The following is a 243,793-nucleotide window of genomic DNA, read 5'->3' on the forward strand; positions in this document are numbered from 1 at the left end:
AAGAGCATTTGTTATTTTTTGGGATACCTGGAGCCAAATCTTCAGAGATACCCAGAAATTTAACTCTCAGTGATTTCACTAGGGTTACATCCCTGGAAAAGCCTGACCTATGTGAACTGTCCAAACTCGCGTCTTCAGCCTGTTTCAGATTGAAAAGTTGAAACTGGATGTCCTAAGTCCTTCCCTAGTAATGTAGCCATTGGATTTCCTTATGTTTAAAAAGAAAGATGTCTGAATGGATTTGAGTCTTGAACTGTTCATTTTAGTTTTTTTACACACTATGACTGTCAAGTTAATTTTTTTTTTTAATCAGTGATGTGCGATGAACCATAACCTCCTAGTTACAGGCAATGATGCTTTGTGCTCTGATTAGCTAGATGCCTACTCACTTTTTGGTAGAGTTTTTTTTTTTTTTTTTTTTTTTTTTTTTTGAAGCAATATGCTTCAAATGCAGAATACGGAACCAAAGGGAAAAGGGAAACATGGCAATCTGCCAACTCATAAATAAATAAATAAATCTCATATCTTTTATACACTGAAGTCATTAACTATTTTACAGCCTTAAAAAGTATGTTCAAATGTCCCAGTGTGCTCTTAGTAGGGTCATGATTTGTTGGTGCCTGAGAGGCCAGAACAGTGCAGTCTGACGGGTGTTTTGGTCAGGATAAAATATGACAGCTGTGCTCCCACTCAAGAACTGGTACCAGTTCTGGATGATTTGCCAAATGAAGATCTATTGGGAAGGTTTCAGTTTGACAGATAAATAGCCCATCCAAGATTTTTCACTGCTAGGGCATCCAAGAGATTGCCCTATTTATGGCAGTTTGTGCAACCTACAGGCATTTTAATCAGCTTTACTGGCATTTTAACAGACTGACTTTGCCTTTGGTATCATAGATACTGAGATCTGTACACATCTTCAAAGTAGAATCAAAAAAAAAATAAATAAAAGAAAACAGAAAAGGCAGAATCCTGCAAATTTCCCACTGAAACAAAGTTATGCACAATTCACTGCCCCAAAGTAAATGACAGGAAAAAAAAGAAAAAAAGGTAATGAGATTCTGCAAAAACCAACAAATATATTACAGCTTTAAATGTTCAGGATGGATTAAGATTTAAACATTTAGTTCTGTAATGAAGTCTATTGCCATTTTACAAAGATGTAATCATAGGTTTTATCAAATCAGAGTGGTAATAGGTTTGAGGAGGGACGTACAAGATACTCTCCAGGAGAATCAGTCATTTTTTAATTCTGCAAATGAGGAAGATCCTAAGTCCCACAGAGTCTGAAAAAGATTTTCTATATTGATAATCTGATACAAATCACCTAGGTTTCCTAGTGAGGGCAGGCTGTTCATGATCTCAAGAGAGGCATCTCCCACAAAACTCAGCCCAGAAGGGACAGCTGCTCCAAGCCCACCTCCCAGGCCCTGAGCCCTGCTTTGAATTGAGAAAAGAAAGTCCGGTTCAATACAGATCACTTATGAATTGGATTACAATAGGGTGATTTGTATGGGTTTTCAGAATGGCCAATCATTCTCCCAGTTATGCTATTATCATCTGTCTCTTAAATTTGACACTGAATGAAAGGTGAAAAACTTCGAAAAACATACAGCATCATTCAGTCTAGAAAGCAAACAATTCAACACCTAGCTGAAACCCACAACTAAGCAGCTAAGTGAACACACAGAGTATCCTTCATGAAATGAAGCTCTCTCTTCTTACAGGAACTGGCATGATAATAAAAGAAAGATGATACTTCCGGTAACACAGGGTCATTTGCCATCATGTTGGGGCATTGATCTCTTGTTGGAAGAGGAAATTATCAGCTGTAAAAGACAGACTTGCTTCAAAACTTTTTTAATTAAGAATTTAAAAGTAGAGATTAGGCTTAAGCTTAATTCCTAAAGTTTCTGTGGAGAAACCCAAGTGAGGGTTTTTTTCATTGCTGATTCCATTTGAAATTATTGGTAGATGACCTTTAAATAAATACAAATGTCTACTCCCAGGCAAGATCACATCAACTTCAGTGCATTAAACACCACAGCTATGATCTTGATTTTTATTTTACTGACTCATGGATTGAATGTCATTGCCTACCTTGATTGTCACCGGAAATCTTGATGGACAAGGACTCTGTCACCTCCTCCAGATCACTGATAAAGATATGAGGAAGAAATTCTTTACCCAGAGGGTGGTGAAGCACTGGAACAGATTGCCCGGAGAAGCTGTGGATACCCCATCCCATGAGGTGTTCAAGGCCAGGCTGGATGGGGCCCTGGGCAACCCAATCTAGTGGGACATCCCTGCCCGTGACAGGGGGGGTTAGAATTGAATGATCTTTAAGGTCCTTTCAAACCCAAGCCATTCTATGATTCTACTTTAAACAGGAAACAACCCAGAGAGAGCCCCTCAGTGCCCCGCTTGATAGCAGGCTCTGAGCTGATGTGGCCCACTGACCACAGCCCTCTAAGTCCCATCATCCAACCAGTATTTACCCATCCTGTTGTCTGTCCATCCAAACCATCATGGCCCATGTTGGATGTGAGAACAGCAACAGTACCAATAGCCTTGCTACAGACCAGGTACATGACGCCCACTTGTCTCCCACCATCCACAAAACAGTCATTTCTTCCCAGGAGGACAACAGGTTGGTCAGGTGTGATTTACCCCCATGCTGATAGCTTCCAGTCACCTTCTCCTCCAGGTGCTCCATGATCTTCCCAGGGACCCAAGCCAGGCTGACCAGCCTGGAGTTTCCCAGATCACCTTTTCGCCTTTTTGAAAAATGTGTGCAACACATTAATTTCTTTGGTCTCTGGGGACCTCCCTGGATCTCCACGACCTCCCAGAGGTTATAGGGTCATCACCCTGCATGGATATCAGCCAGTTCTCACCACCCTTGGGTACAGCCCATCTTGTCCTCTTGGCCCATGGATCAAGTTGTCTACCATCTCCCTGAATTCTTGCTCACCCACTGCTGGTTATTTCTGTCCTTCACCTGTCTCTCCAAGTGCAGAGGTCGGGGTGGGAATGGCTAAAGCACACGCAGTGTTTAGTAGCTCTGCCTTCTGTGCCTGCTGCCATGCTAAGTCAATTAACATATCAATCACAGCATTGGTAACTTAGCTACAGAACAAATGAGACCGCAGATTGTTTACTTCTCCCTCAGAAACAGAGGTTAATAATTAATAAAATATTTCTTAATTAAGAAAATGCTGCTTTTGGAGAGGAAGTGTGTTAGTCTTCATTAGAAGTAGCTATACATTAATCGTACAAACATACCCACTAAAAACAAGAAATGAAGCAGATACAAATCTGATGAAATTTTGAAGAGTTTTTATCTTCATTTTACTCTGCTTTGCAACATCTGGGAAGTTATTCCTCAGCTTGTCATATGCTCACTGAGCTGTGATTGCTCCATTGTGGAGTGAACCTGCCTGATCCTGGCAGGAGCCATTGAATCTGTGCACACCAAAAGCACTGCTTCAGGTACATAGATATCATTCTATTAACTTCTCACTTCAGAAAACAGTTGATATCTAGTCTGGCTGAGTGAACTGAGATTATTTCTGAACTGACTTCAGTCATCTTCCTTGTACAATGACAGGTGGATTGCTTCATACAAGGCTGAGTAATCAGTCAGTTCAGACTCAAAATTAAAACCATCTTATACAGCACATCTGGAGCTTGCATTGCCAATATTCTGGAGTTGGAAGCTTTCACTAGCCTGGAGAATTTTGGCCTTTCTGTTCAAATCTTGGTTGAATAGTGAGTGGTAAAATCAAGGGGTTTTGAAGAGAACACCAATTAACTTTCTTTGTTTAAAAAAAAAAAAAAAGTATTCACTGACCATTGTTAACACTTAAAACCTCCGCATTTACAATGTCCCTCTTGTAAAATGAAACCAAAACACTTTTTTTGTGGAAAATCGACCTTCATATACATAGGAAATTTCTGACTTCATCTTATATCATTCAAGTGACTTTTTTAAATATCAATTTTTCAATTTTGTAAATGTTTTCAGACTTACAGGCTAGAAGTATTTTCAATGTCATTCTGGCATGACAAATTCAAAGTAATTGAATCTGTTGTAGCTGACTGTTATCATGATACTACATTTGGCATGATGTCAGCACTATCTTATCTGCCTGAAATAGCTTCTGATCTTCAGATTAGATTAGTTGCATCTTATTTTTGATAGGATTGCCTTCAATGCACAATCTACCATGTACAATCCAATAAACATTTTACAAATATTAATCTCATCTTTTCTTTTTTAAGGACACAAAACTTCGTGTTTAAAATATATAAGGGTATAACACAAACTTACGTCAATGTAATGAGGTAATATTGATTTATGTTTTGAAAGATCAAAAAACATTTTGCCTCTAGCACTTGCCACTTGTTCTGTAAACCAGCATTTTCTTGTCCCTTCCAAGTCTTTCCTTGTTATCTGCATTAGTGTCTCTTTGGTTTCTGAAAGCACTGGGAAGAAAAGATACATTGACACTACTTTATGAGGTCTTCTAAAGATTATCAAGTGCATTGTGATGACACAAAGCAAAGCTGGAATGTCTTCACCATGCTTCTAATATTTTAAATTTAGGAAACTCAAACCAAGAAAGACCTTTAGGTGTGTATTAGTTGAAAACCTTAACTTAAGATCACCAAATTAAGAAAAAGCAGAAAAAAGCAATCCTCACGACCCCTTTGCACCCCACCAAGACATGTGAATGAAAACAATTTTTGTAAAAAAAAGTGTTTCAGAAGCTTAATACTGGATACCTGGCATTTGGTTCATTCTGCAGCAAAGATGGAGCAAGTCCAGTTCTACAACTAGCTAAGGCAGGTTCACTTCCCATGGGGTATGCAGTTTCCACCTCTCCTAGCCAATACCTCTCCTTCCCCCCTAGACAATACCTACTGGGATGGCAGAGATGGACAAATTTAAGAGAAAGAAGAAAGCTCTCCCCAGCCAGATGAAAAACCTTCTTGATTATAGACAGTCATTTCCATCGTTGTAGTATGCTGATGGATTATACTGAAGGGAATCAGTTTATACTTGTCCTCATTATACTGAGAAACAATTACTTATAAATTTAGCTTTCATCCTCAGTACAAAAGAGTACAAAAATCTGCCATACCTGTTCTCTACAGTATTTCTCTTCCTCCCCTTAGTAGCACAGGTCCCAGAGTGAAATATTTAGTGGAATTCAATAACTAACTCTTGATAGCATGGATGAATGTTTTCTAAGGAATGAACTGTGTGTAGGAACATACATTTAAATGTGATGCACAAAGTCAGAGCAACAGAATAGTCTTTTCTCAAATCACACCTTAAGTACTTTGCCAATAATCTAGGCAATATGCTACAAAGCATATATTAAGGTATAGACTTACACATATACTAAGAAATACCCCAAAACAAACACCCAGTTATAGGTACCATAGAAAAAAATCAATCTTGTAACCATTTTCCAGTGTGCTTCCACCCGCATGTTCACCTCCAGCTTAATCGCTCTCCTTTCTTGTGTTTACTTGGTAAGAAAACAGAGAAGAAAATCTAACTATATAGAATTACCTAGAATATCTAGAAATAGATCATTTGGATACTCTAAAACATACAGAACAACACTACTATGTGGAGGGAAAAGAAAAAAGCAGGAAGGTAAGGTAAGGGAAAGGGGAAGGGAAGGGAAGGGAAGGGAAGGGAAGGGAAGGGAAGGGAAGGGAAGGGAAGGGAAGGGAAGGGAAGGGAAGGGAAGGGAAGGGAAGGGAAGGGAAGGGAAGGGAAGGGAAGGGAAGGGAAGGGAAGGGAAGGGAAGGGAAGGGAAGGGAAGGGAAGGGAAGGGAAGGGAAGGGAAGGGAAGGGAAGGGAAGGGAAGGGAAGGGAAGGGAAGGGAAGGGAAGGGAAGGGAAGGGAAGGGAAGGGAAGGGAAGGGAAGGGAAGGGAAGGGAAGGGAAGGGAAGGGAAGGGAAGGGAAGGGAAGGGAAGGGAAGGGAAGGGAAGGGAAGGGAAGGGAAGGGAAGGGAAGGGAAGGGAAGGGAAGGGAAGGGAAGGGAAGGGAAGGGAAGGGAAGGGAAGGGGAAGGGGAAGGGAAGGGGAAGGGGAAGGAAGGGGAAGGAAGGGGAAGGGAAGGGGAAGGGGAAGGAAGGGGAAGGAAGGGGAAGGAAGGGGAAGGAAGGGGAAGGAAGGGAGGAAGGGAGGAAGAGAAAGAGAGAAAGAGAAAGAAAGAGAGAAAGAGAGAAAGAGACAGAGAGAGAGAAGGAGTGAAGGAGAGAAAGAGAGAAAGAGAGAGAGAGAGAAAGAAAGAGAAGGAAGGAAGGAAGGAAGGAAGGAAGGAAGGAAGGAAGGAAGGAAGGAAGGAAGGAAGGAAGGAAGGAAGGAAGGAAGGAAGGAAGGAAGGAAGGAAGGAAGGAAGGAAGGAAGGAAGGAAGGAAGGAAGGAAGGAAGGAAGGAAGGAAGGAAGGAAGGAAGGAAGGAAGGAAGGAAGGAAGGAGAAAGAAAGAGAAAGAAAGAGAGAAAGAGAGAAAGAGAGAAAGAGAGAAAGAGAGAAAGAGAGAAAGAGAGAAAGAAAGAGAGAAAGAGAGAAAGAGAGAGAGAGAGAGAGAGAGAGAGAGAAAGAAAGAAAGAAAGAAAGAAAGAAAGAAAGAAAGAAAAAGAAAGAAAGAAAGAAAGAGAAAGAAAGAAAAAGAAAGAAAGATTGACCCATGAACAGATGCTATTTTGAGGTATTCTTGAGTGGTGTAGACTACACTGCCAAGCACTGAGATGTCCTGTCAGTGCCAGAAATCAGGGAGGAATTACACAGTCCTGGGCAGGCAGAAGGGAGCAGCGTTAATGTCTTTAGCCTTTCTGCAGGCTCTTTACGAAAGCCTGGAGGACCACCTTGACTGCCACAAGTGCCACTTCATCACTGCTTGCCAACTGCATGGCAGCTGAGTTCCAAAGGTCAAAATGATGGGAGGGGGTGTAAAAGGGCTTCCTATATCATTTTGGCATTTGTCGCTTTTTCAGTTCACTGAGCATCCCTCAGTCCTCCTATGAGATTATAAAGGAGTTTGAGCTCTTTCCTTTGTTCTTATTTTTTTATACAATGGCCACAGACCCTCTGCCCATTCAATAATCCCATTTTTCCAGTTTTTTAAAGCTTTCTTTGTAAAAATCCTCTTATGTCTCTAATAATTGGCTTTGTATTTAAATCTTTATTTAAGACAGAATGACCTTCATATATAGATTTTACATCAATTTTATTTATGACAGTGCTATGGGAGTTAATACCTGCTCAAGCTTTAAGCACTATTTTTTATGTAATAAAAACAAGGATATAAATAAAAATAAAGCAAGCTATCATCTCTCACCTCAAAACCAAAGAGAATTTAGTCAATACCAAGCTTGTATTTCCTGAAATGCCAGAATTCCTGAAGCAGTAAGATTCCTGAAGCTTTAAGCACAGAAATAAAGAAAATGCATCTATACATATAATAGCACTGTGATCTCAGTATCCTCTATATATTTTCCCTAATACAACCTGCTGTCTTTGCTTCTTTGACCACCATGGCACATTGAGCAGATGTTCTTATTGAGCTTTCCCCTGTGAGGCACAGGTCTTTCTCTGCTGTGATTACAGCTAATTTATAACCTATCAAGGTATATGAAAAATTCAGACATTTCCTCCCAATGATAAGAGAGGTTCCAGAAGTGATGCCTTTGAAATTCTTGTGAGATCAGAACTGGGATTTTCTGATATTTCAGTACCACATTGCCAGCAGGTGTTTAATATTTTCATATATGCCATTTGGCCTCACAAGACCAGCAGCCTTACACTTTGCTGTTCTAATTGCGTAGACATAGTTTGCTTTTCTTAAATTTCTCAAGGTCAGTCATTCTCCCACAGGATCTGTTCAATCTAGACTGACATCATCTCCTTACCTATCTACAGAAAGAAACTAAAACTGAGACATTTGAAGTGCTGACAGTCTTGTAAATAAATTTAAAGTCATTTTAAAGGAAAAAAAAAAAAAAAGAAAGTATTTTGTTTCTAGTAAATCATGGATATATTAAAGTCCAGCTACCTGGAAAAGCAGTGGAAAATATAATATGAGCCATATGGTGCCATGTAGGATTCTTCTAGATTCATGAAAGGAAAAAGTTATAGTTATGAAATACATAGTCACCTCCATGAAAACAGACAGTTGTCAGAAAGTGACAGTTTTACTTTCAAAAAAGACATGATTTAAGTTATTAGATCTGATTTAAAACACGAGCATGTGCCTTGAATCAGAATGTGGAAGAAGGACTCCCAGAAATGGTCTCAGGGGAACTAATGAACCAAGGATTCAGAAGATAGGAGATGGCCCACAGGAAGTGATGGGCATTCTCAGAAAGCTTAAAAGATCTGGAAAGGATTTCTTGGCTGGCAGATTTAGCATATCTTGCGCAGTAGGGAAAGAGTTCGAGACTGGTGTTCAGTGAAGGCTGAATTAGTACACGGTGTCTTATGAAAAAACATTCCCCTGCTTCACAGACCTTTCACTTCCCATATCCATGCAGTGGTTCAGTAGTTGGTGCTTTGGCCTTGGCTACAGGTAAAAAAAAAATCAAGTTCCCCTTATGCCTGTGCATGATGAACCACTGTGCTGTAACTGGAACTCTGTCCTCCTTGCCATATCCATTCCATGCTGCATAAATAATTAAACATATGCCAAGATGAACACTAGCACTCAGATGCCTCACCCAAATCCCAGGTGAGTCAGCCGTTTTCTCCTTCTCAATAACAACCAATATAACTGAAAAAGGGAGGCAAATTCACATCTGGCTGTATGCCACGTGGATGGGTTCAACTGGATTTATCAACACATTGAGTGATTAATCTGTCAGTGTAATTCTTCTCTTTTCCATAAAATACTCAAACAGTTAGTGAGAACAGTCAGGTGACAGTGTCAGTGGTGGTGAGAATGCTTGCCTGGGAGCTGTGAAAGCTTAATTATTTATTCAAAGCAGTAGTTTCAATAGGAGACCTGAGAAGACTCCTCTCCCTTCTTTTCCCTCTGCTTCCAAAGTACCTTACAGACATTAATTAGGCAAATGTAGGATCATGTCCCTCAGGAAATAGGAGTATTGCACTTGAGTGGTTGTTCTAACCCAGCAGCATTTAGGTAAAAGGGCATCTCCATCTGTTGACTTTAACCTGCTTTTCATTTCTTATTTTTTTAACAAATGTTAGCAGTGAATAATTTTTTTTTTTTTTGTAGGGTGGAGCTGTTTTCTCTAGAAAAAATGGGACAAATTATGTTTCCATTCACCATTACTTATTTTTTCCTCACATACCCATCTCAGAAGTCATATTTATCTCTGCATGGCTCATTTGTCTTCCAGCCTTCCCCATTAAACTAGCACAATTGGCTTCAGATTTATTAGTTAAAATTAAAATCTTCTAACATATCTGCTATACAATTTACAATCAAAAATAATTTTAACTGATTCAGGGTAGCCAAACAGAACACTTATTTAGATCAAGAGCACAGGAAAATTGGTGGATGCTGTAAGTTCAGCTGGTAATGTATGGGCGAAAAGTGGACACAGTGTTAAAAACATTACAAGCAATTGAAAAGCAGGATTCCAGGAACTGCAGAAAAGGTCATGGATAATGCTTGTGAAAAAACATGCAAATGTTAAAGACCATTTTTAACTGTGCTATACAAGAAGTGCTTTTGCTGTTCCACTTGGGCACAAAATGTTAGCAAAGTGTCAGTGGATATATGTGTGTTCAGTACTTTCAGTAATATTCAATCTGAAATAAACCTAATTTATTTCTGGAAAACTTCAGCATTGTATCAAAAAAGGACCTTACCACATTGGAGGGAAATCAGCGCAGAAGGAAATGATCTGGGAAAGTGACTAGGAGAGATTAAGACTGGAGATACAGTGAGACTCCACATATATTTGCTGTGAATGTATGTCCTAAGAGGAAGAGGAGTAGCTTCTTAAAGCGAATGAAACAAAGAAAAGGAAATGCAAGGAAAATCAATTCTGATAGCTAAATGTGTCCAGCTGCTTACTTTTTCAGCATGTCCTTCAGGGTGAACCTAACCCAGCACCTGAAATTGGAAAAGTTATTTATTGTCTAACATTCATTACTGTTCAATGCAAAGCAGAAGCTTAACCATGGCGCGGAATTTCTCACAGGACATGGAAGCACTTCAGGCACTGGTACAACACACTTGTTAAAGGGAAATTATGGATCTTGTTCAACATTACATCTTCCCAGGCATTGTCCACCCACAGAGTATGTCCATGGCATTGACGTGTGCAGCGCTGCAATAGCTACACTATTTCAGATTAAGTCAGTTCAGATGCTAGAAGCAATCTGAACTTGGATCTCCCTCCAAAGTATAATCACCTTCACAAGTTAGAGATTGCTTAGGTAGCTTTTTGATGGTTAACAATGACTACCTCAACTAACAATGACTAACAATGTCTCTTTACCCATTACTAAGAAGAGCTAGCTCAATGAACATTTCCATTGTACTGCAGTGTGACTACACCTTCATAGATACAGGTGCAAAAAGCAGTACTCAATTTTACTTATTGCAAATAAGGACCTTCAGCTTTCAGAGATCTTCACTAGCCTCATACTTCCTCTTGAATTTTTCACAATTCACTATGTCATAAAAATCAACTCCACCAACATCCATCAGAAAAGTCATGGAACAGGAAATTCTGCTAACTGGTAGCAGACATACAGCAATATATTCTATGCATTCACCAAGAAAAATCATCTTCAGGCAATGGTATCAGCTGAGGAAATACCACTCCTACTAGGAAGATCTATGAGTATTCAGTCCTCTTTTGATTCTTCCTTTTTAAAATGAAGTAACTCTTAGTTTCTTACCTGCAGTCCTTAAGTTTCTCTTAACATGTGGTCAAGGCCAAATAATTTCAGAAGGACAAATATTTTCAGATATGCATAGACACTGGACATTTTAAAATTAATGTGCAAATTTCACAGGAAATATTGTTGAAAAGTGCATTCAACTATTAAGGCCATAGGTTGGAAAATTTATTCAGACTAGGTTTGTCTTATTCTGTGAAGTTACTAGGTCTGCTTGTGAAACAGTCTCTTGGCATTAATACAATTTTTGGAATATGTATCCAGAAAGAAAGATAAATCCAATTTAAAAAGGTGAATATCTCTCGAATCTGTACCAGTTGCTCTTTTCATCTTGAAACCCTTCCACCAAAAATATAACTTTTTTTATAAGCTTAGGTTGCATAATATTTATCAGGTATTTAAAAATCGCAAGAGCAGTTTGCCCATTGCCTTAAAAAGAAAAGAAAAAAAAAAAAAGGGAAAGAAAAACAAGTATGTATGAATAGGGGATATTTTATTCAGGCTTAGATGGCTAAAGCAAGATCCAGATCAACACTGAATGTTCCTAAAATAAAATACAGGTTAAATGAAGGTAGGTAAGTTCAAAAGTAGATGTCCTAGATGTCTAATTCTATTTTCTCATACCACCATGCTCAGGCCAATACCTCATTCTGGCTTTCTGTTGCCTAATTTAAGTAGCCTGAAAGATACTTCTCTGGATTCCACAACAGAACATATCATTACCTCTATTTAGGGTGCATTTCACCAGATGTATACCCTCAGGTTTCTACTTAGTAGCAAAAACACTGACTTCTAACTTTACTGTGAATCAGCATAAAACTGTGAATAGATAGGTACACTTTCTGGCATATTCTATGTCGTACCTTTGTAACTGTGCTGTAGAAGAAGAGTAGTTTCTTCAGAGGTATAAATCTATTTCTTAATAAAGAAATAGTTGCCTAATTCTGCAGGGAATACAGAAATTTTAGATGTTTAAAGGTACTGAATGTTTTCCTTGCTTGGAATCTGATCTGCCTATGAACTTCAATAATCCTGCTGCCATCCAGCATCTCATAAACACTTCATTGTTAAACAATATAATTTTCTGGACCTTGGAAACTAAAATTAATAAACAACTTCCTTGGCAAACTAGGACTATTTTTTTTCATTAAGCTTCTTTCCTTAAAGTTCTTAATATTGGAAAGCTGCCACAAAGATCAGTAGGTATTCTGCTTAAGGCAGGCAGGACAAATCCTTTTTATTTTATTGTTATATTAAAGGAACACAGAGAATCCCAAATTCAATATCCAGAAACCTACTTATTTCAAACTGAGTTTCTGTCCAGTGGATTGCATGGAAGCCTTAATCTGCGAGGACTGGAAGTCTGCTGATACAAAGTAAATAACATAATTTAAATGACATCATCAAGTACTTTAAAATAAGGTAAGGTTGCCTTCATTGTTCATCCCTGTTCTAAGTGTTTACTGTGACCTGGAAATTTTTCCACCACTGGAAAGAAGCATAATTCCTTTTGCAAATTACTCCAGTAATGCCCTCCTGTTGCAAAGATGCCCACAGAAAATGTTCAGAGGACTGAAAAAACATATTATTTCATCTATTTTGGTATTACCTAACAAAATCATGCCCAAAGAATTGGACACAAAGATACGGTTAGCTCCATCTGAAAATTACTATATGACACAGGAAAGACTAAAGAAGTTAGTTTATTGACTACAGAATGTTTGAAATCATTCTTTGGTGATGAGGACAGAAATATTGTCAGATTTTAAAAAAGACGTACACACATATGTATATATAACTATTTAAAAAAAAAAACTACAAATTAATCAAAAGCAAAAATTATTTTTTAAGTATTTTAGGAGTGAAAAATATTTGTGAAGCTATGAAAACATCACTGTGACTATTCACTGCACTTTTTGACATAAAATAGTATAAGACTTTTTTTTTTTTTTAGTCTAAGCAGTTATTATAGCTTATCCTAGTTGGTCAGTTAAGCCGGTTATTTGCGTACTGCTTGTGGTAAATGGCTAGTGGTTAAGCTTGAAAAGAGCAAAGGCTCTGAAGATAGGAAACCCTTTTCAAATACCTTGATCCTCTTTATAGATTAAGGTAAGGTTCCTATGATTAGAGTTCTGCAGAGTTATACCCTGAAATGCTATTTTATTTTAAATCCTCTACAAAAGATATAATTCCTCTATTCCTTCTGTCTGATGGCCTTCATCAGATCTTTTTCTTTTCCCATTTTTCATGTGTCTATCTCAGCTTCCCTTCTTCTATTTTCTCTACAAAGGGCAATAATGTACCTTTCACATTAGATCTACTCTTGTGTTGCTAAGGATATATTTGTATTTGCATTTGTTGCAAAAGTATGGGGAATGCTGGGTTAAACTGAAAAGCTGTTACTATGTAAGGCTTGATTTTTAGTAATGTGACATAGCTGACAACTATAAAACTTCAGCATTCCAAAAACATTTGCCTCTCCTTCTCGTATGAATGGCTTCATAGATTATTACTTGGACTTCAGGCAGGTGGAGTTAATTTCAACTCTGGTGAATAAGATTTTCTCCTATTTAAACTGTTTGTCTTAAATAACCATCCTCATTTTAAAAGAGAAAAAAACAAACAAACACACACATACCAAAAAACAAACAAACAGCTGTGAATCTGGTCTCTTCAAGACTGTTTCTAGCTAAGTTCAAAAGATATTTTTCACATGAAAAGTTAAATCAACATTTCCCTATTATATTGATTTTCCACCTACAGTAACTGCAGATTCTCAGTCCTCCTAAAAAGAAAAAGAGATGAAAGTCATCATATTTTTATAACTTGATGAATATTTTCCACATTGAATCATTCAACAAATGAAAAGTAAGTCTGTAACAGTGTAAAATCAGGTTGAAAATACAATCCAATGTACAAATGCTTCACTTCTAAATATTTAAAATGATTAAATTTTTGGCAGCCTTATCTTCAGTGCTTATATGTGTAATATATTTACGCTGACAGAGCTTCCACTTCAGAATGCTCCAGCCAGATAGGAATCAAAAGACAGAATCATCAATGATTCACCACGTCTTGTCATAAGTTAGAGAAGGTTTTTGTTCCTTGTGGCAATTTCTCCAAGGACAAGTAAACAGGAAATGAGAATAATTATATCCAGCTTTCCCTTTTGTGTTAGTAAGTACAGCTACACTGACAAAGTTCTTTACAGAGGACTAGCAAATTATCTGTGTGGGCATACACTGTTGAAATAACGAGTTCTCTTTCTAACACTTTGAAAAAATATTATACTAAATACTATGAGAGCCATATGTACAGGTGAAAATACTGCTATTGAAAAGGGATATTCTAATACAACAAAGCAGCAGGACTTAAAACTTCCTGCAGGATATGATTTAATAGACCCAAAAGACAGAGTGAGTACTTTCTTTGTAGAGAAACGTGTAATTCATAACTTTCCAGTAGCACCACAAATAACTTCTACAGACTCTTGTGCATGACAGCTGCTACTGAATTGTCTGAAAAGCCCAACAAGTCATTGTTATACTATTACCCCAGAAAAGTTGCCTATACAAACTGCCCCAAGACAATTCTTTAAAGCAGAGAAACAAATGGCTGTCACATTCTTCTCTTTCACCAGCTCGTGACTATCAATCAAACTGTTTGGAGAAACTGTTCTTTGACAGCGAGGACACAAAAACATCAGACAGTAATCAGAAGTAGTCTTTTAAAATATACAAATGGTAAAACCTCTCAAATAGCTTTACTTCTCAGAAAATACATATTTTTAAATATTAACACCTCTTGCTTGAGGCATGTCCCATAAGCAGTACTTAAAGAAATAGGAAAGTGATAGTGGAGCAATGTGTGGTTATTGACAGACATCCTTGCTATTACTGGAGCCAGGGAGCTATAATCAAGATGATCCTTATTAAAATAAACTAATGAGATTTGACAGAATATGAATTTAAGCCTAAATACCAACAATGTCATACTGTCAGCAAATGAAATATATTAACTGAAATCTGCTGCATTTGATTTAAGGCCCTATCATGCAAAATGAGAAAAGAGGTCACACTGGACCTTCAGGGAATCTGTTCCTACAGAAATTTTAATTTTGTTCACAACCCCTGGGAAGCAAAAATAATGAATTGTCTTGCTCAGAGATGTAAGAAGTGTACCAGTCACACACTGACAGCATTACAGTTCATATTACCTCATCTACCTACACGAAATATTCAGCTAAAATAGCAACAATAATTGGGACTAGATAGTATGCTCCTTTATTCACACTAGAAATCCCACTTCAATGGAACTGCCAATCTGAGCAAGTGTTAATAATTGCCCAGAATAAGTGGCATGCCATTTCTGGCTCTTGTTTCAGTAAAATGAAGAAGGAATGGGTTTTGTATGTTTTAAGTGTAATACAGTAACTCCTTACATAACATGGAGGCAGTAAAATGGAAAAGAGAGAGCCATACATTCTTTAAAAAAGGACTTTTTGGGTCAGTTACTGACTGGAACTTCTAAATGTAGATGTCTGAGCCTATGCAGTTTTGGATGACAAAAACATTCATCCGTCCAAACCTCAGAATGCATCTGCAAATCCAGGCAATGATATGTGCAAACAAAAAGAGACCCAAAACTCTGCGACACAGTTTCAGTCACAGATACTCCAAGGCCAGCTGGCCTCTGAGCGTGAGCAAGCCAGCTTCAAAGCTCATCCCTCTGCCTCTGGACTGCTGCTGGTCTTTTGCCCTGGTGTCCAGAGGCAAATGCAGTCGGCTGTATCCACCGCTTGTTTGACAGCCAAGTGGCTGTGTCTCCTGGCTTGTGGAGGGACTTCATGATCTGAACCCTTCCAGTGCTGAGTTTTTCAGAGGCACAGGCACCCTATTATCTGAGGACAAGTACAATTTCCTGCATTTCTAAATGCCTCAGAAAACTCCATTCAGTACAAGACACACTGTCTGCAAAGTGGCAGCTCCTGCAGCACAATGTGGCAGCTCTTCCTGGCCCAGAGTTGCAGAAAGTGTCACGACACAGTCAGGACTAGACACCAGGTATTCGAGCTCACTAGCATACTCTCTACCTGCAGAGGAGACACTTCGTAATACTCCACTGGAAGGCTAAGCTGTCTAGCTGTAGACCAGTGCAGCTGGCTGGTTACGATCTGTACTGAGACTCTTCAGTGTACGTCTTGAAGAGTGGCCAAAATCTCGCCACTTCAGTTCTGATGATTTGGGAGGACAAGCAACAGTGAGCAAAAAAAAAAAACTGTTTCTACAGGGTTGGACTGCCTAGTGGTTGAATAATAAAAAGTGTTTTTTCCTGTCTGAATTGTTTGAAAGATGACGGCACGGTCAGGAGTGGCACTTCAGCTCCGCAATGTTTTGTTGACTTTAAACCAATTGAGCGCGAACTGGTTTTGCCTTCTGTGTGATAAGGCCAGTCCTCGGCCTCAGTTCTTTTAGTTCTGACAACACCACAACCGCCTGAAGTCACCTCTTTCATGACATCAAATACCAAAGATCAGTCATATGCACATGGATTGAAAAAATGTTATCTAGTCTCTGTGGGGGAATATCTGTGATCTTTTTGGCATGATACAGTTCTCACTCATACAGATATCCTTGACTTTCCAACAGTCACAGTGGACATTCATTGACTATTTCTGTGAGTCAACTGACATTGCAACCATATGCACTAGTTTTAATAAATACGTGTGACAAAAGCAAAGCAAGTACTGTGTAAGAACTGATGATTTTTTTTCTATTTTAATGGCCATCTAATAGAGCAATAGAGCAGCATTTAAGACAACTTAATTGGTAGCTTAAAGATTATCTTGTCCACTACTGAATTTGCAGTCCAAAGATTACCTTAGATATTTTTCTTTTTAATTCCTAAGACATATTTCAAGGATTGTTTTTCTTTTATCTAATGGAACAGAATTTGTTTCTTTCTGGGGAGCGCGATGTACCAACACTTGTGAGACCTCTGAGATCTGCAAGAGCTATGGTGTAACTGAAAAGTATTTTACTTGCTAAGTTTCACGCTGATAGGAGAAAGTTTCCTGCCTCTGTTTATACACAACATTCCATCTTCCTTCTTGTCTTCTGTTTTTCCTTTCTGCTTCCTTTGTTTCTTGATCATAGCCTATTTCTATTTCACCAATTCATCTTCAGCATCTCCAAGGAAAACAGAGAAATAATTAAGAACAAAACATATAGAGCTCACAGAAGATGAAATGAAAAAAGTACAGCTGGTCTGGTGTGCCAAAGAGGCGCAACTACTTATGAGATACACTATTACCATTAAAACATTTTTCAGAAAGGCCTGGAGCTGGCCCAAACTGATAATAAGACCAATCAAATTCCAAGGAAAAGATAACACAGATCAGAAGACAAGATCAATGAATATTCTGCAGGGAAATGTGTGAAGATTTTGTGATGAAGTGCTCAGTCAAAAGTGTATTTATTATATGAAAATGATTCTCCTGATACTATCAGGCAAAATGAAGACCATGCAAATTCCTTTTAAGGAGCCTGTACACCTATCTCTAGAGAAATTAATGCTAAAAGTGATATTATCTGTATTTTTTCATCATCTTTCTTTGGTGCTCCATTTATTAACCAGTAAAAATGAGAATATTGTAAAAGCAAAGCATTATGTAGCTACAAATATTAAACAACTACGAATGTCCAAACCTTAGTCTCATTAAAATCTGACAATTAGTCTGAAGACAACAACCTCACACAGGAAAAAGCCTAACTTTTGAAAAGAAAGACAAAACACTGTAGGCTGAGAAACTATAAATAATCTCAAATGGAAAGCTGGCTGTTCAACTGGCATAAGAACATTTCCTTCATTTTTAGTCTGTTTGGAAAACTAAGGTTTTAGTATATTATGCTTACACTTTTATTTTGTATTTTTTTTTATGCATGTTGCTTGATTTCTCCCCAAGTTTGTATTTCTCTTTAGCATTTTTTATTTTTTTTTAATACATATTTTTCAAGAACATGTAGGATTTATTTTAAAATGAGCATGTTCTGCTTTTTTTTTTTTTTTTTTTTTTCTGTAGATTTCTGTAGCTTTATGCTGGTGAGTCATTGAGTCCATCCTCCTGAATTTTCCAAACAGAGGAAGTGCATACTTACATTTTTCACCATATTAGCTTTTGCCTTGTATCTTTTTCCGCAGCGGGATCAAGTGTGCTTCATTTTTGCTGTCAAGCAGACTCCTAAGCAGCTTTCTCTTTCTTCTGGGTTAAGACTGAACATTCCGTTTTATGTGAATATATTATTAAAAGATAATCAGTGTTAAGCTAAAACTGCAGAGTTACAACAGCTAGTGTTGAACTCGACAAGAACTGAGGACAATAGCTAAGGTAAACAGGATTTTTTTAAGCACAAAAAGATCATGTAAATCTTGTCAGGTTACTCCACTGAGTATTTTAGCATAGGATTATTTGCCAGAGCCCTGGAGTTTCAGCTAGCTGTTTATTATTCTTGAAAGAGTATGATTCACAGTTATTAAGACTGTCTAGCAAAAGGATCATTATCACATGAATTGGAAGGTGAGTGAATGACTGCAAACCAAAATAATGATGAATGGCAGTGAACAGAGGCAGGGAAGAGTGTGAAGACAGCAGTGTTTGAGGTGCCTTTGGAATTTTTATTATTTAGCAGCCCCATTACTGATCAGGAATATGCGTGTAAGAAGAATGAAACTTAAGAATACTGTAAATAAATAAAAGAGCACTAAGAACCAAGAACAGTTGAATAAAGAGAGACAATAAATTTATTATGGGACAACTATCTTCACGCAGGAAGTTCATTAACCGTGTGTGCCCAGCACTACTTGCTAGTGCCCCTTTTTTTTGGTAAATCCTAAACAGGCTACATTCCAAAATCGAGGAACTCTAATTTTTGTATCAGCTGTATATGTTGTGATGGTTGTGCCCCTACACACTCCCCCAAAAGAAAGATACCAGCTGCTGTGAATTGAAAACTTATATGAAGAATTTCAGCATGGCAGGTGTTTCACATGCTCTAAAAGTGGGTAACTCAACAGCCGATCTGCCCCAAATCAAGAAAGCTTAAAAAGTGATAAGCCTGCTCAAAAAAGCAAACAAAAAGAATATCCTGAAACTCTTCCTCTCTTGTTCTTTTGGTTTATCAGGAGGTTTATGTTTTAGATGCTGTTTTCCCAGCGTAATTCTCCTCAGATCTTGAAAAACAGCCAATTGTAACTGGTGCCAGTGGTGTTTTCCAAATTATTTTCAAAAGTGGCCCAATGCAGCATTAATTACAATATTTGCAGAAAATACCACCCTTGCATATATATTAAAAAGAAAAAATTCAAAATCTTTGGGACATTGATACTGACCATTTTTTTGGAGTTGTTGCTGTGATCTGAGGTGCTAGGAATAATAATCAGTAGGACTATGAAGTTGCCTGTCATGACACTCTTCCACGGTAAGGGCAAACATAATATCCGTTCATCTTATCTGGACTGGGTTTAAGTAAATAGCTTTCATTCTGCATGCTTTCATGATCAGATATTAGGGAAAAAAAAATCTAAACTATGCTTATAAGAAAGGAAATGCAACATCCTTCACCTGCATTATAGATATGATCCTGCAGTTACAATTCCCAAGGACGATGAATGCGCATGGAGCAGTGACTGGCATGTGGAACTACTCTTCAGCTGGAGTTAGCTGAGCATCTCTAAAAATCTCTACGGTATTTACACAAAAACATCATTATCAACATATGTAGATAAAGCCTCCAAATGTGACAGAACAATATGAAATCTTTTTTTTTTTTTCCTTGACAAGTACTAATCAGATAACTACCTTTGAGACAGTGCACTGTAGCTCTTGCTTTTTTTTTTTTCTTTAATCCTAGATTCCTGCAATATCATGACCATCTTCTTGAGCCACACTTAGATTTAACATTATGCTTATTTTGAACCTACATCTTTTCTCAAAGAGATTGTAACATCTTGCTAGAGCTTAATACATGGAAACACTCATATTGGTCCCAAACAGTGTCTGTCTAGCCCAGTATCTTCCTCAGCAGTATCAATTAGCGAGGGGCTGAAGGATGACCATGAAAAAGACAGCAAGTTAAAAATGAGCTTTTCATTGATGTTTCCTCCTGGTATCCAGCAACCAGCAGCTTAGGGACTTCCTCTGCCACAGATTGCTTCTGAGTAAATAATCTACATTAGATTTTCAGCCATGCCTCTAGCTGTGATTATAAAGACCCTAAAGTCAGTATAATATTGCATGCATATTTCAGAGTTTAAAAAACAGTATAAAACAAATCAATGGAATTTTATGAGCTAATTCACTTTTATTTCTATTTGTTTCAGATATGTGTACCGAGCTGATACATTTCACCAAACATCTGGGGAAAAAAAGCCTCCACCGTTTTCCAACCCTTGGGGGAGTGCTACAGTCTCCCTAAGAAAGGAGCTGGGAGGAATTTGCTCATGCCACTATTTTCTTTCCACTTCCATATCCACCAGAGGAAGAAGGAATAGATATTTCATGTATGCTGCTGATGGGCTTTATGCAGTACCCCAGCAGTTTTTCCTGAGCCTCTAGATATATGATAATAAGGCAGCTCAGACCAAATCAGCACACTGCCTCCATGACTTATGAAAAAACATGCTGCACTGATAACATTTAACACCGTTCTCTTCGCAAGTCCTCAAATGTGCCAAAATTATAATTAAGATATTCTGGCAGGCTTTATATTTGACTTCCTGGTGTTTTGTTCCCTTACCGCTTGCACCAGATTTGCAATTGAAAATAACACAGCAAAAATCCACTCTGGTTCCCGTCCTGGGATGTTTGTTGTTTCTGTTTACTGCCACTTCCCTGAACACAAGCAGGGCCCCCGACATTTTGGCTCCCCAGGCTCCCTTCCAGCCCCGCAGCTGGCAGGGCCCTTCCCAGCTTTTTTGGACTACGTTGACTATGAACGGCCCTGCTTCCCCGCAGGCTGAGGCCACGGCTGGCCCCTCGCCCCGCCGGGGTTTTTTTTTTCGCTGCCTGCCCCATCAAAGCCCCCTCTGTTATGGGAACGCGAGGCCGCTTCCTCCAAGGCGGAGGCCACCGGTGGGAGGCCAGGATCAGCAGGGCGGTGCACTGAGAAGAAACGTCCCTTTGTTTGGCTGGGACCGCTGTAGGCTGCTGCTGCCCCCCGGACGGCTCTCAGAGGGAAGCCCCCAAGCTCGGTGGCCCCTCCAGGCAATGGAGCTGAAGCCCAGACCTGGGCTTTCGCCCCGGCCCCCAGCCTACGTCCAGGCCCATGGCCTCTGCCCTAGCGCCGTCACTGAGGGTGTGAGCACGGCCTGCATGGCACAAGGTGCTTGGCCGCAGCCCTGGCTAGACCAGGGCGTGTTGTCTGCATGCTGCTTTGAACAGCCACAAGCCAACGCCTTCGTATGTCTAGGATAATCCTGTTTATTATTATTATTATTATTGTTGGTGGTGTTATTGTTATTGTTATTATTATTATTCTTTAAATGCGGTCTGCCACAAAATTGATGACAAGGCCTGGTGGGACTGATGGCTTTAATGCTAAGTTCTTGCACCAGGGTTTGCTGGGTTCGGGCATTTCCAGACTGAGGAGGGCAGATGAGCTGCCATCTGTGTTGGTGGTGCGTGCTGAGACTTTGACACTCGCAATGATAAAAGCTTAGCAGGGTCCAGGCTGACACACAGTTACACTCTTTCATTTAGCTCTTGAGAAAAGGGGTGGGCAGAGCATTGAAATGAATCTGCAAGACCAAGTTGCCTGGGTTACCCGCGTTCTCTAATTTAGCAGAATTTAGAGGTTGAGGAAATGGGCATACAGTTCCTACTGCTGTTGGGAGATCAGGCATCAAGAACTGTGGTTTTTTTTTTTTTTTTTTTCCAAGTGAAGGAAAAACAGCTACCTTTGCTTTAACATAGATAACATTATTTATGCCCCAATTTGCCAAGCTGTACTACGTCATCAAGGCTGGGCTTTTTTTTTCCCCTTTTCTTTTCTTTTCTTTTCTTTTCTTTTCTTTTCTTTTCTTTTCTTTTCTTTTCTTTTCTTTTCTTTTCTTTTCTTTTCTTTTCTTTTCTTTTCTTTTCTTTTCTTTTCTTTTCTTTTCTTTTCTTTTCTTTTCTTTTCTTTTCTTTTCTCTTCTCTTCTCTTCTCTTCTCTTCTCTTCTCTTCTCTTCTTCTCTCTCTTCTCTTCTCTTCTCTTCTCTTCTCTTCTCTTCTCTTCTCTTCTCTTCTCTTCTCTTCTCTTCTCTTCTCTTCTCTTCTCTTCTCTTCTCTTCTCTTCTCTTCTCTTCTCTTCTCTTCTCTTCTCTTCTCTTCTCTTCTCTTCTCTTCTCTTCTCTTCTCTTCTCTTCTCTTCCCTTCCCTTCCCTTCCCTTCTCCTTCCCTTCCCTTCCCTTCCCTTCCCTTCCCTTCCCTTCCCTTCCCTTCCCTTCCCTTCCCTTCCCTTCCCTTCCCTTCCCTTCCCTTCCCTTCCCTTCCCTTCCCTTCCCTTCCCTTCCCTTCCCTTCCCTTCCCTTCCCTTCCCTTCCCTTCCTTCCCTTCCCTTCCCTTCCCTTCCCTTCCCTTCCCTTCCCTTCCCTTCCCTTCCCTTCCCTTCCCTTCCCTTCCCTTCCCTTCCCTTCCCTTCCCTTCCTTCCCTTCCCTTCCCTTCCCTTCCCTTCCCTTCCCTTCCCTTCCCTTCCCTTCCCTTCCCTTCCCTTCCCTTCCCTTCCCTTCCCTTCCTTCCCTTCCCTTCCCTTCCCTTCCCTTCCCTTCCCTTCCCTTCCCTTCCTTCCCTTCCCTTCCCTTCCCTTCCCTTCCCTTCCCTTCCCTTCCCTTCCCTTCCCTTCCCTTCCTTCCCTTCCCTTCCCTTCCCTTCCTTCCCTTCCCTTCCCTTCCCTTCCCTTCCCTTCCCTTCCCTTCCCTTCCCTTCCCTTCCCTTCCCTTCCCTTCCCTTCCCTTCCCTTCCCTTCCCTTTCCTTTCCTTTCATTTCCTTTCCTTTTTAAATAATGGTCACATTTAGAGATAAATCAAATGCAACACCTCTTGTCTGCAGTTTTAAGATGCAAAGTTTCACAGGTATGCCTTACATGCCATTGGATTTAGGGGGTTAGAGCCAAATATTGAGCAGATGTAAGACTTTTTCTGGGGGTTGTTTTTTTCCTGTTGTGAAATGCACGATAATCCAGAGATTTCTGCTGCTAGAGGGACAATTTGGCCCAAGGAGGTGTTTAGAAATTTGAATGCAAAGACTTGGGGCCATCAGTCTCCTGACTTTAGGGTTGTGTGGTGCCAGCAACATGAGCAAGGCATGTTCTGTATTTGGGGTGTAATGAGAGAAGCAGGACTTGTTTCCTGAATTAATAATTTAATTGGAAGTTGGGGGTAAAACAAAAATACAACGGGATCCTGTTAGGTCCAGCTGTTTCCACCCCTGCACACCCGCGTCTTTCACACATCACTTTCTCCCTGTCTGAAAGTGCGTTCTCACCCCCGGAGGTAATGGCAGGGTGGGGGCAAATACGGAGCAGGGGGGCTGGGAGCGAGCAGAGGCAAGTGGTCAGAAGTATCACGTTTCTCAGGGTGTCACACACCCTAAATTCAATGATCCCTTCACGAGGAGCACCACTAACAACTTTTTTTTTTTTTTTTTTTTTTTTTAGCTCGGGACTTGCGTGGTGCCAGAGGCTTTTTTAGGTGCAGATCTGGGAGGGCAGGAGCTAAGGGGTGAGGACGTCGGGGCAGGGACCTGGAGGGACAGGACAGCGTGCTGGGACGCTCTGTCTGTGAGTGAGAGAGTGAGTGAGAGAGAGAGAGAGAGAGAGAGAGAGACCTCGTGTGTGGGTTTGTTTTTTCCTCTCATTCCTGGGGTCTGAATGGAAAGCACGTTGAGCTGTAATTAAGACATCTTGGAGGCGTACTTAACTTATGACGTGTTGCTTTTCTTTTCCTCTCGGTGAGAAAGTGGCTCTCTCTTCCCTGAATCAGGTCCTCTGCCACACAGAGCCACAAAGAGACACTCGGGACACAGGCACACACGCACACGCTAACTTAAGGTGAGCACCACAAACTTCCTCTGCACTTGGCTGTCCTCTCTTTCAAACTGTTGGAGAGTTCTGAGAGCATCTTGACTCGGGAGCTCTGTGCAAGGTAAAGAAACTATCGAACTTTTGGGAAGCTTTTTACTCCTTTATTGCTTTAAGTCGGATGGGGATGCAGTGAGCAACGGCTGTAGCATCAGCTGCGGGGCTGTACTGAAAGGATTTTCAAGCAGTCTAATTTGGCAGCTAAGGTGGGGGGAGAGTGTGGACGACGGATTGAAACTGGCTAAGTTTGATGCATTTAAGTACTCTGTGTTACCAAAGGAGAGATCATGTTGCAACTGCAGATTCAGACTGAAATACAAAAGTTGTATACCTCTGGTCTACAGTTTCCTCCTATGGGATTATACATTTCACAGAGATTTGTCTTTCTTGAAGGACTTCTCCACCCAGTTAGATGCTTTTAGAGGTTTTTAAGACATAAGAAAAGGAGGATGTTAGACTGAGCAAGAATTTCAAGGGCTGGAACTGGATTTCTGTAAAGTACAGACCATCCAGTTGGAAAGAAAAAATATTTTGATAAGATGAAATATATTATATCCTGATGTCATATTTTTTCTGTTTCTCATCAGAGAAAGCCTGAACAGCATTTGGCACAGGTTTCTGTATCATTTCCATCCTCCAAGACAGTTAGATGGCAGAGCATTTTGTATGTGTTAGCTGGTCCATTGCTATGATAACTGTATCATCTTACTGCATGTTTATTTGCTTTTTGATCAAATACCTATAAAGGTGTCATGCAGAATGTTTGCCATAGCAAAACTGCTTGTGTGTAAGGTTTAGATGCAAAGGGTTGGAAAGCATTTGAAAGTTTGAATTGATTGGGGGGTTAATTACTATTTGTGTGTCATTAGTAAGGACAATTAATTACTGCCTGGATCTTTCGGGGGAGAAAATGTTCCCAAATGTTGCTGTGTGATGTCATAAAACTGATATAACTCCTGCAGGAGGCTGTGGGAACCTGGCAATGCATGCAAGAGAATCCTGTGGATTATTGACAGTGATGAGTTTGTATTAATGATTAGCAAGACTTTTAATACCTATGTGGGAAGAATCCCATTGTTTTGTTAGGAAAACGTTGTTAAGAATATGTATGATGTGGCAGTTGAAAACAGAGGTGCAGTGAGTCTGTGTAACTATGGATACACACCCTCTCAATAAACACTTTCTAGAGAGTGAGCATTTCCAGCACGTGGAGAAATGCATCATAAACAGGAAAATTATTATCAGCTCCTATGGAGTGAGAACCAGGAGTCAGCAGTCTCATGCCAAGGAGTGTCATGCAGAATCCTTGTGCTACAAAGAGACAGCTCATGCTTCCTTGGTTTTTCATATCTAATGGAGGCAGATCTTCAACTCCTGTAGAGCATAGCTAAGTGGAGTTGCTCTGAATGCATTAGCTGAGACTCCAATCTGTACATACTTACCTGTATTAAAGTTATCAACAAGCAAAGAGGGGAAATGGAAAAAAATTTAAAAAAAAAAGCAGGAAGGAACAGAAAGAAAGAAAAAAGATTAATTTGTGATACTTTTGAACACAGCAGTTAAAGCAAAAGGGGAAAAATAATTTTGGAGAGAGCAGCTTTTTCAAGTTGAATAATAAAAATGTCGAGGTAATAATCAAGACACTCCTGATATGTTCTGAAAATGTGCCAAAATGCTTGTCTTCCTAATAAGATCCCTGAATCTCTAAGCAGATGCTAATGGGGAAGAGAAAAAAAAAATCCATGTCATTATGAGGAAAAGTATTATCTATAGCAATGTCCTATTCAGAGACATGACTGACAGTGTAATTCACAGCAAAGCATCCTTTCATTATAAACCTAACAGGTTCAGTTTCCTCTCATTTTCAGCCAGAATGGTTAAAACAACTAGCAACTTCTAAATAACATAACATAACATAATATAACAAACATAACATAACATAGCATAACATATGTAGTAGTACAGAGGCTTGAGGTTGTGTGAGAGAGGTTTCAGAAAAGAGTGTCACGTTCCTATGGCATGCTGCAGCGCACCTTTGTATTTACAATTTGTGACAGGGTAAGAAAATGATTTTCTACTGCATTGAAAGCTCCCCAGACTCTCTGATTTTATTCTGAAATGTGACTAAATGAAATGTCATTGTCCACTGTCGGTCACAGTCTGGAACCAAAGAACTGGTATTGATATTTACTTAATCAAGGCACTTAACCTCCTGGCCTCCCAATAAAAATCAGGAAATAATATTGACCAAGCTTAAAAAGTTCTTTGAGATCTTCAAAGGAAGAGTGAGTTTGTAATTGTTTATATTTAAATGTACTGAAAGTTTTCCAATTCAGTGCAAGGATTAAAGAGTGAGACTTGAAATTAGTATTTTCAGCTTTTCATATGCCTTTGCACTAAAGTAGTGGTTAAGCTACTCTTGGAAGTTGGAATACTTTGCATTTCTATGTTTCATTGTAAACCTGACAGTGTATTTCACTACTTAAAACTCCCTGAAAATGAACAGTACTTTTTTTTTTCTTTTTTTTTTTTTGGGGGGGGGGGGGGGGAATCATTTTCATATCACAAGCTGCTTCTGTTGCTTGTGAGGAAGCATTAGACATTCTGTCTCTGCTGTTAGTAACTGTAGCATACAGTACTTCACTTGAACACTTGAAAAGGTAGCTTGTAATACGTAGGTAACAAAATGTTCTTTGGGGTAAAAATAAAAAAATAAGTCTGAATATACTTAGGATTTCAATCAATAGCGTTTAAGGAGGATTAGAGGAAACAGCTGGCTAAACAAATATTAGGTGTAGAGTGGATGCGGTGGTATAAATTAATAATGCAGTTCTTTATCTGCTCTATGAATGGGAGGTTTTGTGGAGATAAGATGACCTAAACACGGTCACTGTCTGCCACCTACTGGATATTGCGAATACTCTTCCCAAATAATTTTATTTAATTCTGAAACTCTGTAGCTAGTCCAGGTGCAATTTAACTCGAAGTAGTTAGTTTTATTCGTTTTTACCATTAAAAACCATAAGTTTTTTTTTTTTTTAATATATTTGTAAGGGAGGTTCTTTCTGCTTTTTTTAAATGCATATTAGATCTGCTAAAACCCAGTTCAGCTTTTATTTAACATAATTTGTCACTAATATCTGTTTACAAGGGGTTGTTAAATCATTCAGCAACAAATTAACAATTAGCCTGAAATACTGAGCTGTTACTGAAGAAAGTAAATAGATTGTTTTTGCACAAATATTGTGGCAGAAGAATCTATGTTTTGCAGTAAGAACTTCAAAACTCCTTCCAAAAGTCCTTTAGCATGTAGGATGTGCTGTTGTTAAGCCCCCTTTTGTTTTGTCACAGGATATTTTGTCAAGAATAGATATGGAAAAATAAAATGTCAAATTATTTCTGATGGCTGATGAAAGGTTATAAACCCTCTTCATCTTCTTTTTTTTATGCATGTCATCTACCTCCACCTATTTCAGACCTCTCTGACACTTATCTCTTGGACTATCCTTTCTCTTCCTTAGAGAAAGGAAAGTTGCTTTCTGGTGCACTGCGCTGTTTATTCAGTAGTAGATGTTCAGGTGCTGTCAATTCTCATAGCTCTAAAGAATCCAATGAAACGACATGATTTTAAGCAGACATACATAGGTCTGAATGTATTTTGTAACTGTTCATGCTCTGTGACCAGCTTACCTGCTCCCTCCTCATATGCTTTTTTGAAACTTCACCAGCATCACAGCTCCCACTGCAGTCATCTCCTAGGCACCTAAAACAGCTACAGATATGTGGTTCTGGTGCTACATTATTTAAGTGCCACAATAGCTACTTCACTGTAGACATTAAAATACTTGGCAAAATCAAGCTCCCTGTGCTTCACTCTCTGCTTATTTTCATCACTGTCTGAACAGTAAATCAAATGGCAACACCACACTCAGCAGAACAAACAATTTCCATGTTCTTCTCATTCATTTAGCTTTGAAAGTGCACTTTTGTTGTTGTTTGTTTCCTTTTAATTAGTACTACAGAGTGGAAATCTTGAACATGATCAATGGCTGTGAAAACAAACATTTAAAAGACGCATTAAGAAATCTCGGAGCTATACTCTGTCTGAAGACTCCACTGACTACTTCAAAAACGTTTCTCAGGAGTTACACGAGATATTACCTTAGGAGGTTGTTAGCATGATGCGTGAGTTAATGGCTAAAGTGAGCAGGAACTCTACCTTTCCACTCGTCAGGCGAAGCTTACAAATGAACGGAAGGTAAAATTCCACAGCAGCAAATAGGCTAATTGATTTGATGTGATGCTTCATAGGGTAGCTACCTTTTGTTTTAAACCTGCCTGACATGGTACTGTGAATCACAGGAGCTGCTGAGGGGAAACAAGCCCAAATAGTATTGCTGTGAGCCTCTGTAAAGCTGCAGAGTCTCTCCCAGAACAACGCTTTCCACTAGATCCACCAGCACACAGAGTCACTGCCATTTCCCAGAGCAGGGCACATCAGATGTTATAGCAGAATCTACATCATTAATTGTCTGGCATAACAGAAATGAAGTCATGACACCAGAAGAAAGTGGTTGGATAGATGTCTCTTGCCTCAAAAAATGTCGTCTTGGCATTTGTCTAGTACCAGAAGACCATTATCTTGAGACAGCTTTCCATTAACAAATTTTTCTAATTACTTTAAATGCTTACAGTCTACAAGGAACATATGGGCAATGGAGACAGGTTAGATATGAAATGTGTTTGACAGAAATCTAAGTAGCAGAAAACAAGTGCTTCAAAATATTCCTGAGGGAAAAGAAGGAAGAGTTACTTAGAGTAGTTCAGATTTGGGTTTAATCACTTTTGGTCTGTACTTTCACAAGTAGATGTTTTAAGTTTTTTGTTCTGTTGTTGTTTGTTTTTGTTTTGTTGTTATGGCATATCGCGTTAATTTAAACTGCTTATGTCATGGTAGCTGACATAAGGTATCATTTTTTTGGAGCCTGATCATTGAAAATCCATGATGTTAAATGGCAGACTGCTGTTGATTTGTAGTATTTAGCATACAGGCTATTACCCTCCATTGTTTTAAAACTGGTGATTCATTGTTCCGCTAGTTAGTGGCTATCAGTGCTTGGCACTTGTGTTTTAGAAGATCATATACACAAGCCATAGTACAATACCACTTTGCTGTTAGATTCTGATCCAGCAAAACAATATATAAGCTACTTTACTTACATTAGTAATTCACTGAAATCAGCAGAAACTTGCTCAGTGAATAAAACTATTCATGTATTTCCAGAATGGCATCCATAATTTCTCACACAGATGGTTAAAAAGCAGTATAGAAAATCCTAGCCTGAAAATGTATTTATTATAGACATAAGTCTCTCACTGATGTCAGTAGAGTGTTTGTTTAAGTAAAATAGAGCACATTTTAAAACAGTGGAGAAATCAAGACCTGCACCTGTGGCATCTCTGTGTTGAGGATGTGCAAGTTTAATGTAGGAAAAGACTTTTCATTGCTAAAATAACTTCCCAAACTCTCTATTTGGAACTGGATGACTGTTCATCTATTTATTAGTATTTAAGAAAGTACATGCTACACCCAAAAATATCTATGCAGGTTGTTTTTTTCCATAAACATATTTTCAAACAGAAGAAAAACCCAACTCTGAGTCATATACAAAAATACTGACTATACCAGGAAAAGCACATTGCAAATTTTCCTGTTTTGTAATACTGGTGAAAACATTATAGTGTTGGTCCCAACCAAGAGATTTACAAGAAGTGTGTCAGAGAAAAAATAAAGTTACAGGAGGTGCAGTAGTTGGTTGTTTTATTGAAATGGCAGTGATGTTTGTGTGTTGCAAATACATCAGGCCATAATGGTGCTGCCACCTTCTGATATGCACTGCTTATTGCCTGAGGTAATTTGCTCCCGTTTTCCCACACCCAAGATGCTGTACATGTAGTAATGAAATTCCATGGTTTTAATTTCATGCATAATACAAACTAATGAATGTATTTTTCATTTTCAGCTAAAATATGTTTCAGGATTTCCAGATGTCTGAAACAAAATGTCAAATTTTGCCAAGTTTTTGTAACTTGTTTCTTTAATAGCTTTGATTATATAGTTCTGAAATAGGTGTAGAAAGTAAGATTCAGCTTTTGCTAGGAAGTCAAACAGGCAGGCAGATTTTTGTTGTTGCTGTGGAGACCTTGAATTATGTAGTTTATTTATTTATTTATTTATTTATTTTTAATTAGAACACATTTTCAGTAGTTCACCTGGCTACTGAAATAAAAGTTTAGTTTGTGAAGTGACTGTGTATTTATCTGGTAGTGCATGTGGTTGGATGTCTGGTCACATACGTCATACTGCATTTGGGGGACTAAATAGTCATCTCTGGGAGACAGGAACTGGTAGAACACTAAAGATGCTGATGTTGCAAACATTTTCCATATTTTGCCCAGCTAAAACAGTGACTAAAGAGTATGATAATCCGGCTATTATAACTGATAAACATAACCAGAGAGTACTATGATTTTACTCTTAAATATTGAATAACATTTGTGATAAAGCATTGTAATATGGCTGCAGACCTATTTTCTGAAAAGTAGTTAGAAATGAAAAGAAAAAGGCACAGAAACCAACAGATTAGCTTTAGCTTTTGTTAAAGACTAGAAACACCTCTGAATGCCAGGGCAAGAAACACCACATTCAGAGTCATTCACCAAGTGGCTATTGCCCAGCATGGCAGGGGTGATGTGTCCCCTTATGCCCCACACATATGGGTGGACATAGTAGAAGATGGGTAGAAACACTTGGATGCTGCAGGGGTTATGTGTCTTTCAGCACAGTTCCTTTGAGCCTGTAAATCATGTGCCAGAGAAAAAACAGTTGCACTCCAGATGTGTGACATGCTGGTCCCATTCTAATAATGTAACATATAAAAAGTAGAGAAGAACAAGCAGAAGCTGAATGTATGTACAGGAGCAAAAAGTGCAGTGCAATTATAAAAAATAAAATAAATAAATCACACAACACAATGATGACTCCTGGGTAATCTAGCAGGAAAAAAAATGTAATTTTAAATCAAGAATCTCTCAGAGTAGATCAAAAGCATAAAAAAACATTTGTTGATGTGCCTGGGTGGTTCTCTTTAATATCAATGTCTGGTCGTTCAGACAATGGATGGGTTGTTGCATCTAGTTTCCAGACATTTCTTTCTGTTAACCCCATGAGCAGCTAAGACAAGCATAGAGCTATTAGATTTTTCAAAAAGCAAGCTCCATATCTGACTGCATCTGTGTTTTAATTTATGTTCCACTCTGATCAAATCAGACAACAAGAAAAATTTTCAAGTCCAATAGGGCACTCCCCAGTAGGATGCGAGAATGATAGTGGCATGTATGACATCTACATGAAGAAGCTAGGAAGGTGTTGTCTTGATAGAACTTGTGTAGCATGTTTTCAAAACTGGTTAGGAAATCCATAGCTCAACGTAAAAACAGAAGCACATCTAAAATGAGATTTTGCCAGAGCTAGTCAAATTTGGTACTCTTTTGTATTTTTGTTAGCAACCTGGACAATGGAATAGAAAAGATGCTTAAGTTTTTAGACAACATAAAACTGGGAGACCTTACTGTATTTTGGAAGCTATGCTTTGAAGTTAACATGTTCTTGCCAAACTGGAGAAAACAAAACCAAAAACCTTTTCAATAAATACTGTATGGTAAACTGAGGCAGAAAGAAAACAATGTACAAGGCTCAGTAAAGCTTTAGGTCTCATTTGAGCTTGTTCATACAGGCACAGTATTGTCAGAGCTGTAGAGACCAGCTAAAGAAAGTCCTAAGGTAAATAAAAATTACAAACTTGATAGTTTAGGGAAAAAACAAACAAACAAACAAACAAACAAAGACTTGGAATAAATAACTAAAAATCTGCAACTATTGAAGCCTAGACTAAAAGTGAATGCACTGAAGAAGAGCCTTCAGAAGTCGTTAAATCATAAGAAGGTGCTGAACAGTCTGTTTTCCATGCCTATAGCAGAGAAAAGTAATGGGTGCATATTGCAAGAAGAAAGGCCAGGGAAAGAGATCTCTGAAAGTAAAGATGAGAAAGCTCAGGCATAAGTTATCTGGGAACCCTGTGAAGTCTGTGCTGTTTCAGTTTTCAGTAGCAGGTTGGACAAAATGGATAGAAGGTTGAAGGAAGTGCCTCCCTGTTGTTCTCTGTTGGACAACTTCTCTACTAATCGACTGAAAGACAGTTTTACTTGGGAGAAATATTTTTGAAAGTTATGTGTTGGTTCAGCATCTGAACTTGCAAAAGAATATTTAACAAAATTGAAAGAGGTTAATGAGTTTTAATAGTTTGTGGCTCATGAAGAGATCAATTTGTCCTTAAATGTAGTGGAGACAAAAGAAGACATCCTCACCAGTGCATATCACAGTACTTTGGGTATCAAGCTGATAAAACTTTTAGATTTACTGTGTTTCAAGAAGTGTCAAACAGCAAAAAATATGCAAAGAATTATGAGATAAAGTCACTTGGATGGCACATAGTCAAGAAATAAAGGTTGCCTATCAGAAAATTAAAGCTACCACATTTATGGAAAACACTGTAAATGTCAAGAAAAAGTACAAGCATATATTTCCAGAGCAGAAGACGTAGATCCTGTCAAATCATGTTGTGAGGGCAACTTATTTTTGTCACATTTGGTGATTGATGCAGATTCTATTACTTTGTCTGAAGAATGTTGTTTCAGGAATGCACCATTACTGAATTATTGCAATTCATTTGTTTGGACTTCAGCCTTCTCCTGATGTCATATTGGGAAAATACGACTTTATTTCTAGCTGATTATGAGTTTGAGCAAATCTATATTTATTTCTGTGACTCACAGTGTTCAAAATAGTCATCTCAGAAAACAACCTTCATTCTGCAGACAGTGATATTCATTGATTCATTTTTATTTATTTTTTATTACTCCAGAAACTGCCATTGAACTATGATTTACAGCTTTTATGCATTTTTTTTTTATTGGTGCCAACTGCCCAGTTTATATTGAGTTTCTCACATGAAAGTTAAATAGAATCTTACAGATGTGGTGTTATAATGGGGCCAACATGTTGGAGGGCACCCTATCAAATATATCTAAAGAGAAGATTAGGGTCTCCAATGGACCATCTTTGGAGTTCCTTTGACACCAGACAATTTAACATATTTCTTATATCAGGCTTGAATATTCCTTAAACTGTGACCCAATGTCATTAGAAATTGAGGATCAATAGACTTAGTTCAATAAATGTTGGCTTTTTGTCTTCTAAGCCCACACGAATGCCACCTTTGGCAATGGCCTTTTTGGCAATGGAGTCCCAGTCCCATTGTGTCTGCTTCAAGGGAATTTATAGATAGTCTTTGTAGTCCATAAGAGAAGCAGAAGCAAGAATATGCTTCTTTTGCAGTTAAAGTTTGGCAAATTCAGTTACTGTGCAATGTGCAAATAAGTATGAACAAAAGGACAAATTAAAGACTGTTAGTCAACAGCTACAACTCAGGATGCACATCTTCTTTTTAGAAAGGGACACTGTCTTGCAAACTTGAAAAAATAAATAAATTAAAAGGCAGTTCTGGTTCTTTATGGGTCCATAAGCTCTTCCCAGACTTTAGTAAGGAAAACGTAGCACTAAGAAAATCTACATGGTTTTACATCAAGGAGAATTTGGTTCATATTTCCCTGTCATGGAAGCTTAAACATGGCAGGTCACTAGAAAGCACAACAGAAAATTCTGGCAAATCTCATAATATTTTATGGGTTTGTTTTAATAGATCATCAGCTTTAAAGTCATCATATTAGGTAAGAGTCTTGATTTATACTAAGAAAACCCTCTTTGGCTTTTGTGCTTACAATGGCAAACTTGAATATATCAACTGCAGAAGTAAATTAGTGAGTCCTAACCACATGGTTCAGTCTAAGAATACTTTTTATCTCTTGGCTCAATAAGGCTAAAAGGGGCATTCTCATCTCAGTAGTGCCCAATGACAGCAACAGGAGGCAATGGGCCCACAGTAACATATAAGAAATTCTGCTTAAACATGAGAAAGACTTTGAGATTAAATGAACACTGGAACAGGTTCAGGTTACCTAGAGAGGTTATGGTGTCTCCATTCTTGGAGAGATTGGACTGAGGTATTGGACTGGACAGTTTCCAGAGGCCCCAGCTATTCTGTGATAACGTGATTTGTACTTTTACACTCAAACTCATATTTGCTTCTGTATCATGTGTACTCATGGTATTGAAGAGATGAGAGTCTTTACCAAAAATGAGCTATGGGTTCTTTCATGGCTGTTTAGATATACAAAAACCCAAGAATAAAGGAGGACAAGATACTACAAAATGATGCCAAACTTCCACTCTAACAGCATTTTCAGGTGTTATTCAGGAAAGAGGAAGAAAGGCAAACATAAAGAGAAAGAACAAGTAAAAGAATCCAAAAAAATGCAATATTGCTTTTCCTCAAAGAATAGAGGGATGTGAAGAGGAAGCTCTCCCCTTCTGAGCACGTTAGCTACTGCTGTCAAATGCTGAACAACCCTGTTTAATTTGTGTTTAGCTGAATCTAGAGAAGGAAGCAAAGAAAGGCAACATACAGAAAACATGATGCTTATTTGCATTATGTTCCTCAGCTGACTCTTCAATTTCCTATCATGCAGGCCTTAATTGCTCTTGGATTTGACCTTTAATGCAATTCTCTAGCATTAAACTGATCAGCATCTCTAGATTGACTCAGGAAGCTATGGGTACTTAATGGCTGATTCAGCGCTCAAAGAGCCTTTTGAAGTGTTATCTTTAATCTCAAAATGACTTCGAATATATTCAAGTAGTGTATTGCTTGGATAGTGAGGAATGAACCAGTAGATTTGTCCATGACTCTGACCTTTGCTTTCTTCCTCCTGAAATAAAATAACAGAAGAGGATAGCTGAAGGTTCACAGGCACAAAATAGACCATTTGGGATAAATTTGTGCCTGCTGTGTCTTTCTAATATAGTTAATCATTTCACTCTTACAGGAATTATAGTATGATTACTAGTCAGGCAACTTTGCTGACAATCTGAAGACCAGCACCTTACTGCTTACATCTCCCTGCCACTGACACTGGGAATTTCTCGGTGCTCAATGGAGTGCCCACGGAGGACTTACAGGAAATCATTATCTTAACTCCTTGCTGTGTAAGGGAGAACTGTGGTTGCTGTACTAGCAGTGAGAATGTGACACAGTATCAATTTCAGATTGGGGCATCCAAAAACAGATATTAATTGTCACCTTTGAATTATTTATTATTTGCAATGGGCAAGAAAGAATTACTGGGTAGTTAAGACTTTTTACTGTAAAGATATTTTACTGCCGCTTGACAAACATAGTTTCATTTCCTGCTCATTTAAATTACTTTGTGACCTTGAATAAGTTGGGATCTTCTTAGCACTTCATTTCTCTGTCTATAAAAATGGAATGGTAAAGCTTACTTTTTTCACAGGGATATTTTGAATTCATGTGGGTAACCTGATTGGTTTATCTGGTAGTGGTATAGAGCCACCTACAAAACGTGACTGTGCAACCAGTTCAGTCAAGCAAGGCATATTGCTGCATCAGGCTCAGTGCTGTCTGATTTCTTCTTTTGACAGTATCACAGAAAGTATATATATGCCTTCATGCAAGCCAGCCTAATCCTGGACATCACCAGTGGTTTGGGGTGGAACTGTAATGAAGGAACAGCAGAGAAAGTGCATGGAGAGTACATAACGTCATGAATTGTTGCTCAGTTGATACCACACCGTAAATTCATGGTTCCAAAGGGGTTTATGAGTCTTTGTGCAACACTGAATGATAGCAAGCTACTAACTGAGCCCAAAGCAGCAATTTCTCTAGAAGCTGGAATAGTTCTCAGCACTGATATTGCTTGGGGCTGCCATCTTCTCCAGTTCCGCAGATAGCTATTATTCCAAATAAAGAAGAGATGGCTGCATATTAAAGACTACAAGAAAGTAAGGACATGAAAATGGGAATGTAGGTACAGAAAAGAATTTAGACAGACTGGCAGCAGGGGGAATTACACAATTAAAAAAAAAAAAAAAGTCATCTTCTTTGCTTTGCTTCTAGGCATTTAGCTTTGCTTCTAGAAAAAAAAAAATGTAACAGCTAAACAGAGATATGGGAAGGGAAGGGAAGGGAAGGGAAGGGAAGGGAAGGGAAGGGAAGGGAAGGGAAGGGAAGGGAAGGGAAGGGAAGGGAAGGGAAGGGAAGGGAAGGGAAGGGAAGGGAAGGGAAGGGAAGGGAAGGGAAGGGAAGGGAAGGGGGAAGGGAAGGGAAGGGAAGGGAAGGGAAGGGAAGGGAAGGGAAGGGAAGGGAAGGGAAGGGAAGGGAAGGGAAGGGAAGGGAAGGGAAGGGAAGGGAAGGGAAGGGAAGGGAAGGGAAGGGAAGGGAAGGGAAGGGAAGGGAAGGGAAGGGAAGGGAAGGGAAGGGAAGGGAAGGGAAGGGAAGGGAAGGGAAGGGAAGGGAAGGGAAGGGAAGGGAAGGGAAGGAAGGGAAGGGAAGGGAAGGGAAGGGAAGGGAAGGGAAGGGAAGGGAAGGGAAGGGAAGGGAAGGGAAGGGAAGGGAAGGGAAGGGAAGGGAAGAAGGGAAGGGAAGGGAAGGGAAGGGAAGGGAAAAAGAAACTCAACGAAACAACCAACCAAAGAAAAAAACAACTGAACAACAACAACAAAATTCATCCAGCTAGTCTCATGTTGGACTTGATGATCTTATGGGTCTTTTCCAACCTAAAGGATTATATGATTCCATGTAAATCTATATGCATTTTAGTGATCAAAGTTAAAACTGTAAAAATGTGTAGTAATAAGAATTATATGCTGCCAAATATGGATATTTGTGCAGCTTTTTCAGTGCAAGGGAACCCCCATTATTTACCTTAAGATAAATTTTCTTCATTTTGGAAAGATATAAACATCTACACAAAGTAGAATGCAACTAAAAATCTAGTCAAGGTGCTTTGAGCAATGAGATTATTGTTCCACGTAAAGAAGGCAAAAAAGGCACTTCTGGCTCATACTTTGTTGAAGCCAGCCATGCAACTTTCCATTGTTTACTTTTCTAAAGGTTAATACAGTGTCCTGAAAAACGTTAAATAATTACAGTAAAGATTGCATATGTTAATGTCTTCTGGCTCATTGACTCACAGACCAATAATATTCCTTTTTACTATATGAATTCATCTTTCCTTTAAAGTATATGTATCTTCTGGAACGATTAATTTGTAAATTCATAGACTGAATGGGAATAAATTTTTGCTATTCCTTACTGCATATTCAGAGCAGGTAAAATTATTCCATTTGCTGGCCATAAACATCATCTGTCATGTCAGTGTATTGTATTCAGTGCTAGCACCTTAGGTTAGATGATATATTGCTATTATCTTAACAGTTTTATTCTTGCAAGTGCTGAAGTAAGGACTGAGTTACCAGAACACATGATCTTCTCTGTTAAAGCATCAAAGAGTGGCTAATTGTGGTTGCAGCCCAGAAAGCCAACCATACCCTGGGCTGCACCAACAGCAGCGTGGGCAGCAGGGCGAGGGAGGGGATTGTCCCCCTTTGCCCTGCTCTCGTGGGACCCCACCTGGAGCCCTGCACTCAGCTCAGGGGCCCCTAGCAAAGGAAGGACAGAGGCCTGATAGAGCAAGTCCAGAGTAAGGCCATGAGGATGATCAGAGGACTGGAGCACCTCTCTTTGAGAAGACACGCTAAGGGAGTTGGGGTTGTTCAGACTTGAGAAGAGAATGCTCTGGGGAAACCTCATAGTGGCCTTCTAGTGCCTAAAGTGGGCTGCAGGGAAGCTGGGGAGGGACTCTATGTCAGGGGGTGTAGGGATAGGACAAGGGGGAATGGCTTTGAACTAAAAGAGGGGAGATTTACATTAGATGTTAGGAGGATATTCTTCCCTCAGAGGGCGGTGAGGCCCAGGCCCAGGCTGCCCAGAGGAGCTGGGGCTGCCCCATCCCTGGCAGTGCCCAAGGCCAGGCTGGATGGGGCTGGGGGCAGCCTGGGCTGCTGGCAGGTGTCCCTGCCCATGGCAGGGCATTGGAACCAGATGATCTTTAAGGTCCCTTCCAACCCAAACCATTCTGTGATTGTGTGATTCTGTAATTTTAAACTGAGTATTTAAATGGGCCAGAAGATGTAAGGGATTTTATACAATTTAAGTTATATGTAATAACCTATTATACCAGGTTGTTGGGTTTTAGCATCTGTGGGAGGACGTTTATGACCTTGGGGTTTCAGGAAAGCCAAGATGGACTGTCCCCGCTGTGGGCAGATATAATGCACACCATAGCAGATTCAGGCAGGAACCACTGAGCTGCTTAGCACAAGCTCACATTGTAGAGGTTTTCTTCACTACTATGAAAATAATACTTAGGTCTTAAAAATCTCTTTTCATTGCTACATCTTAAATGGCATTACAAAGATGGCAAGCAGCATTAACTCATATTGCAAAAGTGGAGAGGAAGTTAAAATGATTTTTGTATTTTTTTTTAATTATTTTTAAATAAAAACTTACGTTCTGGAACACAGCAGTTTTGAAGGAACGGGGAATCATATGGCTTTTTCTTGGCTGTACATCTCCAGTGTGCAGAGAATCCTGAATACTTTAATACATACAGATGGCAACAATCTCCCTTTATAGCATCTGTGCAATGACTGCATCCTGTATACTGCTTAGAGATACTGTACAGAGCCACTGTGAGACAACATGTAACAGACCAGCAAGGATTGCTTTGCCAAAAAACAGTTTCGGGTCATGATACCACCTCAGCCAACTTGCACTGCTGAAAATGTTTAGTGAATTTATATTATACCACTGCAGTAAGCTGAGGATGACTTGTGAAACCGATAACCTTTGCTTCACTGACCAATAAGTAGAGGCAATGTTGCTTAACTATTCCTCTTGCATGCTAAAAAACAAACAATATTTTTCTTTGACAATATCCACTGCTCTGTTTTGCCGGGCCCCAAAAGTTAGATCCCTTTTGCTTTTTTCTGATGGCCAACAAAGTGGAATCTGTGCCTACGTATATACTACTGCCTTTTTCTTCGTACATGTAAAATATTGAAAACTAGCAGTCTCAAATACTTTGATACAAGTTAGGAAGATTTACTTTAGGTTGCTTTTTATTGATGGTGGTTTAGGGGTGATTTTTTTCAGGTAGCTCTTTTTTTTTTTTTTTCTCCAGGTAGTAGTGTTGTTCTGTATGTTTTAGAACATCCAGAGGATCTATTTCTAAATACTCTAGGCAATTATACATAGTTAGATTTTCTTCTCTGTTTTCTTACCAAGTAAACACAAGAAAGGAGAGTGCTTAAGCTGGAGGTGTGCATGCAGGTGGAAGCACACTGGAAAATGGTTACGAGATTGCGTTAGGAGAAAGAAAGGTTTTGAGAAGAAAGGTAAAAAAAAATACTTTGAATAAAATCACAATTGGCAGACAAAGTGGAGGTGCTTAACAGCAAAAAGTGTACAGAGGGAGCACAAGGAGGCTGGATATTAAGTTTATGGATACTGGATCGCAGACCTGGATTTTCTCATGGGATTTACTGCTGGTTATGCCGTGGTACAACAAGAAACTGCACTGTATTTGTCATTGAACAGAAAGTGTAAGGCCTTTCACTGCAGACACATCTTTTGTTTCCTGCCTGAAGAACATTATTTATAGCTTTTCTTATGAAATTTTATTGAAAGGTAAAGAAATAGTAAATAAATGATAGAAGAGATGAAGAATTATAAAGAAACAAATCAGCTAAAGTCCAAATATTCTTTCTGAATTCAGGGCACACAATGAAAGTCTATGTTGTAGTCAAGGTGCTATTTATAGCTTGTACATTCAAAGTTTACACTAGAAATGAGTTTATAATGGAAAGTATGCTGGTTTATGAGTGTGCCAGTGTCATTTTTCCAACAAAATCTAATTTGAGACATTTAAACAGAGGTGTTTGCAGTACAGGACTGGTGTTGAAGGCTTTTTTTCTTTTATTATAACCAATTTAAAATCCTTAATAAAATATGTGTGCCAGTCCTTTTATAGTAAAAATTAAGGGAATTTCTCAGCTCTTAAATAGCATCTAGCTTTACGGCCTTTGATGTCCCAGTTGTGAAATAAAGGTCACCCACATACTCATGTAGTAACTCTAAGAAATGGTGCACAACCACAGCAGACTTGCAGTTCTTTTTCTGTAGTCCTTCCTGCAGCCGAAGTCTAGTTATACAGCCTGCTCTGCTCACTGTAGCATCAATGCATTGCGAGCTGCATTACAACTGAAGAAGAGCTCAGGTGTTCCCTTGGGTCACCAGTGTAAAGCCTAGCTATAACTCAAGTCCCAAGCAGATGCTCAGCCAAAAAACGTTCCTCTCCTGTCCCCCAGCTCCTCACCCACACTCCTGGTGCTGGGAAAAACTTTTGTTACTGCAGTTGCTCTCCCCTTCCCACAGAAGAGAAAGTATCACATTTCTTAAATCGTTTTTCCCTGCAGCACAACTGAGACACTGTGACTCCTTGAGAGTAAAAATGCCTCTGGCATGTGCTGGCAGGAATTGTTCCATCCTGGCACCACAGAGATCAGAGCTGAATGCCACAAGTTCGTCTGTAAGTGCAAGGAAAACGGCCCTTGCTCTACATTTATACAAAACAGACCCATGCCTGCACCTCAAAAGATGTCATGTAAATTTCAGATGAAAATAACAGTGTTCAAAGCAATCTATTACTGCCATGTTAGAGGTGCAAAATTTTTCTTCATTAAATGCAGGCTTTATATGTATGCTCTTTTGTCTATGTCAGATTTAATTAGAGCAATGACCTGATTTCTTAGAAATAGATTTCTACTGTCTACAGCATTTCTAGTGAAGCTAGGTTATTAAAAAGCTCATTTATTATATTTATGCTTTTTCAGAAAAATTCATTATGATACTCATGGAAGTATTTTTAATGGAGTATACATTCCTCAAATTGACCAAAAGACAAGGTGATTTTTTAAGATTATTATAATGTGTCAGCCAATCAAACCATCCTTTTTTTTTTTTTTTTAAATTTGCTAATTTCAGTGAAATTTCTTTACTATTATTTGCTGTAATACTAGGTATGTCCCCTAATATGATAAACTCTCCTCATCGTGGAATAACCTATTTTAGAAGCAAATTAACCATTATACAAGCATGAAGGGGAGTGGGGGTGGAAGTTGCATCTGGGACCTCTCAAGTCCATCCACTGAGTTTCTGATCCCAGAAAGCAGCAAATTATTAATAGTATGTGGCTAGGGAATCCATAGTAACTGTGTAAGTAGTGTTTTTTTCTTTTTTTTTCAGAGCAGGCAAATAGGCAAATGTGTTTTAATGCTTCAGGAGTAAAAATGGAAGACAGAAATTATTTTATTGCAGATCTTGTGTTTGGTAATTTTTCTCCTTGTCTTGTGTGGACATCTCTAGAGAGAGGATGACAGAACTCTTGCATGCTGGTTTATCTTACCAGCTTTTATTCATGAAATCATGTCGGACAACGTGTATCTTGTTCTCTCAAAGCAAATGCAATGTCCATAATTTGTGTCTGTGTACAAGTGTACATACGATGGGGGACCTGGGATGGGCTTCACCTTTTCCACTGTTGTGGAAGGCAGAGCTCCAGCCCTCCTGCTCCCAGCAGCAGCCGGAGAGGTAGCCCCGGTGGAAGGAGCAGTGGCAAGCTGCTGGGCTGGCTGAGGCGTCCAAACCATCTGCAGGGCTGCCGAGGGAAGAGGAGAGCAGGTCTGCAGCTGCTCGTGTGGTGTGTACCACTGATGCAGTTGCACAAGTGAGAGAAACCTCTGCTTTCATAACAGTTTACTTTGCTCACCAAGCTGCCACCAGTTATGCTTTTTTTTTTTGTCTTTTTTTTTTTTTTTTTCCTGAGCATGCCTATGTTGGGACTGACCTGTCAGCACAGTTCTGCCTATCTAGCTAAATCAACAAACCTTTTCCAGTGTAGATTAAATTTAATTAGGGATCAGCACAGCTCCCAGTCTCTTGTTTGGCAGCCCTCAGGCTGGGAGGTGGAGCTCTGCTAGGGTTAGTTTATAGAGGTCTTCACAGGGATAGGTTTGGGTGTTGGGGTGTTTTTACCCCCTGCTGCGTGGCTCTTTAAAATCCTTCCCCAGCCAAATAGCCCCACGAATGGCGTTTATGCTGTCAGCCCTGGCATTTGGATGTAAGTGAGTCTGTGCATTTGGCCTCTGAGAAGGAAGTGGAAGGGAGCTGACCCCACAAGGCTGAAGCTGCTGGTAAGTGAGAGACCCTGGAGCAGCGTCCCATGCCCTGTGAGCTCGGCAGTTTTTGAAGCTTAGGAAGTTTGTACAAGTCGCCGAGATGAAAGCTGGATCAAGCAGCAGCCAGTATCTCAGTTAGGCTATTTCACAGTTTACTTTTATTTCACAATATAAAAGCTGGTGCAGGCCTCCCCTGGAGCACTGTGTGCAGCTGTGGGCTCCCCAACCTACAGCAGGTGTTAAGGCCCCTGAAGCACCCAGAGCAGGGCAGCAAGCCCGGCCCAAGGGCCGGACGGCCGTGCTGTGAGGAGAGGCTGAGGACACTGGGGCTGCCCAGCCTGGAGAAGAGGAGGCCCAGAGGCGGCCTCACTGCTCCCGGCAGCTCCCTGAGGAGGGAAGCGCAGAGGCAGGTGCCGGCCCCTGCTCCCTGGGAGCTGCTGGCAGGGCACACGGGAACGGCACAGAGCTGCGCCAGGGGAGGGCCCGGCTGGGCATCGGGAAGCATTTCTTTACCCTGAGGGTGGCCAGACACCGCAACAGGCTTCCTAGAGAGGTGCTGGGTGCCCCGAGCCTGTCGGTGTCCAAGGGGCATTTGGACAATGCCCTCAGTACTGTGCTTTGACTTCTGGTCAGCCCTGAACTGGTCAGGCAGATGGATTGGATGATCTCTGAAGGTCCCTTCTAGCTGAACTCCTCCTCTCCTCTCCTCTTCCTCTCCTCTTCCTCTTCCTCTCCTCATGTCCCAGTTGAAAATCACAGTCTTAACTTGTGAAAGCAGTAAGGAAATAGTAGACCTTGCTGACACTTGGCACAGGTCTCACCTGGTCTGATAAATGCTTAAGACGGATGATGTTACTTGTGGTGTGCCAAAACCTTACAAGTCTTCCATAGTACAGACTGGAGCATCAGAGAAGAGATGAGCACTGACTTTCCAGGGCAGAGCTATGTAGGCCCTCCTGCTTCCTCTTCTTCCCAGTGGGGCAAGGAGGGCAATGAAAATAGCCCGTCATTAGCACACCGGTGGCTCTTCCCTCTAGCAGCACTTCGGGGCAGGGAGTCTTCACTCAGAGAACACTGCAGAGAAGCTCTTTCAGCTGGTAATGCGTGGTTTCCATTGCTCTTCAGTTCTTCACCCCAGGCTGCCATTTCAGCACCCGCATCTGCAGTGAGTAGAGCTTATTGTGGAAATCTTCCTGTTGTTCTGGCAAGCAATCTTTCTCTGTATTCTCTGGGAAAGTTACCTGGTGTGAAAATGTCAGTGGAGCTTTGGTAACTGAAAAACAAAAAGTGCATGAGGAGGGCTGTATTGTGTTGAGGCAAAAGTTAGCCTTGCCCAGTGTCCAGAATTCACCTGCAGCAATTGCTTAGGGAAATGATATATATTAAAATAATAATAATAACAATAAAAAGTAGGAATAATGTACTCCTTCTCTGGCTCACTGTTCCAACATCTTAAGTTGCACATGTATGAGATCTCAGTAAGAGATCCCTATCTGTAGCATATCACTGTTCCTGGGCTTCCCTCCAACCCCCACGGTGTGACAAACCCGCCTCTTAAGCTTGAGGGTGAGGATGTGGATTGGGTAACAGTGGCTGGAGGGCATTCAAAGCCCCTGTAAATGCTATTTGAGAACTGGAAATTACGGCTGTGAAGTTGAAATAGCCTGCATAATCTTGAGGACATTAAAGCATAAATGAAAGCCTTGCGTTTGTTCTGGATGACTGTAGCAATGCTAATCCTTATAATTAACTTGGTTGAGTGGCATTTGCAAAATGTATGAGTCCTATCTGTTTGCCATTTATTTAAACTGGATATCCTGCTTATGTATCTTTGAAACCTTATTCGTTTTCAGCCTGCTGGTATTGCAGGTATTCTTATTATTGACTAAGCAAGGGTATTGCTTTGTCTTGCATAATCCAAATCAATATACTTGCTTTGTTAACTGAGTTTTCCTATTCAGAGATTGTCTAGAAAACCTGTTACTGGGTCTTTACTATTTTTCTCTTTCCTGAAACCTACACAGGTTTAATTTATCTGAAGAACTGACCAAAAGCCAGCATATATTGCTGGCATAGAAAATAAATGTCAAAAGAGTTCAATTAACAATGGCATTGATTTTTCAAGATCTTTTCTGTTATATGTTATACTCCAACGAATTAAAACACATCCTTAGGCTTTTTTTTCTCTCAATTTCTATCTCTGTGCAAACTAAATTCAATTCTGTGCTGTCTGTAGTTTTCCACACATTCTTAGTATATTCTTATAGGGTTACTTAATTTTATACTGCAGGCAGTAGGTGTTTCCTGGATAGGTTCTTCAGTCACATCTTTCTGCATCTGAATATATCTGAAACTAAAATATGATGTACTTTTGTTCTTGTAATAGATATGCAAAACTGCATGCTCTGCAAGCTGTTTTGCTTACACAACTTAAGAGAGTTTTATTTACCAGGTTATGTTCTGCATTATGATTCCATCAAACAATTGCAAATTATTCAGTTAATGCTATATTTTACACTTTCTGAAATTTACTTGAACCATTATAGTAGTTCCTCATGAAAATGTTAAATGAGGATAGTTTGTTTGGAGGAGCTCCTCTTTGGTTGTTTGTCTTTTGGTTGTTTGTTTTTCCCAATTATGTCCTTGATTTACAAGTAGGTATTGGAAGTTCTCTTTATTTTCTCAGCTTAATATCCTGTGTCATTTTACTGAGTGGCCCTGAGTGGAAATGGATCTGGCATTCTCCTTTATTTTTACATCGTTGTAGCTCTCAAAATCAACACAACTAAAATGCATCGTGGACAGGCTGCACTGCCCCCACCACCACACCTCTGGAACAGAACTGTCATCTTTGCATTTTGCACATAATCATCGCAGCACACACAGCCAAGCCTTCCATGTGACTGAGCACTGCAAAAGTGCCAGCCACATCTGTCTCCATTTCCTCTGCAGATATTTAATGATCTGTGTCAGGGACAACAGCGTTGGTATGTAAGGCACAGAGTCTACTTGGGAAATAACTAGAGCCAGATACCAAGCCTGACCATTAAAAGCTGTTTGGGGAAATCTTTCGTAAGAAGGACCAAGGGTGGGAAGGGTGCTTTGCTGCCAGCGCCGAGAATTACTGAGAGCTTGCTTGCAGTTGAATTTGGAGTGATAGGAAGCCTTCCCTGAGTATATTGGATCATGTCTTTAATAGTGATAGAAGAGTTTGGACCTGCCATAAAAGGAAGGGAAAAAATTCTGCTTTAAGTAGGATTATTAACATACTTCAATTGAGGCCTTTGACAAAAAACAGGACTACAAGAATGAAGGGAATGCCGTTTGCCATAACCCAGTCCTCTTCTGCCCAAGTTCCCCATCATCCCAGGCAGTTTTTCATTGAGCAAGCCAGTTCCACCTTTAAACTAACTGTGCTTTCTGCCTCCCCCCTAAAATATCTTTAGGAAGACTGTGACAGTTCTTTATAGTTTAAAATGATTTAATTTCCAGTTTAAACTTATTTATGGCCCTGCTTGTTCTGTTCCTAAATTTTAGCTGAAATAATGTTCTTTTTCTTCTCTGGCATTTACCCTGTGATATATTTATAGACAGCAATTATATCTTTGTTCAGCTGTGTTTCGCCAGGCCAACAAAGACAAGCTCTTTTAGTCTCCTTTATAAGATTTTCCTTTCCTCCAATCGCCCCAATAAACCCTTGCCTGCCTGTGTCCCATTTTAATTGACTACATCTTGATCACAGAGGGCTGGCTTTGTGGGCAGTGTGTCTGAAGGCGTTGTCAGTGCTTTGGAGCTGGACAGGAGATTGCCAGGGCGATGGTGATGCAGAGAGCTCGCTACAGTCCTGCAGTGCTCTCTGGCTGCTCCATTGCCAAAACTTTAAGTGTCAATCGCAGCCCTTGGAGAGGCCACCTGACATAGTGTCATCCACAAATTAAACTGGCGGGTATCCTCTTGTTCTGCCAGTTCATTAATTAAAATACTCCATGTAAACAACTCCAGTCCTGAGAATGCTCTTTGAACTCATTAGGTGATGCCTTGCAGCAAAAATTCTTTTTTTTTTTAATTATTATTTTTTAATTATTTTTTAAAGTCCTTACCTTCTTATACTAAACTCTTAATTCTGTATCCTAAATATTGATTTCCTATGTTGAGCCGTAGCCAATGTTTTGATGTTTTCCTGGTACCCAGGTAGGGCAGGGATATCAAGTTCTCACACAGAAATAGCTTGGTGTGATCTACCTGGGGCAGAGCTGTTCTCCATTGGCTTGCTCACCAAAGAGAACCATCCTAGCTTCCCGTATCTATTTCTTCAGGGATATTAGTTCACAACTTCAGTTTTCAATGATTATCTTTTCCTCTTCACTCCAGTAATTTATTTATTTTTTTTGGTGTTGCTGTTAACTTAGTTTGAAGAGCAGAACTTAATCACTATTTGCCAATATCTGCAGTTGGTAGATATACAGAGTATGGAGCTTTGAATATACACTAATTTCAGGCATCTTTCTCACATCTGACTGACAAAGGATATTTGCGAAAGTCGCTTTGCTGTAAAATAGAAAGGGATATTCATTTTTTTTGATTCAAAATAAAGAGCAGCTTTCAGATCGTACTATGAGCTTGTGGTATTCCCATTATTGTCGGTTGTTTTGTAAGCCAAAACAAAACAAAAGTGTATGCATAATACCAGGGCAATGCTGTTGAGCAATAAAGTTTGCAAGTGTTGCCTTTATTAAGATATTGTCTTACAAACACTCACGATCTTAGAAATGTTAACTATTAGCTTGCAACAGAATTTAACTAATGAGAAATTAACTAAATGTGTGATTCAGGCTTTACAGGTGTTTGTAAGGCTTAAGACATTAGGTTGTGAAGATGTTTAAGAAAAGCAGGGGGAAGCTTGGTACAGGCAGACACTTGCGTGTTCATATGTTTGTATACATGTGGAAAGCTGTCACGTGGTGCTTATAATGTGTGTAGTGCCTATAATCGGACATGAAGAAGTCCTTCTGTTCTGGGTGTGTCAATGCAGTGGGTTGTGAGCTCCCTCTAAAAGCTGATATATTGACTTCCGCAATGCCCTCTGAGCAATGAAATACTGTCAGGCGGTGTCACAGAGGGGGCTCAGATAAAGGATAACTAACTCCCCCTGCCACCTCTGTGCCCCCCAGGACCCCCCAGAGGGGCTGGAGAGGGCAGAGCTGAACTCGTGTCCCCCTGAGTCTGAACTCGTGCCCTAACCTCTAGACCTTCCTCCTCTGCAGAATAACTGATCTCGGTAGAAAGTATGTTTTGCCATTGATCGCTGATTAATTCAATTAAAAAAATTGTTCAAAGAATTGTGTTTTTACAACTGATCCCCATATGGGTTTGATCTGGCTGCACCCACGGCTAAGTCTTTGTTTCCAAGGGAAACACATATGTATCCTTGCAGTAAGAAGCAGATGTTTGATGGAGACAGTGCTGTTGTAAAATTAAATTGTTTATCTTCTGAGAAGCAGTGATTTTTTGGGGACTTGCTCTACCAGCATCTAACAACAATTTTAAAAAATGTGCAGGGCATTGTATCACTGTCACTATATCCTTAGGAAACTGAGTGGCTTGTTAAAGTCATTCGCAATGACCTTGAGAATGTAGACAGAGCAGTTCTTGGGCCACAGGGAAGAGGGAGGTCAGGACCAAGCCATCTTGGTTGGCTGGACAAAAGGTCTTATTTTATGCTTTGCACCAGGATCCACGCCAAAAATGGTGCCCTGATAGTAATTCCTTACAGCAGGCTGGCACTGGTAATTAAGTCTGCAGTGCATCTGTTTTCTCACATAGCAGGATCCTGCAAGGATGCAAAGGCACTGTTAATGCTTTTAATTTTCATTTTCATATTGCTGGGACAGTCAGCTCACCTGGGGAAAACGAATGAAAACTTCATCAAATTAAACATGGGACCGTCAGAATAGAGATGTACCTCCCTCAGGTAAAACAAATGGGATCTCACTGACTTGTATATATCTCAAGGCACTGTCATTATATGGACTGTTTTCTGGCTTTACCGTTCCAATATTTTCATTGTATTTCCAAAGCAAAAAGTATAAGCCAAAATAGAGATGCTGAAAAAATTCTGTCAGAACTTCCCAAATTAAATGGCCATGCACAAGTTATTCAGGCTACCAGGAAGTACACCTGCAACAAAAGAAACACCTTGAAGAAGAGGTGTAGGTAATAGGAAGATACCCATGGAAGCAGTGAGGGACTGATGAAAAGCTAGCTTTGTAAATATGACCAAGGGTCAAGAAAAGTAAGAGGGAGAGATCAAGTTCTCATACTGACCTTCAGCAACCTGCATGCTTGCTTAAGGCCGAAAGAGGCATTTTGACCAAAAAAAGTCAGAATACAAGCACAATCTAGCTGGAGAGCCAGCTCTTCCGCTGGATTGCATACATTCTTTGAGAACGACTGGTATGTGGAGATTGCAGTAGCAACTTTCTCTAAAGAAAGGGGCTTCAAACAAGCGAATTCACTTTACAAAGCAAAAAGCAGTCACCTTTCTGTGACATTGCACTATGTTATCAAAGAACATGCCATCACCTTTACTTTAAGTAAAAACATCCAGATTCCTGAACTCAGGGCATTTTTATATACCCCATTATAAAGAATAAGAAAGAAACCTACTTAAAGCAGTGAACAACCAGAATTCCATCAATGATAGACTTTCATTGCAGTATATTGGCCTTATCTGTGCTTGAATTAAGCCTAGAGTACTGAATTTTCTAACTTCTAGTCACCACATGACCTTGGCTATACTCTGAATAATGTCCAAAGTATTGTTACCATTGTTACCCTGTGTATCTGGAATATATTTCATTTCTAATACAAGGCAGACACTTCAAAGACTGCAAAGATATTTTCTTTCTCCTTGCAAGCAATTTATCAGCATTCTTCCCAGGGAATTAATAGACTTTAGGGGATTCCAGATGTCTTTGAATGGTCATGCTGCTTTTCCACTGAAATGTTCTGCCTATGGTTAGGGAACTACTATGACAACCTGTTATCCAGACATTGACCGTCTGTCACTTTAGATGGCCCCAAGACTTAGACAGTCTCACAAATTTCTAAATTGCCTTAACTAATGAAGTAGCATGGGAGGAGGTCATGGAAAGCTTGCTCTAAGTCATGATAATAGAGCGTATAAATGTTATCATTGTTATGCCGTTAATTTTGTTTCCTTTTGCCATGGCATCAGTGAAATTTCCTTTGTGTGAATAGTTTAACTTGGAGAGCGATCTGCTGAATTTGTCTTGCCTTAGTTCCGTCAGCCTGGGGGACTTTTTGTCAAGAAGAACCTTTCTTCTCAGTAATTTAAGTGAAAACTGGAATCTAGACAAAAGTGTAAGGGCATATCAAGGCTAGAAGTGGATTTTAATTTGACTTTCCTAACTGAGGTCTTAGTCTGTAGCTGGGACTGAGTATTTTACCATTGCCTTTGGAGAATGGAAGTTCTTTGAAGGAGATTGTGAGTACTTATAAAAGGCTAGGTGCCTTTCAAGAGAAAGGCTGATGTTGCTATTGCCTACTTCAGATGCCCACATGGTATCAGGAGATCTAAAAGAAGTGTGTTGGAGCTACCAAGGTGAGTCAGAAAGCTGACACTGCGCAGTCATGGGGAGATGAGTACTGGCTTTCTTAAGTCTTGTTTGCCACGCTGAGTGGAAAGCTGTCTAGATCTAGCCAGAAGAAATGCTAATCGTGAGAGGCACTCTCAGCCCCCTTCTGTAAGGAGATGCTGAGACAGAGCTGCACTTTAGGAACCTCTGTCTCTGAATCCCCTTTTAAGTCCTTAGCGCTGCATCCTAGACTGAATGCATTGTGCCTGTACCTTGCCTGCAAATCAGCCTCTTGTCAGGCCGCTCAGCCAGAGAGGCCATGCAAGGTGTGCCCTCCACTTCAGCTTGCAAATTCAGGTCCACAATTCCCACTTCTCCAGAAGCTGTACTGCGGGTGGAAGAAATTGTTCAAAGACAGAAGTGAATACACCAAAGGCATCCTAGGTCAACAAAACACCCATCTGCCTTCCGCTGATGGCATTGGCTAGATATACACTGACTGTATGAGTTGTTAATTAACAATATTAGTTGTTTGGACTCCTAAGTGAAATTTTACATACAGACAAACATAATCCACAGCTGCATCCCATTCTTATGGCTCGGCCCAGTTGCCTAAACCTAGGTGTCGACATGCGTGTAGAAGGTATGAGCTTCAGCAGACTTTGGCCAGTCATTTGACACTCAGCTAGACTGAGGTACTACTCCATCTTCCCAATTTTAGGAAAGGCTATTGAGGAGACTGTATGAGTACTGTCTAGGTTGGTCTTCATCCTGTTCTGTTATCTACCAGTGGTGTCTAAGAGTGAGAGATTTTCCTTATTTGTAGCTGACACCCTCTCCCTGAAAATACATATATTCTATTTTACTAACAAGTTCTTTTATAGTGCTTAGCACCAGTTCTCAGATGGAACAGATCTGCAAAGAGAGGGAGCCTGTAGAGGTTTATATCATACAATAGGTTTGTGCACAGTTGTGAATAGTCCATTGATTTTGGGGTTATTTCAACACTAAATTATTTAGACTGCTTTTACTAATTCTGTTACCCGTTTTAGATGCCATTGAATGCTGCATTTGCTTGCTGGTTTTCACTGTATAAAATACTAAGAAATCCACAGAAAGACAGAGCCCTTAATGAAGAAGGCTCCTGTGTCTGTCCTAGGAGTTAGGTGTTTTCTCTGTCCTTGTGCACTGGTAACTCATTTCCTTGTTCTGCAAGGTATCTCATGTCATCTGCCTCTCTTCCTATACCTTCTTTGAGTAGATGGCATTGTATCTTGCTGCAGTACCCTTCTCTGTGGTTCTTGGGGATGTCTAGGTAGCTGTGAGGCAGTTGCAGTCCTGCATGATCCAAAGCAGCATTTTGGGGCATTTCCCAAAAAGCAGCCAGTTCTTTGCACGAGTTAAGTCAAATTTTATTCAAGCACCCATCTTACCAGAGTGACCATGTCTGCAGCTGAATCGGAGGAGGTGATGGTCGTATTACCATATGCTCTTGAGCCATTGTGAATTCAGGTTTCCACAGGTCTTTCCTCTCAGGGGCACAAGCACTTGATATAGGATGTCATCATGTCTTAATAAAAGATAAAAATTAACTCCCGTAAACAGAGGTATTCCCATGGCCTTTAACTACTGTCAGGGAGAGCATATTGAGCAATGTGGACCTTTGGCCAAACATTGTGGATGCTCTCATGTTCTGCAGCTAAAAAGTAGTTGTAGTAGTAAATAGGAAATATGTTTTTGTATTAAAAACAGAGATTGATATGTGCCTTTATTGGCATTTTTCACTCTTCCTTCTTCGGTGAAATGCTTCTTACTTACACAGTTTTATTACTTGAAGGCATTCTGCTGATTTCCAGCATATTACATTAAAATGCAAACATTGGTGCTTTATCACCTTTTAGATTTGCCTGTGGTAGATGAATTATGGTTCCATAAGCATAACAAAATGATGGTTAGTATGACAGTTTCAAATTGTATCTACGAATGGACAGGTTTAGAGAAATTAGAAGCTGAATGCACAGTCATCTTGACCACTGCCCTAAGCCTTGTGTTCCCCCTTTGTAAACTGCAGACAGCAGATTGATGCAGAAAGATGCAGTAATTGAAACCAGTGCAAATTTCTTGAATATGACTAATCATTACCACTTTTTACTGAAAATTCACTGTCTTCCAGCCAAGACTTTACTAATTTTAATGCGGAAACATCCACACCTATCATTTTTCCCCTGAGGTCTTCAAGGCTGTTGCAGAAAAGGAGCCTGACTGCCGTTACTTTGGCTAGAGCTGAGGATGTAAATTTCTTTGGCTAATTGCTTTTTGGATAACCTACAAAACACTGGGGCTCAGATTCCTGGCCTGGCGAAGTTGCTTTGCGTTGCCTTGGCCGTGTGCCGCGTCTCCCATCACAGGGAGTGCCAGGAGAAATGTGGCACGAGGTCGGGGTGTTCCCAACTTGAGACACCATAGGTGGCAGTGAATGGGCTGCTCACCTTTAACGGAGGCTGGAACAGACGGGATGCTTCTGTCTAGCTAAAAGTTTGCCCTGCATAGATCAACCTCAAGCATAAAGCGTTCAGTGATTTTGGGAAATACGCGATAGGTAAATTTTACAAAACGTGGGCCAAGCATTTGCTCCCCCGTGAGGCAGTCTTGAAGTTCTTGCTGGTTTTGTGCAGTCTGAGGCACTTCAGAGAGAGATGCACCTGAGCAGCACAGATGAGCTTCACCAGAGTGAAAGGAAGCACAGACACACACATACACACACTAACTGCGTGTGCCTGCCCCTCCACGTCCCATGAACACATCAGGCTGCCCTTTCTGTCTTTGGCTATTATGGAAAACCAGAAGCCTAGACACTGTAAACTTCGTCTATTCACAAAGCTAAGGTACCACCGTTTGGGGTATTTCACCCCAAATCCGTGTCAGTCTGTACCCCAGAGATTGATTTTGTGCCATATCAATGGCCTCTGACCCATGACATTGTTCAGCTGCATCCACACAGCTGAGGAAAGAGCAGATATCCGGAGTCCAGCATTTATATGTCTCTCATCCTCCTTCTGTGATGCTGTCACGGAAACTTTTGAGCACAGAGTAATATTTGTCTCTATTTGAAGGAAACAGAAATACTCAAAAAGCTGTATATGGATGGCACCTTCAGTGCAACAGACTGAACAAAGTTCTTCTGCAGATCAGATTGTCAGGGAAACTCCTGCTAAGTGGAGGGCTTTTCCCCATTGCATTAAGGTGACCTTGAAAAAGAAGGGGGCCATGTGTGGAGTTCTCCATTTGTGTAACCAGGAGGTGTGTCTTTATTCCATGATGGAGCCCTAATCCCTGCGCATACATAGTTTAGGAGAAATGGGGATGCTGTCCCCCAAAGTAGGGTTGTACTACCAGTCCCCTGGCTATTTGGCTGTTCTGTTTCACTGGTGCCATGGAAAAGAGCAAGTTTGTGACGATAGAGGCAAAGCTGTAATGAGCTGATAAGGCGCTCCCCAAGCAGGTCTGCCGAGCCCCTGCGGGGTCCAGGAGCTTTTGCATCCATCCTAGGCTCCAGGTTGCAGATTGGGACGGGCACACCCCCATAGGCTCTGCATGGGCTCTCCAAAATCAAAGCTCCTTTGTTACCCAGACTATTTCCAAATCAACAAAACTCTCCCCAACCAATGAAAAAGAATCGTCTGTTGTTAGTCAACAGCCAAAAATAAGTGAACAAAAATGCTCTAGACCTGCAGTATTTCCACATTTTAGAGCAAATGTGCCCGGTGTGGGGTGTGTGAGAAGAAGAGCAGTGTGGTTTTGCTTCACACCGGTGAGCCCCCCCAGTCAGCAGAGGCTCAGGCTGGTGTGCTGCAGTGGGAGCCACATCTGCCCTTGCTCTCCCGAATGGAGGTCATCGGGCTGCCAGGCTTTCCAGGAAAGAAGGAGTGGCTGGGGAGCCCGGAGTTTCTGAGCTGGACCACCTGGAAAGCAGCATGCAGCAATCACTTGTCCTGCCCCTAGGCACTCCACTATAAGGGATGCTGAATGGGCACTGAGCTCCCACCCAAACTCGCTTGAAGAAATGGAAGGGCAGGCAAGTAACATGCATGTGCTGTTAGAATAAAAGGCAATAGCATTTCTGCATTTCGGTTGGTAGCAGAGGCTGTCCAGGTTCCAGTATTTGGATCTAGATTTGAAGCTTGTAGGTGCTGGCATCTGCTTAGAGCCTGGGGCTGCTTGGAAAGCTCGGACTCAGCCCCCAGCTCTGACTGAGAGTACCCTGCAACTCTGATGTGCTTCTAGCTCTGAGAGAGGCACAGCAAAAAAGATTACACTTCTCTGCATTAGAGAGAAAGCATATTAATAATGCTGTCCCTACTTGAAGACTGGGGAAAAAATACTAGTCTCTTGAAAGGCAAAGTTGGGAAATAACTATCTTTTATTTCAAGAAATAAGGGTCATTAAGATTACAGCTATAAAACACACATCAGTCTGAGCCCTCCATATAAAACTTCTTGTCTTTTATGCCTCCTTTTCTATTTCAGGTCTTCATTTGCCTAATTACTACTCAGAGGCTGGCAGAGATTTTCCCTGCAGCGCTCAGCTCTGCTGACTGCAGAGACCCTACCTGGCACACTGAGTTAGTGCGTCAGCATTCTAGGTAGAAATGAATGAAAAATCAATCAGGGCAGCTGCAGAGGTAGCATATACAACTCTAACCTACTTTGTGCATGGTTTTGAACATTTCATTGTGTATTTAGGCATCTTTTAAAGTGGTAAGTGGATCTGAAATAAAATAGACCTTTCTATCAGCCTCAGAAATGTTTTGTCATCTTTCTTGCTTAGCTTAAGCAAACTTATCACCCTGACTACTATGTTAATTTGCAGTCTTGTCTGAAATGCCAAAACCTGTGAGAAGATTGTTTTTACCTTAAAAATCTACCACCAGCAGATTGCATCATATTGGGATATAGACTTAGAAATAGCTTCGGTTGTTTTAACTGTATTCCTGGACCAGAGCTCGAGTAGGTCTGGAAATGCAAAAGCACACTAGAACATTTTTTGAAACACCAGTACAGCTTACATATGGTGCTGCAAGGGGTTTAGTTTATGGATATCTCTGTGTGTGTGTGTGTGCTTTTATTCTTTTGTGTTGTATTTCTGCATAAGCAGAGCTAAATATGGATTGCAAGTTTCATTTAATCAAGGTCTAGTTAAAAAGGTCCAGTCTTCATGACGAAGAAATTTCTACCTGTTATAACTTTTTGAGCTGAATGGGTTAACTATGTTACAGATCCTTTAAAAGATCACTGCTGTAACAAGTTGTGCAGTCCAACACTGTAAAGGTTTCCAAAAATTCACAAGCCTCTTTGTATGTGCTGCCCTTACAGTGAAGAAGATTCTTTTGACTATAAAGATGACGAGTCTCCTCTTTCTGGTGCTGATTTCTGTCTGCTGGGCTGAACCTCACCCTGACAACTCAAGCCTGGAGCATGAGAAAATTATTCACATCCAAGGTAAGGAAATACATGACAAAATACCAGTATCTTCAGATTGCTCAGGAAGACAGAATGACGTGCTTAATGATCCTTATTTTTTTTTTATTTTGCTGCATGTTTTAAAATACTGCTACCTGTGACCACAACCTTTACTTTTCTTGTTCTGTTTCATTATTATTACTCACATGGAAAGTAAAAAGACAAAAATCAAACAAAAAAACCCAACACAATAACAAGAAAGTTGCACTGTTTAACAGCAATTAGTCACAACCTTGCAAAGATTAGTGAGTAAAGGACAGCCTGTTTTAAGATAAAGAAGAAAAGCATGCATCCTAAAGTAATAAGTAACTGCAGTGGGTTGAAATAACTACTTTATTGTGGAATATTTTTCATTTTAAGAGACTGCCATACATATTTCTTCACATCACAGAAAATTACTGCTATTTATTATTTAAAAAGGCTTAGCACATCTGAGATCATAACTGGGCAATTTAAACATCAGGAAAAGAAAAAAAAAAAAGTATCTTACCCAGAAAGAAATGTGTCCTTTCTCATACCTTTAATTCACACCAAGTATTATACTGCCCTTCTGCATAATCCTGTTTGGTTTGAATCCTAGAGCTTATAGCTGTAGCAGGATTTGAGTCTGCAGTACAATGCAGCTGTTTTTTCAGTCCCAGCTTCAGTCGTTGAGGGTCATCCTGTATAAGAAAACAACAAGGATTTATGCAGTAAGGACAGGCAGAACTAACAGATATTCCTGCCTTCATTTATATGTTTATTGAGGATGACTAAAATTAATCTTGCAAAACTAAGAAACAAAGCACAAATTCTCCCACCCCCAATTTTGATTCCTTTCTCTCATCAGCTGGCAAATTATTTTATTTGAATTTGTATATAAATATGATTTACCAAGTTAGAGATGTATACTAAGAAAGTCCAAGCATTTAGAAGTTCCCAGGTAAGTCACAGAAGTGAAAGGCATGCTGCACCTACTGAAACAGGCACTCATGCTATCAAGGTCAAATAAGGAATAACAGATACCTGGTTTTCCTCTAAAGAAGCTTACAGCATGAAGGTCAAATGAATGTGTATACCAAAATGAAGAAATATCACCATTGTGAGATGGTAAATGTTCCTTCCCCAGGCAGGGTAAATTTCAAATTTGACACTCATGTCAACTAAATAGATAGTGTGCCTTTCCTTGTATAATGCTGTTTCTTATCTCTGAAATTTACTTACCATGTTGGGAGAAGAAATTATTGGAAATAATTAAACCAAATCAAAATTAATTTTCCTTAATCTGTGTATCTTAAACTTTCTTAGAAGTTTATTTTAGTGTAATTTGCAAGTCATACATGTTGCTTATTACTAGTCCTTCAGGGCGTGTACAGTGCAATTTGCAAGTGCTGAATACTTCACAGATGAAAAAAGTTGCAAGATAGAGCATTCTCCCTACCCATGAAAACTCAACTCTTCTGAACCTTGAGAGCTCATTCCTTGAAGGAAAGCTGCATGATGCTTAAAATAAAGCTCTGCCATAACCTTTGCTGATCAGCTGATTTGGGCTCTGAAATACACAGACCACAAATCAAAAAGAATTAAACTGTTCAGAACTTGATATTTCTACTATTAATTTTTTCATTCCTCTCTGCATTGTGGAATCACAACAGGCTAGGGATTTCACTCTGCCCAGTGCTGCATAAACACACAAGATGATCTACACCTGGAAATGAGCTGCAAATCAGGGAAGTCTGTGGAACATATGCTATAGCTTCATACAAAAGGCATTTTATATTATATTAAGGAGTATAGTATTGAGTAGGTGAAATCCAAGGGATCCAGAGCTAAACTCTTGGATTACGTGTTTTGGAGTGACAAAAGGTGCAGATAAACGTTTTGTAGTCAAGTACACAGAGCTAAAAGGGATCTCCTGAGGCAATGAGCTAAACTGTCTTCTATTCCATTTTTTTTACAGCATCTAACATCTCATAAAGTTACTTTCATTTTTAAACAAGCTGGGTTTCAAACCTTATCACTGCAAGGCAGTTTTAGACCCTATTCTGACATGAGAGACATTCTTCCAATTCTACGCTTGCTCACAGCCACTGAACAGCCTTATGCTTCTCCTAATATCCTTATCTTCAAATAACTATCATTCTTCTTTGATGTTCGCTTTAAAACATTAGTGCTTTACCAACGTCTCCTCACAGCTACCATGTGAATAAACTTTTTCAAATTCTTCCCTGAGTATGTAATCTCCAGTTGCCTGATGTTAGTTGTTCATCCATATGCTTGTTGTTTGAATCCAAACTTCCTGAGTGTGCACAGTCAGGATTTCATTCCAGATAAGATCTTAGGCTAGCATCAGTATTTTTACTTTCTTGACAACAATGCTTTGCTTGTTAGACCTGAGGTCAAATCTGCCCTCTTCCTGGCCATGCTGCAGTGCCGATTGATAGTCTACCATGTTAGACAATATTTAGCAGTTGTTGTCCCTCATTATCACTTGCAATTAACAAGTACAAGGTTCAATTCAATAATTCTTCACATTAGGCCTCAAAAATCTAGATTTTGTATTCCATATTAAATTCTGTCACTTTGTCCACCCTTTTTCTGTCTTCACATGTTATAAATACCTATCCTTCTTCCTTCAATGAGGCTATATACATCATGTGAAAACATTACTCATTCAATAGTCCCATTTACTTATTTACCTTATAAGGTAAAAAAAAATGGAAATATTAAAGAGTCTCAGAAATGATACTGGAGAAAGTTGACTGGCTTTTTTCTAGGCCAATCATTTTGCTTTAACCCAAGCAATTGCAGTCTCCTCTGTATGAAGTTTTTACACATTTAGCAAAGTTTCCATCAAACACCTGTGTTCTCCACCCTAATTTCCTATATTTCCCAAATCACTTCCCTGAAATCCAAGCAATCAATGAATCACATTTTCCTGGCTTTATATATTTAGTTTTATTATATGCTTGATATAACATTAATCTGACACCCTTTGGTCAGAATATGCTGCATTTTATCCATGTTCCCAGTGACTTACTCTAATTCTCTATCTTCTTCAACAATTTTTCTTCAAAAATTTTCCTATTTGCTGTTGAAGTCAGACTAATAGGCCTGTTAACAGTTAAATTATGTTCCTTACATATGTGTATATGTTATGTTGCTGTTGTGCAGAAACATATGGTACTATTCTTGTAGTGCAGTAACAGGCTACACTACAGTGCACTGAGGTGATAGGCAAGCTGATATCTCTGCCTTCAGGTTTGCCATACCAAGTGCCAGTAGTAATGTCAGTACTTTAGGAGGTGAGTTCTTCCACGCTTTTCATTGAACAGGCTATATTTTCTGAGCTCGGATTTCATCTTTACATTCTTATTTTGTATCAGTGCACTCATGTACTTTAAACTATATCCTACTTTCAGAACATCAAAGCTAACCTTACTAAAAACGTAAGATATGTTAGTTTAGTACTTGCGTCATTTCTCTGTTGTCTCCCACCTCCACCTGTGTGGTCACTCCACACTCCAAAATGAACCTCTGCCTGCTCAGAAGACTTTTTTCACTGCTGCAGTAAGATCTTTCACAGTCCTTCCTGACATGTTTTTGGTCTGTGTACTAATGCAGACGGCCACTTCATCACCTCTTTGTTTCACTTGGCATTCCTGAAGAGCTACTGATTAATACCATCTTCTGGTCCGACGACTATTTCAACATGCTTTTGGCTCCCTTAGCAATTCTGTGTCAGGAGCCAGAAGATCTGGCTAGTTGCACCATTTTACTGCCCTCCATTAGTATAAAAACTCTTGTTGTCTCTCAGGTTTAGCAGTGCAGTAGGCATAGATACCATGTTTTCCCTTTAAGTTTTCCCCCAGTTTCTTCCCTTAGAGTTTTTCTTATCAACAATTTGTGTCTCGGTCACAGAGGACTAGTAATCAGTGAATTAGCAAGTGTCCATCTATAAAGTAAGTTCCAGGCTGAGTGCTTTCCACTCTGAATATCCTCAAAAATTCCTTGCAGCTACACGTGATCTGTGTAGTCGCTGTTGGTCCATTCCAAGCAGGAAGGTGGCAGTACTAGTTGTCCAGATACACATCAGCCAAGACTGGAGGTCCTTCAGGATCCTCTCCAGCCAGAAACCCTCATCTTCTCTTCTTGCTTCTCATGAGCAGCATGGGTTTCTGTTTTCTCAGTCTTTCACGGCAGTAGGCCATCCAATTCTATTCCCCTCCTTGGTTAATGCAGTGAAACAGGACCTCAGTCCAGTTTCGCATCTGCTAGGCAGTTTTTCCCCCTACCTTTACCAGTCTTACTTTCTGCTTCTCTCTCCTGGCCCATTTCCTTTGTTTATATCTTTTCTCTTGTGGTTTTATTCCACTATCAAAGAGCAAAATTTATGGAATATCTAAAGCTGCATTTAACTCTTCTGTGACTTTATGTCCTTTCCTGAAGCTTGTAGTGCATTTCATGATTTTGGTCAGGCTGTGCTATTATCCCAGACTACTTGGCCAAATCATCTCTTCAAGATAGGCTTTACACCTTGCTCTCTGTTAGTTTGTTTGCATACAAGCGTCCTTACACTTTAGCTTTTGTGTGATAAAAGCAAATGAGAGAACTATATTTAAGTGAGGTGTACTCTCCTCCCTAGCACCACAATAAACTGTGTACACCTTAGAGGGTACCAACTCTTTAACAACAACAACAACAACAACAACAACAACAAAACATAATCCTAACTGAAATCCCATGTTTTTGCATTATTTTTCCTTAAAATTTCTTGATATTTTTGTTACCATTTAGGACAATTTAGATTATCTCAAAATCCATCATGCAGTCTCTTATAGTCGAGCTGCTTCTTTCACATCAGCACAACTTTCTTTCCTCTTCATAGTGTGGCATATTGAAACAGCATGTAATAGAAATGTCAGCACGGAACAACGTCACCTTCTGTTGGCATCTCGGTTTCATTAAAGGCATTCAGGTCTGCTTATTAGACGTTACATCTAGGTCTGTTACATTACTGGTACATTGTAGGTACCAGTATACTCGTGTCATGAAAAATTATTACAGAAGCAGGTTTCATATTAAACATCAGTTTAAATTATTAATTTGCCTTCACCGTGCTACATTAGTGTAATTTCCCATGCGTAACTTTTAAAGATAATTCAGAATCTCCACGCAGTTTCTGTGTGATATTTTGTCAGTCTTAATGCCACACCACCCAACCCAAGAACATTTCCTTCCAAGCAGAAGAGGTACTGAGACAGTGCCATGATTTCTGCTCTACTCATCTTCTGCTCCCTCTTTTGGGGCTAACAAGGGCTGAAAGGTGGTGATACCGATGCTAACTACGTGGTGACTAAATTCTGCTCCTTTGCCCTGCTATTAGTGCAAAATCAGAACTAGCCCCAAATTTGGGCAGTAGCCATAGGGTTGAATATAGATTTAATGCCAGGAAGTTTATGGAGGTAGGTCAGGGAGGTAGGTCCCACATGAGAGAACTGCAGCCAGATATTCATGCAATTTATCTATACTGAATTAAATGCACATTTAAAGTATATTTAAGGTATAAGATGGCAGTAGTTTAGAAGAGACAAAGTCTGTTATTTCGCTGCTGTTTTTTTTTTTTGCAATGCTAGAATTCCAAGAAACTTAAACTTGAGTTAATACAGCCCCTTTAACATATTTCCTCCCATGTATTATTCAGTGTGAATAAGTGACATCAGAGGAAAAGCATAATTATGGGGAATTATTTTTATCACAGAAAATATTTTAATTTTTAAACAAGCATAGTACAATAACAAGACATGCTACTTCTATAGAAAGAGTAAGGATACTTTAGCATGAGAGTTATGCTGAGGTCCCAGATACCAGTACAAGAAAGCAAGAAACAACTCTATGTTTATTTAAGCTAGCATGACACAATGGTTTAATGGTTTTGCTAACAGTGTGGAACACCTAAGCAATACATAAGTTTTAATGGACAAAACACATCTACGAAGACTTCTAAGGGCAAAGAAAAACACCAAGATTATTTTTATTCTAAAAAAAATGTTCTTTTTCCCTTCATTGCTGCTCTGTAAGTTATTCCATTAAAATATGGGAATAATCAAGTTCTGTACCATGGTCAGCATGAGATTCTGGACAGTTTTGATGTATAAAGTGAATAAAGCTGTTTGCCATGGGCCGCGGCCTGACTCATCCTCCCTGCCCCACACTGTGTTCCTTCCAAACCTGGCTTGCCATTACTCCTGACTGCAAAAGCCAGTTAAAAGAAAAGAAAAGAAAAGAAAACAAAACTAAACAAACAAAAAGACAATAAGCCAGCCAGTGAGACCAAACTGAGGGTGGTAGCAATGTGAGAACAAGTCCATTTGCTGTCCCTGAGCTGGGAACCACACTGCTGCAGTCAAGGCAAGGCATGTACAGGGTAAGGATGATAGAAGGAGCACTGCTAGTGGCATAGCAGTCAGACATGGGAAAGGGAGAGCGGAACAGAGGCTACAGCCTCTTTCTCCTTTCTCCTCCTTTCTCCTCTCTACCCTTTCTCCTCCAGTGTTTACCTCCTTGGTTTGGCACCACTGAGGGGCAGCAAGGCTAGCGCATTTTGAGGTGTTGTCTGAGGCTCTTGTGTGGCCGTGCATCTGGTCTGTCTCATCCCCAGACAGGACCCAAACGGTCCTGTTGGAGGCAACAGTTTAGCGAGGTGTTATCTGCAGTTTGCAGAGTTTACAGTTGTTCGGCCATTCACCTCACGACTTCTCTGATGGTACGTACTTATGAAGAAAGTAGTTCTGGGGAAGAATTACTCTTCTTAAGCGCAGCGCTCACCCCATCGCCCACCATCAAGTCACCGTGTTACAACACATCGGGGCCCAGGGAATGCCCCAGCCTGAAAAGAAGCTGTGCCTCCTCCTCACCCCCCAGCCTCCCGTCCCCTCCATCCCTGGCTCTTACTGGGACACAACCTCAGGCACCCCCTGAGCAAAGGGCCTCAGGGCAGGAGGGTGGCAGCCGGGAGGGACATGGGGTCGCGCGGGGATGCTGGCACCTGAGACAGAAGTGACAGTGCTCTGGGCAAGTCTCCAGCCCTCGCTGGCAAAGGCGAGCTGTTGTTAGAAAGAGTGAGCGTTAACAACCTGAGTCAGACTCTCCCTCCTGTCCTTTCTGCTAATATTTATTAGCTTGCCCGTTTCAGTGTTAAAGACACAACATAGCTGAGCTCTGATTCAGGTTTCTTGGCAATAACCACCCAAAAGCATAACATTCCTCCTCCCAAGGTAGACAGAAGTCTGTGGGACTTCTTTGTCCCTGATGGAAACGGGGAAAGCAGCAGAGAAGCCATCCTGGCTGCCTTCCCATTCTTCCTTCTCTTCCCGTGAAAAAAGGGCTGGCAGCTCTTCCCATCGTGCCCTGCCTGAGGCCATCTCTCTCCTCAGACGCTTCCCTCTTATTGCCAGAGCACCCCTTGCCCCTGCCCAGCACGAAGGACAAGAAGACCACTTGCATGGGACGGTGTGGGGTTAGCAATTTCACTAGCTAGGAGGGTCTCCTATCTTACTAACCCAGCTTGCAGTACCTGAGCTTGTTCATGTTGGAGGAACCTTCCCTCTGGCTAGTCTATCCTATGCAGTAACAGTGGTGCGCTCGACACAGCATATCCTGGCAAAGAACTACACATTCGGGTTAGCTTCTTTTCTTATGCAGATGCAGGTTCATGCTCAACTGGCTTGTCTTTGCAATTAGCGATAGGACTAGAGAGAATGGCTTCAAGTAGCACCAGGGGAGGTTTAGGTTGGAAATGAGGAGACATTTCTTCTCAGAAAGAGCAGTCAGGCAGTGGGACGGGTTGCCCAGGGAGGTGGTGGCATCACCGTCCCTGGGGGTGTTCAAGGAAAGGTTGGATGTGGTGCTTAGGGACATGGTTTAGTGGGTGACATTGGTGGTAGGGGGATGGTTGGACCAGATGGTCTTGGAGGTCTTTTCCAACCTTAATGATTCTCTTATTCTTTGTAATCAGTTATGTGAGGTCAGTAATTCTTTTCTAGCAAGCTGAGTGCTGGTGATTCATTGCCAGCTTCAGTCGGTGTCTCTACTGACAGAGGACAGCAATATCTACAGAAGCACAGAAGCACTGAGCTTTGCTAAATCAATTTTGTATGAGAGGCAAGAGTTACTGAAAGGAAGAAATATTCTAGCATTTGACTACATGTGCTGGCTGCCACCATCAAACCTGTGCTTTCCAGGGCTTTCCCAAGGCAACACAGCCTGTCAAAGAAGCCCCAGAGAGACGAGGTTGGAAGCGAGCACCTGCTCCAGCTGACTGTCCTAAACACAGAGCAGCATCAGCAGTAGTGACCTGCTAGAGAGAAAAGGGAGCAGGGAATCTGGGGAAAGGGTAAGGAGGACAGGAGCCTGTCAGCTAAATATGGGTCGGTGTGAAAAGTCAGATCAAAACATCAAAGATAAAATGGCGACAAGTTTGAAGGATATCAGTAAAAAAAGACGGGGAAAAAAAGATTGAGATGATCAGGAAAGAGGGCAGGAAAGGACAGGATTTTACTGTTTTGATGATAAACTGGACTTTCTGACGTTAGCAGAAGTATGTCAGCAGAGGAGCTCGAAGGTTAGAATAAAATACACAAAGAAAACAGGCCATTTTAAATTACGCTGACACTTTCCGTGTCCTTATAGACAATGCTGTTTGATACTGTAACACTTTTCCTGTTCTGTGAGAATGATTTGCTGCATCCCATATCATTAGAGGCTTTGCCTGAATAAGCTCAGTTCGCTTATAAAAACTGAGTTATGAAAAAAGGGCAGTGTTGATTGACACCTCTGGAACAAACCACAGGGAAATACACGATGCTTGCATTGAGCAGTTTTCGGATGATATCATTCATACACCAACTCTACAACCCTACCGATATATCACTGCACCTCTGTCGTTATGACTATGGATTATGTAGGATGGCCTCTGCCTACACAGGGGACAGTGCTGCAAACCATTTTGGCTACTCTGTGCACACATATTTCACTTCCCCACATACACAGTGTGGGAAGTAAAGCTGTAGCTTGCTATTGAATCTCACTTCAATGCCTGTTACTAGCTTGTATATGTGCAACTATGTAAATAATTGTATATAACTAGTTTGCATGCCTTACTGCTGTACAGGTACAAAATTATTGCAGGGAAATGATCCTGTGGACTTATAGCTAATGGTCATATCCGTTCTGCACAAGGTGGAATGCAGACTCATTCTCCTTTTTGTTTTTCTGCTTGAATCCTAGAAGAAAATGGACCCCGTCTACTTGTGGTAGCAGAACAAGCCAAAATCTTCTCGCAGCGAGGTGGCAATGTCACACTGCCATGTAAATTTTACCACGAACACACATCAATAGCTGGCTCAGGAACCCACAAAATCCGGGTCAAGTGGACCAAACTCACCTCAGATTACCTCAAAGAAGTGGACGTCTTTGTTGCGATGGGACACCACAGAAAGAGCTATGGAAAGTACCAGGGCAGAGTGTTTCTGAGAGAAAGCAGTGAAAATGATGCCTCCCTTGTAATCACAAACATAATGCTGGAGGATTATGGAAGATATAAGTGTGAGGTGATTGAAGGATTAGAGGATGACACGGCAGTGGTAGCTCTGAATTTGGAAGGTAAGTAACGCCTGAATTATACCTAAATTTAGATTTGCGTGGTGTTAAGGAATACCTGCTTTTCCTCCTCATACTGCTGGTATTGTGCTATCAGCAATAGCGGCAAGCTGAGAAGTGGGATTCATTGTGCTCTGGGGACCTGGGCCTGACAGCCTCTAGCAGCTATCATAAATTAGAAGAACATTAGAACTTTTATAACTTACACTAGCCCACAGCATATTCAGCTCCCAGTGAGCCTAGTGCAAGGGGAGCCAAGAGAAAAAAAAATCAACCCCTGACCAAACACAGTATGAAGGACTCCATATGTTTTTAATTTGGTCCTGTAGTTTTACAGAAATTGCTACGTGTTTTTGCAGTAGACTTGGGCAAAATTATATTAAGAATTCCCCTAAAAGCCATTTTACAGAACTTTGGGACATTTTATATTAGCAAGCAGATAAAAATCTTCTTGCAACAGGGAAAATCCTAAAATAATTTTACAGAGACAATGGTTTTGTCTTTTTTCCAGCTTTATAATTGTATGAAATACATCTCTATATATCCTGCTAAGACAACTTTTATATGTAGACTGTAGTAGCCACTTCCCTCAGCAATATTCTTCTAAACAATACAGTACAAACCATTAGAAAAAATGGTGCAATGGATTGAAAAAGGACAAAAAAAAATCATCTTCATTTACTCTTATGAAATTCAGATAAATTTTATGAGATTCAGTGAAGGTAAATCTGCATTTGGCCTTTTTCCCCAACGCGCTCTGTAGTTCTCAGCAATAAACCACGAGTTGCTTGACATGTCTCCCTGTCCCCATTGCCCTTATACTTACCAACGTGTGTATCAGGCATTATGTGGTAGTTAGGGGGAAAAAAAATGGGAGGGAGGTGAAAAAAAAAAAAAAAAGAAGAAAAAAATATCAAAAGCAAGACCCATTAAATCAGTGAGGTATATGAATCTTTCACTGCAGGCTGTTGCACATTATGATGGTTGTTTACTTAATTCTCAATAAGACTGGTTCACTGTTGGTTGCAACCAAATAGATATCACGGGATGAGCTTACTTCTTTACATCCATTTTTTTCTTTCCTGGTTGGAGGCTGCTAATATCTTCCATTTCTGGGTACAGAAAGGCCCTGGCCCTACACAGTTTTCGTGCCAGCACAATATTCCTTTTAGATTGTTTTTCACCCCACATAATTGGTTCTTAATAAGAACATACACTGTTCTTTACAAATTTAGGAGATAAAGAAAATTGGTCATGTACACAGGTTAAGTTACCTAATACTCAGTGTTGAGTGAAGACAGAAATGAGTAGAAGGAAAAAGCATTTTACTTCATTCATGGCATAAGGCAATAACATTCTTCTGACAGGCTCCTCATGTCCCAGGTACATACCTCCATCATCCTTCGAGCTTGTTCAGGTAAATCACTGTGCATCTTGTTCCCAGTCATATACTGGGACTTCCCAGCATTTTATGGCATATTGATATCTTATGCCAATGTAATACAGTCAGAGCCAGTGTAAAATCTTTAAAATATTCATCGCACCACACATTTGGTACCTGTTCTGGTGCCACGTAGCATCGTGCCTTTGAAGTAACAGTTACATGGTTTTTGACGCTGCCCAGAGCTAAATGCTGAATTCACAAATGGGCTAATGAGCAGTACGAGGTTGCTCAGGTAGACATCTACATAGAATTGTAGAACAATAGGATGGTTTGGGTAGTAAGGGACGTGAAAGATCATCTAGTTCCAACCCCCCTGCCATGGCCAGGGACACCTCCCACCTGATCAGGTTGCCCAAAGCCCCATCCAGCCTGGCCTTGGGCACTGCCATGGGGCATCCACAGCTTCTCTGGGCAGCCTGGGCCTGGGCCTCACCGCCCTCAGAACAAAGACTTTCTTCTTTATAGCTAATCTAAATCTACCCTCTTTTGGTTTAAAGCCATTACTCCTTGTCCCATCACTACACAGATCCTGAAAAGCACATGAACAGAGACATCCCAGCCCTGACATCCCCAAGAGTTGTTAAGTCTCTTTTTTTGAAGACAAACCCCCAAGTTAGTCAGCAATAAGCACTGGAGAAATGGTATCTCTTGAACAAAATGGCAAGAAACAGATTTTCTATCTTTTTTACCATGACCATTTAGTGATAGAGCACCAGGTTATTGGATACAAGATCTAGGTTCTACCTCCCAACACACATCTTCTAGCCTACTGCATCTGCCTTTGAAGTATGCCAACTCCAGCCCATCTTCTCCAGTACCACCACTCCTTCCTGTTTCCTCCTGCCTCAAATCCAACATAAGGAAATTCATTGGATAGGATGGGCAAAGAGGTGTCATTTGTCTTTAGCCAAGTATGTTCCAATCTCTGTTCGAAGGAGAGTTCACACATTTTAATGAGTGTCTGGCTACCGTACAGAACAATGTCTTGTTTTAAAACTTTTGTCAGATATGGGTGTCAAATTGTTCATATCTGATATTATAGAGTGTCATTTCCTAATCAGACAGAAAATACTAATTTAGGAAACCTTATGGTAAAAGTTAACCTTTCAAGAGGTGAGATAAGAGTCTGAGTGTGTCAGATTGGAATAAAACAACTTAGTAATGATTAGGATAAATAAATCCAAGTCTAAGTTGTGTTGAAGTTTCATTCTAAAATCATAATGATTAAAGTGTACTTTATTTACAAGCGTATATTTACAATGGGCATAATGGATATACATAAGGGATGGAGTGTATCCCTCTTTTTGTGTGCCCCTGCACTCATCTTTCATCTCATCTGTAGGTTTATGCAGTGTTGGCTTTTATTGCTGTTTCATGCATTTGGTCAATGCAGACCAGAATAAGTTTAAAAAAAATCAAATTTATTAGATAAAATTTACTTTAGTCTTTGGACAACAATGGGAATATATTAGTCCATACTAACATCCTTCATCTGTTATAAGCAATAAGGTTAATCTCACACTAGGAAGGATCTGCATCAGTAGCCTGGTGTCCCGAGATGGTGGCCCTCAGGATGTTAGTTGGCAGCAAGACAAAACCATTTACACCCAGGAATGCCCGCTAGCAGCATAAAACAGCTGATCACTCCAGTGTGAGTTCACTGTACAAACAGCATCAATTTGGCTAGGTGAAAGCATGTAAATTTATCTATATGAAAATAGTTGACCTCTACCTCAATGGACCTTTTATCTTCTCTGAATGTGGTAAAACTTTATTCTTATTAGAAGTAAAGGCCTCCTAGCCTCCTAAATAAGCTATCCATAATAACTGGTTATTTTTAGCTGTGGAAAAAACAAACAAGCAAACAAACAACAACAACAACAACAAAGAAAAAAAACAGTGAAATTAGACTCCATCTGTATTTGTTACATACCTTGCACAACTTTTTTTGCATATTCTCTTTGTTATTATGAAAGAGAAAATCTTTCATAATATCCTTCATTCTTTTCCTTCCTTCCTTCCTTCCTTCCTTCCTTCCTTCCTTCCTTCCTTCCTTCCTTCCTTCCTTCCTTCCTTTTTTTTAAAAAAAGCACTTTTAAAAACAACCTTGTTATCATTATCATCCTGTTTGTGGACTTAGATGCAGGGTCTAAGGGCAGAAGTGTTGCACTGGGCACAGTGGATGGAAGAAGTGGCAGGAACTGAAGAGAGTGGGATGTATTTTATGTTAACCTTGTCACCAAAGCCATTTTCTCAATGAGCCGAACATGCCATGCTCCTGTGCATAAAATAAGGATCATGAGCTTTGTATTCTTTTTCAAATATTCTGAGAGTACCAAAAGCTGAACAAATTAAAGGGCCTCCTATGGAAGGTAGATGTTGTTGCCTGAGTCATAAGCAAAGAATGAATTCTCAGCTTATAGTAAATTTCCTTTATGTTGTTGTTTTACTGTTCTTCACTAAATTTTCTTTATGTCAGTGCTTTATTGTTTTTCTCTCTTATGAGCATGAGGCACTGTAGTGAATCTCTCTATACCAGGTTTGTGTGCTTTGGTTTCCTGGGGAGGTGAAAGCTCCAGTAGCACCCTTGCTCATATTGCTCAGGCACAGATCAAGTGTACTATTCCTTCATGGCACTGAGATTCATGGGCCAGGTGGTAGAGAAAGTGGAACAACGCTAAGCTGCCGAAGGCAGGTTTTTAATTTGTTAGGATTTTTTTTTATAGGTCCTGTCTTCAGGGATAGATGATAACTGAACACAGTAGCCTTGCAGTACAGGCTATAAAATAATTACTTGATACATTCAACAGTACCAGAAATATGCAGATCTAGATAAAGCTGTTAAAAATCTCTGTAGACTGTGCTTCTTGATAGAAATTAACACTTTGGGTGGCTTCACTTAAACCCCAAACTAGCAGGTTTTGTGATCTTGCTTGAAGGTATGTTAGCCTTTATGCCCAAGATGGGGTGGGAAAAAGAGCAGCATCTCCTTCCAAAACAGACTTTATAGCTCAAAAATAGATCAAACAAGTTCATGAGCTCCATATAAAAAAATCTTCCAAATTATTACAGAAATCATTTCTAGTCTAGTCCTCGTTTCTAATCAGATTTACCCTAATTTGTTTCTTTTGCATGTTGCTGTTATATTCACACACCAAAAGCTATTTAAAACATTCTTTGCATAACAATGTGTTGTTCTGTCTACAGTAAAACTGATGATATAAGGCACACCATTTGTAAGTGCTTAGAAGACAACAACATTTGTTGTAAAAGACAACAGTTCGGCAAGAATAAATTGTGTCAGACCATGTAATTCCTTCTGTGTCAGGACAACAGGTCTTTGCAGACACACATGTACTGCCACTACTGTGAGAAATGGTACTTCAAGGATGCAGCGAAGTAAAAGATCTAAATAGAGCAACAAAAAATTATCTGGAAATGGTGACCTGAAAGGAAAATGCTAAAATAATTAGGACTGAATAGCCTAAGGAGAGCAAAGAAAGACAACAGTCTTCAAATTTTGATAAAGGCTGTAGAAAATAAAAAGGAAATAAACTGCTCCAGGCCAGGCAATTCTAGTTGGTGTGCCTGTGTTGGTCAGAAGCAAGTGACCCTGCTGATAGCTTTGTGCAGGGGTGCTGTGGAATGGATGGACACCGCCTCAAGTGGCCCCGGTTTCATGGGGAGGCTGCTACCTCTTCACAGCTGGTGGCCCACCATGGAGCCTGTGCTGAATAGTCAAGACACTCAACAGGCAGAGGAGTGGAGATGGATTCTGAAGGAAAATGAGGGACTTACAGCTTCTCACAGAATTTTAGAAATCCAACGTGGAAAATTTTGCCTTCAAGTGCATGAACTTGCCAAAGTAAAACTGTACCCTACAGTATGGCATATAGCAAACCCTACTGTACCTGGTGTTTACACTGGCTACACGAAAACTTACTTTTCTGTTTAGGCTAGAACTCAAGGAAGCCCATTTCTTTACTCTGGCTTTAAAAAGACTTCTTTTTTTCTTTTTTCTTTTTTTTTTTTAATTTTTTTCCACATGCATTAACAGAGATTTTGTTCTATCTGTAAATACTCTTAAAACTGCTAATTGCGTATGGTACGAGCTTAATAGACACCCATAAATTGTTACAGGAGTTGTGCTTTCTAGGCTTATTTCCTCATCTTGCCTTGGATAACCATTACAGCTCCTTGCACTGTGAATGTCCCTATAGTGACTGGGTAACTACAAAGCATTTGTACTGAGTTTTAGGAATTACCTGCATGTAGGAATCTGAAATAGCTTGCAAAGGACACACAAATATCATGCTTTTTTCTACTCCTTATGTGAGCAGGACTGAGCTCTGCTTCTCTGATTATTTTCCTCTTATTAACCGAACATTTGGTTCTCACAGACCTCTTATAAATTCTCCCTCTGAAACAAATAGAGAAGAAAAATATTCCGTAATCAGGGAAAAGGTAGCAGTCAACACTTGTGCACAAAAGCACTTTTGACGTTGCTTTGCAAGACAGTTTCTCTTGTCCCTCTCTCTCCCTTCTCCTGGTTTCCCTTTCATAAACTATAATGAGAAGCACAGTAGCAGAGTTGTACACCTGAACTGAACGTAAGGCATCATGGAAATATGGGCTTGTGTACGGGGAGGATATGTTAAACCTCCACGTCTTGCCTTCTGATTTGGTACAAGTCCTAATTTCCATTACAAAAGTCGTTTTTGGGACTGTGATTGCATTGCCACAGGTACATACAGCAAGCTGGGTCAGATCCTTGCTGCTCACTGACAGGTGTGCTCTGTACTGAATCCATGTGTCTCAGGTCCATCCTCTAGCATGGGTTGTCCCACCGTGGGTGTAGGTCCTATTTCAGAGAAATGCAAGTCTGGGAGAGGAGCCACATGGTCAAGTCCATGCTCTAAGTTGATATTCCTCATTCAGGCTCCACAAGTATCTCAACAGCTTCCTCAGGGTGAGGAGCTGAATCACCAAGGTCGAGCTATGGGTTTCAGCTCCATCTTCCCACAAGCTGTGTGAGGGAACCACAGCTCTCTGGGTTTTAAAGAGGCTCCCTGCACAGACATGTTTTCTGGTAGATGGCTGGAAGTGCCTGACTGCATACAGATAGCATGTGAAGACTGCCAGCAGGACGTGCCTACAGAAAATGGGGGGATCAGCAGCTTTTGTTCATAGCGAGCTGGAGAGCGAGCCATACATAACAGGCTACAGTTATGTACAGTGTTTGGAATAACAAAACCATTCTTCCCCTGTGGAATATTATCTGGAGCTTTCATGTGACCAGCAATAAGTGTTAATTTCCAGCCATTTGAGGCGGGAAGTTTTCCTCTCCCTCCGTTTTCTGAGCCGAATTTGTTAAAATTTGGAAGTGGGTGTTCTGTCTGGTGGCAAAACACAGGGTTGGAGTCAGGGTTTTTGAGTTGGTCTGTAGTTTGGGAACAGAAACGAGCCTCCAGACAGCTTTTGTCCACTCGAGAACAGATGGGATGGATTATCTTCTGATGGTTTATAAGATCCAAGACCAAAGAAGATAGTGTGCAGTGAGGCTCAGAACTGCTAAACTGTACCAAAAGGAAGATGAATAGTAAGATCTAGCTATCAATTTAGTGTTAGTTTCATAGGGAAATGAAGAAGATAAAACAATATTAGCAACGATTCAAAATAATGCAAAGCTACACAAAGTACATATCGAGTCAATGGAGCTGTACAACATCACCAATGGCCACCCCCATCTGCAGGGTGAAATTAGTGCTAATCAGTTGCAGGCTTGTACTGCAGTTGAACCCAAACAAAAATCAGCTTCTATGCAGTCTACCCGAATATAGCCCAAAGCTAGTATTACAGTTTTGTGCCTATTTACGTTATTAAGACATTATGTCTTAAACTGTCAAGCTCGAGTACATTTGTAACAAATGAACATACATATTTAACCATCTAAAAAAAAGCTGATTTTAGAAATCTTAAGGAACCAAATCGGTTTGAACAGTTTCCAACAAATTGCAAGGTATATAAGTTTAGCTGTTCAGTTTCTACCATCCACCTCTAGTAGGGTTCTTTTTATGTGGACATGCAGATCAAGCACATATACTGGACAAGGAGTCAGTTGTCTGGGGAAGCATAGTTCTGGGAAGACAATAAGTATTGGATTTCTCATAAAGCAATAAAGCTTGGACTCCTCTGATGCTTGCTATATTTTTACCACAGTCATTTTTATTTCTATCCATTAACACCAAGGGAGAATTAATATATTTTTATTTTTATTTTTTGAAGGGGCAGGAGGGAGGAAGGAAAAACAAAGTTTGAGAAATCATGCCATAGCTACAGCTTCTTATTTATGAAGTTCTAGTTAGCAGCACATGAAGCGTTACAATTCATTCATGCTTTATAGTTCAGGACAACTAATAACTGAAAAGTACTTTAAAGAAAGATTTACAAAAGGAAAGAAAATCAGCAGACTCTCCAGTTAATTGCTGGAGGAGAACAAAATCTTGTTTGTTATTACCCTGCCAAGTTTACATTTGCATGCTTTATTTTCTTGGATCGAGTCACTGAAGTTTAGTAATAACAGAGATTTTATTTAACAAAAATAACACTGTTTGGATGATAGATGAGTGAGGGAGAGGAGAGGAGGGAAAGAAAGGAGACGATAAGATACCAGTGGAATAGACACCAAAGTGGGCCGAGTGCTCAAGAAGAAGAATGACTTCATTGCACGCTGACAGTCTTGCATGACTGTAATGTAATTTCAGTATCCTCTGCTACATTGCCCTGGAGATGAGGAACTTGTTACAGGGAGAATTCATCAGCGGGGAGAAAAGAAAAAGAGAGATGGATGTCTGTACCAGAGTTTAAAGTTTTTGGCTCATCCCCTAATGTGTTATCTTGTCTTCAGCCTCTCTGCATCCCACAGCACTCCGTTGTGCAGGGGTGTTTGAGAATAAACATTCTGAGCTGGATCTCCTCTGGTGACATTTTACTTCAGTTTATTATGAAGATTGGGCTGAAGCCAACTATAAAATTTAGATCTGAGTTAAGTTTCTAAACCCTGCCAAAGTTAGGGTGGTCTGATCCAAACTTTTGTTTCACGTCTCTTTCTTCTTTGTACTGTCTTTTATCAGAGCCACATGGGGAGGTGGTTCTTCAGCATTTTCTGAAACATCCTTCGTGCTTTGAGAAATAACTTTTAAATGCAGGTATACGTATATAAATATCCTGTGGAAAAGTCTATGAGATAAGTTCAATAACCGTGACTGAGTGTTGCTGCTGAAACTGGTCTGTAGCTACGTCCGCCGCCTCCGTGTGGACGTTCTCTGTCCCCAGGTCTCTGTGCCCTGCCTGTCTGCAGCTGCTCACCACTGATAAGCAGCAGGAAGGTCTGTGGTACTCCTCAGGGGTGGAAGGAGGCACTGGCAGGTCTGTGCTTCTTATCAAGTCTGTCTGGCATTGCTGCACGCTGGGTGCTGCATAGCTAAATGGTTTCCTCACCTAAATGAGGAAACCTGTTGTCTGCTCAAGGGACCCTGCTCCCCGATGCCCTCTGTGAGGAGCTCTGCCTCCTTGAGTGGTGAGGAACTGCCAAAAAGCAGCTGGAGAGTATCAGAAAGGACTCTCTAGAACCACATACAATTTCATGGATTTTATTTCCCTATAGATTTCCTATTTTAATATCTCAGGACCCTGATATTATATCCCCTACCAGACTAGCCTTGAAATGTTCTTTTTAAGCTGGGCATGAAATGCCTTCCTGTTCCTGGGACAATGTGAAATAGAATAAAAACAAACAAACAAAAATCCAACAGTCTTGAACTCTCAGGAAATCTTGGCAAGAGTCCAGGAAAAGAGCACAGCACTCTTATGTCAATCAGAACATTTTATTTTAACGTTCACATGCAAGAAGAAATAGTTCGTCTCCATGCTACAATTTCTTCTTTTTATGTGATTGCAAGAAAATCCCCAAATCCCAACCAGAAAAATAAGAAAGAAAGAAAGAAAGAAAGAAAGAAAGAAAGAAAAAGAAAGAAAAAGAAGAAATAGAATTAAGCTTTTTTTTTTTTTTTTAATATTTTTAAAGGGAAATTGATCTTGCAGCCAGTAAACTTGACTTTTCTGATGGGAAGCACTTAGTTACAAAATTTCTTCCAGCTCTTCTCGTCTTTAAGCACTCCTTGCATGCACGAGGGTGAGACCAGAGCAGGGACAGCAGAGCTGCTGGTGGGGCACACGTGCAGCCCTGGGGGGCTCCCCACTGGGTTACCTGGAGAGGAGCTAGGTGAGAAGGTGGCTGCATCCCCTTCTCAGACCACGCAGCTGATGTGCTGGCAGAGCATTTTTCCCAAGAAAAAAAACAATTTAGCAGTCAAACACATTATTGGGTTAACCTTTATTTCTTTCTGATGACTGGAAATGCTGCTTCTCCTTCTTGTGCTCTTTTGGTGTTGAAGATACTCAGCTAGCCCCCTCTCTGCCATTTCAGGTGTCGTATTCCCCTACTCTCCGCGGCTGGGTCGTTACAACCTGAACTTCCATGAGGCTCAGCAAGCCTGCCTGGACCAGGACTCCATCATCGCCTCCTTCGATCAGCTCTATGAGGCCTGGAGGTCCGGGCTGGACTGGTGTAATGCGGGCTGGCTCAGCGACGGCTCCGTGCAGTACCCCATCACCAAGCCCAGGGAGCCCTGTGGGGGGAAGAACACGGTGCCTGGCGTCAGGAATTATGGCTTCTGGGACAAGGATAAGAGCCGCTACGATGTGTTCTGCTTCACCTCAAACTTCAATGGTAAGAGCTGGGCTCGCTTCTACCTCGCAAGCAGCCATTTCAGAAAATAAAGCAATGCCGACAGCAGCAAAGGGCAGCAGATGACACTTAGCTGGCCAAAGTCTGCGTCAGCTTTGGGAAATGTTGCTGTTGAATTTACCAAGACATGCCCAGAGTAATGTTGTCTTTGCCACATGTTCACACAGATAATTTTTAAAACTTGGAGTCGTACTGGCAGTAGTTTCTAATATGTCCGCTTTCACCCCATTAGTATTAATGCAATAACTTTTTAATGCTGTTTGCCCAGGTTCTTTCAGCTACAGTGATGAAGAAATCAGTAATTCTTTTAATTGAACTTCCCCACTGAATTCAATTATAACTATGATGTTTTACAACTTAAATGTCACCAAAACAAAGTTCTGATTGCCACTTCATCTCTGGTGTTGTCTCAAGCAGCTCCAGCTCATACACCAAGTCTAATATGACTAATACTTCCTTATCAGTAAAGCTATTTCTGGCTCTTGTGCCTAATAATTTAGATTTCTAATCTTAGTACACTGTCAAAACCAAAATATGTTCGCTCTAGCTCTGAGCTTGGTTTGCTCTAAACCTTATTTTAGTGACTGCAAGGTTTCAACTGTTAGTAGTAGAACTGTTAGTAGGTGTGAAATGAGCTGATCTCAGCCTGCTATCATTTAATCTAGTGCCTGAAAAGGATTTACAAAGCATGGCTGTGAATGAGAGGGGCACTGCAAGTGAGCAGTGCAAAAGGAGTCTCCAATCTTCTGCAACATCATGCTCATGGGTAATTCCTGTTTGGCGTGCAGCCCCACCAGAGCAAGGAGCGCGGCCTTTTTTGTGTTGTGCTCAGATTGATTATTCACACTGAAGCATTTGTGCTCTACAGCACACAAAAAAATAAACATAAGCTTTGCTCTTAGAAGATAAGTTCTGTCCCACCCTCTCAGAAAAACAAAACAAAACAAAAACAAACAAACAAACAAAACAACTACAAAACAACAAATCCTGAAACCAACAATATCAAAAATGAGACTGGATGTACTCTGAAACAAATGTTTATCTAATTTTTATCATGCTACATCATTCCGTGAAATGCTGGCTCATATTTTTTCTTGCTCCACTGATTCAAGGTGAAATCTTGTATGAGCTCATTGTATGCAGATTTAAATTTGTAGTAATGAAATAGCACTAAGTAATAAAATGAACTAGGGGAAAAAATAAATTTGATAGCTGCGCCATTTAAAGTGCTTGCAGGGCAAACATTTGTGATCGCTGGTCACTAATGACCACCCCTTTCCATACTAGTAGCTCAACAGTATCTCTTATGGGAAGATAAAAATCATTTCTGAAAAAAAAAAAAAAGAGAAAAAGGTACTGATAGACAAATATTGTCTGTACACTAATATGGCAGGATAGAGAAGGAGGGAAGAGGAATGAGGTAAGGTGAGGACAAGGTATACAGGTGGCAAGGAGATCAAAGAAAGCAAAGATCCATTAAAATGGATCTCATGCTTGGGGAGTTGGTTAAACTGCCCTGCAAGACAGAATGCCACACAGCGACAGGATGATGTAAAGAGCTGAGCGCCAATTTCCCTGTCTCCCTGTAGCTCATCATGATACGAGTCCCTCAAGCTACCAGCAGAAAACCTCGACATACCCTCCTGTGTCCCTTCTATGTTCTCCACTGTTCATATCCCAAGCACACCTTAACATCCACAATAATCCCAGGAACCCTCCCAGAATGCCAGCTTCCTACTGGCAGCTCAGAAATTCAGATAGCTTATACATGCTTAACAATGTCATTAGTGTTCTCACTGTAAAGGGAAAAACCTTATAATAACCCTATTTGCCACCAGGTTGCAATTGCCAAAGATAGTGGCTATGGGCACTGAGCTGTTTCTGGAACACACAATGTTGATCCTCTCGGCTCAGGAACAGCCAAGGAAAATGAGAAGTGGTTAGGGCACCATGCATTTCCAACAGTGGCAGTGACTGCTGGAGTCTCCTGACAGTGTGAAACAGAGAAGCCTTCAGCTGTATGTGAGGGAGCTGGAAAAACGCCAGGGGCCCCAGGATCAGAGGCATGTAAGGCTAGCTCAAAAAAAAAAAAAAAAAAAAAACTCAAAGAGTGTCAGTTGTATGAGCTGCTGCTGTGAATAACGAGGGTGTGTGAGGTTTACATTGGGTTCTTTTTAGAGAAGGAAATCTCAAAAATACGTTATGATCTCAAGGAAGATTAAAAAAAAAAAAAAAGGAAAGAAAGCCTCAGTTTTAAATAGTTGAGGCTTGGGTTTTATGTGGAGAAGAAAGGTACACGATGACAAAATTACATTCACTCATTAAGGTGAAAAATGAAAATATAGTCTTCAATGCAGTGAGCTCCAGTCCAGATTCAGTGTTTTCACTCTGGATCTACTGGAGTCCCCCTGTGGTAAACTGAGTACACCAAGAAATAATGACAAAAATTTGTTTTGATGCTGTTAGAAATGAATTCTGCACTCATTCCTTTTAACTGCACAGTGAAATTGTTTCAGCAGAGTTCTTCTGCAATGCAGTATAAAATAATCTTAGTACTTTATGAAAATTACCCTCTACAGTGTCTTTTCTCAGAGTAGTTTAAGTGCAGTACTTGAGCATTTTGTTCTGCCTGTGTAACTGTGTCATTCAGGTCATTCACAGAGGATTTTTTTTTGTGTTTTGTGGCTGTGCAGGTAAAGTCAAACACCCCAAAATGGATCATCTGCTTTTTGAAAACTGTAGTACCAGCATTTTACCAGTTTATAGGAATATGTAATGATATATATAGAGAAAGAACTATACAAAGGGTAACATTATCATAATTCTGTCTATATGCTTACTGTTCAGAGTTCAAGAATAAGACCATACGGCTGTGGAGGAAAGATGGTCCTTTTCTGTACAAGTATTGCAGCAGGAATTCAAGTCCCACAGACCCAAAATGGCGTAGGACAAAGAATGTGTAATGATATAGCTGAGGGTTATTCTTTACTTAATTTCAAATGGTTTCTCAATGGGAGCAGTGAGTCTCTCAAAGAAAAACCATGGAAATCTCTGACACTGGAAAGTGTTAGGCAAGCTAAATATAGAACCATAGAATCACAGAATATCCCGAGTTGGAAGGGACCCATAAGGATCATCAAGTCCAACTCCTGGCACCGCACAGGTCTACCCAAAATTTTAGACCATGTGTCTAAGTGCACAGTCCAATCGCTTCTTAAATTCAGACAGGCTTGGTGCAGCGACTGCTTCACTGGGGAGCCTGTTCCAGTGTGCGACCACCCTCTCGGTGAAGAACCTCTTCCTGATGTCCAGCCTAAACTTCCCCTGCCTCAGCTTAATACCGTTCCCACGGGTCCTGTCACTGGTGATAACGGAGAATAGGTCACCTGCCTCTCCACTCCCCCTCGCGAGGAAGTTGTAGACTGTGATGAGGTCCCCCCTCAGCCTCCTCTTCTCCAGGCTGAACAGGCCCAGTGACCTCAGCCGCTCCTCATATGTCTTCCCCTCTAGGTCCTTCACCATCTTCGTCGCCCTTCTCTGGACACTCGCCAACAGTTTTACATCCTTTTTGTACTGTGGTGCCCAGAACTGCACACAGTACTCGAGGTGAGGCCGCACCAGCACAGAGTAGAGCAGGACAATCTCCTCCCTCGACTGACTGGCGATGCCGTGCTTGATGCATCCCAGGATACGGTTGGCCCTCCTGGCTGCCAGGGCACACTGCTGGCTCATATTCAACTTGCTGTCAACCACAACCCCCAGATCCCTCTCTGCAGGGCTGCTCTCCAGCATCTCGTTGCCCAGTCTGTACGTATAGCCAGGGTTGCCCCGTTATAGCCAGGGTTGCCCCGATAGACATATCTATCAACTCCTTTATAATTAAACACTTTCAAACAAAAAAGGGTATAACTAGGGCTTGTGTCACACTTTCAGCTCATTAACGTGCATTTTGTTATGTACTTTGCACACAGAACTGCAGTGCATAACTGATTTGCTATCAGCTCTAGCAAAATCAGGTAAAAATCTCTTATGTTAACAAAATTAAAAATACAAAGAATTAATTTTAGGGATCATGTTGAAAATGCAGCTGTGAACCACCTGTTTACTTCAGTAATGCAGGTGATAAACTACCCACCACCATTTACAGGGGAGGAAGTGGTAGAAGGTCTTTTCTCAATAATGCATGCTGACCATTCCAGATAAGCAGAGCACTTGATCTCTGGGAACACGTAGCTGTTGCTCTAAAAAGGGGAACAAAACTATGCAAAGTGAAATTATGTGCCCTTTCCTGAAAGCGGGTGCACTAGAGTCAGGGGGGAGGTCTTGAAGAGGTTTTTCAAAAATCGTTCCCACCTCTTTAATGCGGTGGTTTAAAATCAGTCACCGGAGTTGATCACTGTATTTTGGCATGCTTACTGCGACCTTATTTTTGAAGGAATTTATTTTCAATATGTTCAGCTTTGGAGAACAATGGCCTCGGCCAGCCGGTTTCTGTGGCTGTGAGGTGTCCTGAGCTGTACAGGTCTGTGGAGCAGATGGTACGGCCGACAAGTTGTGCTGCCAGCTGGGAATGCCCCTCGCTGCCATTTAAAACCATGCATTTACTCTTTGCACAGCGAAACAATTCAACCCGTTTCTTCATAAGCTTTTCAGCCTGCATGCAGACTGCTGACTTCAAGGGGCATCCCATGCCCTGCATCAGTCTTAGGGCTCAGCCCCAACCCTTAGGTATTCGATGACTAGCTGTGGATGAAGGCATCCTCCCTGAGCACACAGGCATCTCTTTGTTAGCTCTTTCGCACAGAACATAACAGGTGGGGTGGTGCTGCCTTTTGGTGCCTCTGAGTGTGCTGTCCCACTTTGTCTACACCCAATTTTGATTAAAAAAACCTTCGCCTCAAAACACCCCATTTAGAGCTGAGATTGGAAGGAATCTTCCCTGGCAATGCATCCCTCAGGCTCCCGCAGTCACAGGATGTAGATATTTAGGTCAAGTGCTCAGGTTTTCCTCTTTAGGCCGTTCCGTTACATGCAAAAGCTTAAAATGGCTGTAATAAATGGAGTTTGATTAGGTTTGTATAAAACCCCTGCCCTTTGATTTGGAGTGAGAAGTCAAGCCAAGCACACTCATCCTCTGTGGGAGTGACCTAACTACCAGCTATTAATGAGAGACAGAGGGTTAATGCCCCCCCTCCCCTTCCATCCTTCCACATGAATTAATGAAAACTAAGATTGAGCAGTTGCCATTTAGGAGGCCTTCTAACCTATTGGCAGGGAAAAAAAAACACAGCAAATCTGCACTCAGTTTACTGACAGTGTTTTATTTAATCAGATGTTCTGGATGCACGTTCCACCCTTGTGGGGCTTGCTATTAAAGTTCTCCTATTTAGGGAAGGGGCAGAGTATAGGAGTTTTTATTATTGATGTCATATGTCAAAAGCCTGACCTTACTGCAAATCCCTAGGAAATTACATTCCACTGACATATGGTTTGAAGAGCAACTAATAAGCTAGGTGAAGTTTACATACTATCAGTCCAAATCCCTGTTCCCTTAAGTCTGAAATCCTATTTGCTTTGGGGAAACCTCTTAATAACCTAGTAAGAACAGGTTTCCACTTAATAAACATTTTTCTTCAGCAACACCCTGGAAATGCTGTCAACTTGCTGAGCTGGAGTCAACCAAGCATTTTACAAAGGTGTGGATAATCTGCTCTCAACAGTTTTCTGTGAAAACACTGTAGATATTGTTTCTGACAACAGTGAAATTGTTTAAAAGGTTCTTCTCCACTACAGCCACAATGTAAATGCTTTTTTTTTAATGATTCCTGTCACAGTATGAAATTTCAAACCTTCACACAAAGCTAATTGAATTATCTTTATATTTTCATCTGACCTGACATTTCTTCACTTGAAAAAAGAAAAAAAACTAAGTGTTTTTTTGCTGGGATCTAGAGCTGATGTAACTCTTCTTCTTTCCCATTGGTCTTCCTTTACCAAGAAAGTAATCTGTGCAGGATACAGTTTGTTTTTAACTGTATATTAAGAGGAAGAAAATGGATATTATTTCAGAGTACATAATTTCGAAGCTGAGATAGTGCTTGCCCCACATGAATGAATTGATTTGTTTCTTAGCCAAATTCTCCCTTTTACAGAACAATCAGATTGAAAATGTTGTGAATTTATTTGGAAATTTGATAAATAAACTTAAGTATAATGAGTGAAATGCTAACAATGAATTTATATTGCTTTGATAAGTGAAATTAATGTTGGTATTATTGCTGCTCTTGGATTAATACAGGGGACTTCCTGTTTGAATGTTACTTGCTGGCATATGTTTTCATTACCTTGAGACAGAGTCACATTTTTCTTAGTAGCACTATCAGTTCAATGCCATCATAAGGCAAGGATATGTCCTTTGATGCCTAAACAGAAACAGAGTTGCAGAACTGCTGTGAATGTTTGTGATGCTGCTAATGAAGACTTATGGCAGGCATGGTTTTGATCTGCCAGAGCTTCAAACCCTGCTTCTGAGCAGCTGTGCAATTTTCCTCTTTCTTAGAGGAAAAAAAAAAAAAAAAGTTTAAGTTGTGCTTGTACTTAATCAGAAACAAGGTCACTGCCTTGTTAGAGAGTAAAACTGCATGTGTTAGCTGCAGCCACCCTCACCCAAGTGCTATCAGTGGCCAAATCTTGCTATGTCATGCTGCTCAGAAGAAAACTCACAAGGGCTTTAATCTTATGTTGAGAGCATGATGTAAAATTACACTGCTTCGGACATTTCACTAATTTCCTTTCTCTACTGCTAAGATGCAGCTGTATGAGGTCTGCTTTGCCTGAGATCTGTGGGATCCTCGGGCATTTTACTGGATTGTCACTGGCACCTTGCTGGTAAATGCATCTGGCACCTTAACGTTAGGTGCAGAGCAAGCACCTGGTTGAAAACCAGGTTATCTGCCAGCATCCCTCTTCCCCACCTTTTTTCTTCCTGTTATTATACCTCTACATCCAGAGAAGGAAAATACATTACAACGGGTCAGTTAGCACTGGATGCCAGTGAGGGTGGAGATGCCATGCCATGCTAAGTTAGCAGAAATTAGTATAATGCTATATGTTTGTTTAGATTGTCCTTCTCTGCCTGCTGTATTTTTTCTCCCACTCCCAATATTTATCAATTCACTACAGAAAAACTTAAAACCTTATTCACGGCACAACAACTGACTTTCAGAGTCCCAAATCAGCCACTGTTTGGCCTGATTCTGCAGTGGGACATCCCCATTTCTACTCAAAACCTACCTTGATAATATCGCGTCATGCCACTTAAGACTCTCTTCTTTCTCTTGCTAGGTCGTTTTTACTACCTAATACACCCGACCAAGCTGACCTATGATGAGGCTGTGCAGGCCTGCTTGAAGGACGGCGCTCAGATCGCCAAAGTTGGCCAGATATTTGCTGCCTGGAAGCTCCTGGGATATGACCGTTGTGACGCCGGCTGGCTGGCGGACGGCAGCGTCCGCTACCCGATCTCCAGACCAAGGAAACGCTGCAGCCCTAATGAAGCCGCTGTTCGCTTTGTAGGCTTCCCCGATAAAAAGCACAAGCTGTATGGTGTCTACTGTTTCAGAGCGTACAACTGAAAATACCTAGAGCACACTAGATTTAAATTCATTAAGAACATGTGAAAGATTTCTTTTCGATACGAACTCATGCAAGTTACCAAAACTGTGATAAACCTTTCTTACTGTAAAGAGTGATTTTCATAAACCCAACCCATTAATTTGTTTTTGGTTTTGCTTTAATATTTTTGTAAAAGTATCATTCCATAGATATTTTAAATTAATATAATTTAAAGGAAGCTCTAGGTAAGGAATTTTTAGAGCCAAAATCTTTAAGCTACATCATCCCAACAAAATATAATTTTCATGATTGGGGCATGCAATAGAGCTTGAGAATTGCTAGGACACAATTATGGAATGTAAGGCTACTCAAAGCAGAAGCTTTTAAAAGCACAAATTTTACATATTTATACCAGTTTGAGATACACTGCAAATTGATTATATCTGGAGTTTTGAAATAAGATAATGTTTTTGTTTATAGGGGGTCAGTAAGGTTTTGCAAAAAAAGAAAAAAAAAGAAAAAAAAAAGCCAACACAATAACCACAGCAAGCCAGATGATTGGAAAAGACTGTTTTCACATGGGAATGACATACAGTTTAATAAAAGCAGCTAAAACAGTCCACAAAAATAAGATTTGTTTGAGAGTTGAACCCTGTCTTTCTGAAAAATAGGTTTATGATCCAATGCATATGAACAAGCACAATTAGTTCTGAACATTTCAATTGTGTTTTTATTATGTATAAATCATTGATGAAGGAGTGAATAATTAATTAATGAGAAAACCCTATTTTCTTCTTAACTCAAATTAAAGATGCCTGAGAAGTATTGTGTTACCTTTGAGTAGCTTTACTGAGTTATTTTTAAACTCTTAGGCCGTTTGCTGAGCAGTATATAGCATCTACTCAGGGCAGTTGTATAAATGAACTGCTGGACAGAAAAATTATAAACTTTAGCAGCTTGACTTTACATTAGCTTTTGAAATATTATTGTCTTAATGAAAGAATACTAGAATATTTAGATTTCTTAGCTATTTACACATCACAAGAAATAAAAATCAGAAAAAAAATGATTAAGTCTTAGAACAAGATTATTAAATAAAATCTGAAATCAGCTATTAATGTTTAGAAGAGAAAAATACTTTATTTCCTTGCATCTCATATGTATCTAAAATACATCTGCTTTTTAAACTATCAGTGAAAAAAAATAGTATCACTGGCCCTGAATTATTTAGTTAATCCTCCTTAGAGTTAGCAGAAATAAGTACTGAAATACGTTTTTTTCTCTAAATCTGCAGTGGTCTAGGTGGAAGATGTTTACCTATATCTGCCAGTGTCAGAGATAAACATGCACTGTGCATGGTGCCTAGGATTTTCAGAGCTGCCTAAAGTACTAGGTCTTCCCTTAATGCCAATTTGAAGGAATTTGGATTCCTGATGCAAACCCATTTTGGATGCAGCAATTCTTGGTGCTCATCTTCGGATACCTTAATGCAACCAGTTTTTCAGAGAGTGGGTGCTCAAGGCTTTCTGAAAATTTACTCCACTTATGCTGTCTCAAGCTGGATATCCAAAAAACAGAGGCCACTGATAAAAAAAAATAAAAATAAAAATCTTGGTCTGGAGTAATCTCTTAGGCGGTTTTGAAGTTCTCTATCCAGTGTTGGTTCTACCACTTAAAAATGTAGAACTCTTTTCCTACTCTACGCTTACTGACTATGAAGATTTCAGAGGACCAATATTTGTATTTTGCAAAGTTTTGTAGCTTCCCATAGTTTCCGTATCTAAATGAGATATGGTGGTATTATCCAAGTAGAACACAACTGGTAGGCTTTTGTGAACGGTTTAGTTATTTTCCCATGGACATGGCTATATAAATCTGATTCCCAATGTGGTGGTGGTCCTGTTTTAAAAATCTGTGAACAAACCAGGAACAGTACGTGGTAAGACTGGAGCATAGAGATACCAAGGTATGAGTCGTATTGTACTGGAGTTCATTCCCATTAAGCTCAGAGGCAACTCTCCATCCTCTTTACTGACATACTGACAGTATGAGTGTTTGCTCATACTACACAGATGAACCAATCTTGGTGCCAAACCACCCCCTCCCCTTTTTTGTTCAAGTTGGAAGTTGATTTTTTTTGAAAATCTATCATTTAGATATAAATTGAGAGATATTATAGGCCAGGCCCCTATACCCATGTAATTTTTACACATTTTTAAAATCAGTGTCCATTTCACACATTTTCTCAAGCCATTCAGAATATTTTCCAAACACTTGGGAGAAAAATAAACAGGAATGAAAGTAGAAATAAAATATATATATATATATTTGTGCAGGAGAAAGAATAGGGTGTGCAGACTGTACTGTGACCAATAAGAATACATGTTGTCCCCTGTCCAACCTTCAGAAGTACAGAAAAAGAAGTAGATAGTATCTCTGGAGCTTGGGCAGGGAGGTTGTGGGATGAGAAAGACCATAGGGAATATCCCAGAATGGTTGTTACTCCAGCTAGATCCAGTCTTGCTGTAAAGTGGGAAGCCCTTCATGCAGCTGGCTCTAACCTCCCCAGAGATCTGGAGGAGGCTGCATGGTTTTCCTATTACACAGCAGTTAAGAGACCCTCATGGAATCTCTTTTTTTTTTTTTTTTATTATTATTGTCTTTTTTTTCTCCTTTTTCTTTTTTTTTTTTTCTTTTACCTCTCCAGGGAAACCCTTCACAGGGTTTCACCCAGACACATTTTTCTTGCAGGATTGGGGATTATTATGTGCCTGCATAAAAATGTAGTCCTCCAACCCACTCGTGGGGCTGGCTAAAGTGCCCTCACTGCTAGACCAAAGGCACTGCAGGAAAGGCGAATTCAGCCTTTCGTCAACTTTGCAACATGCTGGGGATGGCTGGTCAGGTCCTAAATCACAGCAATCTCAGGCTTGCTCTTGCTTATGCTTTCTGCGCCCGCATCTCGGGGCTGCCGCTGTGACAGCCCGGGCGTAGCGTATCGCCCTGCTTTGTGCATCACCTGTGCCGGTGGCCGAGGGGGTTTCGTACCACGCACGTGTCCCCTCGGCTCTGGGGATCGCCCCACGGCTCCAGTCTGGCAGCACGGCGAGGCCATGGCACAAGAAGGAACAAGTGGCCCTCGGCTGCCGTGTGAGCACAAGCGGCAAAATGTTATCGCTCAGCTGTAGCTGCAAGTTCGCACTGAAGATAAATGCTTGCTAGGAATCAAATGCTCATGTAATGGAGTCTCAGTTTGTGAATTTACATTCGTCATGTTACTTACAAAAAGCCCAGTAGTCTAACTTGGGATCAAGCTAGTTTTAGATCAGTATATTGATATGCAATATTATATATTATTATAACAGATAAAGTTAATGGGATAGCGTGATGAAAATATGTTTGTATGAAAATATAATTAGCTCTAATGTAAGCAGGTTTAAAAAACATAAAGTGTATGATTACATGCTAAATGGGCACAAATGGGCAAAAAGACATGAATTCTATTTATTTTTACAGCTACTGACTCCATTTCCTTTTATAATGTCAAATGTCAGGATGTTTTCTTATTTTTGAATAAGCTAGCTAGGTGCTTAAAAAACCTTAAAAAGCAGCTTAAGAACTGGATAAAAGTCTGTGCTGTTTTCTGTTGGTCGGAGAAAATTCTGTCATTAGAATCAATTCATGTTCTCTGTCATTATCTTGTATTTCACAATGCATCTGTATTTTAATGCCCATGAATGACAACAATTAAATCATGTTGTTCTTTTCAATATGATGATTTCTTCTTATTGACTGGATGCTCTTCTACTTCTTTCCCAGAAAAGACAAAAAGGAATGGAAAAGATCAAAGTATGAAAATACTTTGACATAGTAAACATAGTAAACAAAGCAATTACCAGTCAAGGGGAAAAAAGAATAAGAGAGAGAGAGAGAGAGAGAGAGAGAGAGAGAAAGAAAAGAAAGGAAAGAAAGGAAGAAAGGAAGGAAGGAAGGAAGAGAGAGAGAGAGAGAAAGAAAGAAAAAAGAAAGAAAGAAAGAAAAAGAAAGAGAAAAGGAAGGAAGGAAGGAAGAGAGAGAGAAAGAAAGGAAAGAAAGAAAGAAAAAGAAAGAAAGAAAGAAAGAAAGAAAGAAAGAAAGAAAGAAAGAAAGAAAGAAAGAAAGAAAGAAAGAAAGAAAGAAAGAAAAGAAAGGAAAGAAAGAAAGAAAGAAAGAAAGAAAGAAAGAAAGAAAGAGAAAGAAAGAAAAAGAAAGAAAGAAAAGAAAGAAAAAAAGCCAAAGAGAAAGAAAGAAAGAAAAAGAAAGAAAGAGAAAAAAAGAAGAAAGAGAAAGAAAGAAAGAAAGAAAGAAAGAAAGAAAGAAAGAAAGAAAGAAAGAAAGAAAGAAAGAAAGAAAGAAAGAAAGAAAATACTCTGTGAAAAAGATTTACAATTAGAATAAAGAGAACCATATTCCAAAGACTTTTGTTTTATGTTTCTTTGAAGCATTTTGAAAGTAGAAATACAAGTGCCAATTTCTGTTTTGTGTTTTCTCCCATCTTATAAAATAAAATAAAATATATACAAGGAAGTTTGTTGTTGTTGTTGTTGTTGTTGTTGTTTTGGTTGGTATAGTACTCTGCTTTTGCGTTACTAGAAATTGGATTTAGAATAACATATCACATTTTGGAAAATTTATGAAACTATTTCTTTAATCCTATGACCTTAGAATTAAAAACATTAAAAAAAAATCCTTCTTTGTAATGTGTAAAGAGAAAGATTTTTTAGTGTTGAGCAAGGAATTAGTTATTAAAAGCACAGAGGCAGATTTTCAGCTTCTGTAATCACACAATTTCTGCATTATTTTATTGATCTGTGCTGGAGATTAAACCCTGAAAGTTACATATGGTGCACTGTTTAGCTTAGAAACCAATCGTATAAAAACTTTCAGTCTATCACCCGTCCTTAAAAATTGAATGAAAAAGAGTTTCAAAATGAGTGATCCAGTTTTCAGAATAAGGTAAATCTATAATAAAATTAATGCATGATTGAGATGAACATACTTGATTTTTTAACAACTTAGTTAAAACAATTTTTAAGTGGGTAACATTTTGATTTTACATTAGACATAAAATTAAAACTGCCTTTGGTAGGAACAGTCTCTCAGTAATTAGGCTTTCCATTTATAGTGGCAGCTTCCATTAGATTACATCCCACTATTCAGAATAGGGATGCTGTCTTCATGTTTGGAATTGGCTGGATTTAAGACATGCATTTGATGGAACTGCCACAGAAATAGAAATGTCTGGATTTTCCCCTGAAGACTTACTAAATGAAGCAGTAGGCTGCCATTTTATTTAGCCATTCTCTCATTTACACAGAAAGGATATTAGTAGTTTTCTGTTCATTAAGGACAACAGATAATTGTTCTTCTTCTTGAGGGTTTTAAGATGTTGGATCTTTCACACTAGCCATTTTCTCCTCTTTTCAGAAGCAGTGATGAAAGTTGAACAAGTACACTACAGAGCAATAAAATTCCAATGTTAGGTAACTTACTATGTTAAACAAAACAAAACAAAACAACAACAACAACAAAAGACTTCTCCAGGTTTCAAATCAAAATACAAAATTAACAAATGCATAGTCTTAATTTTAAGAGAGCTGTGTGAACCAGTCATTGTTTGTAAAGGCATGGGTGAAATTATAAAAAGTAATTACTATCAAAAAATAATTACTCATCTTCATATACCATTAACAGTGAAATACACTTGAAAATAGGGATGACACAAAGGGTTATTTAAGAAAAAAGAAGGAAACAGAGAACAATAATTCAGGTCCTTGTCTTCCACAATGCATTTGCCTTCCCTGTATTGTGCCCAGTAATAACTAAGAAACAAGTTCAAATGTGTAATTTAAAAACAAACAGACAAAACAAAGAACAAATTGAAATAGATAAGAGTTTGGAAATATTTTATTTTTTTTTGCTAAGTCTCAAACTGGAAGCAGGAAATTCTCATTAGACTTCTAATATTTCCCCTTTTTGTTTGACAATGTCTCAATCTATAAAGCCACTACAGAGTAAAATGTGAAGTCCATTTATTACTTCAATGTTATGCCAGAGGCAAGCAATTGTTTGCCTAATAACAACAGTTCTAACATGAGACTAAGCTAATGAATTATGCACTAGTGAATTTTCCAACGTGTCCAGTGGGTGTTTGATATATTTGTTATTTTTTGAAGGTTGGCAAACAAAATGAAAATGGTATGCTTTGATACTAGTTGAATGAGAGTTTTGGTTTTTATTCCTTATCATAAAAACATATTGCAAGGCATTTCAGATTCTTAATGCCTATGCTGTTTTTCACTGTATTTACATACAAAACACCCTTTGCCTTCTAGTTAATTTCTTTCTGATTTCTTCAACAGGAGAACATTAAGTATGTGATTGTCTTTTATGTGGAAAAACATCAGATTTCAAAAATTTTAAGCTCCAACTCAAACAAAGAGTAGAGAAAAGAACAAGTCTTCATTTCAAGAGAAGTGATTTTTGAACCAGTGGCTGATTCTTACTGTGGCAAACTTCTGAATCCCAATGCAAAATTAGTTTATATTCTATGATACCAAACATGAAGCAGCAGTGACTATTCTTTCTCTTGTCAAGGATGTTGGTTTTTTTTTTTTTTTTTTTGAGTTTTTAGTTTTTTGTTAGTGCTCCTGATCTGGAGATTTTTACTTTTCATTTTGCTCTGATTGCCTGTAAATAAGGCAAGCAACCTCCTTATCTTCTGGGTAATGACCCAATAAGGCATTTTACTAAGGTTTTCTGAGCGAATATCAGAGACACAGACATTCACTTGCACACCAGGGTGTCCCATGTGCACAGGGTCAACTTTCATATTTATGTTACTCATGGTCTCTAGTGAGTGAAATACTTAAGCTGCTTGTTTGACCCTACTTAGCTTATCCTTGAACTTAGAGATCTGCAAGATAAAAGTTTCCAAATTTGTGAATCTAACTAAAATAGCAATGTTTTCTTTAGTTCAATGGCAGTGCTGTACACGCAGGCTAAGGTCAGAGCTACATATGGCTGCATGTACATTAAAAAATAATCAACACAATTAATTGAAGGCAGCTCTGCATTTTTGAAGTGTATCTTCTGATCATCTGCACTTCTTGCACTTTGGCTCGTTTTGCAGAACAATTCTGATGTGCATGAGTTTGGTTGCCTTCAGAGGAAACTAAATTGGAAGTTCAAGCTGAGGTGGACAACAAATGGAGCCCAGCCCAAAGGGGTATGTAAGGGTCTGATCCAACCCTCTGTCCTTCAGACATCTTCAAACCACATAAGTGGAGTGGACACTGGGCTCAGGGACCAGACCAAATCCCACCCCAATGAAAAATACTATATCCCACACTGTACAGATGTAGGAATCTCAGCACTAACTGCTTTAATGTGCTGAACCACTCCTGTTGTATTGAATTACTTGCCAATGCAGACAAAGCACAGATGGAGTGCTGTTTATAAGCATGTAGCCACGGGGAAAACAGCCCAGAGATATTCCATAACATTGCTGCTTCCCAGCTACCAGGAGCACTGGATGCAACACACTTGTAATGCAGATCTCCTTCAGCTCCTCCTGAAGTCCATAAGGCTGCCATCATATCCAGGGAGGTTTATGGACGATTTTGGATTTACATGAATATTTATACACACCCATGCTTTGCATTCAGAAATTAATGGTATTTTCTCTTATCAACTTCATGAAAAGAACAAATTTAATATGCAATGTTGTCTTTGAGCTTTGTGTCCAGCTGGAGGCATGTGTGGATCCTCCATTCTGCTCCGAGTCCTCCGTGCCCAGTAAAAAGGATGGAGTGTCTGAAGTTTCAGTGAAGGGATGAAGTGTCTGGCAGGGGTAGGACTGGTGAGCTGTCAGACTGTAAAAATGTACGGGCTCCCAAACTAGCTAGGCAGCCTCAAAAAGTACATTTTAACACTGTGCACAGCCTCTCAAAACAACGCTACAAAAATAAGATTGGAGAGTAGCTTCCAAGCTCATCAGACTGTGTCCCCACCAGACAATGCTGAACTGCAATCATACTGTTTCCATCAGGTTTTTATATCCTAACCACCTCCAAAATATCCAGGTAATATTTCCATTTGTTATGCAAAACTAATAATAAATTTCTTTGTTTAGGTATCAATACAACACAATATTATTAGTATGCGTCAAGTGCTCCTTGTAGAAAGCCAGTTAAAATAAGATTTTGTGCTGTTACTGACTGCAATCAAGTATAGCTGAGCATGCATTAGTGTGTCTCAAGGGAGGTTCCTGGGATATTTGGTTCTGAAAAATACAGTACTCAGCACAAAACTAGCGGCCACGGCACTTTTAACTCTTCATTTCATTTCTCTGGTTCTTCCCTCTGCAGTGACACATTCACCTTTATGACACCAAGGGGTGATATCCTAATGCACAAGAACATCCTCAGTTAGAAAACACAGAGCTATGAAAAGATTTTCAACACCCATAGTCTCTAAAAGATAATTATCATAAAATGACAGCATCAAGGATTACACCAGGAAAGACTGTCTTTCTGGCATTGAAAATACAATCTTCAAGGCTTAATACTTCCAGGAAATTTGTATCTGTGTTCAAGAATTTCTGAAGATGGCTTATAAATCTTGATCTCCTGTGACAAAAAAATATATACATATAAAATATATATATATATATATATATTTGTGTATACCCTTTAAAACAGAATTGCCCTACAAAAGAAACACAGTATGGTTCTTTAAGATGCTTCTCAAATGTGTTATAAAACTGACAATCTTAATTAATACTTCTTAAATAGATGTTTTTCCTCTGCATTTTTCAACGCCTAAGTTTTGTCACTGATTCAAAGCACAAATGAACTCGGTTGTGTTTCAGTTCTGTGGTATATTCTTCAAGAGGTCTTTCACAAGTAGTTGTAAGCTGCAGTAGCAATGCAGTAATCTGCTGTGCAAGATTAACTGTACATGGAAATCAAGCTTTTTAGAGGGAATTTGGTATTTCTCACAGATTCACAGATTTTCAAGTAACGCCTGTAATAGTGGTGATTTCAGAAACATGGAGGATCAATATCTTTAATAAGTTTGTAATTGGATTGACTTCATTTCTAAAATGCTTTAATGCCTCTGATGTATATATATATGTAAGTCCCATGTGACTCTCCCTTCCTAGTTCCTTGGCTGTTAGTTTAACATTGCACATATGTTATATAATTAATAATATTTAACGTAATGTTAAACTAACAGCCAAGGAACTAGGAAAGGAGAGTCACAAGCTCATCTAGGCACTTCTGCAGTGTGCTCTGCCTTCCCCACATGGGTAAGTGCCCAGCACGGGATGGCATTCACCAAAACACACTTGAATTGGAAAACTCAGTTCCCCGGCAATCACAGCCAGCTCCTGCACTGCAAAATGGATTATTACAGCGTGCAAACCAAAGTGAGGAAACCATCCCTAGCACCCCTTCCCATGGGTTTATGCCACACCAGGATGAGTGCACGACCCATATCACCACCACAGAGGTACCAGGCATGTTGGGGATAATTTCAGTGCCAAACTGGACATTGACATGCTGTGTATCCATGTGCTGAGCATTAGCGTGCTCTTTGGAGGCACCCTGGTGATCACCTTGACACTGAGCTGGGTTTTCCTTACTCCCACGAGTGCTAGGAGAATAACCAGTCACTTGACAGCATGCTAAAATGTGACTTAATCTTTTCCATTGTTTTCTGAAAATGTCCTATCAGGAAAAAGGGAGAAAACAGACAGATGGACAGGGATGTATGTACACATGCAAACACGTATGCACACATTGGCAGTGCTAGCACTGTCACCCTGGCTGCTCAGCCCCATTGAAAAGCCTTATTTAAAACTTCTCCAAGGTTTCAGTTTAAGTCAGGGCTGTGTTTTGTTGACCTTGGACGTTGTTGGCCACAGTCATCAACAGTTGGACTTAACGATCTCGAAGGTCTTTTCCAACCTAGATGATCCTACCATTCTGTGATTGCTAAAGACTCATGGGCCTAGCAAAGACCCAGATGTGTGCAATAATGAAATCCCAGATACCTGCTCCTCTTCAGGACAGATGTGGTATTCCCCAGCACTGCTTTCAGTTTATTCTAGAGAGAAAATTTCTTCTCCTTCTCCATTATTTATTTATTTATTTATTTATTTTGCTGTTATAAGATTCAAAGCAGTTACAAGGTTGAGTCTGAGCTACTTTGACCAGTTTTTTCCAGAGATGAGCACAATCGCTATCTTGGTTCCCTAGATGGAAGCAGACTTCAGGGTAAGTCTTAGTAAAGCCCTCTCCACACTTTCTGAATATCGTTATTTGATTATGGAAGGTTGAAGACAAGGCCTTGAGAAGAGCATTAATACCAGAAAAGACCTCTGAGCATATGTCCAGACAAATTAATTGTATGATGCTGGCACTCTGCTCAGAGATACTGGTGATTTCTGATCACCACCTCAGCCCCCTTACACTGCTTTGCAAGCCAAAGGTCTGGCTTGCACTCCCAGCCCTACTGTTGGCCAAGTAGGCCAAGTGTTGCAGCAGTGAAGTTGTGGCAGACAAGGACATGTCCTGCCAGTTGCCCAAAACACAGCTGGTATGGTTTAGGTGGCAGCTTGTTCTGCTTCCAGAAGGTGCCAGTACAAACACCAGCTCTGTGAATCAACCTGAAGTCAGAAGGACAAGAAAAAAACGACGTGCTATTGACAGGAACTGTCTAAAACATTATGAACCATTCCAGTTAGAAAATGCATGGAAGGAAAGTAGGAAAGCAAAGCAAAAATACAAAGGAGATTGTGTGGTCTTATGCCTTCTGTGCTTATCTTCACCCACTGCACTCAGGGGTATATAGGACTTTCCTTGTGTAGCTGCTGCCAGGGCAGCACCTTTCCAATGAGTGCAGCCACACACATTTCAGCGACCCATCACCATATGAGCTAAAAAGCCCCTGCCCAGAGTTGTATTTCAGAAGAGACTGGGAAAGGGTGTACCCCACAAAGCTGTGATTTACACGTATACGATAACACTAGGGACAAAATGCATGTGTCAGCATGAAGCCAGTCACAGCTGCTTAGTAATTCATACATAAACTTGCATTGTCTTTTAAATTTCATTTCCATTACAAATTAGGCAATCATTTCAGCACAACTTTGAAGTAGAACTCCATCTATGCCATACCCAAAACCATAAACACTTTTACAAAAGTCTTTGCCCAAACTATACTTAGCAAAACTAAAAATTATATCTAGGAAGTGTTATTTATATTTATGAATAAAAACTCTGAGATCAAGAAACTGAGCAGCGCTGCTATATTTCCATAATGCCAGGGATTAAAAGTCCATGTTAATAAATCCATCACTTTTCCCAAGTGCAAAGTAATGGTTTATTAATCATAACTCTTCAGCCAGAATTTGTTGCAACAATTAGTCATAAAGCGTTTACTCTGCTATTTAAAGATTCCCTGCCCATTTGGAAAATGCCTATTCATAATCATTAACAATGCAAAGCAGTATGTATATTTATTATTTCTGCCTCCGAAGCTGATCTAACTCACTGAGCGAAGAAACCAAGCTCAGCATTTCAGGACAAGGACTCTGAAGTATCTCAGCCGCAAAGCACAGGAGTGAGTGGTCAACCAGCACGGAGAAGTCAGCAGAGCCTGCAGGACCCTGCTTTTATGGTTAGACATAGCAGGCAATTGCTCAGGGAGGTGGCAGCCACAGCCCCTCCAACCCCTTCTCTGCACATACTTGCTTTTATGGCCAGCAGGATATCTTCTCTTTGGACAGACTTCTCCCGTGAAACTTCAAATTTCTCTCTTTTTCCAGGAAATGTGATAAGGAACCTTGCTTCATTTCTGGCTATGGTTGAAGTGCAGCTTCACAGGCTGCACAGAAAAAGTAAAAATAAACCTTCAGATAAAGTAAAGAGTATTGCCATTGCCTTATTCTGGGACAACATTATGAATACCCAAGTATGTAAGTAGCTGTTAGAGAACACAGATAGCGTATAGATATACAGATAACACAGATGCTGTAAGGCTTGCTAACAGTAGCTACTCAGCTAATTACACAAAGCAATTGAGACCTGACTGGTAGCAGATATGCTGAACTGCAGTTTCCTAATGCAAAGTCTAAACAAGATATCTGTGAAGTAGTACTTGCCTATAGATTAGCACAAACAGAGACTTGGGAGAGAAACTGGTGTGGCCCAACCTTCCCTACTCATCCAAAACCTGCACAATTAAGAGAAATGTACCAGACTGCTACAAACCAACACTCTCCATCTGATAAAGCTCTGTTTCTCATTACACCTTCATCTACAGTTCTGCTTTCTTTAATTATTTAAGGCATTGTTATTATTAACATTTTATGAAATATGCAAGATAATATTTGAATCTGAGTTGCAGACGGCCAAAGAGACAAAGCTGTTTGGCCAAACTTTGCCTTGCCATGTGCCCACACCGTACGACCACCAGCAAAATACCAGTCAAAGTAGTAGCTTCAGCTGTAACAGTGATGGCTGGATAGGAAGAGATGCCTTTACTCATCACTTTTTCAGACACTTAGTGAGGAGCTGGTAAGTCTGTGGAAGGCTATCTTCATTACCACCACATGTACTGCACATGTTTCATGAATACAGGAAAATAAAACAGTTTCCTTTCATAACAAAGGCAAAATCCACTCTTAAAAGGATGTTTGTATTCACTTTTGGGCTGAAATGCATTACCTTTGCATTCTCAACTTCAAAGGTGGTTCAATGTTCTCAAGTGACAAATGATAGGATACAAGGAAATGGCCTCAATTTGCATGAGGTGAGGTTTAGATTGGATCTCAGGAAGGATTTCTTCACAAAAAGGGTGGTTAGGCACTGGGACGGGCTGCCCAGGGAAGTGGTGGAGTCGCCATTCCTAGAGGTATTTAAGAGACATGTGGATGTGGTGCCTGGGGACATGGTTCAGTGGTGGACTTGGTTGTGTCAAGTTGATGGTTGGACTTCACCTTAAGGGCCTATTCCAACCTAAGTGATTTTACGATTCTATGATTGTACGAAATTCACTTTAAGCATGTGGCCAAGCAACCGCACCACTCCTCCAGCCCAGGAAGCCAAAGCTGTCCCCAGAGCTGCTTTCTGGATGCCACACTGCTGGTGTGTGTCCACAGCCAAGAAATCAAGGTCAAGTCAGGGCAAGGAGGTCAGCTGGGATCGCTTCCCAGCCTTTGTGGCACTTGGGGATGTCTCTGTCGATAATTACGAGAGTTAACCTAACCCAGAAAGGGAAAAACCAGGGACATGTCAACTCAGGACTCAATTCAGTACCATTCCCCCAGAACCGAATTTAGACCTGTTTGGTTTTTTTCCTTTGCTGTGTTAGGAGGGCAGAGCATTGCCAGAGCTGGTTCAGCTGTAAGAAACTAGGCAAATCCAAGCCCTCGATCCTCTTACAAAGAACCGCTTTATTTTTGAAAAAGTATATGATCCTTTATACACTCCCTTTGTGTCTGTCATGGTATGCATTTTTTTTCCCTTAGATACAGTATCCTTTCACTATTCTTCTGCTTTTCAGTGAGGAGGTAGAAAAGGACAGCAAGCTTATTTACTGTGCCCTCCCAAGGCAGCAAAGCGTTTCCTCCTCTCCTTTTCCCGAGGTCGGTGAGTAACAGAGACACTTTGTGAAGATGCAGTTTAAAACTTTGGGGGTTTCTGTAGGGCCGTTTGTTCGGCTCTAAATCCACGATATACGCCAAGCCCACGACATCATGTTCAGAGCCAGCGATTTAATGGAAATTGTTTTCAGTTTTTATTTCCTACCACAGGCTTTCTGAGGCACTCTCAGAATTTTCCTTTCAGGTTGAACTAAAGCTGTTCTGTATAAACATTTTTGTAAGGGTGTGAAGGGGGAATCACCTTCCGCACTCCGCCCAACAAAAATGTTGGAAAAAATGATACATTTTTGGTAGTCCATTTTAGACATGTGGACAAGGACAGTCTTTGACTGTATTTTACTTACTTGCTGGCTGGCATCCACTTCAGTCTTTGCCAAAAATAAAAATACAGAAAATATTACATTTTTTAGAAGCTAAAGGATGAAATATTTTCCCCAACCCTTGTATTTTCTTTTCTGAATTCAAATGTATGGCTGTCTATAAAAGTACGATTTCTGCTCAGGAAGTCAGATCTAGACATGAGTAAAACATTGCCCCAATCAGTTACAAGAAAAATGCCTTTTTGGTGATGTTTCCACACCGGACGAATAAAATAGGCTGGCTCTGCAATGTGCTACAGAAGGCGGGGAGTCCTCGTTGCCTGTCTCTCTGTTTTCTCAGAAATGTGGGGATTGGGAGAGCGATATCGGCAGGGGCCAAGGCTCCAGTGGGTACCGTTCCCAGAAGGGGAGGAGAAAGCAGAGGCCAGCTCAGTACACATTTTGCTTGGGGTGTGGAAGCCTGACATCTCTGTCTCTGTACTTAACTCCTAACCTGCCTCTCCTTTTACTTTCTCTGCATTTGCACCCCTACACCAGGTTTCAACCAGGGCTTGCTCTGATACCCATCCAGGAAAAGGCAAGGAAAAGACTCAGGTCCCAGCAGACCTCAATAAATTACCTTCAGAGCAAGGTCACTACAGAGCTCAGCACTCTGACACTCTGCAAAATGGGCTGGAAACATTATTCTGCTCTTTTGTTGAAATGGGGTTTGGGAAGGAAAGCCCAGTAATCAGGGCTACCAGATGCCACCACAGATGTGAATGACCGGTGCCACCTCCCAGGATAACTTTGAAACCCTGCATTTGCCATTTGGCGTGTTACCCTGATTGCTGCTTTTCTTCTGAATTGCCGTCAGAATCTGTCGCAGGAATGTAAATTTGCTGAGACACATCTTCCTGTCAGACCCATTTGACAGAGCCATGATACAATCCTCTGACCTTCCTGAAGGACGGCAGAGTCTCAGTTGCTGTTCTGCTCTGTCTGAGCTACCAGACCTATGATATATGTTACATTTAGTTAGAGGGAGAGAGAGGGACACGTGCTGGCGGTAAGGAATAAAAGAAAATGAAAACCGAGTCAAGATGTGCCATTTAATTCCCAAACTTCATTTATTAGCTTAATTTATTTTTGAACTCACATAGCTATAACTCTATGACAGTTTGTGCTCATAAAGAGTTTAGATCAGTATTTAAGAACCTCACTTCAAATATATTTGAAACTCCTTTTACATCAGCTTTATATTGAATTAGTGACTGACTTCTAGTATAAAAAGTAATTACAATGAAAACTTGGCAGTACAAAATCATAGTTTCAAGGCAAAATTAAAGAAAGAAAAAAAAAAGAAAAAAAAAAAGAGCCTGTTTGTTCTTCCCTTACTCCACAAAAGAATAAATATTTTGTCAAACAAATCCTGAAGTATTGTCTTAATCAGATTGAGACTGAATGGTTTGATGGATTTTTTCTTTTTGTAGAAAGTCTCCTTAAATTTAAATTAATTTCCTAGCCTTTAAATCAAGACCAGATGTCTTTTGAACAATAACCCTACATTTCAGTTATTGAGAGAGAATTAGAAGTCACTGGAGGAATTTTATGTTATCATGGAGTCCAAACTGTATATGAAAGTTAATGGCAATGGTCCCCCCTGGAAAAAATATATTATATTTATATATATATGAATATATATTTATATATTTTTATATATTTATATATTTATATATATAATATATATTTATATATATATGAAAAATATAAATATCTATAAAATATCTATAAAATATAAAATATAAAATATAATATATATATTTTATATAAATATAAAATGAAATAAAATTAAATTAAAATAAAATAAAATAAAATAAAATAAAATAGCCCATTTGACCTCGTGCCATTTATGAGGGCAGTATGCATTTCTCAGCTGACTTCTTTCTGACCAGCACTGAGTTCTTTCAAACAAGCCAAGTGCCTGCAAGGACCAAGAGAAAAACAGAGTAGATACCTGTCAGGATCGGGCCAGAAGATAAGTCACTGATGAAAAGTGCAGTCTGTGACAGAGTACACACAGGGAAAGTCAGCCTGACTTGTGCACACAGTGAAACTCCATTACTGTCACAAAAGTGACAAAAAACAGGCCGAACTCATCCACAAGGAACTCATGCTGCCACGCCTGGTGGAGGCAATTTGGGGATCTCTATTTCTTTGCAGTGGCTTTTCTATCTGTGCTGCAGCTATACAGTTGTGCAGAGAAAACTGAGCTAGTGCTGTTTGAAAAATAAACAGGACGAGGCTGAGATGTGGATGAGGCTCACATATCAGCATTTTAAAATTAAAATGCATTTTTTTTTTTCTGTTTTCAGGAATAATTGAACTTTTCAAGCTCAAAATTGCTCATATCCCCTGCTCCACCACCACTACCATTAAAAAAAAAAATTAAAAAAAAAAAAATAAAAGATTCTCACAAGTCCTCCAGTTCTTTAAGGAAGTACATGTTTACTTCAAGCTCCCGTGATTGCATCTCCAGGCTTGCTGTCTGAATTTTTTTCACAGCATTGAAATGACTGAGTACACACTTTTGTCTGTCCTGTTTGTGGCAATTTTTCTTATTGCTGAATTGGAGAGCACCAGTGCTCCAGGCTACACAGCGGTTGAGCAACTCCCACCCCTCTGCCAAGAAAAAGAGGGAGGAAGGGAAGGGATGGCAGAGTGCATTTCACAGCACAGCGAGCACCGCGGATGTACACTACCAGCTAATTTTACACGGTCCATTTGTCACAGACTTTTCCTTAAGTTAGTGATTTAATCAGTTTTACCAGATTAGGTACAGCTGCAGAGACAAATAGTTTTTCTGGTGATATTCAAGGGAGCATTTTCCTGCACAAGGGGGATATCATTCTGAAGAAAACCCATCCAGCGTAGCTGCGTCCAGCACACTCTCATGCCTCGCACCCTGCTAATAAAGAAAATCCCATTGCCTCTGTGAACTGAGCCATGTCCTCCCAAAGTGCTGCCTGTCCTCTGGGATTCCCCACCCTGTGCTCACTCACACAGTCTTGCACAACGTCTCATTGTATGGGACAGCCGGGCCCTGGCATTGTTTTTGACATGCATCTGCCTGGCCAGCCTCTCCTTATCCCAGGCTGAGTGCAGAAAACAAAACAAACGAAGAAACAAAAAAGCACAAGTAAAACAAAACCTAGGCTAAACAAGGCATCACAACCTGTCTGCAGTTTGCCTAATGACAACGTCCTTAAAGGCAAATTCAATGCAGAGAAACAGTTTTCTTGCCCAGATGTGCGTTGATCCCCAGGGAACTGGATACAGGTGTTCCAGGTTTCTGGTCTCAGTTTTCAGTTCTCTGCCATAGTTTGGGGATGTGCCTCCTGCCCTTCCCGAGCACCTGAACCCTCGAGTCCCATTACTTTAAAAACTTTATGTCCAGTGTCTGCTTTGTTGGCTGAACCATCCCCTTTCTGGTTCCCAGATCCTCACAGGCAGTACACTCTTGCAAGCTACCCTAGCTGTATCTCCAGTGTAGACTTGTGAAGGCTCCAAGTACATGCAGCATACTTGGGTTAGGAAAACAGCATTGAAACTTGTGCTAGTTCAGATTTGCCTTATACAGAACAGAGCAAATCCTCTAAATATTATTGTTCTTACACAGTGTAAGCAGCCTTGAACACAAACCATAGCAAAACATGTCAGTGCACAGCACAATCATATATGTCAGCTGTAAGCACTAAAGACCAAGGTCACAGCTGAACCTCAAATGATTCACTGCATTGTGTATGTGACTCAGTTTTCATTGGCATCTACATTTGGCTGAATAGTGTTTTGGCTCCATAGATTATTTAATGAAATAGGACAGTGGCAAGTTGTCTCAGAGACTGCTCACAACAAACAAAATGCAGGGGGGAGCATATGTAACAATTTTTCACATCATTTGGTTGAAAGCCACAGAACAGTTAATTCTGAAGTACCAGCTGCTAAGATTACTACCACCAAAAATGCAGCAATGTTCAGAAATTGGATACCTATCAAAGAAATATAGCAAAGATCACCTTCTTGTGAAAGAAAACTTGATGCCTTGAAAATGCAGAAAGTCCCTACTACTCATACTGTCAAAACAAGTGCTTGCAGGTAGCTTATCTTGTGTCAAATGCACTGCACAACAAAATAAGGAAGAAATAATTGTTCGCTTGATCAACACACCATCAAGAGTTTAGGAGATAAAGCAACCATCTTCCTGGGAGCAGTGGAACCTCTATTTTAAAAGTAATTGCTCTGTGTTGTGCTGTCAGCACTGCTAAAAAGGCCCACAAAGACACTGTGAATTTGCTCAACGGAACTTAATTCAGGACTTTCAAAGTAGAAGATGATGTTTCTTTTAATCAAAAGTAATTCATTCTGTCTCGTTTCACCCACTCACTTCCTCATCTGGACCAAAATGGACGTGTCCAGCTGTTTTGGCCAGTGTTACTGACATGCAACATTGACAACAAGGGACACCAGCTTCCCATCACATCTCCTAGATTTGTCTTGATGGCAGCATGCTGGCTTTTATGTAAGTCTTTAAACTCCTTAGGAGTCAACAGTCATTACTGTTGCCTCAGTGTCTTATAAGGTTGGTGCTTTACTTACCACTCTCCTCAGGATTTGATGTCGTATGGCCAAACAGTTCCTGAAAGCCACACAGTCCCAAGATCCATAGGTGTTTTATGGGCATGGGTTTGAAGTGACTCTAGGCACTTTCCTAGCCAGCCAGCTCATCTCTCCCAAAATAAAGACACGGAGATTCAGAAAGTTTATTCACAATGTTTCCTAGCTTTAATTGAAAGGATATTTTCTTTGTCATGCCTAATGCCAAGACCTGAATCACTGCTTTCAAAACTCAGGAGAAGGACTTCATTGTGAAGTGCAGAGATGTCTTAAGCCCAGCACATACTCTATTAAAGCCAGTGCATCCATGTCCTTCCTGCCAAAAATGTCAGTGCTGCTGTCTCATGGCATCCACAGATTTCCATGTTCGGTTGCAGCTGTATAGTTTAATCGGAGCCAAGATAATGGAAGAAAAAATAAGGACTGGTGAAACAAACAAACAAACAAACAAACAAAACAACAACAAAAAAAACCATCAAGCCCCCAAAGCAAAACACACACAGCTAATACTTCCTGCTTCAAATTTTTGAACACCATCAATTTCTCTCAAGCTTTGAACACTCTCAAGAGACCTGTCAGGAACATGTCAAGCAATAAATTTCACTGGAAGCCTTCCAATGAAAACTTCACTTTGTATTGATTTTTGGTGAGTGGCTGTCACTTGATCAGTATGTCTTCTTCCCTCTTGCAATGATGTCTCTGTTAAGGTGAAGAACAGAAGTTAGTGCAGGTGGCTAGAATGTTTTCATTTTGTATAGGCTGGATTCAGGCATGTTATTCAGCACCGAGTCCCTGTGTGGTCTTACACAGTTTGTGTTTGTACCTTCTGTGTGTGTCCTATGTAAAATGGAAATAATTTTCCCTGCCTCATCTAAGCTGTTATCAGGCACAGAGATACTACAGCTGTAGGAGCCCCACAGTACCCACAATAGAGTAAGCACAGTCATTTGAGCGAAGAGCAACACAGTGGGTTATCCCAAATATTGTCACAAATGGTGCCTAGCAGAGGAGATAGCTGATATGTAATAATCCCTAGCCTCTCTCCTCGGGTAAAACATATAGCAATAGGACAGAAAGATAATATGCACAAAACTTTCATCAGAAAGCTTGGAAATTGATTTTTCCCCCCTGAGTGAGGAGAAACTTCAGGAGGGTCCTGTGGGTCTCAGGTTTCAAGGGAGGATCAGGGGCCATTTGGAAACCAGCAGGAACTCATAAATCAGCCAGGAGGGGACTTTGGGCCCATGGAGGAGGGAAAGGAGATCACTAACCCCTTCATCTTACATGTTGACTTAGCCCCATTGACTGGACATCTCAAGATAAACTGCCAGGCGTCTTTTGAAGAGAAGGCCCTGCTGCTTACTGTCTCTTGCCAAGAAATCAGCAATTTTGTCTGCATCTCAGCTGGAGTTCACAGCTGTTGTCCCAGAAGCCATGAAAGTGCCTTACCTAAATTCCTGTCTGGCTGTTTAGCACTTTGTTCAAGGCCTTCAGGTCTCCTTCGCTGCAGGGCCTGCATTACTCACCGCCGCGGCCCTGCCTGCATTGCAGCACAGCAGTGCGGGTTGCCGTCTGTCAGCAGGCCAGCTCCCTTTGAACTGCCAGTGCCTTTCAGACTGGGCTTCCTTTACTGTCAAATGAGGCTTGAAATGCCCCTGGTCCCCTGTCCTTCTGCTATGGCTGCACCGCAAGGCTGAGACCAACTCTGCTCCTCAAAGAAATGCTGTTCCTCACAGAATGCACCCCCAGAGCTCTTGGAAGCAAAAGCACCGGGAGCCAGCACAGCTCTCCTCTGAACAACAGCAAAAGCTGCTATTTTCAATATAGAGCCCAAACACTGACTCTGTGGAGGCTGGGGACTCGTGGATTGCACCAGAGCACCGCCAGGATCTCCCCTTCCACTTTCCGATAAGAAACTTGTTACTGCTCATGGCAAGGGTCTTCTTTTATATTTACTCATACAACAATTAGTACAATCATTTTATTTAATGCTCTTTGTTTGAATAAACATGAAGTAGATGGACTTTGCTATGTGAATTCCACTGAAGTTTGCCTGTTTTGACCACTAATATCATGACTGAAAAAGAAACAGTTTCTGTTAATCAAATTAAAAAACAACAACAGCTAAAATTAGCTTACAGACCTTTCACAGTAAACAGAGTTTAGATTCACATTCCACATTTCACTCTGGAGCAGATTTTATCTAGAAAAAGTAGCCTTTTTCTCTGGATGACTGGTGTGCTTGGCAATTCCAGGTGTTGGGCTTGGTCATCAACACTATTCCAACCCTTCACATTATTCGAGAAATGAAAAGAAGATGGAAAGATGATTTGCATCACATTAAAGATTTTCCTCTTGCAGAAAACATACAAGTAGGTATGTATTTCCCACCCCTTGGCTCTATATGACAAGTTTTGAGGGGAAATGCCGAGGAGGCTGCAATCTGGATACGCAGCTCAGGTTCACAAACATTGTTCTTGCATGTTAAAACGAGAAAGATCCAATTCTGAAAGCAGCCCCAGAATCCCAGGAGGAACACTTCAGATTCACACTTGATTCAGCAAACCTTCCTCTGATCCCACTTCCCAGGCAGGCCCTAACCGTACCCTGCAAGGTCTCACTCTCCCGTTTCTCTCAATATTAGTCTATACTGGCTGGCAAAGAGGGTCTTTGTACTGCACAACTGGAAAGCTTCTGCAGACCTTAAAGGGTGTTTAGGGGAAGAGGTGGAGAACTGGCCTAAAATAAACATGGAAAACAATTGCTCAATGTTCTTCTTGTATATTTAACGTTACTTGCTGCAATTGCCATGGTCATTATAAGTTATCTTTAATACGGCATAACGAGACCCACATTTAGCTCTGCTGCTCCTCCATGTGTGGAATACTGTGGCTCTCAGTTTAGAGAATGCTGAGGTCTTCAGGCAGGCCTCAGGGAGCCTGCCGCTATTCAGCTTCCTATTGCAAAACCTACAAGAAGTGAAGTAAAACATAACCTTTCACCGAAATCCTTTGAGTTATATACAGACACTAGTTTTGTTTTGCAAAGAGAATCTGGAGATATATGTTTGGAAAAAAAAAAAAAAAAAAAAAAAAAAGGAAGCCATGCAAAATTTTCAGAGGTCTTTATCACTGTCAGAAGAAACAGCGCAGATACCATTGTGGATAATTTTTGCCCCAAGTTGCCTGCCTGTCACTTTGTTTGGATGAAATGCTACCCTGATTTCTAAAATTAGGGGTTGTTTCTGACTTTCCCTGTTTACTGCTATACCAGCAAAAATGAAAGTGGAGATCAGTGTCAAGGTTTTCAAAAAAGTCTGGGGCAAGGACAGGGATGTACAAAAAGAAGATATGAAGAGAACAAGAAATAAAGATGTGCCTACCATGTAGCAGACCTTCTTAGAAAAACTATGATTAAATGAAACTTAAGGAGAAGAAAAGAAAAAAAAAAAAAAGGAAGTGTAAGACCGGAGCAAAGGGAAGAGAAAATAACTGCTTTCTTTCTAATAGTGGGTGATTTTTTATTACCACTTAACAGTGGGTAATTCCTGTAGTATCATCCAAGCTTAAATGGGGGTTGCAGTCATGTGAACAGACAGCTAACCACTGCAATGAGAACTTTAAGATTTTTTTAATTATAGATCTAAATTAAATTAAAATAAAATAAATAGACCAGATGCCTTTAGTTTCTTCAGAGTGAGTAAGATGGGACAAACAAAGCACAACCAAACCATTATTCATGTTAAGAGTCACACTTGCTGCGTGATAGAGTTACAATCCTTTCCCCAAAAGATTCCATATAAATGCAACTAATTTGGCATAAACATAAACATGCAAATCAAGTCAGAGTACTGGACAGTTCTCAACAACTTATGAAAAGGCTGATTCTCTCCTAACTCTGCAATGATCTGTGACACCGTGACTGCACTTAGTTCAACAGCAGATTCTCGGTGAGAGCACAAGAGAAAATAACCTCCATCTGGTTGGCGTTCACCTTTGGTACTTGAGCCCAGGGTCACTGCACTGAGGTTTCATTGCCAAGGGCTCGGTGGAAAGTTTTGTGCAATGAGGGAAGAAGAAGCTTACGCCCAGCTCCCACCGGGGAAGTGCCCTTGGCACTCAGTGGTGCTTCTGGGGATAACCTTTTCTGGGATGAGGCCTAAAACTCATATTTGGGTGAGGAATAAATGCTAAGTCCTGCATAGGGTCATCAAGGGCTAGCTAGACTGTGAACTCCAAGGTCATGTTGAAATGATCTTTGAACACTGGTTGTACAGGGCATATGTCTGCTTTATCATTATGTAAATCAACCCTTCTTATATAAACCAAGTAGAAATGTATTTCTACATATTGAAACGTTTCTCCATTGCCCCATATAGGGTTCTAACACTGTCCCCTCACGCTGATAGCCTTCTTTCACTCCTCACAGTGCCCAATTCCCAGGTGCTAGTATCATCATACACTAGCCCTGAATTCTTTATTTGATTAAACAATTATTTAATAACATTACTTGACAGATAAGCAGTGTTGCAGGGCACTCAGGCAAAAGACATTGCTGCCTGCCTCTTTCACATAACATCATAACATAACAGATTACCTTTGTGATGTTTGATCACACAGTCTTGCCACTTCAGCTCTTCCTGCCAGAAACATAGCTCACCAGATTGTCCAGTGATACTTTGGTTCTTTCACTTGTCATTTTCTGAGACACTGTAAATACATTTGAAATTGTGTTCCCACATTAAACATATTAAAACTGCCTTCTCTCTGATCTCGGAATACTCATGTAGGAACAACTATTCTTCCCAGTCCTACTTAATCTGCATCTGACCTTTGCAGTTACAAAGACTACAAAGGAAACAACAAACTAAGACTACAAAGGAAATGACTTGGGTTGAAAGAGACCTTTAAAGATCATCTAGTTGAACAAATTTCAGTTCTGGGTGCACTTCAGTTTGAACTCATTTCTTCTCACAAGTATGCACTCTACGTAAGATATGTATCGTATGCACGACATTCACTCTCTGATGCCTCTGTCAAGAATATATGCCCTGAGAAGAAGAAAGAAGATTATTCTAGCAAATATCTTAAGAATATCAACTGCAGGATACATAATAAACATTTTCATGTAACGATATACTCACAGACAAAAACTATATCTTGTCCCTGCCAACCTGACATGTTCTGTGATCCTAGTCAAATGAAGTCATGACAGCTTCACACCTTCTGGAACATGTTGCACTACTGCTACATAAAATTTTGAATTAAAGTTCTGGTCCGTGGATATATATCTTCAATGCTGCCCAGTTCTCTCATCAGGCATCAGAGTTTTTAATTGCCTCACCAGTGCCTCAACATGGAGACAGTAAAATGCAGCAGAATAGTGCTCTGACAGCATCTTGCACATTGGCATCACTGTCCTAGTTAATGCCTAGGAAAGAGAGAGAAGAACTGATCCTGTTTGCTTCACAGCATATTCACCTCAGCTGCCAGCCCTAAATACCCCAGCATTATGGTGATTAATACAAATTTTGAGTTCTATTCAAACTGAGAAACAGGTCCCTCCCATTCTGAGATCTTTTTCATGCTGTTTATTACAGCCAAGTATAGTAGAAATTTTGTGAGATTGGACAGTTTAGCTATGCTTCCAAAATGCTGGATTCCACTCTCTGTTTAAAGTCTATGGTTTCATTTCTACACTGAATCAGAATGTGAAATCATATCCCCAACCCAACAGGTCTGAATACTAATCCCTCTGTTGTTATTTCATTCGTTTCATAGTTCTGCTTGAGTAGTTAAGTCATCCTATTTAAAAGGCAACCCTTTTTTCTTACCCTAGGTAACTATTGATTGTAAAAGATCATGAAAATTTAGGGTTTTAAGTATTCCATTCAACATTTTCTACATTACTTATGATTACATGACATTATCTGACACTACAAGCTGAAGCAGCTGACTGACTTTCCAGACACCATACCACTATTTAGCTGAGATGGATGTTTGGAAATGTTCTGAGACTTAAAAAAAATTATTGGCAGGACTCCATCTTGGATCTAATATCAAAGTCCAGCACCCAGGCACAGATTGAAACACGTTTTCAAAGAAGAAGTGTTGGTTGGTGTCATGCTGCAGTCAGGCCTGGGAGCTGGGCATGAAACCAGACTTAGTGGAAACCGATCACACGCTACCGTGAGGCACTCAAGCTTCACCAGGTACCATGTTCTGCTTTGCAGCACTTCACTTCCAGAAGTGCATGCAGCTTTATCTTGATAACACTAAGCCACACAAAGTTCATGTTCCAATTCACTTCAGTGGTAATAGTACAGACTATGAAAAAAACCTTTCTTTTATTCTTCATCTTTCCCTTGCATTGCTTGTTAGCCATTCCTTCCCAAAGTGACACAGAGTGTGGCAGTGTTCTCTTATAGCCTTTTCCATGCCTTGAATGATTTTTGTTGTCTGTGCACACTCGTTCTCTAAACCACCCAGTTAACACTAAGCCTGTATTCAGCACCAGCTGCAGGCACAAACACTCACCTTGCTACTGCTACCCTGTGCAGCTCTGCTTATAAATCCATGTAGCAGGAAAATCATAGTCTGCTTGTGCATTTCACCTGAACTTCACAGCCTCTGGGCATTATATTCACAACAGCCATGCCTGCACTGCAGAATCTCAGAGGATGGATCTGCACTGGCATGCCACACTGGTAAAACCCAATAACAGAGATATGTCTAGGACAGGTGCTTCTTTCCCTTGTTAGGGCAATAACTCCATCTCCACAAATTCTTCTGTATCAGAGACAATTTCCATTCTCAAAATTTGAATAAAAACAGATAGTGGCACTTATCAAAACAGCATTTATTTTTCTGTCAATGATTAGGATAGCAAAATATATTATTTTAAAATTTTAGGGCTCAGGTCCCAGGTATCAAATTGCCATTTAAAGCAATTAGTAATAAAATCAGCCAAATCTGCACATGAACTTCAGGACAACTCACACAACTGCGTAACAGTAATGTTTTTAGTAGAAATAAGAGACAAAGAGTTGCCTCTCTGACCAAAATAGTCTGCAAAGACCAGATAGTAAAAGGATTTCAAATATGATTTGTAGAAGAATTCTGCATGTTTTTGTGGAACTTTAAGGCACATACTTTAACTAAGATAACTACTGATCTTTACAGCCAGGAAAAAGAAGTATGCATTAGGAATTTTGTAGAAACCCCAAGTTTTCATTATTCAGTACCTATTGTGGCATGAAAATGGAGGGTATTAATGAGAAGGGGAGACAAACAGTTAAAACTGAGTTGCACAGCGCTGTGTGTAAAGAAAATGACTCTGATTCATCCGAAGCACCACACGCAGCTTTGGGTTCATTTAATTGTTCCACATCACCATTAGCTGCAGTAAGGACTTGCATTTCCATATCACCTTCCCCCAGCAGCCCCTAAAGTCTGGGGGACGCAATTTTAAGCCACCTACACCCGCAGATGAGTCTCCCCGCCTCAACCAGCCCTAAGCACAGCTTAAGACGGAGTCGTGCTGAAGCCTAAGGCACGATCTGGAAGCACGGCCCGGTTCCTGCAGAAGATTGCTTCCCTCTGATAACGCGGGGCACCCTTTGCTCTCACACCAAGCGGGTGGGCTAGGCCGCAGCCGCAAATTGTGCTCCCCCAGCCCACCCGCGGGCGGCCCCACGCAATAGCCCGCCGCCGTCTGACATCTAGCGTCGGACTGCGCGCAGGACAAGGCCCCCGCCGCCCGCTGCCTCGCCCGTGGGCATCAGGGATCCCTGCACGCTGCAAGATGGGCCTTGTGCTGCCTGTGGTCAGGCTGGCAGAGCCAGGCTGCTGCCAGGTTCTTGCTCGTCCTGATGGCTTTGCCTCTTGTCAGGGGGACATTGGGCTCGCGGATGTGTCCCCCCCCCCCCCAAGTTGTGTGACCTGTGGGGTGGTTGTGGTGTGGTCAACGTGTCAGGCTGGGGGGAGAAACCCAAAGGCTTCACGCTGCTCTGCCGCCTAACCACAAACAGGTATTTTTATCCCGAGACAAAATCCTGTCCGCCTCCGAGCCTCTCCTGTGCAAATGGCTGAGGGCAGGAGGTGGTGGCAGAGCTGTCCCCCGTCACTGCTTCTTCTGGGCCACCCCCTCGGTGCCGGAGGGCACCATCCAGCCACACTGCGAGGCAAAGGAGAGCAGAGGTCATCCAAAGTGTCCTGTGCAGCCTCTTACTGGTGCTAGAGAGGGAAAAAGAAAAGTGCATCGTTAAGACACAATTACTTCATAACAGACATGAAATTGCTTTGCCCCTCCTAGCAAGGCTATTACTAGTACTGATCCCAAAATAAATTAACCAAGTTCATTCCATCTGAAGAGTGAATAAAATAGTGTTTTTCAGGCTTCCTCTCGATAGTACACAAGATCAGTTAATAAGCAAAAAACATCTGAGCAAATAAACTTCACTGAGTGAGTTTTAGTGCTGTAATTTCTATGCAAATTGCAAGGAATGCTGGGGTTGTATTTTAGATCCGTAATTGGATATCAATGTAGTGGTCACTGCTGTACAGAGTTATTGACACATAATTTCAATTCTGGTCCGTGGACTGGCCAAGTAAACAAAGCACAAAGAGGTTTTCAGACAATCCTGAAAGAATTATAAACAAAAAAACTTGTAGAAAGCAACAGTACTAGCATTCCTAAATCCCCTTCATGCTTTTGTACACTTATCCTTGCCTTTGCACCTCCTATCACTCCACCTTTATCACTTATTGTCAGGTAAAAAAGCAAAATCTGCAAGAGCAGTCTTTCTTCTTGACTGGATGATAAGAAAAAAAAAAAAGGAATATAGTTCTATACACAAGGTGTGTATTTTCTACTTGAAACCGTATTTCTGGCTTGATATTAAATTTGCTATTTTTGCAAGGGTTGTGTAGGAATATAATGAAAGGTGAAGGTTATAGGTAGATACATGTCTTTCATTCAACTCACTGATGCAGTTTGGAAAAAGGACTTTTTTACAGCAAATGGGAAAATGAATGCCCCTCCATTGTTTGTTCTGAAAGGAAGGATTTTAGAGTCTTTCTTACACTGCTTTCTTTAACCCTTTCCGTGCAGACAATAATTAGGTCAAACTGGAGAGGTTTAACTTGAATCTCCATATTGCTAAATTCTGCAGTCCACTGTTACTCAAAGAGCTGTCATATACTCCATCATGATGACAGAAAGCTGAAGACAGGCCATTGTAAAATTCAAGGATATGCCTTTTTCTTGCAAAATGTCCCCTGAAAAAGCACACAGTACATTCTCCTTGTAAGAAACCAGAAGAAACTGTGAATTCATAGGCCATACGAGGTGACTTTTTTCTTATGAACCAGAAAAAAAATCAACAGATGGAGTATTTGAGAGTAATTTCGCCTGGCATTGCTAGGAGCCAAATCAGATTGTGAGAAAGGCACCTCATATTGTAAAGGACAGAAACTAATCACAAAGCTAATAAAAATAACACTTGCCATACTCAGCTACTAACAGGAAATAAAACTGCCAATGAAGTAGCAGAGAATGAAATGCACAAGAAAGTCATTTAAAAAGTCTTGGCATATTAAGCACTGATATTTTAACTGAAAATTCCCCATCACTATAAATTGGTAAGGCCATCAATTTAGAGTGTTGAGGGCAGAAGGACAGAAGCTTTCGAGCCAACAGCCTATAAACTCCTTCAGCCAAGGACAATTAAGTCCACGGTAGTTATGGAAGAAAGATATGTCAGGAAAGGAGAAATCCTAGATGACAGCTTCAAACACTTCTCCCCCGTGTGGTGAAGGCAGAAGGTTACATCCCCAACCAGAAATAGCTGTCAGTCCTAAACCCTAGGGTTTATGGTTAGGGATGCATGCCACACTCACCTCTCAAGGTCAGTCTCCCTAATCAGGATGCTATCAACAGCACTTTGGAGCTGAAATAAATAATGTGTGCTCACCTGATCAATGGACAAAAAAAAAAAAAAAAAAAAAAAAGCAGACATTTTGCAGGTTTATTTTTGCTGCATTTTCTGACAACACTATCAGAAAGGTGAGTTTGGAAAACTACAAGTCTAGGGAGCCAAAAAATTAGTTGCAGTCACTGACATTGACTTTCTTCAACTCTAGACATTGCTGTTTGCATGTTTAGCAGCAGGGTGATGTCACTTTGCTCTTGTTAGTTTACTTGATATTCCCCCTCATTAATGACATATGACTTAAAAAGATGTAATAATAACCACTACATCAATCCCAAGGAAGGATGTGCTAAATTACAAAGACTGTCACATGTACTCTTTATAAAAGGTGCACCTCTGATCCACTTCAGATATCTTTGAATGGGAACTTGCCACAGACATTTCAAAGCATCTTATCTTTATTGCTTCTTGAACAGCAAAATAAAGTCAAACCCATGGAATGTGCCCCTGCTCAGCATGAATGAAGAAATCATAGCCCGAGTGCAGCCAATTTATCCAAAGCACAGTGAAATGCTAGGTTTCTCCATGAATATACATATATGTGTTTTAAGGAATACTTTTGCCACAAGTCAACAAACCAGCCCCCCTCCAACAAAGCATACCACGCTTTGCTCCCAGGAACAGCTCCCAGAAGCTTCGTGGGGACTGGTCAGTGCTCAGTGCTCACATAAACCCCTCTCAAAGGTAGCTCATAGTGGCAGCTATCCACTTTAACCCAGACATTTTGAACTTGGTCCTGAACACACAATAAGGCAAAACATGTACATTTCAGGACTTTTTATTTAGTTGTCTTTGGCTTCATATTGGTAAACACTGCCTATGGGCACAATGTTAATTGCATTGTGTAATAAGATACCTATTACATTAAAAAATATTGGAACAAAGCCTCAAATCCTGGGTGTACTGAACCTCTGAGTACTGAAAAATCTCTTTGTACAGCCCAAATCCTTTTGAAGAACAAGTGTGATTTTGTGTTTCCTTATGATCCTTGAACAGGTGTGTCTATCCAGCATCTTGCAGCAGAGCGCTGCTGTAAAAAATGTATTTTTTGGCATGGCTCATACTTCACAAATATGATTAGAAATTAGTACATTAATTTTTTAAGCTATCCCTTTTTTTTCTTCTTGACTCTGTTCCATGTCAGCACAGATTATATCAATCTGCAGATGATATAAAACTAACTTCGTAGCTACCCAAGCCAGCACTCTGAAGAGCTGAAAAGCAGTATTAATTATCACTGAAAAAAAAAAAAAAAAAAAAAAAAAAGCTGTAGTTTTGCAAAGTTTGGGCATGTATGCCCTTAATTTGGGTCTTTAAGTAAGTAAATTTTCTTTTTAAATTCAGTACTACATATTGGGCTACACTTTGATACATCCTCACTAGATAATACAGGGAAGCAAATGAAGTGCCTTCACCTCTAACTCTCTGACTGATGGTATCTCTCAGAAATTAGGTAGCTATGTGTCTGCTGCAGGAAAGGTACAGAGGAGAGAGATACAACTCCCTTTTTTTAAATAAATAAGTAAATAAAAATTCCTTAGCTTCTGCTATTGTCATCCCGTTGGTCATTTCATCCAAAGATGTTTTGCCGTGGGTCATAATTATATGGGTTTAATTTTTATATATGTGGGAAATTGAAGAAGTAATAAACTTAAAAAAAAATCCATGTACTCCGAGACTTAGAGTTTATCTCATTCTTGGATGTGGAGAGAATGTTTTTGAAAGGAGACTTCCTAACACCCACCAAAACTGATCCCAAGACAATGATTATTTTTCCTAATATGTCTCTGTTTTCATAGAATCTTGGAATGGTTTCTGTTGGAAGGGTCATTTAAATATTTCCTGTTCTTTCCTTTTCCTGTTCTTTTTCCTTATCTGTACTTATAATGTATACATTTCCAATTGTGCTTTTTTTGTTTATTTGATTTTTTTTTTGTGCTTTCCCCACTGCTAAGGTAAGGCTAAATGAAATGACCCCATGTGTTTGCATTTCCTTGCACAACGCTATCTTGTACAATCGGTCCTTGCTGAAAGTACATGGTAGGGGCAACACTTTTCCCACACTACCTCTGACTGCAAGTGAGGGATCCCGGATGGCATTTTTGCCAGCGAGACAAAGCAGCAACTGCCTGCTTGCTTTGGAGTGAGAGGTCCTAAGCAAACACAGATTCAGGCAGGGGTGGTTTGGGGCTCTCTGTTGCTATTGGAAGAGCACCAGCCAAAGGGAAATCATGCTGCTGCCCCCATGGAGGGCAGTAAGCCTCCTGCCACATCTTGTCTCCCTCACCCCAAAATGTCACTTCGGGGTGGGGGGAAAGAGATGTACAGGTTTGTGTTAGGCTTGTGTTAGGCTCTGCTCCACAAGTTGTGGGGCGGCACATGCTCCCAGCAGGCTGCGTGGACCTATTAGGCTGAAATTGTGCATGCCATAGAAGAGCCAAGAGTGACTGTGGAACTGGGTATCAGACCAGTGGGTATCAGCCGTATTACCTGGGGAGGCTCCTTTTTCCCTTCAGCTGTACAATTAAATCCCAGTTTATTCATACGTATTCTGGCCCATGTTTCAGATAGGTTTATTTACCTCCGCAAAACCAGATCACGATAAATCACTGGCAAAGGGTTCCTCCTCTGCCTGGCTTTCCCTGAAACTTCTAGCCAGGGTTCTGCATTGGTCCTTCAGCACATTCCTATGCCTTTACATTATCCCTGAATCTCATGCCATGGGTAATTTAGATAGCTGCAAACAGTGAGTTAGAGTTTGTAACAGTACCTCCACATGTCCTCCTGGGAATCCATGCTGAGTTCTCCCACTCTTGGATTGCACAGAAATACACAGATGGTTGAGTGAACCCATGAAATACTGGGACATAGCTGCAGAAAGGTGTTCAGTTTTTGAGCTAACCATTAGCCACACCTTATGCCTCAAAAGTAGACATAGAAAAACTTCCATCTGAAGAACTCGTGGTTCATGTAAGGCAATATAATTGATTAAAAGTAAACTGTATTTCTCCAGTTTTGAGAATGTAATATCCCATTCACTACTGGATGAATCTGTTGTTAAACCATGTCTGACAACTATTTCAAACTCTAATGGAGTGAGATTAAGGCTATTAAAGATTTACAGTTTCTCCTTCCTCTAGGAGACACACACCTTATTGTGATATGCTATACACCTTTTCCAAAGTCTGAGAGTTTTGTGAGTTTTTACAAGTTGGAGAGCATTACCTACTGGATCACACTTTCTGGGTGAGATGGAGGGATTGCTGCTGATGTCAAAAACTGTTTCTCAGACACTGGACCATGGAGTCTCAGGGTGGGATATTACCATTGTCATATCTCAAGACACACAGGTCTGCAAAACGTATATTATGAAAAGTAAGGAGGCAGCAGCAGTTAAATGCTAAGACTGTTGGTTACTTAAACGGTCATACAGCCAAGATGGAAAAGAAGTTTACACAGAAGTTACTCATTTCCCTCTTGAGCTCTTCGCTCATCACTCGTGGAACACCAACTGAAGATTTTCAGCCAAAATGTATTATTTCCACGGTGTGAGATCAGCTAGAGGCATTTATACCCCTGTGACCTCAGGAGGTCACTGAACACATCGAGACGCAGTCCTGGATTTCCAGGTACAGACAGCGCTGGAGTCTTGGAAGAGAGTAAGAAAAAACAAGAAAATAAAACAAACATTAACTTTGGTGGATTATCACCACAGAAGTTGAGAGGATTGTTTTGAATACACTTTATTATTTCTTTAGAGAGGAAAGGCAAGATCTGCGAGCATCAGAGATGTAAAGTGAAGCTTAGCAGCAGCTGGGGAAGGTTTGAAGATGTGCCTTCAAGGGAAGGTGGCTACTCCAAGCCACACATGCAGCAGAGTAGCCAACTGTGTTGTGTGCAGGGACAATTGTTTAGATCTGCACACACTTTTGGAAAGCAGTGATTTAACAGAAAGGAGATTTACTCCAACAGGAATGAACTGCAACTATCCAAGTAGCCTGAAGATTTGTTGGACCATGCATATTACCCCTAGTTGCAAATTTAACTCTATTTAACAGTGGATTCAAGGCGTTACCTTGGATGTTTCAGAATACCTGTGGCACCAGCACCAGTTATCCCATGCTCTCCCTTCCTCTAACAGCACCACCCTCCTGCTGCCGCCAGGGCTGGGGGCATATCTCAGCTGCTCCATGGCTGCAAACACTGCAGCCCCAGTGCTAGCCTCAGCAGCCCAGAATCATCCCTGACCCCTCTCCCTTTGGAGGACCAAAGCTGTGCCAGGAGTCAGCTGGGCAGGGCATGACAAAAAGGGTTAAATTTCTGTGATTTCATTCATCTCTCCTTCGGCAAACACTTTTCTTTTTCTTTTTTTTTTTTTTTTTTCTTCCGACCTAAGTCATTCCATGACTCTCTAATCTTAATCTTCTAAGGTGAACACTGATGGTGTTAATACTGCCTTGCAGTCACCCGTCTGACTCCATTACAATACAAATATCTTTTTTTTTTTCCCCTGAAAAACAAAGCTCCCAATATGTAAAGCTTTAAAGCAATGTGATAAAAGATAAAGTAACTTACTTAGTGTAATCACACATCAGGTAATATCCACTGTACTTGAAAGCTCAAAAAACAACCTCCAAGCTTTTCCTTAATTTTCCTATTTGGACCCTCACGTTCAGGAGGAATCTGCTACTCAAGCTACAGTAAGGGTTGCTGGATGTCCTAAGCTATTCACTTGAGAAGTCCTTTCACTTCAGCAGTATGTTGATGTCACTTCAGGTATCTTGAAAAATCTTGTATCTCCATTGCTTGTCATTTGAAACTTAAATGTTCAGCTATACAAGTGCAAACAGCTGTTTCTAACAATTTCCCAGAACAGAAAAGCCAACGGAAGTGTAGCCCACTTGTACACAGACTAGAAGTTGTGTATTAAGTCCTAAAAGATAGTAGCAGCTTTAAAAAAAATCTTGTAACAGAGAGTGCAAATAAAAACTATATTACCAAATGAGAAAACACACATTTAGGCCTATTTACTGAAAACTACAGTTGTGTATGTTTTGCCATAGCTAGCTATGATACTCATGCGCATTCACTGGGGATGCCAATGGCTGACTGGTATAAATTGTTTTGTATAAGTTCAAGTTCTTCCTTAATACAAAGTTAACATGGATTGACTTTCCATTTTCAAATAAATACCTATGTTTGGTTCCTCCCATCATTCTCCCTGCATTTTTCTCTCTGACATAGCAATTCCCTTTTATAATGGTATTAATTTCATGTGACTTTGGTCTGTCTTAGCCTGCCTTCAGAAATGGCTGTCTGGAAAGCACACCCTTGGGAAGGGAGCCAGGCTGCCGGTATGGAAGGGACACAGGACAGAAGGAATCAAAACATCCCTTTTCCCTTATTTATTTATTTATTTATCTCCTTCAAACCACTTTCACTGCTCCTTGTCAGTGACGACACAGTGCCAACAGATAGACCTTTGCTCCAAAATGCTGCAGATACCACATGGAGATACCAGAAGAAGAAGTTTTCCACAAGAAGAAACGGTGTGATTGATGAGGTATCATGAATCACTCTATGCTGTGTTTAGGATCTCCCTATACATGGTAACTACATAAAAACTAGAACAAGCTGTCCAACCCATTGAAAATAAGACAATTTGATTTTACCCAGAGGAAAGGGAAATAACCAAGTTGTGCGGGAAGGGAGCCAAGGGGCTGTAGAGATTCATTGGATACCCCAGGCTGGGAATCACAGGGCTGTGGCTTAAAACACCCAGAGAAAGGCCAGCTTGGGCTGCAGCACTGACGAAAAGGCTCGACAACATCTTTTTGGGAGGGTTTAAAGGTTGGAACCATCCACGATCATGACAACAGTGGGGGTGTTCAAAGAAAGGTTGGACCTAGTGCATAGGGACACGGTTTAGTGGGTGACATTGGTAGCAGGGTGATGGTTGGACCAGATGATCTTGGAGGTCTTTTCCAACCTTAATGTTTATGACTCTGTGATACACTGATCAGAGGCTAGAGCCTGAGCTGGAAAAGGTCATGTGGAACATGTGGACCAAGGTAGATAAGGCTGCAATTTGCTAGGTCCTGCATTTTTGCCACTTAACCTAACCCATAAAAGTGGCCTAAAAGAAAGCCGGAGAGGGACTGTATCAGGGAGTGCAGCCATGGTACAAGGGATAACGGCTTTGAACAAATGGAGGGGAGATTTAGATTAGATGTGGCGTGGGGAAGAAATTCTTCACTCGGAGCACAAGCGCACATGGGAATTAGGGCTAAAAATGCGCCTTGCTTCTCTTCTTTTCCGTAAAGAATAGAACGAAATTACCTAAAAACCAGTGTTAAAAATAAACCCAGGGCACAGGATGGGAGGTGCAGGGCAGTCCCTGTGGCCAAGGGGCAGCCTTCCTCTCTGGCAAGCCAAATGGCCCGGGGCAGCCAGCCCCAGAAAAGGGGTGCAGCTGGTAGCCCTGCCATCCCCCAGCCATCCTCCCGACATTACTTGTCCAGCATGACGCCAGATGGTACGCAATTCCCCTTTGGCCAGCTGGGGTCAGCTGTCTTGCTTCTGTCCCCTCCCAGCTCCTGCTGCACCCCCAGCCTGCCTGCTTGCAGGATAGAGCAAGAAGGTGAAAATTGTAGCTGTCTCAGAAGCCACGTGAGGATGGGGGCTGTCTCCTCTCCCACCAGGAGGTCTGTACGGACGCTGTATTGGGAATGGTCTCTTGCCCTGTTGATCTACAATGTGCTTACTAAGTCAAGGTTTGATCACAACAAAAAGCTGCCCCAGTTTAAGGTGATCAAGGTGCAGCAGAAGAGGTACGGTCTTTGCTGTCAAAGGAATTCTTCATTCAGAAAGCCATTAAAAAAATAGTAATAAGATATTAACATGTATATGGTACATGGGTGAGGCCAAGGTTTATTTTAGCCCTGAAGAGAGCAGCCTTGGATTCTAATGCCTTTGGAATCAAAACTTCCATCTTCTAATTAGAAATGTTACATTTTCTTTTAACCTGTGAAGGAACAGGGCCCTTAAAAACCACAGAACAATTTCCTGGGTCTGCTACAGATTTTTGTGTATTACCTCTCCCAAGCCTTTGCATTATGTTTCCGTACCATATAGGAAAATTATTTTTGATTAATAACTTGAACACACTAGTGTAAGAAACACAGGACCAAAGCTCTTGCCATTCACCTGCTACCGAAGACAACCACACCATTTCTTCCCTCTTCTGAACTGATCTCCTCCTGTCTTAAAGTATTAAAGACTTCTACCACCACAGAACTTCTCACCACTGGACGAAGCAATTTCTACAGCTTACAACCAGAACGCATGTAGCTGGTACATCAGACTGTTGTGTCTGTGCAGGACCACAACCTGTGTTTGCATTGCATGTAGCTTCCCCATTCTTCTGACTGTCCCAGAAGCAGGATTCTGGATCACTTCCTGCTTGAATTTGGTTGCCAGTGTCATGAATACGTTCTCATCCTTGGAAGAAATTCCTCACTGACACATCTCAAGGACTGATTTCTCTTTCTCTCACTTTTTTTTTTTTTTCCATCTGCATTAAACCATAAGTTAGCCCCTATCATAGTAGCAGCTGATGGCTTCGTCACTTGAAAATATTTGTTTTCCATGAAAGCCAAAGTTTGCATTAAATTGTGTTTTACAGGCCCTTAAATTTCTTTCTACTGCTTGAGTGTTCAGGTGATACATATTTTTCTGTATTTCCTCATTTTTCTTCTTTCTTTAGAATGACTGTGCTTGGCTTCACCATGTTAACAACCTTGCTTGGCATGTTTGCATGTTACAGCTTCCACCAGTGCTTAGTCCAAATACCACTTATATCCCTTTCACAGCTTGTCAGGAAAAACAGCGTGGTCACAGAGGCCTATGCGCATTGTTGCTTACAATAAGTAATACAATGAAAAGTGGTATGTTTTTGCTGAAAGAGAATACATTTGCCTTCGAGTTTTAGTGCAGCTGAACTGAAAACAATTATTTTTTCCAGTTGTTTTCAGTATGTAAAGACTTAAACATTTCCTGGAGTGCTGAAGCTCTGAGACAACTGGGGTGGGATGCCCAGCGGGGCATGCTGCAAGCCTTTTAATCAAGCTAAGAAGGTGGTCACCCATTCACCCTGATACCTGGACTAAGCCATAGCTCTGGTTCACACCAGGATTCATACCCCTCTGCCTATGAATGCCATGGAAGTTGATGGACCTGCTGTGAAGCCCTAGGAGGCATCTCTGCAGCCCTCCTCGGGGAATGAGACCTCAGGCCTCAGGCCTCCTCCTGGTTTGGAGATATACCTGCAAGACTTCTTTTTTTGGGTAGGCATTTAACAGACAACAGCCCAGCAGACAAAAATACAGCCCTTCTGAATGAAGTGTCAGCCTCTACAGTGCGGAAATAACAAAGGGGGGGGGGGGGGGTGGGGTGGAACTTATTAAAGCGGCAGACAGCAGCAGAGGGCACTGAGGATTTAATTTTAGCCAGAACTCATGCTCTTAGGACTTTTGCCATGATCCAGCTTTTCAGCACTTACATGATAATATATAAATTGGTAGCTGCTGCTGCTCCTCCTCCTCTTTCTTCGGATTGTCTTCAGTCAGCCAAGCTCCTGTGCTGCAGAGCTTCTCACAGCTCAAACTCACACTGGCTGTTGCAGGCTCACCATCTTCTTGTCAAGGAAATGTCTCTGCATGTGTGTGCTGGTGCATCCACTCAGTGCAAGGATGCTGGCTGCAGAAATGAAGACCTTTCGCTTAAGAAAGTATCAGACATGGATCCACACCATACCCATAGACTGACCCTCGAACAATGTTCCTTCAGCCAGTGCCCTGGCAAAAAACATCCTCACTGCAAAGCTCCTTGCAGGCTGTCCCTTCCTTTGGCAGCCACTTGCCAGCCCACTTGTATCTTGCTGGCATGCCTGTAGCATGTCAAGGGACTTGTGTTTTCTCCTACATGCTACTTCCATCCACAGTCTCCGATGAGTCTCAGCATCTTGGGTGAGATGTCCCACAGAAATAAATGTCCTGCAAGGAGATCTGTCATCAGGGAGCTGTCTCTTCCTACCTAGCTTCAAGTTGTGTGACTTTTAGGGCACAGCTGGGATACAGGAATGTTTCCACTAGGCAGCACATCCTCTTGAGAACAGAATAGGTAGCCTGGCTCATTTCTACCCAGTGTAATGCCAGCCTCTACAGGAGGAGAACTCCATCTGCTGGGAAATCAAATTCAGCCAACATGGTAAGGGGCAGGAAGACACTTGGACTAATGAAGTCTACTCTATCCAGATGTTCATAGGCACATGAAACACAGATGCTCCCATGTGGCATTTGAGCCCTGTGCACTGACCTGCAGCTTGAGCCTTGTCAGCTCCTGGACTCCTTTCAGCTAAAGACTGTAACCATCAACACCCCATCCCATACTAACCTTTTCACCTCCTCATCTACAGCTGTTTCTGCATCCCGTTAAACAGCAGAAAGTGGGTTAGTAGAGAAAAAGTGTTTAATACTTATGCAACAGGGGGAGACTACTACAGGAGTACTGCTCTGGTGTTTGTCTTGCATGCATTTGTCAAATGCAACTTAAAGAAGAGTTTCTGCACCAGACATTATTTTCTAGTTCTGGGGAACTAGAAAATATTAAACAGGATTCTGGGTTAACCTGGAAGGCAAGAAAACAAAGCTAAGGAACATTCATTAAAATAAATAAATAAATAAATGATCTGTGTTTGAATCTCTGACTTTGTCTTCTGTTCCTATAGGCTGATCACAGTGTCCTGCCACACTCCAGAGCTTGGTGCTGCTGCAGGTACATGAACGGAGCCACTTGATGCGGTGATGTCCTGGTGTCCCACTAGACCTGGCCCTGCAACATGAGTGGATGCGTTCCAGCTGCATGCTAGCACTGCACCACTTGGGGTTTAGGTCAGGGTTAAAAAGAGCCTCCAGAGCTGAAGAAAGCTCCATTCTCTGTTTAAATAAACAAACATGAGTAACAGTTGGTTGTTTTGTTGTTTTTTTTTTTTTTTTTTTTTTTTTTTAATAAGGAATGTTGTCAGTCCTATTTTATTATGCGTAATAGAAGGAGGTGAAAAAAAATCAGTATAAGCACTGCACCTAACCTACTTAAACTACAATCACAATGTTATCTGAATGCCTTACAACATTGTTTAAATCCAACAAGAAGACAAGAAAACAACAAATCTATGCAGGGTTTTTTATACATATGGTGAGAAAGTTTGCAAAGTGTTAAAATATATTTTCTGTTCTGTATGCTTCTGGTACAAGGAAGTGATGTGCAGAATACTGTATACTTATGAGCAGAGCTTTGACTTATACAAGCTATATTCAACTTCAACACATATACTGTATATCTTAAAATATTACTCCAAATCTCCTACAGTTGCTCATATAAAGTCAAATCCAGCACCTACTAAAGTTCAGCCAGCTGACTCACTTTGACTCCAGTGGGCAATTGACTAAGCCCATGATAACTGTGAAGTACCTGACAGTCTAATCGTATTCATATGAAAAAAATCACATTGCATAGATTTAAACAGGAAGACATGCAATAACAAGACAAGTCACAGTATAGCAAAACCTTGTTTCTTTGGTGAAACAGAAGCAGATATAAAAGTTACAAAGATTTTAGACTTTCATTCACAAAAAACAGACATTCACATTATACACTATACAAGATAATATAAATAGAGAAAAGTATTATGTGCATTGTTTGGGGGCAGGGGTGGGGAATGAACCAGCCAACGCAGTGACGCATTGCCATGTTGAACGCACAAAGACTGGGTATCCATGGTGGAGCAGTCGCTGCAATTTTTTACGAGATGTTGCCTGGGACTGTAATCACTGTTCCCAATAAGCCATGGCAAGGTCGCATCATGGGCTGCTCTGCCTGGGACAAACTTGTACATGTTGGCTGGGTTTTCAATTCTCCTCCTTTCCTTTTCAACTTTTTGCATCATATCCCCACGCTAACACAAAGGCATAAGCCTCCCAACTCTGTTTGTATTTGCAGTGTTATTTTGAAAGTTGTATGTATGTATCCTAAGGAACTTACTTTATTTATCCTTTTTTTTTTTTTTTCCTGTGCCCAAAGACGTGCAGGGAACTTTGCAGAAACAACCAGACACAGTCCTTTATGTGGAGAGGTCCTTCCAAACATTACCTTCTACAATTACTGTACACATCCAGGTCAGTTGTCGCACTGACCAGGGTAAGAAATCGTAATAGAAAACTCCTACGCACACACTGCACCAACTACAACCTATAATCTCTTTGTGCACACACTTCTTCCTAGAAAGCCAAGATCCTGATTCTTCCATAAGTCACACAGTTCTCACCCATCTAACCACAAACAAATGATCCTGTTTAGCAGGAATTTTGTTCTCTGGGAAAATAGCAAAAGATGGTTCCAAAAGTGGAGCTCAGGGGCTAATACTGCACTGGCGAGCTCTTTTAATCTTCTTTGCATGGGTAAAATAACATCCAATAAATTAAATCAGTATGGCTTACTTCATTTATTTATGTACGCTTCACAGCTGCAGCATTCATACACAAACATTCATTACTTTATAAAAAGATTAAAAAATGGTTATATATACAAAATTATTTACTTTTTTGATTTTTGTTTGTTTTTTACAAAAAAAGATCCCCCAAACATTAGGTCTATCTCCATTTTAGAATGCAGAGACCTGTAATATAGACCTTGTGGTTAATGTTGTGAAAGTAATTTTTTTTTTTTTTCTATTTTTTCTTTCTTTCAGAAAAGGTGGCCCTGGTTGATAAAGTTAATGTATTAGCACTTGGATTTTTACAGGCCCTCCTTGTCATATACAAGTCCTCCATGCAGTCCTTTCTCACAAATGATGAGGCTAGAATGGAGAGCAGAAAAAAAGTTCCACATTGCAGTCCCTAGTTCATGCTATATCCCCACTTTATGTGCTCTAAATTTTGCGTCACATGGACACACACTGTACCTTGGATGGTAACTGGCACAGTTTGCATTAAAAAAAAAAGTCATGTCACTTGTGTGTTTATCTTCACCTTGTAATAGCAAATTTCAGTCAGTGAAGTTATTTCAACCATTTCCAGCCTAGGTAAACAACATAAAAACAATGTCACAAATGACTGAAGACCTCTGAGGCCATTCTAACCATAAATATGCCTGAACTTAGTGTGACTTTTCATTTTATATACAGGATTTTTAAAACAACACACAATTAAACAACATTAAAATCATCTTATTTACATTTTCATTGGTGCTAAAATTGAGCTGTTTAAATATTGCAGAAGGCTGGTATATATCATAAAATGGTCCACACTGATGGCATATAGAAAACTAATAATCATGATAGGCTGGAAATGGTTTCTTTTTATCCCCATAAGCACTTCTCCTCTATATAATTTTTATTTTTTATTTTTTTTGTTTTCTGATAAACACAATATTTTTGCAAAATGCATTGTGAATACCGGAGTCCATAGTTTCAAAACAATTTGATAATACTCCTATAAGTGATAGAAAAGGCACAGAAAGTTAGAACTTTGGCTGAAATGGTGGAAATCCCCATTCACCATTTAGCACTCAGCGCCTTGAGTCCTGCCATGTCCTGATCCAGCGATGGTAGTGTTTTGATGAATTTAATGATGTTCCCTTTCCTGATGAAGAATGTTTATAGTAGTATTTCTTTGAATAAGTCCTTTGGTATGTGGACGCTGTAATGAAAAGGAGGGAGAAAAAAAAAAGAAAATTAATTTGAAATGATTTCAGCATGAATGGACTGGCTACATTTCACATTAAGTTTCTATTATTCTTGATTAATTAGGGAGTTAACAAATGATTAACTGGTACTAAGGCCATGTTACAGACAGAAAAAGCATCTCTTGAAAATAGTTAGATCACATCTGCAGAAGGCATTGTTAGCATTATTAGGAACCTATGAATTCACAGACTTTGTAAGAATGTTGCTGCTTAATTGAAAAGAGTCTTAATGGCTTTTGTAAAAACAGAAAAGGAACATTTCCATTAGTTTTAGAATGCCAGTGATTTTTCTACAGATAGCGTGAGCTGCACTGCTGTCATGATCTATAATACACGGTTTGCACTTCTCTTAAAAAATATACTCATTTCTTTTCATTACTTATCATTATGGATGATCATCTTTACATTAATGAGCCTATTATTTCTGAGACAGCACTGTTTCTTTTTCAGAGAACTTACGATTCATGCATGTAATTTTAGGCATATCCCATCTTCCATTCCCTTGGCACCGGATGGTTGGAATATGACGCTGGATGAAGCCATCTTTGCAGTGATATCTAATAAGTGAGTTGATCTCATAACGAGGTTTCATCTTCCCAAAGGTCTTTGCATTTTCCACAACAGGAGGCTGACCACAGGCAACTTAAAGGAAGACAAAACCCCAAACATCAGTTTGTAAATGCCCTTCTGAGGTAAATTCTGCCTATGGGGACATGTCAAGAGATTTCAGCAAAAATCCCAAGAGACATGTCCAAATAAGGACAGGGAGATCACTCTTTTCTGTAGTTCTCTGGTTTTGTATATCAAATACAATAATGATGGAAATGGTAAAACTGCAAATCATGTGGTTAATATTTCCTTTTTGGTTTAAATTTCTGATGTAAATTTGAACCAAAAAAGTCTTCATACTCACACAAATAAAAGATTTTCACTGGAAAGCTGCAAAACCTGAAAATCAGTGAAGTTATTACAAGCATTTAATAAAAAATATCTCATTCTCAAAACTTCTCAGGTCTTCCTCAACAGCAGAATTTTTAAAAGCACTTAAAACTCAGGCACACTTCAACACACAAAGAACGTGTTATCAAAATGCTGTAAATGGTAATTGGGCAACAGTGGAGTGCACAAGAGATTTTGGTTTCTTCTTTACTTTCCTAGTCTAAAGAGGCAAAGAACAACTAAGGTGTTAATATACAGCTTCTGGCAACTCTCATGTTTCAGGTTTCATTGACCCAGGGAACTACAGGTCACTCTCACCTCTGTGCCCAGCAACATCATGGAGCAGACCCTCCTGGAAGATCCTCCTTAGCATGGTCTAAGGCACATGGAAAATAAGGAAGTGATTGGTGACAGCCAGCATGGCTTCACTAAGGTCAAATTGTGCCTCACAAATCTGGTGGCCTTCTATGATGGGGTTACAGCAATGAAGGATAGGGGAAGAGCAACCGACATCATCTACCTGAACATGTGCAAAGCATCTGACACTGCCCCCATGATATCCTTGTCCCTAAATTGGAGAGACATGGATTTGATGGGTGGAACACTCACTGGGTAAGGAATTGGCTGGAAGGTTGCACTCAAAGAGTTGTGGTTGACAGCTCAATATCCATGTGGAGATTAGGAAGGAGTGGTGATCCTCAGGGATCAGTGTTGGGACTGGCACTGTTTGACATCTCTGTCAGTGACATGGGCAGTGGGACCGAGTGCATCCTCAGCAAGTTTGTCGGTGACACCGAACTGTGTGGTGTGGCCGACACACTGGAGGGAAGGGATGCCATCCAGAGGGACCTGGGCAGGCCTGAGAGGTGGGCCTGTGCAAACCTCATGGAGTTCAACAAGGCCAAGTACAAGTGACCCTGCATCTGGGTCACGGCAATCCCAAGCCCAAATACAGGCTGGGCAGAAAATGAATTGGACCAGCCCTGAGAAGAAGAACCTGGGAATGTTTCATAGAATCATAGAATCATAGAATATCCTGAGTTGGAAGGGACCCTTAAGGATCATCAAGTCCAACTCTTGACACCGCACAGGTCTACCCAAAAGTTCAGACCATGTGACTAAGTGCACAGTCCAATCTCTTCTTAAATTCAGACAGGCTCGGTGCAGTGACCACTTCCCTGGGGAGCCTGTTCCAGTGTGCAACCACCCTCTCTGTGAAGAACCCCCTCCTGATGTCAAGCCTAAATTTTCCCTGCCTCAGCTTAACCCCGTTCCCGCGGGTCCTGTCACTGGTGTTAATGGAGAAAAGGTCTCCTGCCTCTCGACACCCCCTTACGAGGAAGTTGTAGACTGTGATGAGGTCTCCCCTCAGCCTCCTCTTCTCCAGGCTGAACAGGCCCAGTGACCTCAGCCGTTCCTCGTACGTCTTCCCCTCCAGGCCTTTCACCATCTTCGTAGCCCTCCTCTGGACACTCTCCAACAGTTTCATGTCCTTTTTATACTGTGGTGCCCAGAACTGCACACAGTACTCGAGGTGAGGCCGCACCAGCGCAGAGTAGAGCGGGACAATCACCCCCCTTGACCTACTAGCGATGCCGTGCTTGATGCACCCCAGGACACGGTTGGCCCTCCTGGCCACCAGGGCACACTGCTGGCTCATATTCAACTTGCTGTCTACCACGACCCCCAGATCCCTCTCTTCTAGGCTGCTTTCCAGCGTCTCATCGCCCAGTCTGTACGTGCAGCCAGGGTTTCCCCGTCCCAGGTGCAGGACCCGGCTCTTGCTCTTATTCAACTTCATGCGGTTGGTGATCGCCCAGCTCTCCAACCTATCCAGATCCCTCTGCAAGGCCTTTCCACCCTCATTCGAGTCCATAACTCCTCCAAGTTTGGTGTCATCAGCAAACGTGCTCAAAATACCTTCTATTCCTACATCCAGATCGTTTATAAAAATATTGAAAAGTACCGGCCCTAAAATGGAGCCTTGAGGGACCCCACTGGTGACCGCCCGCCAGCCTGACACAGCCCCATTTACCATAACCCTTTGGGCCCTGCCCGTTAGCCAATTGCTCACCCATCGTATGATGTTTTTATTTAGCTGTATGGTGGACATTTTGTCCAGTAGGATCCTATGGGAAACCGTGTCAAAAGCCTTGCTGAAGTCCAAAAAAATCACATCAGCTGGTTTCCCTTGGTCCATCATACGGGTGATCTTATCATAAAAGGAAATCAGGTTAGTTAGGCAGGACCTACCCTTCACAGACCCATGCTGGCTGGGACCAATGACTGCTTTGTCCCCCAGGTGCGCCTCAATAAGTTCGAGAACCATCTTCTCCATGATTTTACCAGGCACTGACATGAGACTGACAGGCCTGTAATTGCTAGGGTCTTCTTTCTGACCCTTCTTGTAAATCGGCACAACATTTGCCAGCTTCCAGTCTACCGGGACCTCTCCAAATTCCCAGGATCGTTAAAAAATAATTGAGAGAGGTTCCGCGATGACGTCCGCCAGCTCTTTCAGCACCCGGGGATGAATCCCATCCGGACCCATGGACTTGTAGGGATCCAGGTGGAGTAGCAAATCCCGCACACGTTCAGGGTCGGTTGGGAGTTTGTCATCCCCACCGTCCCGGTCCTCCAGCTCAGGGCACCCTGGGTCCTGAAGCCCATCATCGGCATTGAAGACAGAGGCAAAGAAGGCGTTAAGCGTCTCTGCTTTGCCTATGTCATTGTCTGTGAGGAGACCTTCCCTATCAAGGAGCGGCCCTATGTATTCTTTAGTTCTCCTTTTTCCATTCACATATCTGAAAAAGCCCTTTTTATTTTCTCTCACAGACACAGCCAGCTTCAACTCTAGGTGTGCTTTGGCCACACGAATTTTCTCCCTACAAACACGAACAGCATCCCTGTATTCTTTCCATGACACCTGGCCCTCCTTCCAGTAGCGAAACACTCTCTGTTTCCGCCTAATCTCCATTAGAATGTTCCTGGTCAGTCACGCCGGCCTCCTGCCCCGCCTGCCTGACTTGCGATATTTAGGAATTGCCTGATCTTGTGCTTCTAGGAGGCATCGCTTAAAGAATGACCAGCACTGGTGGACATCGAGGCCTTCAAGAGCAGTTTCCCAGGGGACCTTGCTGACTAGTTCCCTGAGCAGCCTGAAGTCCGCTTTCCCCATATCTAGGGATGAGGTTTTGGTGGCACTTTTCCTTCTGTCACCGTAAATTTTGAACTCAACCACTTCATGGTCACTATGACCAAGGCGGCCACCAATCACCACATCTCCCACCAGACCCTCTCTGTTTTCTAGCAGCAGGTCTAGGAGGGCACCTTTCCTAGTTGGCTCCGTTAGCACCTGCACCAAGTAGTTACCATCTAGGTGCTTCATGAACCTCCTGGACTTGCTCGTGTCAGCCGTGTGGCACTCCCAGTTAACGTCTGGCAAGTTGAAGTCCCCCATAAGGACAAGGGGAGTTAATCTCGAGGCCTCTCTTAGTTCTGTGAAGAATAATTTATCGGCGCTATCGTCCTGGCCAGGCGGTCTGTAATAGACTCCCACAACGACATCCCCTTTATTCGTTCTTCCCTTGATCCTTACCGTATACCTTACCCATAAGAGATCCTTGATCTCTTATGTTTGTTGATGAGAAGCTCAACACAAGCCAGCACTGTGTGATTGCAGCCTAGAAAGCCAACCGTACCCTGGGCTGCACCAACAGCAGCGTGGGCAGCAGGGCGAGGGAGGGGATTGTCCCCCTCTGCTCTGCTCTGTGAGGCCTCGCTCTGGGACCCCAGCACAAGGAGGACAGGGGCCTGTTAGAGTGGGTCCAGAGGAGGGCCATGAGGATGAGCAAGGGGCTGGAGCACCTCTCTTTATGAAGACAGGCTGAGGGAGTTGGGGTTGTTCAGCCTGGAGAAGAGAAGGCTCCGGGGAGACCTTACAGTGGCCTGCCAGTGCCTAAAGGGGGCTGCAGAAAAGCTGGGGAGGGACTCTGTGTCAGGGTGCGTAGTGATAAGACAAGGAGTAATGGTTTTAAACTGAAAGAGAGTAGGTTTAGATTAGCTATAAAGAAGAAATTCTTCACTCAGAGGGTGGTGAGTCCCTGGCACAGGCTGCCCAGAGAAGCTGTGGATGCCCCATACCTGGAGGTGTTCAAGACCAGGCTGGATGGGGCCTGGGGAAACCTGGTCTGGTGGGAGGTGTCCCTGCCCATGGCAGGGGGGTTGGAACCAGATGGTCTTTAAGTTCTCTTTCAACCCAAGCCATTCTGTGATTGTATGTAAGCATCAGCTCTAACAGTGTATAAGCCCAATGTGCCTTTCAGATTCCTTCAGTCTGAATCTCCCCTGGTGCAGCTTTGTGCCTTTCTGTGCATTCTGTCACTGCTACCCACATCTTTCACAGTGGCACGCAGGTAAAGCAGGCCTGCCAGGTACATAAATGCCTCTTTTGCTGAGATCTGCAAATAGGAAATTTGTGTAGTTTCAACTAGGGGTTTCTATTGTGTACCATTTTGACCTTAAATCAAGAGCAGATTAGGAAGAGTTTAATATGTGGATAGAGAAGAAGGACAATTTTGTGGGACTAACTCAGTTCTAGGCTCACTGTATTGGTCACCAGAAACCACTTAGAATTTTCCCTTTATGTTTATAAAACTGGAATTATGATATAGTTACTGTAAAGTTTGTACCTGTTCCTTTCTTGCAGGTATAGGTCAGGTGATAATTGCATGGAACATCATTCCACTGCCCATTCTCATGCCATATTATAACAACACAGTCTTCTCCAGCAGAAAAGAAACTGTCTGGCTGGTTTGGTCGCCAGTTCTCATATTGCTGCAGAAAAGAGAAGCACACCCATTATTCCCAGTGTTGGAATATATTTACATTCCGTTTTACAGAAGAATACACATTACCTTTGATGATGAGCAACCTCAATTGTTTGGTTCAGGCAGTTAAGCACAAACTAAACAAAGCTACATATACAATATCTTCCCACTCTATTAACAGACAAAAAGTATTTTGATCCAACATTTTACTTACCGTAGACTGATATCAGGTGAGTAAAACAAATTGACACAATTCAGTTCAAGGACAATCTCAACCAAAATGTGTTGGATCACACTCTACCTTACATAGGCTGAAAGTGCAAAGCCAGGAAATGCAGTAAATAAGCTACTACCCCTACTAGTCCATATCTACTAAATGACAAACCACAGGATGGCTTCTCAGATACAAATTATTTATTCTTTGACTTCATTTAATGAAGCCATGCAATGGGATGACTTTCAGAATTCAGTGTAAAATAAGTAAAGGTGTCAGAAAGTGGCCCCAGGTCACTGCAGATTGATATTGCCATTAAAAAGGCTTAGGTGGCAGACTGAGAGTATAGAGCAGCTTGAGAAATGATGATCCAAATTCTGCCCTCTGTAGAGAAATTACCAACACAGACATCTGGATCACGTACATATGAGTGAAAATGGAAACTGGCACAGTAGTTTTAGAAGTAAAAATCTGATTGTCAGTATGTAACAACAACAAGTTTCAAATGGCTGAAAAATATCTTTAGCATTTAAAAAAAAAAAAAACACACTTTTTTTTTTTTTTTTTTCCTAGCACTGCACCTGGAACACACAATTGACATGTTGATTTGGGCAGACTCTGCTTTTTGGGATCAAGGCTGTCAATATGCAGGTTTGCGCTTATTTAGCTACACAGCTCTGCAGGTCCCAGCTCAGCACCTGCCTAAAGGTATGTCCCTACCAAGAGCTGCACGATGCTAGCTGCTGGCAGGCTTTGCATAGCTTGATGCATGAGCTAAACCCACACTTACTTCACTGTAGAATGCACTCTTTCAGGCATGGCTAAGTTCATCATTGCATAATGTCTTTGTTGGGTCACTTTTTTTCTTTTGTTTTTTTTTTTTCCAACCAGCAGGAAAAATAGAAACAAAGGGATTATCATACAGATAGAAAATCTATTCTACATCTTTGATAGGGGACATATGTCCTACTGTCCTTGAAGTTAGCAGAGGTGGGATACTGTTTACTCCACTTCCTGTTTCATCTTGATCCCAACTGAAGCACAGTAATTTGAGATTTCCTTAATGTTATGCAAAGAAAAGCTAGAGGAAATATGGGAAACTATTCTTAGCAATTTTCTTTGAGATTTCTGTTGTGTCACTCCAAGAAGAACTTAATGACGGTTAAAAATAGATATCTAAAAGAACAGGAATTCACATAAATGCCAGACTTTAACTGGGTAGATAGTCCCTTGTATGGTCAAAATGACAGAGTTCCTACTTTGCTTATATTCCCCTCAGTGCTTACATTTTCTGTCTAGAGTTGGCCCACATAAATGTCATAAAAGTTTAGCTTTCTATTTTCTTAGCTTTATGAAATAACCACTATTCATTGCCTGTGCAAAAACATTTTAGAAATACAGTTTACATACTCTATGCGAGTAGTATTTACCTTACAAGGAATTAAGCTATGAAAAAAAAAAAAAAAAAGAGTTAAATACGTAAACTTTTTCTATTATGTGTCCATCACAGGTTTTAATTATCCAAGCAATTTAACAATCATGATGTAAATAAATTTGTTCTGCACTGAATCTGTTACCTCTAGCAATTCATAAAACATCTTCCTACTTATGTGGGACCAGCTTAACTTCATCTCTATGCTTTAGCATCTCATAGTCCTAAACTGCAACCCATGCTAACTTCTTTACTGAGGTCCAGAATTCAGCAACTCACATCAGCTGAGAAATGAAGAGTATGAGTTTTTGTAAGCATGGTAGTAAATACCATACACGAGTCAAATGGGATCTGTTGTCAGTGGGCCTCCTACAACACCTGGTACAAAAAAATAACCAACAAAACTAACTTAAGAAAGTTCTGCTTATGCCTCCTGATATCTCCTGGGCCGGTGAGAAGGACAATGGGAGGTAAGGGATGTGCCCATGCGCAGTGTGTATTACTGTAATTTAGAGTGCTCCCTTTTGCAAAAGGATATGTTGGAAGTGCTGCCTCACCTCAGGTCTAGTGACTTGGCACAGCCGAGCTGGTATGGGAATGTGCCGAGGCCATGTGAGATGCCTACTGCCGGCTAAGGCAGGGTGCATGCACACACCGAAGGCTTAGGCTTACCTGTGTTATGGCCCCACGCACTCATCCCATCTCCTCTACTTGCAGGAGGACATGGTCACCCCTCACCTTCACCCCTCACAACTCACCACCAGCCCTACTGAAAGGTAGAATCTGCTCCTTCAAGAATATGCCAAAACATATGGACACAAGGAAAAAGCTGTGAAAACAGCCAGGTTAATGGTAGAAAAGTTTGATCAGTGATGCCCTGACAGCAACGGAAAGACCTGAACAAACCTTTCGGCTCTGTCTTGTGGAACTGCTGCTGCAGAGAGCTGTAAGCTTCTGCAGGGGTCAGTGTGTGGGAACCGGGATGCTTCGTGGCAGCTGGGGGCGTGCGAGCTGAAGGTGCTCAGCACCTTGCCAGCTCCCACCCAAACCACACAGACTCCATATACTCGTGCTCGCCTTGCTATAATAGGCCCAAAATTTGTCTGCTCTATTGGCAGGGCTGCAGCGTAACGGTAAGGGATTATATCTGAGCTGTGTGGTTTACTCAAGAAAGTCTGATATCCTCCAGCATGACATGCTGTTACCTCATATCTGATATCATCATTGCATGAGTTTATTTTGGCTAAATACCTCTGATTTCACTTGGCTTCAGTGCCAGAATTGCTTAGCAGAGGAAGTTCCAGACTGCTGAATTGCTTTCTTAGGTCCCCGCCCAGCTCTTCTGTAGTTTTTCAGTTCCTTATTTAGCCCCGATAACATAATAATGATACTCACAGTTCGAGTGGAATAAGTTGCTACAAAAATAAACTAATATTTGCTTTCTTCTTACAGATGACATTTTTGCATGACCATGAGCTTGACTCTGTTTTCCACTTAAACTACTGTAAACCAGGGGTGACTGCACTATGTCCAGTAAAACTACATCAGCAGAAAAGTAATGGGAAAGAACCAAATCCCATGTTACATACTGCATTGTACTGTTTGTTTTCAGAGATATCCCTTACAATCTCTCATACAAAGCCTGTGAAGTGTACAGACACCCCTCCCCTTGCAAAAAGAAGTATCTTAAACACTCAATTCATAAACCTCCTGTTGGAAAACACCACTCAAAATAATCTAAATAAGATGCCATTCTTTAAGTGGCTACGTCATTTAAGTCCCTTGTATTTCAGTGCAATTACTGTCTTTTAGAACAGTTACATTGCACCAAAAAAAAAATAATAATAATAATTAATTTCATTCCTTGGCAATGCATACCATTCGGGTTTGTTCATTTTTTAAGATCATGTCCAAAACAGATCAGCCGTGTTCACAGAGGAGCCAAAGCTCACTGGCATCGTTCCAGCCACCCTGCTACTACCTTCTACCTTCAGAGAAACTGCTGCTGTCTCAGCACATCAAGCGAAGCCACGCTAAGCAGCGCTGTGTTTGAATTGATAAAGTCCAAGGCATCCTTTTGCCAACAGTCATGCTTCAATCAACACCCTTAGCACTAGTTTTAGATGTATCATTCATAAGGTATGATTTAGGGTCCTGAAAACCTAAAGAGATTCAAATGCTAAGTTCATACATGGAAGAAAGACCATGAAAAGAAGAAAGGTACTCAGCAGAAACACTTATATTGGGTGATCCAAGGGAGGGACCTAAACATTTTTACTGCCCTGGCTGATGCTAAAGTGATGCTCTGTGGGACATTACCATGACATGTGTGAAGTTCTCCCCCAGATTAAAATGAAAAGCACTTCCAGACTATAGGACATATAAGCTTATAGTGAGCTTCACAGAAGGTCTAGCTCTTTTCCTCCAGCTGTGAAGCATGTCTTGCTGGGGAGGCTGCAGGACGCCGACACTGCTGCACCAGGCTCTTGGCAAAGCCCTCAGCATCCATGAAGGCAGGATACTTGTTTCATGTTATCAAATAATCTGTGTTTTGGTGTGATCAGGTAACTGCAGGAAATGGCCTTGGCAACAAGATTTTGATATCTGTACATTCATTTGGTCCTTTGGGAACCACACACTGTTGTGTCTTGCCATCATTTCATGCCAAAGACAGGAGCTCCCACTGTACTCTTTTTCCTTTTAGGAAATCTTTCTTGTACAGTCTTTTGGTGAAACTGAAGCCCACGCTAACACATTGGACTTAGTTGTTCTAGCTTCCTCTGCTGAAGAGTACTGAAAACTTTCCCGTAGAAAGAGGGCAGAAGGTCCATGGGCTGGAGCCACAGCTGAGGCAGGGGACCAACTCCTCAGGCTTCCCAAGTGGCAGCAGACAACACACCTGGCTGACTGATTCCCAGCCTGGGGAACAGTGGCTATGTATTTTCTTGCTTGGGAGGACCTTGGATCTGATGGTTACAAAAGTCCACGAAGATGCTTTTATAATAAAAGTTCCACTTTTTTTTCTTTTTCTTTTTTCTTTTTTTTTCTTTTTTTTTTTTTTTCCCTTATATGGGACTGAATTAAATCACAGCCTTTATCTGCCAGTTAGGTGGCAGAATGACAGTCTACAAATTAAATCCAAGAAAGCCAGAATTACAGCAAAAGCTGTAAAGTGGCTGATTTCATTAGCTGGTCACTATTTTTGTCATTCAGATGGCTGGTAATTAAACTGAATGAGCAGAGCCTTCCTGTCACAAACAAGATCCTACCTTGTGGGAGATTTGTTATTTAAATTTTCAGATAACCAGCCTTACTTGAGGGGCTCATTTCCTTTTTAATGTGTAATCCATTCAGTTCTTTCAGATGTTTGCCCTGCCAGGGTGAATCTAGGAGTGGGCAGTATCTCAGCTTTGCAACATGCACTTAGATATTTCAGCAGTTCCTTTGTCTCCAAAGGGCACACCAAGTGGCTGAAATCAATAGTATGGGCTTGGCATTCCAGAATAGTCAACAAACACCATGTTTAACCAAGAACAGCTACTGATGCAAACAAAATGTTACTGCTTGACCTCGTTATTGTGCAAAGGCTAATAATCTTTTCTACAAAACTAAAGCTAGGAAACAGTTTACTGGGAATACATCTCCTATTTAGATTTGTAGGGTTAATGCCTTTCCTGCAGGGAAAATAAAGCATGTTTTCAGCATGTCCAAATGAGTTTAAAGTATAAACCTGCCTTGGCACTTTTTGGCACTTATAATTTCCAATATGATTTGTATTCTATTTCTTTCTGTCTGCTTCCCCATCTGATTGCTTCTAAATTCAATATTAATGTAGCAAATAAAATAAAACAAACAAACAAAAAAAACCTCAAGAACAACAACAAAAAATAACACACAAAGATGCAGGGACTCAGCTCACAGGATGCTCTCTGTGCCATGTCGTCTTAAAGTGAAGCACTAGTTCCTGTCTCATATTTTATCACTAAATTAGTGTAAGCCACCACTGCAAAACTTATTGGCTGCTATCCTCATTTTTTCCCATAATTCTGCTATGGAACAGGAATACTTTTTTTTTTTTTTTTTCACAATAGCATATTCTTAAAAAAAAATCTTTATCGGGAGAGTCTAGTGAACAAGTCCATCTCTGGGGAGGTTCTCTTATAGTTTGATTGCTTAACTAAAAACTACATCTTGCTTTTCGAGACGTAATAACTGGCTATTGCCCATGGTTTTAGTTTGGCTGAACTACCACAAGATAGATCAGCACAAGGGTACAATGAGAATAAGGATCAGCTCAGAATGTTTGTGGCTTATGCTGTTAGACAGCACTGAAACTGTTACTTGAGACACTCGTGGGAAGTTTGAAAGGGATTGTATTTCCTTTTGGTAGAAATAAAATCAAACAGATTGCTGAGAAGATTTGGCAATGAATAAAATACTTACATTAACTTCACCTAGTATTTAAATACATTTATATATTGAGAAAGACAAGAAACTACCTTACAGCATAGGCTCTGTTTCACTTAATTTCACCCCAAAGATCTGCAAAAGATCTTCTGTTTAATTTTATGAATGGGAGTAGTTTGACAGAACTCACCAAAAGTACTTGTGAGATTAAAAATTCCAGTCAGTGAGTGCTTAAGCACATGCCTTGCATTAAAGACATGGGTGGTACCCAAAACTCTATAGGGTAGATCCCATGCATACTTCAGGCTCATGCTAAAATAAAAGCTAAATGTGCTGGCAAATCTTTGCTGGGGGAAATTTGAGTCAATTGGAAGACAACTGCTATGTCTAAACTTGCCTATGGGTACAAAAAATATCACGTGCCACAATCCCAATATTCTTAATACAGAGATCACAGTAGAATGACTTCCCTCAAGCCCCTAATCTGGGATTTTTGTTCACGGGATTTGGGAAAGAGGCAGGATTTGGATCAGGCAGGCACCCAAAATTGGCTCCCCTTTGCCGAGTCACACAGGGAGAAAGAAGGAGCTTTGAACTAGAAATGAAATAAGTAAAAATCATCAGCTGATATAGCAGTAATAAAAAAAAAAAATCAACCTTTTTTTTGGGGGAGGAGATGACTAGCTTTTTGACTCTTTTTTTAAACATTACCCCAATGTAACAAGTTTTCCACGAAAAGTACAAGCTGGCAGGCATGGCAAGAAGCTCCCACGAGATGGCAGTGTCTACTCACTACTGAGCCCAGAAACTAAGTAGCTCTAAAATCACAATTCTTCAGAAAAGATCTCTCTCTTATTAACTCCTTAAAAGCTAACTGAAGCCAATGGAGAGCACCCCGATAACTTTGACCTGCTTGATCTGCTCTGCTCCAACTCCTCTTAGGGTAGTGACTTTTATCATGGTTCACACACTCCAGAGTTTAATTTTCTGGGTATATTGTATGTTTTAGTCTTCCAGAAGTTCCCTTAGTATGGAGAATGAAAAATGAGTGGCACAGGGAGCCGGTGAAATTCTCTTGCTAATGGGCAGGTGTCTTACTGTGGAAGAAAAGTGCGGTAGGGTGTTAAATGGCATAATACATGTTTTCTGGGAGTCACACCAGAGTAATTATATATTATCAATGTGATGCAAACTGTGTAGGGTGTGACTTACTCCTTTTATGCACAACTTACAGGAGAGTCACTGAAAAAAGAAAACCCTCCACTTTGTCATTTATTTCAACAGTTATTGCAGGCTTGAAGCTGTCCAAGAGCTTTAGCCTAGGGCCAGTTGTAATGAGGCTCTGAAGAAACTGCTGGCCCCCTTGGTAAAAATAAGATAAAAAAACACTTTGTCCAAGAGGCCCTTCCTTCAGCCTACAACAGTCTGAACTAAAAACATACCTGTCATTAATAACATTATATAGTTCTCCCCCAGTTAAATGCAGGTCAAATGAGCATCTTAAAAAGAGTCTGTAATGACTGACTGCAGCACAAAATCAAAACATTTGGTAGATTTAAAATCTCCTTCTGCAGGGATCCTGTGGGACATTGGCACAATGAGCTTTTTGTTTGCAGCTGACTACAGTACTTTTTAGTTTGTTTGCTTTATTTAACCCTCGGAGGTAGGCTACCTCCCTACAAAACCCCGTGCCTTTTGAAGGGCTTTGTGTTCAATATCGTTACTCTTTCTGCGAGGGGTGCAGTTACAGATTTGCTCAGGTCAGACCATTCTGATTCACTGACCAATAAAGGGGGGAAAAGAGAGGGCTTTGTTTTCTCCAGAATTAAACTTGGGTTTGCTTTTGCTTTGTTTTTTATGCCGCTACCTAGGACTGACAACCTGAGGGCCAGCACTGCGAACACACGGCGTAATGCTGCGGTGCTGAAGGGAAGAAAAACTAACATGGAGTCTCTGGACAGTTTTAAAAGTGGCAATATGCCCCATTACTCTCCTAGCTGGCAGCTCTCTCCCAGTGACAATCTGGCCACAGACACTAGCCAGCTCCTTATTACGGCACTAATCTTATGTAATGGGAGTGAGCTCACTGCCCTACAAAGCACTAATTATCAACAGCATTTTCCGAAGGATATGAATAACTCCCCTTGTGAGACAGAGGCCCAAGGCACAACCCCAAGTAGCTATATGCACTTAATCCATAACATGAATAGCTCCAAAGGACTCCTTTACAGCTGTGCCTACTCACAAGGGCCTTTAACAGAGAAACGCCAGCAGCCCAAACACAATGGAGAAGCTGCCAAAAGCAACACCAGATTTCTTCTATTTGGATGGGTGTGCTTTACAGCTGTAAAAGTTACTATTCACAGAGCTAAGTGAATTATTTAAATTCAATTTCCCTAAAATACCTTCAAATGTCACATTGTATTCACAGTGTCTTTGATCAAGCCAATTATTAAATGTCTCCAATGACAGTGTAAATTTTGTTATTTTGTAGTTTGTATTACATCAAATTTATGATATACAAAGACCCAAGTAGGCATGGACAAATCTTTCTTTTTATATAGTTGTATTACTATTTGGGCTTTGTCTTTTTCTCCTGTACCACTGTGATTTTACCAAACTTATTTGCCTTTATTTTTTCAAGAATTTTATAACGTAAGTGAAATGAAGATTGCCTATGAACCATTGTAAAAGAGTTATTCACTATCCCTGAAATTCAGGAGAAAAATCTACAGAAAAGTGCAAGAATAATTTTGATTCTGTATTTTTATTATTATTATTATTATTATTATTATTATTATTATTATTATTATTTGTAAACAAGCTCTTATTTGTAGCTGTTTTGATTTGCTTGTAAAATATCGAGCAGAGGAAAACTAAGGCTTTCCCATACTAAGTATCAGTGGGACAACCCCACAACCACACTGTAATAGAAGGAAAGCAGATCAAAAAAATGTGCTTTTAAAGATGTTGTATTATTTCTTTCTGCCTCTTCCATCTGTCAGTGCAATGAAATGCATATACCTCAAATGTGTTGAGCAGATATTTGCCTGATTTTGAGGATGCAATGAAAAACGAAGCTCTAGGAGTGCTGGGGTGCTGTGAGCACTCTGAGCTCACTTCAGTGCCTTTGTCTTTGAGATTAACCATCTGGAAATTAGGGTCTAGGCAGATGAGCCAAAATTTGCAGGCTACAAATCCCCTGCCTCTAGCCCACATGATCTCATGTGTGGCCGATGCTACAGGTCCAGGCATGTGGCAGTGGTCGCTAACTTATAATTCTCACCACAGTGAGAGGTGAACTTGCACCACAAGCCTGGGTCTCGGTTTCATGAAAGAGCATTCTCTTTTTGTGTTGCACTCACGAAAGAGCAATCAGCTCTTTTCCCTTGATAGGAAATGGGAACACTGGAAACACTGCCTAAGTGTTTTTCATGTGGCCCATCAGCTCCAGAAGACAAATCCACCTCTCCCAACCACCGGAAATGCTGGAAAGCTCTTTCTTTTCCAAAAGAAAAGAAGCAAGAACACATTGTAGATGAGAAAAAATTGCTTCCTGCCATACAACTACAGTACAACAAATCAGAACAAATTGGATTCATACAGGTGGCCAGCAATACTTTCCAGTGTTAGTGAAATTACATCTCATTTTGGTTTACATATTGGACTAGGTGCCCTAAGCTTAGCCAAGGAGTTCCAGAGCTTTTGTCCTGACCATATCCAAGAAGCTCCCACTTTGTCTTTAAAGGGAATTTGCAATAAACAGACAAACCAACAAATAAAAAGGAGGACAAATATAATATCTGGCCCATAAAAATCTGTATAATGAAATATCAGTTACAGGGAAAGCAATCTTTTTATGTGAAAGTAGCACCTGGACTGCCAGTTGAACTTTAGGGCACCAAAGGTATGACCTAACTACTTTAATCATGTTATTTTGCAGTTTTCAAGACCAGTACATGTTTGGGATACAGGGGGTACAGCACGATGAAAAAGTAAAGCTTAGCAGGAAGTGCTGAGGCTATCTAGACAGCCCAATATGCTGCACAAGGTTATGACATTTTGCCTGAAAAGCAGGAAACTGCTGAGCAAGTTTATCTTGAGAACTACTTTACTACTAAGACCTAAAACCTGTCAAAATCCCCTAAAAGCACACAGATAACTATGCATCACACAGTTCAGTGAGGTAGATGTAAAGGTCTCTTTACACACTCTTTGCAGGAACAGAACCTCACAATACTACAAATTAAAACCATGCCTGTTTCTACTTAAAGATATTTTTCCTTGTCCTAAGAGTTTGTTAAATAAAACATTTTGATGTTTTCAGCATTTAAATTTGAACATATATTCAAACATAGTCAATCTACAATACAGACATGGAAAAATGTCATGTGGACCAAAAAATAAAAAAGAAAATGTGTTTTGAACATTATTACTTGCTTTCTCACTCAATTTGATTGTGCTTGTTTTGTTATTCAAGAAACGAACATTTTCCTTGGGTAACTCTGAGAATTAGACCATTTCTTCCAAAATTTGGTTATTGGCATTATTTTTCCAAGTCACATAAATTCTGGTTGATTTATGAAAAATAAACACAAGGAGAAATGGGCTTTTTTGACTGCTGACTTTTTTGACAGTCACTATTTTCTGTGGGGGATCACCAAGAATGTCAAGATACCAAAAGTGGCTGACAATAGACAGTCCACTATTAGGCACCTAAATAATTGCCTGTTTTTTCAATACAACTGTGAATCTGCCCAGGGTAATCTAGGTTTAGCTTAGGCTTCCCAGTTAGAACCCTAATTTTATATGCTCACACTTTAAAAGCCTTGGTCATGTTCTCCCTACACAACCTTAACAAGTCCCTTGTCCCACTGAAGTGGCATGATCTGATCTCACAGAAAACTGAAAGGCCCTTGCTTATTTGATTGGCAAAACTGATATCCATTGATTGGTCAGGGAGGGGAAATTTCCACAACTGCATCTGAGATTCTAACTCTTCTCACATTAATAGACCAATGACAAAGATGAATTTATCACCTTCTCCAGCCCCACCACTGCAGCTTTTTAACGCTCATGTGAACAGACAAGAAGGCTGTGCAGAAAAAAAAAACCACAACAACTGTATTTTGGGAGCCTATGGAAGTGAGGCAGCACAAGATTTATGTCATTGCTGCATATGACCATGAAGCCCACAAAAATAGCTGAGGTGGATATGTGTATTCAGGAGCACACTGTGACTGGAAACAATGTGCAGTGCACTTGGATGTATGTTTGTTGTTTTTCACTAAGGAACTCATGCAGGTGCTTTTGTTTGACTATCATATTTAATGGTGGCTGACATTTAGTTTCAGTTTAAAAATTCTGGAAAAACTCTTGGCTTGGTTTTGAGCTGAAAATGCCACAAAGAGGACTGATTTTCTTCCATCAGACTCATTGGTTGAAATACCTATCAGGTGCAAATAAAAAAAAAAAAAAAGTCGCCTGATCCCTTTTCCAGAAATTGCTAATAAAATACATGCCAACACCTAGCAAAAGAGTTCTTTTCAACATACTGACTATTTGAGTTGTGGGCTTCTTATGTCCATGGAAAATGTGTACCAGAGTAATCCAGACCTTATCCCATATTGTCCAATGGTAAGGCCTGTGGTTCAGGGATTTCTCGTTCCAGTTCTAGGTTTGTGTCTCCTTTTATTCGATTCAGGAAAAAAAAAAAAACCTCACGTGAGAGAGAAGTCACAACTTTTATGCGTAAACACTGATTATCACAGCTATTTAATCTGGGCAGTACTAGGTCAGCTGCAGCATTGGGACAATAATTTCATCCATGATGTGTCTTGCTGATGCTGCTATTCATGTGCTTTTTCTTTTAAATCTACTGAGCATCACAACCTTTTTTTAAACCAAAAACTTATGAAATCATATAAGCATGATTTTCAGATTAAACCAAGCTGTTGTCAGAAAACTATCAAGATAAAGATGAATGAATGTATATCACTTTTATATGCACTTTCCATCTGAAAGTTGGTGTGACTTTTCTGATATTGATAGTATCTCCAACTGAAAGTATCTCTTATATCAGGGGGATCCTCCGCACACTTGATGAATTTTCTACTACACCAGAATTGTTGAATAGAATTCTAGATAGACAATAGTCTCTTGGAGAGGAGCTGGGCAACAAAGACAAAAAAAAGCTGATGCACCCTGATATGTAGAACACCAGAAGGCTGTTTAGATTTTGATATGTGCAACACCTGTCTCTCTACTCATAAATTTATTTTAGAACCTGAGGAAGTATGAAATAATGCTTATTTTCATTATTGTAAATTACATTGACACATTTAACACTATCATAACTGCTTTTCATCTGCAAATGCATAAATGATGTACATTTTTCAACTACATGGTATTCAAATTCATTGGAATTTAACGACACCATCAGGGAACTAAATTTGATGCTTACAGTTGATTTTTTCATTTTTTCTATTTATTACTTGAGGTGTAATGAATCACCACCACTAGAGGATAGTGTCATCAAAGTTAAACCATCCTCAGAGAGTGCCTGTTTCAGACGGTGAGGTGCGAGATGCCATGTAAAAGACAGAGAATGAAATAATCCAGAATGAGTGAAGCTCAAGGCCATGACCCATCTTGTGCTCCCAAAAATACACGAGAGGCAAGAGAAAGTGATGAAAAGAAACTCCTTCACTTACATCCTGCAAGACCCTGTGGCTCCAAGCACAAATGGGTACAAACATGAATTAAGTTGTTTTCACCACAGAACTACCAAGCAGTCAATTGGGCAACAAACACTTTCATCTTCCTTCCTTTTCTCCCCATTCTGTTACCTCCTACACATGGTAATTTCCCAAGAAATGTCTCATTTATGAGTTATTCTAAGGGACTTTAAACCTATGGCTATTTACACAAGAATGTAATAAGTGAAGCCTGCTTTTATCCAGGTGTCTTTCTACAGAAGTTGTAGTCACATAGTATGCAGCAATGATCACTATGTGCATGTGTGAGCATGTGCACATGTGTATCCTGTAGTCCAGATGCTTTCTCCTTTAAGAAGAATTCACAACTGGGGAGGAAAATAATAAGCCTAACTGCTTTTTTATATATATAGTGCTATTCAGTGGGTGTTAAACTGCAATAAATCATCTGTCCCTTCTACAGAAATGCCTGTTTTGAATTGGTAAGACTGTCATCATTTCCTGTATCAAGCAGCTATTTGATTTAGGTCTACTAAAGGTGGACAGAGAGTGTTTTTCCTCTCCTTCTGCTGATTTTAAGGATGTTAAAGGTGGACAGAGTGTTTTCCCTCTCCTTCTGCTGTTTTAAGGCAACAGGAGGTATCTACCGCAACTTAAAACTCTGTGGACAGATTATTGGTTGCAGGCCTCCTGAACCACCTAAGAATGACTGCTTCTCCATCCTGGCCATCAAACTGCCACACCGACTACAACATCTCCCAAAAAGACCTGAAAGGCTTCTTCATGCACTTAAAAAGACCCAGCCAATGCAAGGGCTCGTATGCCATATCTCCATCTGAAAAAATGCATTCTGCTCTATATAGGTAAGGAATCATCTCAGAGCTGAAAAGCAAAACCAGTTGCAGCAGTGACCCTTAAGTAATAGTTTCAGACTTTCTGAGATTTTCTCTTTAGAAACATTACGAGGTCCCACATATAAAATAATAAGAACTAAAATTAAGATTTTAGAACTACATCACAAATAGAAATTATCCTGAAACAAGACAGTATCCTGGCTGTTTGCTTGGATGCATATTTAGTGACTGCATGTTTTCATGCAGCTTTCCTCAGTTCTGGTGGGAAATTGATAAGACACCACAAAAAGAAAGGAGTGGATGATTTCATTTCAAAGGCATCTTACCAGTGGGCTACCATCAGTCCAGCGGAAGTCACGCTCAAACATCTTGTCATTGAGGCCAATCCACTGGTAGTCATGCCCAATATCTAATGGGAAAGGAACCAGAAGGATATATTTTTTTAACTTTCCCATAAATGGGAGAGATTTCATCAAAGAAAAGAAAAAGAATTTGCACAGAATGAATCAGACATCCTGTTCTTAAGATTCTTCTACTCCCTATGCAAAAAACTATTTACAGGCTGTTTTTCAGCATTTTTATTTTAACTTGGATGTCTACAAAAATGGAGATTCTTATCTAACTGTTTTAAACAATTATACTTATATGCCTATTATCTCCTGACTGCATCCCCCCCAAATAAAACAGATGAGTTTCCTATCTGGGCACAAATCAGAAAGAAAGAAAAAAAAAAAAAAAGGACAGAAAGCAAAAAAAAAAAAGGCAAATATTTTTGGCATAGGACATAAGACTAGGTCACTTCCCCCCAAAGTGAAACATTTTCTGTGTAACAAGTCATAGTTTAATAGAGATTAAGGATCTTGCACTTAAAGCCAAAGTGAACACCAAGAAAACAAAGTGCATCTTTGCATCTCTGCATTCTAAAAGTATATTTTAACATGCAGATGTAAAAGTTTCGTCAACAGCCAATATAGCTCTGAATCCTCAGTGCCTGTGCTTGCTTAGAGAGATGACAACAGTACGTACGGTTCACAAAGATCTGCTCCTCGTGGGACAAGATGCTCGTCAGGTGGGCTCCCTGCAGACGGCATTCCCTTTCAGCCGTGTCCCATGTGCGCCGGTGGGCAAAGTATTTGTAGCACTGCCCTTGGAACTTGTGCCAGCCGTAATCACAGGTCTCCGTGTCTGTGACAAATAAACAAACCACGTTTCTGATAATGGGCATTGAACACAGATGTGTTTCACATGGATGGAGTCTCTGTAGTGCAAAGGTTGAAGAACATGCCCAAAACTCGTTAAGTATCTTGAGTGCTAATTAAATTTTCATGTTGTTCTGTTTACCCAGTTTAGATGTAAACTGCAAATATATTATTTATGTAAGGAGTATAACTGTACTTGGCAGCTTTGTGATCTTCTACTGTTCAAGTTATGCTGTAGCCAGGCAATCTCAGAAGGATATTTTTATTCCATTACTCAGGGTGAATGAAATGACTTTATGTTAGACTGACATTAGTCTACATTTCATCTAAATTTTCTGAGTCTGTATGTGGGGATTGGATTTTTTACTTGTAAGGGGGACTAGTTCTTTGAATGACTGCACTGAATTACCTTGGTTTGAAAGAAACTGATAATGGAAAATAATCATGAAGGAACGTGCTTGTTATTGTTCAGTCCAGACACAAAGCTGCAGTATTATCCTTCTGAATTTACCCCTCCAAATCCTCCTCCAAAACCCATCTTCCACGATAAACTATAATTTAATAAACTCTAAGCATCAGTTTCTAAAGAAGGCTATAAAGCTGAAATACAAAGTAATAAAATGTACATTGTCTGTGCTTGTACAAGGGATGGTGCTGATAAGAATACATAATAGACAGAAGTTCATATCAGCCAGTATTTCTTTTCATCTAAGGAGAAATAAACATGAGCCTTGGAAGAGTAACAATCTGTGGATTTAATGTTAATTATTTCATCAAGGTTAGGCAGCTGCAAACAGAATAGATGGCAAGAAGCAAGGTTCCCGTCCCAAGTCTCTTTCTGCACCAGCACTGTAGGAATGAATCACAGGCAAAAATCAGTATTAGTAAGATGGACAATAACAAATATGATGCCTGAGTGTGCCTGAGCTGTGCTCAATGACAAGAACCTGTCATTAAGGAAAGAGAGTTTTGGGGAGGAATGGGGAAAAAAAAAATAAAAAGAAAAAAAAACACTACAGAAAACTCAGACTGTTTTGATTTACTGTGTAAGAAATGGCACCATAAAGGACACTTCAGCACAAGGTTATGGCATATTCTCACTACAGCTGATCCCAGCAATCTCAGCACATGCTAAGACCCTGATGGGCCTCTGTTGCAGGGTGCTAAAGAACAGAAACAAAAGCTTGGCATTTTTTTTTCCTCTACAAAGAAGGATTTGCCATTTCCCACAAAATTTTGTGACAATGCCAAAACAAAACTTTGTCTCAAAGGAACCATCTTGCCTTTCCAGAGTTATATGTACATTCTGGGTGTGAATCAGATCTTGTATTTTTAAGAAATAAATATATCCAATAGTTAATAAGATGCTCTGGCCTAAGAGACTCTTTGCATTAGTAAAAGGAAAAGCCAAACACAGAATATGTCAATGACATATGACTGCAAGTTCTTTAACTATGGTGTTTCTCAGGTCAGAGCAGCTACCAGCTGAGAGGCAGTTCTGGAAAAAAAAAATAATTCACCACACAAGGCTGATTCTTAATTCAGAGCAGAAAGATGCCATTCGCATATCCTGAAGCATGGAAGTATCATTTTTTTTTGGAAGTCTGGTTGCCTTTTTAAATCTCCTGAGGTAAAAAAAATAGACTTCACATATATATGAATGAATACGTGCAAACTTATCACTTCAGAGGCTTACCAGAATTTCTCTGTCAGCTCCTGGCAACATTAATAACACAGCAGTTATTGTCGTGGGAGTCTAGTATCAAAATCCTTTTTTAAAAGTTGTCAGTACAGACGTAAATGTACTGAATATGACGGCATAATAAAGTTTACACTGATCATCTCTCTTCTATTTTCAATAAGTTAGGCTGCAGAAAACTGCTTGTGCTTTGAGTAATCCCAGCTATGAAAAAAGGACTGTAATTTATACTAGCAGCTTGTTAGTTTTTGATGTTTTCCCTCTTTGCATTCTGTACGAGGTACAGGCTGCCGATACAGCTTTAATCTCTGGGACCTAGGCCATTTTAAAGTTTAGTCTGCCTTTGGCTCCCTTGAACATTTGTTTAACCACACAATGCTGACTAACAGTGATGTGTCCTCTGCAAAGGCACTTAAGTTTTTATTATTCATCTTGTTCAGGGACCACCTTGTCCCACAGGAAACAAGTCAGATAATAACAAGCAGTGTTGTATGCTGAGAACATCATAGCTGGAGAGCAGATCCAGGCTATGCTAAGCTAGCCTTGCCTGCCTCTGCAGAGAGGGGCTCCAGGATTTGAAAGAAGGTCTGCTGAAGGGCTGAATGGGAAGCAAAGCAGCTTGAAAATAGCACAGCCCAAAGACTGGGTTCAAAGAATGAGATGTAGTGGCCCGAGTATGAACCATCAGCACCAGAATTCCTCCTCATAAGGCAGAGGATGCCAAACTGCAACATACGTACTCACAGTTGATGTGCATGCACCCATGGTGCACATACAACTCTTCCCTCCTATCCAAAACAACATGGATTTTTTTTCCAAGAGGAAAAAATTAAATAACTTCTTCAGCACTTGTTTGTAGCCCAAAACTACCAAAGAGAAGAAGACAGGGCTGAAGTCTGTAAAATAAATAGGATTTTAGAAGAGGAAGTGAGGATTTATTTTTTGAAAGGAAAGAGTCAAAAGAAGAGGGGAAAATGGAAGGAAGAAAGGGAGAATCATGAGGCCAGAGGACAACAAATGTTAACCAGGCAAATAAAAATGCGGGGACTGTTTCATCTCTGTTGCAGAGAACTGAAACAAACACTGATTTGCCCTGACTTTGTGTGTGCACAAGGACATGTATACATGCATATACATTTATACACACACATATATATACATATATACAGACACACACGCATGTATTAATGCATACACATCTTACTGCATTAATACAAATGAAAGAGAGACACAAAGGTAAAGGTAACTGCCCCATATGGATATACTTTTTTAATGCCTTTTAATGCCTTTCTTGAACCAGTAAAGTCTAATTGCAGGTGGCTGTAAACTTTCTGACCGAATCACCTGTGAGAGCAGAGTAGGTGTGAGGACTTACTGAATACAATGCTCCATGTTCACTGTAGACTTATCCTGGGAGGTAGTCACAGCTTTCTGTAACCTTATTCTAGAATGTGATGGAAAGACTGAAACACTACTTGCCATATTTATGGCGTTTTAAAAGTTGTCTGACTAAGTTTTAAGATTTATTACAACTTACAGGCTTTTTCAGTGATGTGTGCAAGGAGTTACTTACACAACCTCTGTTCTTTGTAACTGCAATTGTATATGTGTAACAACATCTCTAGAATCTGTGTTCAAAAAAAAAAATACAAAAGTTCTCTGTAGATTTAATACATAAGCAGGTATTGCTTTTTCAACAGCTGCAATATGCTGCTGACAGTAGGTCCCTTGTCTTTAAATAAATTCCATAAGAGCCTTAAAGCAAATAAAGACAGAAAAAGAGGTGCTAGAACATAAGGAGAGTACTGCTCAGCTGTGGATTTTACCCGTGACCGTCTGTCTTCAGGTAATGAACAAATGCCTGAGGCCCATTAGCCCACACATCTTGAGGAGGAACCATTTCTCTGGTAAATATTCAAAACAGTCCCTCCTCAGCTGAAAGACATCAGCTAGAGACCATCTGTTTTCAGAAAGTATCCTTGCACTGAGCCCTTCTCAAACATTTCCATTCCAAGCTACTAAGCTCTGGGAACAAAGTGAATCAAACGAGACAGAAGTAATCACAAACATTTAAACAAAGAACTTGGGTTATAAAAAAATAATAATAATAAAATTAAAGTAAATGGGGTTTTGTATGACAAAAAGAAAAAAAAAAGTTTTGTTTTCAGAACCTGGAAGACAGAGCAGCTGTCTATGTTATGCCAAGGAGGCATGTCCAGTAACAAACATATGTACCAGCTTGGCACACAGGCCCAAACATGCAGCTGCCTTTGGTAAGCTGGCTAGGCGAGGTGTGCCTGCAGGGATCCTGCAGTGGAGAAAGCCAGACTTTGAGTTTAAAAGGCAAACACCACTCCTTGAAAGCAGGTAGACACCCTTTAGAATAGCAAGGGGGGGAGGGACAAAAAGAAAAGGGAACTCCAACCAGCCACAGAAGGAAAATGAAGACAGAAAGAGGTGCTCATCTACCCAGCTCTGACCTCATTCATCAGGATGCTGAAAGCTCTCCAAAGGGCCTTCCACAGAGGCATGCCAATGAAATGACCGCTGTATCTCCTGGGATAAGACTCATACCGAGGCCTGCTTCAGTCTGCAGTCACCTTTCCAAAAGCCTTTTCTGGGTATTTCAGCATTTAAGAAGTGACGTGCAAATGTCACCAAGTGGCAAGCATCTGTGCTTTGAAAAGATACACATGATGGGCAAAAGAGGGTATTTTCTAACAGAGGTCCTCCGCTCCCCTTTGATCTAGTCTGAATCAGAAGCGATGCTGGCTTGCTGACCTACCAATCTGGTTTAGAAAGGAAACACCCTCGGTTACTCTATTTCTAACATCAGACAACTTTAGCTCTCTTCAGGAAGAAGTTCCCGGGCTCAGATTGTCTGCTGAACTGCTTCCACCTGGCAAGAAAAATGTCTGTCAGGGAGCCAATTACAGCTCAGTGGTTCTCAGAATTGATATCTTTCACCCTAGGTTAGATCACCCTGAAGGCTCCTTGACTCCCACTACCTGTCGGAGCTCCCTGACATGCAGCCACAGTGTCCCCATGTCACATCTCCTCTTAACACTGATACTATGCTACACGTCAGCTGAAGATCTCTTAATCTAGAAAAGTCTCACTGGCGCATTCTGGTAAAATTCTGAACTCTACATATTTTTTTCCACACCAGTGTCTTGAGACCAGAGTGTAGTGAAATTGTCTGCTATATTTTGAGTTTCATTTTTAGAGGCAAGATGCATTCACTGGTTCCATTAAGTTCCACGATATTTTGAAAACTCAGCAACATGTCTAAAAAAGCCATTCAACTTCCCCCCCCCCCCCCTTTTTTTTTTTTTCCTGAGGCTCTCTAAAATAAATAGTATATACTGGAGGAAAAAAAAAGAGAAAGTAATGAAATATAATCTTGGTGTGCTCAACTCCACCTTTCCTGTGGCACTGAGGTACACATTCTGTCGTTCTGGCTGGTCTTTAAATCTAGTGAGGTCAGGACTGGTGCCTTGAAATAAAGCCTGCTTGCCAGACAACTGTGTCTGAATTGCCAACACGATTTTATTTTGTCTGGTGGAGTGGAAATTTGGCACTGAACACTTCTCCCAAGTCCCAAACCACTGCAGGACTTTAAGTGGAGGAAATTTAAATTCCAAAGCTGAGTGAGCAGGGCTCTGGTTCTGATTGACAAACTAGGAAATGTTCCCATTAACCACCTAAAATGCACTCTCAGGTTGGTCGTAAAAAGCAGCTTAAAGCTACCACAGTACTCAGAGCCATCCACTGCTACAGATTTGCTGAAATGACAGGGAGAAGGAGGGGAGTGAGAACATTTATTTCTTTTATTGTGAAAGCACTGTCAACTTGTAATTTTGGAGAACAGATTCAGAAGCTCCTTTCAAATCACAAGGTTAGGCAGACTACTGAAAAAATTAAATAGTAAAATGTGCTGGAGCCAGTCAGCTTTGAGAGGGTCCAACTCTAACAAACAAACCTCTATAGGTTGAGCTGGAAGAGTTTGCAAACTGCCTTCCACTCATTAAAGATGAAAAACAAACCTGAAAATAGGCAGTATTAATTAAACAAATCCAAAGGTCCAGTTCATTCATCTGTAAATGAAACCACTCAGCTGAAGAAAAAGAGAAAGAAGGATATTTTCATAAGCTTTAGAAAGTACACTTTAAAGTACCATTTCTTTTTTTTTCCATGAAAACGCCTTCATTAATTTTAGTGACAGAACAGATTTTGCTACCCTTTCCCCCCTACTACAGGCACATATTGAGTAAGCAGCTTGCAGAGTAAATATTTCTATTAAATACAGCAGGATTTCTTGCAGACAGTGCAAGTAACAGTTACAGGAACCTGGATGTTTAATCTAGTTTCAATTGCCTGGTTTAGAAGATCTTTTAAAACTTCCCTGTAATTGTGATCCTGCACCTACTTGCCCTAAAACAGAGCAAAGCAATCTAGAAAAGTGTGGGATGACGATGTCAAGGTTATGGTGCCCTGTGAAAGGACATATAATCTGGTATATTCGGTAGACTGTTCCTACTTTCCAGTGACACCTGTTGGAAGACGTGTTCTGATGTGTCTTTCACACTGTATAGAATTTTTTAGAGAGAGAAGCTCAGTCCAACAGTAACTCTTTCCACTCATTATCCCATAAGCATCACTAGTGATGAAAGGACCTGGTTATATGTCTTCCTAGTAGTCTGCAAGGCAATATGAACAGGCTGTGTTTGCCTTGGAGCCACCTGAAAGCTGTATGGCTGTAGTTACTCTGACACAGAGACTGCCTGATATATCTGTTAATATTTAGTATGGCAATAGTATGAGTTCTGGTCAGTTTAGCATGTGGCTAGTGTTTGCTCTCATTTACCTGCAAAGACGGTGCAGACGCAACCTTAAACAAAAACTCCTGAGCCACAAATCATTGAAGTCTACCATACTCAAATTTTATTGAGACTAAAAATTGTAATGTCTCCTCATCACTAACGACTTGCCACAGTTTTTAACAGTTTCTTCAATTCTCCCTCTTCTCAAGGAGGCTTTGCTTAGCTACTCCAGAAGCGTATTGAAATGGAAGCAGATAGGTATATAAAGTTGGAAGAGTCTTAGCTGGCTGCTGGTATGATTCATCTCTCAAAATGTTTTTAGGTTCCTCCACTAATTGGAAAAACAAACAAGTAAACAAACCACAAAAAGACAAAACAAAACAGATACACTCTGCTGCTCATAATGAAGATTAACTCTGTAATGTAACAATGCGAAAGAACAAGAGGGGAAAGGAAGAAAGGATAAACTTCAGGGTCTAACAAAATAAAAGTACATAAGCATGGATTCTTGTTCTTTTACTCGAGTTAGACCTGGAGTTAATGGTATATTCCCTCTTTCACGGTTACACATCTGTGACCTAGGTCACCCTAGATTTTAAAGTATACCTTACCTTGCTCACAAAGAGCACCTATATAGCTTGGCAGACAGAGGCAAGTAAAGGTGTTGAGGCCATCTATACACGTGGCTCCATTGCGGCATGGGTTAGACTGGCATTCATCGATATCTACAACATAAAGATAAAAGTGTGTTTATAATCCACCCACCTCCCAGAAAGGAAATGTTATTCAGCCTTGCTCATAATCATTACTAGGACCAGTTCAATCCAGAAGAATGAAGTATTGCAAAAGACCCAAAACAGCAGTTTTATTTGTATGATAGTTAATTTCACTCTGCACAACTTTCCTTTCTCTTCACCCAAAATCAAGCAGTGTTCTCCTCAGGATATGTGAATTTAATGATCCACAATTTTATATCCTGCACTCTGACTCCTGAGTTAATTTCTAAAATCCAAATCTTCAGCCCTACATTGTGCAACTGAGAAAGAAGTCATGCTGTGCAGTATGCAGTATTTTACCTTATCAGTAGAGAATTTGACTTGAATGTGTGATCATGGCATGAAAAATTCTCATGAAATACTGGAAACTCAAATATCTTCAAAAATTTCAAATGTTAGAAATTTCATATCATCAGAAAGACTGTTAATTTCAGACTTCAAAGCTGAGTGTCCTAGATTCTTATTACTTTGTAATTTCTTTTTTGTTTCATTTCTTCCTTATCTAATCTTAGCAAAACAAGGACGAACCATCATGAAGATAATCTCACTGAATGCCCAGTCAGATAGTAACATTCACAGCCACACAAAGGTTACTCCTGAGTCAATGGCTCCATATTAAACAAATGACTTTTCTCTCCCCTATTCATCTGGTTTCTTGTTTTAAATTGGACAACCATTCCATTTACTATAAATACTTTGTGGATGTATTTGCACAGGCTATAAACTAGTATGTCCTTTTATAAGAACAAACTGTGTTTCTAATGAAGATTTTGCAAACACCTTAGTCAAAGCCACACTGTTGGAAGTCACTGGCTACCAAAAACTTAAAAGAGGAGTTAAACAAGTATGTTTAACATGTAAACATGTTAAACCAACAGTTGTGAAATCCTAGGAATAATCGCTGCATTATGTATTTTATTTGTTGTAGTAATTTGGAAAGCTCTCAGATTGACTTTTTGTGTTTTATATCTGGAATATTCTTAAATACATGTATAGAAATGCTGAGATTTACTTTCTCAAGCACCACCAAACATATTTTTAAATGGCAACTGGCAGTTGAGAGTCCCATTCCAAATTACTAATAAAATGGTAAAACTTCTATGGGGTAAGAAGTTGCCGGGTTATTCTTTTATAATCTGAAGGAAGAGAGAAAATTATTCTCTCTGATCTCTGGTTTGTAAATAGTGGATGCCACATTTCTTGACAAGGAAGAAGATCTAAGATGAAACATCTAAGATGTGACATCTATCACTAACAACCCACTAGAGAAATACTGAATTCATCAATAAGATCTAGGTAAGCAGAAAAAAACACTAGCTTTTTTTTTTAACCATATACTGTCTTCTTGTAGAACACAAATAAAACCATAGTAGTCCTGACAATTAACCTATACTAATATCAACCTTTGGGTGGATTGAATTTTTCCTCCCCAGCTGCATATGGTGAATGGAACTCATTTAAGCAATACTGCACTTATTTTTTTCTTTCAAATTCAGCAAGTGACTGTGTAATAGGCAACCCCCTGATATTGATCAGGGAATTAAAATGAAAATTAAAAAAAAAAAAAGACTAAAACAGTTTTACATGAAACAGCCAAACAGCCAGTTTCATCATACATTGGCCTGTTGGTTTGGAAGGAAAAGCTGGTTACCCTGAACTGTACTGATCAGTCTCTTGAAACCAACATTCACAGCCGGGAATGCCAAATGTCTCAGGCAGCATGAGGAGGTCCTCAGCTGGAAGACTTACCGAAATACTAATTTATACTGAAGATGTATCTGACTATGGTCATATTTGCAATTTTCTTGAAAAAATATTAGCAGGCATTCAGTGTTTAGCTTCCTTGCTACGCTTGGGACTAGGCTATTTTAACACCCTTACAAATAATTACACAAAGATTTTACGGAATTATCCCAAATAATAATGCTGATCTATTCTTATTTGATATACTTATGAATTTAGTGTTAACTTATCTAGGACACTCAGTTCATTTAAATAATTCTCTTACATTTGTATGTGCACCTGTTTGTGCACTTTATGGGCAGAGAGAAAAATGGTTAGTAGACATTCTTCATTTTATTGCCCTGTCCATAAGTAAGGCTGTACTGTAGAATTTATTCAAATGTCTGTCTTCTTCAACCTCAAAAAAAAATTATTTTTGAAAATCTTGTGTATGGAAACTTTATACTTCAATTAATCTGTAGACAATCCAGTATTTAGATGGCACCACCTTACCTAATTCACACTGTTCACCATTGAAACCTGGCAAACATGTACAGATGTAAAATGAACCACGTGGGTAGCAGGTACCACCATTAAGGCAGGGATTGCTTTTGCATGGATCTTGTCCTGTTAAGTAGAAAAAGAAAGTTTACTCTGTAGCCTCAATGAGCTGATGTCTTTTTGAATTTTTGGAAAGAGAAATCTGTCTTCATTTCTGCATTGATGTTTCAGGGTTTACTGTTGTTACAGAAACTATAATAGTAAAATAGAATATTAGGAATAAAATAGTTTTGTAAAACAGTAAAGCTTATTTTGAGGCATCACTATTTTCAACTTTTAAAATAACATGGCATTTACTATGAACCAGTATAAATAATTTTCAGAATTACTACATTTTTATAGCAATTTGTACTATATTTGGCAGTCACAATATTATACTGAGGATTTAGTTTGCATGACATGACAATTAATTATAGCTGAAATCAGTTAAACATAAGCAAAATGAATGGAAAATGCTTTTGCTTTTTTTTGAACAAGGTTAGTTTATGTGGAATGATTGGGTACACAGAACATACGTCTCTTTAATATACTATCTGTCTGCTGACATTTCATTTCATTATATTCAGTCAAGCAATGCCCACTAATTCTTATTTCTTTGAAAGGATGTTTTCACACATGCATATTTCTCACTTGTCTTTCCTTAAAATACATTTCAAGAATACAAATAAAGGTACTGAATACATATGTAACTGAATTAAACATTAAGATAAAAGCTTACCTGCTGTGAAATCCTCATTTTTTATGGGAGTTATCATTTAAATAGCTTTCCATGCAGAGCTTTGATGCCTTCTAGTGATGTTTATTTCAACTGAGTTTACATACCCGGGTATTTGTAATTGATTTAATCCCTAAGAGCAATCACTCACATAAACAAAAATTCACTAGATAACCATTTCTAGATATCCACTTCTCAGAGTTAGAGGAAAATCATGAAGACAGTCCCTCTGGGATACATGAAGAAAGTCCTAGCTCTAAAAACTTACAAAACGGGTAAGATACTTTTGTAACCTAAATTGACTCAGAGACATGAGAAAAGTTTATATTTTTGGTTACATTTTCCCAAGATACTTTGACTATTCTTTATGAAATAAAAGATAAGATCTATTTTACCTTTTTAATCTAGAAATTAAAGAACTAGTCTTCTTAAAGTACCAAGTACCCCATAGAGTCATTGGAAGGAAGTAGGTTCAGTTGAAAGCCTCCAGGAGAAAATCCTGCCTACATAAATCCAGGCATGTAAGTGGACAGGATCTTTGGAGGTTTTCAAAAGAATCTGATCTCCATAAAAGAGGGTCCTTGTTTTAGGACTGCCTCACTGCAAGTCCAAAATGGAGGGCTGTATTAAGCACCTAACCATGTTTATTGCATGTTTGTCTTCATACAGACTGCATATTTTCCTAGCAAACCTTTTCAAATTGACAGCTACCTGGATTATTTTAGTAAAAAACAAGAGAAAGCCCATATTAAGTGAGCTTTTTTTTCTTTCTTCAACTATATCTAGAAAAAATATAAATTGAATATGCACTACTCATATTGATCCTAACCTCATGATTTGTGTATTTGTCGAAGTGGTGCCTAACAACCATTAATGTAAACTGTAATATTGTGGCAAATGATGTCAAACAAGAAGATCTACAATTTATAAGAGACAGACACTGTATCAATCAGTTAAGCTATAGACAGGCTGAATTTGTGAAGTCCTTTTTTTTTTTTGATATTTTATTTTCTGGAAAATTATCTTGTGGATCAAGAAAAGCTATTTTTTATAGCAAATTCCAATCCTAAAATGCACACTAGATTTGCTATGTAACATGTTATAAAACAATCCTACCTGTATAGCAGCTGTGTAAGTACTATTGTCATTCCAACACAGAATAGCTATCAGATAAAATAATTATATCTATCTCCATTGAAAACTGGAAAAAATAAGTTATTACAGCTGAATTCTTTACCACAATCAGTGTTACCTTCCTGTCTTTTAGAACTTGCTGTTCACCTCAAGTCTGATCCAGAGCTCCACGATGCAAACACTCAGGAAACACCACTGAGCTTGAGTTTCAGTCCCCCCATCTTTCATTTTGTCACAGTAGGGTTTACAATCATGCTGATTTCAAATCTTAAGGATCATGAGTTCTGTTGTATTTCACATGGTGCTTTGATTGTCATACCTCTTATCAGAGTTCAGACATACATTTACATGTATCAAAACAAACAAATATGACAGTGATCATACGTAGAAGTTACCTGGAATTTGCACTGCTGTGCCTTCAACTGAACCCACACTCGTGCCAATCAGGAAATCTGATCCATTAGTGACTTCCGGAAGGGAAAATGATGAAGTTACAAGTTCAACAGTGTTTAGCTCCTCATAACTTATTGTTGACTGATTATTTGGATAAGGATTTTTTCCAGGGGCTGTATTGTTTGTTGCAATGTTAGAAGAAATTGTTGTGATCTCCTCTCGACCAAGCAAAGCTGATTGTGTTTCCATGCTTCTATCCAAAGGTTGTGAAGACAAAGTTAGCATTGTAACTGCTTCCTGTTCAGGTTTGAATAATCCACCTTCTATACTGTTGGGTGAATCTGAAACAGGTGTGGAAAGAAGCCGTGGGATCTCCCTCTCTGTACTCCTGTCACCTTCTTGACTGGGGTTGTTCACTCCCTCTGAAGAAGACTCAACTTTTATGGTGCTAACATTTGGAACATCTGTGTTTGCTCTTTCTCCAAAATTCAGAAAAGCAGTAGGGACGGTATGTATTGATGAAGAATCTCCAGAAACAGTAGTTTCTTCCTCAGCAACCAGATCAGTTACAGAAGACTCTGTCTCCTCTGACCTGTCTGTTACGAGTTTATTAAAGTGAGGAGTACTTTCAGTAGTTGGGCTTTCTGACTGAGGCTTAGGAGAAAATTCTAGCAGAGAAACCTCTGTCGTATCTAGAAGGTCTGTAGTGGGTGGTTTATAAGTTGCTGCAATATCAGAACTAACCTCTTTGAAAGTTCCTTCTGATGAGTAATCAGACTGATCTGTGCCCTTTGATGATGACGTACTTGAAACAATCACCTCAGGATACTCAGACACTCCATTAACTAACTGAACAGTTACTGAGGATTTAGGAGTTTGAGGTTCAGAATAAAGGCTTGCTGAATCTGTTTCTTCATACTCTGCCGATGCTGATTTTGTTTGTACATATACTGTAGGATGCTTTTCTTCATTGCTGCTAGATGGTACAGTTATGTGTTGTGAAAGACTTTCTGTGGTGACAATACTTACACCAAGCGTGCCAGTTGTCAAAGCCTTTTCAGTCTCAGTAGTTAAATCTGGTGTAAGGGAAGGAACCACGGGCTTCTTATCATCCAGTTCTTCTTGGCCCATTCCAGAAAACCCAGAAACAGACATTGTTTCACTCTGATCTGCTATGACTCGGTTGTTTGCTGAAGTATTCAGCTCATAAGTGTCTTCTGTCGTGCTTGTCATTAGAACATGTTTAGTCTCAAATTCAGATTCTTTAGACTCATGAGGCACATGAGGGCTTACCAGTGAGGGTACTGTTGGAAGGAAAATTCCCAGCTCATAAAGGCCAGTAGTGGTGAGAGTTTCTGTTGCAAACTTCACAGTATTCCCTGAACCTAAATCCTTGTCCTCCAATTTTGGTCTGTGCCCAGATGTTACTGATTCACTACTTAGCTGGGCGGAAGTAGTCGAAGAAAGACTATCACCAGATCCAAGTGAATTTTCTTTGATTACAGAAAAATTAGGTGTTGAATCATATTTGTCCACTTCAGCTTTCATGCTATCATCACTGCCATAAGTTGATTGTATGGCAGGATTTGGCATTGTCTGCACACTTATTATATCTTCTGGCATTGATTTGGAGTGATCCATGTCTATAATAGTTGTTTCTTCTGATGGGATTTCAAGTCGTTCTTCAATTAGTGTAATATCACCATAAACAGAAACATTAAATAAAACACTTCTTTTATCATCAACCATTGGAATGATTTTCTCATATATCCCGGTATCACTTGTTAGTTCTTCTGACGTAATTGTCTTCGGTTCAGCAGCAGTTTGATTTGCCACAATCTCTTTTTCTTCTGTAAAAAGGGATGCTAATCCTGTGATCACAGTCTGTGATCCATCTGTCGGTGCCTCTGTTGTCATAACTTCAGAATAAACTTCTCCAGGAACACTAGGTGAAGCAGTTTGCTCGACTTTTGTCAGAGGAGGTATCGACAAATGAGTAAATGTGTCAGGGGGAAATGAATCTGAAACACCAACCCAGCCCGATCCCTCTCCAGAGCTTTCAGGTAATAATCTGCTTGGCATTTTTGTTGCTGATATTGCAAGTGATTCTTCTGTTTCAAGATTAGGGGTTCCACTCAGTATTACAGAAACAGGAGTTATGACATCTTCAGTCAGCAAATGTGACGTTTCCTCATAAGACACAACTTTAGAAGTAGCTGTTGGCCTGTCTGTTTCATTTTCTCCCCTCCTGTGGTTTGTTTCCTTATTGTAAGGCTCTTCAATAACAAAAAAATAATGTGTCATCTCCTTGCCTTCAGAGTTGAAGTTCTTGGAACTGTCTTCTGTTAAAGCTGGGGAACTGGTGATCATCGAGTCTGAAGTTCCTGACAACAGCTCTTCTGCAGAACTTGTAATTCCTTCATTAACTTCAGCATACCTTTCAGTGCTTTCTCTTTCAAAGTCTTGTGTCTTGTCAGTTGAAAGGTTGGGTCCTACATTTGCAGGATGAAAAGGCTGAGGACTTAGAGTACTTGTGATTTCTTTGACAGCCAATGGCACTACAGAAGGTATAACAGTAAACTCGTCTCCTGATCCTTGTCCTGAAAATAAAGCATCACCAATGAGATCATTATTTGGTAGCTTTTCTTCTTTAGTTTTCAGGAGTGATACGGGAGTATCTTCTGTAGGAAAAATACTTTGCACCAACTTCTCTTCTTCCTCTGTAACTGTAATTGGAGAGCTTATGTATTTCCTTTCAATTGTTACAGACTCAGTTACTCTGTCACTATTAAATGGTAAAAATATTTTTTCACCAGATTCAGTTTCTACTTTCTTTTCTTCTGAGTATGGTCTGACAGTGGGAACATTTAAAAATTCCAGATGTTCATGGTTAGCCTGTGTACTTTTGAAAAATGGATCTTCAGTCGTTTCTGCAGAAGATTCTATCGCTTTTGGTGAAATTTCCCATGGCCTATCTTCCTTTGAATGTGTATCTTCTGACAACGGAAACTTTGTAGTAAAAGCTCTCACTGTCAGTTCATCAACTGTTTTCTCTTCCATTTTTATGTCAGTTACAGTTCCCATCGTGGTTACTTCATGTTCAGCACTCGTGACTAGCTCATCAGGTTCAGTAGTGAAGGCATGATCCACAGATGGCGTGCTGACAACTCTTCTGCCATATTCCTCTAGTGATTCTGGTTTCCCAGTGAGTGAAACTGCTGTTTTTGTAAATGATTCAATGAAAGTTTCTGCTTCTCCAGAACCCTGATCAATAAATGAGAAATGACCTACAAGTACTTTTTCAGTAGGTCCATTAGACATTAGTTTTGTAGTGCTGCTGTCACCTCTGAATTCTTCTCCAGAGCCATGCTCAATCAGGAGAATTTTGCCCAAAGAGACAGTTGAAGAACTATCTTTTCCATTTCTGCTTTCTGTAGATTCAGCTATTGCTTTTATATTTCCAGTACTGTGTGTCACCATGATGTCAAGAGGGCTGTTATTAAAAACTGATTCTGGTGATGATGTGACTTCAGCTGTTTCTAAATCCTTTGTTTTATCTCCTGGTGCAACATGAGGTGTTTTATCTTTTCCAGAACCATGACTAGATTTTACTTCAGAAGGAGCTCTGTAAGTTGGTTCTGCTTCCTCTGTTAGTTCTCCTGGGTTTCCTGTACTAAACACAGTCTGGGACATCTGACTTGCTACTCCAGACTCCTTTGTCAAGCCATCTGACCCAGTACTTGAAACTGATATTGCTGATTCACCTGTTCCCATGTGTTCTTCATATTCTGCTGTTGCATTCTCCAATGAAACATCTGTGATGTAAACTTTTCCTTCATGCTTTTCTGTTTGTGTTTCAGTGACAGACCTTGATGGAACTGAAGTCAAAGTAGCAGACTCAATGATAATATCTATGTCTCCAGAACCTGCATCAGTAAATGGGGAGTCAGTACTTACCACTTCTCTTGTGGGACTCCCTGATAAAAAGTCTGCTGGTTCTTCAGCTGATCCTTCATTGATAAAAAGCTTCTTCTCTCTCAAGAAAGGAACGCTGGTAACCTTTTTGATTTCAGAATGCATGGTACCTGTTACTGGTACTGTTTCTCTGAGTGGGATGGGTTCCTGACTTGCAGTTCTGACTTCATCAGTAGTGCTTCCAAGTTCATTCAATTCTGATTTTCCCTCTGCAGCAGTGGCTGAATTTTCCTGTCTTGAATAAACAGTAGTCTGTATTTCTTTTTCTACCTCAATTTTATTTTCAGTTGGAACCGAGTTGCCAACTACTTGTTCTGTAATAAGCTCAGACACATAATTGGTGGGAACAGCTGCTTCAGAACTTTGATCAAAAGTAGAATAAAGATTGCTTGTTCCTCCAGGCAAAGCTGAGGTGAGTCCTGAAATGGTTACAGAAATTTCTGTGGGCACTACGGTGCCAGAACCCAAAGAAATGTCTTGCATTGGAAGTGTTTCTGTTATTGCCATTTCTGTTATCATGGCTGAAGTTATAGCGGTGTCCTCTTCTACATCTCCAGAGCCTTCTAGAACTGTAAAAGAAGAAGTGCTTAACTCAGGCTTTGCTGTCTGACTTGTTTCTTCCAGAAGGCTTTCAAAAGGGTAATTTGCATCAAGTTTAATAGTTGATTTATAATAATTTCCTGGAGCAGAAGTCCCCTCTTCTGGAATAAGGCCTTTCAAAGCTGTGCTGACAGTAGCAGTATCAAAACCCGCATCCAGACCAGCAGTTACAGCAGAACTTTCCACGGTAAATGCACTGGGAGCAGAAGTTGTACCAGAAACTTTCTCATCATCTTCCTGTCTTGACATTGTCACAATTTCTGTGAATGCAGAACTAGACAAATCAGATTCAGTGGAACCATCTCCAGAAGATTCGCCAGTAATCAATAGCAATTTTTTTGCACCTTTAGTAGAGCTCTCCTCAGTTCCATGCCATGTTACACTCTCCTTATTTTTTTGTGGTGACTGCTCATATGCAGAAGTAATCTCTACTGATTTGTCTGTTGTGGCAGCTTCAGACTCACCACTATACACTGGTTCTAACATTGCAACATCTGCTGTCGGTTGTGTAACTTCGAAAGCCCCTATTACTTCACTAGCTTTGCTTGGTTGCATGGTACCAGAAGCTTCAGTTTCAGGTATTATGAAAGTGTTTGTTTCATTGAGTTGTGAAAAGGTTACATTTTTGGAATGTGCAACACTTTCAATTTGGTCACTTCTCGCTTCCTCAGCTTTTGTGCTTTTAGGTGCATTTGTCACCTGTTGCTTTCCATTGATGAACTGCAAAGCTGGAGGAGTTGTAACATCAGTAGTATTTTCACAGTCTTCCTCCTCTTCAAATTCTATAAAGTTTGGAAAGAAAGGATCCAATATTATATATTCAGATGAATCCTGCACAGAGTCTGAAGTACAGGGTTCAGTCTGAGTTGATTCTGCATCAATGTGGGGTTCATCTATTGCATGAGGAAGCATGTGGCGACTGAACAGATCCAAAAGTTCATTCACCGGATGATCTGCAAGAAAAAAAGAGCTTTTCATAATCCCTAAGTAACAGTGATGGTTGTGCATTATAGTAGACACATGAAGTATAAACAATCTATAGGAGAAAAAAATACTCAAAAAGAAACATAGCAAATTCAGTATATTCTTCCATTGACACTAAGTTAAATGCTCTCCCAGTGTTCTAATTTCTAGTCGAAGGTCCTGTGTATTGAATACATTGCTTACATAATGCTGTTCATTACTGTAGGTATTCCTAAACCCATGCCAGAGCCAACTTCTCCTGTGTCATATAGCAGAGACAAGATGAAAACAGTTTTTCAGACCAAAAGACTGTGGTTCCAACCTACAGCAACTGCTTATACAGGTTTGTGATGTTAGCTGGCCTTCACCAAAAACTGAGCTTAGATGAAGCTAAGCAAAGTGCAGTCTAAAGCAAAATAGGACATAGAGGACATGTCTCTGTAGCTCCATTTATCCTCATTATAGAGTAATTCAAATTACTAATAACACCATAAAACAAACAAACAAACAAACAAACAAACAAACAAACTGCTCTATTCTTTCCACTTCAAACCTTGCGCAGTAAATGAAGTCTCGCTTATCATATCAAAGATGTCTAAATTATTTAACAAATAAAAAGTAAACAAGATTCAAAAATCAGTCACCAGTCAGACAATATTATGAGTAAAGCCCAGCCATTTTTTTCTGCTTATCACTCACTTTAAATTATTCACACACTCCCACAGACTGCAGACCTCTCATTTTTTTCTCTAGCTAGTAAACCAGATAAAGAAGAGGAACGACGGTCTAAGTAGACAATGTTTTAGCTGCAGAAGCCCTTATGAATTCCTCTAAGATTTATGATCACAAAGTCCACAGACACTTTAAAAATTCACCTTCTCAGAACAAACATTACATCAAACCCTCTGTTCTAGACAATAGACACTATCATCATTAAGTACACACATACACCAGACTCAGAAAAATATAAATATATCAGGCTCTGATTGATACAACACTTGGCTGGCTGGCTTGAAGCTGGAAACTTTGTGTTAAAATCTTATTCCATGAACATATCTTGCTGGTTCTGTCTTTAAAACCATTTTGTCCAAAGTGAAATTATTTTTTGCTGGTATAAACTGGCATAACCAATAGACCTCTATTTACATCTATCAGCAGAGAAGAACATACAGGACTCTTACAGTCTTACAGCCTTATCAGTGATGGATGCTTCTCAGAGAATACTTTCAGGTGTTCTGGCATACCAATTGAATGACAGAGCAAAATTTAGAAGTAAATGTTCCTCATTAAATCTACTTACAATGAGAAACTGAAAAGTAAAGTATTTAATTAGTCTAAAATAACTCTCTTACGTATGAACATCATTTAACCTCTAGAACTATTGAGCCTTCAGAGACAGAGCAATCAGGTGATCATTCTGGAAAGGAATGTATTAAATCATATTAAACTGGTGCACAGCACAGCACTGTGAAAGGCTTGTGATTCTTGTCTTGAGTATTTTGTGCATGCAAATTGACTGCAGCTTGGGTCTTGAAAAGGTCATTGCAGCTCTACGGAGAATTAATGTTCTAATATCTCACCCCTTGTTTACTGCTAAACTTATGAAGTATTACTGAGTCTTCATTTCCACTAAAAGATTCAGTTTGTACAGCACTAAGTTCAGGGCTCCCAGAGCAAAGAAAAAAGGTTGTCTTGTACCTGTCTTCTGCCCAGCTACTTGCTATTGCACCACTGAAGCCTGGTGTTTATTTTGTGCTATGAAAACTCTGTTACATGACTACAGAATTAAACACCTCCTCTCTCCCCAGCATGTGCTTGTAGGGAGTTGTTTTATGCAATGCTTGTAATGAGAGAATTTCTCCCTGTTCCTTCCTCCAGTGGGTTTGAAATATTTGCACACACTGCCTGTTGCCACAGGAAAATACAGCTTCTGCAGCCATTTATTTGAGTTTTCCCAGATCTACCTTTCAAATTTTATTCACGCAGAAAAGCAAGATTTTTGCTATTTGTCCAAGATGATGTGGAGATGCGTGTCTTCCACTAAGTAATAAAGTCACATTCAGAACCCACAAATTTCAGCAAAGAGCAATACTAGTCATTATAACAAGGAATCATATTTTCATAAAAAGTAGAAGCTCTCATCAGAACAGAATCGTACACTTTCTTTTCAAAATGGTGAATGCAACAAATACACAAGAACTCAATAAAAGAAAAAGGGAATAGCAAGTTAAACCCGCTAGGGAGCTTTGAGAATTTCTGATTCTTAGTAAATTCACTGTAATGTAACTGCACTAAATGTACAGAACCAGAGAGCTACATATGAAGATGTGCACAGACAAGAAAGATGGCTTGTACTGTGTACACAGGTTAAGAAGGAATATGTATAAATAAGTTTAAGAAGGAATGTGTATAAATAACCCGGTATATAGGCTAGCCTGGCATAAGCATTGATTATGACTTTGTATACAGCTGTTAGGATTGTGTGCACAAAGCATGTAGCATCCTTTTGCATAGAGCCATACATAAATTTTTTTAAAACCTGGATGGGACAGGATAGGTTGTAATTTGTAGGAGGGTACCATGACTAACAAGTTCTGACCAGTGTATTATTTTTGTAGCAGTGCACACCTGGGAGCCACTCAAATTACTAGCTCATGCTAAATCATTTATGGTAGGTAATAAATTTAATGAACAACATCTGTTCCAAGTTCACCCAGAAGATATATACAAATTCTTACATACACAAAGATCTCTATCAGACATTACTTTTACTTTGTTAGCTTTTTCAAGATCTCACATGCCACAGAGATCCACATAAAAGAACCTTAGCTATGGTATGATATTCCAATAATAAACTTTCATCAAATACTAAGTATTTTTGTTCTGCCTTTTTTTCTTACTTTCTTTGTTTTTTTTTTTTTTTTTTCAAGAACAAAATAACCGGCTTTTAAGAAAACAGAAAAGAATTCAACTGAATTATTTTTTATTAAAATTTCTTCTCCTTTCTAGAGCTTTGATTAATCAGTGTTAGCAATCAAGTTCCTAATGCTCAGCATTAACAGATACCGTAAATTCTCTTAAACCCTAGAGAAAACCAATAATTAAACGATGCAGGTCATATAACATGTAACCTTGTACTCCAAGAATAAACAAGACACTAGGATGAAAACCTAAGTCCTATCACAAAATATGAATATGGGACAGAAAACTCTTAAATGGTTTATTAGATCCTCAGGGCACACACAAACACTTGCAATAGTTTTGAACTGGCTACATGTAGCTGACAGATGTTTCCCATATTTATGTTCATGTCCATTTCATCTGCAGGGAAAGACACATAGATCTGAGTCTGCTAATAAGAGACAAGACGAGGACTTTAAGAGAAAAGAATTTAGCTCCTAAATATTCCTATCAATAGTTCACACATTACCATGACAAACAAGCCAAAAGGAGCACTTATTCAAAGAGGTGCTTTCTTACTATCACTCCCAGAAGAAGAAAGTAAAAACAAGTAGCTAAAAAGCAGTAAAAACAAGGGTAATCAGTCTAGATTGCCAATCCAAACAAGTCCTAAAGGAGAATTGTCAGTAAGACATTTTACTGAGAAAATTGAAGTATGCAGTGAAATAAAGATGAAATAGGCGGATGAGTGCATATGCAGCCTAGAGTGTTTCTTAATCCATTTAATACATATAGACATTTAAAATTACCTGCATGGTGCAGGCATCTACCTCAGTAACAGCCAACCATGTGTAAGAAATGGAAATCCCCCAACTCCAGGTGCTTTTTCAGCCACAAGAGGATTTGCCTGCTACTACTCAAAATCACAGAGCGATGGATTGAGGTGGCATTAATTTCCATTTCGATCCTTCTAATGACAGTTGGTTCTAAGCCCAAATTGTTTCTCAGGGGACAAGGAAAAAGAGATGCCCCAGTGTTACCCAATGCTACCTTCCACACGTTCAAAAAATTTATAAAGTTTGATACTAGTCTTTCTTGAAAAGATTTTTAATATTCTACAAAGATCACTAGAAGGCTTTTCAAGGTCATTGTTGGGGGACAGGCAGTAGAAAGAATTTTGTCTCTAAAAACTCCTCAGGTAAACAGCTGAATAAGAATGAATAAAGAATTAAATGAAAAACAGCTTCTAATGTTTTCCAAACTTTCAAAAAAGTGAAAAAAATATAAATCAGAAGACTTATGGATTAAGCATGTTTTTCTGAAGTCTCATTCATAATATGACAATTTATATCTGATCTGACATGCTGAAGATAGCACAATTTCACCTGTGGATTCCTGCATTTTTCCTACTTACTGTTTTATAACAACTTGCCAAGACGTTTGTGAGAAGTAATAGAGTTTAGTCTTCTGTAGAACTAGATGTCTTATAAAGCCACAAAATACACTAAAAAAATAAAGAAATATTCTGGGGACTTTGAATCAGGCCCTGTATTTTGATTACAATAGAGATAAAAAGAATAATGACTTTTGAAAGACCAAAACCATTTCAGACTGTTTGCCTTTTAAGTGTGAGTATCATTAGATAGTGGGACACTATCACAAACTACGTTGCAATCACTATCAAGAATCCATAACCACAAGGCTAAGATGTAATAAATAAGTAAATAAATAATAGTTTGCAGTAGTCATATCTAGTCCTGCACTTGATAACCAGAGAATTTTGATTTTGGTTTCAACAGAATTATATCATTGTGGATTTAGTTCAGAGTATGACTAAAATAACAATAAAATATTGTCCATATTTTATCATATTTCTGTAAATGTGACATTTAGTGACCGTAAAAAAGGTAATGTGGTAACTTGAAATGAAAATAGGAAAACTTTGGCTTAGAGGGACAAGCAATAAACCATTTAAGACAAAAAGTGGAGAAATCTTGTCTGTTTTTTTTCCTAAGCATACTCGTTAAATACTGTGCTTTACATATTAAACCATCTTGTTTCTTCCCCACGGATATGTACTCTGTATTTATTTTCAAATGCTTCCTCTTCTTTGCTGCAGTTGGTCAGTATGCTACCACAACCACCATCTCCTGTAGAAGAACCCCATCACTTGCACTACGATAAACTTGCTCCCCACAAGCAATGGCCTTGAATGTCACCTTCAAAAGATCGCGTGCTCGAGGACCAGGGGACAGATAAAATTGTAATCCCTAGCAGTCAGCACTTTTTGGAAGAATGGACCATCAGCTCAGGCAGGCTGCTAAATGACAACTCAAGTCAGATGTCTCAAGCAGATGTCCCTTCATACCAGCTATTGATTAGACCTTTAAAAAGCATTACTCTGAGAAAGGCAATACAAAGCAGGACCAGATTTTAAAAATTTTCTATGGAAAGCACACCGATAGCAATAAGGACTGAAGGCACATGACTCTGTATCTTACTCATTTTTGTATATTCATAGAATCTAGTCTAGCCTCCCATACGAAATGAGTCACAGAATTTTGCTCAGTCCAACCTTATGTTGTGGATCAAAGCTGCTTTGAAATGCTGATCCAAACAGACAATCTACAGAACACTTTAGTAAACATGCACATTGTGTTTGACTAAGACTTTCTGAAGAACCGAAACTCACAGCTTTTATGTTGTACCTCAAAATACATGCACATTCATGGGACACACCTGACAGGTTAGCAAAAGTGACCTACCAAAAGTGAGCATACACTCAGCAGGCTTTAACTCAGCCAACAGGTGTCTCCACCTCTTCTGTAAAATATTTCAGAGCCCTCAAAATAAGAGTTCAAAATGAGTTTACACTGTATGAAAGGTCAGTGAAGGCTCACGTCTGGGCTTGGGAGAGGACATAGCATGCGGAAAGACTTACAGAGCTTTATGCCACATGTTGACTCCCCTGAACCTCAGCTCTGCTGAGGACCAGCTTGGCAGTCTAGACTGACTCAAGCAGGTTTATGACTACAGCTTTCTGAAACTCTTCCAGTGAAAAAAACTCAACCAATGCCACAGGAATGTGTCAGTCTCAATTAATATTTTCTTTTAATAGCATAGTGAAGAAGTGAAGGAGCAATCTGACAAGATGGCTCTCATTAAAAAAAAAAAAAAAAGACTTTAAAATTTCTAAAACTAAGTGTGTAGAATGTGTTTTTTTTTTTTTTTGTCCCTACAAATGTTACATTTAAATTGTTACAGAATGCTTCAATTTTACAGATATAAAGCATTCTGATAACATCTTTTGGACCATTTTGTTTAATGGAGTAGGGATTATATTGTTCTTCTTTTCATCTCATTTCAAAGGAAATAAGATTTTGAAACACAGACATTTCCTGCTGAAGGAAAATTCCAAGTGTCAGTATTAAGTAAATGCAATTCCTCTAACTTGTGCCATCTTGTAATATCATTAACCTACCTAAGCACGGTCAAAGTGCAGTACTGCTTCAGGCATACCCCATTTCCCCCAGCAAAGAAAGGTGGGAAATACTGCCAAGGAGCTGGTCTAAGGTGTTAAAGAAACATGGCTACTATTATACACACCTAAGTAAAAGACAACAAAGAAAGGTGCTGAAATAATTAAATTTTTTATTATTTTCATCCTTCTACCTCCCATTAACATGGACAGTATGTATGATGAGGTCTAACAAAATCCAGTTCTTGATTACTGCTTAGTCTAAATAAATAAAGGGTTTTATTTAGCTCACTTAAAAGTGTTCCCCAGCTGGAGATATATTTCTAAAACTTTTGTTAACTTTAGAAACATTTAAGGATGTAATGCACATTTCCATAGGCTTATTTTTTTTATCTTCTAAATTTAATCAAAATTTATGTTTTCTTCTTCCTCTGACAGTCAAAAGAGAGGGTAATATTTTTAAAATCTCATCAGCAGGGAAAAAAAAAAGAAAGAAAAAAAGAAAAATTAGATATAAATTATATAAATGAGCCTTGCATATAAATGTTAATCACCCAAGCAAATCTCTGGAAGAAAATATTTGAAAAGAAGAATTTGTGCACAGCTGGATGGGTAGGAGTTGAAAGAAATTCAAGGTGGGTGGTCAGCCTTGCCTGCTCAGAATCACTCCACAAATCTGCCGTACTGTATTTGAGTGTCTCTCTTTCCATGCAAGATACAGCCCTGCTGAAAACCTCAGTATCAATCGCTGGCATGTTCTTAAACTGCAGCCTTTTACAGCTATACCATTCCCACAAGTTCCCACTTGACTGAATTGTTGGCTATGACCAGAAACACCTGTGTAGAGTGGATGTCACTTATGCGGACATCTGTTTTGCACAGGACTCTGGCCGGCATGGTTGTGCTACAGCATCCCTGCCAAATTTTAAAGTAATAGACATGACGGTACAAAAACCATGTCAGAAATAAAGGGACTGTTTTATCATAAAAGAGTATCACAAAACCTTCTGGCAATCTTTGGTGTTTCCTTCAGCCTCATTGCTTCCTGCATTCTCCCCCCTGACACAGTGGTAAACTTGTTAAGAAAAAACAGATTGAACAAAATGTCAAGTTGTTAAAAATGGCACTCCTGCAGTGTCAAGTCTAAGCCCCTGCAAGTGCAGGATACAGTTCCGTGTATAATGACAGAATATTTGTCAAAAAATATCCTAAAGAGGATTATTTTCTTCCCGTTTCCTCTCTGCTCCAATATGGCATTAACAAACCAATGCTCCCATCAGTGGTGTCTCTTCTTGCACGATCTATGAGCACCCTTCCAATGACAACATTTTACTTTCTGCCTACAGAGAGGGCGCTTCTAAAACTCTGCAGGGCTAAAGAACCCAAAACAAACCACTGACAAGTACTAAAATCTTTTTCTTCAGCTGAAATCCTAAACAAATTAAAAGCCAGACTGTGCAGCCACACGGTATCTGGATTAGCCAGTCTGTCTGGATACATATATATAGAAAAGTCCAACTCCAGAGGCCAGCTCACCAGGTCAGGTGGTGAGCAGAAGAGCTGGCTGGGAAGGAAAGCAAGACTACTTCAGTCTTGATCTCATGGGAGCTTTTCCATGGGTGAGGAGGAAACAGTGAGAGATCAACAGGCCTTGCCCTCCCTAGCCCATTCTCACTGCTGTCTCGCGGTTACACTCACTCTAGGGCAACCCCTAATGCTTCTGCCATTATGCAATGGAATGAGAAAGAACTAATTCTGTCCCTACTAACGTGGGAAGATGGTGCCCCTTCCCAGAAGAAATACAAATGACTTACCCACACAAAAATCTGGGGCCAGCGTCTAAATGCTACAGCTACAGTGTTGAAGCAGATGTCCACCATTTGGCAACTCCCATAGCTGCTTGTGAAAAGCCCTATAATAAATATTCATTCCCCTGTCCCTTTCCCTGGTAAATGTCAACAATATTTGGCTTTAGGAACTTAGAGTAGACTCCTTCCTGTGGTAATTCTTGAAAAATTTAAGTCAATATCACATTAATGTAGGAGTAATATAGGTTGTTTTATGGAGTAGGCAAGGGCTAAATTTTACTTTCTTTTCTTAGCCTATGTCATTTGTTTCAAAGGGGGAATTTTATGTGGCAAAACCAAAATATCGGAAAATATTCTGATGTTCAAGCTCTAAGACAGACAGTTGTTTTTATATATAGGACCGCATATTTATGTGAATATGTTATTACCCCAGAATATTGGAGTAATTTATGTAAATGTGCTGCCACTTATCATGATGCTTTTCTGAAATTTTATCCCCTATAATTTTCCAAGCATCTTTCAAGCACCTCGTAAGCGCACTTTTAGTTTAACCTCTGCACAAGCCCTCTGGTCATGCAGCCAGCACTCAAAACCACAACTGATCAGACACACTGATTGTCTGCAGCCCCCACTCCCCCATTTGGGACAAATTTAGAGCTATTAACTATGTGATAACACACACTCACTCTGTCATGGCAGATCTATTTTTAGGCTTGAGTTTTATTCATTGAAATATGAGCAAAGCTTTGCTAGAATAGGCCACTGTGGGGCTAATCACCTTTGTCCTAGACCTATCTGCTTGTGTTACTACAGTTATCGTCATAATAGCTTAAATGTAAATGTATGCTTTAAAATAGTTGAGTGATTACACACACACAGATTGACATACATGGCATTTGGATTTTTCAGCATTTTATGCATTGCAAATATTGCTCAAAAGACACAGAATGAATTCTGTAATTGCAATTTTAATGGACTATTCTTAGTATGATCTCTTGACTTGGAAGGAAAAAAAATTGCACCCATTTGAAATTTATCTTTAGGGGTTAATAAGTATGGTTGCTCTGGGTATTAAAAAATCTAAAACAGTCTGGGGATAAACTGGACCAACATAAGGGTTTAAAAACCTCACTGTTACAGACAGAATGACACAAATGTGACTAAAATATATTTTTAGGAGTGCAGTGTCATGCATGTCAAAGCCTTTCAAAAGTCAAATACTAAACTTGACATATAATTTCTTCCTGGATCAATTTTGGGGTGCCTTTGATCCTCACCTTTTTCAGCTTTGCAGGGACATGTGCACAGCAGATGAAACAGATAGAAGAGTATAGCCGAAAAGAAGCCTGATGGAGCAGAAATACTCCAGAATGAGCTAATAACTACAGAAGACTTATCTGAGAGCAACCTGCAGTATACCTGCCAATATTTAACCATTTCATTGCTTGGAGCTGGGCACAGAACATATGACACATACAGAGAATGAGTTTCTCTTTAACCGTGTAATCACACACACACACACACACACGAATACAACGAGAAATGTTTTCATTTTAAAAGCAAAGCATTTTTCTACCTACTCTTTTTTTTTTTTTTTCTTGTAAGATTTGTTTTGGAATAATACTAATTTGCTTTTAGAAACATTAAAAAAAAAAGTAATCACAACATCTTTCTTAGAAAATACTGGCAATCAAAAGTTTTCAGCCAACTAGATTGAAAAAAATAATAATAAAAAAATTAGATGTCCAGCTCTGATAAGCTTGGTGCAGCTCTAAAAAAGGCCGTGGGGGCAGACTATTGACTATAACCCTGCTAATCAATAACTAACAAACTCTGTGCTATCCTAACACAGTTTTATGTCTACTGACTCAGAACTAGTTCACCATGGCCGCTGAGGGTTTCCACCAGGTTCACTCTCCATTACAACTCCCTGACCGCTGTCTGTTTTCACCAGAGATATATCCTCTGGACTTTATCCTAATCTCTCAGCTGGATCACGTCTATGCAGAGTTTACAGAGGACTTGAGAATTTTGCTTAAAACATTTAATATTTAACTAAACATGTTGCTGGCAACCCACTACAAGCCTGAGTAGCAAATGCATGATCAACACAAGAATCACTTCATCCACCACTTCTATGAGAGGAAAAAAAAATACTTTAGACAAATCCCACAATAAAATCTGACTAAAAAGGATACTACCCTGTGCATATAGGTACTCTGTGTATGTATAGGTATATTCTATGCTTTTATTGCGGCACAAAAGTGTATTAAGTATGTGGAATTTCTTCTCCACATGCCAAAAAACTCCCACTGAAACTATGGAACTCTCACTGGACTACGTGAAAAACTCAAGACTGTGGTGAAAAAATTTACTGAGAAAAAAAAAAAAAGAAACAAACAAACAAAAAAAAAACAATGGTAACCAAGTACAGCAGAGGCAATAGCAAAGCAGGCACGGACTTCTGGAAGACAAAATTACTCCTGGACGGGACCAAACTTCCAACTGCATTTCTTCATTTATGAAGACAAACTTCTATATGAGTTTTGATAATGAGTTCTTCTTTAAGCAAGCATAGTAACAGTGGATTGGTCATGCAAATACTAAGACAACTCACTGAACAATTTTTTTTTTTTAATAAATGTGAATTCCACAGAACAATATAGATAACTTCAGCTCCATGTTCCCAAAGGCTACAGAAAATATGTACAGACACTCCGAACATATCCTGACTTGTGCCAGGAAATAATTCACAAATATCTTGAAAGAAACCAGCGGGTATTATGTATATTATTGATCAAATTTATCATCTAAACACTGTCAAAAAGAGGGAGATGGAAAAAGGCTAGCTGGATCAGCAAGAATGAATTTAATCACTGGATCTAAAATGTGCAAAAAACTGCAAAAAAAAGACCACTGAAAAATACATACTAGAAAAGAAAGAATAGCCGACCAAATATTTTTAAAGTGATATTATCAGACTAAATATTAAGTGATCCATCTTAAAGGAATGGCTTCCTACTAAGAGCTTTAGTCTTTGAGTCACTTATAAAAATATCTTTATATACACTTCCAGGATCATATCCTGTATTCAGCCAGAGTTTCACTGTATCCAATTAATCATTTCATGTAAAGCAAAACGGTATTGCTAATATTGTCTGAAAATGGCAAAAAGTTGATATCCCATCATAAATAGTAAGATTTCTTACAATCTAGATAAATTCAGAAGACTTTGGTACAGAAAACCACCTTCCTTAAAAAAATTAATTCATATTCTAAATGTAGTTTCCATGTAAATGATAGTTCATCTTTTTTTGCCAAAGGATTTCTTAAGACTTTCTCCATGTAAACAAAACTTCTAAAAGGATTCTTCTTCCTTTACAACAGATGTATGAAAAACTACATTGTACCTATGAATAAAATTCCTTCGTCTCATGAATAAACAAAGAGCTACAAGAAAGCTAGAAATGTGTAATCCCTATGTCTAGAACTCAGACGTTTCCTTGGAAACAACGCAAAAACAGCAGGGAATGTATAGGCATCCTCTGAACAGTATTTAACGTGAGGGCACTGTTCCTTGTATCTATGGAAGTCTATAAAGGAATGTGAAAAAAGAAATTATTGTTCTATAATAAGTCTTCAGGAAGAGCCAGCAATAGTGTCCTAAACACTGCTTATTAATCCACTGTCTCAGTTTCTTGTGAAACTTTCTGAGTATCAAGTTTTAGCTCTGTTGGATATGGGGTTGGTATTTTCCTTTTCCCTTTAAAAAAAAAAAAAAAAAGGTGTACAAAAAAGCTTGACATTGTTACAGTTATTCATTTATTAGCATTTTCTTTCATGCTGGACATCCTTGCTGTTGCATTTTAAGCATGATTTACATGTGACAGTGTTCTACTTTTTGTAAAAAGCCCTTCATAGCACCAAAGCAATGTGAATATTCTGATACAGAAAAATTCTAGCTGGCTTAATTAAGCAACAGGTCTATTGGTTAGGGTTAAATATGTTCATTAAAGTCCCTATGACACAAATCTGCTTTGAAGAAAAAAATAACCTAATTATAGAATGCAACAGAAGCTGTTAATGTTACAAAGACATTCAGACACCAACCACCCCCAAAACAATTCTGCTCTAAATCACCTCATTGGAATTACTGTGGTGTAATTACACTGGGGAAGATGATATCAGAATCTGGCCATATTAGCTGGTATTTAACACTTAACTACTCAAAACAAAATGAAAAATTGTCTCTCTGTATGCCACATTTTACAAATAATATGGAGAATTCAGTCATCAAGGGTATGAAAATTACTTGAGCACAGTAATTACACACTTACACACTGACAAACCTGTTTCATTTGGAAATGTGTTCCCTAACAACTATTTTTCTTTCTTAGCTGAACACATAAGCCCAGTGCTTGAAACAAAACACTATGAGGAAGGACTGCACTAATAATTCAAACATTGAAGTAAAACCATGTCCATTGACTACAGCAGCAGCAGAGAATGTGGTCTTTCTCCAGGGCTGGTGAGGACCATCAGCTGCCATAGTATTAATGTCAGATGGAAAGTTACAGTCAGTAAGTAGACAAGCCCAGCTTCTGCTAAATAAATAGGTGGCTTTTCATTTATTAAGATGGGAATTTGGATCAGCCCAAGCAGAGACACCTTACTATTGCTACAACATCTCATCAGAAATGAGGTTGGCTCAGTCTAGTAGCACAATGCCAATAGAACTGCAGCCACAGAATATAACCTCAAAAAGTACACAAGTCAGGATGTACTTGCAAATTAAATGGCATTTTGGTCACTATGATGTTCAGGTACATTTGGATCTCTCTTTTCTCTTAAATGCATGACTGATATCAAGAATTAAACAGTTGCTAAGAAAAGCAAACAACTTGTGCAGGCAAGGATGTGCTATCCAGACATATCCATTTGGGCATGTTAGCAGACACTGCATAAATCACAGAATGGCTTGGCTTGGAAGGGACATTAAAGATCATCTTGTTCCAACCCCTCTGCCATGGGTGGGGATGCCAGCCACTAGATCTGGTTGGCCAAGGCCCCATCCAGTCTGGCCTAAAGGATGAGAATAAAGCAGGAGAATGAACTGAATGCAAGATAAAGATCTCTTCTTTACAATAAACTTTGATTTTAAATAGGTCCTAAGCATAAATAATAAGTTTCAGTAGCATATACTTATCATTTGAGGTAGGACACGTGTGATTGATTTCAGCACAAAAATGAGTTTCTACTCCCTCAGCAGACCTCTCTAACACAATAATTAATACATTGACATTTCAGACATATTCTGAAAAGTAGACCAAGAGTTGCACATAGCACGTGTGCCTATGCTACAAAGAGCAGTGTCCAGACAGGTATTTGCCAGTGGGCATAAACAAAAGAACCTAGAAGGGAACAATGTGGGTAGAGGTGCAGAGAGCTACAAGCACTCGTGATGGGCCACATGGAGAAGGTGCTGGAGGCGTGTGCTACCCCTGCCCTCCACACCACCACCTAGCAGCATCCCAGCACCCAGAGCCAGCAAGCTCCCAGAGCATTTCCACCCTCCTGGGCACACATTCCCCCACAGAAATGAGCAAAATGAAGGCTGAATGGGGACATGGTTATTCTCTATGACTGAACAGAGAAATAAAAGTATCAAGGGATAAGTGTCAAGAAGAAAAAAGACCTATTCAGTCTGAAGACAATACTGGCAAGAACAAACACGGGTATGAACTGGCCAAGAAACAATTCAGGCGAGATATTAGAATCAGACTTTAGGAGAGCCATGACGGTCTGGGAGAGACTCCCAGAAGGAGCTGAGAAGACAACAGGATTAAATGAATTTTAAGACGAGGCCTAAAACAGACCTGAAAAGACCCTATTCTGCCTCTTTTGTTCAGCTTTATGACTATGACTCATTAACATCCTGCATTCTGCAGTACTCATTTTCATTCAAATTTCACAAACCCTCTTGCATTTCTAAGACAGAAGTATGCACGTCAGAGAATTACATGTTGAAACACAAAGGTTTGTAACCTCTTTCCATAAAATTCCACATCTACAAAGCACAAGTTCCTGCAATTTCATTCCGCTCAAAGCTGGAGGGGACAAGAAACCAGACAGAGCTGGTGTGAGTCCCAGGGTCCAATAAGCACTTTGAAATACATTCACTAAAAAAAGACTTTTAAATGTCTCCAAAAAATGCAGGTGTGCAAATTACTCCTGATACAGACAGGAGTTATGTTTCCAGTATCCCCTCAACCACTGTTAAACAACACCCCCACAAGCATTTTTCAGCTCATAAAGCTTTTATGAGCTGAAAAGTTCCTTCAAGATTTTTTTTTCTTTTTCCTTTTTCTTTTTCTTTTTTTTTTTCTTTTCAGCTGTTGATCCATTACCTTCCAGCAACAGCATCAGAGCTCACAACTACAATAGGTAGGAGAACTGTTAGGAGATAAACGGGCACAAAATGGCAAGTTTTCCATCTTTGCTTCAAAAGACGGGATGTCTCCTGTCCTATCCTATGCAACGAAGAAGTTGTAGTGGGGTCAGACATCAGAGTGAGGTCTATTTTTCTTTACCCCTTTGGCAACATGGTCATCATCCAGAGGGAACAGCCTGCTGTTTCACACAAGTGAATGAAGTCCCACACTCACTACATCATGGAACATCTGTGTGGTCCTCTTTGTAACAACAGCAACAACAACAACAACAAAAACAAAAGGATGTTTCCCAGTGCACAAATCTATTTTCCTCCTTAATTGGAACACCTGTCACAGATCTGCCATGTGCCATGGGCCATAAGAAATACCATGCTTTATATTTATATTCCTCATTAGTCTGTGCACCTGCCTCACACTTGCTCACGTGGAAGTGCACGGATTGTTTGTACAAGACATTTTCTCACTGAAAACCACCATATTCTTATACAAACAAGCAGTTTAATCCATCCAGTGATGTGTTCTTTCATATCAGCATTTGTGCACATTTAGTTTAAGCTAATGACGATGACCGTCTGCCAGGCCCCTAGATCACTTCTGTTTCCACGGGTATATTTTATTATTCCAAAGTAACTGAAATTCCTTTATGAAAAGTTTAATTGATTGCACACATGCATTTTAAAAGCTAGAAGTATACCTATTTAGCTCTTAGATGGCATGAGAAAAGAAGTCCTATAGAAGAAAGTGTCCCTGGATGTCTGGTCTAATAAATTTAAGGGCCTACTGTATTTTTAAATAAGAAATATTTAAGCTATATATGGTACTACTTCACGTTAATCTGGGAGGGTATAAGGCAGCCTGAGATCCTTGCCAGTAGCTTTAATTGACTTTAACCCAGTCAACATACAAGGTCTTTTAAGTGCAGCTTGAGTCCACAATAATAATAAAGAAAAATATCCCCCACATTCCATACATCCATAACACATTCCGTGCATCTCCAGCACATTCCAGCCAAGGACTTCAAAGCTCCTCAGCAAAGGTGGTGCCAGCTTAGCAAGGGTTTGAGATGGAGAAGTAAGACGTGGGGAAGCCTCCCCATTTTTTCTCCCTCTCCGGAAACTTGGACATGGGGATGCATAGGATGCCTGCCTGTTGCAAAGGGTCTGCCACCATCCTGCTCACTGGGACCCCTGGACCACCCATGCCCCTCCACACCCCATCAGGGAGCCTTGTGGGACCCCTCAGCACATTGAAGATCTATGAAGAACTCAAATACCATCATTAAGTGAAGCCCCACTTCGCTGTTAAGTTGTTGTTTCTAGCAAAAGATGAATAGCAAGGAGGTGAAGAAAGATTTTTTTAAAATTAATCTCATAAATATTTCCAACAATCAAGAAGGAAAATATTATTTTATATACAGTGCCCCTTATACTGCAAACATCTCAAAATTATTCCAGTTTACAACAGCTGCTATCTGAAAGGATTGCTAAGCAAATTGTCATTTCTTAGGATGTACTTCTGGAGCTTGACTTTAAAATCATGAAGGCCTTTGCTGATATCCTTCACTGATTATTTTATTTAAGAATGTTAAGCTACATTGTCTGGAATGTATGCCAAAGCAAAGGTGGAAAAACTCTTGTTTTATCACGGAGATGTAATGATGAAAACTATTTCTTGCTGCCATTTAGCTGAGAACAGTCAGAGGTACAATTTATGTAGTTCATGTATGACTCTAGATCAATTTTCAAACGAAGAATGATAGGATAAGAAGTTAAACTACATTCTAGTGAAGGGCATGTGTTAGTAATATTTGTGAAATTCATTCATCTTCAGCATCTCCTATATACATTTTCTTCAGCACAAAGAAAAGTTTATGGACTGTGAAACAATGAAATGAAACTGGGCTGGACAGGCTTTTTCAGATGCAGACTCTCATTTCTGGAGAAAGAAAAGAAAACCCTAATCCAAATTCTCAGACAGAAGAAATCTTTGGCAGCTCTGGCCTAACTTGTAGTAAGTAGGTATAGGGTGGCTTTTCTCTGTGGATAGCTAACTGGAGGGATTTCCATTGTTAGATTTTGGAAACAGAAAAATAAAGAAAGCTATTTTTGACCGTGCACTTGGTACACGGTAAATCCTTTTATGCTTAAAGAGAATACAGATACTGCCATATAGGGTATTTCATAATGTTTCAGGAATTTTTTTTTCTTCTATCTTGACAGACCAAATCAATCCTACAGGCAGAGTTTTAGGGCTGTATAGCTTTAGTTTGGAATGTAACCACCCCTACACATATGCACATATATATGTGGAAAAAAATGGATGCACAGTTCAAGAACATTTATGAAGACACAGAAGATAAACCCTGAAGAAAGTCTGTCCTAAGGACTAGATCACCCAAGTGAGACCAAACATAGCCGCTGAGAGTGGCTGTGCGTTGATCAGCTGTCCTTTAGATAGTCCAGAAATCAGAAATTTGGCTAACTCGTAATTTACTGAATCACAGTACCCACACCATTCCAAGGAAAATATAAAACAAGTCTGCCCTTGATGTATACACAGAGAAATGCTGAACCATACACCTTATGCACTCTCTGAAGAAAACAATGAGATTCCACACACTCCCAAACCATCCTACTTCTTACCATCCACCTGGAACAAACAGCTGCCTAATGTGATCTACTCTACTGTGTGCAGTACACCGCAGTATAACTCAACAATGTATGCAGGAAAGGTTGTTCACTGCTGCACAGCCCAATTATTAATTATTAAGCTGAGTTAACCAAAATTCCTCAGGTACAAAAGCATTTAATATGCAACTTAACTCTTGTCTTCAGAATTTACCTTTCTGTTCTGACTTACCACTCTTGTCTCATTTGAGACTTCCAAGACAATGGCAACACCTACAGCTTCAGCCAAAATAATGAAATAAGAGAACTATTATTTTCTGAAACAGAAGGTTAAGTCACCACTGATATGACTTTTTCAGTTTTAAATCTTGTAAACATAAAGTGAGGTAACAAGCACCAAGTAAATGAAGATACAAAATCCACCGCGTGGAAGATCCAATAATGATATGGCACATCTCAAGGGATCTACTTCTGCCTTTTGACTTTTGACATAATTCTACCAAGCATAAACCTGATAAAACCAATCAAAAGACCTCCATAAATTGCGATTTCTGTTGGAAAAATTCTTCAGAGATATGGATGTTATGGCAAAGAACCAATGACAAAACAGTTTCTTATATAACCTTTCAAGAGCATCACAAACAGTTAAGCTATAAATATATATATATATATAAATAAAAAAAAATAGTTTTTTTTCCAAAATAAAATAATTTAAAAAAAATGCAGTATTGAACCTACTAGATATTTGAGCTTTATCCTTTTTGTCATTTCTTCTACATCTTATTTTAAAAAATAAGGTTTTACCAAGGCATCTTAAACAACGGTCAGTTTACAGTCTTCTTCAATGTAAAATCATATTGAGTCCAGCTATTGTGTTAAGGAGACATAGTCATTATAAAACTCAACAGTTCATCGCTACTTCAGGAGTTTCTGTTCTGAATACCCATGGAATTGAAGCTGCATACACATGTACAATGCCATCAGCTAAAAAACAGAATGCAACTGTAAAAATTACATCAATTTGCATCACAGATTCTGTAAAATGGATAGAAAAAATACTATGATATGCTACGAAAGCCTGTAAAAACCCTTCCCTCAAAGGAGGTTCCACCTTTGGACACAGCAGAATGCATTAAACTTTTTTAGCTGACTACACTGTACATGGCATTGTTAATTGCTACAGACTAATGGAATGTTAAAATAATCTAGTGCTTCGTTTAGGACTAGTAATGCATGGAATGGAAGCTGTGAAATTAAAATGCTTGTTTCACAGATAGCTGAAGTTAAATCAGTGACGTGGCAATATTAAATAAGAAAACTGGAACTTAACCATCATGAATCTCAATAGGAAAGCAACAGTTTCATATCATTCTTACATAGAAATTAATTTCACCCCAAACCATATCTATACGACTTTTCTAATCATTTTTATCTTATAAATAAAACTTTTCTGATCATTTTTTAATGGATAGAAAAATAGACCTACCAATACTTAGTAAGTTGCTGTCTAGATAAAACTTGAACTTTGCATGCTTCAGTGATCCAGGAAGCACCTCCAGTATATTCTAAGGGTGTTACACCAGTGTGTTATGACAAACCGTCCATTGTGATGGACTGCAGGTCTAAAAGGCAAAATCTTACCTGTATCATTGCCTGTGATTTGAATAACATACAATCTTATGTCAGTTCCACTATCAGGGTGTGCAGTAGAAGGAGACACCTCTTGAGGTTGTAAAGCCTCTGTGGCCTCCTTCACTGTGGGTGGTGCAGTAGGTCGTGCAACTGCAGTAGCAGTTGATGATGTGAAATATTCCTTATCAATTTCTGGTTCTACCATCTTTCCTGTCAGATCATCTTCAGCAGTGGCTTTACTGGGAGAAATAGATTCCTCAATTATTACGATGTCACTGCTGGTTACCTCCTCCTCTTCCTCAGGAATGATACGTGGTGACTTTTGAGAAACAAAAGGTTGGGATGCTGATGTAGGCTGAATTTTGCCTACAGTGCTAATAGGAGATGTAGTTATATCACTGAGAATTGTTGTCTTCTCTGTTGCACTAGCTGAAAATGTAACAGTTTTGATTTCTTCTGGTTCTTCTGACATTCCTGAACCTTCCAGAGTCTGATTTGGAGAAGCTCCCAAAGTCAGAACAGTAATGCTTCCTGCAGTAGAACGACCTGTGGGCATCGTATGAGGGGGCAGCACAGAACCCCAGCTCCCTACACCTCTCTCTTCTTCCATGGTGGGGGTTCCTCTGCTTTCATACGTTCTTGCTTGTGTACCAGCTGTTACGGGCATCTCTTCAGTGACCTTCTCTTCTTGATCAGTAGCAGTCTCAGTGTGGGGAGTCACAGTGAGATGCAGGGACCTGGTGCTAGTTTCAACAGGTCCCAGAACTCTTCCGTATTCTGTGAGCTTTACTGCTGTCACTGATACTTCTGTTGCTATATATGTCTCACCATAGGCTGAACCTGTTTCGACATGTTTTTCCTGAATGGTTGTTTGGGATGATTCAGATCCTGTCGTTGTCTTTTGTTCATGCATTTGGACAGATGTCATAGAAAAGGTAGACTCCGTGGCAGTATCTGGTTCTTGATCTTGATCTTTCGTGGTGAGTTCCTTCAGGAACACTTTGCTATCTTTTGCAGTTGTATCTGTTGCTTCTGTATGAACGCTACCATCAAAAGGAGTCTGATCAGTAACTTGCATATCTCTAGTGACCTCACTATCTACAGTAACTGGAACTAGGGAAGCATCGTGTTCTTTCTGTGTCTCCACCTCTGTTACTTCTGTAAACATAAATGATTCCTGTGTCCCTCCAAAGCCAACTGATGTTGTTCCTTCCCTGTCTTGAAGTGTTACCAGTGATTCCTCCTCAGTCGATGTCTCAACCCCCATCTGGTCTTCCTCTGTCACTGTGTGTTTTGAGACCTCCATCACAGTAGAGACTTCTTCAGCAGGTGTCGCTACTGATTTCTCAGTAGCCTTTGTTTGTTCTATTTCTGGGGTAGGAATGGATGTTTTCAAAATATACCCTGATGTTTCATCTCCTTCGTGCTCAGTCACCTCCGTGACTGTGGGCACAGCAGTTGGTAATACAGTACCACCTGAGGAGCCAAAAGGCATTCCTGTTGCACTGCTTTCACCCATTGATATTTTAGATACTGTGGTCATTTCCAAATCTAAAGAGCCGCTTGTGTGGAAGACATCTGTAGTACCTTTACTCTGATCAAAATCAGCTGATACAGCTTCTTCATCACTTTTTGTTTCCATGTTTGTCTCAGTTTCATCTGTTACTGCTGACACTGGAGCTCCTGGATGCTTTGTATATTCTGTCATTTGCCCTGGAGATGACGTAGGCTCCATTCCAGAGATATCGTCTTCTGTATCTAACTCAGTAATTCTCTTAGTATAAGAGGACTCTTCTGTCATATAACCCTGATCTTTATCTGTCTGCAGCCATGTGCCAGAACCTGGAGGAGCATGTGTGAACTTCTCACTTGCAAAACGTCCTTCAGATTCTGCTGTAACAGAAGCAGGAACAACAGTAGTGACATAAGGGACCTTAGTATCTATTGTTCTCATTTCTGGCTCCTTTGTCTTTTCCTGCTTTTCTAAAACATCTGATCCTTCTGTTTGCTGAGATGAGTGAATAACAGAAGTGATGCCTTCTCCAAACTTCTGCGGGGAAATGGTACTTCCTGAGAAAGCAGAGGGTTCAGATCCTGTATGGTTGGCAGTCGATACAGAAAAGGATACAGGCATTCCAGCTGACACGGTGTGCTGCACGTCTTTTAAGTCCTCTCCGCTTCCTTCAGCTGACGCTTTGTTATCAAGCACAGTTGCAGAAGAACTAAATTTAATGAATGGAGTTGACTCATCTGCTGTAGAAGATTGTCCAGTGGTTACTGCAAGCTTATCTATGAGTGTCTCTGATACAGCAGGCACCTCTGACTCTGGGACGCTACCAGTAGCCGTGCCAGAAGCTCTATCAGGCATAACGGTGTACGTGCTCTCTCTGCCCTCCCCCTCTGTAGTAAGATCATACTGATCAGTGAACAAAGCTTTAGGGATTACAACAGTTGTGAGTTTCTTGTCAGATTTTGCTTCCATTGATTTTTTTGTGGGTTCTCTTGTTGAGTGGGCACCCAGATACATATTCGCTTTTGTTAGTGAAACTGAAGTCCCTGTTCTGGGAAACTCTCTCTGAGAAGTCGGTACCAAGCTATCTGTAGCTGTCATCACAGGACCCACTTCTATTTGTTCAGTCTGATTATCAGCATCATGTTTTTGTGTGTCTCCTGTTTCAATATCTTCCCACGAACCAGTGGAACTCTTAGCTACAGCTGTGCTATCCTGAAAAATTACAGAGGTCAAGAAAGCGTCCTCAGTGCTTTCAGACCTACCTTGTTCCTCGGGCAACTCTGCTTCAGAGTAAGTGTGCTCCAGTTCCAAAGCTGCAGATGTGCTCTCTGTTAACCTAGGTGAAACATCATATTCAGTCCTTCCCAGTGTATCGTAAGGGCTTATTTTGCCATCTGTGACAGTCTGAGGTAGAAGGGTGGTTAACTTAATGTTCTCCATAAGCACCTCCATTTCCCTTTTCTCCTCAGTCACATCAGTAGTCTTTTCTGTATCTTCTTCAGTCTCTGCGGTTGTTTGCTCCCAGGCAGGGGCCTTTGTTTTGGTGACAGACACTTCAGTAATCGAAGTCTCAAAAGCAGGAGGTTTAACAGTGACTTTAGCAGATGATGGTTTCTCACTGTCAGTTTTCAGAGCTGTGATCTGCTTAATGGTTGTAGGCTCTGTTACGATTTTCTTACCTTAAAAAAAGAAGAAAAAAAAATGTTAAGGAACTGTTCAGTAAGAACACAAACATTATCTTAATTCAGTTTGCATGTTCCTAACAAAATGTTACAATGAGAAATAATATAAGGTAAAAAACTTTAGACAGCTGTTGAGCATATAACAGAGCTTTAAATGACAACATAAAGGACCATATTAAAAAGCTGCAGGACATCTAACTTAATGTCAGATGAAATGAGAACAGAAGCAGTATTCCGTTTAGTCATTTTTTATGTAATTACCCCTAGAAGTCCTAATATTACACATATATCCGTGAAATAGCTAAGTACTTATCAAGGAATGTAAAAGTTTATTTCACAATGTCATGAATGAGTGGTACTGTAAATCTGTGGGTTATCTTCAAAGATTTCTTTACCATACAACTCAAATGCATAAAGAGAGTAAAATATCACTTTTGTTTATTTTCAGCACATAATTACAAATCATAAAAATAAACCCTCACAGGAGTGAGAGCATGCTTAAGCAACAGCAGCAAACATGCCGTCAGAAAATACTGTATTAAAATGCCACAAAAGCTGCTGCCTTGCTTTTAAATTACACAGAGAAATTTAGATTATGGGTAAAGGTGAGAACAGTAAACCATAGGACCATAAACTTAGTACTGTAATGATGTTGATCTCTGGAAAACACTTCAAAGATATGCATCTGAACCTCCTCCACAGAGAAAAGTGCTTCTTGGGGAGTGTTGAACATGAAAAGGCAGAGTTGAATCTTCTGAATGATGGGAGCAGAAAGGGTGTCGCTACGCTAGATAGCTAACAAGACACAAAGAAAGCAGAGTCTTTCTTGTGAAGCAAAGTGCGATGGTTTGAAGAATCCTGCTACCCATTCAATGTCTTCTCCTGATACAGGTTTCCACCCCACAGGAGGAAGAAATGCATCCCACTCCAAAGTCTGATATCGGACTTAAAACTCTGAAAAAAGTGAGTTTGTGCTCAGAAAACAAGATTAACTCAGGAAAATCCCAAGGTGGAAACATCTTCCCCTCTTCCAGTTCTTCCAGATCAGTCATCTTCAGAAGGGCAATGGGTATGGACAAGTGGAAGATGTGAATGTCAAAGATAAGTGCTGTTGATTGCCAAGTGACCGAGAGTGAAAAGCCTTACATGGATGACAGTTAAAAGCAAAATATGGCACTTTAAATCACACCAAGTATATGAAGAATTCATTAAACTGGTTGTGTGTAAGAGAACTAACTGCTTACCAGAGAAAGACACAACTGTATGTATAGCATCTTTCAAAAGAAGATATTGTTGAATATCTATTTGAGCTAATAAATTTATTCCTCTAAAATGCAGAAATCAGATCAGATACAGTATTTTATGAGACAATCCTGAAACCAAGGGCTCCTTACTATTGCTGTGAGTAAGTAAAAGAGATCAGGAAACTCTGCCTAATGTAAGGTATGAATACTAGTCTGTTATTGCGGAAAAGTGTATTCTGAAATTGTATTTTTACTGCCTGGCATACATGATGGCCTGGCATCCATACATGGATGAAGATGTTCCAGATAATGCAGCAGCCTCTGACTTGGAAGTTATGTAATGCTGGGAAAAGTAAAGTAGTTAATAGTATGCACAAATAACAGAGCATAAACAAAGGAAAAAAGTTAGGAAGGCTCAGCTGAAGGCATATATTTGTAAGAGAGTTTATGCTCAAGCATACCCAGTATGTATGCACAGATCAGTTACTTTCACACAACCATGCCTAATTGCGTGGTTCTTTGGTATTGTAGATATGGATGCTGCATGCATAAGTTAGGGTCACACAAATATTTGTTCAGTTTCACACACCAAACTTTGAAAGTGCCACCTTTGCAAGAGTGCTATTTGGTTTACCCTGACGTAGACAGAAGCGGCTTGCTAGATGCTGTCTGCTTAGGATTTCTAGAAGAATAGGTGGATTTACAGAGCAGTGAAATGAGGAAAAAGAACTTTCCTGAAAGAGCAGTCGAAGTGAAAAGTAAATTGTGAGGCTAGAAAGGTATGACGTCGCTGCTTTTAAATATGGTAGTTTTCTTTGCCAGCAGAAAAAGGAATGGATTCATTCCCTACTATATGTCAGATCTTTCATGTGCATGCATGTGGCTTTATAAAGGAGATTCAGCGTCTTATATATATATATATTATTTATTTGTTTGTTTGTTTGTTTTGTAGGTTAAAACATTCAGTTGAGCAAGAAGAAGTAAAGTTCTTGAAATCCCACTAAGTAAAGCACAGCCTTAACAGTGGTTTTTGAGTCTTGAGTTTCTACAACCTGAAGTGACTGCTTATCATCGCTCATGCGTTATTTGAGTGTGGGACGGTGCTCACATAATCGAAAGTTTAAACAGTACTCTGCCTTACACTGCTTTTCATTGCTGAGTGCACCGGGCTGGTTTAAGCCACAGGGTTTCACCTCACAAGCAGGGAGTGATAAGTAGGTTAGCATTGCTTTGCTGAGTGGTAGTTGGTAATTGTTACTCTTCTACAGAATCCACAGGCTTGTCTTACAGCTCTTCCTTATGGCAAGGTGGGAAGCAGGCAGCATATAGTCCTGTATCATCCTTTCTAAGCACACGATGACTTTCCGTAATGCAGACCAAATTTGCCTTCCAGCCAACATTATTTACTCATTCAGTGTCCAATTACTGCATTTCAAGGGATGATGAACATTACCCTTCAAAAGAATATTGTTATCTAATACTTTTCAACAAAGCTACACAAAAATGAGGGCACGAATAAATATTTTATTATCTGTGAAGAAAAAGGTAATTTTATTTCCTCACTGCTGGGAAATTGTGTACACTTACAACCATTTAAATAACTTCCCAATCTCCTGGAAATGTTTGAGAAACCCAAAAGTTCACAGGTGTATGCCTAAATACCTGTTGTTCATATGTCATTATCTGCTAATTATTTGATAAAATAGGTGTATGCATTAATGGAGTTAGTCTGACCAAATACAAGTGCATTGATTCAGTAAATATTAATTCATATATTGGTTTAAGAAAAGTATATATGTATTTTAAAGAGTTTATCAATAAACAACCAAATCTCTTCTATGCAAGTGGACGGGCAATTGCCAGTATGCAAAGAGGAGTTCTGGTTCAAATCAACTTCTGGACCCCTAAAACTGCCTCATCATAAATATGATGTATAAGGCTTTTCATAAACATCATTCAGGTTCTCAAACTTTTTTTGAGCAAATTAAAAAAAGATGCTTCTTCATGAAGAAATCTATCATTTTTATTTTTTTTTTTCCGTGAGAAACGAGAAAAGCAAAGACGAGGTTGCCTTTTTAATAGGCTGACCATCAGTTTGAACTGTTATCCTCTCCACCCAGATGTTTTGTATTACTGTACTCCTTGCATCATGCATGCAATATGCTATCTCCTATGTCATTCTTCTGATACAAGACAAGGCAAATTTTCCTAACAAAATTCATGAACATATTAGAAGCAAGAAAGCAAATTATCTCACCAACAGCTGCTCATATCAAAGACTATTATGTAGGTTTTTAATCTACTCCTTTTATACTGAACAGCCTTAATGAAGTTGGTTTTGGATGCAGTATATGGTTTGACAGAGATACTATATATTTTAGTTCTCTGTTTATTTATTTTATGTTTTCACCATGCAGCATTTTCTTCCTTTTCTCTCCCACCATTGTTTAACTAAGGATTTAAAATAATGGAGCAATATTAAAGCTTAATATTTTTTCAATATTTTCAGGAAATCACACTGCACTACTTTATACATGGTTTCACTTTGCAATTACCAAATAAGGATTTTAATATGTTCTATGCTGTTTAATAATAATTTCAGGATATCTGGGTGTACTTTCTGGAGGAGAAAATGCTTATTTTAAAGATTACATATATATGTTATAACTTTTATATATACATTTTCAGCGTAATCAATTCCACAAAATGTTAACCATGTGTCTAAAAAGAACCACTTGAGCAGTTCCTTTGCACTCAAAAAAATTGCTTGTGTGTTTACATTTAGGAATGTACTTAAGAACCTGGATGAACATAGTCCCTACAAATAGGAAAAAGAAAAAAAAAAAAAGGAGATTATTTTGAGTCATTGCCAACACCCAAAACAATTAAAAAAAAAAAAAAAACTTTTAAATCACAACAAGACCTGGAAATACTGAATTCTTTCTGTGGATCCTAGCAGCCAAAATAAACTCTTCCAAAATATCACTAGTGTTGAAAGAGTCAAAATTAATGGTTCAGCGTCTTCCACTCACTTTTAGCATGATGTCTACACTAGCAGGCTGATTCATTGATTTCATTTTAATATATTGTTACACGTCCATTCCTGTTTGCTGCTTTATTAAGTTTGTTCTGGGTGCCTGTCCCTTCCCTTCTACCAGCCCTGGTGGAGAGGACAGCCTTCAAAGTTCCCGTGTCTCTGCAAGCTATGCAAGCTGGAGTTTAACTTACTGGACAAGCCTAAGAGTAAGACCAGATCAAAACAGTAAAAAATAAAAACTGGTCCTCTGGGTTACAGACTGAGCTAGAAATTTGTCATTATCACACTTACTCAGTACCCCCTCTCACGTTCATTTCAGGAAGCAGAAGGGTAGACAGGGGATGTGGAGTTTTGTTCATTTCACATGGGATGTGTGAGACCGTAAGGAGGCTTCAACATCTGATACTGCAGCTATACAGTTTCCCCATAACTCCAGGCACATACTCCCACTTACCTACACTGTGTTTTGACATCAAAACATGAGCCAAATATAATGAGAAAAATAATGAAAAATCCAAATGCAGTATCCTTCTCTTTTTACACAATATGTACAAAACCAGAGAAACTGAATGGCATTTTTAAAAAGAGTGATAATAATTAAAAAAAAATAGCTAGCTAGCAGTCTACCTAATTTGCAAGAAAAACTTAAAAACAAAAAGAAAGATTATGCATCTTCATCATAGTACTGGCTAAGGTTCCTTTCTGCCAGCTAAGAAAACAGAAGAGGCAGCAGCACTATGAGCTCTGTGATCACAAATCCTGTTAAATGAAACCACTTGCTATTTCGTAACATCTGAAGTCAGCTGGTTAAAGGGGGAAGGATGTTATCTCCCAGTTTCCCCATATGTAAGTGTTGTTCTGTGAACAAATTATAACCTGCCTATCTACAAAGAACAATAGCAAAAAGCATTTCTCTTTCATGTTATTTATAATGAAACTGCCAAAAGAAGACAAAATACAGGTGAGTCTCCTTAGTCAGCTCTTCCTAATGAAATATTTGTCCCAGCACCAAATAGAAGCAACAATCTTTGTCTTCTGAATGCAGTAATAATAATAAATGATGGAAGAATGAAGAGAGCTGAGGTTGTCACTTGGGTCAGGAACTGACACCAAAAATCTTGCTGCTTTGCTCTCTCCACCTATTGTGAAAGGAGACAAATTATCCCTGTATCCCCTGAGTTACACAGTTCCCACAGCAGTGAGCACAGGTAATAAAGAGCAAAGACTATTTATTTTTCCTCCACTTAAATACCTAAAGAGTGGAACTTTTACCTCTCCCCTTTGTTGCTCCTAATCCCATCCTCACTTCCTGGTCCTTTGAGTGATCTGAGGGAATGAAAGAAAAATGCCTGCCACCGTGTCCCCTTTTCCCCACCCTTTCCCCGAGTTCACAGTGTTTGCCCTCAGGGTCTGCTCTCCAGGAACCCACCTGTGAAATCACTCAGAGAAATGCATGTTCACTTTCTCTGGCAAAAAGCACATCCTTCTGAAGCTATACCTCCTGAGCCACCTAAGGGCTGCAGCTGGATCACGTTTAGGGGACTTGGTCCAGGGGCCTGACTGATAAACCAAGTTCTCTGTCTTCATGCTTCACACCATGCCATCACCTCCTCCTCCTCCTCCTTCTATGGGCCAGGTATTAGTGAGGTGTGTGGCACAAGTTGAGGCCTTCTTGCCCATTTTCAGTATGCCCTCCATGGCTTCTCACAATCCCTCCACCATGTGAACATGGCAGGGTGGCATAAGAAACACACTAGAAGCTGTTATTGCGCATAGCCTTTAGGATGTCTGCCTGTTGCTACAGACCCTGCAGAGAGCTTTGGGAATGTATTCCTCCTGCACCTGGTCCGACTTACTTCTGGAGATCTCTGTGGCTATGTAGGTCTCACTAAGCATATGTGAGAGAAGAATGGAAATCCACCACCTCAGCAAAATAATAAAAGCCAGAGAATTGTTGCGTGCAGGTAAGACCTCACCTCTACTGAGAGGAAAGGGAAGCATAAGCAGAGCCAACAGCCTTGCATACTCTATGGTCAGTGCCATCACCTTCAAATGCTTGCCTTTCAAAGGTATTTTGTCCATCCTGATATTGGACTGAGCTGCGAAGTGGTGGAGGACACTGTCTTTAATATTCTTACTACTCTACTGTGCTACTCCTAAGATGAACTTTTTAAAAATTTTTTTTTTCCTCAGATTTACAATATTGTTTATGGAGTATCACCGTGCCTAATGTCTCCAGCATTCTGCAGTCTTTCCCAAACTGATCAAAAATGCACAGATCTGCCCTAATACTGTCCCCAGCATCAGGCTGGAAATAATCTCCTCATCCAGGAAATAGCTGGGACTCGTAGCTACCGACGGTTGTTGTGGAGAAGGATAGATCTGCCTAGTTATTCAAAGTTTTCCAAATTAAGTCACATGCAGCAAAAGGGAGGACAACAATTTTTCTGCCAGTTTTTGAGCTATGCCTCAAAAGTTTACCCTTTCTGTTGCCGGACAAGTCAAGCTCAGTCGATGTTTCTGGGCAGCAGTTTGTGCTTGTGGTGGCTCATGCTGGAGGACTTTTTTCTCTTTCCCCATTTCAGCAGCCTGCATACCAAAACACTGCTTTCAAGTCACCTTAGGTTACAAAACCCCACATCCTAGTGAGAATTGGCAAGAAACAGAGGGTTCAGGTTGAAGAGGTTATGGGGTGGGCAGAGGAGAGGCTTGCACAGAGACAATTATTTTCCCCTTTGGTCTTGCAAAGTCCTGGGCTGTTGTGTATTACAAAGGCTGTTGTTTCCTTTCTAACCTTTGTGAAAATGCACTCTGATTTTGAGCATTAGACAGACAAAGCAGCCAACAAGCAGGCCCCCAGTCATGAGCAGCAGATGACTCAAAGCCGCTCTTGATGAGGCTGTATTAGAGCAATCAGAACAACATGGACCCCATTTGTGGACAACCACATGCAGCATCTGTCTCTGAACTGGGATTTTCTAATCTCCAGCTAGAATGAAATCATACATAAAGAGAAATGGCAAAGGTGCATGCAAAAGAAAGTTGAAATGAAAGGGCAAATCTGAAACAAAATGGTCAGTCAGTCCAGAGAAATGACTCCAAAATGGTAGACACATGTTTTGAGTCAAGCAAAAAATGTTTTGCTGAGAGGTTCGCCAAAATCAATACAGGTCCATGGAAGTATTCAGCTTTAATAAACCACTTTTTCTCAGCAAAACACAGATTTATTTTTCAAAACTTCAACCAATTCTCTGTATGTAGTTCATCTAGTTCAGTTTTGCTGTAGGTATGTAAGACAAAAGCCATATATATATATTGCTTTGCATTTCTGTGCACAATAGTGCATTCCTGGAGCACAATTTTTCTACAGATACTGCAGTACAAAATGCCTAATCCAACATCTGTTAAAGTCTGTGGCAAGGTTTAACCTGATGAATTTAACCTGATGAGATGTGGGATAGGATAGGTGACAGGATTAAATAGCCTATAGCTCTATGCAGCAGCTAAACATTAAGCAGGTACCAATTAAAAATGAAGTATTCTTTGCTGAAACTGTTTTGTTCTCTTATAAATAAACACCAGTGTTCCATGACTGTTCCACCTTTAATTCTTTTTAATTTTTTTTTTTTTAAATGTGAATAGAAGTCCTGCATTTTCACACTTGAAAAACTTTTCCTCTGATGATGACCTCCAAGGAGCTTCAAGTACTTAATCATGTGTCCAACCAGAAAGTTTTTCAAGCCTCATCAGATACATGATTAGGTACCTCTTAGAAAAAAAGAACTAAGAAGTCTGGCAAAAGTCATGGAGGGATGAGATGAAACACACAGATAATGTTTCAGAAACTCAGGGCCATGTGGTTTCTGTAGAGTCAAAAAATCTGTGATCAAAGTGAAGAAGGTTTTTATTTTTTAACAAGATTTTTAGATTTTAAATCATGTATCATTAGCCTGGGCCACTTTTATTTTCCAAAAGTCAAGACACTTTGCACAGTGTAACTTTGTAACCAGAAAACAGCTGAGGTTAAAATGCTGAACTTAAATGTACTGTTAAATGTTGTCCAGGTTGGCTGTTTTGTTGAAACTAGTGTCTACTGTTTTTAATTCACTGCTCAAGTTACTGTTTTTTAATGTATTTTGATCACTATGACTCCTTTTTAAAAGTAGTTCAGATTTTCAAAACACTGATTGAGGTTTCTTTTAACTGTGATTTAAAATTAGTGTTTTGTAATTTTCCATCAAAGAGACTTTAAATCACAAGATAGGAGTGAAGACTTTAAGGAGGGCTGAAGAAAGCCCCTTTCTTACCTGCAAGATTAATCTTTGTAATGATTAAAACAGATGCCTGCTCTGCTACAGACCTATTCCTTCAGAGTACGCGTAAATTTGAGTGCTAGACTCATCCCTTCTGAGGCTGGGCGGCGTTTGCTTTGGTGGCCTTACTCAGAGAGTATAGTCTTACTCAGCACGAGTAAAAGCATCAGAAATGGGTCTTTAATCACTGCCACTGCACTTCAAACTAAACGTGCAGCATGTGGCCAGAGCACTTGAAGCTGGGTCAGTGGGAACTTCTCTGGCTTTCACAGGGAGGCAGAGGAAACCGTACAGAGACGCTGTAAAAACTGAGGGCAGTGCATGAACATCTGTGCTGCAGACTCTCGGCACTGGTGCTACCTGGATAGCTGGCTTTGACCTTCCTCGCCCACAGAGGCACTCACTGTTTTTCCTTTCAGCAGACCATAAATGTATGTAGCCACCTCCCTCTTTTATTCTTTTTCAGCCACAGAGGTGTTCTGCTGGTATGATTGGGTACACAGGTGATGAGGAAAGTACAAAGGTGTAATGTGAGACACCTAATGAGCACAGCAAGAGCTATCAGCACTGTATTGAGAATAACTGTAAAGAATTCACAGTATCACACAAATCTGTGATACTGTGATACTGTGAATCAGGTCTTGGAGAGGACTGTTTTGGCACTGTAGGAACCGCTGCATAAAACTTCATACTGAGTTAAAAGCAGTCAGAGCTGATAGAGGATTTCATGTGTTATGTTACTACACTGAAACACTGAAATATTGGGAAGAAATCAGGAATACTGAAAATACTGAATATTGGGAAGTGATAGAGAAAACTTCTGGATAAAAGATGACTTGAAACAAGGACCTAAAATTCAAGCTAAACTGCAGAGTTTTTTTCTCCCTCTTTCTCTGCCCCAGAAAAGGGAGAGGGTGGCTTGCTCTGCAGCCACTGTTCAGACAGCTGTCTGAGATGTGAAAGATCAAGACGCTAGGCAGTACGTCTCATTACTCACTACATGCATAAATCTTATACCAAAAGCAATGAAGAATAATAGCTGGTTGCTGTGAGATCCCGAGCACCTTCTGAGAAGGAGAAAGTTATCAAAAAATTCAGAAATGTATGGCAGACAGGCTTCCTGAAGGAGGGTATATGGTTCAGCGTTGTACTTCTGCTTTTCCTTGCACAAAAGGAGGTGTACTTGGCAAAACCTGAGTCATCTAACAAGCAGCATTTAAATAAGTCTGATGTAATGTTGATTGCAATCAAAATTGCTAGAGAGCAAGCCTGCCATCTACTAAATTTTGTTGGTTCTGTTTTCTTTTTTTTTTTTTTCTTTTCTTGTAAAATGATCCATAATCATAGTCTGTCTACTTCTTGGGTTGCAAACTGATGACATATTTATTTTCTGGGTAACAAGGGCAACAGTTTTCAGAAAGAGCAACCCAATTCTTAACAAGGATGTTTTTAGGACAAATGGTATATTACTAATTTTTTTTTTTAAGTAAAACTCCGAAAGTACTTTGAAAAGGCACATATTGTTTGGAAGGGGTGAAATTCACTCACACTAATATGTTGAAAAGCTGGAATTTGTCCTACCTACGGACTAGATTATAGGCAAACCACAGTCCCCCTACTTTGACTTTTAGAGGGTCTGATGAATGACATCCCCTTTAGTCAATTTTACTCACAACACTTATAGATAGTCATAGACAATTTTGGGAAGGGACAGAAGGAGTGATTTGACAAAATTCTGCTCTGCAGATTAAAGCACACACTCCTGAACGTAACCAGTCCTTATTCCTTCATGCAGGTTCTTTGAGGTCCACTAGGACTACTTCCACATAGAATCACAGAATATCCCGAGTTGGAAGGGACCCATAAGGATCATCAAGTCCAACTCCTGGCACCGCACAGGTCTGCCCAAAAGTTTAGACCATGTGACTAAGTGCACAGTCCAATCTCTTAAATTCAGACAGGCTTGGTGCAGTGACTACTTCACTGGGGAGCCTGTTCCAGTGTGTGACCACCCTCTCGGTGAAGAACCTCTTCCTGATGTCCAGCCTAAACTTCCCCTGCCTCAGCTTCACACCGTTCCCGCGGGTCCTGTCACTGGTGATAACAGAGAATAGATCATCTGCCTCTCCACTCCCTCTCACGAGGAAGTTGTAGACTGCGATGAGGTCCCCCCTCAGCCTCCTCTTCTCCAGTCTGAACAGGCCCAGTGATCTCAGCCGCTCCTCATACGTCTTACCCTCTAGGCCCTTCACCATCTTCGTCGCTCTCCTGCCTTCATCGCCACATGCAAAGTTTTGCAACATCTAACTCCCAAGCAATAAAGAACAACAAAAAATAATAATTTAAAATCTTGCAGGTAAGAATGTGTGAGAACAGTCAGAGCACAACATTACACCAGATGTCAGGATTTGTTCTTAGGCAGTAAGGTTCGCTCATAAATGAGCCTTCAAAGCCTGAGTTGGAAAGATCTGTGGCTGCAGTTTGCTCATCATCCACAAAAATAGGGACAGTACACGATGCACATTTGAAGCACTTGTGACTGATAAAACAAGTCAAAGGACTGAGACCCCTACAAATTCTATTTTCTTAGTTAAAGACCAACTCAATACAAGTCGCCTTTACTCCTTAATACCAATAGTACCATTTGCAACCAAAGGAACTTCATCAGAGAGGCATCCAGGGAAATTCTTGAGTAGTCCAACCTCCTTATGCTGCTGAGAAGGCTGCAAGTCTCCAGATGTTTAGCTGGGAAGACACACTCTAATCGCTTAGATGTGACCCACCTTCCAATAGAATCAGTGTCCTCTTGCATCAGGAACAGTCCTGTGATGGAAGGGATCTTGAAGGACAGAAACAAGGTGATGGGTTCCTCTGCTAATAGACACAGTTAGCTGGTCTGTGATATTTGAAAGGCCTACACAGCAGCTGACATTGCACATCATGATATGCATGGAAACGTTATCTGGAGGTGTAGGGGAATTGGAGCTGTAAGTAGTCATCACTAATGGCAGAAGGAAATGTAGGAGGGATGTTCTGCAGGAGGCTGGGCAGATGAGGCCAGGACCACTGTGGTAACGTAAGAAGCATGGTCAGTTCTATGAAGGCCTAAGAGACCTGCAGGGATCTACAACTATAATGAAGAGGTAAGATGATGTTATAGGGAAGAGAAGCTCGGCTTTACTAGAAGCTGGTGAACTTTCTGGGACAAATGGAACCTGTTCAAGAAGTGGCTGCACCATAATAGTAGAGCCAGGCTGCTAGTATAGAAGATGGAAGAGGTTACAATGCAATAGTTAACCCCAAAGACAAAGGAAAGCTGACGGGCATGGAGGAGGTCTGGATTAGATTGATGCAGTCTACTATGTGGATGTGGCAAATATTGACATGTCTCTGAAAACACCAGGAGGAACAGAAGCGGCAGTAAGAAAGGCAATTTAGAGCAGTGCCGGTTGGCCAACACATTAAACATTACGTGAGTAATTATAACTACTTTAGAAGCCTAAAATATATGGCGTGGCAAAACGTCTTGAATCCAGCGATAGCCCCCGGTTCACTGGCATCTCAGAGACCTGAAAAAGGCCTGGCTTGTATGCAGTCTGTAAATAGCCTCTCTTACTGCCATCACTGGAAGTAGAGCATCAGGCTAGATGACAATCATGTATCTGGTCAAGTACATTTCTTCAGTTCTCATGTTCATTGACTTTACACAGAAGAAACCAGGGTGCAATCAGGCACTGAATTACGTATTCCACAGTCCCAGGCTAATCGTGGATATGGTGTGTCACTCCACATAAATACAACAGTACCCAGGCTGAAATCTTACCTTAAAATTTTGCCTTTATCTGCCAATGTTACTTTAAGACACTTGTTTTAGTTTGGATTTCCTCTATTATTATTTTCAAAGCCATACTGATAAAACAAATTTTAAAGACTGATGTGCACCGCAAGAACTGAAACAAAACATAGATTAAATGCTTTTCAGGGTTAGAGTGGTGAGTGTACTGAAAATTATAACTAAAAAAAAGCTTACGTTCATAGCAGTAGGCATCAAACTTGCTATCTGGGTAAGGAAAGCCTGTTTGGTTCTCATAGCGATACAGGGTTCTCACCCCAAGTAAACCTCCACCACACTGGGGCCTAGCCACCGAGGCAGGGTAACGAACACTTCCATCCGCCAGCCAGCCGTAGTCACACTGGTCAAAGCCATTCCTCCAGGCAACATACAGGTTCCCAACAGAAGCAAGGACACCGTCTCGTTTCCGACACAGCTCTTTAGCTTCCTCGAAGGTGAGCTTCTCAGGAACGGAAACATGAACAACTTCGTCTAGAGGAAGAAGAAAAAGATAACAAAGACTGAGTATCAAATTCTACGATCAAGTCAGCTTAGCTCCCCTCTTCCTGTCCTGTAAGTTTGCTTTCAAATTTTGCTTGATCAGTTTTTTGCTTACCCTTTTATTCAAAAAAGCAGATATTCAGAAAATCAAAAGTCTCAGATTTCAATATGAAAATGTGCCTACCTCAAAGCACAATCATTTTTATACAAACATTACGCAATGAGCTACATTGTGGTTGGAGATGGGGTCCCTCCCCCAGTCTCTAGGCAGAGGTAACAGGAGCCTGGAAGTTCCTCTGTGGCCTCTGTTGGAGTAGACTTTGTGACTCAACTGCGCTGATTAAATCCAGTCCAACAGAATTTACTTTCTCATTAAAACAAATCCCTTACATCTGCAAGACTTTTACCTGACCTTTTTAGTCGTCACTAGAATCTCACTTGAGACACACACACAAAGCAAATGCTCTTCACTGCTGCTGCACAGCAGCTTTGAATGTTGCATTTACATCAGTCTTGACCTTGCCCCACAGGGAACACAGGTGAGGGAATGCACTAGGCAAGCTGTGTGCACAAAGCCCTTTTTGTGTGAAAAGCTGAATTAATCTAGACTGCCCCTAGTATAATTTAGTTTCCATGGAACAGTAATTTGAAAATAATAACTTCTCAGTTGGAAACTGAAACAAAACAAATAGCATGTCAAGTATTTTACTTCAAAGTCAAATTGCCATTATGCAGTTGGATCTGTTGCCTTGTTCATCCAAACACTATAAATGAAATCAAGGGTCTGATGTCTGTGTCCTGGGAATGAAGTAGTAAGCTGACTCCTTTCTAGCTTTTGTTCAGGCTTCAGACCTAAGATCAATGTGTTCAGCTGTAGAAACAGAGCAAATTCAAAATATTTGTTACCAGACGGTACTTCTCTTCCCCATCCCTTGTATGGTGGACCAGAACACAATGGAGAGCACTGCTAATTCATACCGGACATGCAATCTACCATACCTCAGCAGTGGTCTCAAGGTAACCTAGCAAAAGGCAGACAGACTACATCACCCCAAGCACTTTCATTCACATCAATATTACGCTTGTTTCGGGCTTGAAAGGAATGCAAGTGTGAAAGGAGGCAACATGCCAATTTTCTTTTTCCTCCTAGGTAAAAACTCTGATTTGTTATTACAGCTGTAATATCAATTCCACCATGTAAGTTTCTTTATACATGCTGTAGAGAGTGTCCAACTTAGAGGTAAAGTACTGTAGCTACTGAGGGACAGAGCACATCTATAAGGCACACTTTAAGATAAGGAAAGTGAAGAATCATTCACCTCTCAGAAGTGCCAGAGTGCTTCATTCAGCTCTCCAGACCATAAAGACAATGCACTTTTTTATTAAATACTTCTGCAGAAGACAGCTTTTTCTGCATCAAGGGGCAGATCTGGTATTATGGCCAATAAAGAAAGGTGGATGCAGCTATCCCACAACACTATCCCCATGGCAAGTACCATGCAACAGTGGAGCACAGAGAGACCTCTCTAAAGCAGCCCCTTCTGTTCTGAGGACCCTTCAGCCATGCAACAGTTATTGTGTATATGGAAATTAATAGTTAAAATTGTTGCAATTAAAAAGCAGATAATATCAATCCAGGTAGACAGTAAAATAAGATAAGGGAAATAACATATTTTATAGGTTTTCTCCCAACAAATATGATGCATCAAAAATAAAATAACATCAAAAAATCCCACAGCGTTCTTTCTGGGAGAAACTTACTGAAGACAAAGGAAAACAGTTAACAGTGTAAGATTAAAAACAAGGAAATTTTCCATCAACTAATCCGGATCACTGCCTCCAAATTAAGCTTGTGCATAACATAATTGAAGTTGCGGATTTTTATTTCTCTGAGATGATACCTGCAATCTATTAAAGCAAGGAAACGTAGCGAGCAGTTTTGTCTTGCTATGAGATTTCAAAACACAGGGTTCAAACTGTACTTTTTTAGAGTATTTTGCAGAGAACTTACCCATCCAAATTGCACAAGAAGATTTTTATACAGAAATATACCTTGAATTTGCCTTGGAATGTGCTTGTTTATGCAATACTGATAGTAGAGCAATTTTAAAAGAGGGGTGGCATGTCTTTCTTTATACTCAATCTATTCTACTGAAGCATCAGCTATTTATTTTGTTCATCTCTTGAAGTTGGCTGCTCTCATGCAGACACCATCTTTGTCAAAGGGTGTTCTACCAGAAAAACTAAATGATTAAAACACCCACATGTTTAAGAAAATATACAGTCTAACCAGAACAGTCCAGCAAGTAAAGTCCAAAGTCTTTTTTTTTTTCTTTGCCACTCATTTGGTATTTTAAAAATAAAAAAGTGAGGATAAATTCACAAGGAATGCAAAAAGGTACCAGAGCGATCAGTAAACTGCTTTTATTGCCAGTCCATCATATACCAAGTAAATATTCATGTATTTCAGGAACGTTGATGACAAAATAAAGGGTAGAAATGTGTTAAAACATAGCAGCTTGCAGTTGTTCTGGTTAAAGAGTGGTATGCTATGATTCCAGAATTCCTATTTAAAAGCAATCCACTGAAGTGCAAAAGTCAGACTCCCAATAGCAGGAATTTATCCTAGGAGATATGACTCTGCAATTTGGCTGTCCAGTATGAAAACAAAATAAATTTCTATACGTTTGTTTGAGTGTGCACTTAATATGTGTGATAATTGTTGGCACAAAATGTAAAAAATAAAATAAAATAAAGTATGGGTTTAATAAAGGCCCTTCAATGTAAATTTTCTGCAATCTTCTTCCAAAACCACATTACAAAAAAAAAAATATATTAAAAAAAGGTTTATGTTTACTGTCAAGCACTTGAGAAGAAAGAAGCTCTCAAGATGCTTCATCAACTGGATACCATCAATTTCATTTGCAGCAGCCCAAAAATATGTGATGAGCAAGTCTACACAATCTTTCCTGCACATCTCACCTTGAGCAGACTATGGTCTCTGCATGCATGCACACTGCATGCACAGCAGACAGCACTTCAGGAATATACTCGCCCAGAGAGCACAGATGCAATTTGTCAGAACCTACTGTTTGTGTACACCAGTGCAATCACTTGGAATGTAGAGGGACGTAAAAGGTTTGTATTTCCTAAAACCAGCCTTATGCAACTGCAGCTCATACAGAATTCCCCCATCCATATGATGAGATATGTTGCTATCCAAGTCACCTTTCTGACATGATTAGTGTCCCACAGCAGTGTGGAAATTCAGTTCATAGTATGTAAAAAGAGTGCTGGTCCTAATTCTCTGAACAGGCATTTAATCCACGTAGCCTGTAAAAATAACTCCTGATTTTGGCAGCACAATGGGGTCCATATTTAGCAAGAGGATTGCTCCTATCAGTCTTTTAGAGTGTCTTTATGATGGTATCTGAAAGCACCTCCATTCCTCAGCCAAAACACTAGGAGAGTACCCCAGAGAAACTCAAAGAAATGTTGATAAACAAATGGTATAGCCACAAACACCAGAGCAGGGCAGATTTTTTTATTTTTTTTTTAATGTTAAAATCTATCTGCAATGTTTTTATATCTGTAGTCCACTCCAAGGAACTTAGCAGTGCTATGCAGGCAAACCCCAGGGCTTAGACCAGCAGATGGAGAGGAATTAGACCTACAGTTCCAGGGGGCAAAATGGAGACCATGACAATGTTTAGACTGCAGACGATAAAGTAACGTGTATTATTCCTGGTCACTGTTTAATTTCAAGTTTCAGGTCAATTGCCCAGTCGTGGTGGTCAGAGTAGTTGAAGAACCCCCAGGACTTTCCAGTTACATGGGTTTGTTTTGCCTGGTTAAAAAGGACACCTGACATGTCTTTTTCCCCTCTTTCCTTCTCCCCTCTCTTTCAAATACATCAAGCTAGATGAAGAAGCCAGCTTTTTCCCTTGAAGACAAAAGCTGATTCAGCCCTAAGGAAAAAAACTTAAGATCCAAAGACTTATCAGCTAGTTTTATAGCAATCTTCATTCCTTTGAAGGTTATTTCACTTATTCTCTCTCATCAAGAGACATCTCACTGAGCTGGGCATGTTTGTAGGTGTGAATTTCATGAATCACACATCTTAAAAGCAAGCACAGAAATAAGGGCAGGCTAGAACCATAGCCAGGGGTCAATACACAACATGTATTGACTAGGGCAAAAGTAATGAATCTAGCTGTAGCCCTCCAGCACAGACCTCACCAGTAATTTCTTTTCCCATAGATGAAACCGCAATTAAGGGATTGGTGTGTTGCTACTTCCTAGAGGAGCTTTTTGAGCCTGGCTATGTGGCAATCTTTCCCCAGAGCACAGCATCATCCCCTCAGCTTCACATGCCATCATGCAGTGTGCCAGGATCAACCAAATGAGGTACAAGTTCCTGACACCTGGCAGCTGAAGGTATCACTTGCAAGTGATTTTACACCTGACATGACAGAGATTTTAAAGATGTTTGAAGGATTCTACGAAACTACAGAGACATTTAAGAGAGAATATGTGAGTTTCTCACTGAATGCTTTTACAGATCTGGTAACACACCAGCTGGTGTTGATGGTGGCTGGTCAACCACCTATGAAATGTCCTCCTTATTAGCCAACACATCTGGAGAAATGACCAGAAAACCCTTGTATTTATTCCCCCTTTTCACCCATTTTAATCTCCCTGAGTAACAAGACCCTTCATTATTACTGTCCAAACTGGCACTCAGCAACACAAGGAAGAAGTGCTCTCACGTGGTTGGGTGCTCAGATTCTACAACCTCCACTGCTTTCAGTGTTGCCTAAACAAAGGCATAAAGAAAAATCAAGGGAATCCAGATGGATATTAAATTCACAGAACACTAATTACCCACAAGAATTTCCATTTTCTCCTTATTTCTTTCTATCTTTGGCCAGAAGGCCCTTGCAAAAAGGCAGCTGCAGTCACCAACAGGACTATCAGACTGCTTGTGTACCAGGGAAGAAGAAATACTGCCCGCATCAATCCCACCTGTACACACATACATGGAGACATCGGAGACCACTACCCTTGTCTTGCTTACTCTGGAAAAAAATGCACATATATACCTGGGCCAAGATGGACCTGAAAAGTTTTATCTGTCTTCACCACAGGCAGTGTCCTCAGAGGCTACATACAGTTAACTTATTAATCTAGCTCATGCCTCAGCCTTCCTCTCCCAAGCTGCACAGACAAGATTTGTTGTCTCAACTGCACTTCTATTCCTCTGTCCTGCTGCTGTTAAGGGCTGCTTCTCCGACACACCAGGCTGGTAAAGAGGTATCCTTAACAAAGTCACAGATTATAGTGAAATGCTCTTTAGGAAAGGAAAACCAGGAAAACCACTTTGGATGTCCAGCTTCATTCAACTGTATTCTTTAGAGACAACAGACAGAGCTGTGCTGCTTTGAACATTTTGGCACACAGACCTGAGCAGCTAGGTTCAGCTTTAAAGCAGAAGACTAGACAAGTTGAAGAAGTCTTTTTCTCTCACACGTTAGAACAAGTTAGTCGATTCCTTTTGATACACATCAGTAACAATTTAGCTTTCCTGATTGTCTTGGGTCTGTTTTATGCAAAACTATATGCTGAACAGGAATCCATTGCACTTGACAGGTCTGGAAGGCTACGCTTCTCCCACAGGCTTACCCTCAAGCATGATGAGTAGCTTGGCAACTGCTATACCCTTAGATAGCTCTGCTGTAGTTGCAAAGTGTCACTGTGTAATACAAAGGGGAAAAATTAACTTTTTTTTTTTATTTTTTTTTTTCTTTTGTGCTTCACTCTCACAAAAAGCATTGAGAAGTCATGATTTTTGGAATTCCCTAAAGACAAGTTTTGTCATATTCTGAGCTCAAATACCACCTTGTGCATAAAAAAGCACCATGGCATTATTTCCTGTTCAGTCTCCTCTAACTGGGATCCAGTGGAAGCCAATGCAAAAACTGTGACCCTATCAAAAGCCAAGAACTGAGAAGAAAAGACCATTTTCTGCGTGTGCTTTTTTAAAAATTTCATTGTTGCTCTGGAATCAGAATAGGCTCTCGAGAAGATCTTTAGCTGCCCAAAACACAAAAGACACTTCACACCTGAAGCTGTATTTTAGACTATGACTTTTTAAATTGTTATTGTTCTCACACAAATTTCCATGACAATAGCAAAAATGCATGAGACTAAGAGGAAAGTATTTACAGGACATCTGGTTTTGTTTTTTGATTTTTTCGTTTTCTTCCCCACACTCACTGGGGGGCTGAAAATGGTGTATGGAAATAAGACTTTATAATCTTCCCAACAGCTAATCCAAAATAACTTTCTTAGCATGACTCCCCATCTGCATATTATATATATGCTTATTAGACATATATGGCTTCTAACTGGCTTTGGCCAGAAGATGATGCTGCATGGAGTAGTTTGTGCTTTGGCTCTGCAGCATGCTCTCACGGCTCCTCACTTCATCAGTGGGCTTTGGCAAGCAGATTTCACTTTGTCTCCATTTCTGACATCACAGCAGTGTCAAATGAATCATATACACCCTTATCTGAAGACAGAACCTCCATCCTCATCAACCACTTCCTTTCAAGGGAGTATCCTGCAGAAGACACTGGTGCAGACACTTTTCAGTTGGAGGTGTGAGGAGAACCTCAGACTTATATCCAAACATTTGGAGCTGAATTGCTTTAGATTAAGCTCTTTATTAATAAATCACCTCCTGCATTTAAAGGTATTCTAAATGTTTTTTAACACTTAGTACAATGAAATATGCAACAAAATATAATGAATGTAGAATCAGTTTGTAGTAAGAGCCTATGCCCAGTACTTATTTAATGATATATTGACTCTACATTCTTATTTTTATCATTAGGAGCTCAGAAATTTAAAATCCTTCCCAGAAGTATTCTCCCATGTTTTTTAGCAAAACTCAAAATATTTTACACATAATTGTGCAGTCTATAATTTCTGTGGCTTTTCTCAGAGCAAGGAAATGGCAAGACTTAGCCTAGACAACTGGTTTTAATTTAAGCTAATTTTTTATATTTCAAGGAGAAATCCATGTCTCTGGCTAACTTTGTGATTTCATGTGGCCAGAAAGGAAGAAAACTGAAATGGTGTTGCTCCTACAAATCCTCAGTGTAACTACCCAAATAAGTACTGTAAATTCAATACACATTAATGCTGTGTATTGAGAGTATTCTTACCACCATTTATGGCCTTCTGGGGTAACAATATCTCTAATACTGGCCAACAGACCATTAACTGTTCAATGACTTCCATGATGACATCTTATTATGGCCCAAATTTTGATATCATTAATCAAACACCATCTTATTCCATGAATAGTCATCCCACTGACATGAGCTCTCCAAATAAGGACTTATTTATCACAAGTAAGTCTATTAGATTTGGCATAGAATACAACAGACAATGCAGATATGAACTTTCAAATTACCATGGGAAAAAAAAAAAATCATGTCTAAGCACAGCTCTACAATATGCTAAGTGGGCTCCATCAAACAAGGAGTGACCAGCAGGTTGAGGGAGGTGATTGTCCCTCTCTACTTTGCCCTGGTGAGTCCCCACTTGGAGTGCTGCGTCCAGGTCTGGGATCCCCAACAAAAGAAGAATGCGGGTCTGTTAGAGTGGGTTCAGTGGAGGGCCACAAAGATGATCAGAGGGCTGGAGCACCTCTCCTAAGAAGAAAGGCTGAGAGAGATGGGGATCTTCAGCCTGGAGAAGAGAATTGCAGCTTTTCAGTGCTTACAGGGGGCTTGTAAAAAAGATGGAGAGTGACTTTTTCCATGGGCAAACAATGAAAGGACAAGGGGGAATGGTTTTAAACTAAAAGAGGGGAGATTTAGATTAGAGGCTGAGAGGAAATTCTTCACTCAGAGGGTGGTGAGGCACTGGAACAGGTTGTGCCCAGAGAGGTTGTGGATGCCCCACCCCTAGAGAAGTTCAAGTCCAGGTTGGACGAGGCCTGGGCAATTTAGTGGGTGGCATTCCTGCCCATGGCATGAGGTTGGAACTAGATGGTCTTTAAGGTCCCTTCCAACCCAAGCTTTCCTTTGATTCTGTGATTCTAAGTACCAGTAGTTATTAATGAACTGCTGAGAGTACAAGAGAAGGATTACACTTTGCAGAATCAGCCTTGGTTGGGTGAACAGGGAAATCATAAATTTGACAGAAACTTAAGTCTTGAACTGCTAAGTCTTCTACCAATGGATGAGTGTGCTACAATACAACAGAAAAAACACAGGAGCTATTTTTATGTGATGTTCACTTTCTAATAACTTCTGTTGACTTTTTATCTGTCTTCTGTGGATGAGTGGTTGCAAAGTGTAATCCCACTGATGTTATGTAACTTCAAACAAGTTCTGCATTTAAAATTATCATTTGTTCCTACAAAGACTGTTTCCGCTATATAGACAAAGCCATCTTGGCTCCACAGCTCTTTCTTAAAAAGAAAGTCTGGCTCAGAGGTGCAGGTTTAAGTGAAGGCAGTGGAAAAAAAAAAACTATCCTGCATTATACCATGACATGGTACTGTTTCTTTCTAACACTGCATCTGTTCCTCTTCATCCAAAGAGAATAAATTAACTCCCTTGCATGTCAGTATAACATGCCTACAGCATATATCAATAAAACTAGGACTCCTTATGACTTCTGGAAATTATTTTCTGATTTGAGTTCATTGAAAACTTCTGCACAAAGAGCCATAAAAGAGAAAGAGAGAAAGAGAGAAAGAGAGAGAGAGAGAGAGTGAAAGAGAGAGAGAGAAGGAAGGGAAGGGAAGGGAAGGGAAGGGAAGGGAAGGGAAGGGAAGGGAAGGGAAGGGAAGGGAAGGGAAGGGAAGGGAAGGGAAGGGAAGGGAAGGGAAGGGAAGGGAAGGGAAGGGAAGGGAAGGGAAGGGAAGGGAAGGGAAGGGAAGGGAAGGGAAGGGAAGGGAAGGGAAGGGAAGGGAAGGGAAGGGAAGGGAAGGGAAGGGAAGGGAAGGGAAGGGAAGGGAAGGGAAGGGAAGGGAAGGGAAGGGAAGGGAAGGGAAGGGAAGGGAAGGGAAGGGAAGGGAAGGGAAGGGAAGGGAAGGGAAGGGAAGGGAAGGGAAGGGAAGGGAAGGGAAGGGAAGGGAAGGGAAGGGAAGGGAAGGGAAGGGAAGGGAAGGGAAGGGAAGGGAAGGGAAGGGAAGGGAAGGGAAGGGAAGGGAAGGGAAGGGAAGGGAAGGGAAGGGAAGGGAAGGGAAGGGAAGGGAAGGGAAGGGAAGGAAGGGAAGGGAAGGGAAGGGAAGGGAAGGGAAGGGAAGGGAAGGGAAGGGAAGGGAAGGGAAGGGAAGGGAAGGGAAGGGAAGGGAAGGGAAGGGAAGGGAAGGGAAGGGAAGGGAAGGGAAGGGAAGGGAAGGGAAGGGAAGGGAAGGGAAGGGAAGGGAAGGGAAGGGAAGGGAAGGGAAGGAAGGGAAGGGAAGGGAAGGGAAGGGAAGGGAAGGGAAGGGAAGGGAAGGGAAGGGAAGGGAAGGGAAGGGAAGGGAAGGGAAGGGAAGGGAAGGGAAGGGAAGGGAAGGGAAGGGAAGGGAAGGGAAGGGAAGGGAAGGGAAGGGAAGGGAAGGGAAGGGAAGGGAAGGGAAGGGAAGGGAAGGGAAGGGAAGGGAAGGGAAGGGAAGGGAAGGGAAGGGAAGGGAAGGGAAGGGAAGGGAAGGGAAGGGAAGGGAAGGGAAGGGAAGGGAAGGGAAGGGAAGGGAAGGGAAGGGAAGGGAAGGGAAGGGAAGGGAAGGGAAGGGAAGGGAAGGGAAGGGAAGGGAAGGGAAGGGAAGGGAAGGGAAGGGAAGGGAAGGGAAGGGAAGGGAAGGGAAGGGAAGGGAAGGGAAGGGAAGGGAAGGGAAGGGAAGGGAAGGGAAGGGAAGGGAAGGGAAGGGAAGGGAAGGGAAGGGAAGGGAAGGGAAGGGAAGGGAAGGGAAGGGGGAAGGGAAGGGAAGGGAAGGGAAGGGAAGGGAAGGGAAGGGAAGGGAAGGGAAGGGAAGGAAGGGAAGGGAAGGGAAGGGAAGGGAAGGGAAGGGAAGGGAAGGGAAGGGAAGGGAAGGGAAGGGAAGGGAAGGGAAGGGAAGGGAAGGAAGGGAAGGGAAGGGAAGGGAAGGGAAGGGAAGGGAAGGGAAGGGAAGGGAAGGGAAGGGAAGGGAAGGGAAGGGAAGGAAAGGAAAGGAAAGGAAAGGAAAGGAAAGGAAAGGAAAGGAAAGGAAAGGAAAGGAAAGGAAAGGAAAGGAAAGGAAAGGAAAGGAAAGGAAAGGAAAGGAAAGGAAAGGAAAGGAAAGGAAAGGAAAGGAAAGGAAAGGGAGAAAGAAAAAGGAAGAGAGAAAGAAAAAGGAAGGAAGGAAGGAAGGAAGGAAGGAAGGAAGGAAGGAAGGAAGGAAGGAAGGAAGGAAGGAAGGAAGGAAGGAAGGAAGGAAGGAAGGAAGGAAGGAAGGAAGGAAGGAAGGAAGGAAGGAAGGAAGGAAGGAAGGAAAAGAAAGAAAAAGGAAAGATATATTTGGTTAGCTCTTGCAATAATCCAGCATTAAAACTGACCGACAGAAGCAACAAAATCCCTTTGCAGTGGGCTGAGGTTGTACAGCTAAGTGGCAACTATCTCTTCCACCAGTCACCTCTCCACATAAAGGGCTTTACTGTTACACAGAGAGCTTAAGGATAAGCTTAAGGATGAGCACATAAGAAATTATGTGCTCGGTGTTGGCCTGACTCTACTTTCTTGAAGTCATTGGTAAAACTGTAACTGATTTAGAAGAAATTCTCCCCTCTACTCAGATTCACCTTATTACCACAGTAAAGTGCTTCTAGTAGCAATACCATTATCCATGGACATAACCAACATAACCCAGCAAGTGAGACAGTTCCATGACCATTTGGTCCTCATGGGAGACTTCAACTTCCCTGATACCTGTTGGAGGGACAACACAGCAGGGCAGAAGCAATCCAGGAGGTTCCTGGAGTATGCTGATGACAAATTCCTTCTCCAAGTGGTAGAGGAGTAAACGAGGAGAGGTGCTATGCTGGACCTCATTCTCACCAACAAGCAAGGGCTGGTGTGGAATGTGAATCTCAAGGGCATATTTGGTTACAGGGACTATGAAATGGTGGAATTCAAGACTCTTAGGGTAGCAAGGAGGGCACACAGTAAGCTCACTACCCTGGACTTTGTGAGAGCAGACTTTGGTCTCTTCAGCAATCTGCTTGATAGAGTGTCATGGGGTAAAGCCCTAGAGGGAACAGATGTCCAATAAAGCTGGATAATATTCAAGGATCACCTTCTACAAACTCAGGAGTAATGCATCCCAACAAAGAGGAAGTCAGGAAAAAATGGAGGAGGCCCACAATGGATGAAGAAAGAGCTCCTGGCCAAACTCAAACACAAAAAATGAAGCCTACAGACTATGGAAGCAAATGAATATATCCTAGGAGGATACAAAGAAATCGTCTGAGCAGCCAGGGATCAGGTTAGGAAAGCTAAAGCCCATTTAGAACTAAGTCTGGCCAGGGACATCAAGAGCAATAAGAAAGGCTTCTATAAGTACATCAGTGATAAAAGGAAGACCAAGGAAAATGTGGGCCCTGTACAGACAGGAACAGGAAAACTGGTTATCTGCAATATTAAAAAAGATGACATACTCAACGATACTTTTGCTTCAGTCTTCACCAGCAAGTGCTCTAGCCGTAGTTCCCAAGTCACAGAAGGCAAACGCAGGGACTGGGAGAATGAAGAACCTCCCAAGGCTGGAGAAGATCAGGTTCAAGACCGTCTAAGAAAACTGAATGTGCACAAGTACTCAGGACATGCATCCAAGGGTCCTGAAGGAACAAGTGGATGAAGTTGCTAACACATTATCCATCATATTTAAGAAGTTGTGGCAGGACGGTGACATTCCCACTGACTGGAAAAGGGGGACATTACCCCCATATTTAAAAAAGGAAACCCTGGGGAAGTAAAGGCTGGTCATTATCTCCTCTGTCCCTATAGAGATCATGGAGTAGATCCTCCTGGAAACTATGCAAAGGCACATGGAAAATAAGGAGGTGATTGGTGACAGCCAACATGACTTCACTAAGGGCAGATCGTGCCTGACAAATCTGGTGGCCTTCTACCACAGGGTCATAGTGTTGATTGATATGGGCAGAGCAACTGATGTCATCTACCTGGACTTGTGCAAAGCATTTGACACTGTCCCACACAACATCCTTGTCTCTAAATTAGAGACATGGATATGACAGATGGACCACTCAGTGGATAAGGAATTGGCTGGATGGTTGCACTCAAAGAATTGCAATTGATGTCCACGTGGAGACCAGAGATGAGTGGTGTTCCTCAAGTGCTGGTATTGGGACTGGTATTAATTAACACATTTATCAGTGACATGGACAGTGGGCTTGAATGCACCCACAGCAGGTTTGCCGATGACACCAAGCTGTGTGGTGTGGTCGACATGCTGGAGGGAAGGGATGCCATCCAGAGGGACCTGGGCAGACCTGAGAGATGGGCCTGTGCGAACCTCATGGAGTTCAACAAGGCCACAAGAAAGGTCCTGCACCTGGGCCGGGGCAATCCCAAACACAAACACAGGCTGGGCTGAAAATGGATTGAGAGCAGTTCTGAAGAGCAGGATCTGGGGGTATTGGGTGACAAGAAGCTCAATATGAGCCAGAAGTGTGCGTTTGCAGCTCAGAAAGCCAACTGTACCCTGGGCTGCACCCTTTACTCTGCTCTTGTGAGACCTCACCTGGAGTGCTGTGTTAAACTCTGGGGCCCCCAGCACAAGAAAGACATGGACCTGTTAGAGGGGGTCCAGATGAGGGACACGAGGATGATTAGAGGACTGGAGCACCTCTCCTATGCTGAGGGAGTTAGGGTTGTCTAGTTCAAAGAAGAGAAGGCTCCAGAAGGACCTTATAGGAGTCTACCAGTACCTAAAGGGGACCTACCAGAATGCTGAAGAGGGAGCTGAAGAGGAGCCCCATCCCTGGAAGTGCCCAAGGCCAGGCTGGATGGGGCTTTGGGCAACCTGGTCTAGTGTCCCTGCCCATGGCAGGAGGGTTGGAACTAAGCGATCTTTAAGGTCCCTTCCAACCCAAACCATTCTGTGATTCTATGAACTACACATGCAGCCATCATTTATCACACTTCTATCTCACACCCTCTTCAGAGTAAAAAGAGGTGTACAATATGTACCAGTGTAAGATGGAGTGTTCTTTTCTTAGTTTGGCAGAAAAGATTCTGGAATATTTTTATAAATATGTACTCTGAGAATATTTAGATAAAAGCTAGGTCAAACAAACTTTGCGTTTCGTTAGGACCATAGTTAAACTCGCTGGCATCTTTGCCTCTTGCAGAATTTCATTCTGAGCCTGTATCCATCTCTGTGAACAGGTTGTTACCCTCCAATGTGCTTTGCAATTGTGTTGGAGAACTTTGTTGGATCAAGTGTTCAACTGCAGTCTTCAAGTCAGAGCAGTTTTTAAAAATCTTGTCCCAGGCTCTGAAGCACCTTTAAGACAAAGGCTAAAACTGCATTTGCTTTAAACAGTTTTCCACAGGAAGCTACAGCGCAAGGAAGAAGGTAAAATGACCATACTTACTGTTACTTGGTTTGATAGATCAAACCCCCTGGTATTCTTAAATTTCAGCCTTTTCATACATGCTAAGAGATTCACATCCAAGACATTTTTTTTTTAATTTTTTTTTCTTTAAATCTCGGTGAGAACATTTGACTTTGAGAAACTGCTGGCTCAAATGCATCCAGGATGAGCTTCTCCATATTATCATACTTCTTTGTACTTAAGAGGGAAAGGAAGATTGTTTTTTGAAAAACATATTGTTTCTTCATCCCAGGTCAAAATTGGATTTTGTAATATAGGAAACACATAAATTGAATTTATAAGCCTTGATTCAAGAGTTGATTCAGAATTCACCTCCATCAAGGTTTTACAGGGAATGAATGTTATGAATTGTATGTGTTCATGTATGCTGTTCACTGACAGATACAGATGGAGCATAAGTAAAATTAAGACAATACTAAGCACTAACAAAATTCCTTTGGTTAATTTTCAGTTTCTAAGCTTGTATGTTTTTATAGTCTTTGCAAGACTTGTATTGCGTTTTTATTTTTTATTTTTTTGGGAAATCTTTAAAGTAAACACAGTTTGGGCAGATCCTCAGCTACTAAATATACGAGAAAAATGCTTACTGATATTAGTGACTAAAGTCTCTAAAAGACATCATCATCAGAAAACTTTGCATGATCTAATTTATTTCTACTCTAATACAGAATACAAATGAACACTGAGCACCTTAATTTTGCATTTGTACATATACAAAGGCAGGCTTGTTCAGAACCATAGTTGACTGTATTGTTCCAATGACTTCAAGAACACTAAACCAAATGTATATCAGTCAAGCAGCAGCTCAAAAAGCCTATAATTAGTAACTGCAAGTATTTTTTAGAAAGGAACAGTGAAACTAGTATGGAATAAAAATCTCTCAAGACAGTAGCAGTATGACATATTCAGTCTGTTGCAGTGAATGGAAAATATACTTTGGTCCTGGTTGCAATGTATTTTTGTACCAGAGTGAAGTTCCCATGCACATAACCAGCACAAAGCCAAAAAAAATAGGCTACAGAACAGGAAAGGATATTGCTACGCTTATATTTTAAGTATACATATTTAACTTGTCACAGTAATGTCTAAGCATAAGGATATCTGGTATTTGGAATATATCTATAGGCCCACTGAAAGGATATGGTTAATTTCACTTCAGAAGGGAGACTATAAGAAATAAGTATAATATCAGAACTGTAATATGAAGATTTGAGCATGCTAGAACAGCCAAATCACAGAGAAATTTATCATACTTTTCTTTTTGCCATCCAACTCTTTGCAGAATTAATATGGATCATAGAATCTAACCATGGACCATGAGTTACTGTAGGGTTCACACCATGATCCATGGTTTGTAGTTACCATGTGGCAGGATCGTAATCCCTCTGCTGCATTAGAGCCGTTTAATGTGCAGCTTTGGCAAAGTCTACGATCATACTATTGAATTGCAAATAATTTCACTAAAGATGCCTATTCCTCAATGAAAAGTTCTTGATTGTTTCTTTTTGATGCTGAGATGCCCCTTTTCCAAAGAGATGTTATTAAACTTGGATTGCAATTAAATATATTTCTAATTTTATGTTCTGGACATCTAAAAACCTTAATTACATACCTTATGTACTATAATACAGTTACTGGCACATGTATTTTATCCATCTTTATATATATATAAGACATATATAGCTTCTCAAACATTTAATGCATTTCTTAGAAAATCCTTTTATAACATTGAAAAAAAAAAGATGTTTCAACAGCAACTTTTGTGAGATCTACTGTCACTAACTATAGCAGCTTTAAACTTGACTTTCACTTTGTATACTCCACATTCGCTTTTAATTAAGGCCTGCTATACCACAAAATATAGGTTCACTTCATTCAGCAATTCTCTTCAGATTCAAAACTGTCAAACTGCATTGTACACAGAATTTCTTATTTATTTGCCCTTCCACATTAGAATCCCAAGTCACTTTGAATTTTGTCATGTAGAATTAATATGGACCTATCTTACCTTTCATGTGTTCCACATAGCAATACACATCATAAGTTTCATTAGGAAAACGACGCCCATATGTTCTGACTCCTTTTTTTCCCATTTTGTCTCCAAAACAGCCAATTCTTGGATGTCTAATTGGATACCTGAAATGCAGCATGTTCATATTTATTATTATGGCAAGTCAGCACATTAAGTCTGTACAGGCTAAGCATATTAATTTGGAGAAGCACTCTCAAGGGGCCTTTTAAATATCTCACCTAACAGTCTGGTCAGACAACCAGCCAGCATCACATTGTTCAAATCCATCTTCGTAGGCTGCTTTCAGTTGCTCTGGGCTTGCTATGACAGCACCATTGTCCAGACAAGTCTGCTGAGCTTGTGTAAAATTCAGAGTGTACCTGCTGGTTGCTGCACGATAGTGAAATACAACACCTGAAAAGATAACAAGCTCAGATTAGTGACACATCTTACATCACTTCTGCAATCATCATTATATTCTAACTTTACCTGTATATTGTTACAATGCTGAAAACAGATGGGTACAATTAAAACACCAGAAGGCTACGAGATATTCCGTCATATAAATGATGTCTCCCCCTCTAGTGGCTGCTACCAGTAATTATATGACACCCTATGTTAAAACAGTTGGAACTATACTCAGAGTACGCAGAAGAAGTAACGAAACCATGTAAGTATTTTCACTGGTGTGTTACAGAAAATGATGATCAAAAGGAAGACCATACACTAAGTACATCCATGGCACCACACAGTCACCGTGACTGGTCAGCCAACTGCACTGTAGGCATGACACGTATGCTATGGGTGCTACCTGATGCGTTGGCTTATTGGCCCATCCACTTGCGAGTCAAACTGTGTTACTAGGCAAGACTAAGCACATCTAGTCATCAGAAAAAGCAGGATTAAAACCAGACTTTCCTAAGCAGCCAGCTGCAGTAGCTGCATGCAGAAATGCCAAGAAGGAACAGTGCATCCCTTGAGGTCTGATAGCTGCAGTGAGGCACATGGCCAACAGTGACACCAAAAAATTTGTGCTTCTGATACTGTTTTGATCATTGGTTATGGCCCCGATGTCTGTTCCTGTGCTTTCAAAGCTTACTACAAATGTGACATTTATAAACATAAGTCTGTTAGTCAATTCTTCATAACTAGGTTTTCCTGCACACAGTGCAAGTGAAACAGACAAAACAAAGCTTGCTTTTGTTTGGGGCCTTTCTGGTTCTGGAAAGAATCTAGACAATTTCCAAAGTTGCTTGAACATGTCAGATGTTTGGAGAGGCGGAGGTAGAGTTAAGATGGTTTTGGTTAAGATGGGTTCTGTTGAGGAGACACATTCTGTTTTCTATATACATATAATTCCCACTGAATTTGGTAACAGCTGTGCATGCACACCTAAAACAACCTATAAAGGGTGCCAACTGTGAGGTGGCAGAAAACACATCGTCCATCTGGCAAAATCACTTTCCTCTTTATCGCTAGTATCTCTTACAGTTTAGCATCAAAAGGATGCCTCCTGATGATGGCTGAAAAATAACTTTTAACCTCATTTATTTCACTCTTAAAATATTCAGAAGCATTATAACATCATAAACCACTACACAGAATGTCTACAAAACAGGAAAATAAATCTTTATTTCATTTTTCCAATCATTTTATTTAAGTATTTCATGATGAGGAAATAACATACTGTAATATGGTCCAGAAAAATGGAGGCATTGTGGCAATAATGAATTTAATGACAAGTTTTTGTTATTAGAGCATTGTTGAAGGATGGAAGAAGTCTGTTAATTTACTACTTAGTAGTAATATGGGTAACTTAGTAAAGCGGTAATTCAAGAGGTTCCAGTGTATTTAGATTTTTTTTATTTTTATTTTTTATTTTTTCTCTTACGGACCAAGTCAGTAAAATTGTGCCATTATCAGAGGTCTGAATATGGCCAATATGTAGAAAATACACATTTTTCTTCATATCATGTTTTGCTTAGAAAGTTTCTCAAATGAAAATAGAACACATTTCACAGACAGGGAAGGCAAACCTCAATCATCAGACACCAATTTTCATCAAAGCTACTAGCAGAGAAACAGGAAACGGAAGAGGAAACATTGTGAACCCCCCCGATTTCATTATTCAGTATGGACCCACACACCAGCTGCAGCCACTAGCTGGAACTTCACAGACCACTACAGTCCCTATAAAATGTCTTTTCAGATCTGCTGACAGAATCCATAATGCATAGTGTTTCTTCCAAGCGATGATGTAATTTCAGCTTCAAATGAACACAAGTGTCGAACTGGCAAAGGCAGCAAGTGAAGAACACATCTTGAAAAATTAGGGCTATGTTTATATTCATAAATTAAATATTCCAGGTGCCCACTATTCCATCATCAAGACAGTTAAGCGGTTAGACTAGCTCAGTGCATTACTTGGCCCAGGCACCGTAACACCCTTCCAAACAATTTCTGGGCAGACATCAGGAGTTAGCAAAGCCCAGGAACAACTTCCAGTGGGCACCTTCATGCCCTCCTAGGAGCCAAAAGAACATAATTGTATGGATGGGGCCACACCACTCCAGATGGCCTCAGTGTTACACCACGGTCTCGAGCCAGCACATTTTCTTACTAATGTAAACTCTCTGCAGTGGGAGACACTGAAAGTGAATGTCAGAGGGAGAGCTTTTCCAGCTCCTGTACCTCTGTACTTTCTCTGTTGTAGGGCATCCTCCATTGCCTGGTGAAGGCAAATTTATGGACCATTTGTGTTGCCTTAAGTTGTGCAAAACTTTATTTATATATGCATGTCTGTACATATGTACATGTGTGTGTATAGCAGTATTTTGGCTTTGTGTACCCCAAGCCACACAGTCCCTTAGCCCCTGTCCATCACAGAACACTACCTTACAACATGAAAAGTTAGAAAACAGCAACTAATTACCTTTGGAATAATTAAAAGCTTAAAGTAATAAAAATATTACTTAGAGATTTTTTTAAGCTGTGGTATGCATTATTTATTTTAATTTATCAGGTACCTAGTAACATGGTCAACACTGTGGGCCAGCTACTCGTGGTGTAAATCAGCACAGCTCTCTTCAGTGGTACAAGAGTAAATGAAAAAACGAGGTTCAATTGACCTGCTTGGTACCTGGGGTCTAGACGTAAGAAACGGGCAAATTTTATATAGCTCACAATGGAAGTGGATAAAACATTTACCCTGAATCATAAGTATGAACCTGTAATATTCACAAGCTGGCCATCTTGACCTGATTGAAGGTTATTGTACCAATAATATACAATATTTGACACTGAGTATTACTCAGAGTCAAACCAGGAATGCACAAGTATGTGAAGCACTTTGCTCATTTGGTTTATCATTTTAATAATAACTAAAACATATTTTGTATAAATTTAGATTCATTGCCTGTAATATTTTTCCCCCGCAAGTTTGCTTAACTGATGTAACATGACTTCATCCAGGCACTGCTTTTCAGTACAACAGGTTCATTAACTTAGCACAAGACAGCAACATATTTGTCTGAAATCACTTTTTTTTTTTTTTAAAAAAAAAGTTTCAGACTGCCTAAATATATGAGTGCATTCTCAGCAACCAGTTACCTTGCTTCTTGTTTCCTACTTGGTGAAAGTAACTACTGCCCTTCTTGGCTGGCATAAGTGTGGGCTCTCTGCAATACCTGAATAAGGCAGGACTAAAGAGTTAATGTGACTGCCAATTTAAAGGAGCTTTTACAGTGCTGAGAAAACGCCTTTGGTCATTTGTAAATCCTGGAAAGGAACTTGGGGAATGCTTTGTTCTCCTCACCCTGATCCAAAAGGTAAACTTCACCTATTCTCAGAGTTTAAGGCTCCTCCATTTCCAGTGAGGAGCTAAAGGACATAAAAGAGCCTACAAGATGAATGGGAAGGAGGACATGTATGTATAAGCCTGTGCAACAGCTGCAATAATTAGAAGACCCCCTGGGGCTAAGAAGATTAAAGTGCAGGACTTTCATTGTTTCAGTTAGACAGAGAGAAGGGGGAAAAATCCATTGTCCGAGTTTTTGCACTTTAAAACATTTGTAAAGGATTTTTTCCCTTTGTCTATTTGCTCTCTGAAAGAAAAACAAGAAAGGAGTTACCCTAGGAACAAATAAAGCAACTGGAAAACAGTATCATGTTGTCGCTGAACATCTGGCAAACAAAGTCAGTCTAATTACAGGAAAGAGCAGCAGTGTCTGCAAGAAAGAGCACTCATAGGAAAGTAATTTGTAGCATCCAAAATTCACTTCTTCTATCTGAACAAAAGAGAATGTCTTTTACTCACTCACCTCTGCCTTACACCAGGGAACGAAAGTGTGAAGTATTTCACTTTTAACAAACTAGGACTTCCCTGGGTAAGAGACTCGTTCTATGGTTTCACACCTTTGGGCTACAGCTTTGCTTTATTACTTGCCAGGGTATCATGATGCAACACCCCCTGGGATGGCAGGGGAAGGAGTCCTCCAAGATGGTTCTTGTCTTACTGTGGCTAACAAACGACAGTTCACTTTCGCTAGTGAGCTCACACTGCTGCAACATGCCCACGTGGAGTCACATAAAGCCTAAATTTCAAAAGTAGTCTCATACAGCAAAGAGTACCTAAAGAGAAAACATTCTGATGGTAGTGGTCATACTGTTAATTTTTAGGTCCAAGCCTTAGTCACAGTGGTGCAGATCCTTCAAATAGCCCTCACTGCCAAAGCTACCTGAGTTCCGCACAAATTCAGTGATCCTTCTTGCTTTTAATGCAGAAAACAACTTACATGACAAATACATGCCAAAACAGAGGCAACAGCAGTGAGCACTGTATGAGAAGGAGGAAGAGCACAGCATTTTCAGCTTTCTGCATGAAAAATTCAGCTGTGTTTCTCATTCGAGGCTTTGCACCCATTTTCTGGCCTGTCTTATGCTCTGGCAACCTGAGATGAACAGGGCTGCATTGCATCAGCAGGAGATCAGTTGCCAAATGCCTCCAGGATCCTCTGAGTGTGCAGAGAAAAAGTACGCACCAACTGCTCTGCTCCATCCTCCTGCTCTCCAGGAGCAAAGATTTATTGCACCAACTCACACATTGCTCCTCTGTGCAAAATCTTTGCCTCCATCCTCATGGACTAACGCAACAGCTTGCAGGTGTATGCAGGCTCCTCCAAACAAGCTGTTCCAGAGAAGGAAAGCAGCTGATGCTGAGCATTACCTGCGTTTTTCTTGGGGATGATTTGCCGAAGTGGAGAACTGGGTTACTGCATCTGCATCACCTCTGAATAGATCACCTGCCTTATTACCTCTGCACTTGGCCACACGAGCGTTCACCGAGGCCAAGGCACTCATATCAACATTAAAATTATTTAAGATTTAAAAACAAAAAATACACAGCTCCTCTCAGAGCTGCCCTCATGTTGGGTGATGACTGACAGGAAAAAAATCAGCGCAGCCATTCGTGTCAGCCTCTGCAGGACCCTCTGCAGGTCCTCCAGCCGACCACATGCATCAGCCACCGCTTCCACAGTTGCTACACCAGGGCAAGGACAGCTGGACCACAGCATTCTCCTCCCTGCCCCTGAGGTGCCCTGTGCTCAGACTCAGCTCTTTCTGACCCTGAAGTCAGTTCCCCTCTCCCTCCCTTTGATGGCCATTATTCATTGTGCTCTTTCCTCATAGCTAAGGGAGCTAGAGGTTCCTTAGCATCACTCACTTGGGAGAGTAAAGTACAAGCTTAAAAATGAAGCAGACAATTTTCATTTAGTTCTCAAGGAAGCATGGAGTTTCATCATCAACAGGTGATAAAGTTTAAAGACAGATAAATCTAAAAGATTAAAAAAAATCTCTTCAAATGCCATACTTCAGCAATAATAAAGAGGAGTTCTGGCTTTAGAGAGAATAAATCAATTAGATTGTCAACACACAATCTCTCAGGGCTCAGAGCACAATTGAGCGGCAGTGTTCCCACATTGGAAACAACTCCCATTTATTATCATTATAATGCCTGTAAGAAAGAAGAGTTTGCATAAAAATGAAAATGTGAATTACCATCTACTCTGCCTCCCTAATTGCTGCTTCTTCCCATTTAGGAGGCCAGTATTTTAAGCCCAAGAGTTTCCTTACTGTTTTTTTTTTTTTTTTTCAAACCTAATTTGTAAAAGGCTTCTCAGACATGCAGTGGATTCAAAGAGAAACTAACAAAAGAAGGCCGATGAAAACAGGGGACTCCTGAAACATCAGTAAGAAAAGGGTAACACTATTGCTAAAACATACTCACTGACAAGACGAGTATTTAATCACAAGATAAAAAAGGGCAAGAAAACTGAAGGATCATATTTGCCACTTCAAACCTGCAGACATCTCCAAGATAGATAATCAAAAAACACTTTTTCATTTTGTTTACACTTGGTCATCTATATTGCTTTTTAATATTCCATTTCATAGCACCACACAAAATGACAATTTCATTAAATGTTCAATTATGTTTAAGAATGAAGGATACTGTTACTCTGCATTTCTAAGTCAGCTTTTTATGAGGTATTATGAAACTATTTTATACAAGTGGACTTTATTATACCTAGAGAAAGGGATCAAACATGGAAATAGAGAGGCAGAATAACACTTTTATTAAATCCTTTGCAGGATTCAACTCACCTAAGTTTGCTTGCCTAAAGGTTAGGAGTCTCGTTCACATTATCCATCTAAGTCTCCCTGGTCAGGGAAGAGGGATATGGTCTGCCAGAGAGCTCATCTCACCCACAACCCTCATCAGAGAGGAGCTGTGAGTAGCACGAGCCAACATGCTTAGCCTTGGCCAGGCACCTGAGTTTAAATTGCTGAAGGTAAAACTTATCCTACGCCATTTTCCTGTTTCCTGATTTCACACCTAACAGCCAACTCACAGTTGTGGAATCGTGATTGGTAAACTATTAGTGGGCAAGCAAATACTCAGGGATGATCGTCAGAGGGCCTGAAGATCATTGCCTACTGGTAGTTAACCTCTACCTTGTTTCTATTGACATGTCTCTACTGGGATACTGGTGAAATCCCCCAGTGCCAAGAAGCAGCTAGAAGTGGGAAGGGAGAGGAAGCTAACAAGAATGGAAAACCATCTCTCCTCGTTATCTGAAGGTTTCTAGTGCTTGGGATTTTCAGGTAACGGCGGCAAGGAAATAATGAGGAATGGAGGAAAAAATAACTTTGAGCATCCAAAAATTATGATAATAGAGTAGAATAGATCAGCTGGAAGGGGCCTACAAAGACCAAGCACAACTACCAAGGGCTCCTAACATGAGACAGTTTGTAATGTGGGTTTAATAATATCAATAACAAGAAGGATTCTGAAGATAAACTCAAAACACATTAGAAAAATAAAATTGCAAGAACTGACAAAGAAAGAACTGTTTCTGAGAAAAGGGGAAAATTTCAAGCAGAAAAGTATAAAGGCTGCAGAGGAGACAACACCTCAAAGGAAAAACAAACACGAACGACATGTGTTCTGCATATTCCACTTTTTGTAAGAGCTCCAAGTGCATAATACTGCAGGACTGTTAGATCTATTTTGAACGCAAAAGCTTCCTGTCTGAGAAGTCGATGTAATTATAGCAGCAAGCAGGGTGTAAGGAAAGTATTTCCCACAATTAGTGACAGGAAAAGAGGTATCCAGTGTGACGAAACTGCCCTTCTGCACGAGACTGCGGACCTGCCGGCACTGGCTCCTTCCCCGGCCTCAAGGACAGCTCCGTGGTTGCCAATAACTAGCAGGGTAGGCATCTGGTGGCTCCAAGGCTTCCTGTGTCGACTAAAATTAAGTGTTTCCCTCCCTTCTCTTACGCTTTCACCAGCTGTGAAATGAAAATAGTAATGTGCAGGGTATGTTTCAGTCTAACCGCACGGATCTTTGGGATGAAATACTCAAAGTGCCTGATAAGTCATGCAAACAGGCAGTCTCGCTTGATCTTGGGATTAATGAAGGCATATATCACGGCACGTACCATTGTTACTTGCAATGCCAAAGGAACCAGATTAAGTGACCCAGCATGTCCTTCTGGCCCTGTGTTGCTGCCTTCCCCGTAATTTATTAACTTGATTTAATGTACAGAACAGCATTGTCACTTAAAGAATAGAAATAGAAGAATGTTGCTTTCTGAAGCATCAGTAACACTACTTCTACCTCTAAATTGTCGCCACACAGTCAGTTTGGCAAAAGCTTCCAACTGAGTAATTCTGCTTTACTTTGGGTTTCAGCTGTATGATGAAGCAGTTTACTTTAACATTAGCTGAACCACAGTAACCACTTTGTCCACACACTTAATTCACTGAAAAGGTGAAGCAAAACATGTCTCTCAGACCTCTGAGAAAGAGTGTTACTCAAATGCACTTTGTCTTTCACTCTATGAGCCTGGAATGTGCAAGTTACCAAAACTGGTGATAGTCTTACCCGGGCTTTATGGGGCTCCGCGCAAACACCAGCTCCAGCTCTGCTTGGAAGAGTGGACCAAAACAGAGTGCTGAACCACCCCACATGTCACCTCGAAAGTTACCGCGATTAACATGGAAAGAGGATTCTCCCATAGTGTGCTAACAACAGGCGATGAAGTATGCATACAGAGAACACACCTCTCTCCTTTGGCAATTGTTATTATTTTGGGGTGCAGGCTCAAAAATTTGATGTAATCAAATTAAATTACATTACATTTGTGACAAACTCGTTTCCCTTTGTTATCTTCTTTTTAAGATAAAAGTTGAATTTCCAAGCATGCAGAAACCCTTACTGAAATGAGGGCATAACATTTGAGTGACAACACTAATATGAAATCTTTAAAAGTCTGATAAATGCCATTTGTAGTTAATGTAGAAAATGGAAAATCAAGTGCAAAAATGATAACTTAACAATGCTGTTTTCTGTGTGGGTCAAGATCTGGCTTCTTCACCCCGAATTTTGACATTAAAGTAATCACAGAAAAAAGTAGTTTCAGAGAGAAAATGGTGTGTGTGAAACTTTCTTTATATTCCAAAAAGACCTGAATTGTGCATCTCATCGCAGTGTTCTGCAGGAACACTAACACAAGGTAAAGTATTGCCATAAATCATCTGATATTTTATTGTAGTGAACATCTGCTGCTCCTGGATATAGCTATGTAGTCAAGGGAGCACTTGAAAAGGAAGAAGGAATGCCAGGTACATTCATTAGTGAAAAATAATGTTCAAACCAGGATTTCTTTTGCTTTTGCCATTAGTACTAAACAGCTTACGAAGTTATAAAGACATTAATAGTTATACTGATTTATTGTATTTCCAAATTAAGACCACACCTTCAAAACCTTCCATTGAATAGACGCCAAAAGACTGCTAAAGTTAGGTTTGACATACTGGACAAACAACGCAGTATTAAGCTTACCAAAAATCTTAGCCAAAGCCATGTCTTTCAAAAGCAGATACTAATGTTTGTTTGGAGGTTCAATCACTTGAGTAAATACCCAACTTTCAGAAAACACCTGAGTGCAAAGAAGCACAAGGCAGAGTCCAAACCAATGCTTGTGCAAAGCTGGTACATCTACACAGCAGTGTTCTCCTAAGTGGAGTAATTTGGGCCCAGACTTTGCACTGACATGGCACAGTGCCTGGGCTAGCATGTCCTGCCTTTCAGCAGTTTATTACTTCAGGCTTAGTGCCAAACTGACAGGGCTATACAGCATCAGGCTCTGGAGCAGTCTACGCTGTACTTATGCTGTAAAAACAGGATCTTAGGAGAAGAACACCTATAGATCCAATGCTCCTTTTGCCATTTACACTCTATTTAAAGCCCTGTCTCTTCTGTTTCTTTATAAGAAAAATTCTCTTCCTCAAAGTTTTGGAGGCTATTTCCTTCTAGTGCTTGCAAGCCAACTATTAGCCCTGGATCTTCCACATGGAAGAATATTAGCTGCCTTCTCCCTATGTGTTTTCATGCAGCTGCTGGCAGATGATTCTCCAACCTATACAACAATAATTATGGGAACAAAAGAAACTCTTCCTTTGTGCTTGATGCTCCTATCACAAAAAGAGTGGTCCTCAGTTTAGACAGGGCAAGTGGCAAGAGAAGCCAGCCACAGCTCCATTAGGGCAAGGCAGTTGCTTCTTTTCATTCTACAGAAACTATTATAAAGAAACTACTTCTGCCCACCAAGTCTGTCTTCTTGTAAAGACACTGATGTTTTCAAATAGATGTATTATATTATGTCCCATGGTTCAAAAGGACTGGTTTAGGAAAACTTTAGAAGTATCTGCTAAAAACAAATTGTAAAAGCAGGAGCTCATCTTGCAAAGGATATAAAACCAATCAAAGAATCGAACTACTATGGGAACAAGTGAAGGGCATTTGTTCCAAGAATCAAAAGTAGCCTCCCAAAAGGTGTAACTGAGAAATGGGAAAGCCACAGGCTGGAAAAGATTCTTAAAAATAAACAAAACAAGAATGGAACAAGTCAACACTTAAAGAAGGACAATTTGCTAAAGATGGTCCTTTCAATGCCTTCAAGTTACATGGTAATTATTAGCTTTTGCCATGCTGACTGTAATCACTGCTGACTACAAATGAAAAACATAAATCCTTACCATCAACGGCCAATGATACAATGCCTTGTGTGTCCTCAACTCCATACATCACATCACAGCGATACACCCCTGCATCACTCGCACGCAGCTTAGAGAAAGTCAGCGAAGCATCACCAGTCTCCTCTGAATGGGTTGGAACAGACACCCTGTCTTTGTAGTTTTGGCCTATTTTGATGTTCCCATTCTGGGCCACCAGGACTGTGGTTTCTTTTGCATCTTTTCCACTTTTATCCAGTTCAACCTTTGACCATTTGATTCGAAGATATTCAGCTGCGTAGCTGGAGGCTATAGTGGGTGTGGTTGAAAAGAAGCATGGCAGGACTGAAGTTCCAGACAGGGATCCTTTCACCAGGGTTTTTTTTTCTGCTTTAACTAGAAGAGGGAGGGGAAGAGAAAGGAGATATTGCATTAGTGGACCAGCAAAATCAGAAACATACATTTCATTGGTATTTAATGACTAACAGAATTTCAAGACCAAAATTCTATGAACCTTAGCTGGTTCATAACAGGTCTGATCATTGTAAGGTAAAAAAAGTTTGTACCAACATCGTCAGCCCTTTGTTGAGCCCCTTCCTGTCTGGACAAATTGGGGCATTTAGGGGAGCTACTGACTTTTACTCCTTGTCTTACCTCAAAACAGCATGTTCATGTGCTCACATCCTAGAAGTATGCAAAGTCATAGGCTGTTCCACATTGCATCCCTTATACCATTAGTCTTTCAAGGGTTAACTCTTTTTATTGCATACATGCTGAAACAAAAGCCTTTCCAGTTACATCCTCCCAACTAGTCATTCTTTCAAAATTATTTCCTTGTAGCCTAGGGGCCATTAACACATTGCAGAAATGAAGTATTTTAGGATGTTAAAGCAAAAAAGGAAGCAAAGTGTGCAGAAAGTCCCTGCTTGGCTCAAACTTGACTTGATAGGACCTTTATCATGTTTATGACATCTCCAGCTGCAAACACTTCACAGTGAAATGCTTCCATCTGACAATATCCTGAGGGGAAAGTTGACTACTGTTCATCCAACCTGCACACAGCAACTGTCTGAAGACAGGATTTCAGTTAGATTTATTTTCTGTGTCATGTTATTTCACCATATTTAATGGCTTAATGAAGATTAAAAGCTGACATGTAATAGAACCTATATCTCCTCTTTCACTGACCTGCACTCACACATTTCTTCAAAGGCTGAAAATGATGATCAGCAATTTTAAGTCAGCTAAGATTCATGATGTTTAGAAATAAAATATCTTCAAATACCAGCCACCAGCACAGTGAAATAAGAGACACCAGCATATGAACATTACCTAGTTATTTATCTATCGTCTATTCACAAAAGGAGTAGAATATTTTGAAACACAAAAGAGAGAAAGAGAAAGGAAAAAAAAGAAAAACCGCTTATTGATTATTTTAACAGCAACAGATGACATTATGTAGCATAAAGAATTTAATAGTATCTTGTAAAACAGTTCAATACAACAATCACCAGCATATTGGCTATGCATTTTGATAATAAAGAACTAATTTTAAAAAGAAAAATATTGGACTAACAAAAAAATACCCAGAAATTGGACCAGAAGTCCTTAGGTCATTTCTATTCAAGCCTACCTAAGTTGAAATTCTTGGGAACACAACACAGAGACATTCAAGATATCTGTATTAAAACTGATTAGACCAGAGAAAGTATAACACCAATGGTGTAGTGCTGTGCGAATACAGCTGCACTGCATACAAATCTCAGCTGAAAAGTCCACATGGAACTGGACTGTCTGAGTAGATTTACCAGCAAGGTGCTTCACTCTATGATTCAGGCATGCACTGAGATTTTCAGACTTACATTAACCAGCAGAGACTGGTGATGCTACAACTCACATTTAACAGTCAAGCATTAATTGCTTCACACAGCCTGGGCCAGATTTAGCAAGAATCTGTATGTAAAACAAGGGATGACAAAAACAGGACCAATATAAAACTGAAGACTAGAGAAATTGCAAATTGAAATTGAAGGCAAGCCTGTAGAAGTTACAGAAGACTAAACACCAGTTCAAAAGCTTTGATTGCTAACACGTTGATTTGGGAAAAAAAAATAAATAAAAACACCACCAAACCACCGAAGCAAGAATTTGGGGGAAGTCAGATACCGCTTACAAGGAAATAAAAAGTTGACTTCCCTAATGTTAATTGATTGCTAAAAACTGGAAAGGGCTGGTTTTATTCTGAAGATTTATAGTAGGAAAACATCACTGGCTCTTATATCACCTTTAATTTCTTGAAACGTCATTGAATTACCATGAGGTAGAGCCAGAAAAATAGAATGAAGACTTAGTCCTATCAGTTGTGATGGAAAAACTGCCAAATTGCACAGGTGGGAGATTAAAATCAGTCTCAAAATATTTAGCATTTATTATGATCTCTTGTCATCTATATACATTACAGGAACTTCTTAAATGAAAAATGACCTCATTATAATTATCCTGACTGACAGAATTTTAATAAACTTTCAAGAGAGTTGTTTCTGGTTATATGTGATTTGGAATATCAGTACTGAACCCTGAGGAAATTTATTCTCTTTAAAAATTGTCTTCACATCAGTAGACTGAAACCCTTGGCAGCAAACACATATCATCATGATATGCAAACTGGATTTACCCTACACAGGACCACAATCTAGAAAAGGAGAAGACCATGTAGGTACAAACATACATCTAAATGTAGTAAGCATTATAAAGTGCTTTTTAAAAGCACTTTTTGTTTTGACTAGCAGATGAGAAGAGAGAATGAGTAAAATAAGACAGAAGGTGAGAAAAGATCTTTTACTGAAAAAAAAAAATGTTTGGCATTGAAGGCTAGGAGATGTTACTGCACGGTAACAAAAAACTTGGTTTCTTGCAGTAGTCCAGAATTTACTTGTCAATGGAGAAAGCATCAGTATCTTTTATTAATCCATATAGCCCTTTTGTTTCTTTAGTATTTTCCCTATGCTTGTACTCAATGTTAGGTCTCTTTTTCAACTACTATGCATGTTATGTGACAGACTATTCCTTAGAAGAAATTTGAACACAACTTGAGAAAAGTAGGTATTGCCCACTCACCAATCACAAGCTTTCCAAGTGTTCCATACCATATCACTGTTTCATACCATACCTTCACCTATCCATGAAGGACCTAAAATACTCATAATGTCATGCATTCTTCAGCAAGAGATTGTTCTGAAATGTCTTGATGAACCTGATCTCCTTCTATGACAAAGTGACGCGCTTGGTGGATGAGGGTAAGGCTGTGGATGTGGTCTACCTTTTCTTCAGTAAGGCTTTTGACACCATTTCCCACAACATTCTCCTCAAGAAACTGGCTGCTCGTGGCTTGGACTGGCGTACGCTTTGTTGGGTTAAAAACTGGTTGGATGGCCAGGCCCAAAGAGTAGTGGTGAATGGAGACAAATCCAGTTGGAGGCCGGTTACTAGTGGAGTCCCCCAGGGCTCAGTGCTGGGGCCGGTCCTCTTTAATATCTTTATCGATGACCTGGATGAGGGGATCGAGTGCACCCTCAGTAAGTTTGCAGATGACACCAAGTTAGGTGCGTGTGTCGATCTGCTCGAGGGAAGGAAGGCTCTGCAGGAGGATCTGGATAGGCTGGACCGATGGGCTGAGGTCAACTGTATGAAGTTCAACAAGGCCAAGTGACGGGTCCTGCACCTGGGGCGTAACAACCCCAAGCAGCGCTACAGGCTGGGAGATGAGTGGTTGGAAAGCTGCCTGGCAGAGAAGGACTTGAGAGTACTGGTTGATAGGCAGCTGAATATGAGCCAGCAGTGTGCTCAGGTGGCCAAGGCCAACAGCATCCTGGCTTGCATAAGAAGCAGTGTGGCCAGCAGGTCTAAGGAGGTGATTGTCCCCCTGTACTTGGCTCTGGTGAGGCCGCACCTCGAGTACTGTGTTCAGTTTTGGGCCCCTCGCTACAAGAAGGACATGGAAGTACTTGAGAGAGTCCAGAGAAGGGCAACGAAGCTGGTGAGGGGTCTGGAGAACAAGTCTTACGAGAAGCGGCTGAGGGAGCTGGGGTTGTTTAGCCTCGAGAAGAGGAGGCTCAGGGGCGACCTCATCGCCCTCTACAGGTACCTTAAAGGAGGCTGTAGAGAGGTGGGGGTTGGTCTATTCTCCCACGTGCCTGATGACAGGACGAGGGGGAATGGGCTAAAGTTGTGCCAGGGGAGGTTTAGGTTGGATGTTAGGAAGAACTCCATTACTGAAAGGGTTGTTAGGCACTGGAATGGACTGCCCAGGGAGGTGGTTGAGTCGCCATCCCTGGAGGTCTTTAAAAGACGTTTAGATGTAGCCCTTAGTGATATGGTTTAGTGTAGGACTTGTTAGTGTTAGGGCAGAGGTTGGACTCGGTGATCTTAGAGGTCTCTTCCAACCTAGACGATTCTGTGATTCTGTCTAAACTGGCTGGCAATTAATGTGAGCATTCTGTTGCTAACTAAAATGTATCACTTATGGGCATACTTAATTCATTAGGGAAAATGCACAGACAATAAAGGAAAAAAATACACAGTTAAATCCAAATCACCTGGCCACAGACATGTCTTGGCAGAACTCCCAGCAAAGTCAATGGAGCTTTGTACAAGATGATGGGACTGCAGCGTCAGGCTCAGAGCACTTTATACAGTCAGCTCACCAGCAGGTCCTGTGGGCCTTAGCATTTGGGTTTTTGTGTCTTCCCCAATTTAAATATTAAATAGCTCCAACATCAGAATAAGTAGCATGAGTAGAATGAGGACCTTTCCTATGTGATGCCTTGACAAAAGTCAGTCCTGTTAGGTCTAAATTACTGGGTAGGATTTTCACAGACTTAATATTGTGCTATCTTCCCCAAACGTAAAGCTAAGATATATTAATCCGTTTATCATGGAGATGATGGCACATAGTACTCTTTTTCTTAAAAATAAATAAATAAATAAATAAAATAAAAATTACAGCTTGACTTTTCACAATTTTCCCCCCTAGCAAAAATGCCTTAGGCCCTCCTAGTCTACCATTTTGGCTGTAAAGATAACTTACCTTGCCAATGACATATGGCTTGATATCTTTCTTTTGAAGTTGGACACAAACTACAGAAAAACTCCTCACTTGAAAGCAAAGCATCTCCATAGAATTCTTTGTGCACTTTATTCATTTATTTATTTTCAGTAAATGGTACAAAACTCTTAAAGTAGAATTTTAAAGGATAAAAAAAGGACAGAACTCTGCAATGTTTTATTACATTAACCATATGACAAGACCAATAGGTATGGAATGGACAAAAAGCGGAACAAACAAATGCCCTACATGAAGTGACAATGCTTATAGGAACAATTTTGCTATGTAATTAAGCTTCACTGAACAGAATGTTGTTACACAGTAAGCAGACAAAAAGGTGTTTAAAGAATAAGATTCTATTTTAAACCACATTTATGAGATAAAATTAATCTCATTTTTGATTTCATCCACAACCTACATATACATACAATGTCTGTCAAGAGCAACTGAAATGACCAATGAAGTTGTGTTCTGTTAATCTGACTACTAATAATAAGTCTAAGAGAAGTCTTTTCAGTAACCCCAATTTCATTAACCCTTCTTTTAATGAAGATATTCAAAAATTAAAATTAATGGACTGCTTACACAGACTTTGATATGAAACTTTGACAGCAGAGGTAACTGAGGACCAAGACCCAAAGAAAGTTCTCCCTGAGTTCTTTGCCAGGTGATTTGGGGCCTGAGCAAGCAAAGTAAGAGAAGGAGACAGAGTAACAAAGAACCAACTACTTTCATATTCTGCAAGAAAAACAAAGGAAGCCAGGAAAACTTAAAACACAGCTGCAGAACTCAATGTAACGTACATGCAGATGTGCAGACATCATACACATGCACATATATATTTTATAGTACATATACAATATAAACACAATACACTAAACTGATGGATATTATTTATACACTTTCAAAAGGACATTATCACACACTGCAACCTAAGGCATTTGTGTTCTTATCTGGATTACAGGGCTTTCATGAAAGCATACTCACTCATGGCATGACAAATGGTAGCTTAAAACGGGTAAGGTAAACTCCAACACTGACCATAATCACAAGGTCCAGCTTGTAAACTACAATATCATGATACCAACTAGTTCAAAGTGAGTAAATACCAAGCTAGGAGTAGGTGTAAACCTTGCTCATGAACTTCTGTCATTAATCCTTCACATGTAACCCAGCAAACAGCAAAGGTCCTGCAGAGGGGCACTCCCATGACCCCAGAAGCTTACACTGTGTTTCCTGCTGCCCTCCTGACAAATGTATCTTCTGAGAATTTCAAGTCTTAGAGAGGGCATTCTCAGTCTGCTCTCTAAGGAAAAATACTTCCGTTGCTACATAAAAACTAACAAGCTTGCCATGCATATATGCTGGGTATTTATGAACGTAACCATTCAAATAGATGAGAGTGGAAGAGAAAACAAAGACATGAATAATAATTAGTGATGAATGCATAAAATTTTGCATGCTTATAAGTTGCTCTGTTCTAAATTAAGCTTCAGTTTTGTTATGCCTTAATTTGACTCCCAGATTCCAGGATTTACACTTACAATAAAAAAAAAAAAAAAAAAGAGAGGGAAAGAGAGACAGAGGGAAAGAGAAATGTTGAGGTGAACATACAAATAAAGCCTTCCAGGTTTTATTTGCCTTCCACTGGCAGAGAAAGGGAAGTGCTTAGGATGATCCGGTAAGCAGCTGAATAATTGAAGCAACCTGAATGATGCCAAAATTGAACATCAGACTGAATGACACATGATTAGAGAATAGTGCTGTGCAGATAGGAAAATAAAGTTAGTTTCCAAATATTACAGATGCTTAGTATTTTCAACTGAAGTTTAAAGTTTTCAACATAACATATTTCCTAGTAGAAAATGCCAACTCACCAGAACTTATTTCTTAGAAATCAGTAGTTGTTTTTATCAAATTCCCCATATGAGTTTTGAAAGAAAGACTTTAAGCTTTCAGAACAATTTTGCCTGAAAGGAAATATTGCTATTAATCATATGCAAGTGACTACTTAATTAAGCCATATGGGGTTACCAGATCCATTCTAGGAACAGAGGTATGGGAATCTGTGGTTCATGAAAGATTTTGAGGCATAAATTTTGCATTCAAAAGCAGGATGTTAAAAAAGTTGAAACTTAAGAAATTCCTGTCTGATTATCAAAATGCAAACAGATTTCATTTTTAAAGTTTGCTTTGCTTTTAACTAAAGAAACAGCTGTATTGGAAAAGTTTGTCTGTGATCTTGTAACACCTATCCTCAAAAATGGGTGTATATATACACACAAACTGACTGTTACTTCTACAAAACAGAAAGATATGGATCAATACCAGACTCTATTGGATTGATTTATGAAAATGTTTTCATCATCTTTGTCCTCTCTCCACCATGGCCACACTCTAAGGAATCTCATGTTTAAGAACCTTTACGGCAAAAGTACAACCCTCAACTTTGAAAATAAAACTCATGAAGTTTACAGTGTATTTCTAGGAACAAAAGAGTCTTTCTACACTTCTTGCAAAAGTTTCCGGTGAATAAAGACAAGTTGGAACTTGGTCTATATTCCTGAGGTGACCTTTCCAGCACTTTCACATAGAACTTTTTTGTTTACTTGAAATTCTATTCTGGAGGTCACAAAAGCCATTTTAGAGGTGATGAAAGCTGGATTAAATTAGGGGACATCTAAAGGTGACACCCTGTGTTCCACCACTATAAGGGTCAGACCCACTTCTTCCCATAGTCAGCGATACATTCCCAATCCCCTAGTTCTGCCAGCTCTAGCAGATGTGCAAAGCATTGAGCCAGATCAAAGACTTGATCCAGCTGAAAAAAAAAAAAAGTCATCTGCTTTCAGATAGTTCATTTACCTGATTCAGCTGGCCTTATATACCCATAAACAGTAGTATCATCACAAAGCAAAACATGCCAACTAGCACCCAGGGGATAGAGAAAAGGCAGAACTACCCCATCTACTGCTAAAATATATGTAAGATTAGATTGACCCCTATGCCCAAAATAATCATGAACAGATTTTAAATCAGTCATAGCAGAATCATCAGGTTTAAATATCTTGGCAGATTCCTTTGCTGTGCTTTTTCTCTCCTCACATGCTTTCCATCCCAAGATCAATTATCAGTTTAAAATCCTATATTTATACTTCTCCTCCTTTGAGTGATATACTATAATTTACTCCATTTTAAAGCTGACTAACCATGGATAACACTCTTAACTTTATCATATATTAAAACAGACATTTCTGCCTTGAAGAAAGCTATAACTTATCAAACAAAAAGCTGTAAGTTTACTATGTAGACTTACATTACCAATTCATGACCTCTTGTGACCATCACTTACTTTGCCTCTCAGAATGCTTCATATGAACAAATTATTAAATGTCTGGTGTGGATCCAAGAGCCACACATCAATGTACATTTACAGACATTTTACTAAGTAAAAAATGGGGAAAAACAGCTTAACATTTAATAATCAAATGAATCTCAGCCCTTCTTGAATAAGAAAATGGAAGCTCAGTTTTAGTGGCTTCCCCTCTGCCTGACGCTTTGAGTTTGTTGTCCCTGAGGATGACTCTAATCACCCTGGTTTGTTGTGTTTTTAGTGAAGAATGGTGAAACAAAAGTAGCTTTAAGGAGGAAGGCTCCCAATCTGCTTGAGAAAAAGGAGGAAAAACATGTTTTCTTTTTAAGTCAACTCCACTAAACACAACTGTCCCCATCTTCTTGCTCTTCAGCGGGCCACAAAGCCAAGCATAAACTGGGGCTACTGGTTTTCCCCATGTCCCATTTTTATGTGTCACCTTTCACCCTGAATACAGAGAGGGTGTCAGTGACCTATAAACCCAAAATTCTGCTGTGGCATGACTTAGATGGGAACAGTCATTGGGACCTGATGGTAGGTATGCAAAACCACTCTTCCTGTAGCCCCAGGAATCTCCCACTTTATTTACCACCTCTGCAGCCTGTCTACGTCTGTCCCAGCAGTCTGTTCTTGCTCCCCATAAGCAGCACTGAAGCCCTTGTGCAGGGTATCTGCCTTACACTAAAATTAGCCCCTGGCAGCTCTCACCTTATCTACTGCGGGGAAGCTCTTCTGTGAATCATGCTGAATGTACGAGACATATCTGAACAATAGGTCCAATATTTCACAAGCACAAGCTAAAGGATTAAGACACATTCTTGAACATTTGGAGAAGGCAAGCTGTTTTGCTTCACGCTATGTAATGTTGTTATCATGCTACCGCCTTTATCATCACTTGAATTACAGTAATGGCACTTACAAGCCTCCAGAGATATCAGATAGGTGTGTAAAAACCTCTTCAAAAGCATGCCCACCCACCAAGTGTTTTCTGTATAAATCAGTAAGGCAATAGGGAGAAAACAGAAACAAAGTTAGTTACACAGTACAGTAAAAAGAGTGGCAGAGGCAAGAGCGGAAACCAAATCTCCTGAGTCCTGGGAAATACTCTACCAATTGGACCATGCTGACTCCCATTGTCACTAAAATAAATATTAATAAATGATAAGGTGTATAACAGACTTACCTTTAGGTAGCATATATGTTATAACTAACGTGGAGCACATCCATATGATACTTTTTATATTTAACAACATCTTGACCTACAAATAAAGAAAAAAGGAGTAAGTGGTTAGTAGTACATTGTGTGACAATTCAGTACTTTAACATTTATCAATGACATTAGAAGCAGTCATCTGCTCAAGAAAGATGTTCAGCAGGACAGTACAATAATCCTTAATATACTGATCTTGTGGCATTTTATTCACTGTTTTAAACCTAATCCCATACAGCGGTAGCAGTACATGAGTACAACACAATGACTTCTCCCTGGTGAGGTGTTGCCAGTTCAGAGCCAACCCCCAGGTAACTTAATGATCGTAACACAGACTGTCTTATCATTTAGCACCAGCAAACAACCTGTTTCACAAGAAAAGCTTCTGAAAAGGTTTGCTTGAATCTGCAAATACCCTGAAAAATTAAGAAGCACGCTAACAAAAGCATTACAATTCCCATAAATGTCAACAATTATAATGCTTTTATAAATAGTTTCTCCTCCACATAGTTACACATATGCACTATCTAGCCATCACAGGGAACAGCTTTCAGCAGCAGTTTGTCAAGCACTGCCCTTAGAAAAAATTTTTAATCACAAAATCCCAAGTTTCCTGATATTGCTGCCAAAATACACTGCTTGGGTTCTAAACTTGGGCAAGTAACCTGAACTCAAAGACATCACAGCTGAATTGCTTTATGGAACAGCGAAATAGAGATTTAGTAGATACAGACCTGTGTTATCTTTATGAACCTTGTGTTACATATACATATTTTAGCATTTTTTACATTAGCATTTTAATTCCTTAGTCTTTACATGTAAGGTTTTAGCATTAAAGCATTAACGAACACACCCACAAACCTCCGCAAGCTATCCTGAACATGACAGCAAGACAGAGTAAATTCTTCAGAAAGCTACTGGTGATATGTTCAACCTCAGGAACGTTTTCTACACAGATTACAACTGCAGCCCAAACTTCACAGGAGCCTGTGTGAATTGGCATCTACCTTGTAATGGCTGGATGGTTAAGAAAAGATGCAAAACATCTCAAACCAAGCCCTTCCAGTGAGGCAATCTCTAGCATAACAGCATCGTGTTCAAAATTCCCACCCAAAAGGGTTGAAAACCCAAGAGTTTTTCATTCCCTATATGCGGATGGCCAGGGCTGGCCGGTTGCACGGAGAAACATGTGCTGCAGCCTATTCCCAGGGCGTGGAGGAAAGAATACAGCTGCTTTCCATGGAGCAGGCTGCGCCTTGCCAAAGACGCCCCATCTCTGCTTCATCCACTCGAGAGCGCTCACAGCATGATGTGATATCACTGATTTGGCAATGTTAACTTCACAGGATTTTTATGACTGAATCCCAAACAAGAACCAAGACCTCTTTGACTTCATTCAGTTCAAGCCCTATCCTCCATTAAACTTTTTCTGAAGACTTTAACGCCAGCCACAGTTTTATCTTCCCCACAATTTGCACAAGCAAAGCTGTACATGAAGAAAACAAAAGTAGCTATTTAATAACTATCTACAGTTATTAGTTTGATAAAAATCTATTCTGTGCCCAGTATACCAATCCCCCATAACACATTATGGAAGGCTCTCATGAGCAAGAAGGTTGCACAAGGTAAAAGCTGCGGATGTCAGAGTCCTTCTAAAGCAGTGGGCCAGTTTTCAGACACAGGCAGCCATTTTTGTGCTTAGATAAAGACTTAAATGATCCTCGTTATTACACATCTCAGAAAATAAGAGGTCACTGTGAGCCTACAGATGTGCACAAACCAGAAGACGCTTCAAGTAACGCTTGTGTCCTGAAGCTTCTGTGAAGCCTCGAGCACCAAAGCCACTGCAGAGCAGCTCCTCGACTAACACAAGCACTCTAAAGACAGAGTGGAGAAGAGAAGACCACAGCATTCTCCACCCTCACAGACGGTGAATGCAGGACCCACCCGCAGAGCAAGACCTCTGGCTTTTGTGAAGGCACAGTGGTTCCAGATCTCCCTTTGAGCTGCTCTGTCCACATGTGTTTCCCATGCGTCACACACTGGCTGTATCAGCAGCTAAACAAAAACCTAGAACAAACTGTTTACAAGTTTAGCTTTTTGTGTTTACCCATATGCTTCGTCTCCCTCCTCCCCCAGAAGGCAACCTTGGATTTTCTAACCAGAAACAAGGGAATCAACAACGGAATCAAACAAATTCACAAAGAAAAAGGAACTAGCAAAGGACTTTCATTTTCCCTTGTGCTGTGGCTGTAGGGTGTAGGAAGGATCTCATCATCCCATTCTTCTCCACCTCGCACATACACACACAGCACCATAGCCCCAGCCCTGCATGGGTGACTGCATTATAAAGGCAATTTGAGGAATCGTATGGAAAACAACATCTTCAGCTTTCAGCCACGAAAAACACATATACCCCAAAAAAATATGGAAACAGAAAAGACAACTTCAGAGAGATAACTTCCTGCTGAAGACCAGGTGGTACCAAACCATCAGAGTATTCATGGTTGTGATCTCTACTCTTGGCCTTGTACAGAGGGCTGCTAAAATTACACCTGCTACACTGAGAGCTTGGACAGCTCAAAAAAAAAAAAAAAATTGCACTCATTTGAGCAGAGTTCAATATGAGACACCTGCCAAAAATCCCCACCCAGCACTTGGAAAATCACCTCTCAACCCTTTCTTTTTTTAAATCTCCTCCACCCTGAGGCCCTTAAGCAATGAAAAATGCTGGGGAAAGGGTTCAATTCTCACCCCTCAGATTCACAAACATGACTCCCATGCAATACGCCATGCATGAGGGTTTTCACACTCCGGTCCTCCACAGGCTCCCATAAACACTCCTGGGTTACTGAGTGCTGCTCCACTACAGCTGCCAGAATTAAATGTGCAATTACCCCATCGCCCTGTCTAAGCAGCAGATGAAAAAAGCAATACCCAACTCAGCCCCCAAGGCAGTCTCACCTGGAAGAACACAGAGCTCTTCAGACCTCAGCAATCTCCTTCAGGAGCTGCAGGCAAGGCAGGGCATTGCAATCACATGGAGCTGCTCCTGCCTCCACTCCTTGTACCAGGGACTGCAGCTGACTGTTTTCATGGACAAAATCCCTGCTCTAAAATTGATTGTATCTCCCATCCGGCTCTTCTATAAAGGCCTCTGCTGGCTGGCTGCTGTACTGCCCCTAAGTCCACAACAATTAGCCAAACTCTTTCCAATCATACCTTTTTCCATACACTTTTTTTTTTTTTTTTTTTTGCCTTGGTGTCATTACACCTTGAGGAAGAGAAAGCCATAATGCTATGGACACGGCAAGGAAATCCTGCCAACTAAAGGCTGCACGACTTGAGTAAGTGTTTAATTTCCACCTTCTATTAAAAAAAAAAAAAAAAAAAGGTGTCTTACTTCATGTGACCACACTCAGGTTGCCTGCTGGCTAGTGTCCAGCTGTACTGGTCCAGTTTATTAGGAGCTACTGCATACAGACTGATCCACAGTAGTCATTTGCACTACATTTCTAAATTGGATGCAACCCTGAGCACAGTAATTTTTTTTTAAACCAAAAGATGCCAAGTCCTTGATATACTTCACATCTTTAAAAACTAGCAGGGGAGGTTCTCTCTTTGGGGAAAGAACAGAACTCTTATTTTTGCAGGCGCTGCTACCTTCCCTGCAAGAGCAGAGAGGCATAGGAGCAATAAGTTCTGACCTTATTCCAGCCTGCACTTAGTTTGCAGTGTAAGCTTGATCTCACACCAATGCTATTTTAATTTAACCAGATGGGAGAACATCACGTCTCTCTTTCTAATGCTGGGTTAAGAAAGACGGCGAATTGTCCCAGTGTGGGACAGACTGAGATGTACCAACCAAGAAGTCTGCCCAGCTCCTCCAAAGTTGGAAAAATGAGACATTAGCTACTTTCCTAGAGGTGACGCTGTCACAAAAGGCTGCAGCTTCTCAGGTTGTGCTGACATTGATTCAGCACATTTTCCACAGCAGGACTGTGAGAGTGGGATATGTTTGCAAAAAGCAGTCTCTACCCATCTACCCTCCTTACCTGCACAGTGAAGGTAAGGCTCATACAAAGAAAGAAAGAAAAAAAGAAAAAAAAAGAAAAAAAAAAAGAAAAAAACACACCTATGAGAACCTGGCACTACAGACTTGAGGTTGCTGCTCCTACTAATGGGTAAAACAGCAAATTACACAACTTTCCAGCGAAGCCCGGGCAGGCTAGAAATGACCTATCCCACATGCAGCATCTCTCTTGCCGCTTGCTGAGCGGTGGCGGACAACTTCACGGCTGCCGTCCTTCCTCAGAGACACATGCTCTGTGCCTTATTCTGCGTCTGCATGCCTCTGATCCTTCAATGATATGCCCATTAATTGCCAACACGTATCAGCTTTAGTGTAAGTGCCATTTAATTGACTTTACCAGTGACACTATGCCTTGGCCACGTGATTAATTAGCAGGCCGCGCTGCCACATGGCCGACTTGGCCTCGGTCTGCTTCACCAGTGGCATCTGCCCAGCACATCACCACTTGCAGAGGACTCCGTGAGGCCTTCATGGAAGACCTGGGGGCACCTCCAGCATCCCCTCCTCGCCACCCTGGGCACGGAGGGGAGCCCCCTGGCCTGCTGCCGGCCATCCCAGCCACCAGTGGGACACAGATGGGAGGCTGACCAGAGCACAGTGTGTTCTGGCAGCTGCCCCTGGACGTCCCCACGAGGCCTTCATTTAACCCAGAAGCGGCCCTGTCCCTTCGGGCAGGCTTGTGGAGATGCTCCAGGAACCCGTCCGAGGCGTGTGGGGGCTCCCAGCACCCCACAGCCTTCCCCGTGCCCCCTGGCTCGGGGGGACAAGCCGGGCCGAGGCCACCAGCCCCTGGCTCCAGCCCTCCTCCCCGGCGGCTTCGGGCCCGTTCTGTGGGAGCCGCCCCTAGCACGGCACCGAGACGGGGACCCCCGCCCCGAGCAGCTCCTCCCTGCCACCATTTCATGGCCGGGGTCCCCCGTCCCCCGCCAGGGGGCGCCCGGGGCCGCCGCCGCGCCCCGACCCGTCCCGTTCCTCGACAGAGCCCGGGGGGGCTCCGCGGCGGCTCCCCCCGGCCGGACCCGCCGCCCCCAGGCCCCATTCCGCTCTCCATCCCCTCCTCTGGGTGGGAAGAGGGGGTGGGGGGAGATTTTGGGGTGCAGACGGTGAACCCCCCCCTCCCCCGTGAGGCCCCCGGGACCGCCCCGCCGCCAGAGCGCTGCGCGGCTCGCAGCCCGCCAAGTCTTACTCATCCCCTTTTGGAAGGAAACTTCCTTCTTTCTCCCCCTCCGCCACCTCCCTTAAGAAAAAAAAAAAAAAAAAAGGAAAACCACCCAACATTCACGCTCTGGTTGTCCTGTGATGGGTTTCTGCAACACTTTCCGACACTCATTGGTTAGAGGAGAAGAAAAAAAAAAAAGGAAAAGGAAAAAGAAAAGGTAAAAGAAAAATAAGGGGAGGGGAGGGAAGAAAAGAGAAGGGAAAAATAAAAGGAAAAAAAAAGAAGGAGGAAAAAGGAAAAGGGAGAAAAAAATAATGAAAAAGGAAAAAAAATTAAAATGGAAAAGAAAAAAAGAAAAAGAAGAAAAAAAAGTAAGAAAGAAAATGGGGAAAAAAAGGAAAAAATGTAAAAGAAAAAGAAAAAAGGAAGGAAAAACTGAAGGAAAAAAGGGGGGAAAGGGAGGAAAAGAAAAAAAGAGGAAAAGAAGAAGGAAAAAATGGGGAAAGAGGGGGAGAAGGGAAAAGGAAGGAAAAAGGGGGAAAAGAAGGAGAGGAAAAAAGAGGGAAAAAAAATCCTTCGGGGCTTAATCCCGGTGCCCGGCGGGAGAGGGGGCGGCCGGGAGGACGTGACAAGTGGGACAATGAGGGCTGGCCCTCGGCCGCTCCCCGCCGCCCCTTTGTGTGGGGAAGGCACCTCTGGGCTGCATGGAGGGGTCTGCCCGCGGGGCCCCCTCCCTGTTGGGGGTACCCGAGCCTCTGGCAGAGCCGCCCCCCGGCACACACACACACTCACACACACGCACACACACCCGCTTTTTCCCGCCGTCGAAACTCCCTTAATTCCTTCCACGATGCTCTCTCACTTTCTTTTGTAAAACAAAGGAAAACCCAAGGAGAGTGGCGGGGGAAGGCAGTGCCCCGTGCCCCCGAGAAGCTGGCCGTGGGGGTTAGAGGGGGCGTTTTGCTCCGCTGACCTTGTGATCCTCCTCCTCCTCCTCACCCACCCACCCCCCTTCCAGCGGTGGAAAAGTGGCTCGGACGATGCTTGCTCGCCGTCCTCCTCCGGGAGATGCTGCCTGAGCACCTCCGTCCCGCTCTGCCCCGACAGCAGCTTTCCAGGAACATCGGGGAAAGGAAGGGAAAAAAAAAATAAAGAAATTAAAAAAAAATAAAAGAGAAAAGAAGGAAAAAAAAAAAAAGGAAAAAGAAGGGGAGGGTGGGGGGAGCACACAAGGGCGGAGGAGGCTGAGCACACGCTTTTCCCAGCACAAGAAGAGACCTGGTGGCAGGAAGGGTTCCCTCCTAGCACTGCCGTGGCTCCTGCTACACGAGCGCTTTGTGTATTTAGGGTCCGTACAAAACAGCTTCCTCCCTTCTCCCTCCGGACCCCGCCGCAAACCAAGGTGCAGTTCTACCTTCCCGGCCATTCAAACCAACCAGCACCACAAACTTCTGCCAGGGCTCCCACCCCAAAATCTTTTTTTCTTAGTTTTCTTTGTTCTCTCCTGCGCACGGAGGGGTTTTTTTTGCGGGTCCCCGAGCATCCCTTCTCCTCTCCCCCGGCGCGTCGCTGAACTTACCCCAGGTTGTTTAAATTCGCCAATCACTGCTATTCTCTCCCGCTCAAGGTTTGCGGTTCAACTCTTTGTCCCTCCAGGTACCGCCGGCCAACCGATCGTCTTAAATTTAACAAAGCTAGGTGTTTGCCGGCACCCGCGTGAAAAGGAAGGGGGGAGAGAAAAAGCGCGTTGAAAAGAGTTATAGTTACCTTAAAAGGTAGCGTATTGCAGAGATTGCAAAAAAAAAAAAATCACGGTGTGGCGGCTCGGCTAGTCCAGAGATCCCAGTGGCCGCATGAACGAGTAAAAAAAATCCTCTTGGTCGTGGTGCTGGAAGGAGGTGGCCGGCTCCGGGGTGCCCCCTGCTCCCCGAGCACCTGCCTCCGAGCTGCGCCGAGTTGCACGGAGCTCGCCTGCAAGTTCAAATGCGAGGCTCAGCCACCCATCATTATTATATCATTGTACCGCCAGCGCTGCAGAGGAGGGGCGCTGGCTCGGCGAGAGGAGGGTTCTCAGGCTCCGCCAGAGCCTCCCTCGCAATCGCAGCACTCCCGCAGCTTCTGGGAGCGGGAGAGACCCCAAAGCCCTCCCGCACGGGGCTCCGCGACCCCCCTTACAAACCCGCACTGCCCTCCGCGGGGAACCCACTGGGCAGCCCTTGGGGGTCCCAGACCCCCGGAGCCCCCCGCCCCGGGACTCCCGGACGGGTCCCTGCGCTCGGCGGCTTCGGCCCCGCGGAGAGGGGCAGGCGGGTGCAGGACGCGCATTGTTCCCCAATTAAACAATTAACCGGGAAGAGAATGGGGAGACCTCCTCCGCTCTGGCTCCCGAAGCCGGTTGCAATGGGGAAAGTGGCTGGGACCGAGATCCCTTTTTTCCCCCCTCTTTGCCTCCCCGACCTCAGCGGAGGCTGCAATGAAAGAATATGTTGGCGATTGTTCCAAACTTCCCCCGCCGCTGCCAATTCACAGGCAGCCTCGCATCGGCAGCCTCCCGAGCCAAGCTTCTCCACCCTAGTTTTACGCATCTCCAGCCACTTTTCTTTTCTTTCTTTCTTATTCCACCCCCCCCCCCCCTTTTTTTTTCTCCTTAAGATTAGACTCTGCATTTGCTGTCCAAACCTCTCCTGGAGATGAAGTCATAAGCAGAGCTCCAAAGCACCCTGTAACAGGGGACTTTTACCAATTAATAAAGGGTCTGGGGTGTTTCTCGGGCAGCTCCTTTCCCACAGTGTACCTATCCCGGTTTGTGGCAGACACCCAAGGCTCCTCTCAGCGGGCACAAAACCCTGGCACAAGCAGTGCCTCTGGCACGCTGGCTCCCAGAGCAGCGCGTGCCACAGCCCCCTCATCCAGGAAGGTGTAAATCCGGAGCCAGAAAAGAAGCGCCTGGAGAGATAGGTGTGTCTGACCACGCCGCTCTGGGCACATGTCTGGCAGACCCGAGATACCATCGCAAGGAAGGCAGAGGAGGGGTTTTCCTCCGGTGCCTCTCGCTCTCATTGTTCCGGCGCCTCCGTCCCTAGAGCCTTGCTGACAGTGGGTTTGAAAAGAGCCCAGAGCCCTCGCTTCCAAACACGGCCCTCAGTGCCAAGCCGGAGGAGAGAGAGGTAGAGGAGATGACAGCCAAACAGGGGGAGACAGAGACCTGGTGGCTTACACTGGCCCAGGTCAGCGTGAGCCTCGCCTCCTCTCCAGAGCTAGACCATAGGGTGAAATCCTCACCTTGCTGTCGCAGAGCGTGCCACAAGCAGGGTGAACCCACAGCTGCTCACTTCCAGAAAGGGCTCCAAGGAGCGTCCGATCCCCTTCTCTACATCCCCACCTCTGCCACCCCACCAGACCCTGGGGTCCCCAGCTGGTGGGGTCAGTCCCAGTGCATTCCCTGTGCCTCCACCCATGCCCCATCCCAGCAGAGCAGGTCTGTGTGGCAATGGGCTGTGGGGCTCCTGAACCCTAAACCTTGTGCAGCAATGCGGCCAGTAGAAACGCGACTCGATGCTTTCAACCGGGTGCTATGATGAGTTGCAGGCATATTTTTGAGGCTTTTTTGATGGAAATTCAGACAAAGGCATTGCGGTTCTGTTCAAACAGCTGGCAGGGGGCTATCAGAGCTAACCCTGCTCCTTACTCTGCCCTGGCCTCCCCTTCCCACCCTCGCTGCCAAAGCTGTGTGAACTTCCTCTGCATGATGTTGGGATGAAAGAAGAAAACTGACATTGAATTTCTCCCGCATTGTCTCAGATGAGCCCCTTCAGCTCTCCCTGCCCCGAGGAGGTTGTGTGAGTCCCACAAATAAGGCTCTGTCCCCTCTCCCCAGGCAACCTCAGTCCCCTCTTGGGCCTCAGGTGAAACCCCTTGAGGAGACGTACATAACCTGGGAATCTCTCCGGATCACCCCTGGATCAACCCAACCCCTCACATCCACCAGCCCCCATGGCTCCTTCCTTTTCCTTCAGCTCCTGGTTGAGGTGGTGACACCCGTGCCACCATCCCAGGCCACAGGAAGGGAGAGCAGAAGGTACCCAAGGGTGTCAGGTGCCTCCCCTTCTCCAGGCCACCCTCCAGAAGCACTGTCCAGGGGAACAAACGGAGACATTGTACATGACCAAGGTCAAACCAAAGGCAGCCTCCAACATCCTCCGCGCTACCCCAGCGCCAAGCAGCCCCGGCTCTGCTCACATGCATCTCATTTTTTATGGCAAGAGATTATTTTTTAATAACAAGAGATTATTTTTTATGCAGAGAGACCTGCTCCACCGTTCTTCTCCCACCCTCCCCAAACGCCGGAACCCTGTTTGTAGCCAGACGAGCAAGCCAGCCGCTCATTCAGGGAGCCGAGAAGAAAGCGGAGGCTGCAGAAACCACCCCCTTCCCCCTGCTCCTCCTCCTCCTCCTCCTCTTCCTCCCCGCCCTCCGCGGGCCCCGCTCGCCCCCTCCCCAGCCCGGCCGCGGAGCTCCCGCCGCCCCTGCGGAGCCTCGAGGCCCCGGGGTGGAGGCTCCGCGCAGGCTGGCGGTGGTTGGAGAAGGGAGGATTGGGGTCTCCCCGCGGATGTGAGAGGCTGTGCCTCTCCCACCCCTCAAAAAACACTCCTCCCGAACCGGGCTGGCTTGTCACCACGGTGGGGAGGGACAGTGCCAGTGGTGGGAGAGGCCCTGGAGGCCGTGGGACAAAGGGAGGTCATGAAGGTGTCCTGGCAGAGAGAGGGGCTGGGGAGGGGGCACAGGGAGACATCCCAGGGGGCGACAGCCTGGGATGGAGGGGATGGCCTCGAAGAAGGAGGCTGAGGAGCAGGGGAGGCCCTCAGAGACCCCAGGAGAGAGGCTGGGGGAGGCCAGGAGCTGGAAGACCAGACCTGGGCCACCCCTTGGTGTTCTCATCCCACCTTGTTGCGTGAGCCCCTTTTTTCCTTGAGAGCTGGCATCTCTGCACTGGACCCAAACCCCCCCAGAAATGCACCCAGAAACCAGAAATCCTTCTCTCCCCTCTCAGCAAGACCACGCAGACTTCCTCCATGAGTTATGTCAGAGGCCTGAAACATTGTCTGATTTACTGTGAATGTCAGATATTTTTTCTCTGTAAATATTTTAGGCAAAGTAGAAACAGTAAACCTTTGCTTA

At 40.6% G+C, this 243,793-nt stretch overlaps 2 protein-coding genes and 1 long non-coding RNA gene across 9 annotated transcripts; 1 reads left to right on the forward strand and 2 right to left on the reverse strand.

The window, feature by feature from the left end:
* The first annotated feature begins 22,994 nt into the window (after positions 1–22,994).
* HAPLN1 (hyaluronan and proteoglycan link protein 1) lies at positions 22,995–86,743 on the forward strand. Of its 5 annotated transcripts, XM_066988205.1 has the most exons (6): positions 22,995–23,716; positions 23,896–23,986; positions 55,321–55,446; positions 64,735–65,109; positions 75,039–75,341; positions 82,704–86,743. In XM_066988205.1, the coding sequence occupies exons 3-6, from the start codon at positions 55,347–55,349 to the stop codon at positions 82,991–82,993; spliced, it is 1,068 nt and encodes a 355-aa protein (XP_066844306.1). In that variant the 5' UTR covers positions 22,995–23,716; positions 23,896–23,986; positions 55,321–55,346; the 3' UTR covers positions 82,994–86,743. The 5 variants fall into 5 exon arrangements, with proteins under 5 accessions (XP_066844306.1, XP_066844307.1, XP_066844308.1 ...); XM_066988206.1 differs by lacking the exon at positions 23,896–23,986 and having other exon boundaries at positions 23,625–23,716; XM_066988207.1 differs by lacking the exon at positions 22,995–23,716 and having other exon boundaries at positions 23,747–23,986; positions 64,738–65,109.
* Positions 42,605–56,294, reverse strand: LOC125179715 (uncharacterized). Its single transcript, XR_007157376.2, has 3 exons — positions 55,958–56,294; positions 51,382–51,518; positions 42,605–43,623 (listed from the first exon to the last, which is right to left on the reverse strand). It is a non-coding gene; the product is annotated as an uncharacterized lncRNA (long non-coding RNA).
* Positions 86,744–121,879: 35,136 nt separating the features above from the next.
* On the reverse strand, positions 121,880–240,612 carry VCAN (versican). 3 transcript variants are annotated; one of them, XM_013191796.3, is made up of 15 exons: positions 240,383–240,612; positions 233,337–233,412; positions 223,701–224,072; positions 213,335–213,509; positions 213,093–213,220; positions 197,121–197,414; positions 181,311–184,493; positions 156,868–162,393; positions 154,576–154,689; positions 152,176–152,289; positions 144,870–145,028; positions 144,170–144,252; positions 130,083–130,227; positions 124,912–125,094; positions 121,880–124,406 (listed from the first exon to the last, which is right to left on the reverse strand). In XM_013191796.3, exons 2-15 carry the CDS (start codon positions 233,404–233,406, stop codon positions 124,276–124,278), a joined length of 10,677 nt encoding a protein of 3,558 aa, XP_013047250.3. In that variant the 5' UTR covers positions 233,407–233,412; positions 240,383–240,612; the 3' UTR covers positions 121,880–124,275. The 3 variants fall into 3 exon arrangements, with proteins under 3 accessions (XP_013047250.3, XP_047901647.2, XP_066845163.1); XM_048045690.2 differs by having other exon boundaries at positions 184,077–184,493; positions 240,383–240,607; XM_066989062.1 differs by lacking the exon at positions 240,383–240,612 and adding an exon at positions 240,195–240,299.
* Positions 240,613–243,793: the final 3,181 nt, after the last annotated feature.

Source organism: Anser cygnoides, chromosome Z (genome assembly GCF_040182565.1).
Source record: "Anser cygnoides isolate HZ-2024a breed goose chromosome Z, Taihu_goose_T2T_genome, whole genome shotgun sequence".
Taxonomy (NCBI): Eukaryota; Metazoa; Chordata; class Aves; order Anseriformes; family Anatidae; genus Anser; species Anser cygnoides.

Bases quoted from the DNA above. Each gene is read 5' to 3' on its own strand.
- HAPLN1 (XM_066988205.1), top strand. From the start codon at position 55,347: ATGACGAGTCTCCTCTTTCTGGTGCTGATTTCTGTCTGCTGGGCTGAA. The intron at 65,110-75,038 runs GTAAGTAACGCC...CTGCCATTTCAG, and splicing joins GGTAGCTCTGAATTTGGAAG to GTGTCGTATTCCCCTACTCT. The intron at 75,342-82,703 runs GTAAGAGCTGGG...TTCTCTTGCTAG, and splicing joins CTTCACCTCAAACTTCAATG to GTCGTTTTTACTACCTAATA.
- VCAN (XM_013191796.3), bottom strand. From the start codon at position 233,406: ATGTTGTTAAATATAAAAAGTATCATATGGATGTGCTCCACGTTAGTT. The intron at 154,690-156,867 runs GTAACTTCTACG...TCTACTTAACAG, and splicing joins CACAGCAGTGCAAATTCCAG to GACAAGATCCATGCAAAAGC. The intron at 152,290-154,575 runs GTAAGGTGGTGC...TTTATGTTGTAG, and splicing joins TGGTGAACAGTGTGAATTAG to ATATCGATGAATGCCAGTCT.